The sequence below is a fragment of the Hyla sarda genome, chromosome 8, assembly GCF_029499605.1.
Source record: "Hyla sarda isolate aHylSar1 chromosome 8, aHylSar1.hap1, whole genome shotgun sequence".
Lineage (NCBI taxonomy): Eukaryota > Metazoa > Chordata > Amphibia > Anura > Hylidae > Hyla > Hyla sarda.
Window position 1 is genome coordinate 9116075 of NC_079196.1, and position 288358 is coordinate 9404432.

Genomic DNA, 288358 nt, shown 5'->3' on the forward strand with positions numbered 1-288358 from the left:
CCTCTCTCGTCAACAGGTTCAACATCCCAGTGACCAGTCTCGCCAGACCCCTCTACATCAATTGTGTAAACAATGAAAGATTGGACTGTACCATACGTTTCCGCACGGAGCCCCTTCTAATGTGCATCGGACCTCATCACGAGAAGATTGAATTTTTGGTCCTCCCCAATTGCACTTCCGAAATCCTCCTTGGACTACCCTGGCTTCAACTCCATTCCCCAACCCTGGATTGGTCCACTGGGGAGATCAAGAGTTGGGGGCCCTCTTGTTTCAAGGACTGCCTAAAACCGGTTCCCAGTACCCCTTGCCGTGACTCTGTGGTTCCCCCTGTAACCGGTCTCCCTAAGGCCTATATGGACTTTGCGGATGTTTTTTGCAAAAAACAAGCTGAGACTCTACCTCCTCACAGGCCTTATGATTGTCCTATTGACCTCCTCCCGGGCACTACTCCACCCCGGGGCAGAATCTATCCTCTGTCCGCCCCAGAGACTCTTGCTATGTCGGAGTACATCCAGGAAAATTTAAAAAAAGGCTTTATCCGTAAATCCTCCTCTCCTGCCGGAGCCGGATTTTTCTTTGTGTCCAAAAAAGATGGCTCTCTACGTCCTTGCATTGACTACCGCGGTCTTAATAAAATCACGGTAAAGAACCGCTACCCCCTACCCCTCATCTCTGAACTCTTTGATCGCCTCCAAGGTGCCCACATCTTTACCAAACTGGACTTAAGAGGTGCTTATAATCTCATCCGCATCAGAGAGGGGGATGAATGGAAAACGGCATTTAACACTAGAGATGGACACTTTGAGTATCTGGTCATGCCCTTTGGCCTGTGCAACGCCCCTGCCGTCTTCCAAGACTTTGTTAATGAAATTTTTCGTGATCTCTTATACTCCTGTGTTGTTGTATATCTGGACGATATCCTGATTTTTTCTGCCAATCTAGAAGAACACCGCCAGCATGTCCGTATGGTTCTTCAGAGACTTCGTGACAATCAACTTTATGCCAAGATAGAGAAATGTCTGTTTGAATGCCAATCTCTTCCTTTCCTAGGATACTTGGTCTCTGGCCAGGGACTACAAATGGATCCAGACAAACTCTCTGCCGTCTTAGATTGGCCACGCCCCTCCGGACTCCGTGCTATCCAACGTTTTTTGGGGTTCGCCAATTATTACAGGCAATTTATTCCACATTTTTCTACCGTTGTGGCCCCTATCGTGGCTTTAACCAAAAAAAATGCCAATCCCAAGTCTTGGCCTCCTCAAGCGGAAGACGCCTTTAAACGGCTCAAGTCTGCCTTTTCTTCGGCTCCCGTGCTCTCCAGACCTGACCCATCTAAACCCTTCCTATTGGAGGTTGATGCCTCCTCTGTAGGAGCTGGAGCGGTCCTTCTACAAAAAAATTCTTCCGGGCATGCTGTTACTTGTGGTTTTTTTTCTAGGACCTTCTCTCCGGCGGAGAGGAACTACTCCATCGGGGATCGAGAGCTTCTAGCCATTAAATTAGCACTTGAGGAATGGAGGCATCTGCTGGAGGGATCAAGATTTCCAGTTATTATTTACACCGATCACAAGAACCTCTCCTATCTCCAGTCTGCCCAACGGCTGAATCCTCGCCAGGCCAGGTGGTCTCTGTTCTTTGCCCGATTTAATTTTGAAATTCACTTTCGGCCTGCCGATAAGAACATTAGGGCTGATGCTCTCTCTCGTTCCTCGGATGCCTCGGAAGTTGAACTCTCTCCGCAACACATTCCTCCTGACTGCCTGATCTCCACTTCTCCAGCCTCCATCAGGCAAACTCCTCCAGGAAAGACCTTTGTTTCTCCACGCCAACGCCTCGGAATCCTCAAATGGGGTCACTCCTCCCATCTCGCAGGTCATGCAGGCATCAAGAAATCTGTGCAACTCATCTCTCGCTTCTATTGGTGGCCGACTCTGGAGACGGATGTCGTGGACTTTGTGCGAGCCTGCACTGTCTGTGCCCGGGATAAGACTCCTCGCCAGAAGCCCGCTGGTTTTCTTCATCCTCTGCCTGTCCCCGAACAGCCTTGGTCTCTGATTGGTATGGATTTTATTACAGACCTACCCCCATCCCGTGGCAACACTGTTGTTTGGGTGGTCGTTGATCGATTCTCCAAGATGGCACATTTCATCCCTCTTCCTGGTCTTCCTTCAGCGCCTCAGTTGGCTAAACAATTTTTTGTACACATTTTTCGTCTTCACGGGTTGCCCACACAGATAGTCTCGGATAGAGGCGTCCAATTCGTGTCAAAATTCTGGAGGGCTCTCTGTAAACAACTCAAGATTAAATTAAACTTTTCTTCTGCATATCATCCTCAATCCAATGGACAAGTAGAAAGAATTAACCAGGTCTTGGGTGATTATTTACGACATTTTGTTTCCTCCCGCCAGGATGATTGGGCAGATCTTCTACCATGGGCCGAATTCTCGTATAACTTTAGAGTCTCTGAATCTTCCTCCAAATCCCCATTTTTCGTGGTGTACGGCCGTCACCCTCTTCCCCCCCTCCCTACTCCCCTGCCCTCTGGTTTGCCCGCTGTAGATGAAGTGACTCGTGATCTTTCCACCATATGGAAAGAGACCCAAGATTCTCTTTTACAGGCTTCATCTCGCATGAAAAAGTTTGCCGATAAGAAAAGAAGAGCTCCCCCCATTTTTGCTCCCGGAGACAAGGTATGGCTCTCCGCTAAATATGTCCGCTTTCGTGTCCCCAGTTACAAACTGGGTCCACGCTATCTTGGTCCTTTCAAAGTCTTGTGCCAAATTAATCCTGTCTCTTACAAACTTCTTCTTCCTCCTTCTCTCCGTATTCCTAATGCCTTTCATGTCTCTCTTCTTAAACCACTCATCATCAACCGTTTCTCTCCCAAATTAGTTTCTCCCACTCCTGTCTCCGGTTCTTCTGACGTCTTCTCAGTGAAAGAGATACTGGCCTCCAAGACGGTCAGAGGAAAAAGGTTCTTTTTGGTGGATTGGGAGGGCTGTGGACCTGAAGAGAGATCCTGGGAACCTGAGGACAACATCCTAGACAAAAGTCTGCTCCTCAGGTTCTCAGGCTCTAAGAAGAGGGGGAGACCCAAGGGGGGGGGTACTGTTACGCCGAGCGCTCCGGGTCCCCGCTCCTCCCCGGAGCGCTCGCTTCTCTCTCGCTACCGCAGCGCTCCGGGCAGCTCCACTGACCCGGTGCGCTGCGATACCGTCTCCAGCCGGGATGCGATTCGCGATGCTGGTAGCGCCCGCTCGCGATGCGCATCCCGGCTCCCGTACCTGACTCGCTCTCCGTCTGTCCTGTCCCGGCGCGCGCGGCCCCGCTCCCTAGGGCGCGCGCGCGCCGGGTCTCTGCGATTTAAAGGGCCACTGCGCCGCTGATTGGCGCAGTGGTTCCAATTAGTGTGTTCACCTGTGCACTCCCTATTTATACCTCACTTCCCCTTCACTCCCTCGCCGGATCTTGTTGCCATTGTGCCAGTGAAAGCGTTTCCTTGTGTGTTCCTAGCCTGTGTTCCAGACCTCCTGCCGTTGCCCCCGACTACGATCCTTGCTGCCTGCCCCGACCTTCTGCTACGTCCGACCTTGCTTCTGTCTACTCCCTTGTACCGCGCCTATCTTCAGCAGTCAGAGAGGTTGAGCCGTTGCTAGTGGATACGACCTGGTCACTACCGCCGCAGCAAGACCATCCCGCTTTGCGGCGGGCTCTGGTGAAAACCAGTAGTGACTTAGAACCGATCCACTAGCACGGTCCACGCCAATCCCTCTCTGGCACAGAGGATTCACTACCTGCCAGCCGGCATCGTGACAGCATGTCTACAAAACTCTCCCATAGTAAATAGATCAAAGCTAACCTCCTCCCCCTCCATCTGCACAGATTACTGAGCATGTCCACAACACTTTTATAGAACTTTATAGGTGATGGACACAGTTCCCCTTCCTGCACTGGCGAGAGAACATTTCCACAATACCTCCAGCTCATCTCCTCTCAGCACAGTGATATCTGCAGGTCCCAGAGCCTCCTTGCAAGAGTCTCCAACAAAGGTGATGGTCACAGTTTATCTTCTCCTTGCACACTGACCTCTACACAGGTTACAGAGCATGCCCATAACATTCTCCCATAAAAATAAGTTATGGTCACACTGTCTCCTCTTTCGTTTAAACTGACCTCTACACAGGTCACAAAGCATGCCCACAACACTCTTGCCTCCTCCCACTTCCTGCGCATTGATCTCTGTGCAGATCAAAGAGCATGCCCACAATACTCTCAACTCCTCCCACTCCCTATGCATTTATCTATGCACAGGTCACATAACATGCTAACAACACCCACCCATAGAAGACATTAGGTGATGGTCGCAGCTCACCTCCTCCCACTTCCTGCACAATGATCTCTGCACAAGTCACAAAGCATGCCCACAACACCCTTCCATAGTAGTGAATGGGTGATGGTCACAGCTCACCTTCTCCTTGACCTCTACCCTGGTTACAGAGCATTCTCTGATAAAAATGAATAAGTTATGGTCACACCTTTTCCTCTTCCATTTACACTGACCTCTACACAGGTCACAAGGCATGCCCGCAACACTCTCAACTCCTCCCACCCCCTACCCACAACACAACATGCCCACAACACTCTCACATTTTCCCACTCCCTACACACTGATCCCTGCACAGGTCACATAACATGTTCACAACACTCACATGCCATAGAAGACAATAGTTGATGGTCGCAGCTCACCTCCTCCCACTTCCTGCACCCTGACCTCTGCACTAGTCACAAAGCATGCCTACAACACTCTTCCATAGTAGTGAATGGGTGATGGTTACAGCTCACCTTCTCTTTGACCTCTACCCAGGTTACAGAGCATTCTCCGATAAAATTAAACAAGTTCCATTTACACTGACTTCTACACAGGTCACAAAGCACGCCCACAACACTCTCACCTCCCCCCAGCTCCCTACACACTGATCCCTGCACAGGTCACATAACATGCCCACAACACTCACATGCCATAGCAGACAATAGTTGATGGTCACAGCTAATCTCCTCCTTCTCCCTGCACACTGATCCCTGTACAGGTCATAAAGCATGCCCACAACACTCTAATCTCCTCCCACCCCCTACCCACAACACAACATGCCCACAACACTCTCATCTCCTCCCACCCCCTACCCACAACACAACATGCCCATTTCACACTCTCACTTCCCCCACTCCCTGCACACTTATCCCTGCCCAGGTCACATAACATGTCCACAACACTCACATGCCATAGAAGACAATAGGTGATGATCACAGCTCATCTCCTCCTTCTCCCTGCACACTGATCCCTGCACAGGTCACATAATATGCCCACAACACTCTCACTTCCCTCCCACTCCCTACACACTGATCCCTGCACAGGTCACATAACATGCCCACAACACTCACATGCCATAGAAGACAATAGGTGATGGTCACAGCTCATCTCCTTCTCCCTGCACACTGATTCCTGCACAGGTCCCAGAGCATGACCACAACAAATCTGCAATCAAAAAATAATATCTAAATAAAAAGAAATGGATATGTATATGTGTCTGGCCTTATAGGTGATACATTTCTTTTAAATCTACAGCCGGTACCCCAGGCGTGTGATCATATTGAGGATCCCACCCGAGAAGAACATAAAATGGTAAATTCCTTTAAGGTTTTTGTCCCAATGTCTCTCTCTACCCCAGTGAACTCCAAACTGTTGAACTCCAGCTGTAGCAAAACTACAACTCCCAGCATGCCCGGACAGCCAACGGCTGTCCGGGCATGCTGGGAGTTGTAGTTTTGCAACAGCTGGAGGCACCCGGGTTAAGAAACATACAGCAAAACTACAACTCCTCACACTGCATAACTACAACTCCTAGCATGCCCACACAGCTGTTGGCTGCCAGATCTTTATAAACCTCCAGGCCGTATATCTTCTGCAGATTTTTTTCCCGGAGCCTGTAAGTGACAATTAGTGCCGCCATGTCGCCGCCATTTTGGGTGATTTTGTTGCGGCGGTTATGGATTTCATGCATTCATGGTGATTTATCTCTGCAGATTCCACGACATTTGCTGGATGTAAAACGCAGCGAATTCTGTATCCGCAGTGAATTGTGGCCTCGTTTCGGGTGATTTACGCCCCCGGCTGTCCCTTATTTCCGCCCGTTTACATGAAATACTGAACATTTACCCCAACATTCACCCGAATGGAAATCCTCCCATCGTTACATTGTGACAAAATATGTTTCCATTTGTTTCGTCCCCGAACAATCATTTATTTTACATAAAACATTGATCCAGATTTATAGCAGAAAATTCTGTGTACCCCGACATCAACCATAAGGAACTGAAAGATATGAGGGGGAATAACAGGGGGACATAGAGCCCCCCAAAAAACTCCATACCCCTACACCAACCGTAGAGAACTTATAGATACAAGGGCAGAGGGTGTATAACAGGGGTACATAGAGCCCCCAAAAAACTCCATACCCCTACACCAACCGTACAGAACTTATAGATACGAGGGCAGAGGTTGTATAACAGGGGGACATAGAGCCCCCCAAAAAACTCTTCATACCCCTACACCAACTGTACAGAACTTATAGATACGAGGGCAGAGGGTGTATAACAGGGGGACATAGAGCCACAAAAACTGCACCATACCCCAATGTCAACCATAAGGAACTGATAGATATGAGGGCAGATGAATAACAGGGGAACATAGAGCCCCCAAAACTTACTGTACCCCAACATCCACCATAAGGAACTGATAGATATGATGGCAAAACGAGTATAACAGGGGTTCAAAGAGCCCCAAAAACTCATAGGGCCCCGACATCAACTGTACAGATCTAATAGTTATGAGGGCAAAGGGGGTATAACAGGGGTACACAGAGCCCCAAAAACTCACCGAACCCCAACATCAACCATAAGGAACAGATATATATGAGGGCAGAGGGGGCATAACAGCGGTACATAGAGCCCCAAAAACTCACCGTACCCAGACATCAACTGTATAGAACTGATAGATATGAGGGAAGAAGGTGTATACAGGGGTACATAGAGCCCCAAAAACTCATAAGGCCCAACATCAACTGTACGAAACTAATAGATATGAGGGCAGAGGGTGTATACAGGGTACATAGAGCCCCAAAAACTCATAAGGCCCAACATCAACTGTACAGATCTAATAGATATGAGGGCAGAGGGTGTATACAGGGGTACATACAGAGGTGTATACAGAGGGGCCCCAAAACCATAACATTAGGAGTCCGTCTTGGTCACATGGCCCACATCGCCTAGTTTGCACTTTTTAAGGTTCGTTCTAGTAATGGGTCCGGATCAGTGCACCCAGACCCCGAAGGATCAAAACTTCTGACTTTTTAAAGTTTAGGCAGAAGGCGGTATTTTTTAACCAGTGAGTCTCCAGCTGTTGCAAAACTACAACTACCAGCATGCCCGGACAGTCAACGGCTGTCCGGGCATGCTGGGAGTTGTAGTTTTGCAATAGTTGGAGGCACACTGGTTGAGAGGCGCACCAGTAACAGGGGAACATAGAGGGGCCCAAAAACCATTACATTAGGAGTCCGCCTTGGTCACATGACACACAGAGCTCACCTGACACTTTTTCGCGATTCGTTTGTTCTGTACACCCCGACCGATCAAAACCTTTCGCTTTTAAAAGTTTTTTAAAGTGATGGTGGCCATTTAAAGTTTCCCAAGATAAAAAAAAAAAAAAAAAAAAAAAAAAGGTCTTCATTTTGTTTCCTATACACAGTGCCACCTCTGTTCACAGGCTGCTATTGAATTAGTGACAAGCTGCAATACCAGACACAGCCCATGAACCGAGGGGGGCGCTGTTTTTGTAGGCTTTTTGTTTTCTATTTATTTTTTCTCTCTTTTTATGTTCACCCATAGATATCCTGAGAACCTGCTGCGAGGTCGGGACGGCGGATCAGTTATCAGGGCGGCGTAGGATCTCCGCTCTTCAGGATCTGGAAATGATCATCTTGGGGCGCGGCTCCACATTGAGGAGATGGGAAAGTAAGAAAGTGAAGACAGATCCGAGGTTCTTCTGCCAGAACGTAACTTGTCCAACGCCTCCTGAAAATGGCGCCGCATCCGAGGAACGTCCAGGATTATCGTCCACCGGGACACAACGCTGCCAAGAAAACCGGATCACGGGCCGTGCGCCATATTTATTACAGGTTCTAGACACATCAGACAAATGGGTTTGACTTCACCCAAAGGGGTGTGGTTTCTTAAAAAGGGGTGTGTTTAAATATTGGAGGGGTTAGATACATATATGATTTCTGATTACTAAAAGATTTGCGCATTCAATGCGTGAAATCCCCAAGCAAAGGAAGACACGCACCGAGTTCATTTTTACATGCGACAATATTATAAATTTGGCGCCATTGAAAGAAAAAGTGAAAAAAGAGTCATGAAAAGGGAGCGAATAATGAAACTCCTCCCATCGTGTTCTCTGAACCGCCAAGATGAAGGATCACATGACCCGGCGCTCATTGAGGAGAATAATTGTATCATAGAGCGATGTGTCTGTGCAGAAGATCCGTAACTCTGTGTCAGAAAAGCTCCGACTGGTGTGTATGAGCTCGTTCTCCTCTAATTCAGCGCCATTCTTGTAGAATATGTAGACGAACCGCCATAACGGAATGCCGACATATACCGTAGTGTAGTCGCAGCGGATCCATTGGTCTTTGTCTAAAAGTAAACAATGGATCAGGTGGGTGAACTGTATATACAGTCATGGCCGTAAGTGTTGGCCCCCCTGAAATTTCTCAAGAAAATGAAGTATTTCTGACAGGAAAGGATTGCAGTAACACATGATTTGCTATACACATGTTTATTCCCTTTGTGTGTATTGGAACTAAACCAAAAAAGGAGGAAAAAAGCAAATTGGACATAATGTCACCAAACTCCAAAAATGGTCTGGACAAAATTATTGGCCCCTTAACTTAATATTTGGGTGCACACTCTTTGGAAAAAATAAGTGATATCAGTGTCTTCCTATAACCATCAATAAGCTTCTTACACCTCTCAGCCGGAATGTTGGACCACTCTTCCTATAACCATCAATAAGCTTCTTACACTTCTCAGCCGGAATGTTGGACCACTCTTCCTATAACCATCAATAAGCTTCTTACACCTCTCAGCCGGAATGTTGGACCACTCTTCCTATAACCATCAATAAGCTTCTTACACCTCTCAGCCGGAATGTTGGACCACTCTTCCTATAACCATCAATAAGCTTCTTACACCTCTCAGCCGGAATGTTGGACCACTCTTCCTTTACAAACTGCTCCCGGTCTCTTATTGGGCGGCGCCTTTTCCCAACAGTAATTATAAGATCTCTCCACAGGTGATCAATAGGATTTAGATCTGGACTCATTGCTGACACTTCAGAACTCTCCAGCGCTTTGTTGTCTCCATTTCTGGGGCTTTTTGACGTATGTTTGGGGTCATTGTCCTGCTGGAAGACCCAAGATCTCAGACATAAACCCAGCTTTCTGACACTGGACTGTACAGTGCGACCCCAAATCCATTGGTAATCCTCAGATTTCATGATGTCTTGTACACATTCAAGGCCCCCAGTGCCAGAGGCAGCAAAACAACCCAAAACATCACTGACCTCCACCATATTTCACTGTAGGTACTGTGTTCTTTTCTTTGTAGGCCTCATTCCATTTTTGGTAAACAGTAGAATGATTTGCTTTACCAAAAAGCTCTATCTTGTCTCATCTGTCCTCAAGACGTTTTCCCAGAAGGATTTTGGTTACTCAAGTTCATTTCGGTAAAATGTAGTCTTTCTTTTTTATGTCTCTGTGTCAGCAGTGGGGTCCTCCTGGGTCTCCTCCATAGTGGGGTCCTCCTGGGTCTCCTCCATAGTGGGGTCCTCCTGGGTCTCCTCCATAGTGGGGTCCTCCTGGGTCTCCTCCATAGTGGGGTCCTCCTGGGTCTCCTCCATAGTGGGGTCCTCCTGGGTCTCCTCCATAGTGGGGTCCTCCTGGGTCTCCTCCATAGTGGGGTCCTCCTGGGTCTCCTCCATAGTGGGGTCCTCCTGGGTATCCTCCATAGTGGGATCCTCCTGGGTCTCCTCCATAGTGGGGTCCTCCTGGGTCTCCTCCATTGTGGGGTCCTCCTGGGTCTCCTCCATAGTGGGGTCCTCCTGGGTCTCCTCCATAGTGGGGTCCTCCTGGGTCTCCTCCATAGTGGGGTCCTCCTGGGTCTCCTCCATAGTGTTTCATTTCATTTAAATGTTGACGGATAGTTCGCGCTGACACTAATGCTCCCTGAGCCTGCAGGACAGCTTGAATATCTTTGGAACTTGTTTGGGGCTGCTTATCCACCATCCGGACTATCCTGACACCTTTCATCAATTTTTCTCTTCCGTCCACACCCAGGGAGATTATCTACAGTGCCATGGGTTGTAAACCTCTTGATAATGTTGCGCACTGTGGACAAAGGCAAATCTAGATCTCTGGAGATGGACTTGTAACCTTTAGATTGTTGATATTTTTCTCAAGTCCTCAGACAGTTCTCTTCTCCTCTTTCTCTTGTCCATGCTTAGTGTGACACACACAGACACACAATGCAAAGACTAAGTGAACTTCTCTCCTTTTTATCTGCTTTCAGGTGTGATTTTTATATTCCCCGCACCTGTTACTTGCCCCAGGTGAGTATAAAGGAACATCACATGCTTGAAACAATCTTATTTATCCACAATTTTGAAAGGTGCCAATAATTGTGTCCAGACCATTTTTGGAGTTTGGTGACATTACGTCCAATTTGCTTTTTTTCCTCCTTTTTTGGTTTAGTTCCAATACACACAAAGGGAATAAACATGTGTATAGCAAAACCTGTGTTACTGCAATCCTTTCCTGTGAGAAATACTTCATTTTCTAGGAAAATTTCCGGGGGGCCAACATTTACGGCCATGACTGTATTTCGTTATAACCTTCTTGCAGTTTGCTGACATATTTACCAAAAAGACAGCGTGGTAGTAAATGTGAACAGGTGACAAGCATTCTGCGCTGATTCTCTGCTTGGCGCCTGTTCACATTTACAATCGCGCTGTCTTTTTGGTAAATATGTCAGAAAACCACCAGAACGTGATACCGACATTGGACCCTGAGGATGCGACAAAAACACCCAAATAAAAAATGCAGCGGCCGGATGTTAGCTGGGAGTAAATAGGGAATTATGGATCGCCAAACCGACTTGACGTTTTACCGTTTGGAGTTTTTTCGCTCTCTATTGACGGTTTTTGGCTTAGTGGCAATTTTAAAAAATCGTAGCAAGATGAAACTCCGCTTTTTTTGCAAATTTTTTCACGGTGGACATTCTCCCGTGGAAAATCTGCATTCCGTATTCCGCAAAATTAAAAGACATTACAAGAAAAAAAACGCAAAAAAAAATGCATCTTGGGAGAGCAAAATTAAAGTTCAGGGAGAAAAAAAAAACTCCAAAAATACGTTTTGTGGAAACAGCCTCATGTGACTGTTTGGTATTAGACATCATAGGCCCTTGTTTTAGGGGCCAATCTTCTAGGGGCCGCACACACCCTGTATGTCACTTGATTGGGGCCAAACTGCGACACCCAAGAAGCCGGAAGCGATAACACTAAATAGAGAACAATGATCTGGTATAAGCGGCGTTACCCCGGGGGGGCGGCCATTGATCAGAATTTCTCTGTGATTTTTTTATTGCCGATTCTGGTGCCCGATTTGACCGTGACCTGGTGCGGCCCATTACATTACATGGTCAGTCTGACCCCTGCCCGGAAACCACCAGGCAAATGACTCAACCCAACAAAAGAAGGTCAAGGGTCTAATGGTCGCTTCCTCTGCCTCCACCATAGTCCATATTCCCTACTGATTCCCCCTCTGTCCGTCTTCACTGCAGTTCTGGCATTCTACTCATTGCAAGCAATTTTATTGTGGTGTTACAGGCCCATAGATCAGTGTTTCCCAACCAGTGTGCCTCCAGCTGTTGCAAAACTACCGCCGTTGGCTGTCCGGGCATGCTGGGAGTTGTAGTTTTGTACCTGGCTGCCTGGGCATGCTGGGAGTTGTAGTTTTGTACCTGGCTGCCTGGGCATGCTGGGAGTTGTAGTTTTGTACCTGGCTGCCTGGGCATGCTGGGAGTTGTAGTTTTGTACCTTGCTGCCTGGGCATGCTGGGAGTTGTAGTTTTGTACCTGGCTGCCTGGGCATGCTGGGAGTTGTAGTTTTGTACCTGGCTGCCTGGGCATGCTGGGAGTTGTAGTTTTGTACCTGGCTGCCTGGGCATGCTGGGAGTTGTAGTTTTGTACCTGGCTGCCTGGGCATGCTGGGAGTTGTAGTTTGTACCTGGCTGCCTGGGTATGCTGAGAGTTGTAGTTTTGCACCATCTGGGGATCCACAGCAATACAGTAGTTTTTATTGTCTCAATATTTCTATTTTTAGTTAATCAATATTTGTATTTTTATTTCTATTGTATCAATATTTGTATTTTATTGCATCAATATTTGTATTTTTATTGTATCAATATTTGTATTTTTATTGTACCAATATTTTTAATGCATCAATATATGTGTTTTTCACACTGGTTGGGTTTCCCTGCCTATAGGGGGCGACATTGCCAACATCACAATTATACACATAGTTTTGGCTCCATTCAGCCGAGCGTCAATAGGGTTATTATAAGCTGCTCAGTTATAGTTCACATTGAAGGATTATTTACTAGTGATTCTGACTGTTCTTTGCACCCAAATTGTGTCGCACATTTTGTGCCGCCAAATGTTGCGTCCAAAAACATCCACAAAATCCAAAGAAATGCTTGACCGCTGCAAAATTCCCAACCAAACACAATCATATAGTCAACAGCGTTAAAATCTTATCTATAAAAAGTTGCGCATGTTTGCCATAGAAACGGACTGCGCCAAACCATTGCGACTAAAATAGACAAAAAAAACTCACCAAACATAATGATAAATTCCCCCAAAAATGGGGTAAATTTATGCTACCAAAAAAGCAACAGCTCAGAACAGTTGACCCAAATTTTTACACTTATTTGGCGTCAAAATATCACGTTGCGCCGGATGCTGATCCATCGCCAAGACAAGTGAAGGAGATTTTCGCTACTGTTCACGTACATTGGAAAAGGTCTGCGCAGATTTCAATCCATAACGCAGTGTTTAGTGAAATACAAACGCGTTCCGGAGCACGTGACCTCACCTGGCGCACACGTACGTGCAAGAAGAATCGCCCCCCTCCTCCCCCCCCCCCCCCTCACCATTGCTACAATGGCGGAAAAATTGTTACAAATGTTCCAGGAAATTTGCTTTCAATGTGATTGTCGCAAATAGGAAAAAAAAATATTATAAAAATAGAAAAACATAAACAACCCAAGGTTCATATTCGGGACATTCTGAATACTTCTACAGTTATATACGAACCCATTGTATCTAAGCGATATTGAGATACCACTTTATTGATGTACCGCCATATTACAGATGTACGTTTAGTGGTTTTTCTTTTTATGTAAAATCTCTCCTTCTTTGGAAAATGTTAAAATTCATAAATAAACAGTTTAAAGATAAAATAGAGGAATATAAACAACCCCCTTTTGTTTCTATATATTTTGTCATTTGTATTTTTCATCCTGTTTCTCTTCTTACAATATTAGGATTCATATAAAGCGATAACGTAAATTAAGGTTTAGTGATGTAGCACAATGTATCCCAGTTATTTTATCACTAGTGAATATCCCAGAGGAGGGTCCCTAGTGATCGATATATTACGGGGGTCCGATGGGTAATGATTTTATGGGGTCCGATGAGTAATGATTTTATGGGGTCCGATGAGTAATGATATTATGGGGTCCGATGAGTAATGATTTAATTGTGCATCTGATGAGTAATGATTTTATGGGGTCTGATGTGTAATGATTTCATGGGGTCCGATGAGTAATGATTTTATGGGGTCCGATTATTTTATGGGGTCTGATGTGTAATGATTAATGGGGTCTGATGAGTAATGATTTAATTGGGTCCAATGAGTAATGATTTTATGGGGTCCGATGTGTAATGATTTTATGGGGTCCGATGAGTAATGATTTAATTGTGCATCTGATGAGTAATGATTTTATGGGGTCTGATGTGTAATGATTTCATGGGGTCCGATGAGTAATGATTTTATGGGGTCCGATGAGTAATGATTTTATGGGGTCTGATGAGTAATGATTTTATGGGGTCTGATGAGTAATGATTAATGGAGTCCGATGGGTAATGATTAATGGGGTCCGATGAGTAATGATTTAATTGGGTCTGATGAGTAATGATTTTATGGGGTCTGATGAGTAATGATTAATGGAGTCCGATGGGTAATGATTAATGGGGTCCGATGAGTAATGATTTAATTGGGTCTGATGAGTAATGATTTTATGGGGTCAGATGTGTAATGATTCTATGGGTTCCGATGAGTAATGATTTAATGGGGTCCGATGTGTAATGATTTTTTGGGATCTGATGATTAATGATTTTATGGGGTCTGATGATTAATGATTTTATGGGGTCCGATGAGTAATGGTTTTATGTGGTTCAATGTGTAATGATTTAATGGTGTCCGATGAGTAATGGTTTTATGTGGTTCAATGTGTAATGATTTTATGGGGTCCGATGAGTAATGATTTTATGAGGTCTGCTGAGTAATGATTTAATGGTGTCCGATGAGTAATGATTTAATGGTGTCCGATGAGTAATGATTTTATGGGGTCCGATGTGTAATGATTTTATGGGGTCCGATGTGTAATCATTTTATGGGGTCCGATGAGTAATGATTTTATGGGGTACGATGTGTAATGATTTTATGTGGTTCGATGTGTAATGATTTTATGGGGTCCGATGAGTAATGATTTTATGAGGTCTGCTGAGTAATGATTTAATGGTGTCCGATGAGTAATGATTTTATGGGGTCCAATGTGTAATCATTTTATGGGGTCCGATGTGTAATCATTTTATGGGGTCCGGTGAGTAATGATTTTAATGGGTCAGATGAGTAATGATTTTATGGGGTCCGATGAGTAATGATTTTATGGGGTACGATGAGTAATGATTTTATGGGGTCTGATGTATAATGATTTAATGGTGTCCGATGAGTAATGGTTTTATGGGGTCCGATGTGTAATGATTTCATGGGGTCCGATGTGTAATGATTTTATGGGGTCCAATGAGTAATGATTTTATGGGGTCTGATGAGTAATGATTTTATGGGGTCTGATGAGTAATGATTTTATGGTGTCCGATGTATAATGATTTCATGGCATCCGATGAGCAATGATTTTATGGGGTCCGATCCCTCTGATCCCCGCACACGAGGTGGATACAGTAACAGGAGCTAACAAATAGGAGAGAACTTTCTATCTGATCATGTGATGATGGGACAGGGCTGAGGGGGGGGGGGGGAATGACCATCACCCCCATCATCCTCCGGTGTGGGTTAACCCCCTCAGCGCCGAAGCTGTGACTTTAATGAGCCCCATTCCCATCCGGAGCAGCAAATGGATGGAGAGAGGGGGAGGAGGAGGAGGAGGAGGGAAGATTGAAAACAGATCAGTCAGGGCTGAAGTAATGGGCGCAGATCATCTGACTCCGGGGGGAGGGGAGGAGGCTCCAAACTTTATTCTGGATTCAACTTCCCCGGGACTCGCGGCTGCTGCAGCCTCTGCTCCCCAACACTGCGGGGCCCCTCAACTACCCGGGGCCCCTCACTCTGCTCCGCAACACCCCGGGGCTCCTCACTCTGCTCCGCAACACTTCGGGGCCCCTCTCCTTACCCCTCAAATACCGGAGCCCCCCACCGTGCTCCGCGATACTCCAGGGACCCTCATCCTGATCCTCAACAATCCGGAGACCCCCTGACTGGCCTCGGTACATGGGACCCCTCAGCTGAACCCCCGATGGATACTGGATGCTGGAAGCTGTGACTATGGACCCCCGATCCTGATCCCTCATCAAGGGACCCCCGATCCTGATCCCTCTCCCGGGGACCCCCGATCCTGATCCCTCACCCGGGGACCCCCGATCCTGATCCCTCTCCCGGTGACCCCCGATCCTGATCCCTCACCCGGGGACCCCCGATCCTGATCCCTCACCCGGGGACCCCCGATCCTGATCCCTCACCCGGGGACCCCCGATCCTGATCCCTCATCCGGGGACCCCCGATCCTGATTCCTCATCCGGGGACCCCCGATCCTGATCCCTCATCCGGGGACCCCCGATCCTGATCCCTCATCCGGGGACCCCCGATCCTGATTCCTCATCCGGGGACCCCCGATCCTGATCCCTCATCCGGGGACCTCCATGCCGCTGCGGATCGGACTCTGATCAGTCACCCGGGGGTAAGTGCCTCATGGTGGGTTTGGGGTGTATCTGTGCTGAGGTTTGGGGGTCTGATCTGCTCCTTATTATAGAGGAGAGGTATGCGCTGTATTTGGGGGGCGGGTGACCCGGTCTGGGGGGATCAGTGCTGGTCACTGTATGGACCCCCGATCCTCCCGGTAGGTGTTATACCGCCCCCCAGTGTCAGGTTATGTGGCCGGGTCACAGCCCAGTGACAGAAGCCGCAGAGGGGCGGACAATGCCGGAGACAATTGACACAATTCCCTTTTATGTGGGTCACAATGACGGATGGTAAAGCCGCTTCTGTGTGAATAGTCACCTCCTTGTGCCCACTCATTCCCCCAATTACAGCTGCAGAAGTTTCTGCAAAGTTTATAATCTCTGATGCCAAAAAGTGACTGTGCCCAATCCCCAGAGACTGACCCCCCAACCACTGCGTGCCGCTATGCCCCCCAGAAACTGAGCCCCCAATCACTGTGTGCCCGCTATGCCCCCCAGAAACTGAGCCCCCAATCACTGTGTGCCCGCTATGCCCCCCAGAGACTGACCCCCAAACACTGCGTGCCTGCTGTGCCCCCCAGAGACTGACCCCCAACCACTGTGTGCTCGCTATGCCCATCCCAGCCTTATCCCCCATATCCAGAACCTGCCTGCTATGTGCCCCATCTTCAGTACCTGTACCCACAGATTGTTTCCTGTCCCTATACCCAGACCATGTACAGGACCCTGTCCCTATACCCAGACCATGTACAGGACCCTGTCCCTATACCCAGACCATGTACAGGACCCTGTCCCTATACCAGGACCATGAACAGGACCCTGTCCCTATTCCAGGACCATGCACAGGACCCCCTCCCTATACCAGGACCATGCACAGGACCCCCTCCCTATACCAGGACCATGCACAGGACCCCCTCCCTATACCAGGACCATGCACAGGACCCCCTCCCTATACCAGGACCATGCACAGGACCCCCTCCCTATACCCGGACCATGCACAGGACCCCCTCCCTATACCAGGACCATGCACAGGGCCCCCTCCCTATACCAGGACCATGCACAGGGCCCCCTCCCTATACCCGGACCATGCACAGGACCCTGTCCCTATACCCGGACCATGTACAGGACCCCGTCCCTATACCCAGACCATGTACAGGACCCCGTCCCTATACCCGGACCATGTACAGGACCCTGTCCCTATACCCAGACCATGTACAGGACCCCGTCCCTATACCCAGACCATGTACAGGACCCCGTCCCTATACCCAGACCATGTACAGGACCCTGTCCCTATACCCAGACCATGTACAGGACCCTGTCCCTATACCCAGACCATGTACAGGACCCCGTCTCTATACCCAGACCATGTACAGGACCCCGTCCCTATACCCAGTCCATGTACAGGACCCTGTCTCTATACCCGGACCATGTACAGGACCCCGTCCCTATACCCAGTCCATGTACAGGACCCTGTCTCTATACCCAGTCCATGTACAGGACCCTGTCCCTATACCCAGTCCATGTACAGGACCCTGTCCCTATACCCAGTCCATGTACAGGACCCTGTCTCTATACCTGGACCATGTACAGGACCCCGTCCCTATACCCAGACCATGTACAGGACCCCGTCCCTATACCCAGTCCATGTACAGGACCCTGTCTCTATACCCAGTCCATGTACAGGACCCCGTCCCTATACCCAGACCATGTACAGGACCCCGTCCCTATACCCAGTCCATGTACAGGACCCCGTCCCTATACCCAGACCATGTACAGGACCCCGTCCCTATACCCAGACCATGTACAGGACCCTGTCTCTATACCCGGACCATGTACAGGACCCTGTCCCTATACACTGTATATCCTGTACCTAACCAGTCCCTGTATTGCACATAACCAGTCCCTGTATTCAGAGCCTGCGTGCTGTATGACCCCGTTTCTATCCCTGAGCCTGTCCTCTTACTGGTCCTTGTCCCCGTCCCAATACCGTCCCTATAGAGTGATCTATAATCTGATTAAATTGTATTCGGCTGCATGAATACAAACAGAACGCCGACAACTGAACTTACTTTAAGATGTAAGGGACGGTCCCCAAAATATCAGCAGAGTGCGAATTCACCCTTACCATGATTGGGCATAATGGGGTTTGTGCGCACACTGAATTGTAGCCGCAATAATACTGTTTTTTTACATTATGGCAGCAGTCTGCAAACTTTGGCCCTCCAGCTGTTGCAAAACTACAACTCCCAGCATGCCCGGACAGCCAACGGCTGTCCGGGCATGCTGGGAGTTGTAGTTTTGCAACAGCTTGAGGGCCTCAGGTTGGACACCCTTGTTGATAGAGAGCCTACGTACAGAGCTAACAGGCATGCTGGGAGTTGTAGTTTTGCAAAAGCTGGAGGGCCTCAGATTGGACCCTTATGATATAAAGCCACAGTACAAAGCCAACGGACATGCTGGGAGTTGTAGTTTTGCAACAGCTGAAGGCACACAGGTGGGACACCCTTGTTATAGAACTTATGTACAGAGCCAACAGGCATGCTGGGAGTTGTAGTTTTGCAACAGCTGGAGGGCCTCAGATTGGACACTCTTGTTATAGAGCCTATGTACAGAGCCAAAGGGCATGCTGGGAGTTGTAGTTTTGCAACAGCTGGAGGCACCCAAGTGGGACACCCTTGTTATAGAGCCTACGTACAGAGCCAACGGGCATGCTGGGAGTTGTAGTTTTGCAACAGCTGGAGGGCTTCAGATTGGACACTCTTGATATAGAGCCTCAGTATAGCGACAAAGGCTGTCTGGGCATGCTGGGAGTTGTAGTTTTGAAACAGCTGAAGGCACACAGGTGGGACACCCTTGTTATAGAGCTTACGTACAGAGCCAACAGGCATGCTGGGAGTTGTAGTTTTGCAACAGCTGGAGGGCCTCAGATTGGACCCTTTTGATATAGAGCTGACTGCATTATGGTATTGATACGATGTAACAATAACTAATACATGTAACGTGGCTATAGACAGCAGGTATCTGGAGAGCCATATTATCTGTCCATCATTCTGCAGTCAGGTGTGAACAGGGTGTTATGTGGGGGCTGAGGGGGCTGAGGGTCCTGTCTGGGGGCTGAGCAGCTGTAGTGATAAAGCTGAGAGTCATCCAGGGTGAGGAGGAGTGTGCATCAGAGACAATCTCTTCCTCCAGCCCTGAGTATTGCTCACACGTTAACCCTTTGCATCCCGGCGGTGCGAGGATCCCGGGGGCCACGGCACATGTCTGTTGTTTGCATTGAAGCTGTCGCTGTTAAGAACATTTTGTGCAGGGATTGAGGAGTTTGTGAAGAAAGTTTGCTTTAGACTTAATCCTGCACAATCTGGAAGTGAAAACAGGATGGAAACGAATGTGAGGGCAGCGGGATGGGTGCAGGAGAGCAAGCGGGGGTCACAGGCTTTCCCCAAAAATAGAAAAAGTTTTCTAGAAGGACTCTGGAGCTGAAGCGAGGAGAGTCATTGTTCTATTTGTGTTTCTTGTTCTGCAGTTTTCCAAATAGTGTGCCTCCAGCTGTTGCAAAATTACAGCTCCCAGAATCCCAGGACAGCCGTTGGCTCTATATCAAGGATGTCACTCCAGCTGTTTCATTTATAATGTGGAAGAGCTATATGAAAAGTATAATACAGGATATAACTCAGGATCAGTACAGGATCAGTAATGTAATGTATGTACACAGTGACCTCACCAGCAGAATAGTGAGTACAGCTCTGGAGTATAATACAGGATATAACTCAGGATCAGTACAGGATCAGTAATGTAATGTATGTACACAGTGACCTCACCAGCAGAATAGTGAGTACAGCTCTGGAGTATAATACAGGATATAACTCAGGATCAGTACAGGATAAGTAATGTAATGTATGTACACAGTGATCTCACCAGCAGAATAGTGAGTACAGCTCTGGAGTATAATACAGGATATAACTCAGGATCAGTACAGGATAAGTAATGTAATGTATGTACACAGTGACCTCACCAGCAGAATAGTGAGTACAGCTCTGGAGTATAATACAGGATATAACACAGGATCAGTACAGGATAAGAATGTAATGTATGTACACAGTGACCTCACCAGCAGAATAGTGAGTACAGCTCTGGAGTATAATACAGGATATAACTCAGGATCAGTACAGGATAAGTAATGTAATGTATGTACACAGTGACCTCACCAGCAGAATAGTAAGTACAGCTCTGGAGTATAATACAGGATATAACTCAGGATCAGTACAGGATAAGTAATGTAATGTATATACACAGTGATCTCACCAGCAGAATAGTGAGTACAGCTCTGGAGTATAATACAGGATATAACTCAGGATCAGTACAGGATAAGAATGTAATGTATGTACACAGTGACCTCACCAGCAGAATAGTAAGTACAGCTCTGGAGTATAATACAGGATATAACACAGGATCAGTACAGGATAAGAATGTAATGTATGTACACAGTGACCTCACCAGCAGAATAGTAAGTACAGCTCTGGAGTATAATACAGGATATAACTCAGGATCAGTACAGGATAAGTAATGTAATATATGTACACAGTGACCTCACCAGCAGAATAGTGAGTACAGCTCTGGAGTATAATACAGGATATAACTCAGGATCAGTACAGGATAAGTAATGTAATATATGTACACAGTGACCTCACCAGCAGAATAGTGAGTACAGCTCTGGAGTATAATACAGGATATGATCAGTACAGAATAAGTAATGTAATGTATGTACACAGTGACCTCACCAGCAGAATAGTGAGTACAGCTCTGGAGTATAATACAGGATATGATCAGTACAGGATAAGTAATGTAATGTATGTACACAGTGACCTCACCAGCAGAATAGTGAGTACAGCTCTGGAGTATAATACAGGATATAACTCAGGATCAGTACAGGATAAGTAATGTATGTACACAGTGATCTCACCAGCAGAATAGTGAGTGCAGCTCTGGAGTATAATACAGGATATGATCAGTATATGGTGTGAACAGACACTTAACCGCTACAGACTCCGTCCTAGAAGTGTTTCCTCTAAGCAGCTGATCTCCTTTGTTGTGTTGCTGATCTCTGATCCCTCCACGTGTTGTATTATCAGGATTTGCGCCCTCCATGAAGTATATATATTGTTTGGATAGCGAGCTCGCTGTCGCGGTTACATTATTGGTCTTAAACACACAAACTTGTGGCTTTGAATCCACCGTCAGCCGCAGGGAGCTCAACCGGTGCGATGTGATGGAAATCCCTCTCTGTGTATAATTTACTATTCATTGTGGCTTCTAATACCCAGTATTGACTGTCATTCAGCTTTCCCAGGACCAGATATAACTGGGAAGAACATGATACATTCATCTGTGCAGTGTTTCCCAACCAGCATATCTCCAGTTGTTGCAAAACTACAACTCCCAGCATGCCCAGACAGCCATCGGCTGTTCGGGCATGCTGGGAATTGTAGTTTTGCAACAGCTGGAGCAACACTGATTGGGAAACGCTGCTCTAGACCCTAGGTGTCCAACCTGCAGCCCTCCAGCTGTTGCGAAACTACAACTTCCAGCATGCCCAGACAGCCAATGACTGTTCGGGCATGCTGGGAGTTGTAGTTTCCCAATCAGTGTGCCTCCAGCTGTTGCTAAACTACAGCTCCCAGCATGCCCGGACAACCAACGGCTGGAAGTTGTAGTTTTGCAACAGCTGGAGGCACGCTGGTTGGGAAACACTGTGTTAGAGCATCCAGGATGTATCCTGCAGCGCACAGGGGGCACAGACTTTGTTGCACCGTTCCCCCCCACAGGTTCGCAGCGATATTCTGCGCTGGTATTTTGGGGCTGGGGGGGGGGGGGGTTTGACCTTTTTTTAAGTAGTCATTTTCCTTTGGAATTCTAAAAATTTTGCTCTGCTGCAACCTGATCTGTGATGAGTCTGGAGCAGCAGGGGAGCCGGACGGCGGGGCCCATTACGAGCCCCCGCAGAATGCAGCCCGGGGATTTACAAGGTCTTTACCTTTTATTTTACATATTGAGGATGGTTATTTCTGATGGAGCCGATTTATTGTCCGGTCCGCATTCCTTGACCGCCGCGCCAAACCAACATGGTAACGCCAGACGGCCGGGAAACTGTTAAAATAAAATGCGATAAATGAGGGGATTGGTTGTAACTGCTCAGAATTGATGCGACATTCCCTATAGATGTGACATTCCCTATAGATACATTCCCTATAGATGGGACATTCCCTATACAGATGACATTCCCTATAGAGACGACATTCCCTATAGATACATTCCCTATAGATGGGACATTCCCTATAGATACATTCCCTATAGAGGCGACATTCCCTATAGATACATTCCCTATAGATGGGACATTCCCTATAGATACATTCCCTATAGAGGCGACATTCCCTATAGATACATTCCCTATAGAGGCGACATTCCCTATAGATACATTCCCTATAGAGGCGACATTCCCTATAGAGGCGACATTCCCTATAGATACATTCCCTATAGAGGCGACATTCCCTATAGATACATTCCCTATAGAGGCGACATTCCCTATAGAGACGACATTCCCTATAGAGACGACATTCCCTATAGAGACGACATTCCCTATAGAGACAGCATTCCCTATAGATACATTCCCTATAGAGACAACATTCCCTATAGAGACAACATTCCCTATAGAGACAGCATTCCATATAGATACATTCCCTATAGAGACAACATTCCCTATAGAGACAACATTCCCTTTAGGTACATTCCCTATAGAGACGACATTCCCTATAGATACATTCCCTATAGAGACGACATTCCCTATAGAGACAGCATTCCCTATAGATACATTCCCTATAGAGACAACATTCCCTATAGAGACAACATTCCCTATAGAGACAGCATTCCATATAGATACATTCCCTATAGAGACAACATTCCCTATAGAGACAACATTCCCTTTAGGTACATTCCCTATAGAGACGACATTCCCTATAGATACATTCCCTATAGAGACGACATTCCCTATAGATACATTCCCTATAGAGACAGCATTCCCTATAGAGACAACATTCCCTATAGATACATTCCCTATAGAGACAGCATTCCCTATAGAGACAACATTCCCTATAGATACATTCCCTATAGATACATTCCCTATAGATACATTCCCTATAGAGACGGCATTCACTATAGATGTGACATTCCCTATAGATGTGACATTCCCTATAGATGTGACATTCCCTATAGATACATTTCCTATAGATGGGACATTCCCTTTAGATACATTCCCTTTAGATACATTCCCATTAGATACGTTTCAGTTTTGTATCCAATAAGACCCAATGGAGATTTTCCTTCCACATTGGGGACATTGGATATAATGGCGACCGATGGTCAATATTTAGGAATTACCTCTAACCACTTTATCTGGTCTGAGATGTGGCGGCCATGATGGAGCATCACATGACTAGGATGTCGCAGCCGCTACACCCCAGTGCGGTGAGGTGACCCCATGACCCCCATCACGTCATTGCGGATACGTCACCGTTCAGGACTGGACATTTGTCTGACCCCCTACATAGAAAAGGTTTATTCTTCTGTGTAAAGCCGTGTTCACACGTCAAAACCAGAAGAGAGTCTAAACACAGAATAAAGGGTGCAAATCTTTCCGTAAGGCTTAGATACAGTATAAAGTATCACAACTGATAGGCTTAGATACGTCAGCTCAGTAGAAAGCATCATGCATGGCAGGTTTGCAGACAGTAGCTTACCAGACAGTATCACACATGATAGGATTAGATACAGCGGTCAGTAGACAGTATCACACATGATAGAATTAGATACAATGGTCAGTAGACAGTATCACACATGATAGAATTAGATACAATGGTCAGTAGACAGTATCACACATGATAGGATTAGATACAGTGGTCGGTAGACAGTATCACACATGATAGGATTAGATACAGCGGTCGGTAGACAGTATCACACATGGTAGGATTAGATACAGTGGTCAGTAGACAGTATCACACATGATAGAATTAGATACAATGGTCAGTAGACAGTATCACACATGATAGGATTAGATACAGTGGTCGGTAGACAGTATCACACATGATAGGATTAGATACAGCGGTCGGTAGACAGTATCACACATGGTAGGATTAGATACAGCGGTCGGTAGACAGTATCACACATGGTAGGATTAGATACAGTGGTCAGTAGACAGTATCACACATGATAGAATTAGATACAATGGTCAGTAGACAGTATCACACATGATAGGATTAGATACAGTGGTCGGTAGACAGTATCACACATGATAGGATTAGATACAGCGGTCGGTAGACAGTATCACACATGGTAGGATTAGATACAGCGGTCGATAGACAGTATCACACATGATAGAATTGAATACAGCGCTTCAGTAGACAATAGAAAACCTAATAGGCCTAGATACAGCAGCTAAGCAGTGAGTACCATGCATGATTGGATTAGATACAGTAGTCCAGACAGTGTCTAACATGATAGGGTTCGATACATTGGCTTAGTAAACAGCATCACATGGCCAGCTGAGATACAGTATCACACATTACAGGCTTAGATACTGCAGCTCAGTAGACAGTATCACACATGATAGGATTAGATACAGTATCACACATGAAATGCTTAGATACTGCAGCTTAGTAGACAGTATCACACGATAGGATTAGAGTATCACACATGAAAGGCTTACATACAGCAGCTCAGTAGACAGTATCATATGATAGGATTAGATACAGTATCACACATGAAAGGCTTAGATACAGCAGCTCAGTAGACAGTATCACACGATAGGATTAGATACAGTATCACACATGAAAGGCTTACATACAGCAGCTCAGTAGACAGTATCACACGATAGGATTAGATACAGTATCACACATGAAAGGCTTACATACAGAAGCTCAGTAGACAGTATCACACGATAGGATTAGATACAGTATCACACATGAAAGGCTTACATACAGCAGCTCAGTAGACAGTATCATATGATAGGATTAGATACAGTATCACACATGAAAGGCTTAGATACAGCAGCTCAGTAGACAGTATCACACGATAGGATTAGATACAGTATCACACATGAAAGACTTACATACAGCAGCTCAGTAGACAGTATCACACGATAGGATTAGATACAGTATCACACATGAAAGGCTTAGAAACTGCAGCTCAGTAGAAAGTATCACACCATAGAATTAGATACAGTATCACACATGAAAGGCTTAGATACTGCAGCTCAGTAGTCAGTATCACACGATAGGATTAGATACAGTATCACACATGAAAGGCTTAGATACTGCAGCTCAGTATCACTGCATAGGATTCGATACAGTATCACACATGAAAGGCTTAGATACAGCAGCTCAGTTGACAGTATCACACCATAGGATTAGATACAGTATCACACATGAAAGGCTTAGATACTGCAGTTTGTCAGATATCAACACCTTTCTATTATAGTTTTTCTCTGTACTCTGCTGGGAGTTGTAGTTGTCCAGCTAAGTCGCCTCTAGCTTTTGCAAAACTACAACTCCCAGCATGCCCGGACAGCCAACGGCTGTCCGGGCATGCTGGGAATTGTAGTTTTGCAACAGCTGGAGGCACACTGTTTGGGGAACACTGGTGTAAAGAAATGAGCAGCTCAAATCATTCTCCAGTGCAGATCGTTTTGCTACAATGTATCACTGCAAGTAACGGCCAACGGCTGTCTGGGCATGCTGGGAGTTGTAGTTGCCCAACCAGCGTGCCTCCTGCTGTTGCGATGCTTTGGCTACAAATCCCGACAAATACTCCGTGTGAACTTGGCCTAAAAGTTCCCACCCTTCTAAGTCCAGCCCTGCATTGTTTCCAGGGGGTGTGAATACTTTCTGTGCATATGTTTTGGACGCCTCCGATCGTCCCCGAGGTCTTCTAAAAACTTGAATAGGCTTGTAAGGTCTCCATGACATCACCTCTGAGGCACGTTCAAGTCGGGCCATTAAAAGGTTCCCAAGATATCAAATCTCCGACAGACGTTATCCATACGGAGACCCCCCCCCCCCCCCCCCGACCGCGCTCCACCCCCGACCGCGCATGGAACAGTTTCTGCTTCTTTGTCGAATTGTTCGCAGCTACAGAGATGACGCCAACAAATGCTGCAAATAAAAAAATTATTAAAATAAGAAATAGATCCCGAAACGTTACGATAAACGGAACCGCGGACGGAGGAAACGTCTTCCTAAGGGTGCGGTCACACTACGGATTATGAACGAAATCTCCGCTTGCGCCATTCTGGCGGCCGCTCCGCAATACTTCGGCAGTAGGATCGCGCGGCACTGCACAGTCACCATTGACGGCTATGCAGTGTTCGCGGACTTCCGCGCAAAGAATGAACATGTTCTTTCTTTTCGCGGAACAATTTCAGCGGCGGAATTGTCTGCCGCTGAAATTCCGCAGTGTGAACGGGTCTCGCGGAAAAAAACCCATTCACACTGATGTTTATGTTCACGGAATTCCACGGGAATTACGTAGTGTGAACATACCCTAAGGAATAGGAGAGGAATCCTCGCGTAAAAATTCTGCTGCGGAATTCACATTTTTTTCACGTGTAATTTGCGCGTAAATCATGCGGAATTCCACACAGAACATAGGAGGGAACTGGGTTTGTTTTTTTTTTTTTTTTTGCTGGACTACAACCACCAATTGGAATTTCCCTTTTTATTTTTTTATTTTTTTTTTTGCGCAAATTTCTCACAAATTCCGTGCAGAAACAATTTCAAGCGCAAAATTTAGTTCAATGGACTTTTGCTCACGTATCCCACAAGAAGAATGAACATGTTCTAGAGGAATTCCGCGAGTGGAATTTACGCAGTGTGAACAGTGCAGAGTAAAATACATTGAAGTCAATGGCGAAGCAGGGGTTAATTATTTCTAAGCGGAGGAATTACTTGAACGCAGCCTAACGGGGGAAATATTTACAGCTGAAGATTTTTCTTATTATAGTTTTTCCGAACTTTTAAATCTGTGACAGCGAGCGGCTAATATTTGGTATAAGTAATAGGAAATCTTTCGGGTCTCGGAAAGCTAAGTGCTTCCTGCTAAGTTTCGCCCACTGGGAAAGTGTCATGTGCCGTGCAAAAATAAAATCTAAAAAATATATATATATATCCAAATTAAAGGGGTTCTCCAAGATTAGAAAAGCAGATCTAATTTTTTCCATAAACCACACCACCCCTGTCCTCAGGTTATGTGCGGAATTACAACTTGGCTCCATTCACTGCAATGGAACTGAGCTGCAATACCAGACCCAGCCTCAGGACAGGGGTGGCGCTGTTGTCGGAAGAAATCGGCTCTGGGTTTTTTAACCCTGCATTGTGCAAACATTTGCATCTTTTCTAGAACAGAAAACTAACATACAGGGCTTTATAAATTCTGTCTTTTGTAGTTTCCCATTTTCAAGACCTCTGCTTGCTGTTGGGTAAAGGCAACATTCATTGTTGTGAAATTACAGGCTAGAAAGGAATTCTGATTTTAAAGGGGTACTCCAGTGGAAAACTATTATTTTTTTTTTATTATTATTATTAACTGGTGCCAGAAAGTTAAACAGATTTGTAAATTATTTCTATTTAAAAATCTTAATCCTTCCAGTACTTCTCAGCTGCTGTATGCTCCACAGGAAGTTCTTTTCTTTTTAAATTTCTTTTCTGTCTAACCACAGTGCTCTCTGCTGACACCTCTGTCCGTTTCAGGAACTGTCCAGAGCAGGATAGGTTTGCTATGGGGATTTGCAAAAACGAAGAACTTCCTTTGGAGCATACAGCTGATAAGTACTGGAAGGGTTAAGAATTTTAAATAAATAATGAATTTACAAATCTGTTTAAGGTTCTGGCACCAGTTGATAAAAAAAAATAAAAAAAAATTGTACTTATCAGCTGCTGTATGCTCCATAGGAAGTTGTGTAGTTCTTTCCAGTCTGACCACAGTGCTCTCTGCTGACACCTCTGTCCATGTCAGGAACTGTCCAGAGCAGGAGCAAATCCCCATAGCAAACCTCTCCTGCTCTGGACAGTTCCTGACATGGACAGAGGTGTCAGCAGAGAGCACTGTGGTCAGACTGGAAAGAACTACACAACTTCCTGTGGAGCATACAACAGCTGAAAAGTACTGGATACTTTGGCTGTCTGGGCATGTTGGGAGTTGTAGTTTTGCAACAGCTGGAGGAACCCTGTTGGGAAACATTGGTTTAAGCTGATATGATACATTGTAAGCATCTTGGAGCATTCAATAAAAAAAAGTTTCAGTTTTGCAACATCTGGAGGTCCGCAGGTTGGAGACCACTGCTTTACACCAATGTTTCCCAACCAGGGTGCCTCCAGCTGTTGCAAAACTACAACCCCCAACATTCCCTGACAGTCAAAGGCTGAGTTGCTAATTTCCCCAGTGTGGGGAGTTGTAGTTTTGCAACAGCTGGAGGCACCCTTGTTGGGAAACACTGTTTTACACAAGGTAAAGAATCAACTGAAGACAGTGCGGGAATGATGGGAGTTGTAGTTTTGCAACATCTGGAGGTCCGCAGGTTGGAGACCACTGCTCTACATCAATGTTTCCCAACCAGGGTGCCTCCAGCTGTTGCAAAATTACAACCCCCAACATTCCCCGACAGTCAAAGGCTGAGTTGCTAATTTCCCCAGTGTTGGGAGTTGTAGTTTTGCAACAGCTGGAGGCACCCTGGTTGGGAAACACTGCTTTAGAATCAACTGACGTCTGTGCGGGAATGATGGGAGTTGTAGTTCTGCTGTACAGTACCCAGTGTTGGGATAGTTACTTTCTTTAGTTAATTTATTTATTTATTTATTTTTGCTACATTTGCCCGACAGTTGCGTCTCGTTTATTTCCGTTTTTATGTTTCCAGATGAAAATATCTGTTTCTCGACAAACATGAAAAACTCCCAACAACTTCCATCAATAATTTTATTTATTTTTTATTTTTTTTCGCCCATCAAGGTTTTACAAGGCGATAAACAGGCAGAAGATGCAGATTTTGTGTATTAAATAAAGCGAGCGCGCCGTTTCTGGGCGCGAGTCTCCTGCGCCGGGGGCTGAGAACGTTCATCTAAATATTATTTTGCAGCGGAGGGTGGGATCGGGGGGCCGCAGTTATAAACTGGCTCTTTCATTGTGCGAAAGATTCCGGAGAGGAGGAAAAAAAAAAAAAAGATTTATTTTTTAGTGCGCTGCATGAAAAGGAATTTAAACAAATATTGTGCTCCCTGCGAACGGCCGGTGCCAAAAAATAAAGTAAATAGGGGCCGGTAATCCAAAATATACAGGCGGGCGGGGGGGGGGCACCGGCGCCCTCACAAGTCACAGAGGAAGATTGTCGAAATCTACGGGATTCTCGCGCCGTGATCGTTTATAATGCGGAGGCGTTACCCCGGGCGACGGCGACCGAATGCCATGTTGCGGCCTGCGGACGTTTCCCCGCTGACCGTGTACACAGAACGCGCAAGTTATCACCACCTGAATCATGTAACATGATGTGGGGTATTCTCAGACTGTATCCCACATATGGGGCTTAGATACGGCACACGGCACAGTAGGGTGAGATACAGTATCACACAAGTTTAGATACACTGGCTCAATAAAAAGTATCACGCATGACAGGCGTAGAAATGGCGACCCGGCAGACAGTATCACACTCGATGGGCTTAGATACAGCAGTTCAGTGAAAAGCATCATGCTTGGTAACAGACAGTATCACACATCAGTGGGTTAGATACTGCAGCATAGTAGACAATATCGCACATGATAGGATTAGATACAGCAGTTCAGTGTAAACATCATGCTTGGTAACAGACAGTATCACACATCAGAGGGTTAGATACTGCAGCATATTAGACAATATCGCACATGACCTGGACAGAGGTGTCAGCAGAGAGCACTGTGCTCAGTCTGGAAAGAACTATTCAACTTCCTGTAGATCATACAGCAGCTTATAAGTACTGGAAGGGTTAAGATTTTCATATAGTAGTCATTTACAAAAAAATATATATATATTTCTTCCTTTCTTTTTTTTTTTTTTTTTTATCAACTGTTGCCAGAAAGTTAAACAGATTTGTAAATCACTTCTATTAAAAAAATCTTAATCCTTCCAGTATTTATCAGCTGCTGTATGCTCCACAGGAAGTTCTTCTCTTTTTGAATTTCCTTTCTGTCTGACCACAGTGCTCTCTACTGACACCTCTGTCCATTTTAGGAACTGTCTGGAGCAGGAGAGGTTTTCTATGGGGATTTGCTCCTACTCTGGACAGTTCATAAAATGGACAGAGGTGTCAGCAGAGAGCGCTGTGGTCAGACAGAAAGGAAATTCAAAAAGAAATGAACTTCCTGTGGAGCATACAGCAGCTGATAAGTACTGGAAGGATTAAGATTTTTTAATAGAAGTCCTTTACAAATCTGTTTAACTTTCTGGCACCAATTAATAAAAAAAGAAATAAAAAAGATACTTAGAACCAAAATCTCAGCTGACAGTATTAAAAGAGCTTAAGAGTATCGAGAGCTTAGATACAGTGAGAGGCTTAGATACGCAGGATATATGCTTTAAAGGGATACTCCACTGGAAAACTTTTTTTTTTTTTTTTTTTTAGCTCAACTGATGACAGAAAGTTAAACAGATTTGTAAATTATTTCTATTAAAAAATCTCAATCCTTCCAGTACTTATATGCTTCTGTAGAATCCACATGAAGTTCTTTTTTTTTTTTTCCTTTCTGTGTGAACACAGTGCTCTCTGCTGACACCTCTGAAAAGAACTTCCTGTGGATCATACAGCAGCTAAGTTCTAGAAGGATTAGGATTGTTTAATAGAAATAATTTACAAATCTGTTTAACTTTCTGGCACCAGTTGATTTAAAAAAAATGTTTTCCAGCGGAGTACCCCTTTAAACCCCTCATCGTTAGACATACTATGGGGGGGGTTACACATTTTCTGAAACTTTACTCTTCACATACACCAAAAAGCTAAGCCTTGGCCGGTGTAGTTTTTGGTGCCTTTTTGCACCTTTTCACAAAAAGGTGCAGCTCATAAAACCCGTTCATATCAAGTCTATTGCCAAAATCGATGGATTGCAACTCAAAATCAGCAGAAATGTGTAAAACCTAAAGGCGCAAGAAAATCAAATGGGATAGCCTGGGGGAGATGGGTATAGGGAGTGTAGCTGTGTGGTTATTAAAGGGTGTCTGGTTAATGCTTTCTATTCGTGACGCCAGGGTGAGGGCTCCTCTGTAATGCTTGTCCTACCGTCACCCTTCCCAAGAGCGATAGGGAGGTCTAGAATAATCGAATGTCCACAACCGGAGAGTTTGCTGAAAACAGTCAGAACTTTACTGAAGATTTTATGCAAGCTTCATAATGGGAACAGTCTCTACAAATGCAAATTCTCTTGGAGATTGACAAAGGTTGGGACCTTTAGCAATTTTGAGTCCTTAGACTGATATGCGCTGTTCCACTGGATTTAGGGGAATTAGTTGCGGTCCAGTAGTCACGCTAGCTTTAGCGGGGATTAGATTAGAATTCTGTTAGGTTCTGCTGAGGCCGGTAGGTTTTCTGGCCTAGCGTGTCTTTGAAAGTTGCGCAGATCCGTCCTGTTAGTCCGGCATCCATGAGAGCAGCAACCCAAGAGAGCGATAATTGGCTACAGCTCCCTTATATGTGCAGGGGCTGGACTAGAGCTGATTGGTCCAATACTTCTGTCAATCACCATTACAAAGGATTATGGGTAACATATGACCCAAGGACCTCCAAAGGTCCTCTAACATACCATAGAGGAATTAACATGGTCACATGACCGAAGGTCCTGCGACGCTACCAAGGTAAGTACTATACATTATATTAAATATACATTATTATTATTAAATATGTACATAGAAACATTATAGAATTAGAGTAGAAGAGAGGCGACTAGGGGCAGTCCCACCTGGGGGACCCTACCTGAGCGTAGTTACTCTGACTTTGGGGACCACCATACCAAGGTACCATATGCAATACGGTACCGGGACACCACAAAAACAAAAAAGAAAAAACACTTGCGCCAAATATAGACAAAACAAAAAAAAAAGGGTAAACTCATGGATAAATGCTGTACTATATCTTTATAGCAGCCACGGCTTTCTGGGATTTGTAGTTTTCTAAAAGATGGAGTATTATTCTGGTCAGTATTTTGTATCACAATTTGTAGCCAAAATTAGGAATGAAACCCCCAAAGAAAGTTTTGCACCTCTTTTTTAATTTTTTTTTTACCTCTTCCTAATTTTGACAAACACAAAACTGACCCAAAATACTCAAGTGTGAACGCCGCCTTAGATTGCATGCTTTGTGGCTTTAGATTGCGAGCTCTTGGGACGAGCTCCAGCCCGGAGGGGTTTATGGATTTCTGTCTCCTCAGTTTCCCGTCTCTTGCCCGCAATCTCTCAAGGTCCAGCGGGAAATAATGACTTAATTGGGGACGGTTTAACCACTGAGTGGCTGGTAAATATTTCAGGCTTTTTCTAAGCTGGGGGGTTGTTGCAGTGTTACTGTCAGTATCCGCTGCGGAGGATTAACATGAGAATAAAGCCGCTGTCACCTCCATTGTCCTGGATGTAGAGTTCCAGCGGTTACGGAGAATGGGCGACTGAATCTAAAGAAATGACACTCTATTCAGGGGGCCACACGTTCCCAGCCCTGGGAGCCGATCCTATTCTCCTCACTCTGCCAAAGTGTTTCCTAACCAGGGCGCCTCCAGCTGTTGCAAAACTACAACTCACAGCTGTCCGGGCATGCTGGCAGTTGTAGTTTCCCATTCAGGGTGCCTCTAGCTATTGCAAAACCACAACTCCCAGCATGCCCGGACAGCCATCGGCTGTCCGGGCATGCTGGGTGTTGTAGTTTTGCAACAGCTGGAGGCACCCTGGTTGAGAAACACTGAAGAGAAATGAGCAGCTCATGTCTGGGCATGCTGGGAGTTGTAGTTTTGCAACAGCTGGAGGCACCCTGGTTGAGAAGCACTGAAGAGAAATGAGCAGCTCAGCCGAAGGCTGTCTGGGCATGCTGAAAGTTGTAGTTTTGCAACAGCTGGAGGCACCCTGGTTGAGAAACACTGAAGAGAAATGAGCAGCTCATGTCAGGGCATGCTGGGAGTTGTAGTTTTGCAACAGCTGGAGGCACCCTGGTTGAGAAACACTGAAGAGAAATGAGCAACTTAGCCGAAGGCTGTCTGGGCATGCTGGGAGTTGTAGTTTTGCAACAGCTGGAGGCACCCTGGTTGAGAAACACTGAAGAGAAATGAGCAGCTCAGCCAAAGGCTGTCTGGGCATGCTGGAAGTTGTAGTTTTGCAACAGCTGGAGGCACCCTGGTTGAGAAACACTGAAGAGAAATGAGCAGCTCAGCCAAAGGCTGTCTGGGCATGCTGGAAGTTGTAGTTTTGCAACAGCTGGAGGCACACTGGTTGAGAAACACTGGTGAAGAGAAATGAGCAGATAGTTTTGCTACAATGTATCATATCAGCCTAAACTCCAGACCCTTAAAGGGGTTATCCAGGAAAAAACTTTTTTTTTAATATATCAACTGGCTCCAGAAAGTTAAACAGATTTGTAAATTACTTCTATTTAAAAATCTTAATCCGTTGAATACTTATGAGCTTCTGAAGTTAAGGTTGTTCTTTTCTGTCTAAGTGCTCTCTGATGACACGTGTCTCGGGAACCGCCCAGTTTAGAAGAAAATCCCCATAGCAAACCTCTTCTAAACTGTGCTTTTCCCGAGACACGTGTCATCAGAGAGCACTTAGACAGAAAAGAACAACCTTAACTTCAGAAGCTCATAAGTACTGAAAGGATTAAGATTTTTTAATAGAAGTAATTTACAAATCTGTTTAACTTTCTGGAGACAGTTGATATACAAAAAAAAGTTTTTCCTGGAATACCCCTTTAAGGGTCTATTCACATGTACAGTATTCTGTGCAGATTTGATGCGCAGGATTTCAAGCGGTGTTCAATCATTCAGTTTACATTGAAATCTGCAGCAGAAAAACCTGCGCATCAAATCTGCAGAGAATATTGTACGTGTGAATAGACCATAAAGGTGTATACCGGAGAAAAAATGCTGGGATTTGTAGTTTTGCAACAGCTGGAGACACACCGGTTGGGAAACACTGGTGAAGAGAAATTAGCAACTCAGCCTTTGGCTGTCCGGGCATGCTGGGAGTTGTAGTTGTGCAACAGTTGGAGGCACCCTGGTTGGGATACACTACTCCTAATGTGTAATCCCGGTTGCTGAGCTGCTGTATCCAAGCTTCTCGTGTGTGTGATTTGGGTTCCTAAACTGCTGTATCTAAGCCTCTTATATGTGATTCCAGTTGCTGAATCTAGACCTCTCGTTTGATCCCGGTTGCTGAGCTGCTGTATCTAAGCCTCTCATGTGGTACCGGTTGCTGAGCTGCTGTATCTAAGCCTCTCGTGTGGTACCGGTTGCTGAGCTGCTGTATCTAAGCCTCTCGTGTGGTACCGGTTGCTGAGCTGCTGTATCCAAGCCTCTCGTGTGCTACCGGTTGCTGAGCTGCTGTATCTAAGCCTCTCGTGTGCTACCGGTTGCTGAGCTGCTGTATCCAAGCCTCTCATGTGGTACCGGTTGCTGAGCTGCTGTATCCAAGCCTATCGTGTGGTACCGGTTGCTGAGCTGCTGTATCTAAGCCTACCAAAAACACTGCTGTAGCATCACCAGAGGCGTCACCCATCCACTTTTCATTCCAGCCCAATGTATATGGAACAAGTAAGGATCCCTAAGGTTGTGTTCACACGGTGCAGTTTTTTTTAGCATTCTTGATGTTTTTTTGTTTTTTGTGTTTTTACCTGCAATTTTAGACAAAGCTGCAGCTAAAAAATAAATAAATAAATAAATAAATAAATAGCGTTATTTTACCATGGTTTGTGCAAATTTACCCAAATCACTGCAACATCTGGACACCCACAGTTTGCTGACCACTGGCATACTGATTATACATTAAACTCAATAAGATCCCTGTATACAGAGAGCTCCCCCTAGTGGTAGCTGCAGGCACACAGAATGTTATCATGTGACTCCCTGTTTTTGGAGCTCTGTATCAGAAAAACAAAGCTCTGCCCTCCATAAAGATAAGGGGGGAATTAGTTAAGAATATTGGACCTTTAATATTGACCTGATATTTTGGTGTCCGGTGGGTGAGTGCGAACTGTCAATCACTAAGTAGGACCGCCCATTGGACTCTTGAGCACAAAATGAGTAAATGTTATATAAAGAAATAACTAAAACAATATATATGCATTTTCTTAGCTAATTTTGCTCTCCTAACTGTGGCCCCCCAGATGTTGTAAAACTACAACTCCCAGCATGCCCGGACAGCCAACGGCTGTCCGGGCATGCTGGGAGTTGTAGTTTTGCAACATCTGGCGTGCCGCAGTTTGGAGATGCAAATTGGACTGCGTTTTTACACCACGGCTGATACCCGATACGATAGCTCGCGGACTGCGCCGTACGTTATTATAGTCTAATTGGCGCTGACAGTGGCTCCCCAGCGAAGGCGTTTATTTATATTTTAAATTTTTATATTTTTTTTTTGCCGCTCTCATGTTACCTGACTACATGATGAATTGTGTGCGCTTATGGATTTGTGCTGCGCGCAGTGATATCCGGTATCTGCTCCGCATTAACATACTTCTACGTCCGTCCGCTCTTAACCCTTTCTTGGCCGCTAGACCCTATACCCCCCCCCCCCCCTTTCCTGGACCGTAGGGTACAAGTTAAGCTGTTTTATTAGTAAACAAGAGGAGGCTGAAGAGCTCTCAGGACAAGTAGCCGCTCTCTGCGCCGACACAATGCGATAAGTCACATCCAGCGGGGACGGCGGCGGCGGCGGCGAGGACTGGAGGACACTTGTGTTTAAGCTGAATTGATTGAATTTTAATGGCTATTAGCGGCCGTGAATAGCAATGACATTAACAGGCGGAGAGAGAGTGAGGCCATTGTGCAGCTGTTTCAGCCTCTATGGATTCCTGCGCTGTATGGTTTAACCATTTCATTGCCTGCGCCGTTTTTTTTTTTTTTTTTGCGTATATATTGGTCATGTTTTCTCCCATGTCTTCCATTCTAAACGTAGCAATGGAAAAAAAATAAAATAAAAAAGATCGAAGTTTGCGCCATTGGGTATCATTGTATCGCACTGTGTTGCTCGCGTTTTAGTCGGTGGATATCACAGCGGTATTGCAACATTTGTATCGCCTTCTTATACAAGAATTGTATCTGGGGACATATGGGGCCCACATGTGATGCTCTAAATCAGGGATCTTCAACCTGTGGACCTCCAGATGTTGCAAAACTACAACTCCCAGCATGCCCGGACAGCCGTTGGCTGTCCGGGCAGGCTGGGAGTTGTAGCTTTGCAACATCTGGAGGTCCGCAGGTTGAAGACCGCTGCTCTAAATCATTGTTTGCAAACCGTTCGCGCTCCGGCCGTTGCAAAGCTACAACTCTCATCATGCCCAAACGCGGCACTAGATGCTTACATTGAGACATTTGTAAGACGAAGGGGAACAAATCAGTAGTGAGCCACAGGGTGTGATGGGCAGATGGTATTAATCCCTTTGTGTTCGTGACGCCAGGGTGTGGTTTGCCTATGTAGCCACCCGAAGGTAGAACCGCTAGTCCTAGGTTCCGCAGGGGCAAATAATAGTCCAAGGCCAAGATAAGGGTAACGGTAGCTTTTATTGAGGTTAGACAGGTGTTACAGTCTATACAGCTCGGCCAGGATCCCAGAGAGGTGACCAGTAACACGGGGGACCTTGCAGCTTGCTGGGACTTGCAGTGACTTGAGAGAATTATTGGTGCAGGCCACGCTGACTACAATTGACTTGACTTGACTGAAGATGATGACAGCAGATAAAGATGACTTGACTTACTGACTTGTGGCTGTAATTTAGTTTGAGGCCTCCAGATGTGCTGGAAACTGACCCTGAGACGTCTGGACTGGACTTGACCTCAGCAGAAAGTGAAACACACAAGAGTAGTATCTCCCCCTGGTGCTCTCTGGGTAACAAAATATATGACTTAAACATGTGACAAACATTAACATGTGACTAACAATCATGTGACCCACTTCAAAGTTCCTTTGCACTTAGTATACAACCTGCAGGAACATATCCCGTACTGGGACATCAAAAATACAACAGTTGGGGTTACATATCATGGACCCCCCCCCCGCCACTAATCCATCGAGAGACAGAAGCTGCCTATAGGTGCCCAATTCCTACTGCTGATGTAAAGTCTGTAACCTCTTCACATAGATGGCTGTCCTGCTTCTTCTGGCTCAGATGACACAGCGCACGGCTCCTGACTTTTTCAGCTCTCTGTCTTCCCTTCTCTCTGTGTAAGTTTACACCACCGTTGTGCTCTGACTGATTCTGGTGGGTTGGAGCACAACTGGCACAGACGGGTCCCGATGGATCCCACTGACGTGAATAGGGTCCATCAGGGATCCGGCATTATGCACTATTTTTTTGTTTCTCCGCTGAACTCCCTTCCTTGGATAGACTGGTTTGGATTGAGGGGGAGGAGGTTATAGAAGATTAGAGAATAGATGGGGGAAGCATCCAAGTCATCAGAGAAAGCAGATCCCACAGCTTACTGCTTCTTGACCTCCTTTTCCATTTAATCTGGGTTAGAGAGAGCAGCAGTAAGCTGGAGGAGATTGCATAGGGCAGATCACAAAGGGAATATAAGTAAGCATCCATGTCTTCAGAGAAGGTAGATCACACTGCACACCCTTCTGGTTGGAACCCTCTCTCTCTGCTTTCTCCTTCCATTTTCTCAGTGTTGGAGAGAGCAGCAGTGAGATAGATGAGGTTGCATATGGCAGATAAGAGAGGGAAAAGGGTTAGGCATCTGTGTCTGCAGGGAGGGTAGATCACACAGCACACTGCTCTCTGTTGTCTCCCCCTATCTTATCTATTTCTCCCTTCTCTCAGAGTTAGAGATATCAGCAGAAAGATCGAGGAGGTTGTACAGGGCAGATGAGAATGCGGATGAGCAGCCAAGTCTTCAGAAAGAGCAGATCACACTGTGTACTGTGTCAAAGTTATAGATCAGGAGGAAAGTTCTTAGTTGGCAATGTACAGGCTGTGAATGAGTACAGAGAGAGGAGAGGAGCCGGGTAGGGAGATGAGATCTCTTATTGGCTGTACAAGGAGAAATCGGTCCAGGAGTGAAGTCCGCAACATCCTAGAGGAGCAGACCTCACATATTCACCATGTATGACTATCAGGGACATGACCACAGGTGAAAGGTCAGAACCCTGGAGGGAGGGTGTGAAAATACATGAAGGAATGAAGGTTACTACAGTGTTTCCGCTAGGTTTAAATAATTTTTCCATGACAAACGTCTCCATGGCCTTTAAGCGTAATCTGGATTGTGTAGGTCGCCTCCATACATTTCTGGGCTGCGCGTGGTTCCTGGACGGCGTCCATTGCTGCCCACGCACATACCAATTTCCCTCTTACCCGCTGTCTTCCTCTTCTCCACATCCGTGTTCCTTTAAGTTATATATTTCTATGGATTCCTAAACCACCCATGGATATCAGGTCACCAGATTTAGGCTGGATCATCTTCATCATGTTTGAGGGGACAACCCCAGAATGTGTATCTCTTGTTGGTATCACACATGGAAGGCTTAGATACATCAGCTCAGCAACTATGATTACACTTTAGAGAAGTGTTTTCCAACCAGTGTGCCTCCAGCTTTTGCAAAACTACAACTCCCAGCAAACTGTTGGAACACTGGTTGGGAAGCACTGCAAATGTGCGATACTATCTGCTGAGCTGCAGTATCTAAGCCGATCACGAGTGATCCCTGTTGCTGAGCTATTGTATCTAAGCCCTAGTGTGACCCCAGTTGCTGAGCTGCTGTATCTAAGCCTCTCATGTGTGATCCCTGCTGTTGTATCTATGTCTGTTGTGTGTAATGCCAGTTGCTGAGCTGCTGTATCTAAGCCTATTCCATGTGATCCTGGTTGCTGAGCTACTGTATCCAAGCCTCTTGTGTGTGATTCAAGCTGATATATATATGTCTATCGTGTGTTACTCTGGTTGCTAAACTGCTGTATCTAAGCCTACCATGTGTAATCCCAGGTGCCGAGCTGCTGTATCTAAGCCTTTCATGTGTGATCCCAGCTGCTGTATCTATCCCCTATTGTGTGTGAACTGCTGTATCTAAACCACATGTGTGATCCTGCTTACTGAGCTGCTGTATCTAAGCCTCTTATGTATGGTCCCAGCTACTGTATCTTTGCCTGTTAACTGTAATATCAGTTGCTGTATCTAAGTCTATAGATACATCAGCTCAGCAACTGTGATCACACATTAGAGAAGTGTTTTCCAACCAGTGTGCCTCCAGCTGTTGCAAAACGACAACTCCCAGCATGCACGGACAGCTGAAGGTTGGGAACACTGCATGAAAGGCTTGGATACAAGGTATCATCATATCATCCATTGACTCATCAGCAGCACAGATCTCTAATTTCCTGCTACAATGTATCAGTCTGGAGTCCAGACTGTTTAGCTTACAGAGGATTGTCTAGACTGGATACATTTGTAACAAACCCTCAGCTGTGAGAAGTATTAGGTCTGCATTTGCTGTGTATATATCATGGCTGTTGGGGTATGATAGGAGTAGTAGGTTTGCGACAGGTTGGGAAACTCTGATGTACATGATAAGAACCAGATCATGATCCATCCTGCAGTGTAAAGCAATGCCATGATCCATCCTGCAGTGTAAAGCAATGCCATGATCCATCCTGCAGTGTAAAGCAATGCCATGATCCATCCTGCAGTGTAAAGCAATGCCGTGATCCATCCTGCAGTGTAAAGCAATGCCATGATCCATCCTGCAGTGTAAAGCAATGCCGTGATCCATCCTGCAGTGTAAAGCAATGCCGTGATCCATCCTGCAGTGTAAAGCAATGCCATGATCCATCCTGCAGTGTAAAGCAATTCCATGATCCATCCTGCAGCGTAAAGCAATGCCATGATCCATCCTGCAGTGTAAAGCAATGCCGTGATCCATCCTGCAGTGTAAAGCAATGCCATGATCCATCCTGCAGTGTAAAGCAATTCCATGATCCATCCTGCAGCGTAAAGCAATGCCATGATCCATCCTGCAGTGTAAAGCAATGCCATGATCCATCCTGCAGTGTAAAGCAATGCCATGATCCATCCTGCAGTGTAAAGCAATGCCGTGATCCATCCTGCAGTGTAAAGCAATGCCGTGATCCATCCTGCAGTGTAAAGCAATGCCATGATCCATCCTGCAGTGTAAAGCAATGCCGTGATCCATCCTGCAGTGTAAAGCAATGCCATGATCCATCCTGCAGTGTAAAGCAATGCCATGATCCATCCTACAGTGTAAAGCAATGCCATGATCCATCCTGCAGCGTAAAGCAATGCCATGATCCATCCTGCAGTGTAAAGCAATGCCATGATCCACCCTGCAGTGTAAAGCAATGCCGTGATCCATCCTGCAGTGTAAAGCAATGCCATGATCCATCCTGCAGTGTAAAGCAATGCCATGATCCATCCTACAGTGTAAAGCAATTCCATGATCCGTCCTGCAGTGTAAAGCAATGCCGTGATCCATCCTGCAGTGTAAAGCAATGCCGTGATCCATCCTGCGGTGTAAAGCAATGCCATGATCAATCCTGCAGTGTAAAGCAATGCCGTGATCAATCCTGCAGTGTAAAGCAATGTCGTGATCCATCCTGCAGTGTAAAGCAATGCCGTGATCAATCCTGCAGTGTAAAGCAATGCCATGATCCACCCTGCAGTCTAAAGCAATGCCATGATCCATCCTGCAGTGTAAAGCAATGCCGTGATCCATCCTGCAGTCTAAAGCAATGCCATGATCCATCCTGCAGTGTAAAGCAATGCCGTGATCCATCCTGCAGTGTAAAGCAATGCCGTGATCCATCCTGCAGTGTAAAGCAATGCCATGATCCATCCTGCAGTGTAAAGCAATGCCATGATCCATCCTGCAGTGTAAAGCAATGCCATGATCCATCCTGCAGTGTAAAGCAATGCCGTGATCCACCCTGCAGTGTAAAGCAATGCCGTGATCCATCCTGCGGTGTAAAGCAATGCCGTGATCCATCCTACAGTGTAAAGCAATGCCGTGATCCATCCTGCGGTGTAAAGCAATGTCATGATCCATCCTACAGTGTAAAGCAATGCCGTGATCCATCCTGCAGTGTAAAGCAATGCCGTGATCCATCCTGCAGTGTAAAGCAATGCTATGATCCATCCTGCAGTGTAAAGCAATGCCATGATCAGTCCTGCAGTGTAAAGCAATGCCATGATCCATCCCTGCAGTGTAAAGCAATGCCATGATCCATCCTGCAGCGTAAAGCAATGCCATGATCCATCCTGCAGTGTAAAGCAATGCCGTGATCCATCCTGCAGTGTAAAGCAATGCCATGATCCATCCTGCAGTGTAAAGCAATGCCGTGATCCATCCTGCAGTGTAAAGCAATGCCATGATCCATCCTGCGGTGTAAAGCAATGCCATGATCCACCCTGCAGTGTAAAGCAATGCCATGATCCATCCTGCAGTGTAAAGCAATGCCATGATCCATCCTGCAGTGTAAAGCAATGCCGTGATCCATCCTGCAGTGTGAAGCAATGCCGTGATCCATCCTGCAGTGTAAAGCAATGCCGTGATCCATCCTGCGGTGTAAAGCAATGCCGTGATCCATCCTGCGGTGTAAAGCAATGCCGTGATCCATCCTGCAGTGTAAAGCAATGCCGTGATCCATCCTGCAGTGTAAAGCAATGCCATGATCCATCCTACAGTGTAAAGCAATGCCATGATCCATCCTGCAGCGTAAAGCAATGCCATGATCCATCCTGCAGTGTAAAGCAATGCCATGATCCACCCTGCAGTGTAAAGCAATGCCGTGATCCATCCTGCAGTGTAAAGCAATGCCATGATCCATCCTGCAGTGTAAAGCAATGCCGTGATCCATCCTGCAGTGTAAAGCAATGCCGTGATCCATCCTGCAGTGTAAAGCAATGCCGTGATCCATCCTGCAGTGTAAAGCAATGCCGTGATCAATCCTGCAGTGTAAAGCAATGCCGTGATCCATCCTGCAGTGTAAAGCAATGCCATGATCCATCCCTGCAGTGTAAAGCAATGCCATGATCAATCCTGCAGTGTAAAGCAATGCCATGATCAATCCTGCAGTGTAAAGCAATGCCATGATCCATCCTGCAGTGTAAAGCAATGCCATGATCCATCCTGCAGTGTAAAGCAATGCTATGATCCATCCTGCAGTGTAAAGCAATGCCATGATCCATCCTGCGGTGTAAAGCAATGCCATGATCCATCCTGCGGTGTAAAGCAATGCCATGATCCATCCTGCAGTGTAAAGCAATGCCATGATCCATCCTGCAGTGTAAAGCAATGCCGTGATCCATCCTGCAGTGTAAAGCAATGCCATGATCCATCCTGCAGTGTAAAGCAATGCCATGATCCATCCTGCAGTGTAAAGCAATGCCATGATCCATCCTGCAGTGTAAAGCAATGCCGTGATCCATCCTGCAGTGTAAAGCAATACCGTGATCCATCCTGCAGTGTAAAGCAATGCCATGATCCATCCTGCAGTGTAAAGCAATGCCGTGATCCATCCTGCATTGTAAAGCAATGCCATGATCCATCCTGCAGTGTAAAGCAATGCCGTGATCCATCCTGCAGTGTAAAGCAATGCCGTGATCCATCCTGCGGTGTAAAGCAATGCCATGATCAATCCTGCAGTGTAAAGCAATGCCATGATCCATCCCTGCAGTGTAAAGCAATGCCATGATCCATCCTGCAGTGTAAAGCAATGCGTCATCTTTATAGTAAACAAAGAAAATCATATTTAGGCGGGAGGGGAATAAAGTTGCCCAGTTCACATTGTATGATGGTTGGATCATACAAGTCATGTGACGCTGTGATGGCGACAATTGCGGTTTGGCGGTGACCATGATACCTCTGTTCTATGGCTGAATGTACATAGGGGGAGATTTATCAAAACCTGTGCAGAGAAAGAGTGGTGCAGTTGCCCATAGCAACCAATCAGATTGCTTCTTTCATTTTCCACAGGCCTCTTTAGAGGCCTGTGGAAAATGAAAGAAGCAATCTGATTGGTTGCTATGGGCAACTGCACCACTCTTCCTCTGCACAGGTTTTGATAAATCTCCCCCATAGACCATATATATAGAATAGTGAATATAACGTCCTCCGTCTGGGGGTCTCCGTACACCGCGGCTCGTACTGCTGACCCTTATTTATGGATCTGAAGGGATTTGGCGCAGCACGACGTGACAATGACCATCTTCATCATTGATCGTAACATTTAATGGATCCTTTGATACCCGACTTGTTTTCTGGGGAGAGCTAAATTTAGGGTCTTTCAGAATGAGAATCGGTGGCCTCCGGGGTCAGAGGTTAATGGTCGTGACATTACAAGGGGCCCTGGAAATGTCCACGTCCGTAGATGAAACGCAGACTGAGAGCAAAGCCGTAAGAATGTAACATAAAGAGCTGTGTGCTTCTCTGAGAGTGTATCACACATGAGAGGCTTAGATAAATCCTGGCGCAAGCAGGACAGTATCACAACTGATAGGATTAGATACTCCCTAGATACAGTATCACACAACATAGGCCTAGATATACAATGACGCAGAAGATAGTATCTTGAGTGATAGGCTTAGATACAGCAGCTCAGGAATTGGGAACACACATGGTAGGCTTAGATACAGCAGCTCAGTAAGCAGGATCGCATATGAGAGGCTTGGATAAAGAAGCTCAGCAATCGGTATCACACAGAGGCTTAGATACAGCAACTGGAATTACACACAACAGGCATAGATACAGCAGCTGGGACGATACATAAGAGGCTTAGATACAGCAGCTCAGCAAGCGGGATTGCACATAACAGGCATAGATACAACTCAGCAATTGGGATCACACATAAGGCTTAGATACAGTAGTTCAGCAACCGGGATCACACATAAGGCTTAGATACAGTAGTTAAGCAACTGGGATCACACACAAAAGGGATAGATACAGCAGCTGGGATCACACATGAAAGGCTTAGATACAGCAGCTCAGCAACCAGGATCACACATGAGGCTTAGATACAGTAGTTCAGCAACTGGGATCACACATAAGGCTTAGATACAGTAGTTCAGCAACTGGGATCACACACAAAAGGGATAGATACAGCAGGTGGGATCACACATGGTAGGCTTAGATACAGCAGCTCAGCAACTGGGATTGCACATGGTAGGCTTAGATACAGCAGTTCAGCGACCAGAGTAACACATGACAGACATAGATACATCAACTGGAATCCCTCATGAGAGGCTTGGATACAGTAGCTCAGCAACCAGGATCACACTGGATAGGCTTAGATACAGCAGCTCAGCAACTGGCATCACACACAATAGACAGGGATCACACATTAGAGGCTTAGATACAGAAGCTCAGCAACCGGGATCATACGGGGTAGGCTTAGATACAGAAGTTCAGCAAGCAGGATCACATATGAGAGGCTTGGATACAGAAGCTCAGCAAGCGGTATCACACATTAGAGGCTTAGATACAGCAACTGGAATTACATACAACAGGCATAGATACAGCAGCTGGGACCATACATGAGAGGCTTAGATACAGCAGCTCAGCAAGCGGGATTACACATAACAGGCATAGATACAACTCAGCAACTGGGATCACACATAAGGCTTAGATACAGTAGTTCAGCAACTGGGATCACACACAAAAGGGATAGATACAGCAGCTGGGATCACACATGAAAGGCTTAGATACAGCAGCTGGGATCACACATGAAAGGCTTAGATACAGCAGTTCAGCAAGCAGGATCACACATTAGAGGCTTAGATACAGCAACTGGAATTACATACAACAGGCATAGATACAGCAGCTGGGACCATACATGAGAGGCTAAGATACAGCAGCTCAGCAACCTGGATCACACAGGGTAGACTTAGATACAACAGTTCAGCAACTGGAATCACACTAGCGGCTTAGATACAGTAGCTCAGCAACAGGGATCACACATAACCGGCTTAGATACTGCAGCTCAGTAGATAGTATTGCACATTTGCAGTGCTTCTTAGCAAGTGTTCCAACAGTTGTTGCAAAACTGCAACTCCCAGCAAGCCCGGACAGCCGAAGGCTGTCCGGGCTTGCTGAGAGTTGTAGTTTTGCAACAGCTGGAGGCACCCTGGTTCGAATACAAGAGCCCAGCAGATCATCCACAGACTCCTCAGCAGCACAGATCTCTCTTTCCCTGCTACAATGTATCCATCTGGAGTCCAGTCTATTCAGATTGTCTAGACCGGATACATTTGTCACGAACCCTCAGCTGTGAGAAAGTATTAGGTCCCTGTTGGGTTTCGCTTTTTGGATGTAAGCGACAATGTCCCCATTCACTGACACCAAGCAGAGATCTTAAAAACGTCGAAGAATCGGAAAACACTGATTGTATTGGAAAGTCGTGGAACTTTTTTTTCCAGATGCGATGGCGACGCTTTATCCACAGAAGCCGAATTGTGGGGGGGGGGGTCATCCCCAGAGCAGAGGGTCTCGGGCCCCCGGGTGGTGATCATCTGGTTTTAGTGGGTCTCACTTTTTTTCCCTTTTATGGTGTGCGGTGATGGTGAGTAATATGGGGGCCCCCGGTGTGAGTCACGTCAGGAGGGTTCAGGAGTTCACTCAGCTCACAGACATAATACAGTGGCCCCTCACAGTCCCGGACGCCCAGCTGGATCTTTTTATCCCCCCCTTTAGGGTCCGTGACAGATAACAGGGGTGTCAGTATGGCCGGGGCCCCCGCTGTCCTGAGGGGCTTCTCTGCACACAACCCAGACACTCGTGTGGCCCTCAGAGCGGCGCAGGAAATTGCCGTCTGTATTAATATTTGAGATGTTTAGATACGGCGTTCCCAGCAGATCCCGGATCTCCGGAATTTCCTCCGCTTTATCTTCAGATTCTTGTCCGGTTACTTTAAAGGGGTTATCCAGGAAAAAAACTTTATTTTTTATATCAATTGGCTCCAGAAAGTTAAGCAGATTTTTAAATTACTTCTATTTTAAAAATCTTAATCCTTCCAGTAATTATCAGCTGCTGAAGTTGAGTTGTTGTTTTCTGTCTGACAACAGTGCTCTCTGCTGACATCTCTGCTTGTCTCGGGAACTGCACAGGTTTGCTATGGGGATTTGCTTCTACTCTGGATAGTTCCTGAGACAGGTGTCATCAAAAAGATTTCTCCTGGATAACCCCTTTAAAGGGGTACTCCGGTGAAAACCTTTTTTCTTTTAAATCAACTGGTGGCAGAAAGTTAAACATATTTGTAAATTACTTCTCTTAAAAAATCTCAATCCTCCCAGTACTTATTAGCTGCTGAATGCTGCAGAGGAAATTCCTTTCTTTTTGGAACACTGATGACATCACGAGCACAGTGCTCTCTGCTGACATCTCTGTCCATTTTAGCAACCGTGCATAGCAGATGTATGCCAAGGGCAGCGTGGTGGCTCAGTGGTTAGCCCTGCTGCCTTGCAGTGCTGGGGACTTGGGTTCAAATCCCACTAAGGACAACAATAAAGTGTTATTATTATTATAATAACGTCAGCAGAGAGCACTGTGCTCGTGATGTCATCAGAGAGCATTCCAAAAAGAAAAGAATTGCCTCTGTAGTATTCAGCAGCTAATAAGTACAGGAAGGATTAAGATTTTTTTAATAGAAATAATTTACAAATATGTTTAACTTTCTGCCACCAGTTGATTTAAAAGAAAAAAAGTTTTCACTGGAGTACCCCTTTAATTCCAGAGACGACCGCGGCGTGGGCGGAGGAAGAACTACAAGATGGAGTAGGCCCAACTGTCAGTTTCACACATCAAATGCTTAGATACTCTGGACAAGCAGACAGTATCGCACTTGATAGACTTAAATGGCTACTTCGGTGGAAAAAAAATAAAAAATTTAAATCAAGTGGTACCAGAAAGTTCTACAGATTTGTAAATTACTTCTATATAAAAATCTTAATCCTTCCAGTACTTATCAGCTGCTATATATATGCTCCACAGGAAGTTGTGAAGTTCTTTCCAGTCTGACCACAGTGCTCTCTGCTGACACCTCTGTCCGTGTCAGGAACTGTCCAGAGTAAGAGCAAATCCCCATAACAAACCTCTCCTGCTCTGGACAGTTCCTGACACGGACAGAGGTGGCAGCAGAGAGCACTGTGGTGAGACAGAAAAGAACTACACAACTTCCTGTGGAGTATACTGCAGCTGATAAGTACTGGACGAATTAAGATTTTTTTTTTAATTAAAAGTAATTTACAAATCTTTTTAACTTTCTGGCATCAGTTGATTAAAATAAATAAATATCCACCAGAGTACCCCTTTAAGATATAGCAGTTGAGCACATAGTATGACACATAGAAGACTTAGATACACAGTTAAAGGGGTACTCCAGTGGAAAAAGATTTTTTTAAATCAACTGATGCCAGAAAGTTAAACAGATTTGTAAATTACTTCTGTTAAAAAAAAATCTTTACCCTTCCAGTACTTTTTAGCAGCTGTATGCTACAGAGGAAAATCATTTATTTTTGAATTTCTTTTTTGTCTTGTCCACAGTGCTATCTGCTGACACCTGATGCCCGTATCAGGAACTGTCCAGAGCAGGAGAAAATCCCCATAGCAAACCTATGCTGCTCTGGACAGTTCCTGACACGGACAGAGATGTCAGCAGAGAGCACTGTGGACTAGACAAAAAAGAAATTCAAAAAGAAAGCATTTCCTCTGTAGTATACAGCTGCTAATACGTACTGAAAGGATTGAGATTTTTAATTAGAAGTCATTTACAAATCTGTTTTTAACTTTCTGGCACCAGTTCATAAAAAAAATTAAAAAAAAAATTCCACTGGAGTACCCCTTTAAGCACACAGTGTCATACATGATAGGATTTGATACGGGGCTCAGCAGACAGTATCACACTTGATAGAATTAGATTGAGCAGTTCAGTGCTTAGATACTCTAGATAAGAGGGCAGTATCACACACACAGGATACAATTAGATATAACAGCTCAGCATACAGTATGACAGATGGAAGGCTTAGATACACAGCTCAGCAGATAGTGTCATGCATGATAGGATTAGATACAGTATCACGTAATAGGCTTAGACATAGTAGCTCAGCAGCCAGTAACATACATGGTAGGATTAGATACACTGGATAGGCGACAGGGTCCTAAATCACAGGATTTGATACAGTATCACATATGATAGGTGAAAGGATTGGATACACAGCTCAGCAGCACAGTATCTCACATGATACTATTAGAAACAGTAGGTGGGCCCAGACTATCACAAATGACAGGATTAGATACACTGGCTCAACAGACGGTATCACAAAAGATAGAATTAGATATACAGCTCAGCAGCACAGTATCACACCTGAGAAGCCTAAAGGGACACAGGTTTTTAAAAAAATAAAATAAAAAAAATTAAAATAATTTTTTTTTGATCCGTCGGGGTCAGAGTGTTAGAAGGTGCGGGGAGAAGTCTGCAGTAAGGCAAGGTTCACAATGAGGAATCTGACTGAAGATTCTAAGGGCGCTCGGTGCTAGGACTGCGCAGACATTGCCGTCCCCATAGACATCCATGTATTTCGCACAAAGAATGAGCAAGGTCATTATTTCGTCAGCAGAATTTCAACGGCGGAAAGTGTGGACCGTGCGGCCGAAAACTTATCGACCGGGATTCTGCTGCACCGCAATGTCCGAGCAGGAATTCCTCAGTCTGAACCCGGCCTAAGGGTAGGGGCACACGTAAAGGACCCACAGCGTAAAATAGGCCTCCAGCTGTTGCCCGCCTAGTCCCGCCCGTGCAGCCACACAGTGGCCTGCGAGTCGCCGAGAGGCGACTCGCAGGCCCCTGTGTGGCTGCACGGGCGGCGGATTGCCACTGTGATCAGGCCAGGGGGTGAGGCGGGGAAACAGCTGGAGGCACACTATGGGTCGGGTCATCGGCGGCAACAGCTGGAGGCACACTATGGGTCCGGTCATCGGTGGACCCGCAGCGTAAAATATGCTGCGGATCCGTTACGTGTAACCCGGCCCTAAGAACGTTATCTCCTGATTCTAACACGTCTCTAGGTCAAATGTTTTTTTCTTTTCCTTTTTTTTTATTTTTGTTATTTTTAATCCAGTAGCTCAGCAGCCGGTATCACACATGCTAGGCTTAGATACAGCAGCCATGTCCTCTGGTGACTCGGCTGGTGTGTCCTTTCGCAGGGTATTTGCCCTCATGTCTATCAGCGGGGGGATTATTAGCGCAGATTCTGGGCGCAGACGCGGATCCTGAGGACGGACAGGCAGCGACTTGTATGGAGCAGGAAGCGCAGGCTGCGTTCCGTCAGACCTTCTTGGCAGCGAGTGGAGCCTCAGGATCTCTGGTTTCTGCTCTGGAGGTGTCTGTATTATGTCTCGCTGTCTGTCTTGTGTATTCGGTGCTGACATCGTCTGTAGCGCTCTACGCCGTGACACTGGGAACGCCAATTTTATGTCCTAACCAACAGGATCTTCATAGACGTCTGAGTATTCGCTGTAATGGTGGAAAGTTACAAAATCCAACATAAATAATAACCATGATAAAACTACACATTATGGTTACCACATTGTGTGAACGCGGTACGTCGCTCTTCGATATGGTGTCGTCACCGCTGGTGATAAGGGGCGATTATCTGGGAAAAAAAATTTGACTTCAAAATCATTCACAAGTATACAAAAAGCGCTCAGGAGTCACACAACATGTGCGCATAAACACTACCCGCAGGCATCACACAACATACAGGCCACATCGCTATGGTTACAACAACATGTCATTTTCACAGTGTTCGCTTTGATTTGGATTGATAAAGTTTATACAATTTTTTGATTCGGTACACTATTGGACGCCGAGTCTTCCTGTATAGTTGCGGATCATTCTCGGTGGATCTATGGTGAGCCTCTCCCCCCGCTGTTTTGGCGCAGCTTGAACGTCCAGGACTAAAATTGATCGCTTATCGAGGATCAATGCACGAACTCAAACACTTTGGGCCAATTTTATTATTGACTTACCATTAGAAAATCTGCATAAAAATTTGCACGTGTGAAAGAACCCCAAAACTCAAAGCCAACCCTTTTATCAGGCTGGTTTCACATCACGTTTTTGCCATACTGTTTTCAATCCGTTTTTCTGAAGAAAACCGTATGGCGAAAAAACGGATGGAACAGTATGGGGAAAAAGTAAACCGTATGCGTTTTTAAACTGTATACTGTTTTTAAAAGTGCATATGGTTCCGTCCGTCTTTATAAAAAAAAAAATAAACATACGTTTTTGATCATTTTGTCCATTTTTAATGGGACGGGTGTTGGGTGGGGACTTTAGGATGCAAATGCGCATGTGCAAAGTAAAAACCGTATAAGGTTTCCCGTACGGAACTGTATACATGTGCGTCCATGTTAAAAAAAAACGTATGCGGTTGCAGTACGGTTTTTAAACCAGAGACAAAAACGTGGTCAACCATGGTTTTGACTCCGGTTTAAAAACAGTACTGCAATCGCATACGTTTTTTTTTAAACATGGTTGTCAATGGGAAACGCACATGTATACAGTTCCATACGGGAAACCTTATATGGTTTTTACTTTGCACATGCGCATTTGCATCCAAAAGTCCCCACCCAACACCCCTCCCATTAAAAATGGACAAAATGATCAAAAACATGTTTTTTTTTTTTTTTTTTTTTTATAAAACGGACGGAACTGTATGCACTTTTAAAAACAGTATACAGTTTAAAAACGCATACGGTTTACTTTTTCCCATACTGTTCCATCAGTTTTTTTGCCATACGGTTTTCTTCAGAAAAACGGATTGAAAACAGTATTTTTTTTATGCCTTTTTTAGTGTATTTTGAATTTATGAAATTATTCTGTCTAATTTTTCCAGATTTTGACCGATTTAGACCATCTTAGCAGCTCAGAAACTCCAAAGGGGGAAGGAACACGTCCTTGTTTCCTTGTGTCCGACATATTCACAAAGGTGTTTTTTTTTTTTTTTCTACAGTTTTTGGCGCCAATTGTCTCATAATGGTTATAAACGGGTGCAACCAACTTTAAATCGGTCCGGTTTCATGTAATGTCACATGTGAAAAACCTTCTAAACACATGAAGTGGAAATCAAAAGATAATGGGGGAATTTATTATTGGTCCATGTGTGTAATTTCCTTTATCTGCATTTTTTGTTCTTTTTCTATGAATTTCGTGATGTTGAGGAGAATTTATTAAAAGTTCGGTGAGACTTGTGGTAAATTTTCCACTAAAACTAAGGCTTTGGGATTAAATATGTGTAAGAAAAAGCCTTTTTGTAGCGCTCGGGTTGGGGTGCTGTAGAGTTGTGAATTTTTGGACCGTTTGCGGTGTGTGTTCTGCATATTTTCATAAAACGCATGAAACGGCACAAAATTATTCTTAAAATATCTACGCCAAAATGAAGACTAAAACATATAATAACCCCCCCCCCCCCCCATAAATGTGGCGGCATGAAAAGTGAGAACCCTAATGTGGTGAGATTTAATAAAACCGGACAATCTGGGAGACTTTTGGCGCTATTTTGTAATAAGAATATCTCTGTTGCCCACGGCAACCAATCACGGCTCTGCTTTTATTTCTTATATGGCTGTGGTAAAATGAAAGCTGAGCTGTGGTTGGTTGCTATGGGCAACACAGAAGATCTTATTGTTATTCTCTGTGTTGCCTATGACAACCAATCACGGCTCTGCTTTCATTTCTTATATTGTTCTGGTAAAATGAAAGCTGGGCTGTGATTGGTTGCTATGGGCAACACATAGGCTCTTATTGTTATTCTCTGTGTCGGCCATAGCGACCAATCACGGCTCAGCTTTCATTTCTTATATTGTTCTGATAAAATGAAAGCTGGGCTGTGATTGGTTGCTATGGGCAACACATAGGCTCTTATTGTTGATCTCTGTGTTGGCCATAGCGACCAATCACGGCTCAGCTTTCATTTCTTATATTGCTTTGGTAAAATGAAAGCTGGGCTGTGATTGGTTGCTATGGGCTCCACAGAGAATCTTGCTATATAACCGCGCCATAAGTCTCCTCCATTTTAATGGTGTGTGTATATATGTGTGTGTCTATGGCGGGGTTTCCCAACAAGGCTGCCTCCAGCTGTTGCAAAACTACAACTCCCAGCATGCCCGGACAGCCAACGGCTGTCCGGGCATGCTGGGAGTTGTAGTTTTGCAACAGCTGGAGTCACCCTGGTTGGTAAACACTGGTATATGGTGTGAGCATGATGTATATGTATTGTTTGAACGCTGACCTGGCCGCGGTGCCTCCTCGCCATTCTCTCGGTGTTCGTTCATTATCGGCCGCTCATTAGTCATTACACTGATAACGATAATTAGCAGATAAGGAAACATTGAGCGATGTCTGAGGAAAGAGCAATGAGCGGCGGCGGCTCAGAAGAGATGTATACGTCCATTTTCTACTCAAGTTTGGCGCCTACGCTGCAGGTATACATTGCACCATTTTCGGACATTTACCTCCGACGGGAGGTCGTAACGGATCTGTACTGTATAGCTTTATACGGAATAGCATCGTCTATTTCATCATTCTATACCTTAGATACCGCAGGATCACACGTGAGAGGCTTAGATACACTGGACAAACAGACGGTATCACACTTGATATGAATAAATACAGCAGTTTACCAGCCAGTATCACATATGAGAGGCTTAGATACACTGGATAAACAGACGGTATCACACATGATGTGAATAGATACAGCAGTTTATTAGCCAGTATCACATATGAGAAGCTTAGATACACTGGATAAACAAATGGTATCACACATGATATGAATAGAGACAGCAGTTTATTAGCCAGTATCACATAAGAGAGGCTTAGATACACTGGATAAGCAGTCAGTATCACACGATGTGATTACATACAGCAGTTCAGCAGCCGGTATCCAACATGATCGGATTAGATACACTGGAATAGCAGATTGTATCACACGTGATATGGTTAGATATAGCAGTTCAGCAGTCAGTATCACGTTTGGGAGGCTTAGATACACTGGATAAGCAGACAGTATCACACTTGAAATGAATAGATACAGCAGTTTAGCAGCCAGTATCCCACATAAGAGACTTAGATACACTGGATAAGCAGTCAGTATCACGCATGATATGATTACATACAGCAGTTCAGCAGCCGGCATCACACATGATAGGATTAGATACACTGGATAAGCAGATTGTATCACACGTGAAATGGTTAGATATTGCAGTTCAGCAGTCAGTATCACATATCATAGGCTTAGATACACTGGATAAGTCAGTATCACACATGATATGAATAGATACAGCAGTTTAGTAGCCAGTATCCCACATGAGAGACTTAGATACACCGGATAAGCGTCCATATCACCCATGATATGCTTACATACAGTAGTTCAGCAGCCGGTATCCAACATGATCAGTTTAGATACACTGGATTAGCAGACGGTATCACACAGGATATGACAAAGTATAATAGTTCAACCCACAGAATCACACATAAGCCTAGATACAGCAAGTGTGCGGTCAGTATCACACAATGGAATTAGATACACAATACGCAGACAGTATCACACATGATATGATAAGATAGAGCAACCTGTCAGACGGTATCACACATGAGGATTAGATACACAGCTCAGCAGACAGTGTCATACACCTAGAGACTAAAAGGACCCTGGATACACTGTAACAAACCCTCAGCTGTGAGAAGTATTAGTTCCCTGAGATTGTGATAATGGGGAAGAATTTTAAGTCTAATAAGAAGTAAGAATTTATTTTTTGTTACATTGTAACAGTTTTTGTAATGTCCCGTAAATCCTGGGAGAGACTGAGAAGCGTGCGCCCCCCTCGGCATAAGGCTAAGACCGCGGGGAGCGAGAACGTTCCGGGGTGTCATGGGACATACAGAATGTCTGAGGATTTTTGGGCTCTAGTGTCTCCTTGGGGCAGTCAGTGACCCCACAATGTCCAGCAGGTGGATACACGGTGACAGCTGCAGCCGCCCCCTCCCCTCGTGGTTATTCTCAGCCCGTCTTCCCAAAAATGTGTCAAAGTCGTCTTCTCAGCAGCTGCTTGTGTTTTGTTTGGAGGCGATCGGGACCTAAGACATTGTCATGGAATGGGGCAGAGGAGCTTGCAATCTAATCCCCCCCTTACTGCCTGTTCCCTGGGGTTAGGGCCACAACATGCCCTGGATGGGAAGGTCATGTGACCAGCGATTCTGATGGTGAGTGCATATTAGAGAACAGATCCTTATGATGAATAGGGCGCCATCTTTACTGCTATTAAATCATGTATACCCAGGGTCCGTGACAGGGGGCGCAGCACCACGCCAATGGGGAAGGGTCCCAAAATAGTTACAATAGTGGTGCCCATATACCAAGGTCCTTGCTTCCCCATAACTTGTTCTTTGTAAGGTCTGGGGGCCACACATAGACCTGCACAAAGTCAGCGCAGTCATGTGACTCCCCCCCCCCCCCCCCCCAACCTCCAGCAGGTAAGTGTCCCCCCCATAATAGGACCGTTTCCCCCCCAAGTCGCTGATCCTTTCCTAATACCCAGACTCCTCTTGTTTCAGGCTTCATCTGTGGAATATGAGCGGCTGACATGGAGAACTCCGGACCAGTGATCACCGCGCACAAGAAGGAGGCCAAGACGTCCATCCTGGACGGGAACGGCTTCTCCGACGTCGGGAAGAAATCCGGGGTTCTGAACGCGTCGTCAGGAGGTAACATAAACAGAGTGCGCTCGGGGACAATATCCTGTGAGACCTGGTTCATGTAGTTCCCCTGTGAATATAGGATGTAATATCTGTGTCTGAGAAAGCTGGGTGACATCCAAGATGGCCGCTGCTTCCCACTGTTCAGGATTCTATGGGAAGTCGAGTGAAGAAGCTTTGGCGCACAACGTAATTTAGAAATCTAGTAAATGGAGGCCAGGGAGCAGTGTTTCCCAACCAGTGTGCCTCCAGCTGTTGCAGAACTACAACTCCCAGCATGCCCGGACAGCCGAAGGATGTCCGGGCATACTGGGAATTGTAATTTTGCAATAGCTGGAGGTACACAAGTTGAAGACCACTTCCTTAGAGCAGTGTTTTTCAACCAGTGTGTCTCCAGCTGTTTCAAAACTATAACTTCCAGCATGCCCAGACAGCCAAAGGCTGTCTGGGCATGCTGGGAATTGTAGTTTTGCAATAGCTGGAGGTCCACTGTTTGGAGACCCCTGCCTTAGAGCAGTGTTTCCCAAGCATTGTGCCTCCAGCTGTTGCAAAACTACAACTCCCAGCATGCCCGGACAGCCAAAGGCTGTCCGGGCATGCTGGGAATTGTAGTTTTGCAATATCTGGAGGTCCACCGTTTGGAGACCTCTACCTTAGAGCAGTGTTTCCCAAGCAGTGTACCTCCAGCTGTTGCAAAACTACAAATCCCAGCAACTACAACTATGCTGGGAGTTGTCGTTTTGCAACAGCTGGAGGCACACTGGTTGGAAAATACTGCCATAGACTTGCTTTCACCTATGACTAGCTTTCACCTGGGGAGAATAGGGTTACTTTAGAGCGGAGATCTCCTCTGGGACTGTATCCACTGTGTATCACATGATAGGATTGGATACAATGTCTCAGAATGCAATATCATCATATTCCAATAACCATTTGATACAGCAGCTGAGCAGTCGGCATCATACATGTTGTGTATATACGTGTAGTCCGCCATATACAAGGGGGGCGGTTCAGATTTCCAGATTGTAGACTTTCGCCCTGATTTTTTGGGGTTCCACATTTGCGCTGTATCTGATTTTCCTGATCGGCGGATTTAAAGGAATTTTCCTTTTTTTCCAGCATTTATCTCAGAATAGACCATTTGTTCACACGATGATTCCCTGATGTGAGGGATCTCAGGGATTTGACACTTTTCGGGGGCTCTGGGTGTTTTATGAGGGGCTGCCTGTCTGGCTGGAGGAGGGGCAGCCTTTGATAGCAATGGGGGGGGGGGGGGGGCAGTAATAACCCCCGTGGCAGATGCCGAGGTGCGATTATAAACACTAACACTGGGGCTGATGCTGAGGCTCAATCCTAATTGATGGTTTCCAGGAATTACCCCTCCCCTCCCCCCTTCCTTATCTCCCAATATCCCTCTAATGTTACTGGAGATTCCAGGACCTTCTCGCCACTAAAGTTCCTGTTGAGGAAATGAATTGGAAATTGCTCTGATCTGCATGGAAAATTCTAGATGGGGGGGAGGGGGGGATTATTTTGGGCAGAGGCTAAAGATGCCCATAATTTACTGATGTTGCAACGCTACAATTTCCATCATGTCCGGACAAAACTGTTGCAACAAAAAAAGTTCAGATTTTTACAAATGTTGCAGCTTTTAGGGTGCGTTCACACGCTTTTAGTTTTTGCGGGTTTTCTGCTGCGTATTTGAAAGTGGGCGGGCTCTTCTCGGCTGTCCGCAGCAGATTTTCCACACAGGAATTTACGCTGCGGAAAATCCGCCGCAAGCCCCATTGAAGTCAGTAGGGACTGCGGCGGATTTTCCGCAGTGTAAATTCCGCCGTGGAAAGTCTACTATGGACAGCCGAGAAGAGCCCGTTCCTTTCAAATACGCAGCGGAAAACCCGCAAAAACAAAGAGCGTGTGAACGCATCCTTACAGATAAGATTTTACTCCACAGATACGTGCATGCCCAGATCAGCCGAGCACGCGGGGGAGTAGGTCCCTGGGTAAACAAAAAGATCAGGCATCAGACATTGCAATACAACAGGAGTCCTAAAAACGCTTGTACTGCCTGGACTCCAGACTGATACATTGTAACAGAACTACTGTATCAGCATACTGGCTTAGCTCACAGAGCATTGTCTAGACTGGATACAAACACGTTCTCCACTGTGTGAGCTGACATAGGTCTGAGTAGTTCCGCATTCTCTAAACTCCCAAACAGTGTTCCCCAAGCAGGGTGCCTCCAGCTGTTGCAAAACTACAACTCCCAGCATGCCCTGAACAGCCGTTGGCCATTTCTTGCCCTTATACAATGTAGCAAAACTATCTGCACTGGAGAAAGATTTGAGCTGCTCATTTCTTTACACAAGTGTCCCCCCAAACAAGGTGCCTCCAGCTGTTGCAAAACTACAACTCCCAGCATGCCCTGAACAGCCATTGGCCATTACTTGCTCTGATACATTGTAGCAAAACTATCTGCACTGGAGAAAGAATTGAGCTGCTCATTTCTTTACACCAGTTTTCCCCAATCAGAATCCCTCCAGCTGTTGCAAAATTACAACTCCCAGCATGCCCGGACAGCCGTTGGCTGTCCGGGCATGCTGGGAATTGTAGTTTTGCAACAGCTGGAGGCACCCTGCTTGGAAAACACTGCTACAGACTGATACATTGTAACAAACCACAAGGACAAGAGAGAGAGATTTGTGCTACTGCTGCGCTCTGTGTCCAGAGGATTTCCTGGAATGATACATTGAAACAAACACTCAGCTGTGAAGAATATAAGATCAGGATGGGTTTCTAAAGCTCTGGATGTAACCTAGAGTGTTTCCATTCACTGACAGCAAGAAGACACTCTGAAATTATGAGAGTTTGAATTGCAAAGTCACAAAAAATGTTTACAACTGCTATCATGCCCAGGCGAAAACTGATGCAAAACTACAACTCCCATTATGCTATCAATGCCATTTTTATTTTTTACAAATGTTGCCAAAAGTCAACCGCCATCAGCTTCAATGTTTCAATCTTGTCCAATTATTACAAAATGGCAACTTCCTTCGAGCCCTAGCGAAACTGCTAGGAAACTACAACTCCCATCATTCCACGGCAAAACTGCTGCAAGAATAAAATGTAGCAAAAGCTTTACAAATGTTCCCAAATGACAGAACTGTCGCAAAGCTACAACTCTCATCATGCCTTGAAAGCCTTCGGTTATCAGAGCATCATGGGAGTTGTAGTTATGCAACAACTGGAAAGACACAGGCTTGGAAGCTGTCATGATTATCTGTGGACCGATTCATTAGATCAGGGTTAAAGGGGTACTCCACTGGAAAACATTTTATTTTATTTTTTTAAATCAGCTGGTGCCAGAAAGTTAAATAGATTTGTAAATGACTTCTATTTAAAAATCTTAATACCTTCCAGTACTTATCAGCTGCTGAAGTTGAGTTGTACTTTTCTGTCTGGCAACAGTGCTCTCTGCTGACATCTCTGCTTGTCTCGGAAGAGGTTTTCTATGGGGATTTGCTTCTACTCTGGACAGTTCCCGAGACATGTGTCATCAGAGAGCACTTAGACAGAAAAGAACAACTCAGCTTCAGCAGCTGATAAGTACTGAAAGGATTAAGATTTTTCTAACTGAATTTCCTTTCTGTCTGACCACAGTGCTCTCTGCTGACCCCTCTGTCCATTTTAAGAACTGTCCAGAGTACAAGCAAATCCCCATAGCAAACCTGTCCTGCTCTGGACAGTTCCTAAAATGGACAGAGGGGTCAGCAGAGAGCACTGTGGTCAGGCAGAAAGGAAATTCAAAAAGAAAAAAACTTCCTGTGGAGCATACAGCAGCTGATAAGTACTGGAAGGATTACAATTTTTTAATAGAAGTAAGTTACAAATCTGTTTAACTTTCTGGCACCAGTTGATAAAAAAAAATGTTTTCCAGTGGTGTACCCCTTTAAATCGTGGTTGCCGGTGGCGATCTGCAGCAATAACCCGGCGTCTCCTCCCCTGTTACGCCGCTGATCTCCCTATATTCTTCCGTCGTCAGTAACGTGTGAATTAAATGCAGAAATTTGGCTTCTTGCATTAAAGATGGTGAATCCTGCCTGGAATAGAAGCGCCCGGTGAGGAGCCCTCCCGCCCGCCGTAGCCGCTCTCATCTCCTGACGGATGGAGGATGAAAGTCGAGCCGGTACGGTGAGCGGTCTGGGCGCACAACTTACAGCGACAGCGTTTGAAGACCCGAGCCGAGAGATGATGAAAGAGACGTCTAATGAGTCCTAAAAAGCCCTTAAAGGATCCTAATAAATAAGTCACGGTGACCAGCGGGGAGACGGCGCTTTGTGTTCCACCGCGCCGCAATTATGTTTCATGTTAACGATGGGATCAGGCGAGAGATTGAGATGAATGCAAAAGAATTCTGATGGCAGAATAAGGGGGGCTCCCCAGCTCCGGTGCAGGGGCTGCCTCTGCTGGGACTTCTGGTGCTACCGACTGAATTCAGGAATAGAATAGGATTGGGAAACAGTCTCTTTAATATTAAATCCGAAGGACGCCAGCAGGTCACGACCCCAGATCTCTCCCTTAATTTCACATACAAAGTCGAATAATCCTGTAATGAAGATCTATGGAATTTTCTGGTGTGTTTTTTTTTTGTTTTTCGTTCACTGTCAGCAAGCAGAGATCTGTAAACAAAAAAACGTCTTCTGCATTCATATCGGTGCTGGAGATTGAGGGACATTATTATAATGTATCTCCTAAACCATTGTCTCCAAACCAGTGTGCCTCCAGCTGTTGCAAGCCCAGACAGCATATACTCGCATGTGTATTCTGCAGGGGGACACTTGCCCAGCCCTTCTCTCCTCTGACATCCAGACTTAAAGAGTCGAAAGGCCATCTTATTCAAAGAACAGTGTTTTCCATTCAACGTGCCTCCAACTATTGCAAAACTACAACTCCCAGCATGCCCAGACAGCATATACTCGCAAGGGTATTCTGCAGGGGGTCACTTGCCCAGCCCTTCTCTCCTCTGACATCCAGACTCCACAAAGAGACGAAAGGCCATCCTATTCAAAGAACAGTGTTTTCCAATCAGCGTGCCTCCAACTATTGCAAAACTACAACTCCCAGCATGCCCAGACAGCATATACTCGCATGTGTATTCTGCAGGGGGACACTTGCCCAGCCCTTCTCTCCTCTGACATCCAGACTCAAAGAGTTGAAAGGCCATCCTATTGAAAGAACAGTGTTTTACAATCAATGTGCCTCCAACTATTACAAAACTACAACTCCCAGCATGCCCAGACAGCATATACTCGCACGTGTATTCTGCAGGGGGACACTTGCCCAGCCCTTCTCTCCTCTGACATCCAGACTCAAAGAGTTGAAAGGCCATCCTATTGAAAGAACAGTGTTTTACAATCAATGTGCCTCCAACTATTACAAAACTACAACTCCCAGCATGCCCAGACAGCATATACTCGCACGTGTATTCTGCAGGGGGACACTTGCCCAGCCCTTCTCCTCTGACATCCAGACTCAACAAAGAGACGAAAGGCCATCCTATTCAAAGAACAGTGTTTTGCAATCAACGTGCCTCCAACTGTTGCAAAACTACAGCTCCCTGCATGCCCGGACAGCAAACGGCTGTCCGGGCATGCTGGGAGTTGTAGTTTTCCAACAGCTGGAGGCACTCTGGTTGGTAAACGCTGCCATAGACAGTGAATAGAGCGGTGGCTAAGCATGCATGCTGCCACTCTAGTCACTCAGTCTAGTCACTCGCTCTAGTCTCCATGTGGTAGTGGGGGTACGTACGTTCAGACCCCCACCGATCAGTGTGTGGTATTACAAGTCGGCTCCATTTACATACATGGAAGTAAGCTGCAATACTGCACATAAACTGAGGACAAAAGAGGCGCTGTTTCCTGGAATAAGGCATCTATACAATGTATATAGCACTGGACAATGGAAAGTTCAGATAAGTTTGTGTTTTTCAAAATCTCTGCATGCTCTCAGTGAATGGAAACCTCAAACTCTAATCCCTTAAACCAATGTTTCCCAACCAGGGGTGCCTCCAGCTGTAGCAATACTACAACTCCCAGCATGCCAACACAGCCTTTGGCTTTCCGGGCATGCTGGGAGTTGTAGTTTTTTTTTAACAGCTAGAGCCACCCTGGTTGGAAAACACTGGTGTAAAGAAATTAGTTGACATCAACTATTGCATTGAATGCAGCTGCTCAAATCTTTTTCCAGTGCAAACATGCTGGGAGTTGTAGTGAATGGAGTGGCAGTAAACGTGCTTAACCGCAGCACCATTTACAGTGGCAGACAAAGAACCCTCGTTCTCGTGGTTGGTGGGGGTCCCAGTTTTCAGATACTTATCACCTATCCTGGACATTCCTCTGTGAGATAATATACATATGCCCTGGTAGTTTTTGTTACAATGTATCAGTTTGGGCTCGACATTGCTACAATTGTGTCCAGTCTAGACGAGCAGGTCATCAGAATTAAAGGGGTATTCCAGGAGAAATTTATATATATATATATATATATATATATATATATATATATATATATATATCTCAACTGGCTCCAGAAAGTTAAACAGATTTGTAAATTACTACTATTAAAAAATCTTAATCTGTCCAATAATTATCAGCTGCTGAAGTTGAGTTGTTCTTTTCTGTTTGACAACAGTGCTCTCTGCTGACATCTCTGCTTGTCTTGGGAACTGCACAGAGTAGAAGAGGTTTGCTACGGGGATTTGCTTCTACTCTGGACAGTTCCCGAGACAGGTGACATCAGAGAGCACTTAGACAGAAAAGAACAACTCCACTTTAGCAGCTGATAAGTACTGAATGGATTAAGATTTTTTTTTATAGAAGTAATTTACAAATCTGTTTAACTTTCTGGAGCCAGTTGATTGATATATATATATATATATATATATATATATATCAAAGTTTTTTTTTCCTGGATAACCCCTTTAATCTAGGTAGTCAGTTCCTGTTAAGAGTGGATGCAACTGTAGCAAACCCTCAGCTGTGAGAAGTATTAGCTTCTTACCCATTGTGAAAATGGTGACTAATTGAAGCACAAAGTCTATAAGAAAGTTACAAAACTTAAACAGTAATGGAGAAGCGGGTGGCAGGGATTTGCCCAGTGTGATGGGTGCCGGAGGGGACGCCAAAAAGCAGAATTTTTGGGTGAAGGAACAACGAGCGATGATTCTGGGTTGGGCGACTGTTCCCATTGTTACAATGTATCATCTATTATCAAACAGTCGGCTACATTGTAACAACTTCCTGGCAGATTTAGTATCTTTAATGGCCATTTAGTTAGGGGAGACGAGTGACCGTCATCCCCACGTCGTGCGGGCGCCATGTTCGGCCAGAGAAGGGTTAACAGCGGCGATTTGGCACCTGATTTACGGTCGCCACAGGAAAAGCTGAGCGTTTAATTTCTCTGCAGTTTTCTGCTCTTCAAATCCTGTCACTTCTGATTTCTCCGGGAAACGGCAGAGTAACGGCCGGGTGCGTAGCCGCGGCGTGCATGTTTAATGGCGGCAATATTCAGATTGTTATCGCGTTCGTCATGTGTAAGTGGCTTCCTCAAGGCGAGCGCCATTAAAGCTGCCCCTTTTATTTTACTCGCTTGTCTGCTGTTATTTATTTTGCGCACTTTCCCGGTCTTTCGGAAAACACGGCTAATGCAGGTTTTTAATGCGATATTTACACACAAAATAACCTATTTACAACCGCGAGGGCGGCGCGGGGCGCGCAACGCTCCCTGCCACGTGATCTATCTCTGTGAATAATCTGGGTCGCTAATAGAACCATTTATCACCGGCAGCGCCAATTTATTTTGTGTGAACTCCAGAGGTGTCGGAGCTGCCTGATCTATGGGGCGCGTTACGATTTACTAACTGGATACCGATGACTTCTGGAGATCGCTACCTGACGGACTGTATCTTGGGCATGATGGGAGTTGTAGTTTTCCAGCAGCTGGAGAGTCAAAGATTTGGAAAATATTAATGTAGATCAATGTTTTCCAACTAGCGTGCCTCCAGCTGTTGCAAAACTATAACTCCCAGCATGCCTGGACAGCCTTTGGCTGTCCGGGCATGCTGGGAGTTGTAGTTTTGCAACAGCTGGAGGCACACTGTTTGAGAAACAATGATGTAGATGATCAGAACCAAACTGTGATCTATCCTGCGGTGTAAAGCAATGTTAACTTTTTGGGGAGGAAAAAGTAGTTTTTACAGCATCTATAAAAGTTGTAAAACTAGAATGGTAAAAAAAAAAAAAACATTAAAGGGGTATTCCAGGCCAAAACTTTTTTTTATATATCAACTGGCTCCGGAAAGTTAAACAGATTTGTAAATTACTTCTATTAAAAAATCTTAATCCTTCCAATAGTTATTAGCTTCTGAAGTTGAGTTGTCGTTTTCTGTCTAACTGCTCTCTGATGACTCACGTCCCGGGAGCTGTGCAGTTCCTATGGGGATATTTTCCCATCATGCACAGCTCCCGGGACGTGACATCATCATTGAGCAGTTAGACAGAAAACTTCAGAAGCTAATAACTATTGGAAGGATTAAGATTTTTTTTTTTAAATAGAAGTAATTTACAAATCTGTTTAACTTTCCGGAGCCAGTTGATATATAAAAAAAACTTTTTTGCCTGGAATACCCCTTTAATCTTTTTTTTTTTTATTCTATAAAAACTGCTTATTCTTTTTCCCCAAGAGATGCTTTTTTCTTTGGTTTCGGCAGTGCTGGCACACTGCTTTACACTGCAGGATAGATCACGGTTGGGTTCTGATCATCTACATTCGTGTTTCCCAATTTACTAAATGAACGTAAATTCCGCCGTGTGAACATACCCTTAGGCCATGTTCATACGGTGGAAAATGTGCGGAATGTCTGCACGGATAACACTTGCGGACATTCCGCACATTTGACTAATCCGGCGGGCGTGGGGACCGGTTGGAAATGCGCCGTCTCATAGGCCGCAATTCATTTTCTTACGGAATCCGTAAAAAAAATAGACATTCTTTCTGCACACAACGGAATCGGAATTTCTGCGGCAGAAACATCTGGCGCGGAAATTCCGCCATGTGAACATACCCTTAGTCTGAGCTAAACTTTTTCTGACTCGGGGACTGATACTGTAGTTTATTGAGAATTTAGGCTTTAAAATTTTACATTTTTATTTATTATTTCACCATCACGTTGACAACTTCAACCAGCTCCTCTCAGTCCCCCGGACCCCCAGCTCCTCTCAGTCCCCCGGACCCCCAGCTCCTCTCAGTCCCCCGGACCCCCAGCTCCTCTCAGTCCCCCCGGACCCCCAGCTCCTCTCAGTCCCCCCGGACCCTCAGCTCCTCTCAGTCCCCCGGACCCCCAGCTCCTCTCAGTCCCCCGGACCCCCAGCTCCTCTCAGTCCCCCCGGACCCTCAGCTCCTCTCAGTCCCCCGGACCCCCAGCTCCTCTCAGTCCCCCGGACCCCCAGCTCCTCTCAGTCCCCCGGACCCCCAGCTCCTCTCAGTCCCCCGGACCCCCAGCTCCTCTCAGTCCCCCCGGACCCTCAGCTCCTCTCAGTCCCCTGGACCCCCAGCTCCTCTCAGTCCCCCCGGACCCCCGGCTCCTCTCAGTCCCCCCGGACCCCCGGCTCCTCTCAGTCCCCCCGGACCCCCGGCTCCTCTCAGTCCCCACGGACCCCCGGCTCCTCTCAGTCCCCCCGGACCCTCGGCTCCTCTCAGTCCCCCCGAACCCCCGGCTCCTCTCAGTCCCCCCGGACCCCCGGCTCCTCTCAGTCTCCCCGGACCCCCGGCTCCTCTCAGTCCCCACGGACCCCCGGCTCCTCTCAGTCCCCACGGACCCCCGGCTCCTCTCAGTCCCCACGGACCCCCGGCTCCTCTCAGTCCCCACGGACCCCCGGCTCCTCTCAGCCCCCCCGGACTCCCGGCTCCTCTCAGCCCCCCCGGACCCCCGGCTCCTCTCAGCCCCCCCGGACCCCCGGCTCCTCTCAGCCCCCCCCCCGGACCCCCAGCTCCTCTCAGCCCCCCCGGACCCCCAGCTCCTCTCAGCCCCCCCGGACCCCCAGCTCCTCTCAGCCCCCCCGGACCCCCAGCTCCTCTGTCCCCCGGTGTCCCTTACACAGTCGCTCCTTTAGTCGCAGAAGTCAATGATCCTTTAATCTACTTGTGGATAAAATGGCTTTTTCATTGCTCACATCTCGGGCAGGTCGGGGGCTTTGGGGATCTAAATATCTCTGCAGCTTTTCATGGAGCATTATCTGCCTAATCCACTTCCTTAAGGGCCGGAGACTGGAGTGGGGATTCTTTGTGCGCCCGGCGTGAATTCCCCCCCGTACAGTAACGCAAAAAAAAGTCAGAAACACCACAAATAATGAGGATACAGCTAAAAGTGAGCAGCCTCCGGCTAGAGTCCTTTCCGGGCCGCTCCAAAAAAGTAAGCTTAAAGGGGCACTATGGTGGAAAACAAATTGTTAATTACTTCTATATAAAATATTAACCCTTTCAGTACTTATAAGCTGCTGTATGCTCCACAGGAAGTTGTAAAGTCCTTTCCAGTCTGACCACAGTGCTCTCTGCTGACACCTCTGTCTGTTTTAGGAACTGTCCAGAGTAGGAGAAAATCCCCATAGCAAACCTCACCTGCTCTGGACAGTTCCTGACATGGACAGAGGTGTCAGCAGAGAGCACTGTGGTCAGACTGGAAAGGACTTTACAACTTCCTGTGGAGCGTACAGCAGCTTATAAGTACTGGAAGGGGTAAGATTTTCATATAGAAGTAATTTACAAATCTGTAGAACTTTTTGGCACCAGTTGATAAAAAAAAAAAAAAAAAAAAAAAAAAAGGGGTTTTAAAGGGGTTATCCAGGAATAGGAAAAACAGAGAGAATTCCTTTCTAAAACTGCTCCCTGTCTGTCTTCAGGTTGGGTGTGGTTCCGCAGCTCCGTTTTATTAAAGTGAATGGAGCAAAGTTGTAATACCACACTCAACCTGGGGACAGACGTGGAGCTGTTTTTGAAAGAAATTAGCTCAATTCTTCTATTCCTGGATAACCTCTTTTAAAGGGGTACTCCGGTGAAAACTTTTTTTTTCTAATCAACTGGTGCCAGAAAGTTAAACTGATTTGTAAATTACTTCTATTAAAAAATCTTAATCCTTCCAGTACTTATTGGCGACACCTAGCTGGTTGGTGGTGGTCCAACTGCTGGGACCCCCACAGATCACAAGAATGGGGGCTGCTTGTCATGTGCACTACTGTTCTTTCCACTCGGGTGACAAGTGGCCTCCATTTTAGGGGGTCAATGGGGGTCCCTGCAGATGAACCGCCACCGATCAGCTAGTTATCCCCTAATAAAGTGCAATACTCGACTATCTTTAGCAGATCCATAGAGAGTGAGTGGAATAAGGCTATGTTCACAACTAGGGTGCCTCCAGCTGTTGCAAAACTACAACTCCCAGCATGCCCGGACAGCCTTTGGCTGTGCGGGCATGCTGTGAGTTGTAGTTTTGCAACAGCAGGAGGCACCTTGGTTCGGATAGTGAGTGAATGGAGCAGTGGCTAAACCTGCATGCTGCCACTCAGGGAGTAGACAAGGGGTCTCCCTGCTTGTGGCCAGTGGGGGTCTGTACTTTCAGACCCCCACCAATCAGCTAGTTATCTCCATCATGTGGCTAGTGAGTAACGTTTAATCCTTTTAAAAAGGGTATTCCAGGATTAGAGAAACCCAGCTGCAATACCATACACAAACTAAGGACTTGGTGGCGCTGTTTCTTGGAAGAAGGCATCTATGCAATGTATATAACACTGGACAATGGAAAGTTCAGAAACTTTGTATTTTTAGGATCTCTGCCTGCTGTCAGCGAATGGAAACCTTCTCACACCCCCTCAGATTTTGCTGCCCCCTTTAAAGGGGTACTCTGGAGTACCCCTTTAACCAGCAGTCCAGTGAAGCTGGATATCGATCCCTTTCTAGGATATTTCCGCCGTCCGAGCTTCATGTTATTTCTTTGGAAAGTCAGTAATTTCTCTGCAGCTTCTGCAAGGCCAGCAATGTTCTCACAAGACCCAGGAGAACCTCAACAAACCAAATCCTGAAGGAGGGAACAACCTCAAAGTGATGGGTAACAAGAACCGCACATTCTTCTCCTCAACATCATCCACCGCGTGACCACCACACCGCCGGGGACCTCCAGTCACATCATCAGTTATGGTCGCACTACAACTCCCAGCATGCAGGCAGTGCTCCTCCTGTGCTGTCAGGGTCTCAGATATTCTTTAGGAGTTTGAAGACCATGTGACCCCTGATCCTCCAGAACCTTCTCCGGTCTTCTGTGGGGTCTTTAGGTCTCCTTGATTTCTGCGTCTCACGTTTATTCCATCTTCTCTGATTGGTTTAACATTTAGTCAGAAAAAGGACCAAATGCTTGAAAATCCAGAAACCGCTTATCCCCCTCTATATGAATACAAGAAGCCGCTTATCCCCCTCTATATGAATACAAGAAGCCGCTTATCCCCCTCTATATGAATACAAGAAGCCGCTTATCCCCCTCTATATGAATACAAGAAGCCGCTTATCCCCCTCTATATGAATACAAGAAGCCGCTTATCCCCCTCTATATGAATGCAAGAAGCCGCTTATCCCCCTCTATATGAATGCAAGAAGCCGCTTATCCCCCTCTATATGAATGCAAGAAGCCGCTTATCCCCCTCTATATGAATGCAAGAAGCCGCTTATCCCCCTCTATATGAATACAAGAAGCCGCTTATCCCCCTCTATATGAATACAAGAAGCCGCTTATCCCCCTCTATATGAATACAAGAAGCCGCTTATCCCCCTCTATATGAATACAAGAAGCCGCTTATCCCCCTCTATATGAATACAAGAAGCCGCTTATCCCCCTCTATATGAATACAAGAAGCCGCTTATCCCCCTCTATATGAATACAAGAAGCCGCTTATCCCCCTCTATATGAATGCAAGAAGCCGCTTATCCCCCTCTATATGAATGCAAGAAGCCGCTTATCCCCCTCTATATAAATACAAGAAGCCGCTTATCCCCCTCTATATGAATACAAGAAGCCGCTTATCCCCCTCTATTATGGACATTTATCAACGGGTTTAGTCAGGTTTTCTTTACTATAATTGTCGCAAAATTGTCGCAACTGCGACTACACGATTTTTCGTGCGACATTTTGACTGGAAAGCGAGAAAAGCAAGTTTTCCTAAAATTTACTATGTAGTAATAATTTTAAAATGGACTACGGGTAGTCAGGTATTTATTAACTGCGACAGTCGCAACTACGCAAAAAAAAGTCGCAACAGCGTTAAAAATTGACTAAATTTACTCCAGCTCAAACATGGAGCAGAAAAAGCTACAACCAAAGTAAAAAAGGAAAATTGCTTACGTGAAAGAAAATTATCAACAGGATGAAACCAGTTGATAAATATGTCACAGATAAGCAAAAAAAAAGTAAGGAAAAAATTACCAAAAAAAAGATACATAAGCAAACATTGATAAATGTCCCTCTATATGAATACAAGAAGCCGCTTATCCCCCTCTATATGAATACAAGAAGCCGCTTATCCCCCTCTATATGAATACAAGAAGCCGCTTATCCCCCTCTATATGAATACAAGAAGCCGCTTATCCCCCTCTATATGAATGCAAGAAGCCGCTTATCCCCCTCTATATGAATGCAAGAAGCCGCTTATCCCCCTCTATATGAATACAAGAAGCCGCTTATCCCCCTCTATATGAATGCAAGAAGCCGCTTATCCCCCTCTATATGAATGCAAGAAGCCGCTTATCCCCCTCTATATGAATGCAAGAAGCCGCTTATCCCCCTCTATATGAATGCAAGAAGCCGCTTATCCCCCTCTATATGAATACAAGAAGCCGCTTATCCCCCTCTATATGAATACAAGAAGCCGCTTATCCCCCTCTATATGAATACAAGAAGCCGCTTATCCCCCTCTATATGAATACAAGAAGCCGCTTATCCCCCTCTATATGAATACAAGAAGCCGCTTATCCCCCTCTATATGAATGCAAGAAGCCGCTTATCCCCCTCTATATGAATGCAAGAAGCCGCTTATCCCCCTCTATATAAATACAAGAAGCCGCTTATCCCCCTCTATGTGAATACAAGAAGCCGCTTATCCCCCTCTATATGAATACAAGAAGCCGCTTATCCCCCTCTATATGAATACAAGAAGCCGCTTATCCCCCTCTATATAAATACAAGAAGCCGCTTATCCCCCTCTATATGACTACAAGAAGCCGCTTATCCCCCTCTATATGAATACAAGAAGCCGCTTATCCCCCTCTATATGAATACAAGAAGCCGCTTATCCCCCTGTATATGAATACAAGAAGCCGCTTATCCCCCTCTATATGAATACAAGAAGCCGCTTATCCCCCTCTATATGAATACAAGAAGCCGCTTATCCCCCTCAGTAGAATACCAGAAGTCACTTATCCCCCCACCATTGAAATACTAGAAGCCGCTTATCCACCCTACATTGAAATACTAGAAGCCGCTTATCCCCCCCACCATTGAAATACTAGAAGCCACTTATCCCCATTCCATTGAAATACTAGAAGCCGCTTATCCCCATTCCATTGAAATACTAGAAGCCGCTTATCCCCATTCCATTGAAATACTAGAAGCCGCTTATCCCCATTCCATTGAAATACTAAAAGCCGCTTATCCCCCCCTCTTTTGAGATACTAGACTATGCATATTCCCCTCTATTGAAATACTAGATGACCCTTACCCCCACATTAAGACACTAGAAGCCACTTATCCCCCCACCATTGAAATACTAGAAGCCGCTTATCCCCCCACCATTGAAATACTAGAAGCCGCTTATCCCCCCCTCTTTTGAAATACTAGAAGCCGCTTATCCCCCCCACCATTGAAATACTAGAAGCCGCTTATCCCCCCACCATTGAAATACTAGAAGCCGCTTATCCCCCCCCCACCATTGAAATACTAGAAGCCGCTTATCCCCCCCACCATTGAAATACTAGAAGCCGCTTATCCCCCCACCATTGAAATACTAGAAGCCGCTTATCCCCCCCACCATTGAAATACTAGAAGCCGCTTATCCCCCCACCATTGAAATACTGGAAGCCGCTTATCCCCCCCACCATTGAAATACTAGAAGCCGCTTATCCCCCCACCATTGAAATACTGGAAGCCGCTTATCCCCCCCACCATTGAAATACTGGAAACCGCTTATCCCCCCACCATTGAAATACTGGAAGCCGCTTATCCCCCCACCATTGAAATACTGGAAACCGCTTATCCCCCCACCATTGAAATACTGGAAGCCGCTTATCCCCCCACCATTGAAATACTAGTAGCCGCTTATCCCCCCTCTTTTGAAATACTAGAAGCTGCTTATCCCCTATTAAAATATTAAAGCTGTTTAACCCCCACCGCCCCCCCCCCCCATAATTAAAAATACCAGAAGTCACTTATGCTTCCGCCTGTGCAAATACACTATTTGGGGCGAAATGGGCACACCAAAAAATAAACTGTTTTTTTCTTTTTTTTTCCCCATGACAAAAAGCCATCACAAGTGTGTGAAGGTGAATTAGACTGTCAGCTTTGCTGGCGAGAAGTCTCTCTGTGTGTGTTGTCCTACCGCAGGTAATGTGTCCATGAAATAAATGGCGCAGCCTGAGGTCTGGAACAATGTGCGAGCTCCAGAGATCTCCCTACAGCGCCAGAATCCATGTGGGATGCGTTTCGAGCTCGTCCTGTTGTCAGGCGCGTTGATAGTCTGGTTGGCCCTCGGTGCGGAGGACTGCGCCCGCCGCGGTATGAAGATTTAATGGTCCATTCTGCGGATGATCGGTGGGGAACACGATGTCATCAGGTCGGGCTGACCTGCGCTAAATCACAGATCTACGGGGCCTGCGGGATCAGGAGCTGCTGCGGGGATCAGTCATATCTGTGCAGCTGACAACCGCACAAGAGGAGAGCAAAGATGTAGGACACCATAAAATACCCACAACTTCTCAGTATACCAGTGTTTCCTAACCAGGGTGCCTCCAGCTGTTGCAAAACTACAACTACCAGCATGCCTTGACAGCCTTTGGATAGCATTTCCCAACCTGTGTGCATCCAGCTGTTGCAAAACTACAACCCGTAGCATGCCCGGACAGCGTTTCCCAACCTGTGTGCATCCAGCTGTTGCAAAACTACAACTCCCAGCATGCCTGGACAGCCTTTGGACAGTGTATCCCAACCTGTGTGCCAACAGCTGTCCGGGCATGCTGGGGGTTGTAGTTTTGCAGGGACACTGTTTGGGAAACACTGGTATAACCAATAATACTATAGTCCCTATAGGACAAATGTCTTTGACCCAACTTTCCTAGTGTCCAGAATGACAGAGGGAGCTGTATCATTAACAACTGGGTGACAGCCATAATGTTATATAGAATGACATGATTTATAAGGGGTAGGAAAAAAAATTTTTTTCTAACGAAAGACAGCGCCACACCTGTCCTGAGGTCGTGTGTGGTATTACAACTCTGCTCCATTGGCTTTAATGGAACTGCACTGCAATACTACACACAGCCTGAGGACAAGAGTGGCGCTGTTTCTGGAAGTAGTTTTATTTTTTATCTAACACCTTTATAAGACTCTATAGCTTATCCTGGCACCTCTTAGTTATTGTACCCCATAAACCCCATTAGTTTTTAATGTTTGTAGGATTTAGGGGGGGGGGGCAGGGGTCTCTCGTCCCTTTGTGTCCCGCAGGAACGCGGTAATTGTTTGCAGATCAGGACTGAACAGCAGCCGCACATGGTGACCCTGGAATTGCCTAAGTTTAGTTCTTGCAGAAATAGCCACTTGTGGGCGACACGTGTCTGCAGGGGAAGCCATGTGCGCTGTTAACCCCGGGACTGCTGGACTGCCATGGCTTCAGAACAAGGGTGGACGGACGGTGAAGCAGGGCAGCATGTAATGGGTTAATAATGACAGTCCACAAGCAGCTCTGCCGCTTATACATGGATGGATCATTATTACAAACAAACCCTGTTATAGGGAACAAACGCTTAGATACAAAACCCGTTATAGGATACAAACCCTGTTATAGGATACAAACGCTTAGATACAAACCCTGTTATAGGATACAAACCCTGTTATAGGATACAAACGCTTAGATACAAACCCTGTTATAGGATATAAAAGCTTAGATACAAACCCTGTTATAGGATCCAAACGCTTAGATACAAACCCTGTTATAGGATACAAACCCTGTTATAGGATACAAACGCTTAGATACAAACCCTGTTATAGGATACAAACCCTGTAATAGGATACAAACGCTTAGATACAAACCCTGTTATAGGATACAAATGCTTAGATACAAACCCTGTTATAGGATACAAATGCTTAGATACAAACCCTGTTATAAGATACAAACCCTGTTATAGGATACAAACGCTTAGATACAAACCCTGTTATAGGATACAAATGCTTAGATACAAACCCTGTTATAGGATACAAACCCTGTTATAGGATACAAATGCTTAGATACAAACCCACTTATAGGATACAAATGCTTAGATACAAACCCTGTTATAGGATACAAATGCTTAGATACAAACCCTGTTATAGGATACAAAGACTTAGATACGCACCCTGTTATAGGATACAAATGCTTAGATACAAACCCTGTTATAGGATACAAAGACTTAGATACGCACCCTGTTATAGGATACAACAGGGGTCAAGTCCAAGGAAAAAAGTGTGGGAACTCTTCCTCTCAAGGGCTGGTCATGCAGGACTCCTGCTAATGGGAACGTTGTTCCTGCTGTGAAAAAAGTACAGGAACTCAGTTTCCACAGGTTCCTGCAGGACTTGAGCCCTGGGATTCAAACGCTTAGATACAAACCCTGTTATAGGATACAAATGCTTAGATACAAACCCTGTTATAGGATACAAATGCTTAGATACAAACCCTGTTATAGGATGCAAACGCTTAGATACAAACCCTGTGATACAAATGCTTAGATACAAACCCTGTTATAGGATACAAATGCTTAGATACAAACCCTGTTATAGGATACAAACGCTTAGATACAAACCCTGTTATAGGATACAAATGCTTAGATACAAACCCTGTTATAGGATACAAACGCTTATATACAAACCCTGTTATAGGATACAAATGCTTAGATACAAACCCTGTTATAGGATACAAACGCTTAGATACAAACCCTGTTATAGGATACAAACGCTTAGATACAAACCCTGTTATAGGATACAAACGCTTAGATACAAACCCTGTTATAGGATACAAACGCTTAGATATAAACCCTGTTATAGGATACAAACGCTTAGATACAAACCCTGTTATAGGATACAAACGCTTAGATATAAACCCTGTTATAGGATACAAACGCTTAGATACAAACCCTGTTATAGGATACAAACGCTTAGATACAAACCCTGTTCACACAGCGGAGTTTCTCCATTCTATATCCAGTTCTTCCTGATTTCTGCTGCCGACTTTCACCTTTATTCCATGGATCTGATTTCCCATTCATTAATGTAAATCCACTTCTAGACGAATTTGTGTACATTCCACGTCAAAGTGTGAACAACGATACGGATACAATAGAAAGCGTTTTTTATATGTGTGAACGGAGCCTTGTGCACCTCTCTATCATTGTCTGTCATAAATGTTACATAGATACAGTGTTATACTCCTAGATTGTTATATACATTAGCACATTCATATAATATTGTATACACTGTTATATATCAGATAGTACAGTATATACTTAGACTATTTATGGACAGAAAGATTTGTAACAGGGTTGATGTTCCTGGAGGGATACGATAAATGGAAAAGGATTTAGGTAAACTAGAGGGATGGTTAAAACTCTGGACACTGATATGTAATGTGGATAAACCCAAGGGCAGAATACAGCATTATAGTATTATTTCACAAGACTTAAAGGGGTACTCCGGTGAAAACCTTTTTTCTTTTAAATCAACTGGTGGCAGAAAGTTAAACATAATTGTAAATTACTTCTATTAAAAAATCTTAATCCTTCCTGTACTTATTAGCTGCTGAATACTGCAGAGGAAATTCTTTTCTTTTTGGAATGCTCTCTGATGACATGACGGGCACAGTTCTCTCTGCTGAAGTTATTATAATAATAATAACACTTTATGTCCTTAGTGGGATTTGAACCCAAGTCCCCAGCACTGCAAGGCAGCAGTGATAACCACTGAGCCACCATGCTGCCCTTAGCATACATCTGCTATGCATCTGCTATGCATGGTTGCTAAAATGGACAGAGATGTCAGCAGAGAGCACTGTGCTCGTTATGTCATCAGTGTTCCAAAAAGAAAGGAATTTACTCTGTAGCATTCAGCAGCTAATAAGTACTGGAAGGATTAAGATTTTTTAATAGAAGTAATTTACAAATATGTTTAATTTTCTGCCACCAGTTGATTTAAAAGAAAAAAGGTTTTCACCGGAGTACCCCTTTAAAGGTAGGCAGACAATGTCATAGAGCAGCAGGAAATGCAAGCAGAATGCTTGGTGTATAGGGAGAGGTATTATCAGTAAAGATAGGGAATTGCTCATGGGTGTGTAGGGAGAGGTATTATCAGTAGAAAGAGGGAATTGCTCATGGGTGTATAGGGAGAGGTACTGGCACTAGAGGGAAGTGATCATGGGTGTATAGGGAGAGGTATTATCAGTATAGGGAAGTGCTCATGTGCGTATAGGGAGAGGTACTGGCAGTAGAGGGAAGTGCTCATGTGCATATAGGGAGAGGTATTAGCAGTAGAGGGAAGTGCTCAGTGGTGTATAGGGAGAGGTATTAGTAGTAGAGAAGGAAGTGCTCATGGGTGTATAGGGAGAGGTATTATCAGTATAGGGAAGTGCTCATGTGCGTTTAGGGAGAGTTACTGGCAGTAGAGGGAAGTGCTCAGGGGTGTATAGGGAGAGGTATTAGTAGTAGAGAAGGAAGTGCTCATGGGTGTATCGGGAGAGGTATTATCAGTATAGGGAAGTGCTCATGTGCGTTTAGGGAGAGTTACTGGCAGTAGAGGGAAGTGCTCATGGGTGTATAGGGAGAGGTATTATCAGTATAGGGAAGCGCTCATGTGCATATAGGGAGAGGTATTGGCAGTAGAGGGAAGTGCTCAGAGGTGTGTAGGGAGAGGTGTTATCAGTATAGGGAAGTGCTCATGTGTGTATAGGGAGAGGTATTGGCAGTAGAGGGAAGTGCCCATGGGTGTATAGGGAGAGGTATTGGCAGTAAAGGGGAGTGATCATGGCTGTATAGGGAGAGGTACTGGCAGTAGAGGGAAGTGATCATGTGCGTATAGGGAGAGGTATTGGCAGTAGAGGGAAGTGATCATGGGTGTATAGGGAGAGGTATTGGCAGTAGAGGGAAGTGATCATGGGTGTATAGAGAGAGGTATTGGCAGTAGAGGGAAGTGATCATGGGTGTATAGGGAGAGGTATTGGCAGTAGAGGGAAGTGATCATGGGTGTATAGGGAGAGGTATTGGCAGTAGAGGGAAGTGCTCATGTGTGTATAGGGAGAGGTATTGGCAGTAGAGGGAAGTGCCCATGGGTGTATAGGGAGAGGTATTGGCAGTAGAGGGGAGTGATCATGGGTGTATAGGGAGAGGTATTGGCAGTAGAGGGAAGTGATCATGGGTGTATAGGGAGAGGTATTGGCAGTAGAGGGAAGTGCCCATGGGTGTATAGCGAGAGGTATTATCAGTATAGGGAAGTGCTCATGGGTGTATAGGGAGAGGTATTGGCAGTAGAGGGGAGTGATCATGGCTGTATAGGGAGAGGTACTGGCAGTAGAGGGAAGCAGGCCCCCCTTCTGCACAGGTCATACGAGTATTCCCACAACAGAGGGGATGAGGTCATGGGGTTTCCGTTGTTGAAGCGGTTTTCACCATAGGCTCCTGTGTCAGTATATACTGCTGTGTGTTCTGTTCTCTGCAGGATGAGGAGGTCTGCGCCCTGCGGCTTATCTTTGTGTCTGCTCTGGATCTGTTTATGTGCAGATCCCTCTGTGTCCCTATTTGGTTTCTGTGTTTCCTCCTCATCCCCTTGATGTGTTTCGCTCTTGATCCCCTTGTTAAGCGCCATCAGTGAGGACTGTGACAGATCTAAACCCATCGTGAAGGTCTGGGCCCGGCTAATACCACAGGTATTCAGCACCTCGCGCATTAGGCTGCAGGGTCCCTGCCAGGAGAAGCATTTGGCGGCTGCAGGAGATAACTTGTCGGGAAGGGAAATGTCATTTCAGCTTTGGGTTTTTGATGCAAGCACATACTTTTCACATTTCCTAAAGGAGAGAGATTACTTGGTTTTGGCTGCGCATCTAAAACCGCTCTCAGCCCACACACAAGTTTCCACGTAAGCAGACGGCGTCCTCTCCATAAGATGGTCAGGGAACCCAGTCAGAGATCAGACGTGTACAACAAGGAGGAAATGGGGCTCAATCATGAATAATGGAGGCGAGACCCAAAGCAACCAATGATGAGCGATACCACCCAGGGATAGAATCCGAGGACACCAGAGAGCGAATACGCCACCCCTCAGAGCATGCACCAAACCTAACCAGTGATCTGTAAAATTACTGATCCTCTACTGATCCTGAGTTATATCCTGTATTATACTCCAGGGCTGTACTCACTATTCTGCTGGTGAGGTCAATGTGTACATACATTACATTACTCATCCTGTACTGATCCTGAGTTATATCCTGTATTATACTCCAGAGCTGTACTCACTATTCTGCTGGTGAGGTCACTGTGTACATACATTACATTACTTATCCTGTACTGATCCTGAGTTATATCCTGTATTATACCCCAGAGCTGTACTCACTATTCTGCTGGTGAGGTCACTGTGTACATACATTGCATTACTTATCCTGTACTGATCCTGAGTTATATACTGTATTATACTCCAGAGCTGTATTCACTATTCTGCTGGTGAGGTCACTGTGTACATACATTACATTACTTATCCTGTACTGATCCTGAGTTATATCCTGTATTATACCCCAGAGCTGTACTCACTATTCTGCTGGTGAGGTCACTGTGTACATACATTACTTATCCTGTACTGATCCTGAGTTATATCCTGTATTATACACCAGAGCTGTACTCACTATTCTGCTGGTGAGGTCACTGTGTACATACATTACATTACTTATCCTGTACTGATCCTGAGTTATATCCTGTATTATACTCCAGAGCTGTACTCACTATTCTGCTGGTGGGGTCACTGTGTACATACATTACATTACTTATCCTGTACTGATCCTGAGTTATATCCTGTATTATACCCCAGAACTGTACTCACTATTCTGCTGGTGAGGTCACTGTGTACATACATTACATTACTTATCCTGTACTGATCCTGAGTTATATCCTGTATTATACTCCAGAGCTGTACTCACTATTCTGCTGGTGAGGTCACTGTGTACATACATTACATTACTTATCCTGTACTGATCCTGAGTTATATCCTGTATTATACTCCAGAGCTGTACTCACTATTCTGCTGGTGAGGTCACTGTGTACATATATTACATTGCGTATCCTGTACTGATCCTGAGTTATATCCTGTATTATACTCCAGAGCTGTACTCACTATTCTGCTGGTGAGGTCACTGTGTACATACATTACATTACTTATCCTGTACTGATCCTGAGTTATATCCTGTATTATACCCCAGAGCTGTACTCACTATTCTGCTGGTGAGATCACTGTGTACATACATTACATTACTTATCCTGTACTGATCCTGAGTTATATCCTGTATTATACTCCAGAGCTGTACTCACTATTCTGCTGGTGAGGTCACTGTGTACATACATTACATTACTTATCCTGTACTGATCCTGAGTTATATCCTGTATTATACTTTAGAGCGGCACTCACTATTCTGCTGGTGTAGTAAATGCAGCCCCTCTGATAGGACAGTACTGATAATGGAGATGTGTTGTTGCATTATTCACTTTTTCAGGGGTTTTTGCACCTTTAATCCCGGCGGCTCTTGGTATTATCGCACAGGTAGAGCAGACGCCACAGAGTCTCGTGGCAAAGGGCGAGGCCGGGAAGAGCAGATCACCTGCAGCTACAAACAGTTCAGCAGGTAAAGAGCTGTCACTCAGCGCAACGCGACCTCCGGGGGGGAGACACCATCCGCCTGAGCTGAGGGAAAAGCTTCACCCGCCGGATCCTTCCTGATACAATGTATCTCAATACAATCCTTCAGCTTCAAATAATACAAAATAACGGAATTATTATACACAGGCCCCTCCCCCTTATGGAGGCTCCTCCTCCTATGTGCGGCAGGGTCCATATAATTTTTGTTCTTACTCTAATAGAGATGCCCGCTTCGTGTGCTGCTGATCATTTGCCTTTTATAGGGTATAATGATCACTTGGATGTTTCTTCAGCTTTCATTACCTAATAGAAAACAATTCTTAGGCCGCGTTCACACATTGTTTTTCAATTTTGCACCCTTTTTAAAACCTCTGCTTACTGTCAGTGAATGAATGGATGTAATCAATCCCAGTTTTGTACGTACAGCACTAGGTGTAGAACAGTATATTGCAGTCTTTCCCAACCAGTGCTCCTCCAGCTGTTGCAAAACTACATCTCCCAGCATGCCCGGACAGCCGTTGGCTGTCCGGGCATGCTGGGAGTTGTAGCTTTGCAACAGCTGGAGGCACACTATTTGGGAAACGCTGCATAGGACAAATCCTCTAAGAAAAGTTTTACAGGCTTGATGGGCTCGAGTGCCCAGGAGCATTCCACAGCATGGTAAGGGTCCAGCCAGAGACTGTTTGGGCATGCTGGGAGTTGTAGTTTTGCAACAGCTGGAGGCACACTAATTAGGAAATGCTGCTTTGGATAAATCCCCTAAGAAAAGTTTTAAATAAGCGATGGGCTCAAGTGCCCACAGGGTGTTCCCCAGCACAGTAAGGGCCCAGCCAGAGACTGTCCGGGCATGCTGGGAGTTGTAGTTTTCAACAGCTGGAGGCACACTAATTAGGAAATGCTTCTTTGGATAAATCCCTAAGAAAAGTTTTAAATGAGTGATGGGCTCAAGTGCCCAGAGGGTGTTCCCTAGCACAGTAAAGGCCCAGCCAGAGACTGTCCAGGCATGCTGGGAGTTGTAGTTTTCAACAGCTGGAGGCACCCTGCTTGGGGAACACTACTTTAGACAAATCCACTAAGAAATGCATTATAAGCCCATGGCTAAATGGGGCTTGTCATCACGATTCCAGGCTGACCCATCCTCTTCATTGGCAAGATATAAGCTTTTTTATAATATGCAAATAAGGCTCTAGTGTCCAGGGGGCGTTTCCCAGAACAGTAAGAGTCCAGGTAAGTCCGGACCATCTTCTCTTTATCCCCAGACCTGTTTGACTGACAACCACTTGATAAACAGGAGATGGGCCGGACTTACCTGGACTCTTGATGCACTGGGGAACGCCCCCTGGGCACTTAAGCCTAATATGCATAATAATAAAAAGGGCTCATATCTCACTGATGGAGAGGACTATTGAAATAGCTGCGGTCACAATGTTTGGGAACTGAGTGCGTTTTACAGAGATCTGTAAAGAATTAGGGAACCACAAGCTCCTCTTCTATTCATCAAACATCTCAGCGCCGGAGGGAATCAGTCTGCGCCGTGCGAACGGCAAACAAACTGCAAACCCCGAATTCTTCAGGAACCCAGTAGAAACATTTTCAGGAGCTGCCTGACTCATCCGCGCACAGTACAACTTCTCTGAGTACTCCTGTGCAGTTCTGGACAATACACCTAATCTATACACATGATGATGGGGGTTATAGTCCTATAGGAGAATACACCAGATATATACACATGATGATGGGGGTTATAGTCTTATAGGAGAATACACCTGATATATACACATGATGATGGGGGTTATAGTCCTATAGAGGATACACCTGATATATGTACATGATGATGGGGGTTATAGTCCTATAGAGGATACACCTGATCTATGTACATGATGATGGGGGTTATAGTCCTATAGAGGATACTCCTGATATATGTATATGATGATGGGGGTTATAGTCCTATAGAGGATACACCTGATATATACACATGATGATGGGGGTTATAGTCTTATAGGAGAATACACCTGATATATGTACATGATGATGGGGGTTATAGTCCTATAGAGGATACACCTGATATATGTATATGATGGGGGTTATAGTCCTATAGAGGATACACCAGATATATGTATATGATGATGGGGGTTATAGTCCTATAGAGGATACACCTGATATATACACATGATGATGGGGGTTATAGTCTTATAGAGGATACACCTGATATATGTACATGATGATGGGGGTTATAGTCCTATAGAGGATACACCAGATATATGTACATGATGATGGGGGTTATAGTCCTATAGAGCAGTGGTCTTCAACCTGCGGACCTCCAGATGTTGCAAAACTACAACTCCCAGCATGCCCGGACAGCCTTTGGCTGTCCGGGCATGCTTGGAGTTGTAGTTTTGCAACATCTGGAGGTCTGCAGGTTGAAGACCACTGCTATAGAGGATACACCAGATATATGTACATGATCATAGGGGTTATAGTCCTATAGAGGATACACCAGATATGATGGGGGTAATAGTCTTATAGAGGATACACCTTATATATACACATAATGATGTGGTTATAGTCCTATAGGAGAATGCACCTGATATATACAAATAATGATGGGGGTTATAGTAATATAGGGGAATTCACCTGATATATGTTCATGATGGTGGTTATAGTCATATGGGAGAATTCACCTGATATATACACATGATGATGGGGGTTATAGTCCTATGGGATAATACACCTGATATATGTACATGATGGTGGTTATTGTCATATGGGAGAATTCACCTGATATATACAAATAATGATGGGAGTTATAGTAATATAGGAGAATTCACCTGATATATGTTCATGATGGTTGTTATAGTCATATGGGAGAATTCACCTGATATATACACATAATGATGGGGGTTATAGTCCTATGGGAGAATGCACCTGATATATACACACATAATGATGGGGGTTATAGTCCTATAGGAGAATACACCTGATATATACAAATAATGATGGTGGTTATAGTCATATAGGAGAATTCACCTGATATATATACACATGATGATGGGGGTTATAGTCATATAGGAGAATACACCTGATATATATACACACGATGATGGGGTTATAGTCATATAGGAGAATTCACCTGATACATGTACATGATGGGGGTTATAGTTCTATAGGAGAATCCACCTGATACATGTACATGATGGGGGTTATAGTAATATAGGGGAATTCACCTGATATATGTTCATGATGGTGGTTATAGTCATATGGGAGAATTCACCTGATATATACACATGATGATGGGGGTTATAGTCATATAGGAGAATCCACCTGATATATGTACATGATGATGGGGGTTATAGTTCTATAGGAGAATTCACCTGATATATGTACATGATGGGGGTTATAGTCCACTATTCCCATCACTGTGTTACAGATCTCCCCTGATTGTTTCCTGCACCTTGTAGCATGCGGAGCCTGTCCATCATACTGACGGGCCCCGGAGTGTTTCGTGTTCGGGGTGCAGCCGCCGTCTCTGGGGTAACAGCCGCTCTACATACAATGGGGGCCATTTGTCTCTTTTCATGTATTTCATTAGAAGAACAAATGAGCGATCCGAACAATCTGCGCATTACTGTAAATGAGACCCCCGAATCACGGCCGAGCCCATTACTCACCATTCACCGCCAGACGGTACAATCGCGGGACCCCCACCCGGACCCCTACTGCTCCCAGAGGACTTTTCAGGAGATGGATGGGGGCTGCCAGTCATGTGACTGCGGGGTCTTGTAGGATTTCCATCTTCTCGAGCAGCGGCCATTAATCTGAACGCTCCGCGGCGGAGACGCTGCTCCCTCAATGGTTAATTGTAACAAAATTCAGGCTCTGCTCACGCCAGGTTTTTGTGTTAAAATATGTTTAAAAATAATAATTCGCCCAATTTTAGACTTCTACGTAGAAAGAAGGAACCTGTCATGTTTGCTTTTAAACTTTGCACTTGTTAAGGGGGGTTTATTATTGGCACCGGACTCGTGTTTTTCAAACAGTGTGTCTCCAGCTGTTGCAAAACTACAAATCCCAGCATGCCCGGACAGCCTTTGGCTGTCCGGGCATGCTGGGAGTTGTAGTTTTGCAACAGCTGGAGTTGTGTTTCCCAACTGGGGTGCCTCCAGCTGGTGCAAAACTACAACTGTTGTAGTTTTGCAACAGCTGGAGGTGCATATAGCTATGTAGCATTGTAGTTTTGTACCAGTTTTGATCACGCACGATGGGAGTTGTAGTTATATAACATTTTAGTTTTGCATCAATGTTGATTGTGCATGATGGGAGTTGTAGCTATATAACATTTTAGTTTTGTTCCAGTTTTGATTGTGCATCATGGGAGTTGTAGCTATGCACAATTGTAGTTTTGTTCCAGTTTTGATGGCGCATGATGGGAGTTGTAGTTATATAACATTTTAGTTTTGTTCCAGTTTTGATTGTACATGATGGGAGTTGTAGCTATATAACATTTTAGTTTTGTTCCAGTTTTGATGGCGCATGATGGGAGTTGTAGCTATGCACCATTGTAGTTTTGTTTGTGCATGATGGGAGTTTTAGTTATGCACCATTGTAGTTTTGCATCAATTTTTATCATGCATGATGGGAGTTGTAGCTATGCACCATTGTAGTTTTGCATCAGTTTTGACCGCACATATTGGGTGTTGTCTTGTGTTGTAGTTTTGCCTTGTATCATTATATGAGGTTTACATTGATCATAATTTGCCAGTCCGGGCATGCTGAGAGTAGTAGTTTTGCAACAGCTGGAGGTATACTGGTTGGGAAACACTGCCTTATGGGAAACTTCTGAATTCCATGTAGAGATACTTGCCCTCTGACCTCTTCACCTATACATGTCAGTCTTCACTGGTCTTGTGATATTCTGTTCATGAACCAGAAAGCTCAGGATGAACAATACTGTTTGTTGCCTCCAGCATGGTTTATGGTCTGGAGTAGGGTTTCAATGTAATTAATGCTGGAAGACATAGAGTTAATATCCCCCCCCCCCCCCCCCCTCAATAATTTGCAATGTCTCGTATTTGTTAGCGGTGACCTGAATGCGTGTATTGTGGCGTCTGGTTTATTAATGGGGCCCCCGCCTTCTGCTCCACGATCAGTCGTCCTCATGAATGATGTTGCGGTGATTTTGTGAACAGCTCGTGTTTTGGCAGGTGCCGAGCGCAGGAGGAACAGAGAATTCCCTGCCGCACTTCACCCCCACGGCAAAATTACAGGATTGTTGTAATCCAGCGGCGGGATCGGCGGAGGAGCAGCGGGCTCCTCTTATTTTAGCCGAGAAACATTCAAATTACATAGAATTAAAATTTTAGGAGCCGTAGACGCGACTTTCTATTTCTGAGAGCGGCCGGCGATGGTTTCATTGCAAAATTCTGTGGATTTGCAGGAAATCTTTCCGTTTTCTAGTATCGAGTGTGAATCTTCTCAGATCGATGTCTCTGGGTGAGGAAACGGTAGAAAAGTGTAGAAAAGACGTATGTAAGGTGGACAATGGTTTATATTGTAGAGGTCGTGTTTGGTCTCTTGACTCCACCACAAGGAAACAGACAGGGCATGGGGCGGACTCAACCGGAAACCAAATACAGCGGATTCCACCAAGGAAACCAATAGACTCCACCAAGGAAACCAATAGACTCCACCAAGGAAACCAATAGACTCCACCAAGGAAACCAATAGACTCCACCAAGGAAACCAATAGAGTCTACCAAGGAAACCAATAGACTCCACCAAGGAAACCAATAGACTCCAACAAGGAAACCAATAGACTCCACCAAGGAAACCAATAGACTCCACCAAGGAAACCAATAGACTCCACCAAGGAAACCAATAGACTTCACCAAGGAAACCAATAGACTCCATCAAGGAAATCAATAGACTCCACCGAGGAGATCAATAGACTCCACCGAGGAGATCACTGGACTCTACCAAGAAGATCACAGGACTCCACCAAGGAGATCACTGGACTGCACCAAGGAAATCAATAATCTTGATTAAACTCCACTGAGATCACTGGACTCCACCGAGAAGATTTCTGGACTCCACCAAGGAGATCACTGGACTGCACCAAGGAAATCAATAATCTTGATTAAACTCCACTGAGATCACTGGACTCCACCGAGAAGATTTCTGGACTCCACCAAGGAGATCACTGGACTGCACCAAGGAAATCAATAATCTTGATTAGACTCCACTGAGATCACTGGACTCCACCGAGAAGATTTCTGGACTCTACCAAGGAGATCACAGGACTGCACCAAGTAGATCACTGGACTGCACCGAGGAGATCACTGGACTCCACCGAGGAAATCAATAATCTCTAATAGACTCCACCAAGGAGATCACTGGACTCCAACGAGGAGATCACTGGACTCCACCGAGGAGATCACTGGACTCCACCGAGGAGATCACTGGACTCCACCTAGGAGATCACTGGACTCCCCCTAGGAGATCACTGGACTCCACCAAGGAGATCACTGGACTCCACCGAGGAGATCACCGGACTCCACCGAGGAGATCACCGGACTCCACCGAGGAGATCACCGGACTCCACCGAGGAGATCACTGGACTCCACCGAGGAGATCACCGGACTCCACCGAGGAGATCACTGGACTCCACCGAGGAGATCAATAATCTCCAATAGACTCCACCGAGATTTCTGGACTCCGTTAAATAGATCAATGGACTCCACCGAGGAGATCACCGGACTCCACCGAGGAGATCACCGGACTCCACCGAGGAGATCACCGGACTCCACCGAGGAGAGCACCGGACTCCACCGAGGAGATCACCGGACTCCACCGAAGAGATCACCGGACTCCACCGAAGAGATCACCGGACTCCACCGAGGAGATCACTGGACTCCACCGAGGAGATCAATAATCTCCAATAGACTCCACCGAGATTTCTGGACTCCGTTAAATAGATCACTGGACTCCACCAAGGAGATCATTGGACTCCACCTAGGAGATCACTGGACTCCCCCTAGGAGATCACTGGACTCCACCAAGGAGATCACTGGACTCCACCGAGGAGATCACTGGACTCCACCGAGGAGATCACCGGACTCCACCGAGGAGATCACCGGACTCCACCGAGGAGATCACCGGACTCCACCAAGGAGATCACCGGACTCCACGAGGAGATCACTGGACTCCACCGAGGAGATCACTGGACTCCACCGAGGAGATCAATAATCTCCAATAGACTCCACCGAGATTTCTGGACTCCGTTAAATAGATCAATGGACTCCACCAAGTAGATCACTGGACTGCACCGAGGAGATCACTGGACTCCACCGAGGAAATCAATAATCTCTAATAGACTCCACCAAGGAGATCACTGGACTCCAACGAGGAGATCACTGGACTCCACCGAGGAGATCACTGGACTCCACCTAGGAGATCACTGGACTCCCCCTAGGAGATCACTGGACTCCACCAAGGAGATCACTGGACTCCACCGAGGAGATCACCGGACTCCACCGAGGAGATCACCGGACTCCACCGAGGAGATCACCGGACTCCACCGAGGAGATCACCGGACTCCACCGAGGAGATCACCGGACTCCACCGAGGAGATCACTGGACTCCACCGAGGAGATCAATAATCTCCAATAGACTCCACCGAGATTTCTGGACTCCGTTAAATAGATCAATGGACTCCACCGAGGAGATCACCGGACTCCACCGAGGAGATCACCGGACTCCACCGAGGAGATCACCGGACTCCACCGAGGAGAGCACCGGACTCCACCGAGGAGATCACCGGACTCCACCGAAGAGATCACCGGACTCCACCGAAGAGATCACCGGACTCCACCGAGGAGATCACTGGACTCCACCGAGGAGATCAATAATCTCCAATAGACTCCACCGAGATTTCTGGACTCCGTTAAATAGATCACTGGACTCCACCAAGGAGATCATTGGACTCCACCTAGGAGATCACTGGACTCCCCCTAGGAGATCACTGGACTCCACCAAGGAGATCACTGGACTCCACCGAGGAGATCACTGGACTCCACCGAGGAGATCACCGGACTCCACCGAGGAGATCACCGGACTCCACCGAGGAGATCACCGGACTCCACCAAGGAGATCACCGGACTCCACGAGGAGATCACTGGACTCCACCGAGGAGATCACTGGACTCCACCGAGGAGATCAATAATCTCCAATAGACTCCACCGAGATTTCTGGACTCCGTTAAATAGATCAATGGACTCCACCAAGGAGATCACTGGACTCCACCAAGGAGATAACTGGACTCCACCAAGGAGCTCAATGGACTCCACCTAGGAGATCACTGGACTCCACCAAGGAGATAACTGGACTCCACCAAGGAGATCACTGGACTCCACCAGGAAGAACACTGGACTCCACCAAGAAGATCACTGGACTCCACCAAGGAGATCAATGGACTCCACCTAGGAGATCAATAGACTCCACCAAGGAGATCACTGGACTCCACCAAGGAGATCACTGGACTCCACCAAGGAGATCAATGGACTCCACCTAGGAGATCACTGGACTCCACCAAGGAGATCACTGGACTCCACCAAGGAGATCACTGGACTCCACCAAGGAGATCACTGGACTCCACCAAGGAGATCACTGCACTCCACCAAGGAGATCAATGGACTCCATCAAGGAAATCATAAGGCTCCACCAAGGAAACACAATTGAGTCCAGGAAGGATTTCTACAAGACCAGAGCGAGGAGACGCTTCACTCTACAAAAGAAATGCACTCCACTCATCCAAAGAGACACACACTACACTCCTGCGTACATATCACCAGGAGGACGCACTTGACTTCACTCACAGTTGAGTAGAGCCGTGTATGAGTGTGAGTGAACACCTCTATACATACAGGCTGGATCTGTGTTCTAGATCAGTGGTTCTAGGTGCTGATTGTATAGAATTCGTTGTGTTGCTTTAGTGGTCACTGAATAGTTAACCAGTGCTCCCTGGGATGGCGTCAGGAGCCACGTGGGCCCCTCCTGGTGTAGGGCCTGGGCCGGCTGCACAGTCTCAGGAGAATCTTCTCACTTTCTCTCCTCCACGACTTTCACTAATATAAGTAATAATTACGTTTTGGCTCGGCGTCAGGTTCTCAGGGCTGCGGCGTGTGACGTGTAACACCGGATGAATCACACGGAACATGTATGAACAGCCCCCGCCGCCCGTGTGAGCGCAGCCGTGGTGATCAGCGCCTGCTTATCATTCACCCTGCACTTTACCCAGAATCCCCTGCGATCTCAGATGTATTATACATTGGCGCGGTTCTGTGTGCGGGTCGCCTTATATTACGTATACATCTCCTGAAGACCCTTTTATATCTGACACACATCCCAGCGCGGGGGGGATCCTCCACCGTCTTGTCTTCTCTGATCAGAATAAAGATTTCCCTGTGTCCTTCACTTACCCCCCAGTCTATTCAGTGTCCTCAGCGTGTCACTCAGCGTGTCAGGAATGAGCAGGACGCCACATGATGGTGGCATGGAATAGAAAACATTGCAGCTCTCAAAGCCACACTGTCACTGCCAGCATGCTGGGAGTTGTGGTTTTGCAACAGCTGGAGGCACCCTGGTTGGGAAACACTGTTATAACACGTAGGCAATCTGAACAAGCACAGCTGCAGTGTAAAGCATGAGGAGGAGGGACAGAGATGGCGGTATGACAGTAAGTAGATCAGTGTTTTCCAACCAGGGGGCCTCCAGTTGTTGCAAAACTACAGTGCAAAACGGCTGTCTGGGAGTGTTTTAGTTTTGCAACAGCTGGAGGCACATTTGTTCGGAACAACTTATCCAGCTGTTGCAAAACTACAACTCCCAGCATGCCCGGGCAGCCGTTGGCTGTCCGGGCATGCTGGGAGTTGTAGTTTTGCAGCAGCTGGAGGCACCCTGGTATGGAAACACTGAGGTAGATTTTATAGCTGCTGCAGTATAAAGCATGGTGGGAGTTGTAGTTTTGCAACAGCTGGAGGAATCCTGGTTGGGAATCACTGTATTAAAGGGTTATTCCAGGAAAAAACTTTTTTTTTTTTAATATCAACTGGCTCCAGAAAGTAAAACAGATTTGTAAATTACTTCTATTAAAAAATCTTAATCCTTTCAATAATTATCAGCTGCTGAAGTTGAGTTGTTGTTTTCTGTCTGGCAACAGTGCTCTCTGCTGACATCTCTGCTTGTCTCGGGAACTGCACAGAGTAGAAGAGGTTTGCTATGGGGATTTGCTTCTAAACTGGGCGGTTCCCGAGACAGGTGTCATCAGAGAGCACTTAGACAGAAAAGAACAACTCAACTTTAGAAGCTCATAAGAAATGAAAGGATTAAGATTTTTTTTTTATACAAGTAATTTACAAATCTGTTTAACTTTCCGGAGCCAGTTGATATATATAAAAAAAGTTTTTCCCTGGATAACCCCTTTAAACTACTTCAGTCCCCACAAGATAATGCAACTGGAATTTGGTGTCACTGTTAACCCCTTCCCGACCTATGACATACCTGTACGTCATGGGTGGCAAGGTGTTCCCGACCCATGACATACAGGTACGTCATGGACATTACTGCCGCTACTCGCGGCATCCCGCAGCGCCCGGTAAGATGGTGGCTATCACTGATAGCCAGCCATCTTACCGTGCGACCACGGGGGGTTTCGTCCCCCACCCCCCCCAGCGATCGCTGCTATCAGCTGGTCAAATCTGAAAATACTTAGCAGCTCGGTGTGTGAGTCCGGATCATGGGGATCGGGACACACACCGCTCTGTTAAGTGTCCCTGTCCCGTCCCCCGGCGTCACTTACCCGTCGGAGCGGTGTCCCGATCGGTCCCGGCGTCCTCCGTGCGGTCCCGACGTCCTCCGTGCGGTCCCGGCTGCGCTGCGTCCCGGCGGCGAGTTTCCGGCAGCAGTGCGGCATCTTCATTGGCAGCAGTGAGATCGCCGTAAAGCGATCTCACTGCTGCCTCTGAGAGTTTCAAAACTGCAACTCCCAGCATGCCCAGACAGCCTTTGGCTTTCTGGGCATGCTGGGAGTTGTAGTTTTGCAACATCTGGAGGTCCACAGTTTGGAGACCACTGTATAATGGTCTCCAATCTGTGCTCTTCCAGATGTTGCAAAACTACAAATCTCAGCATGCTCAGTCTGTCCAGGCATGCTGGGAGTTGTAGTTCTCTAACATCTGGAAGAGCACAGATTGGAGACCATTATACAGTGGTCTCCAAACTGTGGACCTCCAGATGTTGCAAAACTACAACTCCCAGCATGCCCAGACTGCCCAAGCATGCTGGAAGTTGTAGTTCAGCAACATCTGATCCTTCAGATATTGCCGAACTACAACTTCCAGCATGCCTTGGCAGTCTGGGCATGCTGGGAGTTGTAGTTTTGCAACATCTGGAGGCACACTAGTTGGGAAACATTGTCAGTTTCCTACCTCAGTGCCTCCAGCTGTTGCAATTGTTGCAAAACTATAACTCCCAGCATGCACTGACAGACCATGCATGCTGGGAGTTGTAGTTTTGCAACAGCTGGAGGCACACTGGTTTGGAAACACTAAGTTTGGTTGCAAAACACTTGAAAGTTTATTACTTAACTTAGTGTTTCCAAACCAGTGTTCCTCCAGCTGTTGCAAAACTACAACTCCCAGCATGCACGGACAGCCAAAGGGCATGCTCGGAGTTTGCAACAGCTGGATGTTTGCCCTCTCCCCCCAATGTGAATGTACAGGGTACACTCACATGGGCGGAGGTTTATAGTGAGTGCTGCAAGTTTGAGATGGCGCAAATTTTGCGCTGCAGCTCAAACTTCCAGCGGCAAACTTGCTGTGAACCTCTGCCCATGTGACTGTACCCTAAAAACACTACACTACACTGACACTAACCTAAAATAAAAAGTAAAAAACACTACATATACACATACCCCTACACAGCCCCCCTCCCCCCAAAAAATGAAAAACGTCTGGTACGCTACTGTTTCCAAAACGGAGCCTCCAGCTGTTGCAAAATAATAACTCCCAGTATTGCCGGACAGCCATTGACTGTCCAGGCATGCTGGGAGTTTTGCAACAGCTGGAGGCACCCTGTTTGGGAATCACTGGCGTAGAATACCCCTATGTCCACCCCTATGCAAATCCCTAATTCAGGCCTCAAATGCGCATGGCGCTCTCTCACTTTGGAGCCCTGTCGTATTTCAGGGCAACAGTTTTGGGACACATATGGGGTATCGCCGTACTCGGGAGAAATTGCCTTACAAATTTTGGGGGGCTTTTTCTTCTTTAACCCCTTATGAAAAGGTGAAGTTGGGGTCTACACCAGCATGTTAGTGTAAAAAAATAAATTTTTTACACTGACATGCTGGTGTTGCCCTATACTTTTCATTTTCACAAGAGGTAAAAGGGAAAAAAGACCCTCTAAATTTGTAACGCAATTTCTCCTAAGTACGGAGATACCCCATATGTGGGCGCAAAGTGCTCTGGGGGCGCACAACAAGGCCCAGAAGGGAGAGTGCACCATGTACATTTGAGGTGATTTGCACAGGGGTGGCTGATTGTTACAGCAGTTCTGACAAACGCAAAACAATAAATATCCATATGTGACCCCATTTTGGAAACTACACCCCTCACAGAATGTAATAAGGGGTGCAGTGAGCATTTACACCCCACTGGTGTATGACAGATTTTTGGAACAGTGGTCTGTGAAAATGAAAAATAAAATTTTTGATTTGCACAGTCCACCATTTCAAATATCTGTCAAACGCCAGTGGGGTGTAAATGCTCACTGCACCCCTTATTACATTCCATGAGGGGTATAGTTTCCAAAATGGGGTCACATGTGGGGGGGTCCACTGTTCTGGCACCATAGGGGCTTCCTAAATGGGACATGCCCCCCAAAAACCCTTTCAGAAAAACTCACTCTCCAAAATCCCATTGTCGCTCCTTCCCTTCTGAGCCCTCTACTGCGCCCACCGAACATTTTACATACGCATATGAGGTATTTCCTTACTCGAGAGAAATTGGGTTACAAATTTTAGGGTGATTTCTCTCCTTTTACCCCTTGTAAAAATTAAAAAATTGGGTCTACAAGAAAATGCGAGTGTAAAAAATGAAGATTTAGAATTTTCTCCTTCACTTTGCTGCTATTCCTGTGAAACACCTAAAGGGTTAAAACACTTACTGAATGTCATTTTGAATACTTTGGGGGGTGCAGTTTTTATAATGGGGTCATTTATGGGGTATTTCTAATATGAAGATCCTTAAAATCCACTTCCAACCTGAACTGGGCCCTGAAAAATTAAGATTTTGAAAATCTTGAGAAAAATTGGAAAATTGCTGCGGAACTTTGAAGCCTCTGGTGTCTTCCAAAAGTAAAAACTTGTCAATTTTTTAATGCAAACACAAAGTAGACATATTATATATGTGAATCAATATGTAATTTATTTGGAATATCCATTTTCCTTTCAAGCAGAGACTTTCAAAGTTAGAAAAATGCTAAATTTTCAAAATTTTCATGAAATTTTTAGATTTTTTACCAAGAAAGGATACAAATATCAGTGAAATTTTACCAATAACATAAAGTAGAATATGTCACGAAAAAACAATCTTGGAATCAGAATGATAAGTAAAAGCATTCCAGAGTTATTAATGTTTAAAGTGACAGTGGTCAGATTTTCAAAAAATGCCCAGGTCATGAAGGTGAAAATGGGCTGGGTCATGAAGGGGTTAAAGGGGTATTCCAGGCAAAAACTTTTTTTTATATATATCAACTGGCTCCGGAAAGTTAAACAGATTTGTAAATTACTTCTATTAAAAAATCTTAATCCTTCCAATAGTTATTAGCTTCTGAAGTGTTCTGTCTAACTGCTCAATGATGATGTCACGTCCCGGGAGCTGTGCATGATGGGAGAATATCCCCATAGGAACTGGACAGCTCCCGGGACGTGTCATCAGAGAGCAGTTAGACAGAAAACAGCAACTTAACTTCAGAAGCTAATAACTATTGGAAGGATTAAGATTTTTTAATAGAAGTAATTTACAAATCTGTTTAACTTTCCGGAGCCAGTTGATATATAAAAAAAAGTTTTTGCCTGGAATACCCCTTTAAAGCTGAACCTCTGTAGAGCAGAGCTGCAGTGAAAAGCATAGGGGAAGAAAAGAGCTGGTTGGTATAGAGTGCAGCTGTAGTATAAAGTATAAGGTACAGTTCTGGGATCCTGTGATCATTGGGTGGATTCCAGTGTCCGTTTTATAATAGAGCGCAGCTGCAGTAGAAAGTATACAATGGGGATCAAAAGTTTGGGCACCCCAGGTAAAAATGTGTATTAATGTGCATAAAGAAGCCAAGGAAAGATGGAAAAATCTCCAAAAGGCATCAAATTACAGATTAGACATTCTTATAATATGTCAACAAAAGTTAGATTTTATTTCCATCATTTACACTTTCAAAATAACAGAAAACAAAAAAATGGCGTCTGCAAAAGTTTGGGCACCCTGCAGAATTTATCGCATGCACTGCCCCCTTTGCAAAGCTGAGACCTGCCAGTGTCATGGATTGTTCTCAATCATCATCTGGGAAGACCAGGTGATGTCAATATCAAAGGTTTTAAATGCCCAGACTCATCTGACCTTGCCCCAACAATCAGCACCATGGGTTCTTCTAAGTAGTTGTCTAGAAATCTGAAACTGAAAATAGTTGACACTCACAAAGCTGGAGAAGGCTATAAGAAGATAGCAAAACATTTTCAGATGTCAATATCCTCTGTTCGGAATGTAATTAAGAAATGGCAGTCATCAGGAACAGTGGAAGTTAAAGCAAGATCTGGAAGACCAAGAAAAATATCAGACAGAACAGCTCGCAGGATTGTGAGAAAAACTATTCAAAACCCATGTTTGACTGCACAATCCCTCCAGAAAGATCTGGCAGACACTGGAGTTGTGGTCGACTATTCCACTATAAAGAGATACTTGTACAAATATGGTCTTCATGGAAGAGTCATCAGAAGAAAACCTCTTCTACGTCCTCACCACAAAAATCAGCGTTTGAACTTTGTAAATGAACATATAGACAAGCCTGATGCATTTTGGAAACAAGTTCTGTGGACCCATGAGGTTAAAATTGAACTTTTTGGCCAGAATAAGCAAAGGTACGTTTGGAGAAGAAGGGGAACAGAATTTAATGAAAATAACCTCTGTCCAACTGTTAAGCATGGGGGTGGATCAATCATGCTTTGGGGTTGTATTGCAGCCAGTGGCAAAGGGAACATCTCACGAGTAGAAGGAAAAATGGATTCAACAAGATTTCAGCAAATTTTGGATGCTAACTTGATGCCATCTGTGAAAAAGCTGAAGTTAAAGAGAGGATAGCTTCTACAAATGGATAATGATCCTGAACACACCTCGAAATTCACGGGGGATTACATCAAGAGGCGTAAACTGAAGGTTTTGCCATGGCCTTCACAATCTCCTGACCTCAACATAATTGAAAATCTATGGATAGACCTTAAAAGAGCAGTGCGTGACAGACAGCCCAGAAATCTCAAAGAACTGGAAGACTTTTGTAAGGAAGAATGGGCAAAGATACCTCAAACAAGAATTGAAAGACTCTTTCCTGGCTACAAAAAGCGTTTACAAGCTGTGATACTTACCAAAGGGGGCAGTACAAGATATTAACTCTACAGGGTGCCCAAACTTTTGCAGATGCACTTTTTTGTTTTCTGTTATTTTGAAAGTGTAAATGATGGAAATAAAATGTAACTTTTGTTGACATATTATAAGAATGTCTAATCTGTAATTTGATGCCTTTTGGAGATTTTTCCATCTTTCCTTGGCTTCTTTATGCACATTAATACAAATATTTACCTGGGGTGCCCAAACTTTTGATCCCCACTGTAAGGGACAGTTCTGGGATCCTGTGGTCATTGGGTGGATCCCAGCATCTTATAATAGAGCGCACCTGTAGTATAAAGTATAAAGGACAGTTTTGGGATCCTGTAGTCATTGGTTGGATCCCAGCGTCTTATAATAGAGCGCACCTGTAGTATAAGGGACAGTTCTGGGATCCTGTGGTCATTGGGTGGATCCCAGCGTCTTCTAATTGAGCGCACGTTGTTGTCTCTGAGGATTTGCTCCGTTCTCATCAGTTTCTCATTAGTTCTTCGCTCCAGGAAGCTCCCGGGGTCTTTTCCCTGAGTCACATTTCAGTAGTCGCTGACCCGTGCAGCGGGGCCGCCATGTCCACCCATATAATGGAGACATTGTCCTCTGCTCCATGGAGGCACCCAGTGTATAAACAATGGGGTATGGGGGGGGGCAGTAATAAGTGCGGACCCCCCCCCCCCTTTAACAATTTCATGGCTGATGATAGACGACAATTTACGGCCTCATTACATTTCAAGCAGCTGAATGGGAAACTTTAATACACAGGGGGCAACCGGAGAGCATCAAGGTATGTGCAGGTCCGGCCATAGCGGGGGCGGCCATTGTGTAAGAAACACCCCCCCCCCCCCCCCCCGACCCAATGGTCTGTACAAAATCCATGTCTATTCTGCTCCTAAACTGCGTCCCAGGCCATGGTTTACACAGTGCGGATTTACCTTTGTGCAGCCAGATAATATTGAATGGGGCGACGTTCCAAAACCGCCACTTGTTACCCTGCACGCCACCTGGCAGCCGTGGCAATACGTGGTGCAGCAGCATTAAAATAACTTGGTATAGGCCGTCAATTGTCAAATCTAGATAACCTGTTTAAATGGGCGCTGTCACTTTAAAGGGGTACTCTCGTGGAAAACTTTTTTTTTTTTTTTTTTTTTAATCAGCTGGTGCCAGTAAGTTAAACAGTTTTGTAAATTACTTCTATTAAAAAATCTTAATCCTTCCAGTACTTATTAGCTGCTGAATGCTACAGAGGAAATTCTTTTCTTTTTGGAACACAGAGCTCTCTGCTGACATCATGACCACAGTGCTCTCTGCTGACATCTCTGTCCATTTTAAGAACTGTCCAGATTAGGAGAAAATCCTCATAGCAAACATATGCTTCTCTGGACAGTTCCTAAAATGGACAGAGATGTCAGCAGAGAGCACTGTGGTCGTGATGTCAGCAGAGAGCTCTGTGTTCCAAAAAGAAATGAATTTCCTCTGTTGTATTCAGCAGCTAATAAGTACTGGAAGGATTAAGATTTTTTAATAGAAGTCATTTACAAATCTGTTTAACTTTCTGGCAACAGTTGATAAAAAAAAAAAGAAAACTTTTTTCCACCGGAGTACCCCTTTAAAATAATAATAAATCGCCGTGTCTCTGCAATATGTCTATGAGAATAGCGCGCTAAGTGCGGTCTGTGCCATGTGACCAAGACAAACTTACAATGTAAGTCTATGGGATTGTCTCGGACTTTTCACACATCTCTCTAGGATGGTGTTTCCCAACCAGGGTGCCTCCAGCTGTTGCAAAACTACAACTCCCAGCATGCCCGGACAGCTTTTGGCTGTCCGGGCATGCTAGAAGTTGTAGATTTGCAACAGCTGGAGGCACCCTGATTGGGAAACACTGCTCTAGGACATTGCAAAAGCCAGGAACAGTTTACGAACATACAAGGTTTAAAGGGATAGTCCAGGGGAAAAAAATGTTTTATATCATCTGGCTCGATTTGTAAATTACTTCTATAAAAATTTTTTAAAGGGGTTATCCACCATAAGGGGATTTTAGTACTTACCTGCCAGAACTGGGTATTTCCTGTTGGATTTTGTTCTCTAAACTACACATCCCACAGTTCCATGCTTGAAAGTTTGAGATCACTTTCCTTCCTCCCACCCATTGAAACACTGTGTTTTCTGACCGGGGGGGCCTACAGCTGTTGCAAAATTGAAGCAGGATATGCTCCCTCTGATCACCTGACTAGTGATGTCAGGTCTCCACACATTGCAACCTGGGAAATCCCGAGACATGAGTAATTTTGTATGCTGTTAAAAAGAAATATTGTGGCGATAATCACAGAAGAATTGTGATACCACCGTCACACACAGGTACAGACACCATATTATGAACCACACTAACTTTACAGCCCCTGCAGCATAGTCAAATAGAAAAAGATCCTGGAATACCCCTTTAAGTTTTGGAGTCATAGTTTTTAGTCATGCACGTCTGGATGGTTGTTTTATTTACTTTTTTTGTTACTTTTCTTGTAGGTTTATAATATATTGGCCCCATTTTGGAGTCTCTTAGTTTTTTGGTTGTCTTCAAGCTGAGCATTTATTTGGTGTATTAGTGACTATAGAGGTTACTTTTCCTTTACTTTTGTTATGTATCAAATCCGGTCACTGTTTTGGATTCTTTTCACTTTCAGACCAGATTTGTTGTATTTGTTGTGTTGGTGACGTAGATGTTACTTTTCTTGTTGTGTATCTTATTGGATGTTGTATTTGTTGTGTTGGTGACTATAGATGTTACTTTTTATGTTGTGTATCTTATTGGATGTTGTATTTGCTGTGTTGGTGACTATAGATGTTACTTTTCTTGTTGTGTATCTTATTGGATGTTGTATTTGCTGTGTTGGTGACGTAGATGTTACTTTTTATGTTGTGTATTTTATTGGATGTTGAATTTGTTGTGTTGGTGACTATAGATGTTAATTTTCTTGTTGTGTATCTTATTGTATGTTGTATTTGCTGTGTTGGTGACTATAGATGTTACTTTTTATGTTGTGTATCTTATTGGATGTTGTATTTGTTGTGTTGGTGACTATAGATGTTACTTTTATGTTGTGTATCTTATTGGATGTTGTATTTGTTGTGTTGGTGACTATAGATGTTACTTTTCATGTTGTGTATCTTATTAGATGTTGTATTTGCTGTGTTGGTGACTATAGATGTTACTTTTTTATGTTGTGTATCTTATTTAATGTTGTATTTGCTGTGTTGGTGACTATAGATGTTACTTTTTTATGTTGTGTATTTTATTGGATGTTGTATTTGCTGTGTTGGTGACTATAGATGTTACTTTTTTATGTTGTGTATTTTATTGGATGTTGTATTTGCTGTGTTGGTGACTATAGATGTTACTTTTTTTATGTTGTGTATCTTATTGGATGTTGTATTTGTTGTGTTGGTGACTATAGATGTTACTTTTTTATGTTGTGTATCTTATTGGATGTTGTATTTGTTGTGTTGGTGACTATAGATGTTACTTTTTTATGTTGTGTATCTTATTGGATGTTGTATTTGTTGTGTTGGTGACTATAGATGTTACTTTTTTATGTTGTGTATCTTATTTAATGTTGTATTTGCTGTGTTGGTGACTATAGATGTAACTTTTTATGTTGTGTATCTTATTGGATGTTGTATTTGTTGTGTTGGTGACTATAGATGTTACTTTTCATGTTGTGTATCTTATTGGATGTTGTATTTGCTGTGTTGGTGACTATAGATGTTACTTTTTTATGTTGTGTATCTTATTTAATGTTGTATTTGCTGTGTTGGTGACTATAGATGTAACTTTTTATGTTGTGTATCTTATTGGATGTTGTATTTGTTGTGTTGGTGACTATAGATGTTACTTTTCATGTTGTGTATCTTATTGGATGTTGTATTTGTTGTGTTGGTGACTATAGATGTTACTTTTCATGTTGTGTATCTTATTGGATGTTGTATTTGTTGTGTTGGTGACTATAGATGTTACTTTTCATGTTGTGTATCTTATTTAATGTTGTAATTGCTGTGTTGGTGACTATAGATGATACTTTTTTATGTTGCATATTTTATTGGATGTTGTATTTGTTGTGTTGGTGACTATAGATGTTACTTTTCATGTTGTGTATCTTATTGGATGTTGTATTTGTTGTGTTGGTGACTATAGATGTTACTTTTCATGTTGTGTATCTTATTGGATGTTGTATTTGCTGTGTTGGTGACTATAGATGTTACTTTTCTTTTATGTTGTGTATCTTATTTAATGTTGTAATTGCTGTGTTGGTGACTATAGATGTTACTTTTCATGTTGTATATCTTATTTAATGTTGTATTTGCTGTGTTGGTGACGTAGATGTTACTTTTTATGTTGTGTATTTTATTGGATGTTGTATTTGCTGTGTTGGTGACTATAGATGTTACTTTTCTTGTTGTGTATCTTATTGGATGTTGTATTTGCTGTGTTGGTGACGTAGATGTTACTTTTTATGTTGTGTATTTTATTGGATGTTGAATTTGTTGTGTTGGTGACTATAGATGTTAATTTTCTTGTTGTGTATCTTATTGTATGTTGTATTTGCTGTGTTGGTGACTATAGATGTTACTTTTTATGTTGTGTATCTTATTGGATGTTGTATTTGCTGTGTTGGTGACTATAGATGTTACTTTTTATGTTGTGTATTTTATTGGATGTTGTATTTGCTGTGTTGGTGACTATAGATGTTACTTTTCTTGTTGTGTATCTTATTGGATGTTGTATTTGCTGTGTTGGTGACGTAGATGTTACTTTTTATGTTGTGTATTTTATTGGATGTTGAATTTGTTGTGTTGGTGACTATAGATGTAAATTTTCTTGTTGTGTATCTTATTGTATGTTGTATTTGCTGTGTTGGTGACTATAGATGTTACTTTTTATGTTGTGTATCTTATTGGATGTTGTATTTGCTGTGTTGGTGACTATAGATGTTACTTTTCTTGTTGTGTATCTTATTGGATGTTGTATTTGCTGTGTTGGTGACTATAGATGTTACTTTTCTTGTTGTGTATCTTATTGGATGTTGTATTTGTTGTGTTGGTGACTATAGATGTTACTTTTTATGTTGTGTATTTTATTGGATGTTGTATTTGCTGTGTTGGTGACTATAGATGTTACTTTTCTTGTTGTGTATCTTATTGGATGTTGTATTTGTTGTGTTGGTGACGTAGATGTTACTTTTCATGTTGTGTATCTTATTGGATGTTGTATTTGCTGTGTTGGTGACGTAGATGTTACTTTTTATGTTGTGTATTTTATTGGATGTTGTATTTGCTGTGTTGGTGACAATAGATGTTACTTTTTATGTTGTGTATCTTATTGGATGTTGTATTTGCTGTGTTGGTGACTATAGATGTTACTTTTTATGTTGTGTATCTTATTGGATGTTGTATTTGCTGTGTTGGTGACGTAGATGTTACTTTTTATGTTGTGTATTTTATTGGATGTTGAATTTGTTGTGTTGGTGACTATAGATGTTAATTTTCTTGTTGTGTATCTTATTGTATGTTGTATTTGCTGTGTTGGTGACTATAGATGTTACTTTTTATGTTGTGTATCTTATTGGATGTTGTATTTGCTGTGTTGATGACTATAGATGTTACTTTTTATGTTGTGTATCTTATTGGATGTTGTATTTGCTGTGTTGGTGACTATAGATGTTACTTTTTATGTTGTGTATCTTATTAGATGTTGTATTTGCTGTGTTGGTGACTATAGATGTTACTTTTTTATGTTGTGTATCTTATTTAATGTTGTATTTGTTGTGTTGGTGACTATAGATGTTACTTTTCATGTTGTGTATCTTATTTAATGTTGTATTTGCTGTGTTGGTGACTATAGATGTTACTTTTTTATTTTGTGTATCTTATTTAATGTTGTATTTGCTGTGTTGGTGACTATAGATGTTACTTTTTTATGTTGTGTATCTTATTTAATGTTGTATTTGCTGTGTTGGTGACTATATAGATGTAACTTTTTTATGTTGTGTATCTTATTGGATGTTGTATTTGTTGTGTTGGTGACTATAGATGTTACTTTTTCATGTTGTGTATCTTATTGGATGTTGTATTTGCTGTGTTGGTGACTATAGATGTTACTTTTTTATGTTGTGTATTTTATTGGATGTTGTATTTGTTGTGTTGGTGACTATAGATGTTACTTTTCATGTTGTGTATCTTATTGGATGTTGTATTTGTTGTGTTGGTGACTATAGATGTTACTTTTCTTGTTGTGTATCTTATTGGATGTTGTATTTGTTGTGTTGGTGACTATAGATGTTACTTTTCTTGTTGTGTATCTTATTGGATGTTGTATTTGTTGTGTTGGTGACTATAGATGTTACTTTTCATGTTGTGTATCTTATTGGATGTTGTATTTGTTGTGTTGGTGACTATAGATGATACTTTTCTTGTTGTGTATCTTATTGGATGTTGTATTTGTTGTGTTGGTGACTATAGATGTTACTTTTCATGTTGTGTATCTTATTTAATGTTGTAATTGCTGTGTTGGTGACTATAGATGATACTTTTTTATGTTGTGTATTTTATTGGATGTTGTATTTGTTGTGTTGGTGACTATAGATGTTACTTTTCATGTTGTGTATCTTATTGGATGTTGTATTTGTTGTGTTGGTGACTATAGATGTTACTTTTCTTGTTGTGTATCTTATTGGATGTTGTATTTGCTGTGTTGGTGACTATAGATGTTACTTTTTTATGTTGTGTATTTTATTGGATGTTGTATTTGCTGTGTTGGTGACTATAGATGTTAGTTTTTTATGTTGTGTATCTTATTGGATGTTGTATTTGCTGTGTTGGTGACTATAGATGTTACTTTTCTTGTTGTGTATCTTATTGGATGTTGTATTTGCTGTGTTGGTGACTATAGATGTTACTTTTTTATGTTGTGTATCTTATTTAATGTTGTATTTGCTGTGTTGGTGACTATAGATGTTACTTTTTTATGTTGTGTATCTTATTGGATGTTGTATTTGTTGTGTTGGTGACTATACATGTTACTTTTTTATGTTGTGTATCTTATTGGATGTTGTATTTGCTGTGTTGGTGACTATAGATGTTACTTTTCATGTTGTGTATCTTATTGGATGTTGTATTTGCTGTGTTGGTGACTATAGATGTTACTTTTCATGTTGTGTATCTTATTGGATGTTGTATTTGCTGTGTTGGTGGCTATAGATGTTACTTTTTTATGTTGTGTATCTTATTGGATGTTGTATTTGTTGTGTTGGTGACTATACATGTTACTTTTTTATGTTGTGTATCTTATTGGATGTTGTATTTGCTGTTGCGTTGGGCGACATGTGTCCCGGCTGCGGCCCGTGTGGACCTTTCCCCGGAGGCCGGATCATTAGGAGGGTAATATGGAGTTGGGGTCTTTATCCTTGGTGTGTACATTGCCATCAGCGGAGGAAGCGTGCGTGTCCCTGGGCACATTGTGTGGAGTGGCTCTGCTGTTTGCTCGCTTTTGTCTGGCCTCCATTTGCATGTTCTTGATGGATTGCCAGGGTCGGAGGTGCTTTTCTTGAAGTGCCTTCTCAGCAATCTCTTCAGCAACCGAGACCTGAAGCCTCCTCAGCCTCCCTGAGCCGCTCTACATCAGAGTGACATGAAGCCTCTGCTGTCACACACATCTGGAGGGGCCACTAACAAGCCCAGAGATCTATGGCTGCCGTGTGCGCCGCCGCGTCCCCATCACTTCAACAGACGCCGCTCCGCCACTGTATCCTGGAGACACATTGTAAGAGGAGCGGATTATCAAACAATGATACAAAAGTATATAAAACTTATACAATACTATATCCAGGTTAGGGTTCATGCCACGTTTTTACAATACAGTTCCCGTATCAGGTTTTGATAAAAAAAAACGGATTCCTCAAAACCGGACTAAACTGTATAAAAATATGTGTACAAATTTTAATCCTTATACAATTGGAAAAATGATGTCCGGTTACATCCGTCTTTTAAGAAAAAAACGTATAAGTTTTCAACTTTTCATTTTATTAGGAATAAAGTTTCACTTGTTTGATTGAAATTCCAATAAAAAAAATCTGTGCAAAGTCAAAAACCGGATGGTGAAAACCGGATGGAACCATTCGCGCATACAGTTCTCTATGGTTCCCATTGACTTCTATGTTAAAATAAAGTATACTTTTCAATAATTTTTTTTTTTTACCCGGACTAAAAACTGTGGTAGAATACAGTTTTGGGTACGGGAAGAAAAAAAAACGGACAAAACCGTACAAGACGCAAAGTGGACACAACCTGATGCATCTTTTGGCATATGGTTTTCAATGGAGAGTCAATGCATACGGTTTTCAATACGATTCCGTACGCTTTTCAAATTGAAAACGTATACGGGGAATGTATTGCAAAAACGTGGCGTTAACCCGGCCTTAGTGTGCCTTCACACCACGTTCTACAATACATACATGGCGCAAATGTTGCGTAAAAATCACCACAACATTTTTTTTAAAAAAATTCTGCAGTTGCGGATCCAACCACACCTGAATCCGCAACGACTGCGGATTTATTACGGATTTTGACTTGCCGTTAAAATGAGGAAAATTGGCAATTTGACAATATAATTTTGCGCTCTGTGGATCATAATAGGCTTCACAGGGCAATTTCCATGCAGATTTTCAGCGTGGGAACGAAATTTCTTCTTCTGTAATACGGTTGGAAATTGGCGCACGGATCAGTAGCGGAAATATACGCTGATTATCTGCCTCGTGTGAACATACCCTAAAGCAGTGTTTTCTAACCTGTTCCATGATGGGAGTTGTGGTTTGTCAACGCTTTGTAACATTGCTGATTTGTCCGGTATTGTAAGGGCATGATGGGAGTTGTAGTTTTGCAATCTGGTAAAAGTTTAAACATGTCCTAAAGCAGTATTCCCTAACCTGTTCCATGATGGGAGTTGTAGTTTTGCATTCTGATAAAAGTTTAAACATACCCTAGAGCAGTATCCCCTAACCTGTTCCATGATGGGAGTTGTAGTTTTGCATTCTGATAAAAGTTTAAACATACCCTAGAGCAGTATTCCCTAACCTGTTCCATGAGGGGAGTTGTAGTTTTGCATTCTGATAGGTTTGGCAACATTTTAGGTTTTTTTTTAACCGTTTTTTTTCAGGGAATGATGGGAGTTGCAGTGGTTCAACATCTATAAAAGCTGTAAAGTTTTTACACCGTTGTTTTGCCTAGGCATGATGGGGTTGTACTTTGGCAACAGCTGGAGGGCCACAGGTTGGGGAACGCTGTCTTGACGAACTCCCATCATGCTGTAGGTTTATTGAATCCATGTCCAGCCTTCTGTGAATCAAGCCTATTTAAATTTGAATTATATTTATTATTATTATTATTAATGATTATTATTATTGAATTATTAATTATATATTTTTTATTATTATTATTAATAATGATTATTGTTATTGAATTATTAATTACATTTATTATTATTATTAATAATGATTATTATTTTTGAATTATTAATTATTATTTTATTATTATTATTAATAATGATTATTGTTATTGAATTATTAATTATATTTATTATTGAATAATGAAAGTTCTGCAGCTTTCTCAAAACTTCCATAAACTTTAATTTCTTCCTTTTTAAAGGGGTACTCCCCTGGAATTTTTTTTTGTAAATTACAGATTTGTACATTACTTCTATATAAAAATCTTAATCCTTCCAGTACTTATCAGCTGTTGTATGCTCCACAGGAAGTGCTTTTCTTTTTGAATTTCCTTTCTGTCTGACCACAGTGCTCTCTGCTGACACCTCTGTCCATTTTAGGAACTGTCCAAAGTAGGAGCAAATCTCCAAAGCAAACCTCTCCTGCTCTGGACAGTTCCTGACATGGGCACAGGTGTCAGCAGAGAGCACTGTGGTCAGACAGAAAGGAAATTCAAAAAGAAAAGAACTTCCTGTGGAGCATACAACAACTGATAAGTACAGGAAGGATTAAGATTTTTTAATAGAAGTAATTTATTTATAAATCTGTTAAACTTTCTGGCACCAGTTGATAAAAAAAAATGTTTTCCAGGGGAGTACCCCTTTAAGATCTCTGTTTGCTGTCACTGAATGGGAACAGTCTTGTTTACACACAGAAACTAAAGAGCTGCACAGCGCTTATACATTATACATCTGCTACAAATGTACCCACTTTAAACCTTAAAGGGGTACTCCGGGGAAAAACTTTTTTTTTAAATCAACTGGTGCCAGAAAGTTAAACAGATTTGTAAATTACTTCTATTAAAAAATCTTAATCCTTTCAGTACTTATGAGCTGCTGAAGTTGAGTTGTTCTTTTCTATCTAAGTGCTCCCTGATGACACATGTCTCGGGAACCGCCCAGTTTTAAAGAGGTTTGCTATGGGGATTTGCTTCTAAACTGGGCGGTTCCCGAGACAGGTGTCAGAGAGCACTTAGACAGAAAAGAACAACCTTAACTTCAGAAGCTCATAAGTACTGAAAGGATTAAGATTTTTTAATAGAAGTAATTTACAAATCTGTTTAACTTTCTGGAGCCAGTTGATATAGATAAAAAAAAGTTTTTTTCCTGGATAACCCCTTTAATCTAGAACTGTATTCCGCAATCTGTAGCTGTTGCCAAACTACAGCTCTCATCATGGTCTGATGTGCTTTGGGAACACGTCTGGAATCTGGGGTTAGAGGGATCTGTCGCCCTCTCTGGTAGGGTAAATGGTACTACAAGCCTGAAGGCAGGTAATGCACCTAGAATTTTGTGGCACTGTATGGGGTGTTTTCCTAAGGGTGTACGCACCATAGTGGCAGATCATACGGCTGCTATGGGGCCCCTGGAGAGCGGGGGCCCCACCTTGGTTGGTTCCGTTATCTATTGGAAAGTAACTGTGCAGAACTGCATTGTCAGCAAACGAATGGAGGGGATATTGACTAATGCAGTGTTTCCCAACCAGGGTGCCACCAGCTGTAGCAAAACTACAACTCCCAGCATGCCCGGACAGCCGAAGGATGGGAGTTGTAGTTTGTCAACGTTTCTAAACATTTTGCAACAGGTTTGACTGCACACAATGGGAGTTGTAGTTATGTAACAATTTTGTGTTGAAGTTTGCAACAGTTTTGCATTGTAACTTTGCAACATTGTAGTTTTGTCAGGATGTGATGGGAGTTGTAGTTTTGCCTAGGATCCCTGCATGAGATTCACGTTAATCACATTACGGCAGTATTATTTCCCAACTACTTTGCTTCCAGCTGTTGCAAAACTACAACTCCCAGCATGCCCGGACAGCCGTTGGCTGTCCGGGCATGCTGGGAGTTGTAGTTTTGCAACAGCTGGAAGCACGCTGGTTGGGGAAACACTGTCTTAGAGAGATGGGTGAAAAGTATTGAGTGATCACAAGCCAAAGGCTGCCTGGGCATGCTGGGTGTTGTAGTTTTCTGGTTGGAAAACACTGAACTAATGGGTCATGGAGAGCAAAGAGGAAATAAACACCAGATCTCTCTGTCCTGGGGGGCGAAATCGGACGCCATAATAAGGGCTCATATTGATATTTGCTATAGCGCCCCCTGTCTTCCATGTACGCCAGTGGTGTTTTCTACTCTGAGCACTATTTTCGTGTGCGCCCTCATTTCCCCCGTGGTCCTCGTGGGTCTAGAGGTTTAGGAAGTGCTGACTTGCAGTGAGACAGGGGCGGTGGTTTGGCGGTGGCGGAGAAGTTATGGTAATAAAAATTCATTAATCGGCCCATAGAGGTGCCACCCTGGTGCTGGGCATTGCCTGTGCCCCCTGTACCTTGTGCGGCCTCCACGCTTTTCCTCTCATTTTTTAAAATTTTATTTCATTTTATTTTCACGCAAAGATTCGACTAGAAGCGAAAAAAAAGTCTTTCCCCCCAGCTTTATGATCAATTCACGGAGTCGCTAATTTATAGACTCGGCGCGGCTGGCACTGCCATGAATCTGGGGCTGTTTATACGGTGCCGGGCGGGGGAGGGGGGGGGTGAACGTCATGATTTAATGTGTCATGATTAAATAGCAGTGATCTGAAGCAGACTGAGAGGGGAGCAGTTCACCCCCCGGCTGCGCTCTCCATTCACAATACCACTTTTCATGGCAGAGCGGCAATTGCGCAATGTCTGAAAGGCGGGGGGGGGGGGCTGGGGAACGTCCAGGCTTAAAGTACATAAGGAACGACAGCGAATGATTTGGGGGGGGGGGTGGCTATACCACCCGCGGCGCAATACGGAACCTTGGGGAGAATTCACACGCGGCGGATCTGTTGCAGAAATGGATTATCGGTTCTGTGCATCTGAATGTCATTGAATGGAACCGCAGCGCAAATGTCTGCAATGTGTACATACCGCAGGGTTTCCCAAGCGACATGTTGCAAAACTACAACTCCCAGCATGCCCGGACAGCCAAAGGCTGGTAAACCACTGGAATGCAGCCATATCCGTAAAGACAATTCCTGTAGTCTGGCATCTGATCATTCAGAAAGTCTGATCATTTAAAGGGGTATTCCAGGGAAAAACTTTTTTATATATATCAACTGGCTCCAGAAAGTTAAACAGATTTGTAAATTACTCATATTAAAAAATCTTAATCCTTTCAGTACTTATGAGCTTCTGAAGTTAAGGTTGTTCTTTTCTGTCTAAGTGCTCTCTGATGACACGTGTCTCGGGAACCGTCCAGTTTAGAAGAGGTTTGCTATGGGGATTTGCTTCTAAACTGGGCGTTTCCCGAGACAGATGTCATCAGAGAGGACTTAGACAGAAAAGAACAACCTTAACTTCAGAAGCTCATAATTACTGAAAGGATTAAGATTTTTTAATAATTTACAAATCTGTTTAACTTTCTGGAGCCAGTTGATATATATAAAAAAGTTTTTCCCTGGAATACCCGTTTAATGACAAAGTAGCAAATCAGTCCGCGACATTCTATGTCAGGTTCCGTCCAATAATCCAGAATATTTGATAATCTGGCTCGTGCCTTTTGTGTACGATGAAAGACATTTTAGTGCAGATGTATATATGTTTTAGACCAGTGTTTCCCAACCAGTGTGCCTCCAGCTGTTGCAAAACGACAACTCCCAGCATGCCCGGACAGCCTTATTTGCAAAGACAATTCCTGTAGTCTGGCATCTGATAATTCAGAAAGTCTGATCATTTAACTTCAAAGTAGCAAATCAGTCTATGTCCGTTCCGGAATGGTCCGGCTTGTTGCAAAACTACAACTCCCAGAATGCCCGTACAGCCAAAGGCTGGGAAACACTGGAATACAGCCTAAAATGTAAAAACAAATTATGTAGTCTGGCATCTGATAATCCAGAAAGTCTGATCATTACACTGCAAAGTAGCAAATCAGTCCGCGGCATTCAGTGTCAGTGCCTGATATTCTCTAGCCGTCCAATAATCCAGAATATTTGATAATCTGGCACGTGCGTAAGATTAAATACCTTTCAGTGCAGATGTATATATTTTTAGATCAATGTTTCCCAACCAGGGTCCCTCCAGGTTGTTGCAAAACTACAACTCCCAGCATGCCCGGACAGCCAACGGCTGTCCGGGCATGCTGGGATTTGTAGTTTTGCAACAGCTATAGCAGTGTTTCCCAACCAGTAGCAGTTGCCTTTTGCTGTCCGGGCATGCTGGGATTTGTAGTTTTGCAACAGCTATAGCAGTGTTTCCCAACCAGTAGCAGTTGCCTTTGGCTGCCCTGGCATGCTGGGAGTTATAGTTTTGCAACAGCTATAGCAGTGTTTCCCAACCAGGGTGCCACCAGCTGTTGCAAAACTACAACTCCCAGCATTGGCACCTAAAATATTTAGCATCTTCAAGTAAGAAAAAATGAAATCCGACCGTAAAACTGAACAACCTGCAGCAATTTCATCAACTCTGTTTAGGAAAACCACTTTATTTTTTGACATCTGTCCCTACGTGCGAAAATATGTCGTATTGGGCAGCAATAAACCCATCTTTTTGCTGCCCCTCCACACTTTTCCTGCCTGTTCCCTCATATTCCGGTGCGCGGCTCCTTTAAGGCCTCCCCCGTATCCCTCTGCCTGATGATCACCGCAGGAAATATGATTTACAGTCAGAATTGATGCCTCGCAGGAGACTTTATGTTAGTGTCACTGACTACCTGGAACCTATATATATTTATGTTTTATGAAGATGCCGGAGCCCCGAGTGATGTGAAAGTTGGGCAGTGTTCACACGTTGCAGTTGCATTGCTGTGATTGTGCAGTACCGCCACCATACTACAACAGTACCGTAATGCAACTGCGACAAATTCAGCATTTTGTCCTATTCCACATTCCGCAATCCAATGTGTATGTATAAAAATTTACATACGCGGGGAGAAGCGACAAGTGTGCCTCCAGCTGTTGAAAACTACAACTCCCAGCATGCCCGGACTGCCTTTGGCAGTCCGGGCATGCTGGGAGTTTTAGTTTTGCAACAGCTGTAGCAGTGTTTCTCAGTGTGTCTCCAGCTGTTGCAAAACTACAAATCCCAGCATGCATTGATAGCAAACTCCCAGCATGCAAAACTGTGCGGCCATCTACTAAACTGCGCTAAAGATTGTGCTCACTTGCATACGTGAGCCCATACAGCAGTGTTTCTTTACCAGGGAGCCTCCAGCTGTTGCAAGACTACAACTCCCAGCATGTCTGGACAGCCTTTGACTGTCCGAGAATGCTGGGAGCTGTAGTTCTGCAGCAGCTGGAGGCACACTGGTTTGGAAACACTTCTCTAATGCGTTATCCCAGCCGCTGTATCTAAGCCTTTCATGCGTGATCCCGGTTGCCAAGCTGCTGTATCTAAGCCTATCATGTGATAGCTGCTGAGGTGTCTATGGGATGATCTATATCAAAGCCCGCAGGGTTTCCCAACCAATGTGCCTCCAGTTGTTGCAAAACTACAAATCCCAGCATGCTGGAAAGAACTACACAACTTCCTGTGGAGCATACAGCAGCTGATCAGTACTGGATACTTTGGCTGTCTGGGCATGTTGGGAGTTGTAGTTTTGCAACAACTGGAGGAACCCTGTTGGGAAACACTGGTTTAGGCTGATATGATACATTGTAAGCATCTTGGAGCATTCAGTTAAGAAAATAAAATAAAAAGCCTGTCCAGAAATGCATGATAAGTGTAAAACAATAGAATTATCGGCAGATGAGTGAATCGTTGGTCACATGACCTGCTAACTGCTTCTATGTAGAAGTTTCTAGAAAGGCTCAGGAAGGAGTTTCTCTTGTTCAACCTTCTTGAGCCCAAACCAGTTTTATCTGAATAGAGAAGTGTATCCCAAACGGGGTGCCTCCAGCTGTTGCAAAACTACAACTCCCGGCATTTATTCTCCAGAATACACCTTTAAAGTTTCTAGAGTTTAGGCTGATAGGATACATATTACTTACACTGATACATTGTAGCAAAACTATCTGCACTAGACAAAGATTTGAGCTGCTCATTTCTCTACACCAGTGGTCTCCAACCTGCGGACCTCCAGATGTTGCAAAACTACAACTCCCAGCATGCCCGGACAGCCAACGGCTGTCCGGGCATGCTGGGAGCTGTAGTTTTGCAACATCTGGAGGTCCGCAGGTTGGAGACCACTGCTCTACACCAAGGTTTCCCAACCAGGGTGCCTCCAGCTGTTGCAAAACTACAACCCCCAGCATGCCCGACAGTCAAAGGCTGAGTTGCTAATTTTACCAGTGTTGGGAGTTGTAATTTTGCAACAGCAGGAGGCACCCTGGTTGGGAAGCACTGCTTCAGCTGTTGCAAAAATACAACTCCAATCATGCCTCCCCTGCCAAAGGCTGTCCGGGCATGCTGGGAATTGTAGTCGTTTTGCAACAGCTGGAGGCACACTGGTTGGGAAACACTGTCCTACAGGTAAGCAAGAATGTTTCCATTCACTGACAGCAAGTAGGGATTTTGGTTGGCTATAGTAAAACACACTGGGGTCAGTATTGGTGTAACAGAGAGGCGCTCATTTACTTGGGGAGAATCTTGGTGGGGGGGGGGGGGCAAAGAACCTGACCCCCCCCCCTGCTCCTTATTTTTACCCCCCACCCCCTTTATCCCCCCCCCCCCCCCCCATCATGGCCGTCACACACAGGAAAGCCTTTCATTGTCGGCGCACAATACCGCTCACAAGTATCTAAATCTTTCCCGTCCAGTTCACTTTTGTCGATGTTTAATGCTCGTGAAATTTATTCATTCTCTTCCCGTCCATTGAAGCTTTTTTTTTTTTTTCGCCGTTTTCCCGCAGGATGTTAATTCGCGCACACTACAATATCCGAGGACCATGAGGTAAAGCCCCCAATTATTAAGGCTCTCGCTGTGCAGGAAAATAGAGGCCGGCTCCGCGCTTTGTGTAGGATGCCGGGACTTACAAGCCGCTGCTGGAAGGTGTAGAAAGGGGCCGCGCGCTTAGTATTCCGCTCGGGTAGCCGCTGTGTGAGCGCCGTGGGCCATAAAGACTGCGCCACTGGCCGTGTGATCGCCATATGCTCGGGGGCTCACCCTGTATTCAGACTTTAAGCCCCAAATAGACAAAAAAAAAAAGTTTTTTCCATTCCTGATCCCACAAAAGTTACGATAATTACTTTACCGAAACTTTTTCCTCATTAACAAAACCCAGCGTTCTCCAACCTGTGCAAAACTATACTGTCCGGGCATGCTGAGAGTTGTAGTTTTGCAACAGCTGAGGAGCCTCAGGTTGGGAGGGGGCAGGGGGAGAATCACTGATTTAACTCCTTCATTGCCTGTCAATCCTGCCTTATTAGGTAGAAGCCACCAGTAGGTAGGTAGGGAATCCCCCTAGTAGGTAGAAGCCCCTAGTAGGTAAGTAGGAAATTCCCCTTTATTGGGTAGAAGCCCCAGTAGATAGGGAATCCTCCCTATTAGGTAGGGAAGCCCCCAGTACTTAGGTTATAATCCCCCTATTAGATAGAAGCCCCCAGTGGATTGGTAGGGCCCCCCAGTAGTTAGGTGGGAATCCCCCTATTAGGTAGAAGCCCCAGTAGGTAGGTCGAAAACTCCCCTATTAGTTAGAAGCCCTCAGTAGATAAATAAAAAAATCCCCTTATTAGGTAGAAGCCCCCAGTAGGTCGGTAGGGAATCCCCCTTATTAGATAGAAGCCCCCCACTAGGTAGGTAGGAAATCTTCCCTTATTAGGTAGAAGCCCTCAGTAGGTAGGTAGGGAATCCTCCCTATTAGGTAAAAGCCCTCAGTAGGTAGGTAGGAAATCCCCCTATTATGTAGAAGCCCCCAGTAGGTAGGTAAGAAATACCCCCTATTAGGTAGAAGACTCCAGAAGGTAAGTAGGGAATCCTCCTGTTAGGTAGAATCCTCCAGTAGGTAAGGAATCCCCCTTATTAGATAGAAGCTTCCAGTAGATAGGTAATCCTCCCTTATTGGGTAAAAGCCTTCAGTAGGTAGGTAGGGAATCTCCCTATTAAGTAGAAGCCCCCAGTAGGTAGGTAAGAAATACCCCCTATTATGTAGAAGCCTTCAGTAGGTAGGTAGGGAATCCCCCTTTTAAGTAGAAGCCCCCAGTAGGTAGGTAAGAAATACCCCCTATTATGTAGAAGCCTCCAGAAGGTAGGCAGGGAATCCTCCTGTTAAGTAGAAGCCTCCAGTAGGTAGGGAATCCCCCTTATTAGATTGAAGCCCCTTAGTAGGTAGGTAGGAAATCCTCCCTTATTAGGTAGAAGACCCAGTAGGTAGGGAGGAAATCCCCCCTTTTAGGTAGAAGCCCCCAGTAGGTAGGTAAAAAATACCCTTATAAGGTAGAAGCCTCCAGAAGGTAAGTAGGTAGGGAATGCTCCTGTTAGGTAGAAGCCCCTAGTAGGTAGGTAGTCAGGTAGGTAGGTAGATGTATTAGTATTCCTCAAAAAGTCCCCTCCAACTGAAACTAATAAAATTCCCACTGACCCTCCCTCCGCTCCCACACTGAGGCCTCCGTATCCTCCGCTCTGGTAGTGGTGAAGGACCTTCTCCGGCATCCTGCGGGTCCTGCAGCACTCCGAATAACGGAGCGAACGATGAAGAAGCCTCAGCGCGGAGGGAAGGGGAGAGGGATTTTTATTGTCTGCAGGTATCGGGGACATTTGCACAAGTACAAGCATTGGTACCGATACCGGTATCAGTATCGGGACATCCCTGGTTTTAATGTTACGTGTGGTGGAGTCCCAGCTGGATTTCGCGGAAAGGTGTCCTGTAATGATCTTCTGTCATCATCACTTTGCGCCTCTGTATTTCACTTCTCTCTTTAGGTTCCATCTTTGGCGCCTCGTCCACCTTGGCTCCGCGTGGCGTCCTGGACCGCGCCGAGCCGTATTTTTAGCTCTTCTGTAGGAGCTGCTGATGTTTTTCGCAGAGGTGTAAATGTGCGGAGACTCGTCCTGACGTTATTTTTAGGGAGCTGGAAAGAAAAGCACTTTGATTCTTGGCGCGGAACGTCCAGAAACTTTTTTTTCCAGCAGCAAATTTCATAGAAAAGCCGGAGATATTTGCTTAATAAACTTTCTGGATGACAGGTGGAGGCGGCGGGTCTGTAAGGAGTCACTCCGCGCCTGACAGGTGGATTTATGGAGACGTTCTGCACATGACTCAGATCCGCAGCGAGAAGGACATCTCAATCAGCATTTTGGACAGGGTTTCCCAACCAGGGGTGCCTCCAGCTGTTGCGGCTGTTCGGGCATGCTGGGAGTTGTAGTTATGCAACATCTGGAGGCACACTGGTTGGGAAACACTTATTTAGGAGAAGCTGCGACTTCACAAGTGGGGCTGAAATATTGTGACTTCTGCATCTACATCCCCAACGTCTCCCTGGTTTGGGGCTCCCACCAACCTGGCTGCTACATAGCTGATAGATAGATAGATAGATAGATAGATAGATATGAGATAGATAGATAGATATGAGATAGATAGATATGAGATAGATAGATAGATAGATATGAGATAGATAGATAGATAGATATGAGATAGATAGATAGATAGATATGAGATAGATAGATAGATATGAGAGAGAGATAGATATGAGATAGATAGATAGATAGATAGATATGAGATAGATAGATATGAGATAGATAGATAGATATGAGATAGATAGATAGATAGATAGATAGATATGAGATAGATAGATATGAGATAGATAGATAGATAGATATGAGATAGATAGATAGATATGAGATAGATAGATAGATAGATATGAGATAGATAGATAGATATGAGATAGATAGATAGATATGAGATAGATAGATATGAGATAGATAGATAGATATGAGATAGATAGATAGATATGAGATAGATAGATATGAGATAGATAGATAGGAGATAGATAGATAGATAGATATGAGATAGATAGATATGAGATAGATAGATATGAGATAGATAGATATGAGATAGATAGATATGAGATAGATAGATAGATAGATAGATAGATAGGAGATAGATAGATAGATAGATAGATAGATATGAGATAGATAGATAGATATGAGATAGATAGATATGAGATAGATAGATATGAGATAGATAGATAGATAGATATGAGATAGATAGATATGAGATAGATAGATATGAGATATAAGATAGATAGATAGATAGATATGAGATAGATAGATATGAGATAGATAGACAGATAGATATTAGATAGATAGATAGATAGATATGAGATTGATTGACAGATGATAGGTAAGAAACTTTTGTAATATATCTTATTAGAGACAAATACTTTCTTCTTCACTTATCAGGCTTCTTTTTCCTCCTTAACGTATTATTTGCTCTGAAGAATACCTCAAGTCTGTCTTCAGGTGGGTCCTATTACTGAGGGATCTAGTTACAGCAGTCTATAAGAGAGGAGAGGGAGCAGCTGCAGAAAAACAGAGGCAGATAGACAGAGAGAAGCTGAACACTCTAGTAAGTCATATATCTTCCACAGTGCTGAATGTACTGCTCAGTACTGCTCTGGAATGTCCTCCATGCTGCTGCTGCTCCTGAACATGTAGAATAGCCATATCATAGCAGATAGTCTACACTAGATCAGGAACAACCTAATGGGGTTGTGCAGGGACTTTAATGGCAGAGCTAAAGAATAATGTACTCACCAGCCCCACTCCCCCGCCGCTGTTCCTGCAGCACAGAATCTTTGGATCTTAGTCTTGACACATATGAAATGCCACTCAGCCAATCACAGGCCTCTGTCATGTTCACCTCTCGCACGTGGCACGTCTTGTTCAGTAGGTAAAATTAGTTTTTGTAACGTCTGGATAATGATGCCCCCCACCCCCTCCATTTTACTATAGGAGACAGAGACGCCATTAGGACAATGCATGCACATCTGCCATTACTATGTAAAGGGGGGCTCCGGAATATTAATAGTCCCAGGATGATTTGTCACCGAGGAACTGTCTGATCTGCAAAAATAAAACTAATTTAAGCGTTGTCCCAATTCTTAGTAGATGTCTCCGTTCCCCTTTTTCTGGAGGGGAGAGATCACAGCCACCACAGGTGTAACGCCACCGAGGCGACAGCGACCCAATTAAAGTGAAATATAGGAGCGTCATAAAGAGCTGACAGGTAGGGAAGAGCCGCCGGGTCCGACTTCACCTACGTCTCCTCCGGAGCATCAGACATTCCGGATTATTGGACACAGAGCATCCTTCTCCCCTTCTATCTGATTCTACCGCGTTCTGGTTTATGAGATTAATTGTATACAGATCATAATATACTGCGGATTGTCATTGTATACAGATCATAATATACTGCAGATTATCATTGTATACAGATCATAATATACTGTGGATTATCATTGTATACAGATCATAATATACTGTGGATTATCATTGTATACAGATCATCATATACTGTGGATTATCATTGTATACAGATCATAATATACTGTGGATTATCATTGTATACAGATCATAATATACTGCGGATTGTCATTGTATACAGATCATAATATACTGTGGATTATCATTGTATACAGATCATAATATACTGCGGATTGTCATTGTATACAGATCATAATATACTGCGGATTATCATTGTATACAGATCATAATATACTGTGGATTATCATTGTATACAGATCATAATATACTGTGGATTATCATTGTATACAGATCATAATATACTGCGGATTGTCATTGTATACAGATCATAATATACTGCGGATTATCATTGTATACAGATCATAATATACTGTGGATTATCACTGTATACAGATCATAATATACTGCGGATTGTCATTGTATACAGATCATAATATACTGCGGATTATCATTGTACACAGATCATAATATACTGCAGATTATCACTGTATACAGATCATAATATACTGCGGATTATCATTGTATACAGATCATAATATACTGCAGATTATCACTGTATACAGATCATAATATACTGCGGATTATCATTGTACACAGATCATAATATACTGCAGATTATCACTGTATACAGATCATAATATACTGCGGATTATCATTGTATACAGATCATAATATACTGCGGATTATCATTGTATACAGATCATAATATACTGCGGATTGTCATTGTATACAGATCATAATATACTGCGGATTATCATTGTATACAGATCATAATATACTGTGGATTGTCATTGTATACAGATCATAATATACTGCAGATTGTCATTGTATACAGATCATAATATACTGCGGATTATCATTGTATACAGATCATAATATACTGTGGATTATCATTGTATACAGATCATAATATACTGTGGATTATCATTGTATACAGATCATAATATACTGCGGATTATCATTGTATACAGATCTTAATATACTGCGGATTATCATTGTATACGGATCATAATATACTGCGGATTGTCATTGTATACGGATCATAATATACTGTGGATTATCATTGTATACGGATCATAATATACTGCGGATTATCATTGTATACAGATCATCATATACTGCGGATTATCATTGTATACAGATCATAATATACTGTGGATTATCATTGTATACAGATCATAATATACTGTGGATATCATTGTATACGGATCATAATATACTGCGGATTATCATTGTATACAGATCATAATATACTGTGGATTGTCATTGTATACGGATCATAATATACTGTGGATTATCATTGTATACGGATCATAATATACTGCGGATTATCATTGTATACAGATCATAATATACTGCGGATTGTCATTGTATACGGATCATAATATACTGCGGATTATCATTGTATACGGATCATAATATACTGCGGATTATCATTGTATACAGATCATAATATACTGTGGATTATCATTGTATACAGATCATAATATACTGCGGATTATCATTGTATACAGATCATAATATACTGTGGATTATCATTGTATACAGATCATAATATACTGCGGATTATCATTGTATACAGATCATAATATACTGTGGATTATCATTGTATACAGATCATAATATACTGCGGATTATCATTGTATACAGATCATAATATACTGTGGATTGTCACTGTATACAGATCATAATATACTGCGGATTATCATTGTATACAGATCATAATATACTGCGGATTGTCATTGTATACGGATCATAATATACTGCGGATTATCATTGTATACAGATCATCATATACTGCGGATTATCACTGTATACAGATCATAATATACTGTGGATTATCATTGTATACAGATCATAATATACTGGGGATTATCATTGTATACGGATCATAATATACTGTGGATTATCATTGTATACAGATCATAATATACTGTGGATTGTCATTGTATACAGATCATAATATACTGTGGATTATCATTGTATACAGATCATAATATACTGTGGATTATCATTGTATACAGATCATAATATACTGCGGATTATCATTGTATACAGATCATAATATACTGTGGATTATCATTGTATACAGATCATAATATACTGTGGATTATCATTGTATACAGATCATAATATACTGCGGATTATCATTGTATACAGATCATAATATACTGTGGATTATCATTGTATACAGATCATAATATACTGCGGATTATCATTGTATACAGATCATAATATACTGTGGATTGTCACTGTATACAGATCATAATATACTGCGGATTATCATTGTATACAGATCATAATATACTGCGGATTGTCATTGTATACGGATCATAATATACTGCGGATTATCATTGTATACAGATCATCATATACTGCGGATTATCACTGTATACAGATCATAATATACTGTGGATTATCATTGTATACAGATCATAATATACTGGGGATTATCATTGTATACGGATCATAATATACTGTGGATTATCATTGTATACAGATCATAATATACTGTGGATTGTCATTGTATACAGATCATAATATACTGTGGATTATCATTGTATACAGATCATAATATACTGTGGATTATCATTGTATACGGATAATAATATACTGTGGATTATCATTGTATACGGATCATAATATACTGCGGATTATCATTGTATACAGATCATAATATACTGCGGATTATCATTGTATACAGATCATAATATACTGCGGATTATCACTGTATACAGATCATAATATACTGTGGATTATCATTGTATACAGATCATAATATACTGCGGATTATCATTGTATACAGATCATAATATACTGTGGATTATCATTGTATACAGATCATAATATACTGCGGATTGTCATTGTATACAGATCATAATATACTGCAGATTATCATTGTATACAGATCATAATATACTGTGGATTATCATTGTATACAGATCATAATATACTGTGGATTATCATTGTATACAGATCATAATATACTGTGGATTATCATTGTATACAGATCATAATATACTGTGGATTATCATTGTATACAGATCATAATATACTGTGGATTATCATTGTATACAGATCATAATATACTGCGGATTGTCATTGTATACAGATCATAATATACTGTGGATTATCATTGTATACAGATCATAATATACTGGGGATTATCATTGTATACAGATCATAATATACTGGGGATTATCATTGTATACAGATCATAATATACTGTGGATTATCATTGTATACAGATCATAATATACTGTGGATTATCATTGTATACAGATCATAATATACTGCGGATTATCATTGTATACAGATCATAATATACTGTGGATTGTCATTGTATACAGATCATAATATACTGTGGATTATCATTGTATACAGATCATAATATACTGCGGATTATCATTGTATACAGATCATAATATACTGTGGATTATCATTGTATACAGATCATAATATACTGTGGATTATCATTGTATACAGATCATAATATACTGTGGATATCATTGTATACGGATCATAATATACTGCGGATTATCATTGTATACGGATCATAATATACTGTGGATTATCATTGTATACAGATCATAATATACTGTGGATTATCATTGTATACAGATCATAATATACTGTGGATTATCATTGTATACAGATCATAATATACTGTGGATTGTCATTGTATACAGATCATAATATACTGTGGATTATCATTGTATACAGATCATAATATACTGTGGATTATCATTGTATACAGATCATAATATACTGCGGATTATCACTGTATACAGATCATAATATACTGCGGATTATCACTGTATACAGATCATAATATACTGCGGATTATCACTGTATACAGATCATAATATACTGCGGATTATCATTGTATACAGATCATAATATACTGCGGATTGTCATTGTATACGGATCATAATATACTGCGGATTATCACTGTATACAGATCATAATATACTGCGGATTATCATTGTATACAGATCATAATATACTGCGGATTGTCATTGTATACAGATCATAATATACTGTGGATTATCATTGTATACAGATCATAATATACTGTGGATTATCATTGTATACAGATCATAATATACTGCGGATTATCATTGTATACAGATCATAATATACTGCGGATTATCATTGTATACAGATCATAATATACTGTGGATTATCATTGTATACAGATCATAATATACTGTGGATTATCATTGTATACAGATCATAATATACTGCGGATTATCATTGTATACAGATCATCATATACTGTGGATTGTCATTGTATACAGATCATAATATACTGGGGATTATCATTGTATACAGATCATAATATACTGTGGATTATCATTGTATACAGATCATAATATACTGTGGATTATCATTGTATACAGATCATAACATACTGTGGATTATCATTGTATACAGATCATAATATACCGTGGATTATCATTGTATACGGATCATAATATACTGTGGAATATCATTGTATACAGATCATAATATACTGCGGATTATCATTGTATACAGATCATCATATACTATGGATTGTCATTGTATACATATCATAATATACTGTGGATTATCATTGTATACAGATCATAATATACTGCGGATTATCATTGTATACAGATCATAATATATTGCGGAGTGTCATTGTATACAGATCATAATATACTGTGGATTATCATTGTATACAGATCATAATATACTGTGGATTATCATTGTATACAGATCATAATATACTGTGGATTATCATTGTATACAGATCATAATATACTGTGGATATCATTGTATACGGATCATAATATACTGTGGATTATCATTGTATACAGATCATAATATACTGTGGATTATCATTGTATACAGATCATAATATACTGCGGAGTGTCATTGTATACAGATCATAATATACTGTGGATTATCATTGTATACAGATCATAATATACTGCGGAGTGTCATTGTATACAGATCATAATATACTGCGGATTATCATTGTATACAAATCATAATATACTGCGGATTATCATTGTATACAGATCATCATATACTGTGGATTATCATTGTATACAGATCATAATATACTGTGGATTATCATTGTATGCAGATCATAATATACTGCGGATTGTCATTGTATACAGATCATAATATACTGTGGATTATCATTGTATACAGATCATAATATACTGTGGATTATCATTGTATACAGATCATAATATACTGCGGATTGTCATTGTATACAGATCATAATATACTGTGGATTATCATTGTATACAGATCATAATATACTGTGGATTATCATTGTATACAGATCATAATATACTGCGGATTATCATTGTATACAGATCATAATATACTGCGGATTGTCATTGTATACAGATCATAATATACTGTGGATTATCATTGTATACAGAACATAATATACTGCGGATTATCATTGTATACAGATCATAATATACTGTGGATTATCATTGTATACAGATCATAATATACCGCGGATTGTCATTGTATACAGATCATAATATACTGTGGATTATCATTGTATACAGATCATAATATACTGTGGATTGTCATTGTATACAGATCATAATATACTGTGGATTATCATTGTATACAGATCATAATATACTGCGGATTATCATTGTATACAGATCATAATATACTGTGGATTATCATTGTATACAGATCATAATATACTGTGGATTGTCATTGTATACAGATCATCATATACTGCGGATTATCATTGTATACAGATCATAATATACTGCGGATTATCATTGTATACAGATGATAATATACTGTGGATTGTCATTGTATACAGATCATAATATACTGTGGATTATCATTGTATACAGATCATAATATACTGTGGATTATCATTGTATACAGATCATAATATACTGTGGATTATCATTGTATACAGATCATAATATACTGCGGATTATCATTGTATACGGATCATAATATACTGTGGATTATCATTGTATACGGATCATAATATACTGTGGATTATCATTGTATACAGATCATAATATACTGTGGATTATCATTGTATACAGATCATAATATACTGTGGATTATCATTGTATACAGATGATAATATACTGTGGATTGTCATTGTATACAGATCATAATATACTGTGGATTATCATTGTATACAGATCATAATATACTGTGGATTATCATTGTATACAGATCATAATATACTGTGGATTATCATTGTATACAGATCATAATATACTGCGGATTGTCATTGTATACAGATCATAATATACTGTGGATTATCATTGTATACAGATCATAATATACTGTGGATTATCATTGTATACAGATCATAATATACTGTGGATTATCATTGTATACAGATCATAATATACTGTGGATTATCATTGTATACAGATCATAATATACTGTGGATTATCATTGTATACAGATCATAATATACTGTGGATTATCATTGTATACAGATCATAATATACTGCGGATTATCATTGTATACAGATCATAATATACTGCGGATTGTCATTGTATACAGATCATAATATACTGCGGATTATCATTGTATACAGATCATAATATACTGTGGATTATCATTGTACACAGATCATAATATACTGTGGATTATCATTGTATACAGATCATAATATACTGCGGATTATCACTGTATACAGATCATAATATACTGCGGATTATCATTGTATACAGATCATAATATACTGTGGATTATCATTGTATACAGATCATAATATACTGTGGATTATCATTGTATACAGATCATATTATACTGTGGATTATCATTGTATACAGATCATAATATACTGTGGATTATCATTGTATACAGATCATAATATACTGCAGATTATCATTGTATACAGATCATAATATACTGCGGATTATCATTGTATACGGATCATTATATACTGCGGATTATCATTGTATACAGATCATAATATACTGCGGATTGTCATTGTATACAGATCATAATATACTGTGGATTATCATTGTATACAGATCATAATATACTGTGGATTATCATTGTATACAGATCATCATATACTGCGGATTATCATTGTATACAGATCATAATATACTGTGGATTATCATTGTATACAGATCATAATATACTGTGGATTATCATTGTATACAGATCATAATATACTGTGGATTATCATTGTATACAGATCATAATATACTGTGGATTATCATTGTATACGGATCATAATATACTGTGGATTATCATTGTATACAGATCATAATATACTGTGGATATCATTGTATACAGATCATAATATACTGTGGATTATCATTGTATACGGATAATAATATACTGCGGATTATCATTGTATACGGATAATAATATACTGTGGATTGTCATTGTATACGGATCATAATATACTGTGGATTATCATTGTATACAGATCATAATATACTGTGGATTATCATTGTATACAGATCATAATATACTGTGGATTATCATTGTATACGGATCATAATATACTGTGGATTATCATTGTATACAGATCATAATATACTGCAGATTATCATTGTATACAGATCATAATATACTGTGGATTATCATTGTATACAGATCATAATATACTGTGGATTATCATTGTATACAGATCATAATATACTGCGGATTATCATTGTATACAGATCATAATATACTGTGGATTATCATTGAATACGGATCATAATATACTGTGGATTATCATTGTATACAGATCATAATATACTGTGGATTATCATTGTATACAGATCATAATATACTGCGGATTATCATTGTATACAGATCATAATATACTGTGGATTATCATTGTATACAGATCATAATATACTGTGGATTATCATTGTATACAGATCATTAGGTTGTATAGATTCTACATTGCATATACTTTACAAGGTGGTTGTACTTTGTTTAGTGGTTTGTTGGTTATAGAGATATATAAATATAAAGAGGAGGGGGGGGGGGGGGAGCTGAATAGAAACAGTGGCAGAGAGACCGAAAAGCTCAACGCTCTAGTAAGTCATATATCTCCCCCACTGCTGGATTTACTGTTTACACTGCTCAGTACTGCTCTATAATGTACTCCATGCTGCTGCTGCTCCTTCTGAGGGAGACCTATAGAGGAAGATATGTATAGGAACAGTATCCTCTCCTCTATGTTTGCAGTGTATAGAGACATACCAGTAGATTGTCTACACCCTCTAGATTAGGAACAACCCAATAGGGTTGTGCAGGGACTTTAAAGGGGTACTCCCGTGGAAAACTTTTTTTTTAAAATCAACTGGTGCCAGAAAGTTAAACAGATTTGTAAATTACTTCTATTAAAAAATCTTAATCCTTCCAGTACATTTTATAGGCTGTATACTACAGAGGAAATGCCTTTCTTTTTGGATTTCTCTGATGTCACCACCACAGTGCTCTCTGCTGACCTCTGCTGTCCATTTTAGGAACTTTCCAGAACAGCATATGTTTGCTATGGGGATTTTCTCCTGCTCTGGACAGTTCCAAAAATGGACAGCAGAGGTCAGCAGAGAGCACTGCGGTCATGACATCAGAGAAATCCAAAAAGAAAAGCATTTCTTCTGTAGTATATAGCTCCTAAAAAGTACTGGAAGGATTAAGATTTTTTTTTATGGAAGTAATTCACAAATCTGTTTAACTTTCTGGCACCAGTTGATTTAAAAAAAAAAAAAAAAGTTTTCCACGGGAGTACCCCTTTAAAGTCCCTGCACAACCCTATTTGGTTGTTCCTAATTTAGAGGGTGTAGACAATCTACTAGTATGTCTCTATACACTGCAAACATAGAGGAGAGGATACTGTTCCTATACATATCTTCCTCTATAGGTCTCCCTCAGAAGGAGCAGCAGCAGCATGGAGTACATTATAGAGCAGTACTGAGCAGTGCCCCTTTAATAGCAGCTAAAGGATAATGTACTCACAGGCCCCACTCCCCCGCTGCCACCATTCTTCAGGTCCTAATCTTGGCATTGGTGTCCAAACTGTGGGCCCCCAGCTGTTGCAAAACTACAACTCCCAGCATGCCCGGACAGCCAACGGCTGTCCGGGCATGCTGGGAGTTGTAGTTTTGCAACAGCTGGTGGAGCACAGTTTGGACACCACTGCTGTGGAATATTGGGGGTCAGTCTCCGGTGGCTGCGGTGGGATCAGCTGAGTTATTATTTCTTGGGCCGGATCTTCAGGAATTTCCTATTGCCTCATATGTTTTTTTTCTTTTATGTCTTTATGGTTTTGAGACAGAAAATCTTGTTTTAATGACTCTGCTCCGGGTCCGGCCTGAAGAATATTATTATTCTTATTACTAATAGGCGCTTCCGGCTTTGGAGGAAAAGAGAACACTCAGCAGCCCCTCACTGAGGGGGAGGGGGGCTCCGAAGGGTTAACTCTGAGCCGTGCAGTACAATCAGTTGTGAATCAGTTCTTCACTCTTTATGTGACCTCTGCTTGCTGTCAGTGAATAGGAGCATTCTTTAATGCAGAAGCTGAAAATCGGTCCTGATGTAGTCCTCCTCCTCCTCACACAGCAGAGGGTTTGTTACAGTGCAACCTCTGCAAACTGAACAAAGCAACTTCACAGATCTTTCCTAGGCACCCGACTGATACATTGTAACAAACCAACTGCTGAGTGAGAAGCCCATTTGTTCACAATGGCTGAATGGAACATATAAGGAATATAATCTATTGCCCAGTTTCCTACCCAAATCTTGTGGGATAGGAAAAGCAACAATGACGCTCTTGTCCTTATATCCCGACCTCATATCTCGTCCTCCTATCCCGACCTCATATGACATCTTCATATCCCGTCCCCATATGACGTCCTCATATCCTGACCTCATGTCTTGTCATATCGAGACATAACCTGACCTTATATCCCGTCTTCATATCCTGTCCTCATTCCTGTCCTCATATCCCGTCTTCATACCACAACCTCATATCTTGTCCTCATAACCTGACATCATATCCTGTCCTTATATCCCATCCTCATATCCCGACCTCATATCCCGTCCTCATAACCTGACCTCATATCCCGTCCTCATGTCCCGTCCTCATGTCCCGTCCTCATATCTCGTCCTCATATCTTGTCCTCATAACCTGACATCATATCCTGTCCTCATATCCCGTCCTCATAACCTGACCTCATATCCCGTCCTCATGTCCCGTCCTCATGTCCCGTCCTCATGTCCCGTCCTCATATCTCGTCCTCATATTTTGTCCTCATATTTTTTCCTCATATCTCGTCCACATACCTCAAACTCATATCCTGACCTCATATCCCATCCTCATATCCTGACCTCGTGTCCCGTCCTCATGTCTCGTCCTCATGTCCCGACCTCATATCCCGTCCTCATATCTCTTCCTCATATCTTGTCCTCATATCCTGACCTCCTATCCCGACATCATATACCGACCTCATATCCCATCCTCATATCTCTTCCTCATATCTTGTCCTCATATCCTGACCTCCTATCCCGACCTCATATACTGACCTCATATCCCGTCCTCATATCCCGTCCTCATATCTTGTCCTCATATCTCGTCCTCATATCTTGTCCTCATATCTTGTCCTCATATCTCGTCCTCATATCTCGTCCTCATATCTCGTCCTCATATCTCGTCCTCATATCTCGTCCTCATATCTCGTCCTCATATCCCGTCCTCATATCCCGTCCTCATATCCCGTCCTCATATCTCGTCCTCATATCCCGTCCTCATATCCCGTCCTCATATCTTGTCCTCATATCCCGTCCTCATATCTCGTCCTCATATCCCGTCCTCATATCTCGTCCTCATATCTCGTCCTCATATCTCGTCCTCATATCTCGTCCTCATATCTCGTCCTCATATCTCGTCCTCATATCTCGTCCTTATGTCTCGTCCCGGTTGGTGGGAGTTGACTGTATTGTTCTTCAAGACCACAGAACCCTTCCCCATGATCTCTGATTTGTCACATAAAGCCCGGACTACAGTACATGGCGACACGGGTGACGTGAGAGCAGAGTATTGGTGCGATTTGTCTGTGAAATGTTATCACACAACTTTGTTACATTTGTAATTTCCTATTAAAGATTCAATCTGATAAAAATACATCATTTGGTTTGTGGTGATGATCTCGGTCACAGTCCACAACGCCACCAGTTGATGTGATGCAGCACTGCGATCTTCATGTTGTGTGGGCAGAGACCCTGGCACCCCTGAGTGGGGCTCCTCCTCTATTATAAGGTTGGAGAGCGGCCCCGGTATAGACTACTCCTTCAGCAGATGCCATCTCAGCTGTGGGAAGAATGCAGGACAGGTGGCCGCATCGCTCTGGATCCTCAGGCAGAAAATCTCCACATTGTTCTACAGGAACCAAACTGTGCGCGGCTTAAAGGGGCAGCACAATCCCGGGAATCCGATAATCTGCCCACTCAGTCCCTGCTGCCTCTGGACCGTGTGGGAGAGAATGTGGATACCACTGATACCCAGCTGGTGCAAACTACATCTCCCATCATGTTCAGCTCATCAGGACTTGGTGGGAGTTGTAGTTTTGCAGCAGATGAAGAGTCACAGGTTGGGGACAGTGATCTGCACGAGACTGAAGCGCTGTATAGGGTTTATACTTAGTTGCCGCCATCATTTCTTAGATATAGTTTTTGCTAATTTCCGTTTTTTTTCCCTCCTGCAGACGGAGCGCATCTCTTCCCCACGTTCCACGCACCATTTCCCATTGACATCAGACACCAGGAGGGGCGATATCACTACGAAAGCCACGCCATCCACGCCATTCATGGGTGAGTCTAATGTGATTACTGCTGCCTCATAGCCCCGCCCCCTGTATGACATCACTGATATAATAGTAATATAGGGACAAAGCCCCGCCTCCTGTATGACATCACTGATATAATATAATAGTTATATAATATGTGATCACAGCCCCGCCCCCTGTATGACATCACTGATATAATATAATAGTAATATAATGACATGTGATCACAGCCCCGCCCCCTGTATGACATCACTGATATAATATTATAGTTATATAATGACATGTGATCACAGCCCCGCCCCCTGTATGACATCACTGATATAATAGTAATATAATGATATGTGATCACAGCCCCGCCCCCTGTATGACATCACTGATATAATATAATAGTAATATAATGATATGTGATCACAGCCCCGCCCCCTGTATGACATCACTGATATAATATAATAGTAATATAATGACATGTGATCACAGACCCGCCTCCTGTATGACATCACTGATATAATAGTAATATAATGATATGTGATCACAGCCCCGCCCCCTGTATGACATCACTGATATAATATAATAGTAATATAATGACATGTGATCACAGCGCCGCCCCCTGTATGACATCACTGATATAATATAATAGTAATATAATGACATGATCACAGCCACGCCCCCTGTATGACATCACTGATATAATATAATATAATGACATGTGATCACAGTCCTGCCCCCTGTATGACATCACTGATATAATATAATAGTAATATAATGACATGTGATCACAGCCCCGCCCCCTGTATGACATCAGTGATATAATATAATAGTAATATAATGACATGTGATCACAGCCCCGCCCCCTGTATGACATCACTGATATAATATAATATAATGACATGTGATCACATCACCGCCCCCTGTATGACATCACTTATATAATATAATAGTAATATAATGACATGTGATCACAGCCCCGCCCCTGTATGACATCACTGAATAAAATAGTAATATAATTATAATCACCAGTTTCAACTTTGTCAGTAAACTTTTGGACTTCGCGGATCTCACTTTGGGTTGTTATTTTGGGTTTAACCCTTTATTTTCCTGCCTGGGCCCCCTTTGCTACGTAAATTGCAGCAGTGCGGGCGGCAGGAGACGCCATCCATCACGCAGTCAGCTGCACTCGCTCCCCGGCTCTGATGATGAATGTGATGTGATTGTGACACGGGCCCCATACATCACACCCGCATCCTGAGTGTCGGCATCTGCTCGGGCCCCTCACTCACCTAATTGCGGTAAATGAAGCGCGGCCGTGCGCGGTGTCAGCCATAGAGGCTGCGGCGGGTGCTGACTTGTCACAGATTCCCAATTGTCACATCACACGACTCTGATCCTGATCCCTTTGTCCGGGCAGATCCAGACGGTCACCTCATCTAGCGCTACATATTTTTATAGTCACATTCTTTATTATTATTATTATTATTTTTTTTTTTTAACCCTCTTTTTACGCTGGAGTTTTTCCCATCTCTCAGAACAGTGACCAATTACTATAACGCCAATGTTTAGTGGAATGAATCGTTCCATTGGGGTTGTCCAAGATTATATTAAAAACAACTAAATAAAAATTTCAAAGAACAGCGCCTCGCCTGTCGGCAGGTTGTGTGTGGTAATGCAGCACAGACACATTCACTTAAATGGGCACTGTCACTTTAAAAAATAAAAATAAAAAAAGTTTGAAACCAAGTGTACCATGTGATCAAGATGGACTCCTAGGGTCCGTTCACACATACAGGATCCTGCACAGATTTGATGCGCAGGATTTGTAACTGCCGATTAGAAGCGGTGCTCATTCATTTAGTATACAGTGAAATCTGCAGCAGAAAATCCTGCGCATCAAATCTGCGTACTTGTGAACATACCTGAAATGTAAGTCTATGGCAGTGTTTTCCCAAACAGCGTGTCTCCAGCTGTTGCAAAACTAATACGCCCGGGCATGCTGGAAGTTGTAGTTTTGCAACAGCTGGAGATACACTGTTTGGAAAACACTGGATTATAGGATGATCTCGGTTGCGCTCACAGAGAACGGGGAAAGAAGCTCCCAGCTGCGCATTTTAGCAATTGGTCGGGGTCTTAACACTCAAAAACCGACCAATCAAAACTTTCGGCACGACTCTACAAGTTCAAAAGTTCTTTAAAGTGACAGGTACCCTTTAATTGGAGTGGAGCTGCAATACCAGACACAACCTATAGACAGGTGTGGCACTGTTTCCTCCAGCTGCTTCTCTATATACCTGTGGTGTCCAACCTGTGGCCCTCCAGCTATTGCAAAACTACAACTCCCAGCATGCCCGGACAGCCAAAGGCTGTCCGGGCATGCTGGGAGTTGTAGTTTTGCAACAGCTTGAGGAACCTGCTTGGAAAACACTGGTCTAGATGCAGAGCAGTGGTTTCCAATATTGTCTGGGCATGCTGGGAGTTGCAGTTTTGCAACAGCTGGAGGCACCCTGCTTGGAAAACACTGGTCTAGATGCAGAGCAGCAGTTTCCAAAGCCTGTCCAGGCATGCTGGGAGTTCTAGCTTTGCAACAGCTGGAGGCATCCTGCTTGGAAAACACTGGTCTAGATGCAGGAGCAGAGGCTTCCAAGGTTGTCTCAGCATGCTGGGAGTTGTAGTTTTGCAACAGCTGGAGCCACCTTGATTGGAAAACACTGGTCTAGATGCAGGGCAGTGGTTTTCAATATTGTCTGGGCATGCTGGGAGTTGTAGTTTTGCAACAGCTGGAGGCACCCTGCTTGGAAAACACTGGTCTAGATGCAGAGCAGCAGTTTCCAAAGCTTGTCCAGGCATGCTGGAAGTTGTAGCTTTGCAACAGCTGGAGGCACCCTGCTTGGACAACACTGCTCTAGATGCAGAGCAGAAGTTTCCAATATCATCTGGGCATGCTGGGAGTTGTAGTTTTGTAACACCCTTGGTGCCCACGATGCAGCTGCGGCACTTAGTACCAACCTTTATCGTCCGCCTGTCACCTGATAGGGTCTCAGCATTTATTGTTACAATGTAGCAGGATCTTCCCACCTGCGGTGATACATTGTGACACCGATCGCTGTTCTTTCACGTTTCACCGCGTCCTGAATGCGATAATTACAGGGTTGTGCCTCCTGCAGGATAATATGCCACACGGCCGAGCGCCGCTTCGTGTGTACACACGGGAATTGTCGCTTACGTAAATGACACGGCGCGGCGGCTCAGTCACCTGCTGGAACAACGTTATGTCACCGTGGTGCAGCGATTTCCCACATTCAGAACATTCCGATACGTGACGCGTCCGGACTCTACCAGATGGTCACTGATTTGCGTTACTTGGCGTGACCACCGTACATGACAAGCAGATGTGCCGCAAGGAAATATGGCGCGGGTTCTGGAGCTGTATTATATGTCTGACACCTGTCCACAGAGGTCAGGATCAGACTGCGGGGTCTGTGGGGCTGGACATAGGGGGGGGGGGGGCTCCCTGCGTTTTACCGATCGCCCCCCAACAGCATTATAAACACAGAGCCCTCATAGGGTTGTCAAGGCAGCCGAGGGCCCAATAAAGACCTCAATAGAGGCAGGTGCCATAGGAAAGAGTAAACGTAGAAGCAATAAAGTGTATTGTATAAGCAGGTGATCACATGTTCAGCTCCGCTAGGGTGACAAGAAAATAGTTATATAAGTTTGGAAAAATATATAACAATTACAAAATTACAACTCAAAATTTGCTCACTTAAATATATAAAAGAACATTTTTACAATTAAAAAAATATATAAAAATAGTAAAACCTAATGGAAAATTTAATAAAGTTGGTATCACTGTAATCTTCCTGACCACACGAGTCCACTAGGGTGACAAAAAAAAAAGGTAAAGGGGTTATCCAGAAAAAAACTTTTTTATATATATCAACTGGCTCCAGAAAGTTAAACAGATTTGTAAATTACTTCTATTAAAAAAAAATCTTAATCCTTTCAGTACTTATGAGCTGCTGAAGTTGAGTTGTTCTTTTCTAAGTGCTCTCTGATGACACCTGTCTCGGGAACTGTCCAGAGAAGTAGAAGCAAATCCCCATAGCAAACCTCTTCTACTCTGTGCAGTTCCCGAGACAAGCAGAGATGTCAGCAGAGAGCACTGTTCTGCCAGACAGAAAAGAACAACTCAACTTCAGCAGCTTATAATTATTGGAAGGCTTAAGATTTTTTAATAGAAGTAATTTACAAAACTGTTTAACTTTCTGGAGCCAGTTGATATATATATCATAAAGTTTTTTCCTGAATTTCCCCTTTAAAAATGATTTGAAAAAGTTTTTCAAAATATATATATATTAAAAACGTTAACATTTTACATGTACTTTTTCCCCCCCCATTAACCTATTTTAAAATAACAAAATAAAAAGCGATTCTTTTAAAAGTAGTAAAAAAAAATGAATAACAAAAATTGGTATCATTGTAATCTTCACCGCACATGTTCATGTCCCCCTAGGGCAGTGGTTCTCATAAACCTTTTTTCGCGACTGTACTCCCAAAGGGTGAAAGTATGTCTGTGGGTACCCCTCACTTGTAAATTCGCACGGAAATTACGCACGAGGGGTACCCATGGACAAAATAAGTCATAAAATTACTTATTTTCATAATGGCGTGTGCTTACTTTTATACTAATGCGATACTTAAAGGGGTACTCAGCGTTTGGAACAAACTGTTCGGAACGCTGGAAACGGCGCCGGGGGCTCGTGACATCATAGCCCTGCCCACTCATGATGTCATGTCCCGCCCCCTCAATGCAAGTCTATGGAAGGGGGCGTGACATAATAAGGGGCAGGGCTATGATGTCATGTGACATCCTCCTGTGCTGTGCGGCACTTCCACGCAACGTCAGGGGACGTCACACGCCGGAACTGCCGCCACAGTACTTTACAGAGAGCGACCGCGGCCATTGTGCTCTGCGCTGACATAAACTGACCAATGCATGGCCGGCATTTGTTAGCGCATCAGCATACCCCCGCACAACCGGTGGCATACCCCTAGGGGTACGTGTACCACCGGTTGAGAACCCCTGCCCTGGGGTGACAAAAAAAAAAAAAAAAGTTTCAAATAGTCTTAAAAAGTTTAAAAATAAAAACAAATATTAAAAATTCAAACCGCCCCTTTTTCCTTTAACATATAAAAATGAACTATAAAAGAATTACTCTTTTAAAAGTAGTAAAATATAACTAAAACATAAATAAGAATATATTATTGCAGTGATTACAGTGATAACATTTGGTATCACTGTAATCTTCATGACCACACATGATAGTTCAAAAATGTTTTTTTAAATATTCTAAAATATTGAAAATATTAAAAATTTAAAGGCCTTATCTCATTAACATATACAAAAAACTATTTAAAAAAGCTACATATTAATATCTAGTGATTCTTTTAAAAGTAGTAAAACATAACTAAAACATAAATAATAATAATAATGTATTATTACAGTGATTGCAGTGATAAAATTTGGTATCACTGTAATCTTCATGACCACGCATGATAGTTCAAACATTTTTTTAAAATATTGAAAATATAAAAAATTAAGAGGCTCCCTCGCCTTATCTCATTAACATATACAAAAAAAAATATTTAAAAAAAAAACTACACATTAATATCTAGTTATTCTTTTAAAAGTCGTAAAACATAACTAAAACATAAATAATAATTTATTATTACAGTGATATAATTTGGTATCACTGTAATCTTCATGACCACGCATGATAGTTAAAAAAAAATTTTTTTAAATATTCTAAAATATTGAAAATATTCCTTATCTCATTAACATATACAAAAAAAACTATAAAAAAAAAAAGCTATATATTAATATCTAGTTATTATTTTAAAAGTAATAAAACCTACTTAAAACTTTGGTATCACTGTAATCTTTCTGACCGCATAATAAAGTTACCACATGTAAAAACACACAAAAAAAAGTCAGAATTTAGTTTTTCCCATATTCTACCCCACAAATATTTTATTAGCATTTTTTTCCCCCTTTATATAATTATATGGTAAAAAAAAAAAAAAAAAAAATGAAACATATCCCACCAAGAGACAAGATCTCATACAGCCATAAAGAATTATAAAGTTCTGGGCCTGGGAAGGTGAGAAGAGGTCAAATGTATCAGTCCGGGGTCCAGGCTGTTCACCACAGGGTTGTCCAGGCTAGATACAACTGTAGCAAACCTTCAGCTGTGAGTAATATTCGGTCTGTATCAGATTTCCTGTCTGGAATCTAACTGGATGACTCATTAACATCTGGGTTAAAGGGGTTGTCCAGAACTACAAAACCAGAGCTGCTTTCTTTTCACAAACAGCACCACCTCTGGCCTCAGGTTGTGAGTGGTATTGCAACTCAGCTTCAGTTAAAGGGGTTATCCAGAAAAAAAACTTTTTTATATATATCAACAGGCTCCAGAAAGTTAAACAGATTTGTAAATTACTTCTATTAAAAAAATCTAAATGTTTTCAGAACTTATGAGCTTCTGAAGTTAAGGTTGTTCTTTTCTGTCTAAGTGCTCTCTGATGACCACCCAGTTTAGAAGCAAATCCCCATAGCAAACCTCTTCTAAACTGGGCGGTTCCCGAGACATGTGTCATCAGAGAGGGGGTCCCAGCACTCGGACCCCCGCGATCTCTAACTTAGGGGAGGAGTTATTTTTTACTACAGAGCTCCTTTAAAGTGAGTAAAGACAAGTTGTAATACCACACATAACCTGAGCACCGGGGTGGCGCTGTTTTACAATGACAGAAATAATGTGTTTTTTATATTCAGAATAACTCAGATACAGTAAACTGACCCAGGAGAAGCCTGAACAGTCACATTTCATTTTATTTTGTATTTTCTGAAGAGCAGCGTCGGTGGCGCCGTTTTGTTTGCCGGTCATGTGATCTCGTCCTCGCTGCAGCTCTCGGCCTCCAGATTAATAGGAGAACAGATTTAATATTTCACCGTTCTGTCTCCGCAACCGTAGTGGAAACTTTTGGTCAGACTCCATGTAATGAGACACAGGAAGTGCCCGGGCGGCGCTGCCATCACGGCAAGATTTAGACGTCAAGTACCAGCCTGTCTCTTTAAGTGGCCGGCGCTGCCAGATCTGTGAGTGCGGCAAACATGGCAGCGGCTCTGTTACACATTATTGGGCATTAGTTCCCTGTTCTGCCCGACTCCAGCTGTAAAAGATCATCTCACATCTGCTACTACAAAGAGTCCTGGCTGCAATGTGTGTGAATGTCGCCTGCCAGCGCCGCACTGGTACTGCTAACCCCTCAGTGCCCACGCTAACCCCTCAGTGCCCACTGCTAACCCCTCAGTGCCCACTGCTAACCCCTCAGTGCCCACTGCTAACCCCTCAGTGCCCACTGCTAACCCCTCAGTGCCCACTGCTAACCCCTCAGTGCCCACTGCTAACCCCTCAGCGCCCACTGCTAACCCCTCAGCGCCCACTGCTAACCCCTCAGCGCCCACTGCTAACCCCTCAGTGCCCACTGCTAACCCCTCAGTGCCCACTGCTAACCCCTCAGTGCCCACTGCTAACCCCTCAGTGCCCACTGCTAACCCCTCAGTGCCCACGCTAACCCCTCAGTGCCCACTGCTAACCCCTCAGTGCCCACGCTAACCCCTCAGTGCCCACTGCCACCCCAAACCTACAGTCGTTTTTAACTGCATCATGGGCACCACTATATATATATATATATATATATATATATATATATATATACACAGCTGGTATAACCTGGGTATAAACTGTATATAATATATATGTACAGCTGGTATAAGTTATATATCTCCTGTATATAGTGATATGGACCATGCTGGTATAACCTGGTATATACTGTATATAATATATATGTACAGCTGGTATAAGTTATATATCTCCTGTATATAGTGATATGGACCATGCTGGTATAACCTGGTATATACTGTATATAATATATATGTACAGCTGGTATAAGTTATATATATCTCCTGTATATAGTGATATGGACCATGCTGGTATAACCTGGGTATATACTGTATATAATATATATGCACAGCTGGTATAAGTTATATATCTTCTTTATATAGTGATATGGACCATGCTGGTATAACCTGGGTATATACTGTATATAATATATATGTACAGCTGATATAAGTTATATATCTCCAGTATATAGTGATATGGACCATGCTGGTATAACCTGGTATATATACTGTATATAATATATATGTACAGCTGGTATAAGTTATATATCTCCTGTATATAGTGATATGGACCATGCTGGTATAACTTGGTATATATACTGTATATAATATATATGTACAGCTGATATAAGTTATATATCTCCTGTATATAGTGATATGGACCATGCAGGTATAACCTGGGTATATACTGTATATAATATATATGTACAACTGGTATAAGTTATATATCTCCTGTATATAGTGATATGGACCATGCTGGTATAACCTGGGTATATACTGTATACAATATATATGTACAGCTGGTATTAGTTATATATCTCCTGTATATAGTGATATGGACCATGCTGGTATAACCTGGGTATATACTGTATATAATATATATGTACAGCTGGTATAAGTTATATATCTCCTGTATATAGTGATATGGACCATGCTGGTATAACCTGGTATATACTGTATATAATATATATGTACAGCTGGTATAAGTTATATATCTCCTGTATATAGTGATATGGACCATGCTGGTATAACCTGGGTATATACTGTATATAATATATATGTACAGCTGGTATAAGTTATATATCTCCTGTATATAGTGATATGGACCATGCTGGTATAACCTGGTATATACTGTATATAATATATATGTACAGCTGGTATAAGTTATATATCTCCTGTATATAGTGATATGGACCATGCTGGTATAACCTGGTATATACTGTATATAATTATATATGTACAGCTGGTATAAGTTATATATACTGTATATAGTGATATGGACCATGCTGGTATAACCTGGGTATATACTGTATATAATATATATGTAGAGCTGGTATAAGTTATATATCTCCTGTATATAGTGATATGGACCATGCTGGTATAACCTGGGTATATACTGTATATAATATATATGTACAGCTGGTATAAGTTATATATCTCCTGTATATAGTGATATGGACCATGCTGGTATATCCTGGGTATCTCCTGTATATAGTGATATGGACCATGCTGGTATAACCTGGTATATACTGTATATAATATATATGTAAAGCTGGTATAAGTTATATATCTCCTGTATATAGTGATATGGACCATACTGGTATAACCTGGTATATACTGTATATAATATATATGTACAGCTGGTATAAGTTATATATCTCCTGTATATAGTGATATGGACCATGCTGGTATATCCTGGTATATACTGTATATAATATATATGTAAAGCTGGTATAAGTTATATATCTCCTGTATATATAGTGATATGGACCATGCTGGTATAACCTGGTATATACTGTATATAATATACATGTACAGCTGGTATAAGTTATATATCTCCTGTATATAGTGATATGGACCATGCTGGTATAACCTGGTATATACTGTATATAATATACATGTACAGCTGGTATAAGTTATATATCTCCTGTATATAGTGATATGGACCATGCTGGTATAACCTGGGTATATACTGTATATAATATATATGTACAGCTGGTATAAGTTATATATCTCCTGTATATAGTGATATGGACCATGCTGGTATAACCTGGTATATACTGTATATAATATACATGTACAGCTGGTATAAGTTATATATCTCCTGTATATAGTGATATGTACCATGCTGGTATAACCTGGGTATATACTGTATATAATATATATGTACAGCTGGTATAAGTTATATATCTCCTGTATATAGTGATATGGACCATGCTGGTATAACCTGGGTATATACTGTATATAAGTTAGATATTACCTGTATATAATACCATTTTGCCTCTTTTCCCAGTCCTCCAGGCCTCAGTGGCAGCCCGGTCATCTCTGACATCTCCCTTATCCGCCTGTCTCCTCACCCAGTGGGCACCACCACGGATCTAAACCACGCCCACCACTATGTGAGCCCCCATATGGAGCATTACCTGCGATCTGTCCACGGAAGCCCCACCCTGTCCATGATCTCCGCAGCCAGGGGGCTCAGCCCGGCTGAAGGTAGGTGACCCCAGAAAGGGGATCAATAACTAAAACTCAGATATGCTTAAATTTTGTTACATTTTACATTTGTTTGTTACCATTATATCGACTGCAGACTGAAACATTGTAGCAAGTAGCAAGCAAGTGTGCCTCCAGCTGTTGCAAAACTACAACTCCCAGCATGCCCGGACAGCCGAAGGCTGTCCGGGCATGCTGGGAGTTGTAGTTTTGCAACAGCTGGAGGCACACCGGTTGAGGAACACAGGTCTAGACTGAATTACATCTGTACAAGTTTTCAGCCCCAGTTTTCATTCACTGACAGCAAGCAGACAGGAAATAACACACACAGACTATTAGAACGTTTCAGAACTTTGTGAACACACAGAAGTTGGACGCAAATAGTTAAAGCTGCAGAATTGGCAGCGGAAGGCGATTCTCCTATTACACATCTGGCGCGGGGTGATCACATGTTCTCATCCGATCTCAGTCCTAATCCAGGTCTGTCAAACACTGGAGGAAGTGAAAGATTCCTCTAAGCCCCGAAAATGCTGGGTGTGTTATCACATTGTAGAGGGAGAAGGGGGGGGGGGGGGGGGGGCAGATACATTATTAGTCAGATGCTACAAACTGCTGCTGCTATCCCTATAGAAGTTATACACCTCCCCTCCAGCTCTATCTGTATACTGCTACTATCTCTATGGGATCAAGATATATAGTAGTTAGAGCTGGAGGAGAGGTGTAGAACTACTATATATTCTGATATCATAGAAATAGCAGCAGTATACAGATAGAGCTGGAGGGGAGGTATAAAAAATACTATATATCCTGACCCCATAGAGATAGCAGCTGCAGTATACAGATAGAGCTGGAAAGGAGGTATATAACTACTACATATCCAGATCCCATAGAAATAGCAGCAGTGGTATACGGATGGAGTCTGAGGAAAGGTGTATCTCTGTATTCTGCTGTTGCTATCTCTAAGGGATCTGGATATACAGTAGTTATACACCTCCCCTCCAGCTCTATCTGTATACTGCTGCTATCTCTATGGAATCTGTATGTATATATATATATATATATATATATATATATATAGTAGTTATATACCTTCCCTCCAGCTCTATCTGTATACTGCTGCTATCTCTATGGGATCAGGATATATAGTAGTTATACACCTCCCCTCCAGCTCTATCTGTATACTGCTGCTATCTCTATGGGATAAGAATATATGCTGTAGCAGTTATACTCCTCCCCTGTAGCAGTTATACTCCTCTCCTCCAGCTCTATCTGTATACAGCTGCTGCTATCTCTATGAGATCAGGATATATAGTAATTATACTCCTCTCCTCCAGCTCTATCTGTATATTGCTGCTGCTGCTATCTCTATGAGATTAGGATATATAGTAGTTATAAACCTCTCATTCCAGCTCTATCTGTATACTGCTGCTATCTCTATGAGATCAGGATGTATAGTAATTATACACATCTCCTCCAGTTCTATCCGTATACTGCTGCTGTTATCTCTATAGGATCAGGATGTATAGTAGTTATATGTATTAAAGCTGTACATAGTGTGAACTGCCCCCAACCATCTTATGTATCTCATCAGTTCTCCTGGCTGACCCCGACCATCTTATGTATCTCATCAGTTCTCCTGGCTGACCCCAACCATCTTATGTATCTCATCAGTTCTCCTGGCTGACCCCGACCATCTTATGTATCTCATCAGTTCTCCTGGCTGACCCCGACCATCTTATGTATCTCATCAGTTCTCCTGGCTGACCCCAACCATCTTATGTATCTCATCAGTTCTCCTGGCTGACCCCGACCATCTTATGTATCTCATCAGTTCTCCTGGTTGACCCCGACCATCTTATGTATCTGATCAGTTCTCCTGGCTGACCCCAACCATCTTATGTATCTCATCAGTTCTCCTGGCTGACCCCGACCATCTTATGTATCTCATCAGTTCTCCTGGCTGACCCCGACCATCTTATGTATCTCATCAGTTCTCCTGGCTGACCCCAACCATCTTATGTATCTCATCAATTCTCCTTGCTGACCCCAACCATCTTATGTATCTCATCAGTTCTCCTGGCTGACCCCGACCATCTTATGTATCTCATCAGTTCTCCTGGCTGACCCCCAACCATCTTATGTATCTCATCAGTTCTCCTGGCTGACCCCAACCATCTTATGTATCTCATCAGTTCTCCTGGCTGACCCCAACCATCTTATGTATCTCATCAGTTCTCCTGACTGACCCCGACCATCTTATGTATCTGATCAGTTCTCCTGGCTGACCCCGACCATCTTATGTATCTGATCAGTTCTCCTGGCTGACCCCAACCATCTTATGTATCTCATCAGTTCTCCTGGCTGACCCCAACCATCTTATGTATCTCATCAGTTCTCCTGGTTGACCCCCAACCATCTTATGTATCTCATCTGTTCTCCTGGTTGACCCCCAACCATCTTATGTATCTCATCAGTTCTCCTGGCTGACCCCAACCATCTTATGTATCTCATCAGTTCTCCTGGTTGACCCCAACCATCTTATGTATCTCATCAGTTCTCCTGGCTGACCCCAACCATCTTATGTATCTCATCAGTTCTCCTGGCTGACCCCAACCATCTTATGTATCTCATCAGTTCTCCTGGCTGACCCCCAACCATCTTATGTATCTCATCAGTTCTCCTGGCTGACCCCAACCATCTTATGTATCTCATCAGTTCTCCTGGTTGACCCCCAACCATCTTATGTATCTCCTCAGTTCTCCTGGCTGACCCCGACCATCTTATGTATCTCATCAGTTCTCCTGGCTGACCCCGACCATCTTATGTATCTCATCAGTTCTCCTGGCTGACCCCGACCATCTTATGTATCTCATCAGTTCTCCTGGCTGACCCCGACCATCTTATGTATCTCATCAGTTCTCCTGGCTGACCCCGACCATCTTATGTATCTCATCAGTTCTCCTGGCTGACCCCGACCATCTTATGTATGTCATCAGTTCTCCTGGCTGACCCCGACCATCTTATGTATCTCATCAGTTCTCCTGGCTGACCCCAACCATCTTATGTATCTCATAGACTTGTGCACTAGAAAAAATTTCGTTTAATTTCGTTTCGTTTTTTCGTTTTGGAAAAAAATTTCGGTTCGGCAATATTTTCGGTTTAGATTTTTCGGATACATTCGGTATTCGGGTATTCGTTTTGTTTTTTTCGGATACATTCGGTATTCGGGTACATTCGGTAAATCTTTAGTCTTTTTTTGGACTTTAGCGATCCTAATAAATAATGGAGATACCTTTTTTATTAAAATTTCGCAGGGTATCATAAAAAAATCATAATAAAAAAGATACAGTGGTGATGAAAAAAATTGTATCTAATGAAATGTATCTTTTTTATTATGAAATGTTTATTCATTTTTAAACAGGGATCAATTTATGTGAGCGGGTAAAGCACTAAAAATGTAGCCGACAATAATGAAAATGTAGTGTGTGCGTGTTTTTCACTTTTTTTAAAAACATTTTTTAGGTAGTACTACTACTCCCAGCATAGAACACACTCTTCCATGATGGGAGTAGTAGTTACCTGTACTAATTGACAGATTGCAGGGGTCCCTTGCGATCCTCTTGTATAATGTATAGATGCGCCGGCTGCTCTTCTATGGTCCCCTGCACTCACGTATATGTACACATATTCATATTTCCCGCAGAGCTGTGATTGGCCAGATGGTTCCAGCCAATCACAGCTCTCTGTGAGAAATAGGAATATGTGTATATATACGGCCGTGCAGGGGACCATAGGAGAGCGGCAGCCGCATTCATACATTATACTGGAGGATCGCAGCGGGCGTCAGGAGTAATACCCGCAGTGATCTTCCCTTTACTACAAGTACTACCACTCCCAACATGGAGTACACTCTGCTACATGCTGGGAACTGTAGTACCTGTATTAATAGACAGATCGCAGCGGGTGTCAGAAGTTACACTCGCTGCGATATGTCTATTAATGCAGGTACTACAGCTCCCAGCATGGAGCAGAGTGTGCTCCATGTTGGGAGTATTAGTACCTGCAGTAAGGGACAGATCCCAGGGATGTCACTCCTCCTGACACCCGCTGCGATCCTCCTGATGTGAATGTCGGGATCAGCTGTTCTCAGGGCTTCAGAGCCGGGAGAACAGCTGACGCTGAGCCGTAGGTATACATCGTATATATATACTGCCCAGCAAGAACTTACAGTGAGCTTGCAATGTGTATACAGTATACACATTGCTGGCTCACTTAACCCCTTGCTGAGCTGTGCGCTATGCGCAAGCCCAGCAAGGGAAGAGTTAACTTACACTGCTGGACAGTGTAGGTTAACCCTTTGTGCGGTATACACTATATACAGCTATCTATAGATAGCTGTATACAGTGTATACAGAAGACGAAGTCCAGCTTACTTCCCTCGAGTCCCGGGCCGGGTTCGTGTAGCTCCGCCCCTAGTGGTGACGTCATTAGGGGGCGGAGCTACAGAAGGGAACAAGGCTAGTTTATCTGAAGCTCTGTTCACATTGTACGTTTTGTATAATGTGAACAGACCCTTCTGGCAGTGTCTACCCAGACAGGGAGACTCCAGCTGTTGCTAAACTACAACTCCCAGCATGCCCAGACAGCCAAAGGCTGTCTGGGCATGCTGGGAGTTGTAGTTTTGCACCAATTGGTGGCTCCCTGTTTGGGTAGACATTGCATCATGGGTGCTCTCCCCAGCGGACAGCGCCAAAAATGTCATAACCAATTTTTTGTGTTTTTTTTTCTTCTCGTTTCAGATCCGTGTATGCAGAGGATTACTGCGGATTCGATGGATTACGGCGGATTATTTTTTTTCCCTTTAATAAAATGGTTAACGAGGGCTGTGGGGGAGTGTTTTTTTAAATAAAATAATTTTTCCAATGTGTTGTGTTTTTTTTTTTATTGAATTTTCAGGGTTAGTAGCGGAAGCTGTCTTATTGACGGAATCCATTACTAGGCCAGGGCTTAGTGCTAGCCCCAAAAACAGCTAGCGCTAACCCCCAATTATTACCCCGGTACCCACCGCCACAGGGGTGCCGGGAAGAGCCGGTACCAACAGGCCCGGAGCGTCAAAAATGGCGCTCCTGGACCTAGGCGGTAACAGGCTGGCGTTATTTAGGCTGGGGAGGGCCAGTAACAATGGTCCTCGCCACCCTGGTAACGTCAGGCTGTTGCTGTTTGGTTGGTATTGTGCTGAGAATGAAAATACGGGGAACCCTATGCGTTTTTTTTTTTTTTATTTAAATAAAAAAATTTAAAAAAAAAACGCATAGGGTTCCCCGTATTTTCATTCTCAGCCAGATACCAACCAAACAGCAACAGCCTGACGTTACCAGGGTGGGCGAGGACCATTGTTACTGGCCCTCCCCAGCCTAAATAACGCCAGCCTGTTACCGCCTAGGCCCAGGAGCGCCATTTTGACGCTCCGGGCCTGTTGGTACCGGCTCTTCCCGGCACCCCTGTGGCGGTGGGTACCGGGGTAATAATTGGGGGTTAGCGCTAGCTGTTTTTGGGGCTAGCACTAAGCCCTGGCCTAGTAATGGATTCCGTCAATAAGACAGCGTCCACTACTAACCTTGAAAGTTCAATAAAAAAAAAAAAACACAACACATTGGAAAAATTATTTTATTTCAAAAAACACTCCCCCACAGCCCTCGTTAACCATTTTATTAAAGGAAAAAATAAATAATCCGCCGTAATCCATCGAATCCGCAGTAATCCTCTGCATACACGGATCTGAAACGAGAAGAAAAAAACACAAAAAATTGGTTATGACATTTTTGGCACTGTCCGCTGGGGAGAGCACCCATGATGCAATGTCTACCCAAACAGGGAGCCACCAATTGGTGCAAAACTATAACTCCCAGCATGCCCAGACAGCCTTTGGCTGTCTGGGCATGCTGGGAGTTGTAGTTTAGCAACAGCTGGAGTCTCCCTGTCTGGGTAGACACTGCCAGAAGGGTCTGTTCACATTATACATAACGTACAATGTGAACAGAGCTTCAGATTAATTAGCCTTGTTCCCTTCTGTAGCTCCGCCCCCTAATGACGTCATCACTAGGGGGCGGAGCTACACGAACCTCGCCCGGGACTCGAGGGAAGTAAGCTGGACTTCGTCTTCTGTATACACTGTATACAGCTATCTATAGATAGCTGTATATAGTGTATACCGCACAAAGGGTTAACCTACACTGTCCAGCAGTGTAAGTTAACTCTTCCCTTGCTGGGCTTGCGCATAGCGCACAGCTCAGCAAGGGGTTAAGTGAGCCAGCAATGTGTATACTGTATACACATTGCAAGCTCACTGTAAGTTCTTGCTGGGCAGTAGATATACGATGTATACTGTATACACATTGCAGGCTCACTGTAAGTTCTTGCTGGGCAGTATATATATACGATGTATACCTACGGCTCAGCGTCAGCTGTTCTCCTGGCTCTGTAGCCCTGAGAACAGCTGATCCCGACATTCACATCAGGAGGATCGCAGCGGTGTCAGGAGGAGTGACATCCCTGGGATCTGTCCCTTACTGCAGGTACTAATACTCCCAACATGGAGCACACTCTGCTCCATGCTGGGAGCTGTAGTACCTGCATTAATAGACATATGGCAGCCAGTGTAACTTCTGACACCCGCTGCGATCTGTCTATTAATACAGGTACTACAGTTCCCAGCATGTAGCAGAGTGTACTCCATGTTGGGAGTATTAGTACTTGTAGTAAAGGAAAGATCACTGCGGGTATTACTCCTGACGCCCGCTGCGATCCTCCAGTATAATGTATGAATGCGGCTGCCGCTCTCCTATGGTCCCCTGCACGGCCGTATATATACACATATTCCTATTTCTCACAGAGAGCTGTGATTGGCTGGAACCATCTGGCCAATCACAGCTCTGCGGGAAATATGAATATGTGTATATATACGTGAGTGCAGGGGACCATAGAAGAGCAGCCGGCGCATCTATACATTATACAAGAGGATCGCAAGGGACCCCTGCAATCTGTCAATTAGTACAGGTAACTACTACTCCCATCATGGAAGAGTGTGTTCCATGCTGGGAGTAGTAGTACTACCTAAAAAATGTTTTTAAAAAAAGTGAAAAACACGCACACACTACATTTTCATTATTGTCGGCTACATTTTTAGTGCTTTACCCGCTCACATAAATTGATCCCTGTTTAAAAATGAATAAACATTTCATAATAAAAATGATACATTTCATTAGATACAATTTTTTCCATCACCACTGTATCTTTTTTATTATGATTTTTTTATGATACCCTACGAAATTTTTATAAAAAAGGTATCTCCATAATTTTTTAGGATCGCTAAAGTCCAAAAAAATAATAAAAAGATTTACCGAATGTACCCGAATACCGAATGTATCCGAAAAATCAAACTATCTATATCCTTTTTATTATATTTGTTATCAGAATGAATTCTTCACGTTCGTTTACAGATAACGAATGCATTCGTTATTTACAGCAGTATGGTCGGGAAATAACGAATGTATTCGTTACTTTGCTATTCGTATTATCGTGGCTATTCGGGAATGTTCAAAAAATGTTTTCGTGCATTCGGATCGGTCCGAATGCACGAAAACGGTAAAATTCGTTAATTTAGACATTCGTGCCGAACCGAATTGCACATGTCTAGTATCTCATCAGTTCTCCTGGCTGACCCCAACCATCTTATGTATCTCATCAGTTCTCCTGGCTGACCCCGACCATCTTATGTATCTGATCAGTTCTCCTGGCTGACCCCGACCATCTTATGTATCTCATCAGTTCTCCTGGCTGACCCCGACCATCTTATGTATCTCATCAGTTCTCCTGGCTGACCCCGACCATCTTATGTATCTGATCAGTTCTCCTGGCTGACCCCAACCATCTTATGTATCTCATCAGTTCTCCTGGCTGACCCCAACCATCTTATGTATCTCATCAGTTCTCCTGGCTGACCCCGACCATCTTATGTATCTCATCAGTTCTCCTGGCTGACCCCGACCATCTTGTGTATCTCATCAGTTCTCCTGGTTGACCCCAACCATCTTATGTATCTCATCAGTTCTCCTGGCTGACCCCAACCATCTTATGTATCTCATCAGTTCTCCTGGCTGACCCCAACCATCTTATGTATCTCATCAGTTCTCCTGGCTGACCCCCAACCATCTTATGTATCTCATCAGTTCTCCTGGCTGACCCCAATCATCTTATGTATCTCATCAGTTCTCCTGGCTGACCCCGACCATCTTATGTATCTCATCAGTTCTCCTGGCTGACCCCAATCATCTTATGTATCTCATCAGTTCTCCTGGCTGACCCCGACCATCTTATGTATCTCATCAGTTCTCCTGGCTGACCCCAATGCTCCATCATAGAACAATGTATCCAGCCATAGATGTGATGGAACAGAAGGTTCTCTCATAGTTTGTGATACAGTTTCTGGTCTCTGTTGAACGTTGCGATCCCAGCCTGTCCCATCATTATCTGCTCCCTCCATGTTCTCAGCCTTGAACATTTTCTCCTTGAATGGGTTTGGACAGAGAGTGACACTATTTATTTTTCCTCTGGGTCCCCCCCCCCCCCCCCTCGCTCCGCGCTCCGGGTGCAGTTTTGAGGATTTGCAGCTGTGAGAATTTCTATAATTGGATCTGGCAAAAGTGTCGGGACTCAGGGAGCCAGACGCCGAGACTTGCAATGTCCAAGACATCTCCAGCCCATGTGCGTCTCCTCAGCATCACCGCCGCGCATCCGACATTAACCAGACGCTTCCTGCGTTACGGCCGCCGCAGAATGGGAGCGTTCACGCACCGCGGCGTCATTCAACCCCAACTTAGGTCCAGTTCGCACCTTCAGGTTTTTTTTAATGCAATTTTTGAAGCCAAAGCCAAGAATGGATGAATACTATTAAAGCATAACTCCGATGACGTTCTGGCGGCAGCATATTTGTTTAAAGGGGTACTCCGCCCCTTGACATCTATCCTTTGTAAAGGGGATAAAATGTCTGATCGCTGGGGACCCCGACCATCTCAGCTGCGGCACCCCAGATATCCGGTGCATGGAGGCTCGTGATGTCATGGTTACACCCCGCTCGTGACGTCACGACCATGCCCCCTCAATGCAAGTCTATGGGAGGGGGCGTGACGGCCGTCACGCCCCCTCCCATAGACTTGCATTGAGGGGCGTGGCCGTGACGTCACGAGCACGGCACGGCCGTGATGTCACAAGCCTCTGGCGCTGCACCCGAGGCTCTAAACGAATGCCGGGTGCTGTATGGATATTGTGGGGGTCCCCAGCAGCGGGACCCCCACGATCAGACATCTTATCCCCTATCCTTTGGATAGGGGATAAGATGTCAAGGGGCGGAGTGCCCCTTTAAATCTACTTGAATTTTGTTGCAATCAGAAATATGGATTCCCCTCAATTCCTGTAGACTTGGATGGGACTTCAGGCGAATCCGTATCCTGCTTGATGTACTTTTAAAGGAGTTATCCAGTATTAGAATAAAACAAAGCATCTTTCTTCTAGAAACAGTGCCACTCTTGTCCCCAGGTTGTCTGTGGTATTGCAACTCAGTACCATCAAAGTGAATAAAGCTGAGTTGTAATACCACACAAAACCAGGTGTGGTGCTGTTTTTGTTAAAAGTGCAGCTATGTGTTTATTTGATATATTTTTTCAATTCTGGATGACCCTCTTAATTCCATTTCTGACTTTGGATTCAAAATCTGCATCTGAAAACCTGAACATGTGAACACATTGTAAAATGCTTCAAATGCTTCATAAGGACTGAATGAGTGGGATGCAACAAAGTTTATCAGGGCATGCTGGGAGTTGTAGTTTTGCAGAAGCTAGAGCAGTGTTTCCCAACCAGTGTGCCTCTAGATGTTGCAAAACTACAACTCCCAGCATGCCTGGACAGCCGAAGGCTGTCTGGGCATGCTGGGAGTTGTAGTTTTGCAAGAACTGGAGGCACACTGGTTGGGGAACACTGACCTAGAGAGTCAAAGATTGGGGAATAGGATGTACCAATGGGAATACACCAAAGGCTATGAGTGCATGCTGGGAGTTGTAGTTTTGCAACATCTGGAGAGCAACAAATTGGGGAATAGGATGCACCAAAGGCCATCTGGGCATGCTGGGAGTTGTAATTTTTCAAAAGCTAGACCAGTGTTTGTCAACCAGTGTGCCTCCAGCTGTTGCAAAACTACAACACCCAGCATGCCTGGACAGCCTTCGGCTGTCCTGGCATGCTGGGAGTTGTAATTTTGCAGTAGCTGGTGACACACTGGTTGGCAAACTGGGAGTTGTAGTTTTGCAACAGCTGGAGACACCCTGGTTGGAAGAGACTGAGAGTCGCAGATTAGAAAATGTAGTGCACTGAAGACTATTGGGGCATGCTGGGAGTTGTAGTTGAACAGTCACAGGTTGGGGAACACTGAATTAAACCGTCATTTATAGTGTAAACTATGGTACAGATGAGGCACAAATACCTTAAAGGGGTACTCCTGTGTAAAACTTTTTTTTTTTATCAATTGGTGTCAGAAAGTTAAACAGATTTGTAAATTACTTCTATTACAAAATCTTAATCCTTCCAGTACTTATTAGCTGCTGTATACTACAGAGGAAATGCTTTTCTTTTTGGATTTCTCTTCTGTCACGACCACAGTGCTCTCTGCTGACACCTCTGTCCAGTTTAGGAACTGTCCAGAGCAGCATAGGTTTGCTATGGGGATTTTCTTCTACTCTGGACAGTTCCTGACATGGACAGCGGTGTCAGCAGAGAGCACTGTGGTCGTGACAGAAGAGAAATCCAAAAAGAAAAGCATTTCCTCTGTAGTATACAGCCACTAAAAAGTACTGGAAGGATTAAGATTTTTTTAATAGAAGTCAATTACAAATCCTTTTTTAACTTTCTGGCACCAGTTGATTTAAAAAAAAAATAAATAAAAAAAGGTTTCCACGGGAGTACCCCTTTAAATCTTCCATAATCCTTTTTGTGTACGTTCCCAAACATTGGTAGAAAAGTAACAATAATGTTCTGCACATTAATGTATCTAATATGTAATGTTACAACAATGTGTCCAGTCCTGGAGTCTTGTCATTCATCATTGACCCCCATGTTATAGTATAGTGAGGATATTGGTGGTAGTAGTCATGATGTTTTTTTTAGTTCGTTCTGTGTCGGGGGTCACAGGGACGGATCGGTCAGGGTCAGGTCCCCAATACAGAAGCTTCTATAAATAGCGGAGAGCCTCATTTCTGGGAAGAAAGCAGAGATATTATCCGGCGTGTACCCAACAACCCCTCCCCCGGCCTTCGTCTGGACAAACACTCCCAGCCTCCGCTCATTGACCTCCCAAAATGTTTCCGCGTGATGATCCCTGGTGTAACCTGCTCTCCTTTCCCCCCTACAGCCGCCCACGAGCACTTAAAAGAAAGGGGCATCTTTGGCCTGGCACCCCCGCCACCTGGCGTCAACCCTGCGGACTACTACCACCAGATGGCGCTGCTGACCGGTCACCCCAGCCCCTATGGCGAGCTCCTGTTACAGACCGGGGCTGCAGGGAGCGCAGGTCACCTCCATGACTACCTGACGCCTATGGACGGTAAGTGTCTCCACTGTGATGAAATGTAGACAGGACGGATGGCGGTGTATTTTATATCACCCTATGGTGTGTATAGACCAGTGTTTCCCAACCGGGGTGCCTCCAGCTGTTGCAAAACTACAACTCCCAGCATGCCCAGACAGCCAAAGGCTGTCTGGGCATGCTGGGAGTTGTAGTTTTGCAACAGCTGGAGGCACCGCAGTTGGGAAACAGTGGTATAGACATTGGGGTGCGGCAGGTATATATACCGTATCCTGCTCTGTTGGTATAAGATGACTCCGAATGAGATCGCCTCTGATCCCGGCGCAGATCAGGTTTCCGCATGAAATAATCCGCAGACCTTCTCAGGTTCCAGGAAGCTGCGTCATTCATGACTTCAGAACTACAACACCCACCAGGCGCCCCCTAACCCACCGCACACCCCCCGTCTTCTCTGCAGGATGGTTCCTATACATCAGGGCATCACGTTCCTGTGCAACAACTTATATGACTCAGTTAGTTACACATAGCACCCCCTAAGGGTAAATATGTTTAAAAAAGGACCCTGCCCGAATGTGTGACATGAAATAAAAAACGGAGTCATATAGTGACCCACAGTGATATATGGTATTATACCGTAATATACAGTGATATGAAATAACATACAGTATCATATAGTGACCCACAGTAATATATGGTATTATACCGTAATATACAGTGATATGAAATAACATACAGTATCATATAGTGGCCCACAGTGATATATGGTATCATACCGTAATATACAGTGATATGAAATAACATACAGTATCATATAGTGGCACACAGTAATATATGGTATTATACCGTAATATACAGTGATATTTAATAACATACAGTATCATATAGTGACCCACAGTAATATATGGTATTATACCGTAATATACAGTGATATGAAATAACATACAGTATCATATAGTGACCCACAGTAATATATGGTATTATACCGTAATATACAGTGATATGAAATAACATACAGTATCATATAGTGACCCACAGTAATATATGGTATTATACCGTAATATACAGTGATATGAAATAACATACAGTATCACAGTAATATATGGTATCATACCGTAATATACAGTGATATGAAATAACATACAGTATCATATAGTGGCGCACAGTGATATATGGTATTATACCGTTAGAGATGAGCGAACTTACAGTAAATACGGTTGTATATAGTAACACAGTATTATATGGTTGTATATAGTAACACAGTATTATACGTATGTATATAGATACACAGTATTAGACGGTTGTATATAGTAACACAGTATTATACGGTTGTATATAGTAACACAGTATTATACGGTTGTATATAGTACACAGTATTATACGGTTGTATATAGTACACAGTATTATACGGTTGTATGTAGTACACAGTATTATACGGTTGTATATAGTAACACAGTATTATACGGTTGTATATAGTAACACAGTATTATATGATTGTATATAGATACACAGTATTATATGATTGTATATGGTGTTACAGTATTATACGGTTGTATATAGTACACAGTATTATACGGTTGTATATAGATACACAGTATAATACAGTTGTATATAGTACACAGTATTATATGATTGTATATAGATACACAGTATTATATGATTGTATATGGTGTTACAGTATTATACGGTTGTATATAGATACACAGTATTATATGATTGTATATGGTGTTACAGTATTATACGGTTGTATATAGATACACAGTATTATACGGTTGTATATAGATACACATTATTATATGATTGTATATAGATACACAGTATTATATGATTGTATATAGTACACAGTATTATACGGTTGTATATAGTACACAGTATTATACGGTTGTATATAGTACACAGTATTATACGGTTGTATATAGTACACAGTATTATACGGTTGTATATAGTACACAGTATTATATGATTGTATATAGATACACAGTATTATATGATTGTATATGGTGTTACAGTATTATACGGTTGTATATAGTACACAGTATTATACGGTTGTATATAGTACACAGTATTATATGATTGTATATGGTGTTACAGTATTATACGGTTGTATATAGATACACAGTATTATATGGTTGTATATAGATACACAGTATTATATGATTGTATATAGATACACAGTATTATATGATTGTATATAGTACACAGTATTATACGGTTGTATATAGATACACAGTATTATACGGTTGTATATAGATACACAGTATTATATGATTGTATATAGATACACAGTATTATATGATTGTACATAGTAACACAGTATTATACGGTTGTATATAGATACACAGTATTATACGGTTGTATATAGTACACAGTATTATATGATTGTATATAGATACACAGTATTATATGATTGTATATAGATACACAGTATTATATGATTGTATATAGTAACACAGTATTATACGGTTGTATATAGTACACAGTATTATACGGTTGTATATAGTAACACAGTATTATATGATTGTATATAGATACACAGTATTATATGATTGTATATGGTGTTACAGTATTATACGGTTGTATATAGATACACAGTATTATATGATTGTATATGGTGTTACAGTATTATACGGTTGTATATAGATACACAGTATTATATGGTTGTATATAGATACACAGTATTATATGATTGTATATAGATACACAGTATTATAAGATTGTATATAGTACACAGTATTATACGGTTGTATATAGATACACAGTATTATATGGTTGTATATAGATACACAGTATTATATGATTGTATATAGATACACAGTATTATAAGATTGTATATAGTACACAGTATTATACGGTTGTATATAGTACACAGTATTATATGATTGTATATAGATACACAGTATTATATGATTGTATATGGTGTTACAGTATTATACGGTTGTATATAGATACACAGTATTATACGGTTGTATATAGATACACAGTATTATATGATTGTATATAGATACACGGTATTATATGATTGTATATAGTAACACAGTATTATACGGTTGTATATAGATACACAGTATTATACGGTTGTATATAGTACACAGTATTATATGATTGTATATAGATACACAGTATTACATGATTGTATATAGATACACAGTATTATATGATTGTATATAGTAACACAGTATTATACGTGTCACGATGCCGGCTGGCAGGTAGTGGATCCTCTGTGCCAGAGAGGGATGGCGAGGACCGCGCTAGTGGACCGGTTCTAAGCCACTACAGGTTTTCACCAGAGCCCGCCGCAAAGCGGGATGGTCTTGCTGCGGCGGTAGTGACCAGGTCGTATCCACTAGCAACGGCTCAACCTCTCTGACTGCTGAAGATAGGCGAGGTACAAGGGAGTAGGCAGAAGCAAAGTCGGACGTAGCAGAAGGTCGGGGGCAGGCGGCAAGGTTCGTAGTCAGGGTGGATAGCAGAAGTTCTGGTACACAGGCTTTAAACACACAAAACGCTTTCACTGGCACAAGGGCAACAAGATCCGGCCAGGAAGTGCATGGGAGGAGGTTAGATATAGTCAGGGACCAGGTGGAAGCCAATTAAGCTAATTGGGCCAGGCACCAATCATTGGTGCACTGGCCCTTTAAGTCTCAGGGAGCTGGCGCGCGCGCGCCCTAGAGAGCGGAGCCGCGCGCGCCAGCACATGACAGCAGGGGACGGGAACGGGTAAGTGACCTGGGATGCGATTCGCGAGCGGGCGCGTCCCGCTGTGCGAATCGCATCCCCAACGGCCATGACAGAGCAGCGCTCCCGGTCAGCGGGACTGACCGGGGAGCTGCAGGGAGAAAGACGCCGTGAGCGCTCCGGGGAGGAGCGGGGGCCCGGAGCGCTAGGCGTAACAGTACCCCCCCCCCTTAGGTCTCCCCTTCTCTTTGTCTGGTAACTGCCTCCCCTGGGATGAGGACACCGGGAAAGGATGGAGGGATTCCTCAACGGCAGGCAGAACAGCAGGAGTAGGAATGGGGAGAGAGGGCAGAGGGCGAGACCTGGCACGGGGCAGTGTGACACCAGGACGAGGGCCATGAGGGGACACAGAGGCTTGCCTGATGGGACTGGGAGGGGGGGAGAGGCATTTCCTGTGGCAGGCAGAGTCCTTAATGACCTTAGGGGGACCGGATACAGGAGGAACCACAGGGTCACGGCAGGGAGTACTGGGAACCGGTTGAAGGCAGTCCTTGGAACAAGAGGGACCCCAACTCTTGATCTCCCCAGTGGACCAATCCAGGGTTGGGGAATGGTGTTGAAGCCAGGGTAGTCCAAGGAGAACTTCAGAAGTGCAATTAGGAAGGACAAAAAATACAATTTCCTCGTGATGAGGTCCGATGCACATTAGGAGGGGCTCCGTGCGGTAACGCACGGTGCAATCCAACCTGGCTCCGTTGACCGCGGAAATGTGGAGTGGCTTGACAAGACGGGTCACCGGAATGCGGAATTTATTCACTAAGGACTCCCGAATAAAATTCCCAGAAGCTCCAGAGTCCAGGCAGGCCACGGCTGAGAGGGGAGAGCTGGCTGAAGTAGAAATCCGAACAGGCACCGTGAGACGTGGAGAAGCCGACTTAGCATCAAGAGACGCCACACCCACGAGAGCTGAGTGCGAGCGTGCGTTTCCCAGACGTGGAGGACGGATTGGGCAATCCACCAAAAAATGTTCAGTACTGGCACAGTACAGACAAAGATTCTCTTCCTTACGGCGATTCCTCTCTTCCAGGGTCAGGCGAGACCGATCCACTTGCATGGCCTCCTCGGCGGGAGGCCTAGGCGCAGATTGCAGTGGAGACTGTGGGAGAGGTGTCCAGAGATCTAAGTCTTTTTCCTGGCGGAGCTCTTGATGCCTCTCAGAAAAACGCATGTCAATGCGAGTGGCAAGATGAATGAGTTCATGTAGATTAGCAGGAGTCTCTCGTGCGGCCAGAACATCTTTAATGTTGCTGGATAGGCCTTTTTTAAAGGTCGCGCAGAGAGCCTCATTATTCCAGGATAGTTCAGAAGCAAGAGTACGGAATTGTATGGCGTACTCGCCAACGGAAGAATTACCCTGGACCAGGTTCAGCAGGGCAGTCTCAGCAGAAGAGGCTCGGGCAGGTTCCTCAAAGACACTTCGAATTTCCGAGAAGAAGGAGTGTACAGAGGCAGTGACGGGGTCATTGCGGTCCCAGAGCGGTGTGGCCCATGACAGGGCTTTTCCAGACAGAAGGCTGACTACGAAAGCCACCTTAGACCTTTCAGTAGGAAACTGGTCCGACATCATCTCCAAGTGCAGGGAACATTGCGAAAGAAAGCCACGGCAAAACTTAGAGTCCCCATTAAATTTGTCCGGCAAGGACAGGCGGAGGCTAGGAGTGGCCACTCGCTGCGGAAGGGGTGCAGGAGCTGGCGGAGGAGATGGTTGTTGCTGCTGTAGCTGTGACTGTACTTGCTGTAGTTGTGACTGGAGTTGCTGTGTCATGGTGGTCAAGTACGACAGCTGGTGATCTTGTTGGGCAATCTGACGAGCTTGCTGGGCGACCAGCGTAGGGAGGTCAGCGACAACTGGCAGAGGAACTTCAGCGGGATCCATGGCCGGATCTACTGTCACGATGCCGGCTGGCAGGTAGTGGATCCTCTGTGCCAGAGAGGGATGGCGAGGACCGCGCTAGTGGACCGGTTCTAAGCCACTACAGGTTTTCACCAGAGCCCGCCGCAAAGCGGGATGGTCTTGCTGCGGCGGTAGTGACCAGGTCGTATCCACTAGCAACGGCTCAACCTCTCTGACTGCTGAAGATAGGCGAGGTACAAGGGAGTAGGCAGAAGCAAAGTCGGACGTAGCAGAAGGTCGGGGGCAGGCGGCAAGGTTCGTAGTCAGGGTGGATAGCAGAAGTTCTGGTACACAGGCTTTAAACACACAAAACGCTTTCACTAGGCACAAGGGCAACAAGATCCGGCCAGGAAGTGCATGGGAGGAGGTTAGATATAGTCAGGGACCAGGTGGAAGCCAATTAAGCTAATTGGGCCAGGCACCAATCATTGGTGCACTGGCCCTTTAAGTCTCAGGGAGCTGGCGCGCGCGCGCCCTAGAGAGCGGAGCCGCGCGCGCCAGCACATGACAGCAGGGGACGGGAACGGGTAAGTGACCTGGGATGCGATTCGCGAGCGGGCGCGTCCCGCTGTGCGAATCGCATCCCCAACGGCCATGACAGAGCAGCGCTCCCGGTCAGCGGGACTGACCGGGGAGCTGCAGGGAGAAAGACGCCGTGAGCGCTCCGGGGAGGAGCGGGGGCCCGGAGCGCTAGGCGTAACAATACGGTTGTATATAGTACACAGTATTATACGGTTGTATATAGTACACAGTATTATATGATTGTATATAGATACACAGTATTATATGATTGTATATGGTGTTACAGTATTATATGATTGTATATGGTGTTACAGTATTATACGGTTGTATATAGATACACAGTATTATATGATTGTATATGGTGTTACAGTATTATACGGTTGTATATAGTAACACATTATTATATGGTTGTATATAGTACACAGTATTATACGGTTGTATATAGTACACAGTATTATACGGTTGTATATAGTACACAGTATTATACGGTTGTATATAGTACACAGTATTATACGGTTGTATATATTACACAGTATTATACGGTTGTATATAGTACACAGTATTATACGGTTGTATATAGTACACAATATTATACGGTTGTATATAGTAGCACAGTATTATACGGTTGTATATAGTACACAGTATTATACGGTTGTATATAGTACACAGTATTATACGGTTGTATATAGTAACACAGTATTATACGGTTGTATATAGTAACACAGTATTATACGGTTGTATATAGTACACAGTATTATACGGTTGTATATAGTAACACAGTATTATACGGTTGTATATAGTAACACAGTATTATACGGTTGTATATAGTACACAGTATTATACGGTTGTATATAGTACACAGTATTATACGGTTGTATATAGTAACACAGTATTAGACGGTTGTATATAGTAACAGTATTATACGGTTGTATATAGTACACAGTATTAGATGGTTGTATATAGTACACAGTATTATACGGTTGTATATAGTAACTCAGTATTATACGGTTGTATATAGTACACAGTATTATATGATTGTATATGGTGTTACAGTATTATACGGTTGTATATAGTACACAGTATTATACGGTTGTATATAGTACACAGTATGATTCAGTAATGTTAATGAGGCCTTAGTAGAAGTTGATAAACAATGAGAGTCCTGGGAGAGTCCGCCGGCTGAGCGCTCCCGCTATGGCCGCCATTAAATCCCCCCCCAGTATTTTGCATTGTGTCATTAATTGACTCCTGATGTGGCCCCTCCGCCAGCAGACAGGGGCCGCAGTGTTTTCTTAAGCAGCGACCAGATTAGCGTCTACGGCCCCTGTCATCATCTGCCGCCTCTAATCAGGATCTGGAGACCATTTCCCCCTAAAACAAAACAGGCTAAAATAATGAATCACAGATTCTGGGGGGAGGGAACCTGCACATCATCGGCTTTATTTAGAAATATCCCCTGTGATGTATGATGTATTATTTATGCTGTGTGATGTATGATGTATATGTATGATGTGTTATATGTGATGTATTATGTATGATGTATCGTGTTATATCTGATGTATTATGTGTGATCTGTGATGTATGATGTGTTATGTGTCATGTGTGATCTATGATGTGTTGTGTGTGATGTATGATGTGTTATATCTGATGTATGATGTATTATGTGTGATGTATGATGTGTTATATCTGATGTATGATTTATTATGTGTTATATCTGATGTATGATGTATTATGTGTGATGTTATATGTGTGATCTGTGATGTATGATGTGTTATATGTGATGATTTCTGTTTGTGTGTTGTATTATGTGTTATATCTAATGTATGATGTATTATGTGTGATGTTATATGTGTGATCTGTGAAGTATGATGTGTTATGTGTCATGTGTGATCTATGATGTGTTGTGTGTGATGTATTATGTGTTATATCTAATGTATGATGTATTATGTGTGATGTATGATGTGTTATATCTGATGTATGATGTATTATGTGTGATGTATGATGTGTTATGTATGATTTATTATGTGTTATATCTAATGTATGATGTATTATGTGTGATGTTATATGTGTGATCTGTGATGTATGATGTGTTATATGTGATGATTTCTGTTTGTTGTGTGTTGTATTATGTGTGATGCGTGGTCTATAATGTGTTGTGTGACCCATGATGTGTTGTGTGTGATGTACGATATGTGATATGTCATGTGTTATGTGAGATGTATGATCTGTAATTTATGATGTGTGGTCTATGATGTATTTATTATGTGTCATGTGATGTATTATGTATAATGTTTGGTCTATGATGTATTATGTGTCATGTGTGATGTATGATGTGTGGTCTATGATGTATTATGTGTCATATGTGATGCATTATGTATGATACATAAAAGCGTGATCTATGTGATGTGATGTGTTATGTGAGATGTATGATCTGTAATGTATGATGTATTATGTGTGATCTTTAATGTATGATGTATTATGTTTCATGTGTGATGTATAATGTTTTACGTGTGATGTATTATGTATCATGTGTGATGTATGATGTGTGATCTATGATGTATTATGTGTGATCTTTAATGTATGATGTATTATGTGTCATGTGTGATGTATGATGGTTTACGTGTGATGTATTTTGTATGATGTATTATGTGTCATGTGTGATGTATGATGTGTGGTCTATGATGTATTATATGTCATGTGTGATGTAGGATGTTTGGTCTATGATGTATTATGTGTCATGTGTGATGTATGATGGTTTACGTGTGATGTATTTTGTATGATGTATTATGTGTCATGTGTGATGTATGATGTGTGGTCTATGATGTATTATATGTCATGTGTGATGTAGGATGTTTGGTCTATGATGTATTATGTGTCATGTGTGATTTGTGATCTATGATATATTATGTGTCATGTGTGATGTATGATGTTTTAGGTGTGATGTACTATGTATGATGTATTATGTGTGATGTATGATGTATTATGTGTCATGTGTGATGTATGATGTGTGATCTATTATGTGTCATGTGTGATGTATGATGTGTGATCTATGATGTTTTATGTGTCATGTGTGATGTATGATGTGTAGTCTATGATGTATTATATGTCATGTGTGATGTACTATGTATGATGTATTATGTGTGATGTATGATGTATTATGTGTCATGTGTGATGTATGATGTGTGATCTATGATGTTTTATGTGTCATGTGTGATGTATGATGTGTAGTCTATGATGTATTATATGTCATGTGTGATGTATTGTGTATGATGTATAATGCGTGATCTATGATGTGTCATGTGTAATGCATCATATGTGATGTGTTATGTGAGATGTATGATCTGTAATGTATGATGTATTATGTGTCATGTGTGATGTATGATGTGTGATCTATGATGTATTATGTATGATCTGTAATGTATGATGTATTATGTGTCATGTGTGATGTATGATGGTTTACGTGTGATGTATTTTGTATGATGTATTATGTGTCATGTGTGATGTATGATGTGTGGTCTATGATGTATTATATGTCATGTGTGATGTAGGATGTTTGGTCTATGATGTATTATGTGTCATGTGTGATGTATGATGGTTTACGTGTGATGTATTTTGTATGATGTATTATGTGTCATGTGTGATGTATGATGTGTGGTCTATGATGTATTATATGTCATGTGTGATGTAGGATGTTTGGTCTATGATGTATTATGTGTCATGTGTGATTTGTGATCTATGATATATTATGTGTCATGTGTGATGTATGATGTTTTAGGTGTGATGTACTATGTATGATGTATTATGTGTGATGTATGATGTATTATGTGTCATGTGTGATGTATGATGTGTGATCTATTATGTGTCATGTGTGATGTATGATGTGTGATCTATGATGTTTTAGGTGTGATGTACTATGTATGATGTATTATGTGTGATGTATGATGTATTATGTGTCATGTGTGATGTATGATGTGTGATCTATTATGTGTCATGTGTGATGTATGATGTGTAGTCTATGATGTATTATATGTCATGTGTGATGTACTATGTATGATGTATTATGTGTGATGTATGATGTATTATGTGTCATGTGTGATGTATGATGTGTGATCTATGATGTTTTATGTGTCATGTGTGATGTATGATGTGTAGTCTATGATGTATTATATGTCATGTGTGATGTATTGTGTATGATGTATAATGCGTGATCTATGATGTGTCATGTGTAATGCATCATATGTGATGTGTTATGTGAGATGTATGATCTGTAATGTATGATGTATTATGTGTCATGTGTGATGTATGATGTTTTACTTGTGATGTACTATGTATGATGTATTATGTGTGATGTATGATGTATTATGTGTCATGTGTGATGTTCATGGGCTGAACACATCAGTAGGAGCACAAATCCTTCTCACTCCTGAGAGTTTGTTACAATGTATCAGTGCAGTGTTCATAGAGCAGTGATCTTCAACCTACGGCTCTCCAGCTGTTGCAAAACTACAACACTCAGCATGCCCGGACAGCCAACGGCTGTCCGGGCATGCTGGAAGTTGTGGTTTTGCAACAGCTGGAGGGCCACAATTTGGAGACCACTGGTCTAAGCTATTTATGAGGAACGTGCACCTTTATTGATAAATTTGGCGCAAACGTCGGGAAAACATGATTTATAAAATCTCATCTACACCCGGCGGAGATTTTCCTGGCTGACTTTGTCCTGCAGTGCGGATTTTAACATTTGCACTAATAATCCGCACAGATTTTCACGCAGTTTTGTTCTTTCCCCCACAAGTAATCGGTCTGGTGCGGATTTACACTAATTGGCATTTCCCTTGGCGGGCAGCGTTAGGTCCCGTATTTGTCGCCCGGTCTCCAGAGGTCACACGTCCTCAGACTGTGCCTGTTCTCATACACATCCCGGCGCGGCCTCGCACGACCTCGCTCTCCGGATAGCGCGCACATTTGTCACGTGCGGGGAGCGCTCTCCTGCCAGCACAGAGTGGCCGCAGTTTACTTTAATTGTCATCTCCATCATTATTTACAATAACATCACAACCGGATTACGACTAAACCCAGATCTGGGCGCAGGCGGAAAATGTTAGTCCGGGAGAGGACGCCGCCGACGAATGTTTGCCTTTAATTAACCCTTCCGCTACCACATTTAAAGGGCCAGAACCTATAAACGTACAGGAGAATCAGACAACTGTCTCTCATCCCGCTTATAGTCTAAAGTGGCTGATAACAGGGAGAAATAGATTTCATTCTGCCTCTCAGCAGAACCTGTGTCTCTCCAGATGTTGCACAACTACAACTCCCATCATGCCCTGACAAAACTAGTGCAATGTTAAAGAACTTTCATACCTGTTACAAATCAAGCACTGATAAAGCTACCGAAACTTTTCTGTTTTTTGCAAGACTACAACTCCCATCCTGCCCTGACAAGACTATTGCAGAATATTAACAAATATTGCAAAACTACAACTCCCATCATGCCCTGATTAAATGTTTTTTTTTTTACTTTTACAAGTGTCAACTCCCATCATGTACTAATAAAACTGCTGCAAAACCTTTGCAAATTCTGCAAAATCTACTATTCCCATCATGCCCTGACAGATTTCAGCTATCAGGCCATTCTGGGAGTTGTAGTTTTGCAAAAGCTGAAGAGCCACCGGTTGGGAAACACAGCTCCAAGGCTGTGGTCTGCAAACTGTGAACCTCTAGGTATTGCAAAACTACAACTCCAACTACATGCCCGGCAGCTATAAAATCTACCTTGGTGTTTCCCAACCAGGGTGCCTCCAGCTGTTGCAAAACTACAACTCCCAGCATGCCCGAACAGCTTACGGCAAAAGCTAGAGCAGTGTTTCCCAACTAGTTTGCCTCCAGATGTTGCAAAACTACAACTCCCAGCATGCCCGGACAGCCTTCGGCAAAAGCTAGAGCAGTGTTTCCCAACCAGTGTGCCTCCAGCTGTTGCCAAACTACAACTCCCAGCATGCTCAGACAGCCTTCGGCAAAAGCTAGAGCAGTGTTTCCCAACCAGTGTGCCTCCAGCTGTTTCAAAACTACAACTCCCAACATGCCCGGAGAGCCTTCTGCAAAAGCTAGAGCAGTGTTTCCCAACCAGTGTGCCTCCAGCTTTTGCAAAACTACAACTCCCAGCATGCTCAGACAGCCTTCATCAAAAGCTAGAGCAGTGTTTCCCAACTAGTTTGCCTCCAGATGTTGCAAAACTACAACTCCCAGCATGCCCGTACAGCCTTCGGCAAAAGCTAGAGCAGTGTTTCCCAACCAGTGTGCCTCCAGCTGTTGCCAAACTACAACTCCCAGCATGCTCAGACAGCCTTCGGCAAAAACTAGAGCAGTGTTTCCCAACCAGTGTGCCTCCAGCTGTTGCCAAACTACAACTCCCAGCATGCTCAGACAGCCTTCGGCAAAAGCTAGAACAGTGTTTTCCAACCAGTGTGCCTACAGCTGTTGCAAAACTGCAACTCCCAGCATGCCCGGGCAGCCTTTGGCTGTCCGGGCATACTGGGAGTTGTATTTTTTGCAACAGCTGGAGACACCCTGCTTGGGGAACACTGGTGTTACGAAATGAGCAGCTCAAATCTTTCTCCAGTGCAGATAGTTTTGCTACAATGTATCAAAGCAAGTAACGACCAACAGCTGGGAGTTGTAGTTTTGCAACAGCTGGAGGTCCACAGTCTCTGGTCTAAATGTCGCATTTCCACAATTCTCTCGCATGTCCTGTAAGTTTGCTGCAATGTGCCAGTGCAGGGAAGAGGCTGAAGAGGTCTCAGAGGATTGTCTAAACTGGGTGCAATTGTAACAAACCCTGATCTGTGAGAAGTCAGCCTCTTGTTTGAGATTCTATTCATAGACAGCAAGCAGAGAGTTTTAAAATGGTTCAGTATAGAACCAGAGAGGGGGGAAAAAGTGCGGAGTACTTTAAATTTTTTTGCGCAAGCAACGTCTTTTATGCAAAAATGTTGTGCAAACTCCCACTTTAAGCAAAAAAAATAAAGTAAAAGCGACCGAGTTTGCAGAAACAATTTGTGTAAATTCACCTCCCTGCGCTGTTACAGGAAATAACTCCTCCCCTAATTATCAAGCAGAATCCGGCCAAAAAAATTCCGCCTAGAAAATTCTGTAACAGCAGAATCCCATTGTTGTTGGTGGTTTGCAAATTTTTGGACAATTTGTATTGCAATTTTGTGAAAATTTGCACTTCATAAATATTCTGAGCACTTCATACACAACCGGTAAAAAAACATCAACAGGGTTAGTTTTGCAAAAAAATCACAGTGGTGTTAAAAATGCCCAACTTTCTGCACAAAATACCATCTGCATAAAAAATAAATAAATTAAAATTAAGACGAAAACCGATGGTAAACTTTCCCCATGTTGAGTTTATTGACACGCCCCATTACTAAGACACACAGCCTTTCTTAAGCCACACCCCCACACCAATGAAGACACCTTCTTAAAGGGATACTCCGGAGGGAAATTTTTAAAATCAAATCAACTGGTGCCAGAAGGCTATATATATATATATATATATATATATATATATATATATATATATATTTGTAGATTACTTCTATGTAAAAATCTTAATCCTTCCAGTACTTATCAGCTGCTGTATGCTCCAAAGGAAGTTGTGTAGTTCTTTCCAGTCTGACCACACTGCTCTCTGCTGACACCTCTGTCCGTGTTAGAACTGTCCAGAGCAGGAGCAAAATCCCATAGCAAACCTCTGCTGCTCTGGACAGTTCTAACAGTTCCTGACAGAGACAGAGGTGTCAGCAGAGAGCCATGTGGTCAGACTGGAAAGAACTACACAACTTCCTTTGGAGTATACAGCAGCTGAGAAGTACTGGAAGGATTAAAGGAAAATTGTCAGCTTGCTCCCCCCGCACTAACTAGCGGTACTGACTGGTAGTGCGGGGGAGGCTGATCAGTTTCATACTTACCGTGCTCGGATCCACCGCGCCGTTCTGCCGTAATCTTTAATTTTCGGTATATGCTAATGAGGTGCTAACTGGCACCGGCCAGGCTAACTGGCACTCTGACGTCAGTGCCGGGCCGTAGCGCCGCCCAGCTCATCAATATTCCTCCCCTCCCTCCGCCTCTCCCTCTTCTCCCCACTCTGTAATGAAGAGAGAGGAGGAATATTGATGAGCTGGGCGGCGCTGCGGCCAGCGACACTGATGTCAGAGTGCCAGATAGCCCGGCCGGTGCCAGTTAGCAACTCATTAGCATGTACCAAAAATAGAAGATTACGGCGAACGGTGCGGTGGATCCGAGCACGGTAAGCATCAAACTGATCAGCGTCCCCAGCACTACCAGTCTGTACCGCTGGTTAGTGCGGGGGGAGAAAGTTGACAGTTTTCCTTTAAGATTTTTATATAGATGTAATTTACAAATCTGTAGAACTTTCTGGCACCAGTTGATTTGAAAACATTTGTTTTCCTCCGGAGAACCCCTTTAAACACATAAAAGTATCAATTCTTTTGGGTGGAAAATGTTCCAGAATTTTGACACATTTGCAATAGAAAAAGTTTGTTAGAAGTTATTTTTTGTTCCATTCAATAAAGCTTTAGCTAGATATAAATCTATAAAAAAAAATAAATACAATTCCCCATAATTGAGCCGTCTCCCTGTTGGGCGCAGTGGGCGGCCATCGCTCCCGACCTTAATCCAAGGGTGATGGTTTTCCTAGATTTCAGGGCATCGTGCCGCGGCTCTGTCTTCAGCTCTCATAAACCATCCTGACAAGCCTAAGTAGTTAAAATCATTTCGGGATCGGCGTCCAGGAGCGAAACGCGGGTCTCGGAGCGGACGCTGGGAGCTGTCAGGATGCGGGGTTTATTATGGCGCAGAAAGGAGCCATTATCCTGAGCACTCTCGGGAGGGAACCGACTACATCACTGTCTGATCGCCTCCGCGTTACTGTCAGTTTCGGACGCTGCCAGAAAGCGAGAAGCTCCGCAGGACAGAATAAGACTAAATTTGGCTTCTTCTAAAAATCTGTTTCCAAAACTTGTAAAAAATAAAAATGTAAAAAAAATATATATAAAAGCCAGAGGAACAGAAATGTGTGCATTGTTCAGACTGCAGCAACACAGAAAAGGATTGGGTCAAAGGAGGCGGAGCCTAAGGGGTCAGGCATGAGAGACTGTGTCAAGCTCCACCTCCTTTCCTTTATATAGTTGCACCATAATGACCGGTTAAGCAAATGTTCCACTGACCTGGAGGGTGCAGAGTAAAGCAGTAAAATCCTAGATGTAGCATGGTGAAATAAAAGTGACGCATTTCAGGTGCACATAGCACCATTTCTCAGACTATAGTACAGTGGTCTCCAAACTGCAGCCCTCCAGATATTGCAAAACCACAACTCCCAGAATGCCCGAAAAAGTGACACACCAAAGAAAAGTGACGCGTTTTAGGTGGACATAGCACTATTACTCAGACTATAGTATAGTGGTCTCCAAACTGTAGACCTCCAGATGTTGCAAAAATACAACTCCTAGTATGCCGGGAAAGCCAAGAGCTGTCCAGGCATGCTGGGAGTTGTAGTTTTGCAACATCTGTAGGTCCACAGTTTGGAGACCACTGCTATAGTATATACTAGTATGCGGTCTATGTGCCCCTGAAACGCGTCACTTTTTTCACCATGCACCTTTATAATGTCTACAATAATGTACCGCACTTAGTTCGTGCATCATCAGTTGCTCCATATTTATTTATTCATTCATTTATTTATTTATTTATTTAATTAATTATTTTGTATTTTATTTTATTTATTTATTTGTTTATTTATTTATTCATTCATTTATTTCTTATTTATTTATTTGTTTATTTTTTTATTTTATTGTCTTAATTCATGTATTTATTCACTTATTTATTTATTTTTAGTTCATGTATTTATTATTGATTGATTTTTTTTTAAATATAATTTATTGTTTTATTTATTCATTTTTTTTTTTTTAATGGGGTTATCTAGGAAAAAACTATTTTTTATATATCAACTGGCTCCAGAAAGTTAAACAGATTTGTAAATTACTTCTATAAAAAAAAAATCCTTTCAGTACTTGTTGTTCTTTTCTATCTATGTGCTCTCTGATGACACCTGTGTCTGTCTCGGGAACTGTCCAGAGTAGAAGCAAATCCCCATAGCAAACCTCTTCTACTCTGTGCAGTTCCCGAGACAGACAGAGATGTCAGCAGAGAGCAGTGTCGCTAGACAGAAAAGAACAATGGTTACCCAAAAAAAGATTGGCAGTCTGAGATTCCATATAGTACGGGCCACAAAAATATCTACACAAAACATTATTTTTTTAGATCAACATCAACTGTCTACAGAAAGTTAAACAGATTTGTAAATTACTTCCAATACTTCCAATAATTATCAGCTGCTGAAGTCCATAAGACCATAACAAACAAATTCACGTAAAAAGACTTTAGTCCTTTTGCAACTCAATAAAATATATTTTTACCTGAATTTGTTTGTTATGGTCTTAAGACAGAAAAGAACAACTCAACTTCAGCAGCTGATAAATATTGGAAGGATTAAGATTTTTTAATAGAAGTAATTTACAAATCTGTTTCACTTTCTGTAGCCAGTTGATGTTGCTCTAAAAAAAATGGAATACCCCTTTAATTCATATATTTATTGATTGATTGATTTGTAATTCATGTATTTATTTCTTGCAGACTTTGTACTTTTTTTTTTATCCTTCACTGTTTATTGCTCCCTTGATTTTACCATATAAGGTATTGCAATACAAAAAATAAATAAATAATTTGTAGGGTAAAAAAAAAAAAAAGTTAAAATTGCAACTCTGCATGCTGGGAGTTGTAGTTTTGCAACAGCTGGAGTGATGCAGGTTGATGAACATTGACCTACACCGGACAGCCAGTGGGCATGCTGGGAGTTGTAGTTTTACAACAGCTGGAGGTCCACAACTTGGAGACCACTGCCATAGGTGATAAGGCATCTTGTAGAGTCTGTGAGCCGCACTTCATCTTGGCCCGGAGCTCGTGGGGCCACACACTGTGTGATTGATAGAGTCCAGGCAGCTGCAGGCCCCGCTCAGTGACTGCCCTTGTCTTCTCCTCGCTCGCACTGTGCCAGATGCCGGTCATTTGCTCGGCTGCTGGACTCCGGCCACAGGGACGACTCTATTTTATGTTATTCCAAGGGCTGGGACGGCACATCCTGACTCTTCCCGGTATCCGAGCTGATGAGATACATGAACAGCAAATAACTATGAGCAGAGATCTGGCCCACTAGTGTTGCCCAACCAGGGTGCCTCCAGCTGTTGCAAAATTACAACTCCAAGCATGCCGGGACAGCCGAAGGCAGCACATGGGACATGGGGGACTATCCGGCAATGACCGTCTGATCCAACACAGAGACCATTTTCATATACAGTGATCCCTCAACTTACAATGGCCTCAACATACAATAGTTTCAACATACAATGGTCTTTTCTGGAACATTGTAACTTGAAACCAGACTCAACATACAATGTACGGACAGCCCAGATCTGCGAAACGTGTCAATGGCCGGAAGAACTGACTAATCAGAATGGACATTCACTGGTAAAACCCCTGTATTAGTGCGTGCACTGTAGTACTGAAGCGCATGCACTGAATTCCTGTCTGGTAGCGCCCCCTACAGTACAGGGAGGTATTACATGTTCTGTACTCTTTACCTGTATTACTGAAGTGTATGCACTGACTGGTGTCTGGTAGCGCCCCCTACAGTACAGGGAGGTATTACATGTTCTGTACTCTTTACCTGTATTACTGAAGTGTATGCACTGACTGGTGTCTGGTAGCGCCCCCTACAGTACAGGGAGGTATTACATGTTCTGTACTCTTAACCTATGTCACAGTTAGCTGCTCCTTTGGACACCAATAGAGATGAGCGAACTTACAGTAAATTCGATTCGTCACAAACTTCTCGGCTCGGCAGTTGATGACTTATCCTGCATAAATTAGTTCAGCTTTCAGGTGCTCCGGTGGACTGGAAAAGGTGGATACAGTCCTAGGAAAGAGTCTCCTAGGACTGTATCCACCTTTTCCAGCCCACGGGAGCACCTGAAAGCTGAACTAATTTATGCAGGATAAGTTATCAACTGCCGAGCCGAGAAGTTCGTGACGAATCGAATTTACTGTAAGTTCGCTCATCTCTAGACACCAAGTAAAGGCGGCTCCATTTTACTTTTTTAGGAAATTGCGTGTACTGTACAGGACCCTGAAGAAGCTCCTGTGCTCTACATAGACCAGTGTTTCCCAACCAGGGCGCCTCCAGCTGTTGCAAAACTACAACTCCCAGCATGCCCGGACAGCCTTTGGCTGTCCGGGTATGCTGGAAGTTGTAGTTTTGCAACAGCTGGAGGCACCCTGGTTGGGAAACACTGATATAGACAGTGATTACAGCTCCCAGCAGATCTTTCTTACTTTTATATATAAGGATTTGCTTTATCTATATTAGTTATCTACTTATTTTTCTTTAATCACTTTTTCCTATTTTTGGATGACATTTTGGTGGCTTCAGAACCAATTACCAGGTTTCCATAGAGTTCTGGTCTCAACATACAATGGTTTCAACATACAATGGTCGTCCCAGAACCAATTAATATTGTAACTTGAGGGACCACTGTATTCCATAAACAGCATAGACATCAAACATTGTGCAACATTGTATCAAATGGGAAAAATGACATTGTACACAGTGCAACAATGTATCTAACCTAAGTCTAGAGCCTTTATAACATGTGGCTGCTGCAAAACTACAACTCCCAGCACAGATTTTACATATCTCTACTTGCTGTCTGTGAACGGCAACACAAATAGAGGCAAAAACGAGTCCCGTGTTAATAGTTTTTACAGCTGAGGGTTTGCTACAGTTGTCCAGTCTAGATTTGAACAAACCTTTTTACCTGCGCATTGCAGCAAACTATTGGAAAAAGGAAAGAGACTTGTGCAGCTTGTGATGGGTTTGGATCACAGACAATTGCGGCATGTTTACAGCTGTCCGGGCATGCTGGGAGTTGTAGTTTTACATCAGCTGGAGTGATGCAGGTAGTCAAGGCATGCTGGGAGTTGTAGTTTTGCATCAGCTGGAGTGATGCAGGTTGTCCAGGCATGCTGGGAGTTGTAGTTTTGCATCAGCTGGAGTGATGCAGGTTGTCCAGGCATGTTGGGAGTTGTAGTTTTACATCAGCTGGAGTGATGCAGGTAGTCAAGGCATGCTGGGAGTTGTAGTTTTGCAACAGGTGGAGGCACCCCTGGTTGGGAAATACTTTTAATGAATCAAAGGATGAGCTAAATAGTATCAGGGCATGCTGGGAGTTGTAGTTTTACATCAGCTGGAGTGATGCAGGTAGTCAAGACATGCTGGGAGTTGTAGTTTTGCAACAGCTGGAGGCACCCCTGGTTGGGAAACACTTATCTAATGAATCAAAGGATGAGCTAAATGGTATTGGGGCATGCTGGGAGTTGTAGTTTTGCATCAGCTGGAGTGATGAAGGTTGGGAAACAGTGCCCCAAACCAGTGTTTCCCAACCAAGGTGCCTCCAGCTACTGCAAAACTACTACTACTTTGGCCATCCAGGCATGCTGGGAGTTGTAGTTTTGCAACAGCTGGAGGCACACTGGTTGAGAAACACTGATCTATTGAATCAAAGGATCAGCTAAGTCCACGTTCACATTGCTATCGGTCGGACTCCACTATTCAGAGTTCCATCGGCAATCTGGCCAGGAGGATGGGAGTTTAGCGGAGACAAAATAATAGTGCAAGCTCTATTTGTTCTCCGGTAAAATCCTGTAAAATTACTGGGTCACCAACCGACCCCATGCAAGTGAATGGAGTCTGTCATGACCCGGTAGTGGCCGTTTGCATCCAACCCGATATATGGCCTGATCGGCTCAAAGAAAGAAAAAAGATTGGATGCAAACGCCCGTGTGAACCAAGCCTAAATAGTATCAGGGCATGCTGGGAGTTCTAGTTTTGCAACAGCTGGAGGCCCACTGGTTCTGAAAAACTGATCTATTGAATCTAACGATCAGCTAAATAGTATCAGGGCATGCTGGGAGTTGTAGTTTTCCAACATCTGGAGTGGAGAGACACTGCCTTATACAAGATCCTCCCAGCAGCTGCTATAGGATGAATAAAGAGGAGCTCCGCATGACCCCTGCTCCTCCCCATGGCACCTGTTCTGGGTTCTTCCTCTTTGCAGGTATTGAGACTGTCCTGGTACAGGGGGTGAGATCTGGTGGTCGCCCATGGATCGCCAGCCTTATGCCATGTGCACCCAACATTATATCATTCACCCATAACACTGGGGTCCGGTGACCAATAACCTGCAGAGTCCACACATTGGTCAGTAGCCGCCGGCGTTACCCGTGCGGGCGCCAACATCTTCACGAATATATTAATGGGACCTGTAGGTAAAATGTTGGCACCGACATAAATCAACGCAAACCAGGACAGAAAAACCAGCACAAAGTTTTTCTTTTGTGTTTCCTAATTTATCAGGAGAAGTGGCGCATTAATAAACAGGTCTCCCCAGAGGTGGGCAGGTAACAGAGATGGATACGGCTGCCAGCGCCGGCCTGTATCCGCCCGGCACCGCCAGCACATCGGGATCCGCTGCCTCCATTACTCATTACTCATCCCTCATTGGGTAATTATATTCTCGCTGTTCATTACACAATGAGGGAGACGTAACCGCCATACACACCGCAGCCCAAGACCAGGATCAGAGCCCCCCCTATTGTTCCAATACAGATGGGGGGGGAGGAATGGGGACCCTTATATATTGACTTAGTGACTATTCAGTGACAGCAAACAGTTCTATACCCTGATGTCCAGAAAACCCTTTCAGTTTTGTAACTAGCTCCCTTGCAAAAACAGCGCCATTCACGTCCTCAGGTTGTGCGTGGTATTGCAGCTCAGGATCTATTGAAGTGATTGGAGCCGAGTTGTAATACCACCCACAACCTGAGGACAGGGGGTGGCACTGTTTTTGGAAGATAGCAACTATTATGTGTTTATGTTTTTCTAATCCTTGATAACCCCTTTAACTGGGAGGGGGGGAAAATCTGTATTCGGACAAAAAGGCGGTCCTGGGGTAGATGGTCACAGGAGACGATAGAACAACATTAGTCCCAACTCCGATACCACTGTGCCAGGCTTGGTGGTCTAGATGTGATCCCCTGTGCTTGTCTTTGTGGTGTCAGGGCATGCTGGGAGTTGTAGTTTTGCAAAATTTGGAGGCATTCTAATTGGGAAATACTGATCTAACAAATCAACGGATCAGCTAGATAGTATCAGGGCATGCTGGGAGTTGTAGTTTTTCATCAGCTGAAGTGATGCTAGTTGGGAAATATTTCCCTACACCAGTGTTTTCCAACCGGGGTGCCTCCAGCTATTGCAAAACTACAACTCCCAGCATGTCTGGACAGCTGTTGGCTGTCCGGGCATGCTGGGAGTTGTAGTTTTACAACAGCTGGAGGCACACCCGTTGGGAAACACTGATCTAACATATCAGCTAAATTGTATCAGGATATATACAATTCCCCCGTGCTAATCTTGGTGGTATTTATATATATATATATATATATATATATATATATATATATATATATATATATATCTATATATATATATATATATATATATACACATATATACACATATATACACAGAAATATATACACTCAGACCTTCACCCTCTTATAATAGGAAGTGATGGTCTGTATATCACAATGTGTAATATATATTTATAATTAGCACATATCACAATATATATCAGCTGTCTTCAAACTGTGACCCTCCAGATGTTGCAAAACTACAATTCCCAGCATGCCCGGACAGCCGTTGGCTGGGAGTTGTAGTTTTGCAACATCTGGAGGGCCACAGTTTGAAGACCGCTGATATATATATAATAATTTGCACATATCACAATATATATATATATAATAATTTGCACTTATCACAATATATATATAATAATTTTCACATATCACAATATATATAATAATTTGCACATATCACAATATATATATAACAATTTGCACATATCACAATATATATATATATAATAATTTGCACATATCACAATATATATATATATATTAATTTGCACATATCACAATATATATATATATATATATATATATATATATATATATATAATAATTTCCACATATCACAATATATATATATATTTAATAATTTGCACATATCACAATATATATATATATATATATATATATATATAATAATAATAATTTCCACATATCACAATATATATATATATATATATATATATATATATAATAATTTGCACATATCACAATATATATATATATAATAGTTTGCACATATCACAATATATATATAATAATAATTTGCACATATCACAATATATATATATATATATATATATATATATATAATAATTTGCACATATCACAATATATAAATAATAATTTGCACATATCACAATATATATATAATAATAATTTGCACATATCACAATATATATATATATATATATATATATATATATATATATATATATAATAATTTGCACATATCACAATATATAAATAATAATTTGCACATATCACAATATATATATATATATATGAACCAGATACAGGCGCACTCCAACAAAATAAGTGATTTAATATCTCATGTCAGCATTACAACGTTTCAGCTCCTCCTGGAGCCTTTTTCAAGCACCAATTTTCAAAATTATATATATATATAATTTGCACATATCACAATATATGTATAATAATTTGCACATATCACAATATATATCTAATAATTTGCACATATCACAATATATATATAATAATTTGCACATATCACAATATATATATAATTTGCACATATCACAATATATATATAATTTGCACATATCACAATATATATATATATATAATTTGCACATATCACAATATATATATATATATATATATATATATATAATTTGCACATATCACAATATATATATATATAATTTGCACATATCACAATATATATATAATAATTTGCACATATCACAATATATATATATATATATATATATATATATATAATATTTTGCACATATCACAATATATATATATCTAATAATTTGCACATATCACAATATATATCTAATAATTTGCACATATCACAATATATATATAATAATTTGCACATATCACAATATATATATAATAATTTGCACATATCACAATATATATATACATATATAAATATATATTTATATATATATATATAATTTGCACATATCACAATATATATATAATTTGCACATATCACAATATATATATATATATATATATATATATAAAATTTGCACATATCACAATATATATATAATTTGCACATATCACAATATATATATATATATATATATATATATATATATAATTTGCACATATCACAATATATATATATATAATTTGCACATATCACAATATATATATAATAATTTGGACATATCACAATATATATATAATAATTTGCACATATCACAATATATATATATATATATATATATATATATATATATAATAATTTGCACATATCACGATATATATATATATATATATATAATAATTTGCACATATCACAATATATATATATATATAATTTGCACATTTCAGCCCTGATCAGCCCATTGTTCTTTCTCTTTCCAGTATCGCGATTCTCCAGTCCCCGGGTCACCCCGAGATTAAGCCGTAAGCGGGCCCTGTCCATCTCGCCCCTCTCCGATGCCAGCATTGACCTGCAGACGATGATCCGCACCTCCCCCAACTCCCTGGTGGCCTATATCAACAACTCCCGGAGCAGCTCCGCCGCCAGCGGCTCTTATGGTCACTTATCGGCCGGAGCCATCAGGTGAGTGAAGGTCCCGCCGGGCGTCCAGATCGGGGACGTTACACAATTGAGGGCGGAATCTTCCCGTGTTGCACATATATGACCTGTCACATTTTACCTGTCATATCTAATAACAATCTTACTGGTTCCAGCCCGGCCTTCAGCTTCCCGCATCCCATCAACCCCATGGCCTACCAGCATCTCCTGACCCAGCAGCGCAGCCTGAACTCCACATTTGGGCACAGTCCTCTCATCCACCCATCTCCCACCTTTGCATCTCGCCAGCCGGGGTGTGTGCCCGCCCCCAGCCCTGCCCCCGCCCCGACAAACAACAGCAACGCTGCATCCAACCCCTGCCAGGTGAGTGCCCGCCCCTGCAGACCTGCACAGAGATCTCCCAGATGATTGCTTAGACTGGATACAGATATCTCCTGATTGCTTAGACTGGACACAGAGATCTCCCTGATGATTGCTTAGACGGGACACAGAGATCTCCCTGATGATTGCTTAGACCGGAAACAGAGATCCCCCTGATGATTGCTTAGACTGGACACAGAGATCCCCCTGATGATTGCTTAGACCGGACACAGAGATCTCCCTGATGATTGCTTAGACCGGACACAGAGATCTCCCTGATGATTGCTTAGACCGGAAACAGAGATCCCCCTGATGATTGCTTAGACCGGACACAGAGATCCCCCTGATGATTGCTTAGACCGGACACAGAGATCCCCCTGATGATTGCTTAGACCGGACACAGAGATCTCCCTGATGATTGCTTAGACCCGACACAGATATCCGCCTGATGATTGCATTCTTTTTTTTCTTTATAGTTTGCGTTCTTTTGGTTTATTTGCTGTATGTTTTTTTTAACTGAGCAACATTATGACTTTCTCCAGAACAAGCAGAGCAGCGAGTCGGCGGTGAGCAGTACGGTCAATCAGGTGATCAGTAAGCGTAGCAAGGTGAAGATCGAGGAGGAGGCGGCGAGCCGGGACTCCCCCAGCCCCCCGGTAAGGTCACACACAGCTTTATAATAACTACATATTCTGGTGTCTGTATCTGTCTTTCCCTCACAGATATATGTGTGTGTCTGTATATATATATATATATATATATATATATATATATATATATATACACAGTGGAGATCAAAAGTTTTGGCATCCCTGTTAAAAATTTGTATTAATGTGCATAAAGAAGCCAAGGAAAGATGGAAATATCTCCAAAAGGCATCAAATTACAGATTAGACATTCTTATAATATGTAAACAAAAGTTAGATTTTATTTCCATCATTTACACTTTCAAAATAACAGAAAACAAAAAAATGGCGTCTGCAAAAGTTTGGGCCCCCTGCAGAATTTATAGCATGCACTGCCCCCTTTGCAAAGCTGAGACCTGCCAGTGTCATGGATTGTTCTCAATCATCATCTGGGAAGACCAGGTGATGTCAATCTCAAAGGTTTTAAATGCCCAGACTCATCTGACCTTGCCCCAACAATCAGCACCATGGGTTCTTCTAAGCAGTTGTCTAGAAATCTGAAACTGAAAATAGTTGACGCTCACAAAGCTGGAGAAGGCTATAAGAAGATAGCAAAACATTTTCAGATGTCAATATCCTCTGTTCGGAATGTAATTAAGAAATGGCAGTCATCAGGAACAGTGGAAGTTAAAGCAAGATCTGGAAGACCAAGAAAAATATCAGACAGAACAGCTCGCAGGATTGTGAGAAAAACAATTCAAACCCCACGTTTGACTGCACAATCCCTCCAGAAAGATCTGGCAGACACTGGAGTTGTGGTACACTATTCCACTATAAAGAGATACTTGTACACATATGGTCGTCATGGAAGAGTCATCAGAAGAAAACCTCTTCTACGTCCTCACCACAAAAATTTGCGTTTGAACTTTGCAAATTAACATATAGACAAGCCTGATGCGTAGAAGGAAAAATGGATTCAATAAAATTTTAGCAAATTTTGTATGCTAACTTGATCCCATCTGTGAAAAAGCTGAAGTTAAAGAGAGGATGGCTTCTACAAATGGATAATGATCCTAAACACACCTCGAAATCCACGGGGGATTACATCAAGAGGCGTAAACTGAAGGTTTTGCCATGGCCTTCACAATCTCCTGACCTCAAGATAATTGAAAATCTATGGATAGACCTTAAAAGAGCAGTGCGTGACAGACAGCCCAGAAATCTCAAAGAACTGGAAGACTTTTGTAAGGAAGAATGGGCAAAGATCCCTCAAACAAGAATTGAAAGACTCTTGGCTGGCTACAAAAAGCATTTACAAACTGTGATACTTGGCAAAGGGGGCAGTACAAGATATTAACTCTGCAGGGTGCACAAACTTTTGCAGACGCCATTTTTTTTGTTTTCTGTTATTTTGAAAGTGTAAATGATGGAAATAACTTCTAACATTTGTTGACATATTATAAGAATGTCCACTGTATATATATATATGTATATGCCCCTTATTCTGTGTGTATGTACACCTGAGACAGGTATACAGGAGACAACAGATCACTGTTACAGTATAACCAAGTTCTATCTATATATATATATATATATATATATATATATATATATATATATACCTCCCCTATACTGTATCTAAGCATAAAACAAGTATACAGGAAATAACTGATCACTGCTATAGTATAACCCATATATATATATATATATATATATATATGTACCCCCCCCCCACTGTATGTAAGCATAAAACAAGTACACAATAAAATAACTAATCACAATGTAACTATTATAATTGTAACCTCAGAACCACAGACAACACCAGTGACTTTTCCCACAAACATCTCTATTATGTTACATCCTTTTCCTTGTTTTTTTGTTGTGTTTTTCATATAATTGCATAAAACTAGCTTTTTCTATTATATTGGATTTTTCACCAATAAAAAAGACAAACAAACCTTCTATCGGTAAATTAACCCTTTTTATTTCCTGGCAGGATCAGATCTCTGAGCTGAAAGACGACTTGGATCGGGAGGATTGTAAGCAAGAACTGGAGGTGATCTATGAAACCAATTGTCACTGGGAAAGCTGCACCAAGGAGTTCGACACCCAGGACCAACTGGTTCATGTGAGTCGTCCCCAATGTCTTTATTAATATACATGTCATGGGAATTTATTACCTCTGGCTCTAAGTGGGTGTGGAAAGATGTTACCCACATACTCATGTTTCAATTCATGGAGGATCCTACTCATTATCACACAGCAGATCCCACCCCGGAGGAACCTACCCGTTAGTCTTATCACACAGCTGATCTTCTCATTAAAATATAGCAGATCCCACCCCTGAGGGGCCTGGTCCTTTCCATACAGCAGATCCCACCCCTGAGAAACCTACCCATTAGTCTTATCACACAGCAGATCCCACCCCTGAGGAACCTACCCATTAGTCTTATCACATAGCAGATCCCACCCCTGAGGAACCCACCTGTTAGTCTTATCACATAGCAGATCTGCTCATTATAATATAGCATATCCCACCCCTGAGGGGCCTGGTTCTTTCCATACTTCAGATACCACCCCTAAGGGGGCTGCTCATTATAATATAGCATATCCGACCCCTAAGGGGCCTGGTCCTTTCCATACGACAGATACCACCCCAGAGAAGGCCTGCTCATTATAATATAGCATATCCCACCCCTGAGGGGCTGGTCCTTTCCATACAGCAGATACCACCCCTGACGGGCCTGCTCATTACAATATAGCATATCCCACCCCTGAGGGGCCTGCACATTATAATATAGCATATCCCACCCCTGAGGGGCCTGATTCTTTCCATACAGCAGATACCACCCCTAAGGGGGCTGCTCATTATAATATAGCATATCCCACCCCTAAGGGGCCTGGTCCTTTCCATACGACAGATACCACCCCAGAGAAGGCCTGCTCATTATAATATAGCATATCCCACCCCTGAGGGGCTGGTCCTTTCCATACAGCAGATACCACCCCTGAGGGGCCTGCTCATTACAATATAGCATATCCCACCCCTGACAGGCCTGCTCATTACAATATAGCATATCCCACCCCTGAGGGGCCTGCTCATTACAATATAGCATATCCCACCCCTGAGGGGCCTACACATTATAATATAGCATATCCCACCCCTGAGGGGCCTGATTCTTTTCATACAGCAGATACCACCCCTGAGGGGCCTGCAAATTATTATATAGAAGATTCCACTACTGATGGGCCTGCTTATTATCATTTAGAAGATCCCACCCCTGAGGGGCCTGGAGCTTTCCATATAGCAGATACCACCCCAGAGAGGCCTGTTAATTATTGTATAGAAGATTCCACTACTGATGGGCCTGCTCTTTATAATATAGAAAATACCACCCCTGAGTGGGGGGGGGGCGCTCATTATAATTTAGCAGATCCAACCTTTGAGGACCATGGTCATTGTCATACAATAGATCTTATTCCAAACCTGATAATAATGTTGAAGTAGAAGATCCCATTCCTGAATAATCTGCTAATTATTCTCACCCCTAAGTAACCTCTACATTGTTTTCTCACAGCAGATCCCACCCCTGAGGAACCTACTTCTTTGTTCACAGTAGATCTCAACCCCGAGAAACTTGTTAAGTGTCATTTTTACACAACAGATCCCATTCTGTCCCAATCCTGGAGAAAAAAATAAAAATTATATATATATATATATATATATATATATATATATATGTGTGTGTGTGTGTGTGTGTGTACACCCACATACAGTACAGTATATGGTGCTGTTCTAGCAGGGTCTATGTATGGGCCAATTTAGAAGTAAAAAAATAATCAGGAATGTGATATACCGTCATTTGCGATATTCTCTTATTCTCTGTGTGTGCTGTAGCTCGCATAGAGAATATCACAAATGACAGTAAATCACATTCCTGATCCTAAGTGGTTGATATTTATTATTAATACGTCATGTTCGCAGCGCCCTAATAATTCTCTTCCCCCTGTGTCCCCCCTGCAGCACATCAATAATGAGCACATTCACGGCGAGCGGAAGGAGTTTGTATGTCGCTGGCAGGACTGCACGCGGGAGCAGAAGCCGTTTAAGGCGCAGTACATGCTGGTGGTTCACATGAGGAGACATACGGGAGAAAAGCCTCATAAATGCACGGTAAGCTGCCGCAAAAACTGCCGATGTCAGCAGCTGCAACAGTCGCCCCATAAATAGTCGCTGACATTTACCCCCAGGGGACGCCACTAACCACTATACTTACTACACCTCCGAAGTAGTCCTGGGGGGGGGGCTCATGAAAGTGCTGCGTTATCGCTCTTAGCGGGTGCTCGTAACAATATAACAATGAAATGTACCACATGAACGGGACCCTGGGGGGCACAATGAGAATCTATAGGTTCTAGTTTGCTCCTTTAGGCCAAGTTTAGATGTGGGAAATTTTCAAGTGATTCTTCAAAATCCTGGTGACACATTACGAAAAACGAGGTGGATTTTAGGATGCTTTTACGTATTCCTGTGTGACCTTGGAGCGTTCTTCTCTAAATGCTAATCCAGAGCTTCCTGGTTCATGTAGAATGTTAGCTGGTTACATTGTAGCAGTGAGGTTTGGTTGTTTCTTGTATACTTGTCTCTTGTATATGTTTAGTATGGAGGGGATATAAATCCTAGTTACATTGTAGCAGTAATATTTAGCTATTTCTTGTATACTTGTCTCATGTAGACGTGATATAGGGGGGGGCACATACATCTTGGTTACACTGTAGCAGTGAGGTTTAGTTATTCCTTGTATACTTGTCTGTTATGTAGATAAGATATAGGGGGGCACATACATCTTGGTTACACTGTAGCAGTAATATTTAGCTATTTATTGTATACTTGTCTCATGTAGACGTGATATAGGGGGGGGCACATACATCTTGGTTACACTGTAATTTCTGTAATTCTGTAATTTCTTGTGTATATTTACTATGGGGGCACATACAGCCTAGTTACATTGTAGCAGTGAGGTTTAGTAATTCCTTGTATACTTGTCTGTTATGTAGATAAGATATTGGGGGCACATACATTTTGGTTACCCTGTAATTTCTGTATACTTGCCTCTTGTGTATTGTGTTTTCTATCCCCCCCTTTTTTTGTTGTTTTTACTTGGTCTGTACTCTGCCCCACCCCCTCAGCCCAACCCTATATAAGTAGTAGTTAGCTACACAAGGGCCATTTCTTTCCTAGCAGCCTCCCATTCTGACTGGGAGAGCATGGTAAGTGAGCCATTACACCTTGTTCACACTGGTGTGGTGCTGTGCGGCGTCCATTGCTGCCGTGGCGCCGTGTCTGCGGGGAGGTGCGGCCCAGGGACTGGTTTGAGGGGCATTGAGGCCGCTCTGCCAGTGGGTCGTCGTCCCCCCCGTCCCCCCCCCCCCCCGTGGGCACTGGTGTTGCGGCGGTGGTGGTCGCCACCCAGTGCAACACAATTTTATCCTAGGGACGCTAGGGACCCACTCTAAAAAGGCGGCCTTGACGTGGCGAGTGGGCTTGTACCTTTTGATCAAAATGTATACTAACAACCTTAGTTTTTGAATTTATGCTGAGAAGCAAATAGATCAAAATACAAATTGTAGATGTGCGACCATGTCTGTTTTCTCTACTTGAATTCACATTGTAATTTCTGTATACTTGCCTCTTGTGTATATTTAGTATGTGGGGGGGGGGGGGGCACATACATCCTAGTTACATTGTAGCAGTGAGGGTTGTATATATTTTGTATACTTGTCTGTTGTGTAGACAGTATATGGGGGCACATACGATTTGGTTACATTGTAATTTTTGTATATTTTCAGACACGGTTTAAGGGTTATTCTTAAACATAAATGAACAGCGCTCCATAGTGTATTACATCCAAGTAAGGTAAACAGAATAAGAACGGTCTCACTTACCCCCTATAGTTGTGCAAAACATACACAACAATGACAAAGGCGTGTATGGGTGTAAGAAAGGGTCCGTCTGCAGCCTTCTGGACCACCACAACAAGATATTTTATCGTGGTGGTCCAGAAGGCTGCAGACGGACCATGTAACTTTGAGCACCGTCATTCTTTTTCTAAATTTACATTATTTATTTAAAGGGGTTCTCCGGTGCTTACACATCTTATCCCCTATCCAGAGGGAGTCCCGCCGCCGGGGACCCCTGGGATCATGCACGCGGCACCCCGTTTGTAATCAGTCCCCGGAGCGTGTTCGCTCCGGGTCTGATTACAGACAACCACAAGGCCTCCGCCCCCGTGTGACATCACGCTCCGCCCCTCAATGCAAGCATGACAGCAATCACGCCCCCTCCCATAGGCTTGCATTGAGGGGCGGAGCGTGATGTCACACGGGGGCGGAGGCGTGACGTCACACGCCGCTGGCCTTGTGGTCGTCGGTAATCAGACCTTGAGCAAACACGCTCCGGGGACCGATTACAAACGGAGTGCCGCATGCATGATCGCGGGGGTCCCCAGCGGTGGGACTCCCGCGATCAGGCATCTTATCCCCTATCTTATCCCTTATCCCCTATGTGTAAGCACTGGAGAACCCCTTTAACACCTAGGGTATAGGTGTTTTAGATGGGTTTTGCTCAGTTTTTGGTATTAAAGGGGTACGCCGGTGAAAACCTTTTTTCTTTTAAATCAACTGGTGGCAGAAAGTTAAACATATTTGTAAATTACTTCTATTAAAAAATCTTAATCCTTCCAGTGCTTATTAGCTGCTGAATGCTACAGAGGAAATTCCTTTCTTTTTGGAACACTGATGACATCACGAGCACAGTGCTCTCTGCTGACATCTCTGTCCATTTTAGCAACCATGCATAGCAGATGTATGCTAAGGGCAGCATGGTGGCTCAGTGGTTAGCACTGCTGCCTTGCAGTGCTGGGGACTTGGGTTCAAATCCCACTAAGGACAACCATAAATAAAGTGTTATTATTATTAATATTATAATAATATCTGCAGAGAGAATTGTGCTCGTGATGTCATCAGGGAGCATTCCAAAAAGAAAATAATTTCCTCTGTAGTATTCAGCAGCTAATAAGTACAGAAAGGATTAAGATTTTTTAATAGAAGTAATTTACAAATATGTTTAACTTTCTGCCACCAGTTGATTTAAAAGAAAAAAGGTTTTCACCGGAGTACCCCTTTAAAGGCTAGGTGAGCGCCTTCCATTTCTTTTGCATATTTATCTTTATCTGTATCTTGTCGTGGTGGTCCGGTCAGCGCCGTTGTCTGCATTGGTCTTTTGTGTCTTGTATGGTGTAGGGCACACACACGTCTTGGTTACATTGTAGCAGTGAGGTTTGGGTGTATGTTTAGTATGGGGGGCACACACACGTCTTGGTTACATTGTAGCAGTGAGGTTTGGGTGTATGTTTAGTATGGGGGGCACACACACGTCTTGGTTACATTGTAGCAGTGAGGTTTGGGTGTATGTTTAGTATGGGGGGCACACACACGTCTTGGTTACATTGTAGGAGTGAGGTTTGGGTGTATGTTTAGTATGGGGGGCACACACACGTCTTGGTTACATTGTAGCAGTGACGCTCAGTTTTTATTTACACTTGTCATATATTGTATCGCTCTCCTAAGTGTTATAGAGATAATACTATAGAAAGAACCGACACACAGTAGGATAGAGTCAGAGGCGTAACTTGTAGCTTCTTGGCCCCCAATGCTAAGTCTGCAACAGGACCCCATGTGCCAATTATAATACTGGTCTCTAATGGGGCAGAAGTGCTTTGGGGCCCCCTTAGGCACCAGGGCCCCATTGCGACTGTTATAGTGGGATGAAAAGTTTGGGCACTTCAGGTAAAAATTTGTATTAATGTGCATAAAGAAGCCAAGGAAAGATGGAAAAATCTCCAAAAGGCATCAAATTACAGATTAGAGATTCTTATAATATGTCAACAAAAGTTACATTTTATTTCCATCATTTACACTTTCAAAATAACAGAAAACAAAAAAAAATTGCATCTGCAAAAGTTTGGGCACCCTGCAGAGTTAATATCTTGTACTGCCCCCTTTGGCAAGTATCACAGCTTGTAAACGCTTTTTGTAGCCAGCCAAGAGTCTTTCAGTTCTTGTTTGAGGTATCTTTGCCCATTCTTCCTTACAAAAGTCTTCCAGTTCTTTGAGATTTCTGGACTGTCTGTCACGCACGGCTCTTTTAAGGTCTATCCATAGATTTTCAATTATGTTGAGGTCAGGGGATTTTAAAAGCCATGGCAAAACCTTCAGTTTACACCTCTTGATGTAATCCCCTGTGGATTTCGAGGTGTGTTTAGGATCATTATCCATTTGTAGAAGCCATCCTCTCTTTAACTTCAGCTTTTTCACAGATGGCATCAAGTTAGCATCCAAAATTTGCGGAAATTTTATTGAATCCATTTTTCCTTCTACTCGTGAAATGTTCCCTGTGCCACTGGCTGCAATACAGCCCCAAAGCATGATTGATCCACCCTCATGCTTAACAGTTGGACAGAGGTTCTTTTCATTAAATTCTGTTCCCCTTCTTCTCCAAACATATCTTTGCTCATTACAGCCAAAAAGTTCAATTTTAACCTCATCGGTCCAGAGAACTTGTTTCCAAAATGCATCAGGCTTGTCTATATTGTTCAAACGCTGATTTTTGTGGTGAGGACGTAGAAGAGGTTTTCTTCTGATGGTTCTTCCATGAAGACCATATTTCTACAAGTATCTCTTTATAGTGGAATAGTGTACCACAACTCCAGTGTCTGCCAGATCTTTCTGGAGGGATTGTGCAGTCAAACGTGGGTTTTGAATTGTTTTTCTCACAATCCTGCGAGCTGTTCTGTCTGATATTTTTCTTGGTCTTCCAGATCTTGCTTTATCTTCCACTGTTCCTGATGACTGACATTTCTTAATTACATTCCGAACAGAGGATATTGACATCTGAAAACATTTTGCTATCTTCTTATAGCCTTCTCCAGCTTTGTGAGCGTGAACTATTTTCAGATTCAGATTTCTAGACAACTGCTTAGAAGAACCCATGGTGCTGATTGTTGGGGCAAGGTCAGATGAGTCTGGGCATTTAAAAACTTTGAGATTGACATCACCTGGTCTTCCCAGATGATGATTGAGAACAATCCATGACACTGGCAGGTCTCAGCTTTGCAAAGGGGGCAGTGCATGCTATATATTCTGCAGGGTGCCCAAACTTTTGCAGACGCCATTTTGTTTTTGTTTTCTGTTATTTTGAAAGTGTAAATGATGATGATAATAAAATGTAACTTTTGTTGACATATTATAAGAATGTCTAATCTGTAATTTGATGCCTTTTGGAGATTTTTCCATCTTTCCTTGGCTTCTTTATGTACATTAATACAAATTTTTAACTTTTGATCCCCACTGTACACTCTATCCAGAGGTATATAGAGGTACCAATATCAGCATCATATCTCTATGGTATTATATATGGAGATTTATGACTTTTTCTCCCTCTTTCTTTCTGCAGTTTGAAGGCTGCTTTAAAGCCTATTCCCGACTGGAGAACCTGAAGACCCACCTGCGGTCCCATACTGGGGAGAAACCATATGTGTGCGAGCACGAGGGCTGTAACAAGGCGTTCTCCAACGCGTCTGACCGCGCCAAACATCAGAACAGGACTCATTCCAATGAGGTGAGGCTCCAGCCCCCCCCCATTTATCTATCGGGAGAGCCCATTCTGCTGACAGGGGAGATTCGACACCTTACAGCAGCTCAAAGAAAGAAATAAAATAAACATTCCTTATTGTACAATTTATTTTGCCGAAGTGCCAAACCGCACCAGCGCTGCACCCCTGACTGGTTTTTGTGTTTCTTAAAGTGGCTGCAGATGTTGGGTCGACGCATTGATGCCAAATAGGTGTGGACTATAAAGCCGTCCGCACTGTTAGGGCCGAGCAGAGGAAATGGGAAGCACCTGTGCTGCAGAGCTGGAATCCGCTGCTTTCTTTCGTTCTTTTCACCACGTGCGCCCGTGCAGACCCCTCCTCCCGCAGTTTTATTGCTTCAATAGACACATTGAGCCCCGGAGGTTGTTAGTTTATGGGGTAATGATGGAAAGCAGAACAGCAGCATGGCGGCAGCAGAGGTGACTGCGGGGGTGGGGGTGGGGGCACGCCTTATCAGGACCCCATAGAGAGGAATTCAGGCATTTCACCTAGTTAAACAAGTTCAGATTTATAGGAATACTAGCTGAGTACTCGGCGTTGCCCGGTTTTTCCTTCCTAATCCTTGTTGGGGAGGAAAATAAACAAAGGAGGAAACTTTTGACTTCATATCCCGTCCTCATATATTGTTGTCATATCCCAACCCCATATCCTGTCCTCCTATCCCGATATCCTATCCTGTCCTCCTATCTCGACCTCCTATCATGATGGTGATGTGTGATCACTGAAACATTGCAATTGTCTTGCTGATGATGGAATAAACTAGTCACTTTATTTGCACCAGAGATTTTTTGTGTGCTGCGATCTTTTCAATCCTCTAGATAGATAGATATAAGATAGATAGATAGATAGATAGATATGTTATAGATAGATATGAGATAGATAGATAGATATAACATAGATAGATATGAGATAGATAGATATGAGATAGATAGATGATATGAGATAGATAGATATGAGATAGATAGATATGAGATAGATAGATAGATATGAGATAGATAGATATGAGAGATAGATATGAGATAGATAGATAGATAGATAGATAGATATGAGATAGATAGATGATATGAGATAGATGATATGAGATAGATAGATAGATATGAGATAGATAGATAGATAGATAGATATGAGATAGATAGATAGATGATATGAGATAGATAGATAGATAGATGATATGAGATAGATAGATATGAGATAGATAGATATGAGATAGATAGATATGAGATAGATATAAGATAGATAGATAGATATAAGATAGATAGATAGATATGAGATAAATAGATAGATAGATATGAGATAGATAGATATGAGATAGATATAAGATAGATAGATAGATATGAGATAGATATAAGATAGATAGATAGATATGAGATAGATAGATAGATAGATATGAGATAGATAGATAGATATGAGATAGATAGATATGAGAGATAGATAGATATTAGATAGATAGATAGATATGAGATAGATAGATAAATAGATAGATATGAGATAGATAGATATGAGATAGATAGATGTGAGAGATAGATAGATATGAGATAGATAGATAGATAGATATGAGATAGATAGATAGATATGAGATAGATAGATAGATATGAGATAGATAGATAGATATGAGATAGATAGATAGATATGAGATAGATAGATATGAGATAGATAGATATGAGATAGATATGAGATAGATAGATAGATATGAGATAGATAGATATGAGATAGATAGATATGAGATAGATAGATAGATAGATAGATATGAGATAGATAGATAGATAGATAGATATGAGATAGATATGAGATGAGATAGATAGATATGAGATAGATATGAGATGAGATAGATATGAGATAGATAGATATATAGATATGAGATTTTGTGCAATGATCGATGTGTTTGCCTTGTACTGGAAAATAGATCTACATCAGTGGTCTAAAAACAGGGGGCCTCCAGAGGTTGCAAAACTACAACTTTCAGAATGCTGGGAGTTGTAGTTTTGCAGCAGCCGGATGACATTTTAGTTATTTGACAATTTCTTATTCTTTTTGCAGAAACCATACATCTGCAAAATCCCAGGATGCACCAAGCGATACACGGACCCCAGCTCTCTCAGGAAACACGTCAAGACGGTGCACGGCCCCGAGGCGCACGTCACCAAGAAACAGCGCAATGACATCATCCCCAGAGCCGGGCCCCGGGAAAATGGCGACGGCGAAGGTGGAAACAGACTGTCCATGGAACATGCAGAGTCTAATGGGGGCTCAAGAGGCAGAGAAGATGGCTTCCAGTCCAGGACCATCAAGACTGAGGACAGTATGGTGAGTAGTCACATGCTGACTGATACCGATCCAGTGACGGGGGCCTAGGGGCCACATATTGCCATATATGTGGTGTCGGAGTGCGATGTGAGGTGTAGCAGCAGATGGTGTTGCCTAGGGGTAAATGGTGTTAACCCCTTCGTGTTCGTGACGCCAGGGCGTAGTTTGCCTATGTAATCACCCGAAGGTAATCCCGTTACTCCTAGGTTAGGCAGGGGTAAATAATAGTCCAAGGCCAGGTTAGGGTTAATGGTAGCTTTTACTGAGGTAGACAGATGGTACAGTCTATACAGCTCGGCCAGGATCCCAGAGAGGTGACCAGTAACACAGGGGACCTCACAGCTTGCTGGGACTTGCAGTGACTTTGACAGCCTTTACGACAGCCACGCTGACTATAATAGACTTGACTTGACTGTAGATAGCGACAGCAGACGAAGATGACTTGACTGTAGATAGTGACAGCAGACAGAGATGACTTGACTGTAGATAGTGACAGCAGACAAAGATGACTTGACTGTAGATAGTGACAGCAGACAGAGATGACTTGACTGGAGATAGTGACAGCAGACAGATGACTTGAATGTAGATAGTGACAGCAGACAGAGATGACTTGACTGTATATAGTGACAGCAGACAGAGATGACTTGACTGTAGATAGTGACAGCAGACAGAGATGACTTGACTGTAGATAGTGACAGCAGACAGAGATGACTTGACTGTAGATAGTGACAGCAGACAAAGATGACTTGACTGTAGATAGTGACAGCAGACAGAGATGACTTGACTGTGTATAGTGACAGTAGACAGAGATGACTTGACTGTAGATAGTGACAGCAGACAGAGATGACTTAACTGGAGATAGTGACAGCAGACAGAGATGACTTGACTGTAGATAGTGACAGCAGACAGAGATGACTTGACTGTAGATAGTGACAGCAGACAGAGATGACTTGACTGTAGATAGTGACAGCAGACAGAGATGACTTGACTGTAGATAGTGACAGCAGACAGAGATGACTTGACTGTAGATAGTGACAGCAGACAGAGATGACTTGACTGGAGATAGTGACAGCAGACAGAGATGACTTGACTGTAGATAGTGACAGCAGACAGAGATGACTTGACTGTAGATAGTGACAGCAGACAGAGATGACTTGACTGTAGATAGTGACAGCAGACAGAGATGACTTACTGACTTGTTACTGTAATTTAGGTTGAGGCCTCCAGATGTGCTGGACACTGACCCTGAGACGTCTGGACTGGACTTGACCTGAGCAGAAAGTGCGGTGTAAGAGAGAGATTGTAGAACCTCCCCCTCTTATAAAGGGGGCTGAACAAGGAGCCCATAGGCTAGCTGCAGGTCATCTGGTCACCTGGTGCTCTCTGGGTAACAAAACATATGACTTAAACATGTGACAACAATTATCATGTGACCATATCAAAGGTCCTTTACACTAAATATACAACCTATACACAATATGGGGGAACACTGCAGGAGAGCCCTGAGAACGTACAGGGACTGAACCTGACAAGACTGTAGGAGCATATCCCATACTGGGACATCACAAACCCCCCTACTTAAGCAAAGTCGCCCTTTTTGGTGTACAAAAAATGATATACATATTTATTATACTATAACAATTATAGTACAGAAACACAAATATATCACTTGTGCATAATGGTGAGCAAAAATATATTACTATTGCAGTATTTACACAGATGTCCATGTATCGCTCAATAGTCCAGATACACTATAGAGTTCAGGTTCTAAGAGCTCAGGCTCTGTCAGGTTCTTGAGGGGACTCTCGGCCGTAGCCGGACACAACACTTACCAAATTGGTTACCACAAAACTTTCTTGACTAGTCCGTCAGGCACTGTGCTTAAACGTTGCTTGTAAACCTGGAACATCAAAAGATTGTGCTTGCACACTGCAGTCAGTTAGTCATACGACCAAGTTTGGTAAAGTTGCTGTACACGAGTACACAAATAGAACATTTCTTTCACGTAGATATTCTTCCATTCCAACCTCGTCGGTCAGACTGTTTTCTAGGCTGTGACATATACCTAGGACCACGAGACTGGGCCCCCTCCATGGGGTTGACATGTGTGTTCCATGAGACATGGGACGTACGGGATTCAGTGATGGTCGGACTCACGGTGACCACTGTCACGATGCCGGCTGGCAGGTAGTGGACCCTCTGTGCCAGAGAGGGATTGGCGTGGACCGTGCTAGTGGACCGGTTCTAAGCCACTACTGGTTTTCACCAGAGCCCGCCGCAAAGCGGGATGGTCTTGCTGCGGCGGTAGTGACCAGGTCGTATCCACTAGCAACGGCTCACCTCTCTGGCTGCTGAAGATAGGCGCGGTACAAGGGAGTAGGCAGAAGCAAGGTCGGACGTAGCAGAAGGTCGGGGCAGGCAGCAAGGATCGTAGTCAGGGGCAACGGCAGAAGGTCTGGAAACACAGGCAAGGAACACACAAGGAACGCTTTCACTGGCACTAAGGCAACAAGATCCGGCAAGGGAGTGCAAGGGAAGTGAGGTAATATAGGGAAGTGCACAGGTGAAAACCCTAATTGGAACCACTGCGCCAATCAGCGGCGCAGTGGCCCTTTAAATCGCAGAGACCCGGCGCGCGCGCGCCCTAGGGAGCGGGGCCGCGCGCGCCGGGACAGAACAGACGGGGAGCGAGTCAGGTAGGGGAGCCGGGGTGCGCATCGCGAGCGGGCGCTACCCGCATCGCGAATCGCATTCCGGCTGGCAGCAGGATCGCAGCGCCCCGGGTCAGAGGACGTGACCGGAGCGCTGCAGCGGAGGGAGTGAAGCGAGCGCTCCGGGGAGGAGCGGGGACCCGGAGCGCTCGGCGTAACAGTACCCCCCCCCTTGGGTCTCCCCCTCTTCTTGGAGCCTGAGAACCTGAGGAGCAGACTTTAGTCAAGGATGTTGTCCTCAGGTTCCCAGGATCTCTCTTCAGGACCACAACCCTCCCAGTCTACTAAAAAAAAATTTTTCCCTCTGACCTTTTTGGCAGCCAAAATTTCCTTGACCGAGAAGACGTCCGAGGAGCCGGAAACAGGAGTGGGAGGAACAGATTTGGGAGAAAAACGGTTGAGGATGAGTGGTTTGAGAAGAGAGACGTGAAAGGCATTAGGGATACGAAGAGAAGGAGGAAGAAGAAGTTTATAAGAGACAGGATTAATTTGACACAAAATTTTGAAAGGACCAAGATAGCGTGGTCCCAACTTGTAGCTAGGGACACGGAAGCGGACATATTTAGCGGAGAGCCATACCTTGTCTCCAGGGGAAAAAACGGGGGGAGCTCTTCTTTTCTTATCCGCGAACCTCTTCATGCGTGAAGAAGCCTGTAAGAGAGAATTTTGGGTCTCTCTCCATATAATGGAAAGGTCACGAGAAATTTCATCCACAGCGGGCAGACCAGAGGGCAAGGGGGTAGGGAGGGGGGGAAGAGGGTGACGGCCGTACACCACGAAAAATGGGGATTTGGAGGAAGATTCAGAGACCCTGAAGTTATACGAAAATTCGGCCCATGGAAGGAGATCTGCCCAGTCATCCTGGCGGGAGGAAACAAAATGTCGCAAATAATCACCCAGGATCTGGTTAATTCTTTCTACTTGTCCATTGGACTGGGGATGATATGCAGAGGAAAAATTTAATTTAATCTTGAGTTGTTTACAGAGAGCCCTCCAGAATTTAGACACGAATTGGACCCCTCTATCCGAGACAATCTGCGTAGGCAACCCGTGAAGACGAAAAATGTGTACAAAAAATTGTTTAGCCAACTGAGGCGCAGAAGGAAGACCAGGAAGAGGGATGAAATGTGCCATTTTGGAGAATCGATCAACGACCACCCAAATAACGGTGTTGCCACGGGAAGGGGGTAAATCAGTAATAAAATCCATACCAATCAGAGACCAAGGCTGTTCGGGGACAGGCAGAGGATGAAGAAAACCAGCGGGCTTCTGGCGAGGAGTCTTATCCCGGGCACAGATAGTGCAGGCTCGCACAAAGTCCCCAACATCCGTCTCCAGAGTCGGCCACCAATAGAAGCGGGAGATGAGTTGCACAGATTTCTTGATGCCCGCATGACCTGCGAGATGGGAGGAGTGACCCCATTTGAGGATTCCGAGGCGTTGGCGTGGAGAAACAAAGGTCTTTCCTGGAGGAGTCTGCCTGATGGAGGCAGGAGAAGTGGAGATCAGGCAGTCAGGTGGAATGATGTGTTGCGGAGGGAGATCAACTTCTGAGGCATCCGAGGAACGAGAGAGAGCATCGGCCCTAATGTTCTTATCGGCAGGACGAAAGTGAATCTCAAAATTAAATCGGGCAAAGAACAGAGACCACCGGGCCTGGCGAGGATTCAGCCGTTGGGCCGACTGGAGGTAGGAGAGGTTCTTGTGGTCGGTGTAGATAATAACAGGAAATCTTGATCCCTCCAGCAGATGCCTCCATTCCTCAAGTGCTAATTTAATGGCTAGAAGCTCTCGATCCCCGATGGAGTAGTTCCTCTCCGCTGGAGAGAAGGTCCTAGAGAAAAAACCACAAGTGACAGCATGCCCGGAAGGATTTTTTTGTAGAAGAACAGCTCCAGCTCCTACTGAGGAGGCATCAACCTCCAATAGGAAGGGTTTGGAAGGGTCAGGTCTGGAGAGCACGGGAGCCGAAGAAAAGGCAGACTTGAGTCGTTTAAAGGAGTCTTCTGCTTGAGGAGGCCAGGACTTGGGATCAGCATTTTTCTTGGTTAAAGCCACGATAGGAGCCACAATGGTAGAAAAATGTGGAATAAATTGCCTGTAATAATTGGCGAACCCCAAAAAGCGTTGGATAGCACGGAGTCCGGAGGGGCGTGGCCAATTTAAGACGGCAGAGAGTTTGTCTGGATCCATCTGTAGTCCCTGGCCAGAGACCAAATATCCTAGAAAAGGAAGAGATTGGCATTCAAACAGACATTTCTCAATTTTGGCATAGAGTTGGTTGTCACGAAGTCTCTGAAGAACCATACGGACATGCTGGCGGTGTTCTTCTAGATTGGCAGAAAAAATTAGGATATCGTCCAGATATACCACAACACAGGAGTATAACAGATCACGAAAAATTTCATTGACAAAGTCTTGGAAGACGGCAGGGGCATTGCACAGTCCAAAGGGCATGACCAGATACTCAAAGTGTCCATCTCTGGTGTTAAATGCCGTTTTCCACTCGTCCCCCTCTCTGATGCGGATGAGGTTATAGGCGCCTCTTAAGTCCAATTTAGTGAAGATGTGGGCACCTTGGAGGCGATCAAAGAGTTCAGAGATGAGGGGTAAGGGGTAGCGGTTCTTAACCGTGATTTTATTAAGACCGCGGTAGTCAATGCAAGGACGTAGGGAGCCATCTTTTTTGGACACAAAGAAAAATCCGGCTCCGGCAGGAGAGGAGGATTTACGGATAAAGCCCTTTTTTAGATTCTCCTGGACGTATTCGGACATGGCAAGAGTCTCTGGGGCAGAGAGAGGATAAATTCTGCCCCGGGGTGGAGTAGTACCCGGGAGGAGGTCGATAGGGCAATCATAAGGCCTGTGAGGAGGTAGAGTCTCAGCTTGTTTTTTGCAGAAAACATCCGCGAAGTCCATATAGGCCTTAGGGAGACCGGTTACTGGAGGAACCACAGAGTTACGGCAAGGGTTACTGGGAACCGGTTTTAGACAGTTCTTGGAACAAGAGGACCCCCAACTCTTGATCTCCCCAGTGGACCAATCCAGGGTTGGGGAATGAAGTTGAAGCCAGGGAAGTCCAAGGAGAATCTCCGAGGTGCAATTGGGGAGGACCAAAAGTTCAATCCTCTCATGATGAGATCCGATGCTCATAAGAAGGGGCTCCGTGCGGAAACGTATGGTACAGTCCAATCTTTCATTATTTACACAATTGATGTAGAGGGGTCTGGCGAGACTGGTCACTGGGATGTTGAACCTGTTGACGAGAGAGGCCAAAATAAAATTTCCTGCAGATCCAGAGTCCAAGAAGGCCACTGTAGAGAAGGAGAAGGCAGAGGCAGACATCCGCACAGGCACAGTAAGACGTGGAGAAGCAGAGTAGACATCAAGGACTGTCTCACCTTTGTGCGGAGTCAGCGTACGTCTTTCCAGGCGGGGAGGACGGATAGGACAATCCCTCAGGAAGTGTTCGGTACTAGCACAGTACAGGCAGAGGTTCTCCATACGGCGTCGTGTCCTCTCTTGAGGTGTCAGGCGAGACCGGTCGACCTGCATAGCCTCCACGGCGGGAGGCACAGGAACAGATTGCAGGGGACCAGAGGAGAGAGGAGCCGAGGAGACGAAACGCCTCGTGCGAACAGAGTCCATATCTTGGCGGAGTTCCTGACGCCTTTCAGAAAAACGCATGTCAATGCGAGTGGCTAGGTGAATAAGTTCATGTAGATTAGCAGGAATTTCTCGTGCGGCCAGAACATCTTTAATGTTGCTGGATAGGCCTTTTTTGAAGGTCGCGCAGAGGGCCTCATTATTCCAGGACAATTCTGAAGCAAGTGTACGGAATTGTACGGCATACTCGCCAACGGAAGAATTACCCTGGACCAGGTTCAACAGGGCAGTCTCAGCAGAAGAGGCTCGGGCAGGTTCCTCAAAGACACTTCGGATTTCCGAGAAGAAGGAGTGTACAGAGGCAGTGACGGGGTCATTGCGGTCCCAGAGCGGTGTGGCCCATGACAGGGCTTTTCCGGACAGAAGACTGACTACGAAAGCCACCTTAGACCTTTCAGTGGGAAACAGGTCCGACATCATCTCCAGATGCAGGGAACATTGGGAAAGAAAGCCACGGCAAAACTTAGAGTCCCCATCAAATTTATCCGGCAAGGATAAGCGTATCCCAGGAGCGGCCACTCGCTGCGGAGGAGGTGCAGGAGCTGGCGGAGGAGATGACTGCTGAAGCTGTGGTAGCAACTGTTGTAGCATAACGGTCAGTTGAGACAGCTGTTGGCCTTGTTGCGCTATCTGTTGTGACTGCTGGGCGACCACCGTGGTGAGGTCAGCGACAACTGGCAGAGGAACTTCAGCGGGATCCATGGCCGGATCTACTGTCACGATGCCGGCTGGCAGGTAGTGGACCCTCTGTGCCAGAGAGGGATTGGCGTGGACCGTGCTAGTGGACCGGTTCTAAGCCACTACTGGTTTTCACCAGAGCCCGCCGCAAAGCGGGATGGTCTTGCTGCGGCGGTAGTGACCAGGTCGTATCCACTAGCAACGGCTCACCTCTCTGGCTGCTGAAGATAGGCGCGGTACAAGGGAGTAGGCAGAAGCAAGGTCGGACGTAGCAGAAGGTCGGGGCAGGGAGCAAGGATCGTAGTCAGGGGCAACGGCAGAAGGTCTGGAAACACAGGCAAGGAACACACAAGGAACGCTTTCACTGGCACTAAGGCAACAAGATCCGGCAAGGGAGTGCAAGGGAAGTGAGGTAATATAGGGAAGTGCACAGGTGAAAACCCTAATTGGAACCACTGCGCCAATCAGCGGCGCAGTGGCCCTTTAAATCGCAGAGACCCGGCGCGCGCGCGCCCTAGGGAGCGGGGCCGCGCGCGCCGGGACAGAACAGACGGGGAGCGAGTCAGGTAGGGGAGCCGGGGTGCGCATCGCGAGCGGGCGCTACCCGCATCGCGAATCGCATTCCGGCTGGCAGCAGGATCGCAGCGCCCCGGGTCAGAGGACGTGACCGGAGCGCTGCAGCGGAGGGAGTGAAGCGAGCGCTCCGGGGAGGAGCGGGGACCCGGAGCGCTCGGCGTAACAACCACCACTTGTACAGCAGCAGCTTGCGCCACTGGGGGATGAACTGTTGGTGCCTGTTGGTCACGCCAAACCTCCTGAACAGCAGGAGTAGGACGAGGCACTTTTATTGGTGCCCGATGGTCACGCCAAACCTCCTCAACAGCAGGAGTAGGCCTGGGCACATCTGTAGGAGCCCCTTGACGCAGATACTTGGGGTCCTTAGCAGGTGGATCCGGATACCATTCTTCATGAACAGCTGTCCCCTTGACGCTTGGTATCAGGAGACCAAATGGATCTGAGTCCCAATCTTCAGAGGTGAAATAGGCGAAGGGGATCTGTGTAGGATTCTTAGGTCTGGTGACAGCTGCTGCCCATCCCCCTCGCAGGCTCTGTACTGGCGTGTACTCCACAATCTCCCCGCTGGGCGGAGATAGCCCCTTTGTACTGCCCTCCTGTTCACTAGAAGGATGCCCCCATGTGGCAGTCCATAAGGGTGCCAAACCCCCTCACTTTGTCAAACTTCATTACTGCTGCGCGATGGGGTGGCTCACCCTCCTGGGGGTGCTCTAACTTTCTTATATACAGGGCCTCCAACTTTTTGGTATCTTGCTGCTCCTGTCGCACCTCAAACAACAGCAGCTTCGGCCCATATTTCTCCATCCTCTGAACCCTCAGTTCCTCCATGATAGCAGCAACTTCAGCCTCTCTTAGCCCTTTCAGACTGGGCCGGAGGAACCGGGGGAAGGGACCCTGGCAGGGGAAGAAGATGCTCCCTCATGTACTCGATTAGGTTTGGCTCATCCCCAAATAGCCAATTAGGTAGTGGTGGTGACTGGGGACGTGTTGGGGGCTGCTGGACCTGGGGCACTGGCTCTGGACTGGGGGTAGATAGAGGGGTAGAGAAACGCGGCACTTTTGACTCCTCCATGTCTATCTCCACCCAGGACAGTGATGGGATGACAGCCTCACCGGCGACGGTTCTCGTGGCGACTTCGGCGTACCTTCCACCGGAGTTGTGGGGTACCTTCCACCGGAGTTGTGGGGTACCTTCCGCCGGAGTTGTGGGGTACCTTCCGCCGGAGTTGTGGGGTACCTTCCGCCGGAGTTGTGGGGTACTTTCCGCCGGAGTTGTGGGGTACCTTCCGCCGGAGTTGTGGGGTACCTTCCGCCGAAGTTGTGGGGTACCTTCCGCCGGAGTTGTGGGGTACCTTCCGCCGGAGTTGTGGGGTACCTTCCGCCGGAGTTGTGGGGTACCTTCCGCCGGAGTTGTGGGGTACCTTCCGCCGGAGTTGTGGGGTACCTTCCGCCGTAGTTGCGGCACTTTCAGGTGGACGTCTTCAGCCCCGATGGAGAGCTTATGCAGGCGATTCGCTAACTCCTGGAACACTTGTGCCGGAGTTGCGGCAATGTGTTGGTCCTCCGGTGCCATCTTGGGACTCTCCACATGCGTGGACAGCGGTGCCTCCACCATCTTCTTACTCTTGGCCAGCACTTCCGCAGAACTGAAAAGGTCAGGCTCAGCATTACTTAGTATACCGGGCCCCAACAAAATGGCCGCCGACCGGAACTTCGTCATCAGGGTGGCCTGGGACTGCAAGTGAATTAGCGGTGCATCCTCTTCTTCTGCCCTCCAACCCCCCAGCAACAAGGGGCGGACCTTTCAAGTTCCACTTAGGACTAGGAACAGCTACTTAACTTCCATGCCCAGGGGCGGGACTTTGACCAGTGCGGGACATTTTCACGCTTCTCGGGCTCCTCCTTAACCCTTTCAGGGACCGATTTAGCAGAATGGCGCAGCATGGCCTCAGCTGGACATGCTGGAGGGTGTAGTTTTGCAACAGCTGGAGACCCACAGGTTGGGGATCACTGCTACATATTATGGTATATAGCAGTGTTTCCTAACCAGTGTGCCTCCAGCTGTTGCAAAACTACAACTCCCAGCATGCCCAGGCAGCCGTTGGCTGTCTGGGCATGCTGGAAGTTGTAGTTCTGCAACAGCCAGAGACCCACTTGTTAGGAAACACTGTTATATAACCAAATAGGTTGCAGTGATCACCAACCTATGTGTCTCCAGCTGTTGCAAAACTACACCCTCCAGCATGTCCGGCTGTCTGGGCATGCAGGGAGTTTTAGTTTTACAACAGCTGGAGACCCATAGGTTGGTAATCCCTGCTACATAGCTACATATTATGTTATATTGCAGGTTTTCCCAACCAGGGTGCCTCCAGCTGTTGCAAAACTACAACTCCCAGCATGCCCAGACAGCCTTTGGCTGTCTGGGCATGCTGGGAGTTGTAGTTTTGCAAAAGCTGGAGACACATAGGTTGGTGATCACTGCAACATATTATGTTATATAGCAGTGTTTCCTAACCAGTGGGTCTCTGGTCACAGACTGTCCGGACTTGCTGGGAGTTGTAGTTTTGCAACAGCTGGAGACACTCTGGTTGGGAAACACTGCAGTATACCATGTCCTTGTTGTATACGGCTCCGAGCGTTGCCATTGATGGGGGGGGGGTGGTGGTATCTTCAGCTTTTGCGCTGGGCCGGGACTTCTGGGATAATCTTGCATATTGCTGCGTTTAAAGCTGTCGCCCAGCGATATTGTGTATTTACTGAGAGCCGTTTCCGGCGCCATTAAGTTTAGCGCACGTAACGAGACCGAGGACAATATTTTATATCCACATTAACCCAGAGGAGGCGAGAAGCTGCGGAGCGCTGTAGATAAATTCATGTCCAGATTGGCGCGGCGGCCTCGCTGTATATAAATATAGATAAACCGGGGCGGGTGGGGAAATGTCTGCCGTATGTTATTCCACTCACTCACCTGGACTGTAGTATAAGGACATGTAGCAGAGCCGTATAAGTATCTTCCTCCATTATAAGGACATGTAGCAGAGCTGTATAAGTATCTCCCTCCATTATAAGGACATGTAGCAGAGCTGTATAAGTATCTTCCTCTATTATAAGGACATGTAGCAGAGCTGTATAAGTATCTTCCTCCATTATAAGGACATGTAGCAGAGCTGTATAAGTATCTTCCTCTATTATAAGGACATGTAGCAGAGCTGTATGAGTATCTCCCTCCATTATAAGGACATGTAGCAGAGCCGTATAAATATCTTCCTCCATTATAAGGACATGTAGCAGAGCCGTATAAATATCTTCCTCCATTATAAGGACATGTAGCAGAGCTGTATAAGTATCTCCCTCCATTATAAGGACATGTAGCAGAGCTGTATAAGTATCTTCCTCTATTATAAGGACATGTAGCAGAGCTGTATAAGTATCTTCCTCTATTATAAGGACATGTAGCAGAGCTGTATAAGTATCTCCCTCCATTATAAGGACATGTAGCAGAGCTGTATAAGTATCTTCCTCCATTATAAGGACATGTAGCAGAGCTGTATAAGTATCATCCTCCATTATAAGGACATGTAGCAGAGCTGTATAAGTATCTTCCTCCATTATAAGGACATGTAGCAGAGCTGTATAAGTATCTTCCTCTATTATAAGGACATGTAGCAGAGCTGTATAAGTATCTTCCTCTATTATAAGGACATGTAGCAGAGCTGTATAAGTATCTCCCTCCATTATAAGGACATGTAGCAGAGCTGTATAAGTATCTTCCTCCATTATAAGGACATGTAGCAGAGCTGTATAAGTATCATCCTCCATTATAAGGACATGTAGCAGAGCTGTATAAGTATCTCCCTCCATTATAAGGACATGTAGCAGAGCTGTATAAGTATCATCCTCCATTATAAGGACATGTAGCAGAGCTGTATAAGTATCATCCTCCATTATAAGGATATGTAGCAGAGCTGTATAAGTATCATCCTCCATTATAAGGACATGTAGCAGAGCTGTATAAGTATCTTCCTCCATTATAAGGACATGTAGCAGAGCTGTATAAGTATCTTCCTCCATTATAAGGACATGTAGCAGAGCTGTATAAGTATCTTCCTCCATTATAAGGACATGTAGCAGAGCTGTATAAGTATCTACCTCCATTATATGGACATGTAGCAGAGCCGTATAAGTATCTTCCTCCATTATATGGACATGTAGCAGAGCTGTATAAGTGTCTCCCTCCATTATAAGGACATGTAGCAGAGCTGTATAAGTATCTTCCTCCATTATAAGGACATGTAGCAGAGCTGTATAAGTATCTCCCTCCATTATAAGGACATGTAGCAGAGCTGTATAAGTATCTTAACTAACAATGTTCCTGTAATACGGATTGCTGTGACTCTCATTCTCTTACTAACTACTCCACCTATTCTTTCTGTTCTTTCCTCTAACACTTTCCTATGGACAGACCTTATCGAGGTGAGAGATGTCAATACTGGGACCCTATACGGGAGGGAAGGGAAGGTGTCGGCGCCTCATGTGCTGTAATATTTTATTATACCATTGTTTCCTACCCAGGGTGCCTCCAGCTGTTGCAAAACTACAACTCCCAGCATGCTCGGACAGCCTTTGGCTGTCCAGGCATGCTAGGATTTGCGGTTTTGCAACAGCTGGAGTCACTCTGTTGGGAAGCACTGGTGTAGGGCAATGTTTTCCAACCTGCATCTCTCCAGCTGTTGGATGACTACAACTCCCAGCATGCCTGGACAGTTAAAGGCTGTAGTTTTGCAACAGCTGGAGGCATCTTGGTTGGGATACATTGCCCAAAACCAGTGTTTCCTAACAAGGTGTCTCCAGCTGTTGCAAAACCACTAAGCCTCATATATACTCATAGATAATAGGTAAATTGGAGTCAATCTGATCCATGGCCCCTGGTGCATGCTGCGTGGACCCCATCACCTCCTATTCATGATACTCTCCTTCATACGCTCTTATGATGAGGAGTCTGGTGCCGCTGCTCTCCTCCTCCTCCTTTTTCACCCCTGATCACTTCTGACCCATATTATCCAGGGACCTCCATCACCTCCTATGCATGATACTCACTTACAATTAGGAGTTTGTTGCCGCTGCTCTCCTCCTGCACCCCTGATCCACTCTGACCCCCATCATCGATAAACCCTCATCTCTCCTCCTGTACCTCTGATCCCCATCATCCATGGACCCCCATCTCTCCTCCTGTACCCCTGATCCCCTCTGACCCCCATCATCCATAAACCACCATATCTCCTCCTGTATCCCTGATCCCCTCTGACTCCTATCATCGATAAACCCCCATCTCTCCTCCTGTACCTCTGATCCCCATCATCCATGGACCCCCACCTCTCCTCCTGTACCCCTGATCCCCTCTGTTCCCCATCATCCATGGACCCCCATCTCTCCTCCTGCACCCTTGATCCGCTCTGACCCCCATCATCCATGGTCCCCCATCTCTCCTCCTGTACCTCTGATCCCCATCATCCACGGACCCCCATCTCTCCTCCTCTACCCCTGATCCCCTCTGACCCCCATCATCCATAAACCCTGATATCTCCTCCTCTACCCCTGATCCCCATCATCCATGGACCCCCATCTCTCCTCCTGTACTCCTGATCCCCATCATCCATGGACCCGCATCTCTCCTCCTGCACCCCTGATCCCCTCCGACCTGATCATCCATGGACCCCCATCTCTCCTCCTGCACCCCTGATCCCCATCATCCATGGACCCCCATCTCTCCTCCTCTACCCCTGATCCCCTCTGACCCCTATCATCCATAAACCCCCATATCTCCTCCTCTACCCCTGATCCCCATCATCCATGGACCCCCATCTCTCCTCCTGTACCCCTGATCCCCTCTGATCCCCATCATCCATGGACCCCCATCTCTCCTCCTGTACCCCTGATCCCCTCTAACCCCCATCATCCATGGACCCCCATCTCTCCTCCTGCACCCCTGATCCCCCCTGACCCCCATCATCCATAAACCCCCATATCTCCTCTTCTACCCCTGATCCCCATCATCCATGGACTCCCATCTCTCCTCCTGTACCCCTGATCCCCTCTGACTCCCATCATCCATGGAGCCCCATCCCTCCTCCTCCTGCGCCCCTGATCGCCTCTGACCCCCATCATCCATGGACCTCCATCTCTCCTCCTGTACCCCTGATCCCCTCTGACCCCCATCATCCATGGACCCCCATCTCTCCTCCTGCACCCCTGATCCCCTCTGACCCCCATCATCCATAAACCCCCATATCTCCTCCTCTACCCGGATCCCCTTTGATTCCCATCATCCATGGACCCCCATCTCTCCTCCTGTACCCTTATCCCCATCATCCATGGACCCCCCATCTCTCCTCCTCTACCTGGATTCCCTTTGATTCCCATCATCCATGGACCCCCATCTCTCCTCCTGTTCCCCTGATCCCCTCTGACCCCTATCATCCATGGACCCTCATTTCTCCTCCTGTACCCTTATCCCCATCATCCATGGACCCCCATCTCTCCTCCTGCACCCCTGATCCCCTCCGACCCCCATCATCCATGGACCCCCACCTCTCCTCCTGTACTCCTGATCCCCTCTGACCCCCATTTTGTTCCCTCCCTCAGGTACAGCCCAGCCCTGGCGGTCAGTCATCATGTAGCAGTGAACCGTCTCCACTTGGCAACACCAACAACACTGACAGCGGAGTAGAGTTCCATGGAGAGGGAGGCCTGGGGGACATCTTTGGTTTGGAGGACACTGGCCCGGTGGTGGACTCCACAGTCTCATCCGGTAATGCAATAGTCGGCTTACAACTCAGGAAACAAGGCGGCACCGCGGTCCAGCGATTGGAGCAACTCAAGAAGGAGAAGCTGAAGACCATGAAGGAATCCTGCGCATTCATGAACCCGGCTCTACCTGCCAGGAACACCAAATTCCCGGCCATCTCTGGAAATGGTACGTGGGGGTACGGGAGATGTATGGGGGGCACTTCTTTACTGCTATTCATTGCTAATTACATAAGGTATATATATTATATATATATATATATATATATATATATATATATAATTTTTGTTTTTATATTATATTATATTGGGCTACTAAGGGGCATCAGTGCCCTTCCTGCATTTCTTGGGTGATGGAGCAGATGGACATGGTAAGTTTAGGATTTCCTAATGTAGAATTGGGATCTATATGACAACATGCACCTTGCAATAGAACAAATTAATTTCATAGCTACTCCCAAAAACCGTATGGGAAAAAAATGGATGGAACAGTATGGGAAAAAGTAAACCGTATACTGTTTTTAAAAGTGTATTGAGTTCTGTCCGTTTTTATTTTGAAAAAACCATAGGTTTTTGAAAATTCTGTCCATTTTTAATGGGAGGGGTGTTGGGTGGGGACTTTAGGATGCAAATGCGCACGTGCAAAGAAAAAACGCATACGGTTTTGCCGTATGGAACCGTATACATGTGCATTTCCCATTGATGTCCATGTTAAAAAAAAAAGGTATACGGTTGCAATACGGTTTTTAAACTGGAGTCAAAACCGTACACAACCGTATGCATCAGGGTGCATACGGTTTGCAATGCTTTGCCTATGTATACCGTTTTCACTACCGTTCCATACGTTTTCACTAATGAAAACGTATGCGGGAACCGTCATTGAAAAACGTGAACCCAGCATGACATGGTTGGGGTTATCCTTTACATTGTATCATTGTAATTTCTACATTGTATCACTGTATCCATTGTATCAGTGTTCTCCACCTTGTATCTCTCCAACTGATACAAAACTACAACCCCCATTCAGACCCCATAAAAAGGGCCAGTCCTATGTTCTGTGTGTAAAGCATTATAAGGGTATGTTCACACTATGGAATTGATCTACCGAAAGAGTGAACATGTACATTATTTTGTCGGAATTACGTGCGGACTGCATTGCCGTCAATTGTAACGGCGCAGGTTCACTAGATGGAATCTCCTAGCGTAATTCCTTGAGCAGAGATTCCTCAGTGTGAACATACCCTAAAGGGAAACATTCTATAACTTTTTAAGGCTTAAAGGGGTACTCCGTCCCTAGACATCTTATCCCCTATCCAAAGGAAAGGGAATAAGATTTCTGATCGTGGGGGTCCCACCGCTGAGGACCCCTGCGATCTCTCTGTTGCCGTTCGTTTAGAGCGTCGGGTGCAGCGCTGGAGGCTCGTGATGTCACTGCCACGCCTGCTCGTGATGTCACGGCCATGCCCCTCAATTCAAGTCTATGGGAGGGGGTGTAATGACCTTCTATAGACTTGCATTGAGGGGGCGTGGCTGTGATATCATGAGTCTCCGCCCTGTATCGCTAGTCATCGGGCACAGAGCGAATTTCGGATGTCTGGGATACCGCAGCTGAGATTGCGAGGGTACCCACGATCAGACATCTTATTCCCTATCCTTTGGATAGGGGATAAGATGTCTAGGGGCGGTGTACCCCTTTAAATTCCCTTAAATTTACTGCACATTGAATGGGGATTCCGCTGTCCCATTCACACGGTAGAATTTATGTTGCAGAAATTCTGCAATGGAAATTCTGTTTTCCTGATTCTACATATACATTGAACAGGTCTTTAAAATTTGCGGATTTGCGGGTGGAATCCCATTGAAGTGAGTGGAGCTTTGAATTTAGGCAGAATTCTGTGTTTGAGCTCATAGAAATTCTTCTCAAATTCCACGAAGCTGCAAAATTTCTACAGCATGCTTTGAAAAATGGAATTTGAGCAGAATCACAGAAATTCCACCGTGTGAACATAGACTTAAAGTGTAAGAATTACTTGATATTCGTTGTAGCTTTTTTTTTTTTTTTTTTATTAGACCAACAGATACTGAACTGCACCACCCAAATAAAATGGCTGAAAATGACCTGAATTTAATAGAAGATTTTCTTTCCTTTCTCGCAGGCTCTATACTTGACAGTATCGGTGTCCCGGGCAGCATGAATACCAACCCGAGAATTTCAGACTTGTCCATGAACGACATCACGTTGTTGAACCAGCTGAACGACAGACGTGACAGCGCCACCAGCACCATCAGCTCCACCTACACCAGTCGCCGCTCCTCGGGGATCTCCCCGTATTTCTCCAGCCGTCGCTCCAGTGAAGCCTCGCAGTTTTGTGGTAGACAGAACAATGCCAGCTCTGCCGACTCCTACGACCCCATCTCTACCGATGCGTCCAGAAGATCCAGCGATGCCAGCCAGCACAATGGATTGCCGACACTTCTCAATCTGACTCCCGCTCAGCAGTATCGGTTGAAAGCCAAGTATGCGGCAGCGACCGGTGGTCCGCCTCCAACCCCACTCCCCAACATGGAGAAAATGAGCTTAAGATGCAAAATGTCCTTGATGGACGGGTCAGACTATTCCCTGCCTGGCTTCAGACAGCAGCCGGGTCCAAGACGGTGCAGTGATGGTTTGGGTAATGGCCCAGCGCCAATGTTCCCACATGAGGTTCCGGGAAACATCACAAGACGTGCTAGTGACCCAGTGAGGACAACTACAGGACTCGAAGGACAACATCTTCCAAGGGTTCAGCGTTTCCATAGCATGAACAGTGTGAACGCACTACATCCTCCCCAAATGATGGACAGGAGAAATATCAGCCTCCAGCAGTACACCCGATCAGACGGAAGCCTCCACAGACACATCTACTCTCCACGGCCACCGAGCATCAGTGAGAACGTCATCCTCGAGGGCATGTCGGCCGATTTGGACGTCCACGGTGGAGAAGACGACCTGGTGCTGCCAGATGATGTTGTCCAGTACATTAAGTCTCAGAACAGAGGAACAACGGAGCACAAACCTCCATCCGACTTCAGCCACCATCCTCCGAACTTCCAAAGTAACATGAAGAACTATCAGTGTCGGGTCCCTGGTCCTGACGTGCAGAAGAGTAACATGCCCGTCCAGTGGAACGAAGTCAGCTCCGGTACTGTAGACGCCACGGCTGATGGGCCAAAGCAGCCGTTCACACAAGGGAATTTGGCAGTAGTGCAGCAGAAGCAAAACTTCAGCCAATATCAAAACTTCACCCACCAGCCGTTCCATGGAAGTCCGAGTCATCTATCTGCGGCCCAGCAAGACCCGGCACAGAGAAACTGCGGTGTGGACGGGCAGAGATTTAACTACGTTCAGCAGAGACAGCAGCAGATGAACTTGTGCCAAAACACCAGCTCCGACTTCACCCAGCAGCAGAGCTTTACCCAAGCTCCTCACATGTTACGGGTCCAAAATGACGGTCAATGCCAACTGTCCCCCTCGTCCAATGTGTTAGAAAGGCCCGGGCATCACATGCACTCCCCCCAGAGTAACACCATCAATAATCCGCATGTGATGATTAACGGCAGTCGGGAGGTGGGTCACCCTACAAATGCCCAGAACTATGCGTGTAACTTCCGCGCCAATCATGAGACCCTCCAACCAGCAAACCCCTTCCCCAACCCAAGTAACCAGAACCCATTCAGTAATGTTGCAATGTCGGGTCAGGTGGTGAACAACACGTTGATGCAGCCGAGGCCTCCGGCCCATCCCCCCAACAGGCCGAGGAGTCTACATGCGGGGCATAACCCCACTTTTATGAGGAGCCCGCACTCTATAAATGAGCAAAGTTCATGCCAGAAAACGGCAGAAGCAACCCCAAAAAGAACCAGCGAGGACTCCGAGTCCACTTCATGCATGAATGCTAAAAACAATGGTTTACTGTATTACTCGGCCCAAATACAGATGTTTGATCAGAGCAGCAGCTATAATTCTGGCCCCGAATGTACAGTGAGGCCGGTGCCCACCATGCCGTCCCCAGAGGTCAATCAGGTCACCAGCACAGTGGACTCTCAAGGTCTGGAGCAGCCTCCCGTAATAGACTTTGATACAATGATGGATGATGGGGACCACTCCAGTCTCATGTCAGGGACCATAAGTCCTGGCCTCCTCCAGAGCCTCTCCCAAACCTCTTCTCGCCTCACAACACCTAGAAACTCTTTGACTTTCCCTTCGGTCCCAGCTGGTGTAAGTAATATGGCCATAGGGGATATGAGCTCAATGCTCAGCACATTGGCAGAAGAAAGTAAATTTCTCAATCTCATGTCCTAACTAGAAGCACCAGAAGGATCCGTGTGATGGGACTGAGTGGACAGAGCGTTCTTCTCGAGGACAATCTCTAAGACATTGGGATGACTGCCGGACTGTGACACTGACTGAGATCGGAGCTGTAGAACATTATGGCCCCGAGACATCTCAGGAGGCTTCAGTCATCAACAATGAGTCTTTATTAAATCTTTCTTCTTCTTTAGTGTCTCCTTCCACCAATGTCCACATCCTTTCCCTCCTCCAAGACGGATGTGGACTGTAAATCGCCCAAGATAAACTTTTTCTTAAGAGTCTCCCAAGTTTCTGGTGCACAGGAGAACATGGTACCTAATGACTTTGTACACAATCAGCTGCTGTGTTGTGTACGTAGTCCGGTATATCAATGTACAGCGCGACGGGATACAAGCTGTTGTGTTGTGTACATAGTCTGGTATATCCGTGCACAGCGCGTGGCGGGATACAAGCTGCTGTTATGTACATAGTCTGGTATATCCATGTACACCGCGCGGCGGGAAAGAAGCTGCTGTGTTGTGTACATAGTCTGGTATATCGGTGTACAGCGCGGCGGGATACAAGCTGCTGTGTTGTGTACGTAGTCCGGTATATCAGTGTACAGCGCACGGCGGGATACAAGCTGCTGTGTTGTGTACGTAGTCCGGTATATCAATGTACAGCGCGACGGGATACAAGCTGTTGTGTTGTGTACATAGTCTGGTATATCCGTGCACAGCGCGTGGCGGGATACAAGCTGCTGTTATGTACATAGTCTGGTATATCCATGTACACCGCGCGGCGGGAAAGAAGCTGCTGTGTTGTGTACATAGTCTGGTATATCGGTGTACAGCGCGGCGGGATACAAGCTGCTGTGTTGTGTACGTAGTCCGGTATATCAGTGTACAGCGCACGGCGGGATACAAGCTGCTGTGTTGTGTACGTAGTCCGGTATATCAGTGTACAGCGCACGGCGGGATACAAGCTGCTGTTGTGTACATAGTCTGGTATATCCATGTACACCGCGCGGCAGGATACAAGCTGCTGTTATGTACATAGTCTGGTATATCGGTGTACAGCGCGGCGGGATACAAGCTGCTGATCCATGCACTGACTATCCCTAACATTGAAGCCTCAGCACTGTTTACATCCACGTGTATACTCTCTGTTTACGGTTGTGTCACTTTTTCCGTGCATGAGGATATTGTGTCTATCATGTGTTGTGCCAATAATTTCTCCTGTCATGAAAAGCCATATTGTGCCGTGCAGAGCCGAGACGGCTCCACCAGCAATAACTCAGCTCTGCTATACCGGGGCTCGGCCTCATGTCTAGTGTCTGAAATCTATTCATGAGGACGAAAAATCACATAAAAGAGGGAAACAAAGCAATAATAGAAAATATACAGCGAGTATAATCATTCACTGTAGGTACAATGATCACCACCCCGCTCTGACTGTAGGTACAATGATCACCACGCGCCCTGACTGTAGGTACAATGATCACCACCCCGCTCTGACTGTAGGTACAATGATCACCACGCGCCCTGACTGTAGGTACAATGATCACCACCCGCTCTGACTGTAGGTACAATGATCACCACACGCCCTGACTGTAGGTACAATGATCACCACCCGCTCTGACTGTAGGTACAATGATCACCACCCGCTCTGACTGTAGGTACAATGATCACCACCCGCTCTGACTGTAGGTACAATGATCACCACCCGCTCTGACTGTAGGTACAATGATCACCACCCGCTCTGACTGTAGGTACAATGATCACCACCCGCTCTGACTGTAGGTACAATGATCACCACCCGCTCTAACTGTAGGTACAATGATCACCACCCGCTCTGACTGTAGGTACAATGATCACCCCCCGCTCTGATTGTAGGTACAATGATCAACCCCCGCTCTGACTGTAGGTACAAGGATCATCCCTCACTCTGACTGTAGGTACAATGATCACCCCCCCCCCCCCCCCGCACTGACTGTAGGTACAGTGATCACCCTCTGCTCTGACTGTAGGTACAATGATCACCACCCGCTCTGACTGTAGGTACAATGATCACCACCCGCTCTGACTGTAGGTACAATGATCACCACCCGCTCTGACTGTAGGTACAATGATCACCACCCGCTCTGACTGTAGGTACAATGATCACCCCCCCGCTCTGACTGTAGGTACAATGATCACCCCCCGCTCTGACTGTAGGTACAAGGATCATCCCTCACTCTGACTGTAGGTACAATGATCACCCCCCCCCCCCCCGCACTGACTGTAGGTACAATGATCCCCCCTCTGCTCTGACTGTAGGTACAATGATCCCCCTCTGCTCTGACTGTAGGTACAATGATCACCACCCGCTCTGACTGTAGGTACAATGATCACCCCCTGCTCTGACTGTAGGTACAAGGATCACCCCCTGCTCTGACTGTAGGTACAATGATCACCACTCACTCTGACTGTAGGTACAATGATCACCAGCCACTCTGACTGTAGGTACAATGATCACCCCCCGCTCTGACTGTAGGTACAATGATCACCACCAATCCTGACTGTAGGTACAATGATCACCACCCGTTCTGACTGTAGGTACAATGATCACCCTCTGCTCTGACTGTAGGTACAATGATCACCACCCGTTCTGACTGTAGGTACAATGATCACCCTCTGCTCTGACTGTAGGTACAATGATCACTACCCGCTCTGACTGTAGGTACAATGATCACCACCCGCTCTGACTGTAGGTACAATGATCACCACCCGCTCTGACTGTAGGTACAATGATTGTCCCTCGCTCTGACTGTAGGTACAATGATCACCCCCTGCTCTGACTGTAGGTACAATGATCACCCCCTGCTCTGACTGTAGGTACAAGGATCACCCCCTGCTCTGACTGTAGGTACAATGATCACCCCCCACTCTGACTGTAGGTACAATGATCCCCCTCTGCTCTGACTGTAGGTACAATGATCACCCCCGCTCTGACTGTAGGTGCAATGATCTCCCCCCCCCCGCTCTGACTGTAGATACAATGACCACCACCTGCTCTGACTGTAGGTACAATGATCACCACCCGCTCTGACTGTAGGTACAATGATCACCCTCTGCTCTGATTGTAGGTATAATGACCACCCTCTGCTCTGACTGTAGGTACAATGATCACCACCTGCTCTGACTGTAAGTACAATGATCACCCCCCCCCCCCCCCCCGCACTGACTGTAGGTACAATGATCCCCCCTCTGCTCTAACTGTAGGTACAATGATCCCCCTCTGCTCTGACTGTAGGTATAATGATCACCACCCGCTCTGACTGTAGGTACAATGATCACCACCTGCTCTGACTGTAGGTACAATGATCACCCCCCCCCCCCCGCACTGACTGTAGGTACAATGATCCCCCTCTGCTCTGACTGTAGGTACAATGATCACCACCCACTCTGACTGTAGGTACAATGATCACCCCCCGCTCTGACTGTAGGTACAATGATCACCACCCACTCTGACTGTAGGTACAATGATCACCACCCACTCTGACTGTAGGTACAATGATCACCCCCCGCTCTGACTGTAGGTACAATGATCACCACCAATACTGACTAGGTACAATGATCACCACCTGTTCTGACTGTAGGTACAATGATCACCCCCTGCTCTGACTGTAGGTAAAAAGGATCATCCCTCACTCTGACTGTAGGTACAATGATCACCACCCACTCTGACTGTAGGTACAATGATCACCACCCGCTCTGACTGTAGGTAGAATGATCACCACTCGCTCTGACTGTAGGTACAATGATCACCACCCACTCTGACTGTAGGTACAATGATCACCCCCCGCTCTGACTGTAGGTACAATGATCACCACCAATCCTGACTGTAGGTACAATGATCACCACCCGTTCTGACTGTAGGTACAATGATCACCCTCTGCTCTGACTGTAGGTACAATGATCACCACCCGTTCTGACTGTAGGTACAATGATCACCCTCTGCTCTGACTGTAGGTACAATGATCACTACCCGCTCTGACTGTAGGTACAATGATCACCACCTGCTCTGACTGTAGGTACAATGATCACCACCCGCTCTGACTGTAGGTACAATGATTGTCCCTCGCTCTGACTGTAGGTACAATGATCACCCCCTGCTCTGACTGTAGGTACAATGATCACCCCCTGCTCTGACTGTAGGTACAATGATCACCACCTGCTCTGACTGTAGGTACAATGATCACCACCCGCTCTGACTGTAGGTACAATGATCACCCTCTGCTCTGACTGTAGGTATAATGATCACCCTCTGCTCTGACTGTAGGTACAATGATCACCACCCGTTCTGACTGTAGGTACAATGATCACTCCCTGCTCTGACTGTAGGTACAATGATTGGCCTCCACTCTGACTGTAGGAACAATGATCACCCCCTGCTCTGACTGTAGGTACAATGATCACCACCCTCTCTGACTGTAGGTACAATGATTACCCCCTACTCTCTGCTCTGACTATAGTGACAATGATCACCCCCTGTTCTGACTGGAGGTACAATGATCAGCCCCCCCCCCCCCGCTCTGACTGTAGGTAAAATGATCACCCCCTGCTCTGACTGTAGGTAAAAAGATCACCCCCCCCTCTGACTGTAGGTAAAATGATCACCCCCCCTCTGCCCCTCTGACTGTAGGTAAAATGATCACCCCCCCCCCCTCTGACTGTAGGTAAAATGATCACCCCCCGTTTCACACTGTAGGTATAATGATTGCTGCCCTCTATTTCTGTAGGAACAATTGCCCCCTCGCTCTGACTGTAGGTACAATGATCACCCCCTGCTCTGACTGTAGGTACAATGATCACCCCCTGCTCTGACTGTAGGTACAAGGATCACCCCCTGCTCTGACTGTAGGTACAATGATCACCCCCCACTCTGACTGTAGGTACAATGATCGCCCTCTGCTCTGACTGTAGGTACAATGATCACCCCCCCGCTCTGACTGTAGGTGCAATGATCTCCCCCCCCCCCCCCCGCTCTGACTGTAGGTACAATGATCACCACCTGCTCTGACTGTAGGTACAGTGATCACCCTCTGCTCTGACTGTAGGTACAATGATCACCCCCTGCTCTGACTGTAGGTACAATGATCACCACCTAATCTGACTGTAGGTACAATGATCACCACCCGCTCTGACTGTAGGTACAATGATCACCCTCTGCTCTGATTGTAGGTATAATGATCACCTTCTGCTCTGACTGTAGGTACAATGATCACCACCTGCTCTGACTGTAGGTACAATGATCACCCCCCCCCCTGCACTGACTGTAGGTACAATGATCCCCCCTCTGCTCTGACTGTAGGTACAATGATCCCCCTCTGCTCTGACTGTAGGTACAATGATCACCACCCGCTCTGACTGTAGGTACAATGATCACCACCTACTCTGACTGTAGGTACAATGATCATCCCCCCCCCCCGCACTGACTGTAGGTACAATGATCCCCCTCTGCTCTGACTGTAGGTACAATGATCACCACCCACTCTGACTGTAGGAACAATGATCACCCCCTGCTCTGACTGTAGGTACAATGATCACCACCAATACTGACTAGGTACAATGATCACCACCTGTTCTGACTGTAGGTACAATGATCACCCCCTGCTCTGACTGAAGGTAAAAAGGATCATCCCTCATTCTGACTGTAGGTACAATGATTACCCACTGCTCTGACTGTAGGTATAATGATCACCACCCACTCTGACTGTAGGTACAATGATCACCACTCGCTCTGACTGTAGGTACAATGATCACCACCCACTCTGACTGTAGGTACAATGATCACCACCCGCTCTGACTGTAGGTACAATGATCACCACTCGCTCTGACTGTAGGTACAATGATCACCACCCACTCTGACTGTAGGTACAATGATCACCCCCCGCTCTGACTGTAGGTACAATGATCACCACCAATCCTGACTGTAGGTACAATGATCACCACCCGTTCTGACTGTAGGTACAATGATCACCCTCTGCTCTGACTGTAGGTACAATGATCACCACCCGTTCTGACTGTAGGTACAATGATCACCCTCTGCTCTGAATGTAGGTACAATGATCACTACCCGCTCTGACTGTAGGTACAATGATCACCACCCGCTCTGACTGTGGGTACAATGATCTCCACCCGCTCTGACTGTAGGTACAATGATTGTCCCTCACTCTGACTGTAGGTACAATGATCACCCCCTGCTCTGACTGTAGGTACAATGATCACCCCCTGCTCTGACTGTAGGTACAATGATCACCCCCTGCTCTGACTGTAGGTACAATGATCACCCCCCACTCTGACTGTAGGTACAATGATCCCCCTCTGCTCTGACTGTAGGTACAATGATCACCCCCCGCTCTGACTGTAGGTGCAATGATCTCCCCCCCCCCCCACTCTGACTGTAGGTACAATGATCACCACCTGCTCTGACTGTAGGTACAGTGATCACCCTCTGCTCTGACTGTAGGTACAATGATCACCACCCACTCTGACTGTAGGTACAATGATCACCACCTGCTCTGACTGTAGGTACAATGATCAGCCCCCCCCCCCCCTCCGCACTGACTGTAGGTGCAATGATCCCCCTCTGCTCTGACTGTAGGTACAATGATCACCACCCACTCTGACTGTAGGTACAATGATCACCCCCCGCTCTGACTGTAGGTACAATGATCACCACCAATACTGACTAGGTACAATGATCACCACCTGTTCTGACTGTAGGTACAATGATCACCCCCTGCTCTGACTGTAGGTAAAAAGGATCATCCCTCACTCTGACTGTAGGTACAATGATTACCCACTGCTCTGACTGTAGGTATAATGATCACCACCCACTCTGACTGTAGGTACAATGATCACCCCCCACTCTGACTGTAGGTACAATGATCACCACCAATCCTGACTGTAGGTACAATGATCACCACCCGTTCTGACTGTAGGTACAATGATCACCCTCTGCTCTGACTGTAGGTACAATGATCACCACCCGTTCTGACTGTAGGTACAATGATCACCCTCTGCTCTGACTGTAGGTACAATGATCACTACCCGCTCTGACTGTAGGTACAATGATCACCACCCGCTCTGACTGTAGGTACAATGATCACCACCCGCTCTGACTGTAGGTACAATGATTGTCCCTCGCTCTGACTGTAGGTACAATGTTCACCCCCTGCTCTGACTGTAGGTACAATGATCACCCCCTGCTCTGACTGTAGGTACAATGATCACCCCCCACTCTGACTGTAGGTACAATGATCCCCCTCTGCTCTGACTGTAGGTACAATGATCACCCCCCCCGCTCTGACTGTAGGTGCAATGATCTCCCCCCCCCCACTCTGACTGTAGGTACAATGATCACCACCTGCTCTGACTGTAGGTACAGTGATCACCCTCTGCTCTGACTGTAGGTACAATGATCACCCCCTGCTCTGACTGTAGGTACAATGATCACCACCTGCTCTGACTGTAGGTACAATGATCACCACCCGCTCTGACTGTAGGTACAATGATCACCCTCTGCTCTGACTGTAGGTATAATGATCACCCTCTGCTCTGACTGTAGGTACAATGATTACCACCTGCTCTGACTGTAGGTACAATGATCACCACCTGTTCTGACTGTAGGTACAATGATCACCCCCTGCTCTGACTGTAGGTGCAATGATTGGCCTCCACTCTGACTGTAGGAACAATGATCACCCCCGCTCTGACTGTAGGTACAATGATCACCACCCTCTCTGACTGTAGGTACAATGATTACCCCCTACTCTCTGCTCTGACTATAGTGACAATGATCACCCCCTGCTCTGACTGTAGGTACAATGATCAGCCCCCCCCCCCGCTCTCACTGTAGGTAAAATGATCACCCCCCCCCCCCCGCTCTGACTGTAGGTACAATGATCACCACCTGCTCTGACTGTAGGTACAGTGATCACCCTCTGCTCTGACTGTAGGTACAATGATCACCACCCACTCTGACTGTAGGTACAATGATCACCACCTGCTCTGACTGTAGGTACAATGATCAGCCCCCCCCCTCCGCACTGACTGTAGGTGCAATGATCCCCCTCTGCTCTGACTGTAGGTACAATGATCACCACCCACTCTGACTGTAGGTACAATGATCACCCCCCGCTCTGACTGTAGGTACAATGATCACCACCAATACTGACTAGGTACAATGATCACCACCTGTTCTGACTGTAGGTACAATGATCACCACCTGCTCTGACTGTAGGTACAATGATCAGCCCCCCCCCTCCGCACTGACTGTAGGTGCAATGATCCCCCTCTGCTCTGACTGTAGGTACAATGATCACCACCCACTCTGACTGTAGGTACAATGATCACCCCCCGCTCTGACTGTAGGTACAATGATCACCACCAATACTGACTAGGTACAATGATCACCACCTGTTCTGACTGTAGGTACAATGATCACCCCCTGCTCTGACTGTAGGTAAAAAGGATCATCCCTCACTCTGACTGTAGGTACAATGATTACCCACTGCTCTGACTGTAGGTATAATGATCACCACCCACTCTGACTGTAGGTACAATGATCACCCCCAACTCTGACTGTAGGTACAATGATCACCACCAATCCTGACTGTAGGTACAATGATCACCACCCGTTCTGACTGTAGGTACAATGATCACCCTCTGCTCTGACTGTAGGTACAATGATCACCACCCGTTCTGACTGTAGGTACAATGATCACCCTCTGCTCTGACTGTAGGTACAATGATCACTACCCGCTCTGACTGTAGGTACAATGATCACCACCCGCTCTGACTGTAGGTACAATGATCACCACCCGCTCTGACTGTAGGTACAATGATTGTCCCTCGCTCTGACTGTAGGTACAATGATCACCCCCTGCTCTGACTGTAGGTACAATGATCACCCCCTGCTCTGACTGTAGGTACAATGATCACCCCCTGCTCTGACTGTAGGTACAATGATCACCCCCCACTCTGACTGTAGGTACAATGATCCCCCTCTGCTCTGACTGTAGGTACAATCATCACCCCCCCGCTCTGACTGTAGGTGCAATGATCTCCCCCCCCCCACTCTGACTGTAGGTACAATGATCACCACCTGCTCTGACTGTAGGTACAGTGATCACCCTCTGCTCTGACTGTAGGTACAATGATCACCCCCTGCTCTGACTGTAGGTACAATGATCACCACCTGCTCTGACTGTAGGTACAATGATCACCACCCGCTCTGACTGTAGGTACAATGATCACCCTCTGCTCTGACTGTAGGTATAATGATCACCCTCTGCTCTGACTGTAGGTACAATGATTACCACCTGCTCTGACTGTAGGTACAATGATCACCACCTGTTCTGACTGTAGGTACAATGATCACCCCCTGCTCTGACTGTAGGTGCAATGATTGGCCTCCACTCTGACTGTAGGAACAATGATCACCCCCGCTCTGACTGTAGGTACAATGATCACCACCCTCTCTGACTGTAGGTACAATGATTACCCCCTACTCTCTGCTCTGACTGTAGGTACAATGATCAGCCCCCCCCCCCCCGCTCTCACTGTAGGTAAAATGATCACCCCCCCCCGCTCTGACTGTAGGTAAAAAGATCACCCCCCCCCCCCCTCTGACTGTAGGTAAAATGATCACCCCCCCCCTCTGCCCCTCTGACTGTAGGTAAAATGATCACCACCCCCCCCCCCTCTGACTGTAGGTAAAATGATCACCCCCCATTTCACACTGTAGGTATAATGATTGCTGCCCTCTATTACTGTAGGAACAATTGCCCCCTTGCTCTGACTATAGGTACAGTTTTTGCCCCAACTATGACTGTGAGTACAATAATCCCCCTGTATTCTAACTATATTATATAATTATTAATCATTAATAATAATGCCCCATGTGACGGCTGTAGTTATAATTATTACCCCTAATGTATGGTTATAGTATTACCCACCCCCTCTGGATCTATGTATCTATACAATAATTACCCATGTACAGGACATCAGGTCCCCATATTAATAAATTGTCTATATTGGGCGGATGGTGACTGAGTCACGGATGTGATTGATGTGGGGGGGGAGACGTGTCCCTTAGGCTGGTGGTATCGTGCAATAATTAACCCTGTCAGTAACCACCTCTGTATATGACCATGAGCGCCCCCTCTGTCTCCTGACTGTCACATCCGCTGTGTTCTGGTCCTCGTGTCAGCCGCACGTCTCATGCACAACCAGTCGTGTTTTTTATTTGCTTAAGTATTTCTGGATTTCTTCCAAGCCTGTAAATATTCTGTATAAAGTGTCACCCCGGAGTCTGAGACCGATGGAGAGATTTATATCCTGTGACAAATCGGAGTGTTTTTTTACATTTTAAAAACTGCCTTGTAAATACACATTTTGTATATTAAACCTGTACTTTTTACATTTGTGTTCATTCTGATTCTGTTCTGTGTATAAAGTGTTACACTCTATATACCGCCTGACCCCCTACAATGATGGATATGGGGGGGCTACAATGTCCAAGATCCAGCAACCGCAGCAATGTCCATCTCCTAGTAAGGCTCCTTTCACACAACCGTCTTTGTCCGGTAGGAAGATAGCGGAGAAACTTTTGTACATGACGCGTCTTTTTCTCCCGCTACCTTCGGCCGCAATAACGGGAGTTCTAACATTAGAGGAATCTCATTCAAGTGAACAGAATCCACTTTGCCCGTTATAACTCCCGTTATGCTCCGTTACAATAACCGACGTTAATGACAGACAAAGTAGAAGAAAAATACAAAGAGCCGTTAAGGTCCGTTTGTAACGAAGCAACAATCATAGTGTGAAAGAAGCCTAATCTGCACCATCCAGTATTATATGCTTGTACATAGAAGCAGTATTATAGTAGTTATATTCTTGTATATAGGAGGCAGTATTATAGGAGTTATATTCTTGTATATAGGAGCAGTATTATAGTAGTTATATTCTTGTATATAGGAGGCAGTATTATAGGAGTTATATTCTTGTATATAGGAGCAGTATTATAGTAGTTATATTCTTGTATATAGGAGCAGTATTATAGTAGTTATATTCTTGTACATAGGAGCAGTATTATAGTAGTTATATTCTTGTATATAGGAGGCAGTATTATAGCAGTTATATTCTTGTATATAGGAGCAGTATTATAGTAGTTATATTCTTGTATATAGGAGGCAGTATTATAGTAGTTATATTCTTGTATATAGGAGCAGTATTATAGTTAAAATTATTTTTACCTGTAATTTTGCTTTCTTCGAGACAGAAGGCAGCACAGAAGGGAATTCCCGGCCTCTTTTATTCCCCCTAGGACCGCCCACCTATATACAAAAGACAAAAAGAACAACCAATCCGCATCCAGACATCCCTATATATGACGCACACCTCCAAATGCAATTGTGTAAATGACTAGACTCTTTTCTTGATGCAAATATTATTTATTGGGAGGGTAGTATGTGCTGCCTTCTGTCTCGAAGAAAGCAAAATTACAGGTAAAAATAATTTTAACTTTCTTCCACGACATCCGGCAGCACAGAAGGGATATCGCTAGCTATCAAACAGGGGAGGGTTGAATATTATATGCTGCTGACAAAACCCCAGTGCTAAAGGCTGGACTCTCTGACTCCGTGTCTAGCCTGTAGTGCTTGATAAACGTGGACGGAGTAGACCACGAGGCCGCATAACAGATGTCACTCACAGGGACTTCCGCTCTCTCTGCCCAAGAGGCAGCTGTTGCCCGAGTGGAATGGGCTTTAAGTGGAAAAGGAGGTTCTCTACCTTCTTGTTTATATGCTTCAGAAATGGACGATTTGATCCACCTTGCGAGAGTGTCCTTTGCTGCTTTAAACCCCTTTCTAGGGCCTGCAAACTGAAGGAACAAATTCTCATCCCTCCTGAAGGCACTCACTCTTTCCAGATAACAAAGAAGAATAGACTTGACATCCAGAGAACAAAGATGCTGATCTTCTCCAGATGGGGGATGGAATACAGGTAGGAATATTTCCCTGTTGATATTACTTTCAGAGGGTACCTTAGGTGCAAATGAAGGGACTGTTCTTAATAAGACTCCATCTTGAGTGAACCTAATATAAGGAGAGCGGGAGGAGAGAGCCTGTAATTCACCAAGTCTCTTTGCAGACGTGATTGCTACCAGAAATAGAGCTTTTAGAGAGAGCCATTTTATGTCCACTTCTTTAGCTGGTTCAAAAGGAGGACCGGTCAGTTTTCGTAACACCAGGGAGAGATCCCATGGAGCAATAGGAGGCTTTACTCTAGGCCTTAGATTCTTCAATGCTTTAAAAAATCTTGTTATCAATGGTTGTAACATAAATTTTCCATCTGTAAAGGAATTGATTGCAGTCAAATGTACACGCAGCGTATTGGGTTTTAACCCTCTAGCAAACCCCTCCTGTAAAAACTGAAGAATGACAGGTACTGTAATTTCAGGGTCTCCTCTATCCTTCTTCCAATATAAGAATTTTCGCCACAATTTGGAGTATAAAGCATTAGTGGACTCCTTGCGAGCAGACAATAAAGTCTGGATGACTTCATCTGAGAGACCTACATTACGAAATCTGGATCTTTCAAATTCCAGACAGTTAAATGGATTCTGTCCAGGTGTTGATGACAGAACCCTCTCTGTATCAGGAGGTCCTTGTGAAGTGGCAGCTTCCAATAATCCCCCTTGGACAAACGAAGCAACAACGGGAACCAGGCCCTGCGCGGCCAGAATGGAGCTAGAAGGATTACTGATGGTTTCTCTTGAATAATCTTTTTCAGAATTCTTGACAGTAGAGGGACTGGAGGGAAAAGATACGCACAAAGATTCTCCCAGTTGAGTGTCAGAGCATCTAGATGATCCGGCTGATCTTGTTTGTATAGGGAGCAAAATTTCTTCAGCTTCTTGTTCTGGCGAGTTGCCATTAGGTCCCATTCCGGGCATCCCCATCTCCTGATGATCTGGGAAAAATACTTGGGATTGAGCTCCCATTCGTTGGGATCCAGGGTTACTCGACTGAGCAGATCTGCATGAACATTTAGAGTCCCTTTTATGTGGACGGCAGTAAGGGCTGTGAAATGGTTTTCTGCCCAAAGAAATAACATCTTGCATTCTCTCTGGAGCAATTGTGCTCTCGTTCCTCCCTGCTTCTGAAGATAGAAAACTGATACAGAATTGTCCGATTGGACTAAGACTGCTCTGTTCTTGAGCCAAGGAGTAAAATGAATCAAAGCTAGTCTGATGGCCCTTAGTTCCCGCAAGTTGGAAGAGAATTGTCTCTCTTCTTGAGACCACGGTTTCTGGACCCACTGAGAGCCCAGATGAGCTCCCCAGCCCTGTTTTGATGCATCCGTAGTTACCACTTCCATTGTTACTTGTTTGAAACTGTTGCCTCTTGAAAGATTCTCTGGGACCAACCACCATTTGAGAGCCTGACGGGTTCTTACTGACAAGGAAAGATGGCTTGATAACGAGTTGATCTTGCGATTCCAGACTGTCAAAATCTCGGACTGCAATTCCCTGATGTGACTCCTGGCCCAGGGAACCGCTTCGATAGCTGCCGTTAGCAGGCCCAAGACTCTCATGGCTGTTCTGATAGATGTCACTGGAACAGAAATTAGATACCGTATCTGCGACTTTATCTTCTGTTGCTTCTCTAGAGGTAGAAACACTTTCATACACATAGAGTCTATGATCAGACCCAGAAACATCCTCTTCCTTCTTGGAATAAGATCCGACTTTGCCTGATTCAAAATGAAGCCGACTGACGACAGAAGATGCAAGGTGATGTTGAGATGGAAAAGCAGGAGATCTTGAGACTGAGCTATCAAGAGCCAATCGTCCAGGTATGGTATAATCTGGACTCCTTTCAGACGAAGCGAAGCTACCAGGGTTATTACTACTTTCGTAAATACCCTCGGTGCGGGGGACAACCCGAAAGGCATGGCACGGAATTGAAAGTGATGAATTCTTCCTTCTTTCTTGACAGCTACCCTCAGGAAAGCTCTTGAGGAGACATGTATAGGTATGTGAAGATAAGCATCGCTTAAGTCGAGGGACACCATCCAATCTTGTTCTTGAACAATACCTGTGGCAGATCTTATATTGTCCATGCGAAACGTTTCTTTCTTTAAGAACATGTTTACGTATCTTAAATCTATGATCAGCCTCCAGCTGCCTCCAGGTTTCGGCACAGGGAACACTCTTGAATAAACTCCACTTCCTTGTTGGAGAATTGGAACTGGCTCTAGCGCCTTCTTGTTTAGAAAATCTTCTAGAAGAGAAAAAATGACTGGATCTTCTGTGTTTAGACAAAACTTTTCTACTGGATGACTGAGGAAATTTAGTTTGTAACCATGCGCTATAATACTTAGGACCCACTTGTCTGAGGTTACAGCTTCCCAGGCGGGAAAGAATCTTGTTAATCTTGCTCCTACCGACGTGTCGCAATAATTGTCAAAACTCTGATTTAAGTTGCTTGGAATGGGAAGACTTTCCTTTATTCTCATGCTGTCGTCTATTAAATCTTCTTTCTTGAAAGGGTTTTCTTTTGAAACCTGACTTTCTGAATCGATAGGGACGAAAAGGCTTCTTTTTAAAAGAATATGGAAATGCTAGTTTTTCTCCCTTCTTTGCAGGACCCAGAATTTTCTCTAACTGGGAGCCGATCAGGTGACCTGGTTCAAAGGGTAAACCGCATAAATTATTCTTGGATGAAGTCTCTCCAGACCATGGTTTTACATAAATCGCCCTTCTTACAGAATTTAAGACCGCCATATTTTTGGCACAGATTCTGGTGACATCAACGGGAAAGTCGCACACAAACTCTGCTGCTGTCTTTAAAGTGGCTACTTCATCTAGTAACTCTTCTCTTGAGACACCTTGTTCAATATTTCTGCTTAATTGACTAAGCCACAACCTAAGAGCTCTTGCTACAGGAACTGAAGACAAGGCCGCTTTCGCCAATGCTGCAGTATTGGAGTATGCTCTTTTAGTTAGGACATCAGCTTTCCGATCCATGGCGTCCTTTAAGATAGAAGAGTCGTCAGAAGGCAATAGAGTCTTCTTGGATAAATCCGCCACAGCAGGATCCAATTTAGATGGTTCACCCCAACTCTCTGATTCCGCTGGGTCAAGCTTATATACTGCGCGGAATCTAGATCCTAGTTCCAGCCTGTGATCTGGCTTCTTCCACTCCCTTTCCATTATGGACCTCAGCACTTCATGCCCAGAAAACATAATGGACTTCTTTTTAGGAAAATAATATAATTCTTCTTTCTCTTGCACATCTGATCTGATCTTAGATGTTTCCATGCTGCTTTTTACTGCTTTAATCAGCTTATCTGCCAGTTCTTTCTTAAATAAGAAATAATCTTCAGAAATAATGTCATCTGATTCCACCTCTGAATCCTCCGAATGAGAGGAGGAGTCAGAGGAAGAAGGAGATGGCGATTTAAACAACTTTTCCTTGATGTCTAGTTTCTTCTTCTTAGAGGAATGCCCAGATGAGGCACCAAACTGTTCCTTAAACCAACTAAAGAAACCTCTCATATCATGTAGGAGTTCAGAAGATCCTTGAGGAGCTGCACATTTATCACATACTGTGGAAGTAGCCCCAGCTGGAAGTGGTTGTAGACAGCTAACACATAAGGCAGGCATAGCAGTCCCATCATGATGCTCCAAATGATTTAAACAGATCTCACAGAAATCCCCACTTTGGATATCAGGAATAGGCTGGTCACAAGATTTACAGAGTCTGTGTTTAGCCTTAGACTTTCTCTTCTTAGAAGAAGTAGAACTAGACATCTGTAAAACATAAGGAGACACCATAAGCCAAAGCTAAAAAATGCCTCTGCAGAGAAACAATACATGTCTGGACTTCTCAGAAGGAATACAGCATCAGGATACCTTAGAGAAACAGAGAGTCCGGCTGCCTGCACCAGAAGGGCAGAGCACGCCAGACTGAGCGGCTTTAAATACACACAAAGCGCGCGCTCCGTCCGGAGACCCGGAAGTACTACCACTTCCGGTGACGTCAGACGCCCGGACTCCAACCTCGCGTGAATACGCGCGCACGCCACCAGCAACATGGCCGCGAACCGGAACTCCAATAATCAAAAGGTAAATACCTTACTGCTGCAAGTCTCTGCTGTATAAGCATCTGATATGGCGGACGTCACTCCCGGAAGCCACTGTAATAAGCCCGTACTGACAACTGGCAATACAGTATTAACACCCAAAGGGTCCACTGATTTAGTCCAGGAACCCACATGGACCATCAGGGGTAGCGTTAGGAAAGTCAGGGTTACCCACATTGACACTCAGCAAAAAAGCTGGAACACTAACGCTATACCTAAATAAAAAGAAAAAAAAAAACATTAAAACGGTGGGCAAATTATACTTACAGTCCTTCTAGGAAGAAAAGAGGACAGAAAAAAACACAATTGCATTTGGAGGTGTGCGTCATATATAGGGATGTCTGGATGCGGATTGGTTGTTCTTTTTGTCTTTTGTATATAGGTGGGCGGTCCTAGGGGGAATAAAAGAGGCCGGGAATTCCCTTCTGTGCTGCCGGATGTCGTGGAAGAAAGTAGTTATATTCTTGTATATAGGAGCAGTATTATAGTAGTTATATTCTTGTATATAAGAGCAGCATTATAGTAGTTATATTCTTGTACATAGGAGCAGTATTATAGTAGTTATATTCTAGTATATAGGAGCAGTATTATAGCAGTTATATTCTTGGATATAGGAGCAGTATTATAGTAGTTATATTCTTGTATATAGGAGACAGTATTATAGTAGTTATATTCTTGTATATAGAAGCATTATTATAGTAGTTATATTCTTATATATAGGAGCAGTATTATAGTAGTTATATTCTTGTATATAGGAGCAGTATTATAGTAGTTATATTCTTGTATATAGGAGCAGTATTATAGTAGTTATATTCTTGTATATAGGAGCAGTATTATAGTAGTTATATTCTTGTACATAGGAGCAGTATTATAGTAGTTATATTCTAGTATATAGGAGCAGTATTATAGCAGTTATATTCTTGTATATAGGAGCAGTATTATAGTAGTTATATTCTTGTATATAGGAGACAGTATTATAGTAGTTATATTCTTGTATATAGAAGCATTATTATAGTAGTTATATTCTTATATATAGGAGCAGTATTATAGTAGTTATTGTTACGCCGAGCGCTCCGGGTCCCCGCTCCTCCCCGGAGCGCTCGCTACACTCTCCCCGCTGCAGCGCTCCGGTCAGATCCACTGACCCGGGGCGCTGCGATTCCGCTTCCAGCCGGGATGCGATTCGCGATGCGGGTAGCGCCCGCTCGCGATGCGCACCCCGGCTCCCGTACCTGACTCGCTCTCCCTCGGTCCTGTCCCGGCGCGCGCGGCCCCGCTCCCTAGGGCGCGCGCGCGCCGGGTCTTTGCGATTTAAAGGGCCACTGCGCCGCTGATTGGCGCAGTGATTCCAATTAGTGTCTTCACCTGTGCACTTCCCTATATCACCTCACTTCCCCTGCACTTCCTTGCCGGATCCTGTTGCCATTGTGCCAGTGAAAGCGTTTCCTTGTGTGTTCCTAGCCTGTGTTCCAGACCTCCTGCCGTTGCCCCTGACTACGATCCTTGCTGCCTGCCCCGACCTTCTGCTACGTCCGACCTTGCTTCTGTCTACTCCCTTGTACCGCGCCTATCTTCAGCAGCCAGAGAGGTGAGCCGTTGCTAGTGGATACGACCTGGTCACTACCGCCGCAGCAAGACCATCCCGCTTTGCGGCGGGCTCTGGTGAAAACCAGTAGTGACTTAGAACCGATCCACTAGCACGGTCCACGCCAATCCCTCTCTGGCACAGAGGATCCACTACCTGCCAGCCGGCATCGTGACAGTAGATCCGGCCATGGATCCCGCTGAAGTTCCTCTGCCAGTTGTCGCTGACCTTACCACGGTGGTCGCCCAGCAGTCACAACAGATAGCGCAACAAGGCCAACAGCTGTCTCAACTGACCGTTATGCTACAGCAGTTACTACCACAGCTTCAGCAGTCATCTCCTCCGCCAGCTCCTGCACCTCCTCCGCAGCGAGTGGCCGCTCCTGGTCTACGCCTATCCTTGCCGGATAAATTTGATGGGGACTCTAAGTTTTGCCGTGGCTTTCTTTCCCAATGTTCCCTGCATCTGGAGATGATGTCGGACCTGTTTCCCACTGAAAGGTCTAAGGTGGCTTTCGTAGTCAGCCTTCTGTCTGGAAAAGCCCTGTCTTGGGCCACACCGCTCTGGGACCGCAATGACCCCGTCACTGCCTCTGTACACTCCTTCTTCTCGGAAATCCGAAGTGTCTTTGAGGAACCTGCCCGAGCCTCTTCTGCTGAGACTGCCCTGTTGAACCTGGTCCAGGGTAATTCTTCCGTTGGCGAGTATGCCGTACAATTCCGTACTCTTGCTTCAGAATTATCCTGGACTAATGAGGCCCTCTGCGCGACCTTTAAAAAAGGCCTATCCAGCAACATTAAAGATGTTCTGGCCGCACGAGAAATTCCTGCTAATCTACATGAACTTATTCACCTAGCCACTCGCATTGACATGCGTTTTTCCGAAAGGCGTCAGGAGCTCCGCCAAGATATGGACTCTGTTCGCACGAGGCGTTTCTTCTCCTCGGCTCCTCTCTCCTCTGGTCCCCTGCAATCTGTTCCTGTGCCTCCCGCCGTGGAGGCTATGCAGGTCGACCGGTCTCGCCTGACACCTCAAGAGAGGACACGACGCCGCATGGAGAACCTCTGCCTGTACTGTGCTAGTACCGAACACTTCCTGAGGGATTGTCCTATCCGTCCTCCCCGCCTGGAAAGACGTACGCTGACTCCGCACAAAGGTGAGACAGTCCTTGATGTCTACTCTGCTTCTCCACGTCTTACTGTGCCTGTGCGGATGTCTGCCTCTGCCTTCTCCTTCTCTACTGTGGCCTTCTTGGACTCTGGATCTGCAGGAAATTTTATTTTGGCCTCTCTCGTCAACAGGTTCAACATCCCAGTGACCAGTCTCGCCAGACCCCTTTACATCAATTGTGTAAACAATGAAAGATTGGACTGTACCATACGTTTCCGCACGGAGCCCCTTCTTATGAGCATCGGATCTCATCACGAGAGGATTGAACTTTTGGTCCTCCCCAATTGCACCTCGGAAATTCTCCTTGGACTTCCCTGGCTTCAACTTCATTCCCCAACCCTGGATTGGTCCACTGGGGAGATCAAGAGTTGGGGGCCCTCTTGTTCCAAGGACTGTCTAAAACCGGTTCCCAGTAACCCTTGCCGTGACTCTGTGGTTCCTCCAGTAACCGGTCTCCCTAAGGCCTATATGGACTTCGCGGATGTTTTCTGCAAAAAACAAGCTGAGACTCTACCTCCTCACAGGCCTTATGATTGTCCTATCGACCTCCTCCCGGGCACTACTCCACCCCGGGGCAGAATTTATCCTCTCTCTGCCCCAGAGACTCTTGCCATGTCTGAATACGTCCAGGAAAATTTAAAAAAGGGCTTTATCCGTAAATCCTCCTCTCCTGCCGGAGCCGGATTTTTCTTTGTGTCCAAAAAAGATGGCTCCCTACGTCCTTGCATTGACTACCGCGGTCTTAATAAAATCACGGTTAAGAACCGCTACCCCCTACCCCTCATCTCTGAACTCTTTGATCGCCTCCAAGGTGCCCACATCTTTACTAAATTGGACTTAAGAGGCGCCTATAACCTCATCCGCATCAGAGAGGGGGATGAGTGGAAAACGGCATTTAACACCAGAGATGGACACTTTGAGTATCTGGTCATGCCCTTTGGCCTGTGCAACGCCCCTGCTGTCTTCCAAGACTTTGTTAATGAAATTTTTCGTGATCTGTTATACTCCTGTGTTGTTGTATATCTGGACGATATCCTAATTTTTTCTGCCAATCTAGAAGAACACCGCCAGCATGTCCGTATGGTTCTTCAGAGACTTCGTGACAATCAACTCTATGCCAAAATTGAGAAATGTCTGTTTGAATGCCAATCTCTTCCTTTTCTAGGATATTTGGTCTCTGGCCAGGGACTACAAATGGATCCAGACAAACTCTCTGCCGTCTTAGATTGGCCACGCCCCTCCGGACTCCGTGCTATCCAACGCTTTTTGGGGTTCGCCAATTATTACAGGCAATTTATTCCACATTTTTCTACCGTTGTGGCTCCTATCGTGGCTTTAACCAAAAAAAATGCCGATCCCAAGTCTTGGCCTCCTCAAGCGGAAGACGCCTTTAAACGACTCAAGTCTGCCTTTTCTTCGGCTCCCGTGCTCTCCAGACCTGACCCTTCCAAACCCTTCCTATTGGAGGTTGATGCCTCCTCAGTGGGAGCTGGAGCTGTTCTTCTACAAAAAAATTCTTCCGGGCATGCTGTCACTTGTGGTTTTTTTTCTAGGACCTTCTCTCCGGCGGAGAGGAACTACTCCATCGGGGATCGAGAGCTTCTAGCCATTAAATTAGCACTTGAGGAATGGAGGCATCTGCTGGAGGGATCAAGATTTCCAGTTATTATTTACACCGACCACAAGAACCTCTCCTACCTCCAGTCTGCCCAACGGCTGAATCCTCGCCAGGCCCGGTGGTCTCTGTTCTTTGCCCGATTTAATTTTGAGATTCACTTTCGTCCTGCCGATAAGAACATTAGGGCCGATGCTCTCTCTCGTTCCTCGGATGCCTCAGAAGTTGAACTCTCTCCGCAACACATCATTCCACCTGACTGCCTGATCTCCACTTCTCCTGCCTCCATCAGGCAAACTCCTCCAGGAAAGACCTTTGTTTCTCCACGCCAACGCCTCGGAATCCTCAAATGGGGTCACTCCTCCCATCTCGCAGGTCATGTGGGCATCAAGAAATCTGTGCAACTCATCTCCCGCTTCTATTGGTGGCCGACTCTGGAGACGGATGTTGTGGACTTTGTGCGAGCCTGCACTATCTGTGCCCGGGATAAGACTCCTCGCCAGAAGCCCGCTGGTTTTCTTCATCCCCTGCCTGTCCCCGAACAGCCTTGGTCTCTGATTGGTATGGATTTTATTACTGATTTACCCCCTTCCTGTGGCAACACTGTTATTTGGGTGGTCGTTGATCGATTCTCCAAAATGGCACATTTCATCCCTCTTCCTGGTCTTCCTTCAGCGCCTCAGTTGGCTAAACAATTTTTTGTACACATTTTTCGTCTTCACGGGTTGCCTACGCAGATCGTCTCGGATAGAGGCGTCCAATTCGTGTCTAAATTCTGGAGGGCTCTCTGTAAACAACTCAAGATTAAATTACATTTTTCTTCTGCATATCATCCCCAGTCCAATGGACCAGTAGAAAGAATTAACCAGGTCTTGGGTGATTATTTGCGACATTTTGTTTCCTCCCGCCAGGATGACTGGGCAGATCTCCTTCCATGGGCCGAATTCTCGTATAACTTCAGAGTCTCTGAATCTTCCTCCAAATCCCCATTTTTCGTGGTGTACGGCCGTCACCCTCTTCCTCCCCTCCCTACCCCCTTGCCCTCTGGTCTGCCCGCTGTGGATGAAATTTCTCGTGACCTTTCCATCATATGGAGAGAGACCCAAAATTCTCTCTTACAGGCTTCATCACGCATGAAGAAGTTCGCGGATAAGAAAAGAAGAGCTCCTCCCGTTTTTTCCCCTGGAGACAAGGTATGGCTCTCCGCTAAATATGTCCGCTTCCGTGTCCCTAGCTACAAGTTGGGACCACGCTATCTTGGTCCTTTCAAAATTTTGTGTCAAATTAATCCTGTCTCTTACAAACTTCTTCTTCCTCCTTCTCTTCGTATCCCTAATGCCTTTCACGTCTCTCTTCTTAAACCACTCATCCTCAACCGTTTTTCTCCCAAATCTGTTCCTCCCACTCCTGTTTCCGGCTCCTCGGACATCTTCTCTGTCAAAGAGATCTTAGCTTCTAAAAAGGTCAGAGGGAAAACTTTTTTTTTAGTGGACTGGGAGGGTTGTGGTCCTGAAGAGAGATCCTGGGAACCTGAGGACAACATCCTAGACAAAAGTCTGCTCCTCAGGTTCTCAGGCTCTAAGAAGAGGGGGAGACCCAAGGGGGGGGGTACTGTTACGCCAAGCGCTCCGGGTCCCCGCTCCTCCCCGGAGCGCTCGCTACACTCTCCCCGCTGCAGCGCTCCGGTCAGATCCACTGACCCGGGGCGCTGCGATTCCGCTTCCAGCCGGGATGCGATTCGCGATGCGGGTAGCGCCCGCTCGCGATGCGCACCCCGGCTCCCGTACCTGACTCGCTCTCCCTCGGTCCTGTCCCGGCGCGCGCGGCCCCGCTCCCTAGGGCGCGCGCGCGCCGGGTCTTTGCGATTTAAAGGGCCACTGCGCCGCTGATTGGCGCAGTGATTCCAATTAGTGTCTTCACCTGTGCACTTCCCTATATCACCTCACTTCCCCTGCACTTCCTTGCCGGATCCTGTTGCCATTGTGCCAGTGAAAGCATTTCCTTGTGTGTTCCTAGCCTGTGTTCCAGACCTCCTGCCGTTGCCCCTGACTACGATCCTTGCTGCCTGCCCCGACCTTCTGCTACGTCCGACCTTGCTTCTGTCTACTCCCTTGTACCGTGCCTATCTTCAGCAGCCAGAGAGGTGAGCCGTTGCTAGTGGATACGACCTGGTCACTACCGCCGCAGCAAGACCATCCCGCTTTGCGGCGGGCTCTGGTGAAAACCAGTAGTGACTTAGAACCGATCCACTAGCACGGTCCACACCAATCCCTCTCTGGCACAGAGGATCCACTACCTGCCAGCCGGCATCGTGACAGTTATATTCTTGTATATAGGAGCAGTATTATAGTAGTTATATTCTTGTATATAGGAGCAGTATTATAGTAGTTATATTCTTGTATATAGGAGACAGTATTATAGTAGTTATATTCTTGTATATAGAAGCATTATTATAGTAGTTATATTCTTATATATAGGAGCAGTATTATAGTAGTTATATTCTTGTATATATGTGCAGTAGTATAGTAGTTATATTCTTGTATATAGGAGCAGTATTATAGTAGTTATATTCTTGTATATAGGGGGCAGTATTATAGTAGTTATATTCTTGTATATAGGAGGAGCATTATAGTAGTTATATTCTTGTATATAGGAGCAGTATTATAGTAGTTATATTCTTGTATATAGGAGCAGTATTATAGTAGTTATATTCTTGTATATAGGAGCAGTATCATAGTAGTTATATTCTTGTATATAGGAGCAGTATTATAGTAGTTATATTCTTGTATATAGGAGCAGTATTATAGTAGTTATATTCTTGTATATAGGAGCAGTATCATAGTAGTTATATTCTTGTATATAGGAGCAGTATTATAGTAGTTCTATTCTTGTATATAGGGAGCAGTATTAAAGTAGTTATATTCTTGTATATAGGAACAGTATTATAGTAGTTATATTCTTGTATATAGGAGGCAGTATTATATTAGTTATATTCTTGTATATAGGAGCAGTATTATAGTAGTTATATTCTTGTATATAGGAGCAGTATTATAGTAGATATATTCTTGTATATAGGAGCAGTATTATAGTAGTTATATTCTTGTATATAGGAGCAGTATTATAGTAGTTATATTCTTGTATATAGGGTCAGTATTATAGTAGTTATATTCTTGTATATAGGAGGCAGTATTATAGTAGTTATATTCTTGTATATATAGGAGGCAGTATTATAGTAGTTATATTCTTGTATATAGGAGGCAGTATTATAGTAGTTATATTCTTGTATATTGGAGCAGTATTATAGTAGTTATATTCTTGTATATAGGAGGCAGTATTGTAGTAGTTATATTCTTGTATATAGGGTCAGTATTATAGTAGTTATATTCTTGTATATAGGAGGCAGTATTATAATAGTTATATTCTTGTATATAGGGAGCATTATTATAGTAGTTATATTCTTGTATATAGGAGCAGTATTATAGTAGTTATATTCTTGTATATAGGAGGCAGTATTATAGTAGTTATATTCTTGTATATAGGAGCAGTATTATAGTAGTTACATTCTTGTATATAGGAGCAGTATTATAGTAGTTATATTCTTGTATATAGGAGCAGTATTATAGTAGTTATATTCTTGTATATAGGAGCAGTATTATAGTAGTTATATTCTTGTATATAGGAATAGTATTATAGTAGTTATATTCTTGTATATAGGAGCAGTATTATAGTAGTTATTGTCACAGCGAGTACTCCAGTCCCCGCCTCTGGACCGGAGCGCCCGCTTCCTCTCCTCCTCCTCTCCTCTAACTCACCCTGCACCCCGCTCCATACGCCGACTCTCTCTGCCTCTCGGCGCGGGCGGCCCCGCTCTCTAGGGCGCGCGTGCCCCCTTCAGTAAATTTAAAGGGCCAGCGCACCATTGATTGGTGTGCTGGCTAATTGTTCCCTACTCCTTCCCCATAAAAGTTACCTGCCTCTTCCTGCCCTTGCCGGATCTTTGTGCCCTAGTGCCTCAGAGAAATCGTTCCATATAGTGTGTATTGCCTTGCCTGTTGCCGAACCCGTTGCTACCGCCTACTCGCCTTTGAACCCTTGCCGCTTGCCCTGACCTCTGCTACGTTCGACTACGCTCCTGCCTGCTCCCTGTGTACCACACCATATCAGCTGCCAGAGAGGTCGAGTTGCTACTGTTGTTACCGCCGCAGCAAGTCCATCCCGCCTTGCGGCGGGCTCTGGTGAAAACCAGTAACCACTTAGAACCGGTCCTCTGGTACAACCCGCGCCATCGCCTCTCTGGTCAAGAGGATCCACTACTGTCCTTACGTGACAGTAAGATCCGGCCATGGATCCCGCTGATGTTCCTCTGCCAAGCCTAGCAGACCTCACCTCCATTGTGGCCCAGCAAGGTCAGCAGCTAGCCCAGCTAACCGCCATGATGCAGCAGCTCCTGCCGTCTCAGCAACAACCAGCTCCTCCGCTTGCATCTGCTGTATCTCCTCCGCCTGCAGCTACCACTGGTTCCAGAGTCCGCCTATTCCTGCCTGACAAGTATGACGGAGATCCCAAGCAGTGCCGAGGGTTCCTTTCACAGTGCTCTCTCCACCTCGAGCTACTCTCTGACCAGTTTCCTTCCAAGCGAGCCAAGGTAGCCTTTATCCTCAGTCTGCTCTCCGAGAAGGCCCTGGCCTGGGCTACACCGCTATGTGACCGCTCTGATCCTGCCACCTCCTCCGTCCAGAGTTTCTGTCAAGAGTTCCGGAATGTTTTTGAGGAACCTGCACGGGTTACCTCCGCAGAGACTGCCTTACTAAATTTGTCCCAGGGAGGCTCTACCGTGGGTGACTACGCCATTCAGTTTCGCACCCTAGCCTCAGAACTGAACTGGAACAATGATGCCCTGTGTGCCACATTTAAGAAGGGACTTAACAGTGAAGTAAAGGACGTCCTGGCTGCACGTGAACTACCTTCCACCCTTAGTGACCTCCTCTTGTTGGCCACTAGAATCGACAAGCATTTCACCGAGAGACGAGAGGAACTTCTCCTAGAAAAAGTACATGCTCAACCTAGATGCTACCCTCGTCTGGCTCCCGTTTTTCAGCGTCCACCTCAACCTCTCTCTGGGCCTCCCGCCATGGAAGCCATGCAGGTGGATCGGTCACGCATGACTCCGCAAGAACGAAGCCGTCGCAGGGACGAGAACCTGTGTCTGTACTGTGCCAGTACTGAGCACTTCCTGCGAGACTGTCCTCTCCGTCCACCGCGTTCGGGAAACGCTCGCACCTAGTAAACGTGGGAGAGGCTTTGCTAGGTGTGGATTCCTCCTCTCCATGTCTCATTATATCCGTGCAGTTGTTCCTCTCTTCCAAGTCCTTCTTCACCGCTGCAGCCTTCTTGGATTCCGGTTCAGCCGGCAACTTCATTCACGCCTCCTTGGTCGACAAGTACCGCATTCCGGTAGTCCGCCTAACTAAGCCTCTTTTTATTTCGGAGAGAGACTGCCACTGCAGATGGATATTGGAATTTTTCATACAGAGACATTAGAGTTCCTAGTCCTTCCCTTCTGCTCCTCTGAACTCCTCCTGGGTCTACCATGGCTACAACGTCACAGTCCTGTTCTGAACTGGTCCTCCGGTGAAATCCTGCGTTGGGGTCCCTGCTGTTCAGACCGGTGTCTCAAGCCTGCTCCTGTCAAGCGTCCTTCACAAGTTTCTCCACCTCCGGGACTGCCTAAACCTTATCATTGCTTTGCGGATGTCTTCTGCAAAAAACAAGCCGAGGTCCTTCCTCCTCATAGACCCTATGATTGTCCTATCGACCTTATGCCTGGTTCTATGCCACCCCGGGGTAGAATTTATCCTCTCTCACCTCAAGACGCTTGCCATGTCCGAATATATTCATGAAAACCTACAAAGAGGATTCATAAGGAAGTCTTCTTCTCCTGCTGGGGCTGGTTTCTTCTTCGTGACTAAGAAGGACGGTTCCCTCCGCCCTTGCATTGGCTACAGAGGACTCAATAAAATCACCATTAAGAACCGTTACCTTCTGCCCCTAATCTCAGAGTTATTTGATCGCCTACGTGGGGCCAAGATTTTCACCAAATTGGATCTTCAAGGGGCCTATAATTTGGTCCATATCCGGGAGGGCGATGAGTGGAAGACCGCCTTTAACACAAGAGACGGTCACTTTGAGTACCTTGTGATGCCCTTCGGCCTCTGTAATGCACCTGCCGTCTTCCAGGAATTCGTCAACGATATCTTCAGGGACTTACTCTACTCCTGTGTGGTCGTATACTTGGATGACATCCTTGTCTTCTCCTCTGACCTGGACCAACACCGGGTCCATGTGCGACAAGTGCTTACCCGCCTGAGGAAAAATCGTCTATACCCCAAGATCGAAAAATTTATTTTTGAGCAGTCCTCCTTGCCTTTCTTGGGTTACATTATTTCTGCTCAAGGACTTCAAATGGACCCCGCCAAGCTCTCAGCGGTTTTGGATTGGCCACGCCCCACTGGACTCCGAGCCATACAAAGGTTTTTGTGCTTAGGCAATTATTACAGACAATTCATCCCTCATTATTCCACTCTGGTGTCCCCAATTGTAGCCTTGACTAAAAAGGGCGCTAACCATAAATCCTGGCCTTCCCAAGCCGAAGAAGCCTTCCAGTCCCTGAAGGTTGCCTTCGCCTCAGCTCCAGTTCACTCTAGACCTGATTCCACCAAGCCCTTCTCTCTCGAAGTGGACGCCTCCTCGGTGGGAGCCGGAGCTGTGCTCACACAGAAATCTTCCAAGGGCAAGACCTTAACTTGCGGTTTCTTTTCAAAAACATTCTCTCCCGCGGAGAGAAATTATCCATAGGGGACAGAGAACTGCTGGCTATTAAATTAGCTCTGGAGGAATGGAGACATCTTCTTGAGGGAGCCACCCATCCTGTGAATATCTTTACAGACCACAAGAACCTGGCCTATCTCCAGTCTGCTCAGAGACTAAATCCTCGTCAGGCTCGCTGGTCTCTGTTCTTCGCCCGTTTTAATTTTGGGATCCATTTCCGTCCGGCTTCTAAGAACATTAGAGCAGATGCCCTGTCTCGCTCTTCTGATGTGGCGGGCTACAAGTTAACACCTCAACACATTATCCCACCTGAACGCCTGATTGCAGTCGCTCCTGCTGATTTGAGCCATCTTCCTCCTGGCAAATCCTACGTACCTCCACGTCACCGGGTGCAAATTCTCAAGTGGGGCCACACTTCTCATTTCGCTGGTCATCCTGGGGTACAAAAATCTCTCCAATTAATCTCCCAAAGGTATTGGTGGCCTTCTCTTGAAAGGGATGTCTCAGACTTCGTCTAAGCCTGTATGATTTGCGCATGAGATAAGTCGCCTCGAATGAAACCTGCAGGCCTCCTCTTACCTCTTCCTGTTCCAGAGATTCCCTGGTCTGATATCGCTATGGACTTTGTTATTGATCTTCCCACCTCCCATGGTAACTCCGTTATTTGGGTCGTGGTAGACCGCTTCTCCAAGATGGCTCACTTTGTGCCCCTGCCCGGTCTTCCCTCTGCACCCGTGTTGGCCAAACAGTTCTTTCAGCACATCTTCCGCCTCCATGGTCTTCCTAAACATATTGTCTCTGATCGTGGCGTGCAGTTTGTCTCCAAGTTCTGGAGAGCCCTTTGTGGTATGCTCGGGATCAAGCTGGACTTTTCCTCTTCTTACCACCCACAGTCTAACTGTCAAGTGGAACGGGTGAACCAAATCTTGGGGAACTATCTCCGTCACTTTGTGTCCTCTCGCCATGACAATTGGGCGGATCTACTTCCATGGGCGGAGTTCTCCTACAACTACAAACAATCTTCTGCTTCCAATAAGTCTCCTTTTTTTGTAGTTTTTGGCCGTCATCCTCTTCCTCCTCTGCCACAATATCCCACTCCTTCTTCCGTGCTTGCCGTTAACACTCTGGTACAGGATTTTTCCTCCATCTGGCGTGAGACTCACGCTGCCCTCCTCAAGTCTTCTTCCCGTATGAAACGTCAAGCAGACAAGAAACGCAGAGCTCCTCCGGATTTCCGCCCTGGTGACAAAGTATGGCTGTCCTCTAAGTACATTCGTTTTAGGGTCCCGAGTTACAAATTGGGTCCTCATTACTTGGGTCCCTATAAGATCAAGAGTCGCATCAATCAAGTCTCTTACCAACTTCATCTTCCTCCCTCCCTCCGAATCCATAACTCCTTCCATGTCTCCCTTCTTAAACCTGCCGTCTTTAACCGCTTTTCTCCCAAACTTTTTTCTCCCACCCCGGTAGCCAGTACCTCTGATATTTTCTCGGTCAAGGAGATCTTGGCGACCAAGATTTCTCGGGGGAAGAGATTTTTTTTGGTTGATTGGGAGGGTTGCGGCCCTGAGGAGAGGTCTTGGGAGCCTCTTAGTTTTTTGGGTGCCAAGAAGAGGGGGATACCTAAGGGGGGGGGGGGGGTACTGTCACAGCGAGCGCTCCGGTCCCCGCCTCTGGACCAGAGCGCCCGCTTCCTCTCCTCCTCTCCCCGGGATCCCGGTGTCTCCCGCTCAGACATACCGACCGGGAGCAAGGGATCCCTTGTGTCAGGGACGCGGCTGCCGTGGCGGCTGGTCCCCGCTCACGTGCCGCGTCCCTGTCTAACTCACCCTGCACCCCGCTCCATACACCGACTCTCTCTGCCTCTCGGCACGCGTGGCCCCGTTCTCTAGGGCGCGCGCGCGCGCGCCGCCTTCAGTAATTTTAAAGGGCCAGCACACCATTGATTGGTGCGCTGGCTAATTGTTCCCTGCTCCTTCCCCATAAAAGTTACCTGCCCCTTCCTGCCCTTGCCGGATCTTTGTGCCCTAGTGCCTCAGAGAAAGCGTTCCATATAGTGTGTATTGCCTTGCCTGTTGCCGAACCCGTTGCTACCGCCTACTCGCCTTTGAACCCTTGCCGCCTGCCCTGACCTCTGCTACGTCCGACTACGCTCCTGCGTACCACGCCATATCAGCTGCCAGAGAGGTCGAGTTGCTACTGGAGGATACGACCTGGTGGTTACCGCCGCAGCAAGTCCATCCCGCTCTGGTGAAAACCAGTAACCACTTAGAACCGGTCCTCTGGTACAACCCGCGCCATCGCCTCTCTGGTCAAGAGGATCCACTACCAGTCCTGCCGGTACGTGATTTTCTTGTATATAGGAGCAGTATTATAGTAGTTATATTCTTGTATATAGGAGCAGTATTATAGTAGTTATATTCTTGTATATAGGGGCAGTATTATAGTAGTTATATTCTTGTATATAGGGGGCAGTATTATAGTAGTTATATTCTTGTATATAGGAGCAGTATTATAGTAGTTATATTCTTGTATATAGGAGGCAGTATTATAGTAGTTATATTCCTGTATATAGGAGCAGTATTATAGTAGTTATATTCTTGTATATAGGAGCAGTATTATAGTAGTTATATTCTTGTATATAGGAGCAGTATTATAGTAGTTATATTCTTGTATATAGTAGCAGTATTATAGTAGTTATATTCTTGTATATAGGAGGCAGTATTATAGTAGTTATATTCTTGTATATAAGAGCAGTATTATAGTAGTTATATTCTTGTATATAGGAGCAGTATTATAGTAGTTATATTCTTGTATATAGGAGCAGTATTATAGTAGTTGTATTCTTGTATATAGGAGCAGTATTATAGTAGTTATATTTTTGTTTATAGGAGGCAGTATTATAGTAGTTATATTCTTGTATATAGGAGCAGTATTATAGTAGTTATATTCTTGTATATAGGAGCAGTGTACATAAGGGGCAGTGTTATTGTACTATTATATCATTGTTATTATAATACGGGTCACCCTCAGACTTATGACCAGGAGCAGATACCAGACGCCGTAGTCAGTATGTTGAGTTTTTCCTCCTATCTCCAGTGTTGTTTTTCCGTCCCGTTATTTTGTAGTTTTCGGGTAGATCTTTTAGTCCGCGCTCATTTCTCTCACATAAATATTCATGTTTCCATTAACGTTACAATCACATCTGTTTTCACCACCTTGGTGTCATTTCCAGCCAATTAAGTCAAAGTAACACAATAAAGTGTTATTAGTGATAATGATAATAAAAGATGTCGATTTATTAACTGTTAGAATCGACGCCTGGATCCGGTCTGACCATCGGGCTCCAAACCTCCATTAGTCATTGATGGGGGGGGCCGGGGGTTTAACTCTTTCTCCATTGCTGTAGACAATTCTATATATATAAATAATGTATTAATCGTAGATCTGTAGAGTTGTTGTTATATTCAGAGCCCATGTTGTATTTATCAGATATCAGGTTGTTTATCAACTACTAGATCATCAGGGCTCAAACAATATTACTGGGCTGTCAGATACAGTAAGTTTTAGAAAGCTGGGTTTCCGCGGCCAGGGTTGTGACATCACGCCACGTCCCCTCCATTCATGTCTATGGGAGGGGCGTGATGGATACGCCACACCCCTCCATTCATGTCTATGGGAGGGGCGTGATGGATACGCCACACCCCTCCATTCATGTCTGTGGGAGGGGCGTGACGGATACGCCACACCCCTCCATTCATGTCTATGGGAGGGGCGTGACGGATACGACACACCCCTCCATTCATGTCTGTGGGAGGGGCGTGATGGATACGCCACACCCCTCCATTCATGTCTGTGGGAGGGGCGTGACAGATACGCCACACCCCTCCATTCATGTCTATGGGAGGGGCGTGACGGATACGCCACACCCCTCCATTCATGTCTATGGGAGGGGCGTGACAGATACACCACACCCCTCCATTCATGTCTATGGGAGGGGCATGACGGATAAGCCACACCCCTCCATTCATGTCTATGGGAGGGGCATGACGATACGCCACACCCCTCCATTCATGTCTATGGGAGGGGCGTGACAGATATGCCACACCCCTCCATTCATGTCTATGGGAGGGGCGTGTCGCATACGCCACACTCCTCCATTCATGTCTATGGGAGGGGCGTGACGTCCGTCACGCCCCTCCCATAGACATGAATGGAGGGGTGTGGTGTATCCGTCATGCCCCTCCAATAGACATGAATGGAGGGGTGTGGTGTGACATCATGAGGGGGCTTGGTGTGACAACACGACCCTCGCCACAGGAACCCAGCATTCTGAACATACTGTTTTGAATGCCGCGTGCTGCACGGAGATCGCAGGGGACCCCAGCGGCGGGACCCTCGCGATCAGACATCTTATCCCCCATCCTTTGATGATAAGATGTCTGTGGGCGGGGTGCCCCTTTCAGCTCCAAAGTCAGTCTTTTTTGGTGCAGTGTATCAGTATCCATCATCCCACAGACAAGCTGATCTGCTTCAGAGCAATTCCCCTCTCCATGCTCACACACCTGTCAGATGAGGTTTAGGACTGCAACACAACATACCACAGAACTGGAGTATCGGACTGACAATGTCCAGAGCCTTAAAGGGGTTCTCTCCCGTGGAAAACTTTTTTTTTTTAATCAACTGGTGCCAGAAAGATTGTAAATTACTTCTATTAAAAAAATCTTAATCCTTCCAGTTCTTTTTAGGGGCTGTATACTACAGAGGAAATGCTTTTGTTTTTGGATTTCTCTTCTGTCACGAGCACAGTGCTCTCTGCTGACACCTCTGTCCATGTCAGGAACTGTCCAGAGCAGGAGAAAATCCCAATAGCAAACATGTGCTGCTCAGGACAGTTCCTAAAATGGACAGCAGAGGTCAGCAGAGAGCACTGTGGTCGTGACAGAAGAGAAATCCAAAAAGAAAAGCATTTCCTCTGTAGTATTCAGCCCCAAATAAGTACTGGAAGGATTAAGATTTGTTTAATAGAAGTCATTTACAAATCTGTTTAACTTTCTGGCACCAGTTGATAAAAAATTTAAAAAAATTTAAAATTTCCACGGGAGGACCCCTTTAAGTCACTCCCAAAACACAAAATCCAGTCTTATGTCACTGAGGCTAGAAGTCTTTGATAAACTGCCCTCCACCATTTTACCAGCTGCATGCTTACATATAGCTTCCCCCCTTTGCCCAAACCCAAGTGGTTTGGCACCTACCCTGGCCTGGTTTATGTTTTGCCGCATAATCCAAGTCTGTTCATCTCACAGGTGTTTTCTGCTGAGATACATGACCAGATGCTCCTCTCCATTCATTTACTGAGACAGGACGGCGCCTGATCCAACCTCTGAGGGATCTGTCTGAACTATAAACTCCAAATCAGATCCCATCAGCCCTGGGGTCTATACCGAACCATTTTCAGCTCATTGAATGCCTGTTCGGCCTCAGGGGACCATTGTATCATCACTGACTTTTTCCCTTTCCTTGGTCAGTCAGAGGGGCTGCTATACTGGCAAAGTCAGGTAAGACCTCCCGGTAATACCCCAAAATGCCCAAGAAAGCTCTCACATGTGTGAGGACATGGCCAGTTTTTTTATACCCTCCACTTTGTTAACCTGAGGCTTAATCCACCCTCTCCCCACAATGTAGCCTAAGTATTTATCCTGTTCCATCCCGATGGCACACTTTTGTGGATTGGCAGTAAACCCGGCTTCTATAAGGGAGTCTAGAAATGACTGAACCCTACTTAAATGGCTCCTCCAATCGAGGCTACAGATGACAATGTCATCCAAGTAGGCTGCTGCATATTTCTTGTGGGGAATCAGAATTTGATCCATTGCCCTTCGAAATGTGGCAGGGGCTCCTTTTAACCCAATGGGCGTCCTGACATACTGAAAATACCCACCCAGAGTAGAGAAAGCTGTTTCTTCTCTAGCCTCTTTTGGCAAGGTATTTGCCAATACCCTTTGTGAGGACCAGGATGACAATGTATCTCGCTGGACTTAGACTTTCAGTAAGCTCATCCACCCTGGGCTCATCACCTGGGCATGGGGTAGGCATCCATTTTTGAAACCTCATTGAGTTTTTTGGATATTATTGCAGAAGCGATAGCTTCCATTTGGTTTCGAGACTAATAAAACTGGGCTGGACCATTGACTTTTGGATTTTTCAATTACTCCCAAGGCCAACATCCTGGACGTCTTTGGAGACAATCTGTCTACGAGCTTCTAGAATTCTGTAAGGTCTTCCTTTACTTTCCCCTGAGGCTCAGTAAGGATCTCATATTCAATAACATTCAAGGGTTAATCCAGTTTACATGCTATAACTGCACTGGTTTCCTTTTCCATGGCTGATGCACTTTGTAGTTCACCTCCCCAGCCTTTTCCAGGATCTCAGAAGGTGCCACTTAGCCCAAAACTTGCTTTCAATGGTCGGCACTAGGATTAGAACCCAGTCAGCTTGCTTTGAAGGGGAACTCCACCGGACATTTAATTTCGAACACTGTTTTTGTGCTGTGAGGGTCAGACATGCCCCTTGTGACAACACGACCACGTCTCTCAATGCAAGTTTATGGAAGTTTATTGTTGTACCCGCTGGGCCTGAACTTCGAGACTGACCCCCAAGCGAGCAAGAACTTCTGCCTTTAACTTGCTGTAGTCTTTAGAGTCCTTTAGATCATAATAAGCTGCTCTCTGGCCAGGCTCACACACGTGTAAGATCAGGTTCAGGACTGCAGCACAGACCAGGACTGAAGTACGGGAGGGACTTTATCTCCAGAACCTGCAGTCACTCCCAAAATCCGAATCCAAACTCCAGTCTTATGTCACTGAGGGCAGAAGCCTCGTGGATACATTTTACCAGCTGCATGCTTACAGCTATATATACCATTTTGTAATTAAAGACTAAGTTATATTATCAATGACTAGATAGTGATAGAGCAATACTTACAACATGTACAACTAGATAGAACCACGGAGCAGACATGTGATCAGTATATACCACTAGATCTCCAGATAACAGAGATGTAGACAGTATATACAACAATATCACCACACAACAGTGATACTGTATACCCAGTATATACCACTAGATCCCCAGACAACAGAGATGTATACAGTATATACCACTAGATCCCCAGACAATAGAGATGTACCCAGTATATACCACTAGATCCCTAAAAAAGAGAAATGTACTTTGTATAAACTACTAGAGCATCAGACAGCAGAGATGTACCCAGCCTATACCACTAGATCCGCAGACAATAGAGATGTACCCAGTATATACCACTAGATCCCCAGACAACAGAGATGTACCCAGTATATACCACTAGATCCCCAGACAGCAGATATGTACCCAGTATATACCACTAGATCCCCAGACAGCAGAGATGTACCCAGTATATACCACTAGATCCCCAGACAGCAGAGATGTACTCACTATATACCACTAGATCCCCAGACAACAGAGATGTACCCAGTATATACCACTAGATCCCCAGACAACAGGGATGTACCCAGTATATACCACTAGATCCTTAAACAAGAGAAATGTACTTTGTATAAACTACTAGAGCATCAGACAGCAGAGATGTACCCAGCCTATACCACTAGATCCGCAGACAATAGAGATGTACCCAGTATATACCACTAGATCCCCAGACAACAGAGATGTACCCAGTATATACCACTAGATCCCCAGACAGCAGAGATGTACCCAGTATATACCACTAGATCCCCAGACAGCAGAGATGTACCCAGTATATACCACTAGATCCCCAGACAACAGAGATGTACCCAGTATATACCACTAGATCCCCAGACAATAGAGATGTACCCAGTATATACCACTAGATCCCCAGACAGCAGAGATGTGCCCAGTATATACCACTAGATCCCCAGACAACAGGGATGTACCCAGTATATACCACTAGATCCTCAGACAGCAGAGATGTACCCAGTAAATACCACTAGATCCCCAGACAACAGAGATGTACTCAGTATATCTAACTAGATCCCCAGACAGCAGAGATGTACCCAGTATATACCACTAGATCCCCAGACAGCAGAGATGTACCCAGTATATACCACTAGATCCCCAGACAACAGAGATGTACCCAGTATATATCACTAGATCCCCAGACGGCAGAGATGTACTCAGTATATATCAATCGATCCCTAGACAATAGAGATGTACCAAGTATATATCACTAGATCCCCAGACAATAGAGATGTACCCAGTATATACCACTAGATCCCTAAACAAGAGAAATGTACTTTGTATAAACTACTAGATCATCAGACAGCAGAGATGTACCCAACATATACCACTAGATCCGCAGACAACAGAGATGTACTCAGTATATACCACTAGATCCGCAGACAACAGAGATGTACTCAGTATATACCACTAGATCCGCAGACAACAGAGATGTACCCAGTATATACCACTAGATCCCTAGACAAGAGATGTACCCAGTATATACCAATAGATCCACAGACAACAGAGATGTACCCAGTATATACCACTAGATCCCCAGACAACAGAAATGTACCCAGTATATACCACTAGATCCCCAGACAGCAGAGATGTACTCACTATATACCACTAGATCCCCAGACAATATAGATGTACCCATTATATACCACTAAATCCACAGACAATAGAGATGTGCCCAGTATATACCACTAGATCCCCAGACAATAGAGATGTACTCAGTATATACCACTAGATCCCCAGACAATTGAGATGTACTCAGTATATATCACTAGATCCCCAGACAACAGAGATGTACCCAGTATATACCACTAGATCCCCAGACAACAGAGATGTACTCAGTATATACCACTAGATCCCCAGACAATAGAGATGTACTCAGTATATACCACTAGATCCCCAGACAACAGAGATATACCCAGTATATACCACTAGATCCCCAGACAATAGAGATGTACTCAGTATATACCACTAGATCCCCAGACAATATAGATGTACCCAGTATATACCACTAAATCCCCAGACAATAGAGATGTGCCCAGTATATACCACTAGATCCCCAGACAATAGAGATGTACTCAGTATATACCACTAGATCCCCAGACAATTGAGATGTACTCAGTATATACCACTAGATCCCCAGACAACAGAGATGTACCCAGTATATACCACTAGATCCCCAGACTGCAGAGATGTACTCAGTATATATCACTAGATCGCCAGACAATAGAGATGTACCCAGTATATACCACTAGATCCCCAGACAACAGAGATGTACTCAGTATATACCACTAGATCCCCAGACAACAGAGATGTACCCAGTATATACCACTAGATCCCCAGACAATAGAAATGTACTCAGTATATACCACTAGATCCCCAGACAACAGAGATGTACTCAGTATATACCACTAGATCCCCAGACAACAGAGATGTACCCAGTATATACCACTAGATCCCCAGACAATAGAGATGTGCTCAGTATATACCACTAGATCCCCAGACAACAGAGATGTACCCAGTATATACCACTATTTCTCCAGACAATAGAGATGTACTCAGTATATACCACTAGATCCCCAGACAATAGAGATGTACCCAGTATATACCACTAGATTCCCAGACAACAGAGATGTACTCAGTATATACCACTAGATCCCCAGACAACAGAGATGTACCCAGTATATACCACTAGATCCCCAGACAATAGAGATGTACTCAGTATATATCAATCGATCCCCAGACAATAGAGATGTACCCAGTATATACCACTAGATCCCCAGACAATAGAGATGTACCCAGTATATACCACTAGATCCCTAAACAAGAGAAATGTACTTTGTATAAACTACTAGATCATCAGACAGCAGAGATGTACACAACATATACCACTAGATCCGCAGACAACAGAGATGTACCCAGTTTATACCAATAGATCCACAGACAACAGAGATGTACCCAGTATATACCACTAGATCCCCAGACAACAGAAATGTACCCAGTATATACCACTAGATCCCCAGACAGCAGAGATGTACTCACTATATACCACTAGATCCCCAGACAATATAGATGTACCCAGTATATACCACTAAATTCACAGACAATAGAGATGTGCCCAGTATATACCACTAGATCCCCAGACAATAGAGATGTACTCAGTATATACCACTAGATCCCCAGACAATTGAGATGTACTCAGTATATATCACTAGATCCCCAGACAACAGAGATGTACCCAGTATATACCACTAGATCCCCAGACGGAAGAGATGTACTCAGTATATACCACTAGATCCCCAGACAATAGAGATGTACTCAGTATATACCACTAGATCCCCAGAAAATAGAGATGTATCCAGTATATACCACTAGATCCCCAGACAATAGAGATGTACTCAGTATATACCACTAGATCCCCAGACAACAGAGATGTACCCAGTATATACCACTAGATCCCCAGACAGCAGAGATGTACTCAGTATATACCACTAGATCCCCAGACAATAGAGATGTACTCAGTATATACCACTAGATCCCCAGAAAATAGAGATGTACCCAGTATATACCACTAGATCCCCAGACAACAGAGATGTACTCAGTATATACCACTAGATCTCCAGACAACAGAGATGTACCCAGTATATACCACTGGATCCCCAGACAATAGAGATGTACTCAGTATATACCACTAGATCCCCAGACAACAGAGATGTACCCAGTATATACCACTATTTCTCCAGACAATAGAGATGTACTCAGTATATACCACTAGATCCCCAGACAATAGAGATGTACCCAGTATATACCACTAGATCCCCAGACAACAGAGATGTACTCAGTATAGACCACTAGATCCACAGACAACAGAGATGTACCCAGTATATACCACTAGATCCCCAGACAATAGAGATGTACTCAGTATATACCACTAAATCCCCAGACAACAGAGATGTACCCAGTATATACCACTAGATCCCCAGACAACAGAGATGTACCCAGTATATACCACTAGATCCCCAGACAACAGAGATGTACCCAGTATATACCACTAGATGATCCCCAGACAACAGGGATGTACCCAGTATATACCACTAGATCCCCAGACGGCAGAGATGTACTCAATATATATCAATCGATCCCCAGACAATAGAGATGTACTCAGTATATACAACTAGATCCACAGACAACAGAGATGTACTCAGTATATAGCACTAGATCCCCAGACAACAGAGATGTACCCAGTATATACCACTAGATCCCCAGACAACAGAGATGTACTTAGTATATACCACTAGATCCCCAGACAACAGAGATGAACTCAGTATATACCACTAGATCCCCAGACAATAGAGATGTACTCAGTATATACCACTAGATCCACAGACAACAGAGATGTACTCAGTATATACCACTAGATCCACAGACAACAGAGATGTACTCAGTATATACCACTAGATCCACAGACAATAGACATGTACTCAGTATATACCACTAGATCCCCAGACAATAGAGATGTGCTCAGTATATACCACTAGATCCCTAAACAAGAGAAATGTACTTTGTATAAACTACTAGATCATCAGACAGCAGATATGTACCCAGCATATACCACTAGATCCCCAGAAAACAGAGATGTACCCAGTATATACCACTAGATCCCCAGACAATAGAGATGTACCCAGTATATACCACTAGATCCCCAGACAGCAGATATGTACCCAGTATATACCACTAGATCCCCAGACAATAGAGATGTACCCAGTATATACCACTAGATCCCCAGACAACAGAGATGTACCCAGTATATACCACTAGATTCCCAGACAACAGGGATGTACCTAGTATATACCACTAGATCCTCAGACAGCAGAGATGTACCCAGTAAATACCACTAGATCCCCAGACAACAGAGATGTACCCAGGATATCTCACTAGATCCCCAGACAGCAGAGATGTACCCAGTATATATCACTAGATCCCCAGAGAGCAGAGATGTACCCAGTATATACCACTAGATCCCCAGACAACAGAGATGTACCCAGTATATATCACTAGATCCCCAGATGGCAGAGATGTACTCAGTATATATCAATCGATCCCCAGACAATAGAGATGTACTCAGTATATACAACTAGATCCACAGACAACAGAGATGTACTCAGTATATAGCACTAGATCCCCAGACAACAGAGATGTACCCAGTATATACCACTAGATCCACAGACAACAGAGATGTAGTCAGTATATACCACTAGATCCCCAGACAACAGAGATGTACCCAGTATATACCACTAGATCCACAGACAACAGAGATGTACTCAGTATATACCACTAGACCCCAGACAGCAGATGTACCCAGTATATACCACTAGATCCCCAGACAACAGAGATGTACCCAGTATATACCACTAGATCCACAGACAACAGAGATGTACTCAGTATATACCACTAAATCCCCAGACAACAGAGATGTACCCAGTATATACCACTAGATCCCCAGACAACAGAGATGTACCCAGTATATACCACTAGATCCCCAGACAACACAGATGTACCCAGTATATACCACTAGATCCCCAGACAATAGATATGTACTCAGTATATACCACTAGATCCACAGACAACAGAGATTTACTCAGTATATACCACTAGATCCACAGACAACAGAGATGTACTCAGTATATACCACTAGATCCACAGACAATAGAGATGTACTCAGTATATACCACTAGATCCCCAGACAATAGAGATGTGCTCAGTATATACCACTAGATCCCTAAACAAGAGAAATGTACTTTGTATAAACTACTAGAACATCAGACAGAAGAGATGTACCCAGCATATACCACTAGATCCCCAGACAGCAGATATGTACCCAGTAGATACCACTAGATCCCCAGACAACAGAGATGTACCCAGTATATACCACTAGATCCCCAGACAATAGAGATGTACTCAGTATATATCACTAGATCCACAGACAAAAGAGATGTACTCAGTATATACCACTAGATCCCCAGACAACAGAGATGTACCCAGTATATACCAATAGATCCCCAGACGGCAGAGATGTACTCAGTATATATCAATCGATCCCCAGACAATAGAGATGTACTCAGTATATACAACTAGATCCACAAACAACAGAGATGTACTCAGTATATAGCACTAGATCCCCAGGCAACAGAGATGTACCCAGTATATACCACTAGATCCACAGACAACAGAGATGTAATCAGTATATACCACTAGATCCCCAGACAACAGAGATGTACCCAGTATATACCACTAGATCCACAGACAACAGAGATGTACTCAGTATATACCACTAGACCCCAGACAGCAGATGTACCCAGTATATACCACTAGATCCCCAGAAAACAGAGATGTACCCAGTATATACCACTAGATCCACAGACAACAGAGATGTACTCAGTATATACCACTAAATCCCCAGACAACAGAGATGTACCCAGTATATACCACTAGATCCCCAGACAACAGAGATGTACCCAGTATATACCACTAGATCCCCAGACAACACAGATGTACCCAGTATATACCACTAGATCCCCAGACAATAGAGATGTACTCAGTATATACCACTAGATCCACAGACAACAGAGATGTACTCAGTATATACCACTAGATCCACAGACAACAGAGATGTACCCAGTATATACAAGTAGATCCACAGACAACAGAGATGTACTCAGTATATACCACTAGACCCCAGACAGCAGATGTACCCAGTATATACCACTAGATCCCCAGACAACAGAGATGTACCCAGTATATACCACTAGATCCACAGACAACAGAGATGTACTCAGTATATACCACTAGACCCCAGACAGCAGATGTACCCAGTATATACCACTAGATCCCCAGACAACAGAGATGTACCCAGTATATACCACTAGATCCACAGACAACAGAGATGTACTCAGTATATACCACTAAATCCCCAGACAACAGAGATGTACCCAGTATATACCACTAGATCCCCAGACAACGGAGATGTACCCAGTATATACCACTAGATCCCCAGACAACACAGATGTACCCAGTATATACCACTAGATCCCCAGACAATAGAGATGTACTCAGTATATACCACTAGATCCACAGACAACAGAGATGTACTCAGTATATACCACTAGATCCACAAACAACAGAGATGTACTCAGTATATACCACTAAATCCCCAGACAACAGAGATGTACCCAGTATATACCACTAGATCCCCAGACAACAGAGATGTACCCAGTATATACCACTAGATCCCCAGACAACACAGATGTACCCAGTATATACCACTAGATCCCCAGACAATAGAGATGTACTCAGTATATACCACTAGATCCACAGACAACAGAGATGTACTCAGTATATACCACTAGATCCACAGACAACAGAGATGTACTCAGTATATACCACTAGATCCACAGACAATAGAGATGTACTCAGTATATACCACTAGATCCCCAGACAATAGAGATGTGCTCAGTATATCACTAGATCCCTAAACAAGAGAAATGTACTTTGTATAAACTACTAGAGCATCAGACAGAAGAGATGTACCCAGCATATACCACTAGATCCCCAGACAGCAGATATGTACCCAGTAGATACCACTAGATCCCCAGACAACAGAGATGTACCCAGTATATACCACTAGATCCTCAGACAATAGAGATGTACTCAGTATATATCACTAGATCCACAGACAAAAGAGATGTACTCAGTATATACCACTAGATCCCCAGACAACAGAGATGTACCCAGTATATACCAATAGATCCCCAGACGGCAGAGATGTACTCAGTATATATCAATCGATCCCCAGACAATAGAGATGTACTCAGTATATACAACTAGATCCACAAACAACAGAGATGTACTCAGTATATAGCACTAGATCCCTAAACAAGAGAAATGTACTTTGTATAAACTACTAGAGCATCAGACAGCAGAGATGTACCCAGCATATACCACTAGATCCGCAGACAGCAGATATGTACCCAGTAGATACCACTAGATCCCCAGACAACAGAGATGTACCCAGTATATACCACTAGATCCCTAAACAAGAGAAATGTACTTTGTATAAACTACTAGAGCATCAGACAGCAGAGATGTACCCAGCATATACCACTAGATCCGCAGACAGCAGATATGTACCCAGTAGATACCACTAGATCCCCAGACAACAGAGATGTACCCAGTATATACCACTAGATCCACAGACAACAGAGATGTAGTCAGTATATACCACTAGATCCCCAGACAACAGAGATGTACCCAGTATATACCACTAGATCCCCAGACAACACAGATGTACCCAGTATATACCACTAGATCCCCAGACAATAGAGATGTACTCAGTATATACCACTAGATCCACAGACAACAGAGATGTACTCAGTATATACCACTAGATCCACAGACAATAGAGATGTACTCAGTATATACCACTAGATCCACAGACAACAGAGATGTACTCAGTATATACCACTAGATCCACAAACAACAGAGATGTACTCAGTATATACCACTAAATCCCCAGACAACAGAGATGTACCCAGTATATACCACTAGATCCCCAGACAACAGAGATGTACCCAGTATATACCACTAGATCCCCAGACAACACAGATGTACCCAGTATATACCACTAGATCCCCAGACAATAGAGATGTACTCAGTATATACCACTAGATCCACAGACAACAGAGATGTACTCAGTATATACCACTAGATCCACAGACAACAGAGATGTACTCAGTATATACCACTAGATCCACAGACAATAGAGATGTACTCAGTATATACCACTAGATCCCCAGACAATAGAGATGTGCTCAGTATATCACTAGATCCCTAAACAAGAGAAATGTACTTTGTATAAACTACTAGAGCATCAGACAGAAGAGATGTACCCAGCATATACCACTAGATCCCCAGACAGCAGATATGTACCCAGTAGATACCACTAGATCCCCAGAAAACAGAGATGTACCCAGTATATACCACTAGATCCTCAGACAATAGAGATGTACTCAGTATATATCACTAGATCCACAGACAAAAGAGATGTACTCAGTATATACCACTAGATCCCCAGACAACAGAGATGTACCCAGTATATACCAATAGATCCCCAGACGGCAGAGATGTACTCAGTATATATCAATCGATCCCCAGACAATAGAGATGTACTCAGTATATACAACTAGATCCACAAACAACAGAGATGTACTCAGTATATAGCACTAGATCCCTAAACAAGAGAAATGTACTTTGTATAAACTACTAGAGCATCAGACAGCAGAGATGTACCCAGCATATACCACTAGATCCGCAGACAGCAGATATGTACCCAGTAGATACCACTAGATCCCCAGACAACAGAGATGTACCCAGTATATACCACTAGATCCCTAAACAAGAGAAATGTACTTTGTATAAACTACTAGAGCATCAGACAGCAGAGATGTACCCAGCATATACCACTAGATCCGCAGACAGCAGATATGTACCCAGTAGATACCACTAGATCCCCAGACAACAGAGATGTACCCAGTATATACCACTAGATCCACAGACAACAGAGATGTAGTCAGTATATACCACTAGATCCCCAGACAACAGTGATGTACCCAGTATATACCACTAGATCCACAGACAACAGAGATGTAGTCAGTATATACCACTAGATCCCCAGACAACAGAGATGTACCCAGTATATACCACTAGATCCACAGACAACAGAGATGTACTCAGTATATACCACTAGACCCCAGACAGCAGATGTACCCAGTATATACTACTAGATCCCCAGACAACAGAGATGTACCCAGTATATACCACTAGATCCACAGACAACAGAGATGTACTCAGTATATACCACTAAATCCCCAGACAACAGAGATGTACCCAGTATATACCACTAGATCCCCAGACAACAGAGATGTACCCAGTATATACCACTAGATCCCCAGACAACACAGATGTACCCAGTATATACCACTAGATCCCCAGACAATAGAGATGTACTCAGTATATACCACTAGATCCACAGACAACAGAGATGTACTCAGTATATACCACTAGATCCACAGACAACAGAGATGTACCCAGTATATACCACTAGATCCACAGACAACAGAGATGTACTCAGTATATACCACTAGACCCCAGACAGCAGATGTACCCAGTATATACCACTAGATCCCCAGACAACAGAGATGTACCCAGTATATACCACTAGATCCACAGACAACAGAGATGTACTCAGTATATACCACTAGACCCCAGACAGCAGATGTACCCAGTATATACCACTAGATCCCCAGACAACAGAGATGTACCCAGTATATACCACTAGATCCACAGACAACAGAGATGTACTCAGTATATACCACTAAATCCCCAGACAACAGAGATGTACCCAGTATATACCACTAGATCCCCAGACAACACAGATGTACCCAGTATATACCACTAGATCCCCAGACAATAGAGATGTACTCAGTATATACCACTAGATCCACAGACAACAGAGATGTACTCAGTATATACCACTAGATCCACAGACAACAGAGATGTACTCAGTATATACCACTAGATCCACAGACAATAGAGATGTACTCAGTATATACCACTAGATCCCCAGACAATAGAGATGTGCTCAGTATATACCACTAGATCCCTAAACAAGAGAAATGTACTTTGTATAAACTACTAGAGCATCAGACAGCAGAGATGTACCCAGCATATACCACTAGATCCGCAGACAGCAGATATGTACCCAGGAGATACCACTAGATCCCCAGACAACAGAGATGTACCCAGTATATACCACTAGATCCACAGACAACAGAGATGTAGTCAGTATATACCACTAGATCCCCAGACAACAGAGATGTACCCAGTATATACCACTAGATCCACAGACAACAGAGATGTACTCAGTATATACCACTAGACCCCAGACAGCAGATGTACCCAGTATATACCACTAGATCCCCAGACAACAGAGATGTACCCAGTATATACCACTAGATCCACAGACAACAGAGATGTACTCAGTATATACCACTAAATCCCCAGACAACAGAGATGTACCCAGTATATACCACTAGATCCCCAGACAACAGAGATGTACCCAGTATATACCACTAGATCCCCAGACAACACAGATGTACCCAGTATATACCACTAGATCCCCAGACAATAGAGATGTACTTAGTATATACCACTAGATCCACAGACAACAGAGATGTACTCAGTATATACCACTAGATCCACAGACAACAGAGATGTACCCAGTATATACCACTAGATCCACAGACAACAGAGATGTACTCAGTATATACCACTAGACCCCAGACAGCAGATGTACCCAGTATATACCACTAGATCCCCAGACAACAGAGATGTACCCAGTATATACCACTAGATCCACAGACAACAGAGATGTACTCAGTATATACCACTAGACCCCAGACAGCAGATGTACCCAGTATATACCACTAGATCCCCAGACAACAGAGATGTACCCAGTATATACCACTAGATCCCCAGACAACAGAGATGTACCCAGTATATACCACTAGATCCACAGACAACAGAGATGTACTCAGTATATACCACTAAATCCCCAGACAACAGAGATGTACCCAGTATATACCACTAGATCCCCAGACAACACAGATGTACCCAGTATATACCACTAGATCCACAGACAACAGAGATGTACTCAGTATATACCACTAGATCCACAGACAACAGAGATGTACTCAGTATATACCACTAGATCCACAGACAATAGAGATGTACTCAGTATATACCACTAGATCCCCAGACAATAGAGATGTGCTCAGTATATACCACTAGATCCCTAAACAAGAGAAATGTACTTTGTATAAACTACTAGAACATCAGACAGCAGAGATGTACCCAGCATATATCACTAGATCCCCAGACAGCAGATATGTACCCAGTATATACCACTAGATCCCCAGACAACAGAGATGTACCCAGTATATACCACTAGATCCACAGACAATAGAGATGTACTCAGTATATATCACTAGATCCACAGACAAAAGAGATGTACTCAGTATATACCACTAGATCCCCAGACAACAGAAATGTACTCAGTATATATCACTAGATTCCTAAACAGAAAACATATATGTATATACCACTAGATCACATGGGAGCAGATATTTAACTCCATACACAAATGGATCTCTAAGCTATGGGACATATACAGCTCATGGCCCCACAATAAGCTCAGATTTCTGAAAACTCACAAAAACTGAATAGTCATTAGTGACCAATAACAGTTCAGCTTTACCAGAGCTGGATAAAATATGAAAGCTGAGCTGTGATTGGTTGTTTTGGGAATAAACTGTTTTTGTCTGAGATATATTGATAAATCTGGGCTCATGTGTTCTTTGGCGCTATGCGGGGGTGCACTATGACTAAAAGTGACCCTGACCCCATTGCCTGTACCCCCCTCCTTTTTCTATAACCAGTGTTTCCCAACCAGGGTGCCTCCAGCTGTTGCAAAACTACAACTCCCAGCATGCCCGGACAGCCTTTGGCTGTCCGGGCATGCTGGGAGTTGTAGTTTTGCAACAGCTGGAGGCACCCTGGTTGGGAAACACTGCTATAGACGCTGCAATTCCTGATCTAGGACCCTGATGCACTGTACACACTACTGGGGAGCCAATAACCCCTCGGGATTAACTGAAATCTGATAGGACCTAGCAGTAAGCTTATGATCTCCCTTCATTGTCAGGGTAGGTCCTCCAGAGGGGAGAGACACTCTTTGTCCCCTCTCCCGGGATACAGGACCCCCTCTAGGGTGTAAGACAAAGGTGTTTTCTAAACTGGACAATCCCTTTAATGGCAGATTACAGATAAAGGGTCAATAATGGCGTCAAATAACCGTTACAGCAATATGGACATAAAACCTGATGATACAATTGACTGATATGCAGCTCTTGAGCCTGGCAGTGAAGGGTTAACCCCATTTAATATTGTGACTTTGTGGGGTCCGGTCATGAGGTTTTCCACTCTGCTGGGCCTGCTCTTCAGAAAACACGCGATCCACACAATAAATTGGTTTCCCTTCTTTTTGTTCCGCTCAGTGATTATCGGCGTTGATAAGACACCCCTTAAAGCGGCGGTGACACGCTTTAATAACACACGAGGCGCGCTGCTGTCTGCGCTGCTGCCTGGCATTAATACACATTTATGCAAAGCAGGCTCCGGCCTGTCAGGAGCTAATCTATAAAACTATGATAAACGATGTTTATTTTCCATGATGGAATGAAACCCCCGATCTGACAATAATTGTAATAAAGGGACACATCAGCTCAATAAGGTGATTGAATTAGCGGCAGCCGACATTAAGGCCTGATCATGGTTCTGCTGTCACCAGTCGGGGAAGGAATGTTAATGACAACAACGCTCTTCAACCGAGCGCGACCAGGTCCTCCGAAGACATGGGGGCAGGTAAGTGGTCATCCAGGGCCCAGGTTCTCAGCAGTCACATGGCAGGTAGGTAGTCATCCAGGGCCCAGGTTCTCAGCAGTCACATGGCAGGTAGGTAGTCATCCAGGGCCCTTGTAAGATATAAGTTCGATAGCACCTGGCTTCTCAGAATATAAGGTGATTGAATGTGATCATCGTCCTTACAAATCACAGGGAAGATAGGGGATCGACCAGAGTCAGGGTCTCAGCAGTCACATGGCATGTAGGTAGTCATCCAGGGCCCTGGCACTTTTAAAATATGGCTTAGGCTACATTCTCACTGCCGGTAGTCTCTGGCAGTGTGAAGCCCGTTATTTTAGGATCGAGAATAGCCGTACAAAAAATAGTGCTTGCACCGTCTTTTTGTCCCGCTATTCTCTCTCCGAAAATAACGAGGCCTGATTGACCTCATTGACTATAATGGAGTCCATCGGGACCCGTTATTGGCCTTTGTGACCCATCAAAACTACGCCCGTCAAACTGCAAAAAAAAAAGGGGGAGTTTTATGGCCGGATTTGATGGGGCATACAGGCAGTGTGAAAGGAGCTTAGATAGTTATGGGGCAGGTAAGTAGTCATCCGGGCCCCAGTCCTTGTAAGGTATGGGTAAATTGGTTATCCAAGTCCTTCTAAGTCACAGGGAAGATAGGAGGTCATCCAGGGCCTCGGTCTTCAGAAAACATGGGGCAGGTAAATGGTCATTCAGGGCCAGGTTTTCAGCAGTCACATGGCAGGTAGGTAGTCATCCAGGGCCCTTGTAAGATATGGGTTAGATAGTTGTCCAAGTCCTTAGAAGTCACAGGGCAGATAGGTGGTCATCCAGCATCTGGGTCCTCAGAACATAAGGTGATTGTATGTGGTCATCATCCTTAGAAGTCACAGGGAAGATAGGAGGTCATCCAGGGCCTGGGTCTTCAGAAGGCATGTGGAGCAGGTAAGTGGTCATCAAGGGCCCCAGTTCTCAGCAGTCACATGGCAGGTAGGTAGTCATCCAGGGCCCTTGTAAGATATGGGTTTGATAGTTATCCAAATCATTAGAAGTCACAGGGAAGATAAGTGGTTATCCAGGGCCTGAGTCTTCAGAAGACATGGGGACAGGTAAGTGGTCATCCGGGGGCCTGAGTCTTGAGAAGACACAGGGTGGGTAAATTTGTAGTGTCCCAGTTACAGTATTTATTTGCTTTGTACCATATTAATTTCATACACTAAGGTAAATCAGAATATAGAGGATTAATAATCATGCATACACTGTACAGATGAATGATGTCTTGGTCATGTGATTCTTCCAACCAATGCTTGCAGGAGAAGTCCCTATTCTAGCGCCTCTCCCAGGAGAAGTGGTGAACCCAAACCTATTAGTCAGCCTCAGTCTGGCTTTTGTCAGAAGATCAACTCCCACCCCTGCTCTTGCTGGATTGTTTAGTCAGTAAGTAAAATATGCATATGTCCTAAATTCTGCTATTGCTAGGCATACCTACACCTAGTATGTGCTTCACCTGGGTCAAATTCTGTCTGCAATCAAGTCACTGTTCCTATTTCGGTTCCTGTCCACGATGTGAGGATAAGATTTGCAAGTTCTTCATCTCCAAGAAGGCGTCTATATTTTCGTCAGAGAGAAGAAGGCTGAACAAGGGCCTCTCTGCAATACACTAATCTCTTAGTTGGTCTCTGGTATGAGTCGGTTCTGCTTGGCTGTGACATTATGAGAGGTTTCTCTGCCACGTCTGTTTGAGAATCGTGTTGCAGACCCGGAGTTGTGTCAGTAAAGAGAAGGCTACACGTTGCACCACAGTGCACCAACCTGTGAATATCCTCATCCGTAGTTTCAGTAAATTGGACTGAGAACACAATCAACCGTGAACATTCACATCCGCATTAGTCGCTACATGTCCACCGACTAAGAAGCACCTGAGAGATTGCTAAATTCAGTAAAGTTGCAAATTCCAACATTTAAAGGGACAGTGACCAAATATCCTTTTTTCCAAAAGTAACTATTACATTACAACTGTGTCCAGAGGTCTCATTTCTGCACTTTGCGTTCAGAAACAACTATACTGAACAAAGAGAAAGTTCTGTGTGTCTAGTGCAGTGTTTGCCAACCAGGGTGCCTCCAGCTGTTGCAAAACTACAACTCCCAGCATGCCCGGACAGCCTTTGACAAAAGCTAGAGCAGTGTTTCCCAACCAGTGTGCCTCCAGCTGATGCAAAAACTACAACTCCCAGCATGCCCGGACAGCCTTCCGCAAAAGCTAGAGCAGTGTTTCACAATCAGTGTGCCTCCAGCTGATGCAAAAACTACAACTCCCAGCATGCCCGGACAGCCTTTGGGAAAAGCTAGAGCAGTGTTTCCCAACCAGTGTGCCTCCAGCTGTTGCAAAACTTCAACTCCCAGCATGCCCGGACAGCCTTCGACAAAAGCTAGAGCAGTGTTTCCCAACCAGTGTGCCTCCAACTGTTGCAAAACTACAACTCCCAGCATGCCCGGAGAGCCTTCGGCAAAAGCTGTGGACCTCCAGCTGTTGCAAAACTACAACTCCCAGCATGCCCGGACAGCCTTCTGCAAAAGCTAGAGCAGTGTTTCCCAACCAGTGTGCCTCCAGCTGTTGCAAAACTACAACTCCCAGCATGCCCGGACAGCCTTCTGCAAAAGCTAGAGCAGTGTTTCCCAACCAGTGTGCCTCCAGCTGTTGCAAAACTACAACTCCCAGCATGCCCGGACAGCCTTCGGCAAAAGCTGTGGACCTCCAGCTGTTGCAAAACTACAACTCCCAGCCTGCCCGGACAGCCAAAGGCTGTCCGGGCATGCTGGGAGTTGTAGGTTTGCAACAGCTGGAGGCACACTGGCTGGGAAACACTGTTCTAATGTGTTATGTGTCATATTTGTGCACTATTTTGATGTTTTTATTTATTTTTTGCTTTTTTTTTTTGTTTGTTATTTAGTATCTTGATGTTTTTGCGCAGATCCGGCGCCGGCTGTGTTCCTCTTCTGCTACGATAGAACACAGGATCCCTAATAAAACGTAAATGTTTACAATGTATAAAAAGGCCTGAACATCGGAGGTTACCATCCGACGGCGAGTATGGGGGGGGGGGATAAGCTGTCACATTCTTCTCGTGCTCCCGCGCTGGTCTGTGGCCCGCAGCCTGGGACATCACACATTGTAATTACACCCGAAATAGACCGAAAAACAGCACCTGGAATGTGAATCCCGGCAACGCAGACGTTCCCGGGACCTAAAATATCCCATTCATCTGCCACCACCTGCGAATACGGAGCAAAAAAAAAAACGAGCAGGATTTAGAATTTTGTTCCAAATTTCCAAAAATAACATCGTTGGGGTCTCTGCGACGCCCGAAAAACATTCATTATGTTAATAGGTGTAAAAGGAAAACAACCTGTTTATGGGATAAAATAGAAGCAGGGGGTTCGGTCTCCATCCGTTTTTGGGACGTCCAGACGCAAATGATCAATGCAGCGCAATCAGCGGTCCGGAAAAAGACTTCTCAGTCAATCTTACCCAGGACATGTAGCAGAGCTGTGTGCACAGAGACTTTATAAAAACCCGTCCAGAGGAAAAGTTGCCCAGTTGCCCATAGCAACCAATCAGATCGCTGCTTTCATTTTTAACAAGGCCTCTGAAAACTGAAAGAAGCAATCTGATTGGTTGCTATGGGCAACTGGGCAACTTTTCCTCTGGACGGGTTTTGATAAATCTCCCCCATGGACTTTTTTTCAGTCCCTTGTACACAGGTAACACTGGCCATAAGGCTATGTTCGCACTACGGAATTTCCGCGTGCGAAATTGCGCTTAGGAATTCCACTGTGTGACCCTTAACATTGGTGTGAATGGGTCTTGTTGACACTACGGAATTTCGATCAATTTACTAATTGATTCGCCAAAAGAATGAACCTGTTTATACTTTAGGCAATATTCTGCGCGCACTGTATTGCCGTCTATGGTGACAACGTAGGACCGCGCTGTAAGGTTTTCCGCAGAGGCCGCCAGATGGAATCTCCAAGCGGAATTCCGCAAGCGGAGATTTCCCTGTGTGAACATACCTTAAAAGGGTACTCTGGTGAAAAACTTCAACTGGTACCAGAAAGTTAAACAGATTTGTAAATTGCTTCTATTAAAAAATCTTAATCCTTCCTGTACTTATTAGCTGCTGAATACTACAGAGAAAATTATTTTCTTTTTGGAACACAGAGCTCTCTGCTGACATCACGAGCACAGTGCTCTCTGCTGACATCTCTGTCCATTTTAGGAACTGTCCAGAGCAGCATATGTTTGCTATGGGGATTTTCTCCTACTCTGGACAGTTCCTAAAATGGACAGAGGTGTCTACAGAGAGCACTGTGCTCGTGATGTCAGCAGAGAGCTCTGTGTTCCAAACGGAAAAGAATTTCCACTGTAGTATTCAGCAGCTAATAAGTACAGGAAGGATTAAAAAAATTTAATAGAAGTAATTTACAAATCTGTTTAACTTTCTGGCACCAGTTGATTTAAAAAAAAAAAAAGTTTTTCACCGGAGTACCCCTTTAAGGAGCTGGGGGTCACATGACCGAGTTGTGCAGGTCCTCGTGACACAGGAAGAGAAAGGAGCTGTTCTTTTAGACGACCATTGTAAGTTGAATATATTGTATCTTGAGGCCACAGCTCTATTGAAAAAACTAGTCATAGGTTCTGGAGCCCCAAAAATGTCATCCAAAATAGGTAAAAGTAATAACTTATACCTAAAGGATAACTAATACAGATATACTCAGTCCTTGTATATAAAAGGAGCTGTAATCACTGTCTATATAGAGGACAGGAGCTTCTTCAGGGGCCTGTACAGAACACACATCGAAACCTGTGCGGAGGAGACGTTTCCCAGCTGACCATATCAACCAATCAGATCTCTTCTTTCATTTTTAAAAGGTCTCTGAGAAATGAAAGAAGTGATCTGATTGGTTGATATGGTCAACTAGTCAACTTTTCCTCTGGACAGGCTTTGATAAATCTCACCCAGTGTCCCAGAGAGACATCATTACACTGACTATGGGAGGACTACACAACTTCCTGTCAGGATGGAGGAAGCAGTCGGGGAGCTGCAATGACAACACCACACTGACAACGAGAGGAGTACACAACTTCCTGTCAGGGGTGTTTCAAGTAAAAACATCCTGAAGCCAGTACAATTTGTGATAATACTATATTAGTAAGTTATATGTCTTGTGGGGATTTAAAAAAAAAAAAAATTTAAGTTTCTTGTGGTGGCCCAGTAGGGTAGATGTTACCCTTGCTGTCCTGTCAGGCAACCTCCTTCAGTGTCCCCAGGGCCCCGTGCACCTGTTCCCCCCTGTACATCTGTTCTGCAGTGTATTGTATTATAAAGTGTGTTGTATCTTTAAGAATTATGTCATGTGATTGTTACCCAGGAGGTACCAGTGATCAGGTGACCCCAAGAGTGGAGCTTCTCTCTCTTCCTGCTGAGGTCCAGTGCAGTTGTGTCTAGTGTGAGTGTTGGAGACCGGTGGAAAAAAAAAAAATTTTTTAAATCAACTGGTGCCAGAAAGTTAAACAGATTTGTAAATTACTTCTATTAAAAAAAATCTTTACCCTTCCAGTACTTTTTAGCAGCTGTATGCTACATAGGAAATTCTTTTCTTTTTGAATTTATTTTTTGTCTTGTCCACAGCGCTCTCTGCTGACACCTGATGCCCGTATCAGGAACTGTCGAGAGCAGGAGAAAATCCTCATAGCAAACCTGTGCTGCTCTGGACAGTTTCTGATACGGGCATCAGGTTTCAGAAGAGAGCACTGTGGACAAGACAAAAAATAAATTCAAAACGAAAAGAATTTCCTATGTAGCATACAGCTGCTAAAAAGTATTGGAAGGGTAAAGATTTTTTAATAGAAGTAATTTACAAATCTGTTTAACTTTCTGGCACCAGTTGATTTAAAAAAAAAAAAAAAAGTAGTACCCGGAGTACCCCTTTAAGACGTAACAGACAGGCACTTAAGATGCGTCATTTAAGACGCAACGGATTTCTAGATGTGTTACATGGAGTGGAGTTACCCTTTAATATGAGCCCCTCCCCCCCCCAGGTTGTTATAATTATAGAGAAGCGCTCCAGACTCATTATTTTGGGATTCGTGCAGAAACTTTCTCATTCCGCCAACATTTCCGCCTTCCTGTTCCCGTCACATAAGTCCTTGACCTCAGGAACCGTTCACAGATGTTCATTATTTGGTGGCGACTGGAGGATTGGAGCCATTTGCTGCCGCTCCACGTCCTGAATAAATGTTAGAAAATCTCATTTGGAGAAATTCCCATTTTTGGTTGAGGGCCAGTCAGAGAGGAGCGGGTATTGACAGATTCCCCTCTGCTACAAATTACAGCGCAGACTTTACCGCCCGCTTACATGAGGCGTATGGATTATTTTCTATAGAACAATTTGGATAATATTCCAGGACCTATAAATAATGGCGGAATGACTCTCTGGCGGTCGCTGTCAGGGAGGAAAATCAATGCGGAGGCGCAACTCTGAATACAACGTCTACAGGAGCCGATCCTGTGCGCGAGAGGATACATTGTAACAGGCAGAAGGGGGGGGCCTCAGCGTGGATTGGTGACATCATCATCTGGGAGCAGTGACATCATTGTCATCCGGGAGCAGTGACATCTTCATCCAAGAACAGTGACCTCATCATCATCATCATCCAGGAGCAGTGACCTCATCATCATCCGGTAGCAGTGACATCATCACCTGGTGGCAGTGACGTCATCATCCAGAAATGGTGACATCATCATCCAAGAACAGTGACCTCATCATCATCATCCAGGAGCAGTGACCTCATCATCATCTGGGAGCAGTGACATCATCATCCAGGAGCAGTGACATCATCATCATCATTTAGGAGCAGTGACCTCATCATCCAGAAGTGGTGACATCATCACCTGGTAGCAGTGACGTCATCATCCAGAAGTGGTGACATCATCATCCGAGAACAGTGACCTCATCATCATCATCCAGGAGCAGTGACATCATCACCTGGTAGCAGTGACATCATCATCCAGAAGTGGTGACATCATCATGCTTGGACAGTGGCATCATCATCTGGGAAGCAGTAACATAATTCAGAAGCAGTGACTCTGTGGTGAGGGTGTGATGAAGGGCAGATGTTATTACCCTAGGGGCAGATGGCATTAACCCCTTGTGTTCGTGACGCCAGGGCGAGGTTATCCTTTACACCGCCCACGGTATGGCCGCGGGTTCCTGGGCCAGACATGGGGCAAATAATCACTCCAATGCAAGGTTATGGAACAATGGCGGCTTTACTGAGGCAGACAGATGGTATAGTCTATACAGCTGAGTTAGGCCCAAGGAGATGACCAGTGACTTTATGTGGGCTCTGTGGGCTCGCTGGGACTTGTAGTAGACTTGGACTTAATTATGCAATCCCACGCTGACTTTAGCAGGTTTGATAGACTTGACTATGACTGACCTCTGTGGTTGCTTACCAGATTTTGACTTTCACCTGAAAGGGTACACGGTTGAAGGAAGCGTGTCTGCGTGGCTAGGCCTTGGACACAAGTCACCTGCTCACTGACACCTTCCCTGGTTTCATGACTTAACAACAGGACTTAAAGACATATGCACTTAAATACAACACATTAACCCTTTAGATAACCATAGTGTGACGAGAGTCCTGAGGAGTGTGGGGTCAGGGGATTGGGCCACCTGAAAGAACCAAACAGTGTACAGAAGGGCCACTTCTGTACTGGGCCACCACAACTCCCTCTTAATCCGGGAGCAGTGACATCATCATCCTTGAACCGTGAACTCTTCATCCAGGAGCAGTGACATCATCACCCGGGAGCAGTGACATCATTTGGTAGCAGTGACATCATCACCCAGGAGCAGTGACATCATCACCCGGGAGCAGTGACATCATCCAGGAGCAGTGACATCATCACCCAGGAGCAGTGACATCATCACCCAGGAGCAGTTACATCATCACCCAGGAGCAGTGACATCATCACCCGGGAGCAGTGATATTATCATCCGGGAGCAGTGACATCATCACCCAGGAGCAGTGACATTATCACCCGGGAGCAGTGACATCATCACCCGGGAGCAGTGATATTATCATCCGGGAGCAGTGACATCATCACCCAGGAGCAGTGACATCATCACCCAGGAGCAGTGACATCATCACCCAGGAGCAGTGACATCATCACCCGGGAGCAGTGATATTATCATCTGGGCGCAGTGACATCATCCTGGAGCAGTGACATCATCACCCGGGAGCAGTGACATCATCACCCGGGAGCAGTGACATCATCCGGGAGCAGTGATATTATCATCCGGGAGCAGTAACATCATCCAGGAGCAGTGACATCATCACCTGGGAGCAGTGACATCATCCAGGAGCAGTGACATCATCACCCGGGAGCAGTGACATCATCACCTGGGAGCAGTGACATCATCCAGGAGCAGTGACATCATCACCCGGGAGCAGTGACATCATCCTGGAGCAGTGACATCATCACCCGGGAACAGTGACATCATCACCCGGGAGCAGTGACATAATCCGGGAGCAGTGATATTATCATCCGGGAGCAGTGACATCATCTAGGAGCAGTGACATCACCCGGGAGCAGTGACATCATCACCGGGGAGCAGTGACATCATCACCCGGGAGCAGTGACATCATCACCCGGGAGCAGTGACATCATCACCCGGGAGCAGTGACATCATCACCCAGGAGCAGTGACATCATCACCCAGGAGCAGTGACATCACCCAGGAGCAGTGACATCATCACCCAGGAGCAGTGACATCACCCGGGAGCAGTGACATCATCCAGGAGCAGTGACATCACCCGGGAGCAGTGACATCATCACCCGGGAGCAGTGACATCATCACCCGGGAGCAGTGACATCATCACCCGGGAGCAGTGACATCATCCAGCAGCAGTGACATCATCACCCAGGAGCAGTGACATCATCCGGGAGCAGTAACATCATCACCCGGGAGCAGTGACATCACCCGGGAGCAGTGACATCATCCGGGAGCAGTGACATCATCCGGGAGCAGTGACATCATCCGGGAGCAGTGACATCATCCGGGAACAGTGACATAAGTAGAAGTGTAGCAGACAGTGATACTTTCCAGTGGAGTTCACTTTTAGAGAGTCTCTGGACCTCCTGAAATGTTGGGTCCTCTTCAGACAGTGTCATGACTACCTAGGGGTGTGTACTGTGTAGCAGGTCTGCTGGTACTTGTAGTTCTCTTGACACTAGAGAAGATACACTTATGTCACATGTGGCTTAAGTGGTGGTTTAGTCCCAAATGTTCTCTTTAGACTTCCACAACGTTTTGTCAATGTCGGGCCGGCACTGGTGTCGAGCGGGTCCCCATGGGCGCACCCTGGTACTGTATTTTGGCAGGTAGGAGTTGAGGAGCCCAAGATGGTGGAGGTGCAGGATAACCAGACAAAAAGAGACAAGGAGGAGTGCAACAGGCTTGGCCACCATTAGACTCGGTGTTCCATGGACAGTCTGTAGACATGAGCAATTTGTTTCGGCACGAATGCTAATTTATACGAATTTTACCGTTTTCGGGCATTCGGATCCGAACGCACGAAAATATATTTGGAACATTTCCGAATAACCACGATAATACAAACATCAGATTAACAAATACATTCATAAAATAACTAATGCATTCGTTAACCGTAAAACAAAAGTAAATAATGAATTCGATTTTTCAATTGGTCCTTGGGAGGTCACATGATCGGAGTTCATTGTCACATGATACCTTTTAGCCAATTAGCTCATTCCAGTTGATCCCTACTGTATCACAGACAGTGAGGCTGTCTAATTACCGTATATAATCGAGTATAAGCCGAGTTTTCCAGCACGATTTTTCGTGCTGAAAACGCCCCCCCTCGGCTAATACTCGAGTGAGTCAATCCCTTCATCAGTGGTCTTCAACCTGCGGACCTCCAGATGTTGCAAAACTACAACTCCCAGCATGCCCGGACAGCCATCGGCTGTCCGGGCATGCTGGAAGTTGTAGTTTTGAAACATCTGTAGGTAAGCAGGTTGAAGACCACTGCGGCCTTCGTCATCATCCAGCCCCCCCCCCCTTTCGTTTTCTACTCACCTCCCCTCGGTGGGAAGGAAGGGTGAGCTGGTCCGTGCCATCTATGCTGCAGGGACCGTCCGGTGGGGAGGGTTAGTCGTTCTGGGCTATCCATCTTCACCAGTCTGGGCCCGGCCCCGGACTAGTGACGTTGCATTGATGACGACGCACGGGGACATTCATGCGCAGGGACGGATAACGAATAACGAAATTGTCCGAAAACAAAAGTGAAACGAATGATATATTTTAACGAATGCATCCGACAGCCGAACAGTTTCCGAATGCAACGAAAAAAATATATATATACGAATGCGTCCGAAAACAGAATAAAACGAATTACTGTATCCCAAAGGTTTAACAGAACCGAAAAATTTTATCCCCAAAAAAACGAAATGAAATGAAAATTTTGGTCGTGCACAAGTCTAACAGTCTGTTCTCAGCGTCATCATCGTCGCCTTCCTTGGGCCCGGGTCTGTGGATGATGTCATTGCGCAGTTTCTTTGTGACGTGTATCCTGAGAGAGCTGGGGTCTGTGCATCTCTTTGTGTATTTCGGGATCTTGTAGATTGGTTTGGCTGTCCGGGCATGATGGGAGTTGTCATATTGCAACAACTGGAGGCAGAATGGTTGGGAAACACTATTCTAGAATCTTCTGTGTAATACTCTGTCTGAACAGTACCATAAGGGTATGTTCACACTGCGGAATCTCCGCTCACTGAATTCAGTGCTCGCAGACTCCCATGTAAAGAATGAACACGTTCTTTCTTTGCGCGGAACAATTTCAGTGGCGGAATTGTCCGCCGATGAAATTCCGCATTGTGAATGGGTCTAGTGGAAGTTCCATTCACACTAATGGTAACGTTCACTCCGCAGAATTCTACTCCTGGAATTCCGCAGTGTGAATAAGCCCTAAAAGGGTCAGTAAGGGGCAGTGTTGCCTAACCTATTCAGCTATAATGTAGTATATGTGGGTGTCTGCCGGTACTAGTGGTGCAGGTTGGAAAAGTTCACAACTTTACAAATTACATCCCCGAAGGGGGGGGGGGGGCGTATTTCTTCTCTTAAAGGGGGTACTCCGGCCCTGAGACATCTCATCCCCTATCCAAAGGATAGGGAATAAGATGTCTCACTGTGGGGGTCTCGCCACTGGAGATCCCCGCAACCTTGTATTTGCCACCCACCTGTTTGAGCTGCACGCCGCGGTGCCAGCTCACAAACAGCCGGGTGGTGACCACGGGGCCGGAGTATCGTGACGTCATGACTCCGCCCCCCATGTGATGTCACCCCTCGCTATGCAAGTCTATGGGAGGGGGCGTGTCACACGTGGGCGGAGTCATGACTTCACGATACTCCGGCCCCGTGGTCGCCACCCGGTCTTCACACCCTCTCCCATAGACTTGCATAGCGGGGGGTGACGTCACACAGGGGCGGAGTCATGACTTCACGATACTCCGGCCCCGTGGTCGCCACCCGGTCGTCACGCCCCCTCCGATAGACTTGCATAGGGGGGGGGGGTGACATCACACAGGGGCGGAGTCATGACTTCACGATACTCCGGCCCCGTGGTCGCCACCCGGTCGTCACGCCCCCTCCCATAAACTTGCACAGCGGGGGGTGACGTCACACAGGGGCGGAATCATGACTTCACGATACTCCGGCCCCGTGGTCGCCACCCGGTCGTCACGCCCCCTCCCATAGACTTGCATAGGGGGGAGGGGTGACGTCACACAGGGGCGGAGTCATGACTTCACGATACTCTGGCCCCGTGGTCGCCACCCCGGTCGTCACGCCCCCTCCCATAGACTTGCATAGCGGGGAGTGATGTCACACGGGGGCGGTGTCATGACTTCACGACACTCCGGCCCGTGGTCGCCACCCGGTCGTCACGCCCCCTCCCATAGACTTGCATAGCGGGGGGTGATGTCACACGGGGACGGAGTCATGACTTCACGACACTCCGGCCCCGTGGTCGCCACCCGGTCGTCACGCCCCCTCCCATAGACTTGCATAGCGGGGGGTGATGTCACACGGAGGCGGAGTCATGACTTCACGACACTCCGGCCCCGTGGTCGCCACCCGGTCGTCACGCCCCCTCCCATAGACTTGCATAGCGGGGGGTGATGTCACACGGGGGCGGAGTCATGACTTCACGACACTCCGGCCCCATGGTCGCCACCTGGTCGTCACGCCCCCTCCCATAGACTTGCATAGTGGGGGGGTGATGTCACACGGGGGCGGAGTCATGACTTCACGATACTCCGCACCGTGGTCGCCACCCGGTCGTCACGCCCCCTCCCATAGACTTGCATAGCGGGGGGGTGACGTCACACAGGGGCGGAGTCATGACTTCACGACACTCCGGCCCCGTGGTCGCCACCTGGTTGTCACGCCCCCTCCCATAGACTTGCATAGCGGGGGGTGATGTCACACGGGGGCGGAGTCGTGACGTCACAGTATTCCGGCCCCGTGGTCCCCACCCGGCTGTTTGTGATCTGGCCCCGCAGTGTGCAGCTCAAACAGGTGGGTGGCGAATACAAGATTGCAGGGGTCCCCAGCGGCGGGACCCTCACGGCCAGACATCTTATCCCCAATCCTTTGGATGGAGGATAAGATGTCTCAGGGCCGGAGTACCCCTTTAAGGCTAAATTCTTTAATCCTTCACCAGGGAGCAGACATATGATAAACTATAAGGCAACGTTCACGCGCCAGAATTTCTGCATGAATTTATAACCAATACACTTCAATGGGATCCGCTGTCCCATTCACCCAACGCAAGGAGTATTAGAGAAAAAAGGTTGATCTGCCGCGGCGCTGCCTCTTAGAGGTCGATGATAGAGTCGGAGTTCAGGTTAAGGGTCTATTCACACGTACAGGATTCTGCGCAGATTTGATGCGCAGGATTTTCTGCTGCAGATTTCAATGTAAACTGAATGACTGAAGACAACATCAACTCTGCGCAGGAGACTGTACGTGTGAATAGACCCTAAAAGTAACAGTCTATTTTACTGACACATGAAAATCTAAAACAGGGGGCGAGTTTAAAACCATTTCACCCTGTTTTAAAGTTTCATGTGTCAATTAAATACACTGTTACTTTTAACCTGAACTCCGACTCTATCATCGACCTCTAAGAGGCAGCGCCGCGGCAGATCAACCTTTTTTCTCTAATACTAATACAGTGGTCCCTCAAGTTACAATATTAATTGGTTCCAGGACGGCCATTGTATGTTGCAACCATTGTATGCTGAGACCATAACTCTATGGAAACCTGGTAATTGGTTCTGAAGCCACCAAAATGTCATCCAAAAATAGGAAAAAGTGAGGATTAAAGAAAAATAAGTAGATAACTAATACAGATAAAGCAAATCCTTCCATATAAAAGTAGGAAAGATCTGCTGGGAGCTGTAATCACTGTCTATTTCAGTGTTTCCCAACCAGGGTGCCTCCAGCTGTTGCAAAACTACAACTCCCAGCATGCCCGGACAGCCAAAGGCTGTCCGGGCATGCTGGGAGTTGTAGTTTTGCAACAGCTGGAGGCACCCTGGTTGAGAAACACTGGTCTATGTAAAGGACAGGAGCTTCTTCAGGGTCCTGTACAGAACACACAATGTCCTAAAAATTTAAAATGGAGCCGCCATCACCTGGTGTCCAAAGGAGCAGGTAACCCTGTCACAGGTAAAGAGTACAGAACATGTAATACCTCCCTGTACTGTAGGGGGCGCTACCAGACATCAGTCAGTGCATACACTTCAGTAATACAGGTAAAGAGTACAGAACATGTAATACCTCCCTGTACTGTAGGGGACGCTACCAGACACCAGTCAGTGCATACACTTCAGTAATACAGGTAAAGAGTACAGAACATGTAATACCTCCCTGTACTGTAGGGGGGCACTACCAGACACCAGTCAGTGCATACACTTCAGTAATACAGGTAAAGAGTACAGAACATGTAATACCTCCCTGTACTGTAGGGGGTGCTACCAGACACCAGTCAGTGCATACACTTCAGTAATACAGGTAAAGAGTACAGAACATGTAATACCTCCCTGTACTGTAGGGGGCGCTACCAGACACCAGTCAGTGCATACACTTCAGTAATACAGGTAAAGAGTACAGAACATGTAATACCTCCCTGTACTGTAGGGGGCACTACCAGACACCAGTCAGTGCATACACTTCAGTAATATAGGTAAAGAGTACAGAACATGTAATACCACCCTGTACTGTAGGGGGCGCTACCAGACACCAGTCAGTGCATACACTTCAGTAATACAGGTGAAGAGTACAGAACATGTAATACCACCCTGTACTGTAGGGGGCACTACCAGACACCAGTCAGTGCATACACTTCAGTAATACAGGTGAAGAGTACAGAACATGTAATACCACCCTGTACTGTAGGGGGCACTACCAGACACCAGTCAGTGCATGCACTTCAGTAATTCAGGGGTTTTACCAATAAATGCCCATTCTGATTGGTCAGATTTTCCGGCCATTCACACGTTTAACAGATCTGGACTGTCCGTACATTGTATGTTGAGTCTGGTTTCAAGTTACAGTGGTCCAGAAAAGACCATTGTATGTTGAGGCCATTGTAAGTTGAGGGATCACTGTACTTGCTTTGCAAAGATTTAGCAATATATTGAAAATGTTTAGCATTGTGAAATGCAGAACTGCTGATGCAGATAAGGTAAAAGGTAAGTTTAAAGGGGTCCTCCGGTGGAAAACTTTTTTTTTTTTTTTTTTTTTAATGCCAGAAAGTTAAACAGATTTGTAAACTATAATGAATAAAGAAATACGTAGGTGCCTCTAGGCCAGAAGAAGCACGCACTTACGTGCGAAACTGCCGGTGTAGCCTGCGAGCGCCACACTTCCTGCGCCGATGTTGAGATCCAGGACCTCACCACGCAGCTGTCTCCACCGAGCAGTGAGGGCACCTACGTATTTCTTTATTCATTATCGTTGATACTTCATGCTTGTGTGTGTGCACCCCTCAGGAGACACACAGTTAGGTACCGGGATCAAGCCGCATTCCAGTCCAGGTGAAGTCTGCCTCTAGTGTGCTCTCCCTTTTCTCGCCTATTTTTATTTAGATTTGTAAATGACTTCTATTAAAAAATCTTAATCCTCCCAGTACTTATTAGCTGCTGACTACTACAGAGGAAATTATTTTCTTTTTGGAACACAGAGCTCTCTGCTGACATCATGACCACAGTGCTCTCTGCTGACATCTCTGTCCATTTTAGGAACTGTCCAGAGCAGCATATGTTTTCTATGGGGATTTTCTCCTACTCTGGACAGTTCCTAAAATGGACAGATGTCAGCAGAGAGCCCTGTGGTCATGATGTCAGCAGAGAGCTCTGTGTTCCAAAAAAAATATAATTTCCTCTGTAGAATTCAGCAGTTAATAAGTACTGGAAGGATTAAGATTTTTTTAATAGAAGTCATTTACCAATCTGTTTAACTTTCTGGTACCAGTTGTTAAAAAAAAGTTTTCCACCGGAGTACCCCTTTAAGAAGAAGGGTCAGAGCCAGCCATTATGGGCCATGAAGTGGACCTGCTGATAGATAAAGTAAAATGTAGGAGCCCCCTGTAAGTTCCCCAGTCACCCACCACACCCCCCGACGCATTTCGCACGAGCGGGGCCTTATCCAGGAGTCCTTGTTACACACTTTTGCTGCGAGAGATTCCTGCACCTTATATGAATATACACGTATGTGTTTATCTACTTACCTATATACCTTTGTTGCATGAATTTTCTACCTATATATTACATTATTTTCTTTGTGTTAGCACGTTATTGCTGGATTTGCGCTGGACCTATTTGCGCCCCACCTATTTGTCTGTGTCCATGCCACTTGTGTGTTTTTCAACCTTTTTCATCTTTTCTGTATTGGTCTTAAATTTGCTATAATAAATAAAATATATTGATTTTCCATTTTGGTCCCTTGGTGTTGTGGTTCCATCTTTGGATAGGATATATAACAGAATATTCATGCAGAATTCCGTGTAGAAATAATTCCGCTGTGTGAACATAGCCTGAGCCCACATGATTGCAGACACCATTTTTTTTTAGCTTTTGCTATGAATGACCGTCACTTCCAAATAATAATATTCTACAGAAGTTACAGAAGTTCTTCTCCACTTTGCTGGATTAACAACTTCCAGAATTGTTTCCAATTTTTTTCAGTCTTGGACAATTTACTGGTTTATAGATTAAACAAGGTAAATAGGAGGCCAGAGATACATTGTATATTCTATTTGGAATATTTTTGCAACAGTGTGGCTACAGCTGTTGCAAAACAACAACTCCCGGCATGCCCGGACAGCCTTTGGCATGCTGGGAGTTATAGTTTTGCAACAGCTAGCTGAAGCCATACTGTACTAGAGCTCTGGGCTCCTGATGCTCCAAACGCATCGTTCAAGTGTAGTGCCCCCTAGTGTTATTCTGGGGTTAGGTTTCTGCTAGTTCCTATCCACGCCAGTATTTGTCACGTTTATCCACTAACTATTATAGTACAGTAGAATCTCCCAATAGCGGACACTCACAGGGGAAAAAAAACTGTCTGCTATTGAGAGATGTCCCCATTGAGAGGTGTCCCCTATTGAGAGATGTCCCCTATTGAGAAATGTCCCCATTGAGAGATGTCCCCTATTGAGAGATGTCCCCTATTGAGAGATGTCCCCATTGAGAGATGTCCCCATTGAGAGATGTCCCCTATTGAGAGATGTCCCCTATTGAGAGATGTCCTCTATTGAGAGATGTCCCCTATTGCACTGTACTCACTCCAGAGTATTATTACCTATAAAACATGATAAAGAAATATTACAGTACAATCTCCCAGTGCTGTTTAATCACCTCTCTTGACCCCTCCAATGCCACTTCATCCTAACCCCTTGAACCCCTTGTGCCACGTTGTTCCCCCTGTGCCCTGTACCAAATCATCCCCCCTTACTCACTGTGCTACATCATTTTACCTTGATCCCCCTTGTGCCATTTCATTCCCCCTTTATTACTCACTGTGCTAATTCATCACCCCCTCTTTACCACCCCCCTGTGCCATTTCATTCCCCCCCTTTATCCCCTATGCCATTTATCGCTAAGAGCCCCTGCACCTGAGCCTGCTGGCCAGGTGAGAAGAACAACAGGGAGCCGAGGGAGACCTTTATACTGTCATTTAACACTCTAGGGGAGATTTATCAAGTAAGAGAGGTGCAGTTGCCCAAAGCAACCAATCAAATTGCTTCTTTTATTTTTAAAGCGGCCTGTGAAAAATGTAAGAAGCTACGGGCAACTGCACCACCCTTCCTCTATAAAGATTTTGATAAATCCCCCCCACTCCCCTTAATATCCATGAATTGCCCTCAGGTGCCACAGGTGACACCATCGGGACAGCACAGGGCCAACCTAGGTAAAGTAATGCAGTATGTGTCTTCCAGCAGAGAAGGGGTTAAGATGTGACCAGGTGGCGGAGCCCATTAGTCGTGGCACATTCCGTCACTATCCACAACGTCTTGTCAGGTAAACTCCTGGGAAGGTGATAACTGAGGCGTCTCCCATGAGCCTTCGCCTCCATCTGCCATCTGCTGTGATTTATACAATCGGGGTCCTGATTAATCGCAGAGTCATCACCAAGTGCGAGCGTCTCCATTCACGTATCTGACCCCTGACCCTTCCCCCCACCGCTGCAGTTACCTCAGAACTAAGGGGATTTATCATCAGCAACAATGTATTCAGCTACAATAAATTCTGCATTCTGTACCACGTGATCATACCTCAGCGCCACGTGAGATGGACAGCGCCACGTCTGGAGAAACAATAACATGTCTGCTCCTAGGGTCAAACCTAAGACTTGATATAAAGGTATGAGGCATTAGATGTAGAGGTATGAGGCACTAGATATAGAAGTGTGAGACATTAGATGTAGAGGTATGAGGCATTAGATGTAGAGGTATGAGGCATTAGATGTAGAGGTATGAGGCATTAGATGTAGAGGTATGAGGCATTAGATGTAGAGGTATGAGGCATTAGATGTAGAGGTATGAGGCATTAGATGTAGAGGTGTGAGGCATTAGATGTAGAGGTGTGAGGCATTAGATGTAGAGGTGTGAGGCATTAGATGTAGAGGTGTGAGGCATTAGATGTAGAGGTATGAGGCATTAGATGTAGAGGTATGAGGCATTAGATGTAGAGGTATGAGGCATTAGATGTAGAGGTATGAGGCATTAGATGTAGAGGTGTGAGGCATTAGATGTAGAGGTGTGAGGCATTAGATGTAGAGGTATGACGCATTAGATGTAGAGATATGAGGCATTAGATGTAGAGGTATGAGGCATTAGATATAGAGATATGAGGCATTAGATGTAGAGGTATGAGGCACTAGATGTAGAGGTATGAGGCTTTAGATGTAGAGCTATGAGGCATTAGATACAGAGCTATGAGGCATTAGATATAGAGATATGAGGCATTAGATGTAGAGGTATGAGGCATTAGATGTAGAGGTATGAGGCATTAGATGTAGAGGTGTGAGGCATTAGATGTAGAGGTATGAGGCATTAGATGTAGTGGTATGAGGCATTAGATGTAGAGGTATGAGGCATTAGATGTAGAGGTGTGAGGCATTAGATGTAGAGGTGTGAGGCATTAGATGTAGAGATATGAGGCATTAGATGTAGAGGTATGAGGCATTAGATGTAGAGATATGAGGCATTAGATGTAGAGGTATGAGGCATTAGATGTAGAGGTATAAGGCATTAGATGTAGAGGTATGAGGCATTAGATGTAGAGGTATGAGGCATTAGATGTAGAGGTATGAGGCATTAGATGTAGAGATATGAGGCATTAGATGTAGAGGTATGAGGCATTATATATAGAGATATGAGGCATTAGATGTAGAGGTATGAGGCATTAGATAGAGATATGAGGCATTAGATGTAGAGGTATGAGGCATTAGATGTAGAGGTATGAGGCATTAGATGTAGAGGTATGAGGCATTATATGTAGAGGTATGAGGCATTAGATACAGAGCTATGAGGCATTAGATATAGAGATATGAGGCATTAGATACAGAGCTATGAGGCATTAGACATAGAGATGTGAGGCATTAGATGTAGAGGTGTGAGGCATTAGATGTAGAGGTATGAGGCATTAGATGTAGAGATATAAGGCATTAGATGTAGAGGTATGAGGCATTAGATGTAGAGGTATGAGGCATTAGATGTAGAGGTATGAGGCATTAGATGTAGAGGTATGAGGCATTAGATGTAGAGGTATGAGGCATTAAATATAGAGATATGAGGCATTAGATGTAGAGATATGAGGCATTAGATGTAGAAGTATGAGGCATTAGATGTAGAGGTATGAGGCATTAGATGTAGAGATATGAGGCATTAAATATGTAGAGGTATGAGGCATTAGATGTAGAGGTATGAGGCATTAGATGTAGAGGTATGAGGCATTAGATGTAGAGATATGAGGCATTAAATATGTAGAGGTATGAGGCATTAGATGTAGAGGTATGAGGCATTAGATGTAGAGGTATGAGGCATTAGATGTAGAGGTATGAGGCATTAGATGTAGAGGTATGAGGCATTAGATGTAGAGATATGAGGCATTAGATGTAGAGGTATGAGGCATTAGATGTAGAGGTATGAGGCATTAGATGTAGAGATATGAGGCATTAGATGTAGAGGTATGAGGCATTAAATGTAGAGGTATGAGGCATTAGATGTAGAGATATGAGGCATTAGATGTAGAGGTATGAGGCATTAGATGTAGAGGTATGAGGCATAAGATGTAGAGGTATGAGGCATTAGATGTAGAGGTATGAGGCATTAGATGTAGAGATATGAGGCATTAGATGTAGAGGTATGAGGCATTAGATGTAGAGGTATGAGGCATTAAATGTAGAGGTATGAGGCATTAGATGTAGAGGTATGAGGCATTAGATGTAGAGGTATGAGGCATTAAATGTAGAGGTATGAGGCATTAGATGTAGAGATATGAGGCATTAGATGTAGAGGTATGAGGCATTAGATGTAGAGGTATGAGGCATTAGATGTAGAGATATGAGGCATTAGATGTAGAGGTATGAGGCATTAAATGTAGAGGTATGAGGCATTAGATGTAGAGGTATGAGGCATTAGATGTAGAGATATGAGGCATTAGATGTATAGGTATGAGGCATTAAATGTAGAGGTATGAGGCATTAGATGTAGAGATATGAGGCATTAGATGTAGAGGTATGAGGCATTAGATGTAGAGGTATGAGGCATTAGATGTAGAGGTATGAGGCATTAGATGTAGAGGTATGAGGCATTAGATGTAGAGGTATGAGGCATTAGATGTAGAGGTATGAGGCATTAGATGTAGAGGTATGAGGCATTAGATGTAGAGATATGAGGCATTAGATACAGAGCTATGAGGCATTAGATATAGAGATATGAGGCATTAGATGTAGAGGTATAAGGCATTAGATGTAGAGGTATGAGGCATTAGATGTAGAGGTGTGAGGCATTAGATGTAGAGGTATGAGGCATTAGATGTAGTGGTATGAGGCATTAGATGTAGAGGTATGAGGCATTAGATGTAGAGGTGTGAGGCATTAGATGTAGAGGTGTGAGGCATTAGATGTAGAGATATGAGGCATTAGATGTAGAGGTATGAGGCATTAGATGTAGAGATATGAGGCATTAGATGTAGAGGTATGAGGCATTAGATGTAGAGGTATGAGGCATTAGATGTAGAGGTATGAGGCAATAGATGTAGAGGTATGAGGCATTAGATGTAGAGGTATGAGGCATTAGATGTAGAGGTATGAGGCATTAGATGTAGAGGTATGAGGCATTAGATGTAGAGGTATGAGGCATTAGATGTAGAGATATGAGGCATTAGATGTAGAGGTATGAGGCATTATATATAGAGATATGAGGCATTAGATGTAGAGGTATGAGGCATTAGATAGAGATATGAGGCATTAGATGTAGAGGTATGAGGCATTAGATGTAGAGGTATGAGGCATTATATGTAGAGGTATGAGGCATTAGATACAGAGCTATGAGGCATTAGATATAGAGATATGAGGCATTAGATACAGAGCTATGAGGCATTAGACATAGAGATATGAGGCATTAGATGTAGAGGTGTGAGGCATTAGATGTAGAGGTATGAGGCATTAGATGTAGAGATATAAGGCATTAGATGTAGAGGTATGAGGCATTAGATGTAGAGATATGAGGCATTAGATGTAGCGGTATGAGGCATTAGATGTAGAGGTATGAGGCATTAGATGTAGTGGTATGAGGCATTAAATATAGAGATATGAGGCATTAGATGTAGAGATATGAGGCATTAGATGTAGAAGTATGAGGCATTAGATGTAGAGGTATGAGGCATTAGATGTAGAGATATGAGGCATTAAATATGTAGAGGTATGAGGCATTAGATGTAGAGGTATGAGGCATTAGATGTAGAGGTATGAGGCATTAGATGTAGAGATATGAGGCATTAAATATGTAGAGGTATGAGGCATTAGATGTAGAGGTATGAGGCATTAGATGTAGAGGTATGAGGCATTAGATGTAGAGGTATGAGGCATTAGATGTAGAGGTATGAGGCATTAGATGTAGAGATATGAGGCATTAGATGTAGAGGTATGAGGCATTAGATGTAGAGATATGAGGCATTAGATACAGAGCTATGAGGCATTAGATATAGAGATATGAGGCATTAGATGTAGAGGTATGAGGCATTAGATGTAGAGGTATGAGGCATTAGATGTAGAGGTGTGAGGCATTAGATGTAGAGGTATGAGGCATTAGATGTAGAGGTATGAGGCATTAGATGTAGAGATATGAGGCATTAAATATGTAGAGGTATGAGGCATTAGATGTAGAGGTATGAGGCATTAGATGTAGAGGTATGAGGCATTAGATGTAGAGGTATGAGGCATTAGATGTAGAGGTATGAGGCATTAGATGTAGAGGTATGAGGCATTAGATGTAGAGATATGAGGCATTAAATATGTAGAGGTATGAGGCATTAGATGTAGAGGTATGAGGCATTAGATGTAGAGGTATGAGGCATTAGATGTAGAGGTATGAGGCATTAGATGTAGAGGTATGAGGCATTAGATGTAGAGATATGAGGCATTAGATGTAGAGGTATGAGGCATTAGATGTAGAGATATGAGGCATTAGATACAGAGCTATGAGGCATTAGATATAGAGATATGAGGCATTAGATGTAGAGGTATGAGGCATTAGATGTAGAGGTATGAGGCATTAGATGTAGAGGTGTGAGGCATTAGATGTAGAGGTATGAGGCATTAGATGTAGTGGTATGAGGCATTAGATGTAGAGGTATGAGGCATTAGATGTAGAGGTGTGAGGCATTAGATGTAGAGGTGTGAGGCATTAGATGTAGAGATATGAGGCATTAGATGTAGAGGTATGAGGCATTAGATGTAGAGATATGAGGCATTAGATGTAGAGGTATGAGGCATTAGATGTAGAGGTATGAGGCATTAGATGTAGAGGTATGAGGCAATAGATGTAGAGTTATGAGGCATTAGATGTAGAGGTATGAGGCATTAGATGTAGAGGTATGAGGCATTAGATGTAGAGTATGAGGCATTAGATGTAGAGGTATGAGGCATTAGATGTAGAGATATGAGGCATTAGATGTAGAGGTATGAGGCATTATATATAGAGATATGAGGCATTAGATGTAGAGGTATGAGGCATTAGATGTAGAGGTATGAGGCATTAGATACAGAGCTATGAGGCATTAGATATAGAGATATGAGGCATTAGATACAGAGCTATGAGGCATTAGACATAGAGATATGAGGCATTAGATGTAGAGGTGTGAGGCATTAGATGTAGAGGTATGAGGCATTAGATGTAGAGATATAAGGCATTAGATGTAGAGGTATGAGGCATTAGATGTAGAGATATGAGGCATTAGATGTAGAGGTATGAGGCATTAGATGTAGAGGTATGAGGCATTAGATGTAGAGGTATGAGGCATTAAATATAGAGATATGAGGCATTAGATGTAGAGATATGAGGCATTAGATGTAGAAGTATGAGGCATTAGATGTAGAGGTATGAGGCATTAGATGTAGAGATATGAGGCATTAAATATGTAGAGGTATGAGGCATTAGATGTAGAGGTATGAGGCATTAGATGTAGAGGTATGAGGCATTAGATGTAGAGATATGAGGCATTAAATATGTAGAGGTATGAGGCATTAGATGTAGAGGTATGAGGCATTAGATGTAGAGATATGAGGCATTAGATGTAGAGGTATGAGGCATTAGATGTAGAGGTATGAGGCATTAGATGTAGAGATATGAGGCATTAGATGTAGAGGTATGAGGCATTAGATGTAGAGGTATGAGGCATTAGATGTAGAGATATGAGGCATTAGATGTAGAGGTATGAGGCATTAAATGTAGAGGTATGAGGCATTAGATGTAGAGATATGAGGCATTAGATGTAGAGGTATGAGGCATTAGATGTAGAGGTATGAGGCATAAGATGTAGAGGTATGAGGCATTAGATGTAGAGGTATGAGGCATTAGATGTAGAGATATGAGGCATTAGATGTAGAGGTATGAGGCATTAGATGTAGAGGTATGAGGCATTAAATGTAGAGGTATGAGGCATTAGATGTAGAGATATGAGGCATTAGATGTAGAGGTATGAGGCATTAAATGTAGAGGTATGAGGCATTAGATGTAGAGATATGAGGCATTAGATGTAGAGGTATGAGGCATTAAATGTAGAGGTATGAGGCATTCGATGTAGAGATATGAGGCATTAGATGTAGAGGTATGAGGCATTAAATGTAGAGGTATGAGGCATTAGATGTAGAGGTATGAGGCATTAGATGTAGAGATATGAGGCATTAGATGTAGAGGTATGAGGCATTAAATGTAGAGGTATGAGGCATTAGATGTAGAGATATGAGGCATTAGATGTAGAGGTATGAGGCATTAGATGTAGAGGTATGAGGCATTAGATGTAGAGGTATGAGGCATTAGATGTAGAGGTATGAGGCATTAGATGTAGAGATATGAGGCATTAGATGTAGAGGTATGAGGCATTAGATGTAGAGGTATGAGGCATTAAATGTAGAGGTATGAGGCATTAGATGTAGAGATATGAGGCATTAGATGTAGAGGTATGAGGCATTAAATGTAGAGGTATGAGGCATTAGATGTAGAGATATGAGGCATTAGATGTAGAGGTATGAGGCATTAAATGTAGAGGTATGAGGCATTAGATGTAGAGATATGAGGCATTAGATGTAGAGGTATGAGGCATTAGATGTAGAGGTATGAGGCATTAGATGTAGAGATATGAGGCATTAGATGTAGAGATATGAGGCATTAGATGTAGAGGTATGAGGCATTAAATGTAGAGGTATGAGGCATTAGATGTAGAGATATGAGGCATTAGATGTAGAGGTATGAGGCATTAAATGTAGAGGTATGAGGCATTAGATGTAGAGATATGAGGCATTAGATGTAGAGGTATGAGGCATTAAATGTAGAGGTATGAGGCATTAGATGTAGAGGTGTGAGGCATTAAATATGTAGAGGTATGAGGCATTAGATGTAGAGGTATGAGGCATTAGATGTAGAGGTATGAGGCATTAGATGTAGAGGTATGAGGCATTAGATGTAGAGGTATGAGGCATTAGATGTAGAGATATGAGGCATTAGATGTAGAGGTATGAGGCATTAGATGTAGAGGTATGAGGCATTAGATGTAGAGATATGAGGCATTAGATGTAGAGATATGAGGCATTAAATGTAGAGGTATGAGGCATTAGATGTAGAGATATGAGGCATTAGATGTAGAGGTATGAGGCATTAAATGTAGAGGTATGAGACATTAGATGTAGAGATATGAGGCATTAGATGTAGAGGTATGAGGCATTAAATGTAGAGGTATGAGGCATTAGATGTAGAGGTATGAGGCATTAGATGTAGAGATATGAGGCATTAGATGTAGAGATATGAGGCATTAAATATGTAGAGGTATGAGGCATTAGATGTAGAGGTATGAGGCATTAGATGCAGAGGTATGAGGCATTAGATGTAGAGGTATGATGCATTAGATGTAGAGATATGAGGCATTAGATGTAGAGGTATGAGGCATTAGATGTAGAGATATGAGGCATTAGATGTAGAGATATGAGGCATTAAATATGTAGAGGTATGAGGCATTAGATGTAGAGGTATGAGGCATTAGATGTAGAGGTATGAGGCATTAGATGTAGAGGTATGAGGCATTAGATGTAGAGGTATGAGGCATTAGATGTAGAGGTATAATATAGAGGTGGGAGACATTAGATATAGATGTATAATATAGAGGTAGGAGACATTAGATATAGATGTATAATATAGAGGTAGGAGACATTAGATATAGATGTATAATATAGAGGTAGGAGACATTAGATATAGTTGTATAATATAGAGGTAGGAGACATTAGATATAGATGTATAATATAGAGGTAGGAGACATTAGATATAGAGGTATAATATAGAGGTAGGAGACATTAGATATAGATGTATAATATAGAGGTAGGAGACATTAGATATAGAGGTATAATATAGAGGTAGGAGACATTAGATATAGATGTATAATATAGAGGTAGGAGACATTAGATATAGTTGTATAATATAGAGGTAGGAGACATTAGATATAGAGGTATAATATAGAGGTAGGAGACATTAGATATAGTTGTATAATATAGAGGTAGGAGACATTAGATATAGATGTATAATATAGAGGTAGGAGACATTAGATATAGAGGTATAATATAGAGGTAGGAGACATTAGATATAGATGTATAATATAGAGGTAGGAGACATTAGATATAGTTGTATAATATAGAGGTAGGAGACATTAGATATAGATGTATAATATAGAGGTAGGAGACATTAGATATAGAGGTATAATATAGAGGTAGGAGACATTAGATATAGATGTATAATATAGAGGTAGGAGACATTAGATATAGAGGTATAATATAGAGGTAGGAGACATTAGATATAGATGTATAATATAGAGGTAGGAGACATTAGATATAGAGGTATAATATAGAGGTAGGAGACATTAGATATAGATGTATAATACAGAGGTAGGAGACATTAGATATAGAAGTATAATATAGAGGTAAGAGACATTAGATATAGAAGTAGGAGACATTAGATATAGATGTGTTATATAGAGGTAGGAGACATTAGATATAGATGTATAATATAGAGGTAGGAGACATTAGATATAGAAGTAGGAGACATTAGATATAGATGTATAATATAGAGGTAGGAGACATTAGATATAGATGTGTTATATAGAGGTAGAATCATTTAGTTAATGTTATATGAAGACAACGGCTTATAAGGATTTGGCAGCGTCAGCAAAGTGCAGATGTCGTATTGCGATCCTCCGGCGGAGTCCTGTGCGGCGCCATTGTTTGATGTGGTAATGAGTCGCTGGGGGTGCTCGTCCCCATTGTTCTCCTCTCAGGTCACTGCGCCCCCCAGTCCCTCCTGTCACATATCCGGGGGTCCCCCATATCATGAATATTTCACAGCAGCCGGAATCACCCACCGCCTGTCAGGAGATTCATGTGATGGAGAAGATTCTCACCGGGAGGTTACATGTTATTGTACTACAACTCCCAGAGTCCAGGTATGAACAGAGCATGATGGGGGTTATACTCTTTAGTCTCCTCACTATGGAGCCGACCTGATGCTCAGCTTGTCTGGTGGAATCTCTCTGAGGCTCTAGTTGTGGTTCTGCAACAGCTGGAGATGAAAACACTGATCTATTATTATTATCCACAACAAGGTCCTAAGAAGATGTTCACAGAGCACAGTGTGAGTTCTCATACAGTAGTGACTTGGGGTACAGAATAATGACACTCGGGGTACGGAATAGTGACACTCGGGGTACAGAATAATGACACTCGGGGTACGGAATAGTGACACTCGGGGTACAGAATAATGACACTCGGGGTACAGGATGATGACACTTGGGATACAGGATGATAATACTCGGGGTACAGGATGATAACACTTGGGGTACAGGATGATGACACTTGGGATACAGGATGATAACACTTGGGGTACAGGATGATAACACTTGGGGTACAGGATGATAACACTTGGGGTACAGGACAATAACACTTGGGGTACAGGACGATAACACTTGGGGTACAGGACGATAACACTTGGGGTACAGAATAATGACACTCGGGGTACGGAATAGTGACACTCGGGGTACAGAATAATGACACTCGGGGTACAGGATGATGACACTCGGGATACAGGATGATAACACTTGGGGTACAGGATGATGACACTTGGGGTACAGGATGATAACACTTGGGGTACAGGATGATAACACTTGGGGTACAGGATGATAACACTTGGGGTACAGGACAATAACACTTGGGGTACAGGACGATAACACTTGGGGTACAGGATGATAACACTTGGGGTACAGGACGATAACACTTGGGGTACAGGACAATAACACTTGGGGTACAGGACAATAACACTTGGGGTACAGGACGATAACACTTGGGGTACAGGACGATAACACTTGGGGTACAGGATGATAACACTTGGGGTACCGGATGATAACACTTGGGGTACAGGATGATAACACTTGGGGTACAGGATGATAACACTTGGGGTAAAGGATAATAACACTTGGGGTACAGGATGATAACACTTGGGGTACAGGATGATAACACTTGGGGTACAGGATAATAACACTTGGGGTACAGGATGATAACATTCGAGGTACAGGATGATAACACTTGGGGTACAGGATGATAACACTTGGGGTACAGGATAATAACACTTGGGGTACAGGATGATAACACTCGAGGTACAGGATGATAACACTTAGGGTACAGGATAATAACACTCGGGGTACAGGATGATTACACTCGGGGTACAGGATGATTACACTCGGGGTACAGGATGATGACACTTGGGGTACAGGATGATAACACGGGGTACAGGAGGATAACACTTGGGGCACAGGATGATAACATTTGGGGTACAGGATGATAACACTTGGGGTACAGGATAATAACACTTGGGGTACAGGATGATAACACTTGGGGTACAGGATAATAACACTTGCAGTACAGGATGATAACACTTGGGGTACAGGATAATAACACTTGGGGTACAGGATAATAACACTTGGGGTACAGGATGATAACACTTGGGGTACAGGATAATAACACTTGCGGTACAGGATGATAACACTTGGGGTACAGGATAATAACACTTGGGGTACAGGATAATAACACTTGGGGTACAGGATGATAACACTTGGGGTACAGGACAATAACACTTGGGGTACAGGATGATAACACTTGGGGTACCGGATGATAACACTTGGGGTACAGGATGATAACACTTGGGGTACAGGATGATAACACTTGGGGTACAGGATAATAACACTTGGGGTACAGGATGATAACACTTGGGGTACAGGATGATAACACTTGGGGTAAAGGATAATAACACTTGGGGTACAGGATGATAACACTTGGGGTACAGGATGATAACACTTGGGGTACAGGATAATAACACTTGGGGTACAGGATGATAACACTTGGGGTACAGGATGATAACATTTGGGGTACAGGATGATAACACTTGGGGTACAGGATAATAACACTTGGGGTACAGGATGATAACACTTGGGGTACAGGATGATAACATTTGGGGTACAGGATGATAACACTTGGGGTACAGGATAATAACACTTGGGGTACAGGATGATAACACTTGGGGTACAGGATAATAACACTTGCAGTACAGGATGATGACACTTGGGGTACAGGATAATGACACTTGGGGTACAGGATAATAACACTTGGGGTACAGGATGATAACACTTGGGGTACAGGATGATAACACTTGGGGTACAGGATGATAACACTTTGGGTACAGGATAATAACACTTGGGGTACAGGTTGATGACACTTGGGGTACAGGATGATAACACGGGGTACAGGAGGATAACACTTGGGGTACAGGATTATAACATTTGGGGTACAGGATGATAACACTTGGGGTACAGGATAATAACACTTGGGGTACAGGATGATAACACTTGGGGTACAGGATAATAACACTTGCGGTACAGGATGATAACACTTGGGGTACAGGATAATAACACTTGGGGTACAGGATAATAACACTTGGGGTACAGGATGATAACACTTGGGGTACAGGATGATAACACTTGGGATACAGGATGATAACACTTGGGGTACAGGATGATAACACTTGGGGTACATGATAATAACACTTGGGGTACAGGATGATAACACTTGGGGAACAGGATAATAACACTTGGGGTACAGGATGATGACACTCGGGGTACAGGATGATAACACTTGGGGTACAGGATGATAACACTTGGGGTACAGGATGATAACACTTGGGTTACAGGATGATAACATCTGGGGTACAGGATAATAACACTTGGGGTACAGGATGAAAACAATTGGGGTACAGGATGATGACACTTGGGGTACAGGATAATAACACTTGGGGTACAGGATGATAACACTTGGGGTACAGAATAATGACACTTGGGGTACAGGATGATGACACTTGGGATACAGGATGATAACACATGGTGTACAGGATGATAACACTTGGTGTACAGGATGATAACACTTGGGGTACAGGATGATGATACTTGGGGTACAGGATAATAACACTTGGGGTACAGGATGATGACACTTGGGGTACAGGATGATAACACTTGGGGTACAGGATGATGACACTTGGGGTACAGGATGATGACACTTGGGGTACAGGATGATAACACTTGGGGTACAGGATGATAACACTTGGGGTACAGGATGATGACACTTGGGGTACAGGATGATAACACTTGGGGTACAGGATGATAACACTTGGGGTACAGGATGATGACACTTGGGGTACAGGATGATGACACTTGGGGTACAGGATGATAACACTTGGGGTACAGGATAATAACACTCGGTGTACAGGATGATAACACTTGGGGTACAGGATAATAACACGGAGTACAGGATAATAACACTTGGGGTACAGGATGATAACACTTGGGGTACAGGATAATAACACGGAGTACAGGATAATAACACTTGGGGTACAGGATGATAACACTTGGGGTACAGGATGATGACACTTGTGGTACAGGATGATAACACTTGGGGTACAGGATAATAACACGGAGTACAGGATAATAACACTTGGGGTACAGGATGATAACACTTGGGGTACAGGATAATAACACGGAGTACAGGATAATAACACTTGGGGTACAGGATGATAACACTTGGGGTACAGGATGATGACACTTGTGGTACAGGATGATAACACTTGGGGTACAGGATAATAACACGGAGTACAGGATAATAACACTTGGGGTACAGGATGATAACACTTGGGGTACAGGATAATAACACGGAGTACAGGATAATAACACTTGGGGTACAGGATAACACTTGGGGTACAGGATGATGACACTTGTGGTACAGGATGATAACACTTGGGGTACAGGATAATAACACGGAGTACAGGATAATAACACTTGGGGTACAGGATAATAACACTTGGGGTACAGGATAATAACACGGAGTACAGGATAATAACACTTGGGGTACAGGATAATAACACTTGGGGTACAGGATAATAACACGGAGTACAGGATAATAACACTTGGGGTACAGGATAATAACACTTGGGGTACAGGATAATAACACGGAGTACAGGATAATAACACTTGGGGTACAGGATAATAACACTTGGGGTACAGGATAATAACACGGAGTACAGGATAATAACACTTGGGGTACATGATGATAACACTCGGGGTACAGAATAGTGACACGCTGTAAAGTCATGTCTGTGTTCAGATCTGATGATTTGTTCTCTCTCTGGATATGTGGGGGGCTCTGGGTCCCCCCCGCTGGGCACTGTGAGGGGTTGATATGAGGTTAATCAGTCGGTGCTGGGATGATGTAAGGGGGGGCCCCGCAGCTGCTTCCACAGGGGCTTCATATTGAGCCCACATATAAATGAGAGTAATCAGCGGGATCAGGATCAGCGGTGATTGTGCAGGTGCAGATCCTACAGAACATCCCTGAGAACATCCTCATCTCCTCTCTGTGTGCGGCCCGGAGGAAGCTTCCTGCCCGGACCCAGCAGGAGGATCAGGCACCGTCACTGATGAACCTCATTGTACTGAAGAACCTATCGCCCGGCCCAGCACTAACCCAAGAGTCATCGGGAGCTTCTACAGCTTAGGAAATATCTATGAAGACTAAATGTCTAAGACACTAGAGAGGAGGGTGCAGGACCAGATAGATATATATGAGATCGTGACGCCAGGGCACTGTTATCCTCTACACCAGTGGTCTCCAACCTGCGGACCTCCAGATGTTGCAACACTACAACTCCCAGCATGCCCGGACAGCCTTTGGCTGTCCGGGCATGCTGGGAGTTGTAGTGTTGCAACATCAGGAGGTCCGCAGGTCGGAGACCACTGCTCTACACGGTCTGAGGTTGGAGACAGCTTCTCCTGGGCCAGACACGAGAGTAAATGAACACAACGAGGTCAGGTTATGGATAACTGTCTTTACTGAACTGGTGCAGATGGTATTATACAGACATAATGATTACTCCTAAAAGTCCCCTAAGGGACTTAAAAAAAAAGTGTATAAAAATAAAAAATATAAAAAAAACATTTATAAAAGTTTTTTTTTAAAAACACTTACCCCTTCCATAATAAAAGTTTAAATCACCCCCCATCTCCCAAATTCCATATAAAAAATAAATATATATAAACAGAACAAAAATAAACATATGGGGTATCGCCGCGTGCATAAATGTACGAACTCTTAAAATATACTGTTAATTAAACCGCACGGTCAATGGCGTACACGTGAAAAAAATCCAAAATTGCGTATTTTTGGTCATTTTGTATACCCTAAAAATTGTATAAAAAGCGATCAAAAAGCCCCATCAAAACAAAAATGGTACCGATAAAAACTTCAGATCATGGCGCAAAAAATTAGCCCTCACACATCCCTGTATGCGGAAATAAAAAAAAGTTATAGTGGTCAGAAGATGACAATTTTAACCCCTCAACCCCTTAAGGACGCAGGACGTAAATGTACGTCCTGGTGCGGTGGTACTTAACGCACCAGGACGTACATTTACGTCCTGTGCATAACCGCGGGCATCGGAGCGATGCCCGTGTCATGCGCGGCTGATCCCGGCTGCTGATCGCGATCTCGCGGGCGTCCGCCATTAACCCCTCAGGTGCCGGGATCAATACAGATCCCGGCATCTGCGGCAGTGCGCGATTTCAATGAATGATCGGATCGCCCGCAGCGCTGCTGCGGGGATCCGATCATTCATAACGCCGCACGGAGGTCCCCTCTCCTTCCTCCGTCCGGTGCATTGCCGTGGAATGAGATTTGCCATAGAATGAGATGGTCCGCCGCCATCACATCCTATTGGCTCTCTCTTGTCACGTGACATATTTAAACGTCACGCATCGATGCGCACAGTAGTGTCAGTTTGGCTATCACAGGGAGAGGATCTCCTCACACTGTGATAGCTGAAGCTGTACGGAGCTCTCATGGCCTCTGTGGCCCGACAGAAGATCACACATGTACGCAGCTCATACGGCTGCCTCATATACATTTACTCTATTATTACATCCACAGCGCTATCGGGATCCCTATGCCCGATGGCGCTGTCATCAGTGTGCGTCCCCGCGAGCGCCCCACGCCCGCAGCTGTACTCCCCGTCCCCCGCAGCTCTACTCCCCGTCCCCCGCAGCTCTACTCCCCGTCCCCCGCAGCTCTACTCCCCGTCCCCCGCAGCTGTACTCCCCGTCGCCCGTAGCTCTACTCCCCGTCCCCCGCAGCTCTACTCCCTGTCCCCCGCAGCTCTACTCCCCGTCCCCCGCAGCTGTACTCCCCGTCGCCCGTAGCTCTACTCCCCGTCCCCCGCAGCTCTACTCCCCGTCCCCCGCAGCTGTACTCCCCGTCGCCCGTAGCTCTACTCCCCGTCCCCCGCAGCTCTACTCCCCGTCCCCCGCAGCTGTACTCCCCGTCGCCCGCAGCTCTACTCCCCGTCCCCCGCAGCTCTACTCCCCGTCCCCCGCAGCTCTACTCCCCGTCCCCCGCAGCTCTACTCCCCGTCCCCCGCAGCTCTACTCCCCGTCCCCCGCAGCTGTACTCCCCGTCGCCCGTAGCTCTACTCCCCGTCCCCCGCAGCTGTACTCCCCGTCGCCCGTAGCTCTACTCCCCGTCCCCCGCAGCTCTACTCCCCGTCGCCCGTAGCTCTACTCCCCGTCCCCCGCAGCTCTACTCCCCGTCGCCCGTAGCTCTACTCCCCGTCCCCCGCAGCTCTACTCCCCGTCCCCCGCAGCTCTACTCCCCGTCCCCCGCAGCTGTACTCCCCGTCGCCCGCAGCTCTACTCCCCGTCCCCCGCAGCTCTACTCCCCGTCCCCCGCAGCTCTACTCCCCGTCCCCCGCAGCTCTACTCCCCGTCCCCCGCAGCTCTACTCCCCGTCCCCCGCAGCTCTACTCCCCGTCCCCCGCAGCTCTACTCCCCGTCCCCCGCAGCTCTACTCCCCGTCCCCCGCAGCTCTACTCCCCGTCCCCCGCAGCTCTACTCCCCGTCCCCCGCAGCTGTACTCCCCGTCGCCCGCAGCTCTACTCCCCGTCCCCCGCAGCTGTACTCCCCGTCGCCCGTAGCTCTACTCCCCGTCCCCCGCAGCTCTACTCCCCGTCGCCCGTAGGTCTATTCCCAGTCCCCTGTTAACGCTCAGGGAGCGATCAACAGCGCTATGGGGATCCCTATGCCCGATGCCGCTGTCATCAGTGTGCGTCCCCGCGAGCGCCCCCCGCCCGCAGCTGTACTCCCCGTCCCATTAACGCTCAGGGAGCGGGGAACAGAAAGTAGAGCATCGGGCGCAGGTAAAGTAGTACTGCGCATGCGCAGCACTACGCCAATAACTTAACCTGCGCCCGATGCTCTACTTTCTGTTCCCCGCTCCCTGAGCGTTAACGGGACGGGGAGTACAGCTACGTGCGTGGGGCGCTCCCGGGGACGCACACTGATGACAGCGGCATCGGGATCCCGATAGCGCTGTGGATCAACAGTAAATGTATATGAGGCAGCCGTATGAGCTGCGTACATGTGTGATCTTCTGTCGGGCCACAGAGGCCATGAGAGCTCCGTGCAGCTTCAGCTATCACAGGGTGAGGAGATCCTCTCCCTGTGATAGCCAAACTGACACTGCTGTGCGCATCGATGCGTGACGTTTAAATATGTCACGTGACAAGAGAGAGCCAATAGGATGTGATGGAGGCGGACCATCTCATTCTATGGCAAATCTCATTCTACGGCAATGCACCGGCTCCCGGCGTCTCCTGCTCTGGTCTGAGATCGAGCAGACCAGAGCAGAAGATCACCGATAATACTGATCTGTTCTATGTCCTATACATAGAACAGATCAGTATTAGCAATCATGGTATTGCTATGAATAGTCCCCTATGGGGACTATTCAAGTGTAAAAAAAAAATGTAAAAAAATGTAAAATTAAAAAAAAGTGAAAAATCCCCTCCCCCAATAAAAAAGTAAAACGTCCGTTTTTTTCCTATTTTACCCCCAAAAAGCGTAAAAAATTAATTTAATAGACATATTTGGTATCGCCGCGTGCGTAAATGTCTGAACTATTAAAATAAAATGTTAATGATCCCGTACGGTGAACGGCGTGAACTTAAAAAAAAAAGTCCAAAATTGCTACTTTTTTAATACATTTTATAAAAAAGAAAAAAGGACAACTGGTCGCGCAAAAAACAAGCCCTCATACTAGTCTGTGGATGAAAATATAAAAGAGTTATGATTTTTAGAAGGCGAGGAGGAAAAAATGAAAACGTAAAAATTTAATTGTCTGAGTCCTTAAGGGGTTAATGACCAAGCCCATTTTCACCTTAAGGACCAGGCCAATTTTATTTTTGCGTTTTTGTTTTTTCCTCCTCGCCTTCTAAAATCCATAACTCTTTTATATTTCCATCTACAGACCCATATAAGGGCTTGTTTTTTGCGTGATCAATTGTACTTTATAATGAAACCTCTCATTTTACCATAAAATGTACGGCGAACCAAAAAAAAGATTTTTAGGGAGGAAATTTCAATGAAAACCAAAATTTTGTACATTTTGGAGGGGTTCGTTTTCACACTGTACAATTTATGGTAAAAATGACATCTGTTCTTTATTCTGAGGGTCAATATGATTAAAATGATACCCATGGCTAGATACTTTTATATTTTTGTACCGCTTAAAAAAATTCTAAAACTTTTTGTACAAAATCAGTAATAACTATAACCACCTATAACTTTTTAATTTTTCCGTATGAAAAATGAGGGCTCATTTT

The 288358-nt window shown here is 44.3% G+C and overlaps 1 protein-coding gene across 4 annotated transcripts; it reads left to right on the forward strand.

Annotated features, from left to right (window-relative positions):
• Positions 1-50538: 50538 nt before the first annotated feature.
• On the forward strand, positions 50539-206219 carry GLI2 (GLI family zinc finger 2). 4 transcript variants are annotated; one of them, XM_056534799.1, is made up of 15 exons: positions 50539-50589; positions 55293-55442; positions 126959-127064; positions 137065-137264; positions 148723-148914; positions 172784-172985; positions 173117-173324; positions 173864-173977; positions 175944-176075; positions 177972-178121; positions 183462-183626; positions 185698-185964; positions 200238-200568; positions 202556-204657; positions 204746-206219. In XM_056534799.1, exons 2-15 carry the CDS (start codon positions 55322-55324, stop codon positions 204998-205000), a joined length of 4545 nt encoding a protein of 1514 aa, XP_056390774.1. In that variant the 5' UTR covers positions 50539-50589; positions 55293-55321; the 3' UTR covers positions 205001-206219. The 4 variants fall into 4 exon arrangements, with proteins under 4 accessions (XP_056390774.1, XP_056390773.1, XP_056390775.1 ...); XM_056534798.1 differs by lacking the exon at positions 50539-50589 and adding an exon at positions 52933-53164; XM_056534800.1 differs by lacking the exon at positions 50539-50589 and adding an exon at positions 52933-53164 and having other exon boundaries at positions 202556-204888.
• Positions 206220-288358: the final 82139 nt, after the last annotated feature.

Excerpts from the sequence above, each read along its gene's own strand:
- GLI2 (XM_056534799.1), top strand. The coding sequence starts at position 55,322 with ATGGAGAACTCCGGACCAGTGATCACCGCGCACAAGAAGGAGGCCAAG. Across the intron at positions 173,325-173,863 it reads CTGCATCCAACCCCTGCCAG|AACAAGCAGAGCAGCGAGTC; the intron begins GTGAGTGCCCGC and ends GACTTTCTCCAG. Across the intron at positions 176,076-177,971 it reads CCCAGGACCAACTGGTTCAT|CACATCAATAATGAGCACAT; the intron begins GTGAGTCGTCCC and ends TCCCCCCTGCAG.